The 288,358-nt window shown below is 47.1% G+C and overlaps 6 protein-coding genes and 1 pseudogene across 19 annotated transcripts; 4 read left to right on the top strand and 3 right to left on the bottom strand.

The window, feature by feature from the left end:
* The first annotated feature begins 9,685 nt into the window (after positions 1–9,685).
* LOC126540213 (uncharacterized) lies at positions 9,686–35,712 on the top strand. Of its 11 annotated transcripts, XM_072286610.1 has the most exons (7): positions 9,686–10,241; positions 11,560–11,982; positions 16,314–16,446; positions 16,957–17,006; positions 19,635–19,814; positions 24,306–24,390; positions 35,346–35,712. In XM_072286610.1, the coding sequence occupies exons 1-5, from the start codon at positions 9,894–9,896 to the stop codon at positions 19,644–19,646; spliced, it is 966 nt and encodes a 321-aa protein (XP_072142711.1). In that variant the 5' UTR covers positions 9,686–9,893; the 3' UTR covers positions 19,647–19,814; positions 24,306–24,390; positions 35,346–35,712. The 11 variants fall into 11 exon arrangements, 6 of the variants coding, with proteins under 6 accessions (XP_072142711.1, XP_072142710.1, XP_050042963.1 ...); XM_072286609.1 differs by lacking the exon at positions 16,957–17,006 and having other exon boundaries at positions 9,707–10,241; positions 24,292–24,390; XM_072286608.1 differs by lacking the exon at positions 16,957–17,006 and having other exon boundaries at positions 9,709–10,241.
* A 12,743-nt stretch (positions 35,713–48,455) lies between these two features.
* On the bottom strand, positions 48,456–109,754 carry LOC126540207 (calpain-5-like). 2 transcript variants are annotated; one of them, XM_055075877.1, is made up of 14 exons: positions 109,586–109,754; positions 107,938–108,080; positions 102,589–102,758; positions 97,704–97,835; positions 94,306–94,508; positions 85,395–85,593; positions 84,184–84,392; positions 82,630–82,707; positions 71,408–71,588; positions 71,001–71,117; positions 69,212–69,408; positions 59,092–59,210; positions 56,835–56,971; positions 48,456–48,820 (listed from the first exon to the last, which is right to left on the bottom strand). In XM_055075877.1, exons 1-14 carry the CDS (start codon positions 109,690–109,692, stop codon positions 48,629–48,631), a joined length of 2,184 nt encoding a protein of 727 aa, XP_054931852.1. In that variant the 5' UTR covers positions 109,693–109,754; the 3' UTR covers positions 48,456–48,628. The 2 variants fall into 2 exon arrangements, with proteins under 2 accessions (XP_054931852.1, XP_050042953.1); XM_050186996.2 differs by lacking the exon at positions 107,938–108,080 and having other exon boundaries at positions 109,586–109,675.
* A 205-nt stretch (positions 109,755–109,959) lies between these two features.
* Nop60B (dyskerin pseudouridine synthase 1 Nop60B) lies at positions 109,960–184,888 on the top strand. Its single transcript, XM_050186997.2, has 14 exons — positions 109,960–110,061; positions 110,360–110,406; positions 110,496–110,582; positions 110,920–111,090; positions 116,154–116,324; positions 120,814–120,940; positions 130,083–130,213; positions 154,952–155,095; positions 158,225–158,345; positions 163,471–163,589; positions 163,931–164,025; positions 170,120–170,150; positions 183,591–183,674; positions 184,776–184,888. Exons 1-14 carry the CDS (start codon positions 110,037–110,039, stop codon positions 184,845–184,847), a joined length of 1,425 nt encoding a protein of 474 aa, XP_050042954.1. The 5' UTR covers positions 109,960–110,036; the 3' UTR covers positions 184,848–184,888.
* Positions 164,882–167,720, top strand: LOC140216185 (uncharacterized; annotated as a pseudogene).
* Positions 184,889–210,729: 25,841 nt separating the features above from the next.
* On the bottom strand, positions 210,730–283,551 carry LOC126540209 (glycogenin-1-like). Of its 3 annotated transcripts, XM_050186998.3 has the most exons (9): positions 283,485–283,542; positions 282,804–283,142; positions 279,882–280,131; positions 279,070–279,195; positions 272,341–272,516; positions 253,567–253,717; positions 235,113–235,157; positions 226,476–226,592; positions 210,730–211,051 (listed from the first exon to the last, which is right to left on the bottom strand). In XM_050186998.3, exons 2-9 carry the CDS (start codon positions 283,040–283,042, stop codon positions 210,827–210,829), a joined length of 1,329 nt encoding a protein of 442 aa, XP_050042955.1. In that variant the 5' UTR covers positions 283,043–283,142; positions 283,485–283,542; the 3' UTR covers positions 210,730–210,826. The 3 variants fall into 3 exon arrangements, with proteins under 3 accessions (XP_050042955.1, XP_054931854.1, XP_054931855.1); XM_055075879.2 differs by lacking the exon at positions 235,113–235,157 and having other exon boundaries at positions 283,485–283,543; XM_055075880.2 differs by lacking the exons at positions 226,476–226,592; positions 235,113–235,157 and having other exon boundaries at positions 283,485–283,551.
* On the top strand, positions 246,044–249,021 carry LOC129387159 (uncharacterized). The gene is made up of 2 exons (XM_055075878.2): positions 246,044–246,480; positions 246,967–249,021. The coding sequence occupies exons 1-2, from the start codon at positions 246,145–246,147 to the stop codon at positions 248,428–248,430; spliced, it is 1,800 nt and encodes a 599-aa protein (XP_054931853.1). The 5' UTR covers positions 246,044–246,144; the 3' UTR covers positions 248,431–249,021.
* Positions 250,726–252,800, bottom strand: LOC129387160 (uncharacterized). The gene is made up of 2 exons (XM_055075881.2): positions 252,387–252,800; positions 250,726–252,277 (listed from the first exon to the last, which is right to left on the bottom strand). The coding sequence occupies exons 1-2, from the start codon at positions 252,673–252,675 to the stop codon at positions 251,244–251,246; spliced, it is 1,323 nt and encodes a 440-aa protein (XP_054931856.1). The 5' UTR covers positions 252,676–252,800; the 3' UTR covers positions 250,726–251,243.
* Positions 283,552–288,358: the final 4,807 nt, after the last annotated feature.

The following is a 288,358-nucleotide window of genomic DNA, read 5'->3' as shown; positions in this document are numbered from 1 at the left end:
CTTGGAAGCTATGCAAAGGGGGAAGGCCGCCGGGGAGGATCCGGTAACAGCAGATTTGTTGAAGGATGGTGGGCAGATTGTTCTAGAAAAACTGGCCACCCTGTATACGCAATGCCTCATGACCTTGAGCGTACCGGAATCTTGGAAGAATGCTAACATAATCCTAATCCATAAGAAAGGGGAAACCAAGGACTTGAAAAATTATAGACCGATCAGCTTACTGTCCGTTGCCTACAAAATATTTACTAAGGTAATTGCAAATAGAATCAGGAACACCTTAGACTTCTACCAATCAAAGGACCAGGTGGGATTCCGCAAAGGCTACTCAACAATAGACCATATTCACACTAGCAATCAGGTGATAGAGAAATGTGCGGAATATAAGCAACCCTTATATATAGCTTTTATTGATTACGAGAAAGCGTTTGATTCTGTTGAAACTTCAGCAGTCATGGAGGCATTACGGAATCAGGGTGTAGACGAGCCATATGTAAAAATACTGGAAAGTATCTATAGCGGCTCCACAGCCACCGTAGTCTTCCATAAAGAAAGCAACAAAATCCCAATAAAGAAAGGCGTCAGACAGGGAGATACGATCTCTCCAATGCTATTCACAGCATGTTTACAGGAGGTATTCAGAGACCTGGAGTGGGAAGAATTGGGGATAAAAGTTGATGGAGAATACCTCAGCAACTTGCGATTCGCTGACGATATTGCCTTGCTTAGTAACTCAGGAGACCAATTGCAATGCATGCTCACTGACCTGGAGAGGCAAAGCAGAAAGGTGGGTCTGAAAATTAATCTGCAGAAAACTAAAGTAATGTTTAACAGTCTCGGAAGAGAACAGCAGATTACGATAGGTACCGAGGCACTGGAAGTGGTAAGGGAATACATCTACTTAGGGCAGGTAGTGAACACGGATCCGGATCGTAAGACTGAAATAACCAGAAGAATAAGAATGGGCTGGGGTGCGTTTGGTAGGCATTCTCAAATCGTGAACAGCAGGTTGCCGCTATCCCTCAAGAGGAAAGTGCATAACAGCTGTGTCTTACCAGTACTCACGTACGGGGCAGAAACCTGGAGGCTTACGAAAAGGGTTCTGCTGAAATTGAGGACGACGCAACGAGCTATGGAAAGAAGAATGATAGGTGTAACGTTAAGGGATAAGAAAAGAGCAGATTGGGCGAGGGAACAAACGCGGGTAAATGACATCTTAGTTGAAATCAAGAAATAGAAATGGGCATGGGCCGGACATGTAATGATGAGAGAAGATAACCGATGGTCATTAAGGGTTACGGACTGGATTCCAAGGGAAGGGAAGCGTAGCAGGGGGCGGCAGAAAGTTAGGTAGGCGGATGACATTAAGACGTTTGCAGGGACAACATGGCCAGTGGCGTAGCCAGAAATTTCGTTCGGGGGGGGGGGCTCAAGTTGCAGCTTGGCCTCCTCCTTAAGAGGAATCTTTAGCTCGGGTGCTCCTATCTACATAAATACATGTAGAAGGTGAATACATTTTTCTCGGCAACCACTGCACCAAATTTGACAAAGTTTGTTGTCATTAAAAGAAAAACTTAAGCTCTACTGACTACTGATTTCGAATTTATCATTTATTTGTCTATTTTTATTAAAAATGGCAGAAATCGCAAATTTCCGGAAAAGGAAACTGTTATGTTCAAACCGCTGTAACTCAACAATGAAAACTAATATCACAATTCCGTGTATCGCATCTAATAGTACATCTACAGCGGACAAAATCGATATGTCACTAATGAATCTAAAGAAAAGTTCAGTATTATCGACATACGGCTTTTCCAGAACCCTTGTACACCACGTAACCAATTCACGTAAGGTACAAATTGACATACCATATTTGGCCACTTCAATTATTATAATAGATGCCATTTGAAGAATCGCGATATCTCTTCTTGATGCAGAGCTATAAGTTTCTAAACGTCGTGCTTCTATTTTTTTTCTCACTTTCGAATTTTTCAAAATCTTTAAAAAAAAATTCTGGCCCTAAATCGAAATTACGTTTCCAACAGATACTAGAATTTAACTTTCTCTCTCAACTGCAACAAATTTCATTAAAAGCAATCCAGGGGTTATCTCAGAAAGGCATTTCTACGTTTTACATGTATTTGAATAGGCCGCGTAGGAGTTGGGCCCGAGCTAAAGCTTCCTCTTAAACAATTTGTCGAGGGATAAAATACATTATTAACTGCATTGCCATTGAAAAAGATGCTGCAAACGAATTCTTGAACGCTACGCACTATCAAAACAAGTAATATATGCATTTTTTAATAAAAACATATACTCGTATGTGCCAAACATTGTGCCCAATATAGCTGATATCAATGCTTCCATGTCTTTGTCTATTTACTAAGTAAAGAAAATATCACACGGTCTTTAGAACTATATCAGTTCGAAACCAGCAAACCAGTGCATGCCACTGATATGAAAAATGTAAAGGCCATGAAATTAACAAGTTGAGGAGAAATATGTTAATGAAACTTTGTCATTCATGAACCTTGTTTGCTTTTTTGTACATATGCAACGGCCAGTGAAAAATCTCAATGACGCTTTCATTTATTCCAGTGTACTATGCAAGAGCAGCTGTCACCAGTCGTGTATCGGGAGTAGTTGCACCGAAATTATTGTCCCAACTGAGAGCACGTATATACATACAGCCGTTCTGCAAAATATACCAGGGCCAGTCGAATGAAAGTGAGCCAATGCGAATATATGACAAACGGGGTACTTTATTTAACAGTAGTCTCCATAAGCATTTCGACATTTGTCCTATTGACTAACGAGTCTGGTGATACCCGTCTCATGAAGCTGCTTAGATTGCTGCTCCAAAAAATCTGCAACTGACTCTTTCACGTCATCGTCCGACACGAATCTATTTCCCTTGAGCTGTTTTTTCATTTGTCCCAAAATGTGGAAGTCGCAAGGCGACAGGTTTCAGCTGTATGGAGGATGTTGCAGAGTTTCCCACTTGAACTTTACCAGTTTTGTAACAACCACATCAGCCACGTGGGGACGGGCATTGTCGTGGAAGAAAAATTAAATTAAATTATGGGGTTTTACGTGCCAAAACCAGTTTCTGATTATGAGGCACGCCGTAGTGGAGGACTCCGGAAATTTCGGCCACCTGGGGTTCTTTAACATGCACTTAAATCTAATTACACGGGTGTTTTCTCATTTCGCTCACATTGGAATGCGGCCGCCGTGGCGGGGATTCGATTCCGCGACCTCGTGCTGAGCAGCCCAACACCATAGTCAATTTTCCACGTCGTTTGTTCTTGATTGCGGCACGCAGCCGATCCATCGTTTCACATTATCGGAAACGATTAATAGTCTCTCCGACTTTAGCAAATTCCATCAGTAATGGCCCCTGACGATCGAAAAATAAGTCAACAACACCTTTCCGGTGGAAATGACGGCACATGCTTTCTTTGGGGGTGGTGAATTCTGAATGTTTCCATTGTAAGCTTTGCCGTCATGTTTCAGGCTCGTAGTAGTGTCACCATGGTTCCTCCTCGGTGACAATTGCAGACAAAAGGTCGTCACACTCGTTGTGATACCAGATCAGATGAGTCAAGGCAGCGCAGAACGGCGGTGGTTAAAAATCTTCGGCATCCATTGCGCACACAAGAACGGATGACCGAGATGTTCATGAACTATGGCGTGAACCGAACCGTGACTGATGTTCACACGCTCTGCCAGTTCATCTATTCTTATTTTCCGTTCTTGTCTCATCAGCTCATCAACCTTTGCAATTTTGTTGGGGGTGATTCCACGGTGGCTTTGGCCCGGTCTTGGATCGTCTTTGCAACTTTCACCTCCTTCTTTCAACCGTTTGCTGCAACGCATTACAGTGGCCAATGAGATACAATGTTCAACGTACACGGCAGCCATACGGCGACTTATTTCTTTTTTGGGAAACACCTTCAGCTGTCAAAAACCTCACGGCACTATACGCAGCTCAACTTCTGAAGCGTCCATTACGTCACGCAACCATGTTCAACCCCGTGTATGAGAGCATTAAAGAACACTAACCCTCATACCTGCGTGTTACTTTTGTAAATGCGAGGTGCCTGTGTGCTACGCGCATGCGTAGCACACATAATGAACCGAACCATTATTGCGCGAGGTGGGTAGGCTCACTTTCATTTGACTCACCCTCGTTCATTAGCAATTCGAAGATACAATGAAATATACAAACCCTTGATAAAGGGCCAAAAACGTGTCACTGGAAAGAAAGTTCTCTGCACGTATACACAATACCTTGCAACAAGATATTTAAATATACGTATAAGTCTCCAATAAATTTACGTATCTAAGAAAAAGTCACTGTATATAATGCGTCAAATAAGGAAAATAAACATGCTGCCCAATCAGATTCACAGGATTCTAGATCCCAGCCCCATTCCATCCACTCCCCCCGATGTATCGCGCGCGACGGAAGGCGGCGCGCTTGCTCCTGCTTTTCCCCTTTGAGCACACAAGACTGAGCCACCATCAACGGCTCAGCCATTCCACCCGCCCCCCCTATTCTTTCGCTTGCACATACAGCATGCGGCGCGCGGTCCCGACGTTATCGCCCTTAGACTTCATACGAAACATGAGGGCGACGGCGACAGCAGCAATGCGCCTGGAGTGTTCATATAATTGCTATCGCAATAATATAATAATAGTATCCGGCAACTGAAGCGTGCCGTGGCCGATTACTTTCCGCAAAAGAAGAAGTAACAAACTGTCACCATGCGACAATTCACTGCGCCGCAACAATGTATTCTTTTTTTATTTGTGGGGCGAGGGCACCGAAATGAAAAAAAACCGCAAAGGAGAATATGTTCGCCACAATCCAATGCCTACTTTGGGCACCTAATGTGGCTACCGAATAAATATCGAAGAAAACGTGAGACGCTTGGTCCACCGAGAACCATACGCATAGTGCTCGGTATCCTACACCGGCGAGACAAGACTTTCTGGAGAGGTTTTGCTCAAGCGAACGCGGTGCAATCTGTCGAGTCTTCACAGTGATGGCGTTGAGCGACCACTGTTTCTTTTTCTCGTCTGCTAGCCAGAAGGCCAGAGAAAAGCGAACGCGCACCGAAGTGCGCCGCGCGGTGGTAGGGGCAACACGAGAAAAACGCATGCGCTCTGGCTGGTCCTGGCAGCCTGCGGGTAGGGTAGCGAGTACAAAAAAAGTTTAGGAGGCTCAATGTGTCCTCACGAATAAAAGCCAAAGTAGAAAAAATAAATAACGTAGTTACCTTGGCTGGCTTTAGTGTCTTGACATGGATGCTATGGCGAGGTGAAAAAAAAATGGTATTCTTTGTGCGACATGACGGCACGAATAACCCACCACAACGCTTCGTCTCATCGGATCTCGCTACGTGTTTTGTCAACTTGTCTGATAGTGTGTTGATTTGGCTTGTCTTGTTGTATGTTCCGATAGACTTTAGAAAAGTCAATGCACCTTTGGCGTCAAATGTTTATAACAACATTAAACCTACAAACTTTCGCACTTGAATATCTGAAGCACAACATTGGAAATGTCAATGCACGTTTCGCATCAAAAGTTTATGAGAACTTTATGCCCATAAAGTTTCGGAATTTAAATCCATGCGCTCCGTAGATTCCGCGGCGAGCCCGTTTGCCATCAAAACTCTTTTGAAAATGTGTGCTCGGATTGGGCTCCTGGCGTTATGTGACTCTCGGGGCATGGGCGTTGCCTCGAAATCCAGCCCGAGTTCGCAATGTTCGCAGTGAAATGTCTTTTCGAGCGTGAAAAAGACATTCAAGACAAAATCCAGAATTATTTCCGGCGCCGGGGGTTCTTTGGTCGACGGTGCATGGACAGCACGAAAAAATTTCGGGGGGGGGCTGAAGCCCCATAAGCCCCCCCCCCCTGGCTACGCCCCTGAACATGGCCACAATTAGTACATGACCGGGGTAGTTGGAGAAGTATGGGAGAGGCCTTTGCCCTGCAGTGGGCGTAACCAGGCTGATGATGATGATGATAGAACACTATAGGGGTGTCCGCTCTTGTTGAATTTCTTTCTCTATGATTCTGCGATCGTCCAGCGTGGTCTGGCTGAGAGCCTGTGTTGTGGCCAGCTCTGTTTACGTAGCGTACCATCGCGTAGGCTGAGGGCAGAGTTGTTTTGGAAACGCGCAGCTGCCCGTGTATTTGCGCTCTTAAATGCAGTAAATAATGTCCGGGAAGGGAAAGATGCTTGAAAATCGGATGTCTTTGTCATGTTTTCTGGTATTGTTTAGGATGAGTCGGGTGTTTTCTACGCCACGTATGCAAAAGCAAATTGCTTTTGTTTGTAATACCGACAATTCACCCCTTCGGGACGTTTCGCCTCTGCATGCAGAATTTTTATAAGGTCTAAATACCAAAATGACACATGCTTGTACTTTACTGTTTTTTTTTTTTTTGCTGATGCCTTCCGGTGGGGCATTGTACGGGAACTACTACTTACCTGGTGCCACAACGTTGGATGAATGCACAAAACCCCGGAACGAGCACCTATATAGAGCAAAATAAACATTTACTCATTTCACAACGCGGCTTACGTCTACTTTATGAGATTTTACGACGACAACGGTGGTGGTCACTCTCCGCGGATGGACAGCAGGCTCGCGCACCTCGTACAAGCCGAAAATTCCATCCAGAAACGGCTGCAAGGGCAAAAACACAATAGAAATCTAAGGCGCAAAATCGCGGAACTAAACAAGACCATCGAAGCACACTGCGCCCAGTTATGCAATCAGGATTGGGACGAGGTATGCGATGCCATGGACGGCAACATCAACACGGGCAAGACGTGAAAGATCTTAAGCACCTGCTCGACCCGTCGGGAACGAAGACAGCGGCGAAAGCGGAAATGACCAAGCTCAGACACAAGTACAAAGGAAACAACCGTGAAATGGGTGATGAAATCATCAAGCTCTACCATGAGAGACCTCCAGCCGTTGAACACCGGAACTACTCGGGCTCTCCCAACGAAGACCTCGACAGAGATTTCTCCCAGCAAGAAATCAAGGCGGTCCTGCAGACCATCAAGACCAAGTCGGCTCCGGGCCCCGACAAAGTGACCAACAAGATGCTCCGGAACCTGGACGACCAGACAACGAGCCGCTTGACAGACTACATCAACGAGTGCTGGCGGAACGGCGGGATACCCGACGAATGGAAGAGGTCCGACGTGATCCTCATCCCGAAGCCGGGTAAACCCTTAGAAATACAGAACATGCGGCCGATCTCTCTCACTTCCTGCGTTGGTAAAGCGATGGAGCACGCTTGCCTCAGTAGGGTTAACGGCTACCTGGAGTCAAACGACCTGTACCACAGCAATACGATTGGCTTCAGAAGAGGGCTCTCTACACAAGACGCCATGATACAACTAAAGGAGCAAGTCATAGATACCACGGGGCGGGGCTTGAGGGCAATACTTGGACTTGATCTAAAGAAGGCCTTCGACAGGGTCAAGCACACGGCCATACTCGACAGAATCGTGCAACTCGGCCTGGGCGAACGAACGTATAATTTTATCCAAAATTTCCTTACGGGAAGAACAGCCAGAATCAGACTGGACGAGGAGGAGAGTATCCAGGTGGACATGGGCAGCGCTGGCACGCCGCAAGGGTCCGTCGTGTCACCGATGCTCTTCAACCTCGTCATGATCGGACTATCGGAAAAACTGGACCGAATAGAAGGCATTAATCACACCGTTTATGCAGATGACATTACGATTTGGACCACGAAAGACGCAAGCGAGGGCGATATGGAGAACAGACTTCAAGGGGCGGTGGAGGCAATCGAAAATCATCTAGAGGGCACCGGACTTGAATGCTCGCCGGAAAAATCGGAATTGCTGCTCTACCGCCCCAGGAGGTTCGGCAAACCGTCCAGAGACGTAGCGGAACTACACAAAATGGGAATCAGATTAACCACGAGGAAAGGCACGGAGATACCCATGGTCCAAAAGATTTAGAGTCCTGGGTCTCTGGATCGAAGCCAGGGGAACAAACACGGAAACTATAACACGCCTGGAAAAGAAAGTCACGGCGGCCATTCGGCTAGTACAGAGAGTCTCCAACAACAGGAGGGGGATTAGAGAAAGAAACGTCGTACGGCTCGTTCAGGCCTTCGCGATCAGCCACGTCGCGTACGTGGCGGCATTCGTCCACTGGAACAAGGCCCAGAAAGACAGGATCGACGCGCTCATTAGAAAAGCGTAGAGAACAGCACTGGGTCTCCCCCAATACACAAGAAACGAAAGGTTACTACAACTCGGGGTGCATAACACGCTGGAGGAGATCGCAGAAGCACAGAGAATAGCGCAACTCGAAAGACTCTCCGGAACCAAGGCGGGCAGAGAAATCATGGAAAAGATCGGCATAAACTACCACGGAATGAACGGCCCCAAGATGCAGATTCACCCAGACGACCGAGCCGCAATTAAAACGGAAAATATCCCGAAGAACATGCACCCCGTGCACAATGTCGAGAGAAGAAAATGCCGCACGAAAACGATTCTCAAAAACCACGGGGCGCGGGAGGGGGTGCTCTTCGCAGACGCCGCGCGGTACCCCCGAAACAGGGACGACAATGGTGGTGTCGGCGCTGACAAAGGTAACTTCCTCTTCGCAATGGCGGTCGTATGCACGAAAGGAAAGACCGTGACTGCGGGCTCCGTAAGGACTAGATCGTCGGAGGCAGCGGAAGAAACGGCAATCGCATTGGCTATAATCAGCGGTCGGCAACAATACAGAACAATAATCAGCGACTCCAAGACGGCTATTAGGAATTTCACAAAGGGCTGGGTCTCCACCGAGGCGGCCAAAATCCTGAACCACAGAGCAGAAGACTAAGAACGGCACAATTACACCCAAATACCTCAAATGGATCCCGGCACATATGGGAGAAGTTACCATGAATGCCCCTCCCAACCTCAACGAGAAGGCCCACCGAGTCGCGCGAAAACTAATCCACCGCGGCACGGACAGTGACGGCCCAACACCCCGCAACCCCCGGGGAAGGACTGCGGCGGAGGCGATGGAGAAGACGGAGGAGGCAACGACGACGAAGAAGCGATAAAAGCCGACAGGGACAGACTGGTCACGTACCACGACATACTGACACACTACACGAAACAAAGAGAAGCATACCCACAACCCCACAAACAACTCGACAGGTCTCAAGAAACAGATTGGAGAAGATTGCAAACCAGAACGTTCCGAAACCCAGTACACCTAAACAGAATAAATTCAACACAATATCCAGACGCAAGCTGCAAGCTCTGCAAACACGAACACGCAGACATGGCACACATCTTGTGGAAGTGCACACAGGTTAGTTCAGTATACGTAGAGGACAAGATAGAACCGGACCTTCTCGAGGAGCGATGGCTAAGCGCTCTGACTAGCTCAGAACTACACGACCAATTATGGGCTATCCAGAGGGCCCGGGCAGCGGTGGAAAGGCTATGCCTCACCGCACACAATGCCCGGGTGGCCTGAGCCCGGGCTGGCAACCTCGCAGGTCCTTTTTCCATTAAAGTTTTTTCCGTCCGTCCGTCCGATAACGCGTTTATGCTAGCGTTCAAAACGCGCGCGCCCAAAGCTGAAACTGGAAGTGGGGTTCAGGTATGAATGTCGACGGCTTGGTCGCTTGGTGCACTGCAGTCGATTGGGCCGCTGCGCTCTGCGAGAGTGTCTGATTTTGACTCTCTGTATGGCTGGTTCTGTGCATTGTGTGCGACCATTCTTGGTGCACTGCACTGTCTAGGGTCGTGCTGGAAGTCGTGCAGGCGTCCTGCTGCTTCTTTTTTTTTTTTTGTCGATACTCAAGTTACGGCAAGTAGTAGCAAATGCCGCGGTCCTGTGACGTCCTAGGGTGCCCTAACGGATCAAGACGCTTGGCCAAAGGCAGCTCGGCCGCCGTCTCCAACGTAATTTACCACTGGGTGCCGGAGAAGGAACCCCGACATTCTGAATGGCTGAGTGCCGTGCCCATTCGGCACTGTGGACGAAATGAGTCCAGAAGACTCGTCGTGTGCTCGCTGCATTTTCGCCCAGTAGACTACGAAGTCAGTGCCTCGCTAAGCAAGTCGCTAGGGCTGGCCCGCAGACCAGTGCTTTCACGTAGCGCTGTTCCGTCGATCTTGCCGGACTGCTTCGATAAGCAAACGGTGAAGCCGAAGGATCCAATCGTCACGGTGAGCCCGACATGCGTCATTGAAAAGCGTGCCGTTTTTCTAGTGACGAGATAGCTGAACAACTGCGCGAGTCTGTGCGATAGACCCCTTGCAAAAGTACGCTCTCGCGGCAGCCGCCGCAACTACGTGCGCTGCCGCTTCTGTCATGGCTTTGACATTTCTTTCTCTGTGGCTTTGTTGGCTTAAGTTAAGCGTCGCGTCGTTCACGGCTCTTACGTATATGTCTATTGATAGCGCTGGCAAGTCTGCGTTAAAAATACTTATTAGGCAATGGTCAACTTCTGCTGTGTTCCTGAATGTCACCAGCAGGGATACCGATGCAAAGGCGGCGAGAAGGTACGTATACGTGCCTTCTATGATTACAGGTGTTGTTCGCGGGCACGCCACTGTTGTCCTGCTGCATTGACCGCGCGTAAACGAGCTTGGAGCGAACTTTCCCATCTGCCGTATTCAGCTCTTTAGCGAAACATTGTGCGAACGCTTTAGAGGCTATGGCAACCGCGTTGTGTGGGTGGTCACGGCAAGGATGAAACGACCGTACGTGCTAAATGCAGGTGTTGAACAGCGCTTGGCAAACATTGCGCAAAACTAGCCGATCGAACTTCGTTTCCCACCGCATGGGATGTTTCTGCAAAGGGTTCGTTTATCCACGCATGTGTTCGTATTTTGATGGACGGTAATGTTTTGGGGCACTTATATAGGGGGTAGAGACGCTGTCGCTCGCTGAAACCACGGCTGTACCGCAACGCAGCGAGTGTACTACTGACAACACGTTACAATAAATGACCTCGTTGCAGTGTCCGCAGTCTACAGGCATAGGCAAGCTATCACGACGAAAAGTCTGTACGACCCTAAATGACACCGTGATGTTGTAACTTGAACGTCGCACTCTTTAGTCAGCCTGACTGGTATGACGTGCTACAAATGTATGGGCAGCTGGCAAGTATAATATGTATGTGGTCTACCTATAGCTGCCTAGTATCCTCATAAGCATGCCGAGTATTTTAGTCAAAAGCCCCGATCAGAAAAAAATGTAAAATTTCTTTGCCTGCACCTTGTCATTTATTTTAGTGCAACGATCATTTTTTATGAACCACAGATTAATATCGTGCCATGAAGTTAATGCAAAGAAACCACTTTTTGCGAGTGAGCAACATGCAGTGCTAAAAAAAACAATGCCTCGAGCCATCCTGAAATTCCTTTTAGTCATCTGCATTGGCACCCATGGCAATGTAAAAGCATGAGTGCTAGTGACCCAGCTTTTCTTTAGTGAAACACTTGCGTTTTGGACAAGCATATCATGATTTACCTTTTGCAGGTCTCATTTCACAAGTTCCCGCGGGACAAGATGATGTTCAGAAAGTGGATAGTCGCCATAAGAAGGGATCCAGGGCCAAACTTCGTGGTCGGCCAGTTTACGAGGGTCTGCTCCAAACATTTCAAGCTGGATGACTACATCCCGAACGTGGCTAGTGGGCGACGCTTTCTGAAGGAGAATGCTGTGCCAACGCAGTTTATGTTTGCCAAGCCTGTAAAACAGCATCGGCCTCCTAAGGAGCGAGCAGTTCACTGCAGCAAGAGTCTTACAAGCCATCTTTTGCAAGCAGCAAGCCCCAACACTGATATGAGTCGGGATGAATGTAACAGTGACCAAGATATGGCCTCGGAGCCTTCACAGCAATCTGAAGATGCAGGCCGACCAGCCAAGGGCCGTGCAATGCAAAACACTGCTGCAGATGTGGTTTGTTACTCGTACCACTTGTATACGCAGTGGACCGTGGCTCGTTGGGACGACACAATTTTTCACTGTGGGCATGTGATGCAGCATGGCTTTTCAGCTGCGAGCTTATGCAATCTTGTGGACAATCAGATATGCGTCCAACAGGAAGCCGATAGGTCTGCTTCGCTGCAGGGCAGACGAATGACACATCAGTGCTCTTGAGGCGCAAAGGTTAATTAACGTAGTCGGGTACATGCTGTGACATCAAGCAATCTAAAATGGTATTCCAGAATTCCATAATGGCATGATGCCTACCACTTTTTTCAAGTCAAATCAGACGCTGTGTCTCTTCGTCACCCTTCTTTGCCTACTTGATCATTCAACTGCGTCGTGGCGAGGCAGAAACATGGGCATTTTTAGTGCAGATTTACGAAGCAAAAGCCCAAAATTTTTTAACAGGTGATAGCAGGACAACCACTTTCTTCTGGAGATAAAGGATTTTGCGGTTTAGTAATCAGTAAGCAGCTTATCAGTTCCACGAGCGTAAAACCCTGGTCAGCGATTCTCCTCAACAAAGTGGTTCATTGCTGCACCAGCCTGTGTTCACGCACTGTGTATAAAGCTACAAGTACTACAACTAACATTTGCCACAAAAATTAAAGTGATTGCAGACATTGAATTACCGAATTCGGTTAAATTAATCTCCTTTCATTCAGATAGCCTACTACATAGGTCCGAACAAGTGCACAGGGTGCAGGAGTTTTTAAGTGCTTCCAAACATGCCCAATCCTTGCGTGCACCAATGTATTGGCCTTGCCGGCTTTCTCAGTGCTGTTACAAAAGTTATCTATGAAATTGGTACCATTCAGCTGCAAAACTTGCGTTTTGCAGGATTAGTTCACGGAGACTAGAGGCAACCACATAGCTCTCCATCAGCAACTTGTACGCCTTTTGTCAGCCCTTCGAGTCGTAGAGAAAACAAAACTGCTGATTGCCGTCTCCCATTGTGGCGGGAGGCACAACAAGTCACTCTCCCAACCATGTACAAGGTAAACAATATCGCTCATGTCGAAATTGGCGTCCAACTCACCGAGAAGCAACATTGCAGCAGCGAATCGACAGCGCCTCATTACGGCGGTTACGGTGCTCCCCCCAACATGATGAATATTCCCAGGACGATTACGCTTCTGCAGAAGATTTACACCAGCAGCAAAGAAGCATACACTTTGTTACTGCTACTGTGTGTGGTTGAGCTCTATGCCACCAGGTGACTGCACCGTGCAGATCATTCACGTCTGCACTTCTGCTCATCCCGTGAAACGGCACGGTCAAGCAGCCAGGCCCTGTCCCCTCACTTGCTTTTGCCCAAATATCGGGCCCGCGAAACGCTATTGTGGTAGTAATTACCCAGCATGAAGTTACGGCCACGAACGCGCAAATCCTGGCTCCAATAGGATATCGATAGTCTGATGTGCTGCAGCCACTCCACTCGTCTGCTGCCTTGCATAGGGACACGTTTTCGCACCTTGACATATTGCCAGTCGCTACATTTGCAGCTCACAACGCAACAGTCAAATCGTGGTGCTTGCGAAAGGACTTGAGACAGACTGTGACCATGGAGTTCTCGTTGAAGGACGTTGTAACACAAGCACACAATGCTTGCTGTGTGCCAGAAGTGTTTAAGTGTATTGAGAAATTGTTCTTATGCATTCACTTTCTGTTACTTTCTTTTTATAGAAACAAATTAACTAACATTTCAACTACTAAGAACAACATTTGTACATCATTAAATTGGAAACATTATCGATGATGCGCCCTGGGCAGCCAATCAGACCTACTGCCCTACTGACATCATTAGGACAATTTACGTCAAATGGGTAGGAGTGGCTGAAAATTCAGCTGAGCAGTATGCTGTGATCGGCAGCGATGTACATTTTTAAAACCTTACACAGTGAAACCTCGTTACACAGTAGTTGGCCGGAGCTTGGAAGAAGTACATACTAAACGGTAATATTGCGTAACCGAAATAGCATGAGGTCGCCCACTTACCTGTCAAAAACGAAACTCATAGAGAGTGCGATGAAAGGGGAAAAAACATGCAGTGTTTATTCACTTCGCGCGACAAAAAGTGTTATTTTCGTTTGATGGCGCAGCTGTCTAGCAGCGACGACAGCGGCCTCAAACTTAGTGAAGCTGCGAGCCAGCTTTTCAGCCAGCCTCCTCTTCTCAGCAAACACTTGCATGGCAGATTCCTCGTTGACGTTGCATATGCTTCGTGCACATGCGCGGTAGCGTTGCAGAAGTCTCGGGGCACCTGTTCATTGCAGGGTGCTGTTCTCGTCGCGACAATTACATTCATGAGGCTGACGTAACGCGCAGCTTCTGCCTCTGTCGCGCCTGAATCGCCCCTGCTGTCGCTTTCCCTGTCATCCTTATCACTGTTGCTAGGCGACACTTCGGCAACAACAGAGGCAACAATGGCGAAAAGCCGAACCTCGTAGCCGGCATCTCTCTGCAGTCGCAGCAGCGCTGCCGAACAACTTATTTGCATTCCAAATGCCACACACTGTGGACCTATCTCACATGCCAGCGCTGACTTCGTGTCACGTTTGATAGCACAAACGATGTCTAATTTTTCTTCTATGCTGACCACCCGGCGTGTTTTTATCCGAGCTTTGGCATGACAAGAGTCCTTGCTTGCAAGACGCCACAACGCTCTGGCACGGTGCCATGCATGGCACCAAAATGATGTTCATGTTGATGTGGCTTCACGTGCAAACACACAGGGCGCTTGGAGGCCGTTCTGATCTCTGGGGCTTGTACTGCCGGGCCGCTCGATGGAGACGACGCATTGCCATGTTTGTGCGACGAAAACGAGAAACAGGAGGTGCTAACCGATATGTGCGCAATAAGCTGGTACCGTTTATGTGGCTACAAAACACATTATGTTCAATTGCCGCTGAGTCAGGAATTTGACTTAACTACTTTTAAAATGAGACTACTGTTCAAGTGGGTATGGTTTAACGAGGTTTTAATGTAATAAATTACATGGTTTATGCGGAGCACTTACATGCATCAATTAATGATCAGAAGGACCTGCTCCAATGACTATATGTTTGTACAAAATCGTCAAAATTGTTTCAGGGTCCCTGTGCACGAATACGGCTGTAGACGCTTTTCAATTGTCATTTGTAGCTTCATTATTGGAGCGTGCCTTGCATCTCACAATTGTAGAGGTTTTGGCGAGTTGGCAGGCTTCTTTCTTCATTGACAAAGTGCCTCGAGCATAGGTTGGGCTCCAGTGGAGAGAGGTCATCACCGCTGAAACAAAATAGATAGTAGTCAGTTGAGGCTAAACAACGCGAAGACTGAACAAATGTGTGCTAGCATACGTGATAGAAATGCTTATTTGTGAATATGTGGCCTGCCATGGTGCACTCCATCCTTAGTTTTGTTGTTCCAAGTGTGAGAAAACATCAACATGAATGAGCCCAGTTCCCAGCAGTCGTGTATTTATCCTGGCACAGAAAAGGAGCTGCACATTGGTTTATTAATGCACAACAAAAAGCACAGTGCTTACAAAGCTCCAGCACGGAGCGCTTACAAAGATAGATTTTACAAGTAACAACCACTGTGCGTTTGTTTTAGAGTGAGACGAGCTAAGCAACTATTTAAACCAATTTACAACAGCAGGAATCAAATCGCACATTTTTGTGCAGTTGTCATTAGTTTTTTTTACAGGTGCTGCCTGCTGGTTCTTTTTTTTTCTTTTTGTGTTTACGTTTTAGTGTGCTTAACAAATTCACAAGAGCGACACTTAGCTGACGCGCCGAGCCGTGACGATCCACTTCAGCCGCCAAGTTGCTTCCCAGTCTTGAAGGGAAGTGGTACAATTTGATGCCGACATCCCCTTGGGGGTTGTGCCAATCCTTAACGCTGCAACAGCTGCACTTGTTCTTTTTGTTCACACTTCTCACGGGTGAGCTGCCGAGAGGTCACGGTGAATCCATTGAAAAATTGTAAAACAAGGCTTTTGGGTGGGCCTGAGCAGAGTACGGATAATGCTGAAATCGCGATGAGAGACTAATTGCGGGTGCTCACCACTGCTGCTAGGTGGCGTGACATGTACAGCCAAACTTCATTGCAGGGTGCCTATAGCCTCGAGCTAAACTCGCTGATTCGGTGATCGTAGAAAGTGATGTAGCCAGCACTTTGTCCTAAAGCACCGCGAAGGCCTTAACGTGCGAGTTTGCACCAATGGTTTCATAGTAGCACTTGCGCAGGATTCTTTAAGTGAATACAGTTTCTGTACCTGATGGCTAACCAATTGACAAGCTATTTCCTTGTTTCAGGCCACTCTTACTGGGGCCAGGGATGTGGAGAACCAAAGTAAATTTCCAGAGAGCCTTTCAATGAAAATTGGCCGCTGTACCAGGCGTGCAAAGCAAGTTCAGTGTTGTCTACTCACCACGAGTGCAAGTATTGGTGAGTGCATTTGTGATGTAGAGGGAAAGAAATTCTTTAATTAGTGTTGGAGATCTTTGCCTGGCGACGTGCCTGGCATGCTGGCCCAGATGGGATTCGTGACACGTGAAATGGCCCACTCATACAGAGTGCACATACAACATGCTCGACTAACAAGCACAAGTATACACAGTAACAAATGCTTAGATTATCTAGCTCGAGCCAGTGTCTCGGAGGTAGACTAGACGCTCTTCCATTGCGCACAGTGCAGTATCATTTATTTATTTATTTGTTTACTATACCTACTTCCAAGACTCAAAGGCACTACAGAAAGGAGTGTATAATATGCAGACAATTATATAAAGAAAACATGTTAATTGATAGTGTGGTAGACTGCTGTCTTCAATAAAGATTTATCTGTGATGTGATAATGAATGATGTGATGAATGATAATGGAGGCAGGACGGTGGGTGGTTCCAGTCGACACTCGTGCAGGTTAAAAAAGAATTGTGGTACCTGTTTGTTTGGCAGGATGGGACAGCAACTTTATCTGGGATCAGATCGGGATAAAAAGTACGAAGGTGAGGTGATAGCTTGTTTCTTCAGCAAGTGGTTATAGCGATTAATTTTGTGGAATAGGTAATGGCAAGCACATTTGCGGCGTAATGAAATGTCTGAGAGATTTAGGGTCTTTGTCATGCATGTTACATTGGAATGGCAGGATTACTTTGATAAAGTAAAGCGAGCTGCACGATTTTGAATCTCTTTAAGGGTAGGGTAAGGGTTAGTGATGCTTGATTGTTTTCCCAAATGGCAGTAGTACCCGGAAATCCAAGAATGTATTGCAGTTCTGGAGAATTGCCATGTAAATTTGAAGCAGATATTAGCATCAATCTAGTGGCTGCAAAGTGCGTGCAGACACACAAAATGCAGTGCAAGTCCTTGTGCACATTGCATACACTGTGCAGTGTTGATCGCATTCATTACAGTTTAACAACTAGTTGGTTTAGGTGACGTGTAACTATTTCAGGCCCAAATTAATTCTTTCAATTGAAAACTTGCTTTCACACGATTTCTTACAACTTGGAATCACAAAAGTGCACCATTTTGTGCATTCTTGCTTGAGCTATGAAGTAATGGTTGTTGGCAGACACTCTGCCTATACTAAACACTGACATTTCATGTAGCTTGCTTAAAAGTTCTTTAGTGAGATTTTATTTTGAAGCAAATGCAGTTCTTTAGTGAGCTTTTATTTTCAAGCAAATGCACTGAAGTATTTGTGGAATTATCAGCTGCATCATGTGCATTGTATATTTATTTGTGGTGTGCCCAAAGTGAAGGTTTGTTTTTGTGGCTCCTGGGCAGTGTCCTCAACTAATTACTGATGTGAATATGGCAAATAAATTCTGTGGAAGCCCGAAAGGTGGAGGGAAATTCATGAAAGTTCTTCCCGAGAAACCTGTGTGGGTTTCCTTTGTAGCTTTGTGCTACAGTCAGGTGGATGACAATTTCTTCCTTTCACTACTGACATGCAGAGGCACGTTGAAGACACCCTCAAGTATTGTTTATCTCAGTCCTGTAGGTTTTCACATCATCGTCAATGCTGTTGTAATTATCTGTGTCCACAGAATCACCATTTGCTTGTGTAGCTAGTAGAATCGCCTACTCCAAATCTGCTGATTTGGACCTTTCACTGAGTGAAGTAGCAGACATCAATGGTGGCTGCCGAAGCTCAATTTAACTGATTTAGTGCTTAGTGTTCAAGGGCCTCTCACCAGATCACATAGCAAATTTTGGTTATATGGTGGAAATTGGTGCCCTATAGGGAGCATTCTATCACAGTAATATTTCAAATTGGCTTCTTTATTAGCAGAGATAAAAATATTGGAAGTGTTGCAAACCCATGATTTCAGGAGGCAAGCTTCACTGCCAACATCGACACTCTTGCCACTTGCCCTGTCAAGTCTCCTGAAGCAAGATTCGTTCCCTGCGTTCTCCCATACTGGAGCCGGAGGATCGCGTCACATACACGTCACAGTTCCTTCCTTTTGCCCTAGTGTTTTTGCTGTGCAGTGCACCTCCAGTGACGGTCTTGCGCATGAACCTATGAGCTGTTCCATTTCCTTCATTTCGCCCTGTGCACTATCTTGCGAGCTGTGTACGAGAACACCTGCATTGTTGTCTGGCTGCTTCTGTCTAATGGATTGCTCTGTGTGCACACATTTGGAGAGGCTGGCCCGCTCACAGAAGCTTACCGCGACACACAGCATCATTGTACTGCTGGCACCAGTACACGGCAGAAAATGCTATAGTTTAGTTATCTGCCTGTGCGACTGCAAGATGTGGGAACAAGCAGACGAAACAGAAGCACATCTCTCTTGCTATGGTACGAAGTAAAACAAAGACATGCAGACATTGTTTGTATGTTTTATCATTTCTCTAAACATTAATTCCTTATTGAAGCAGCAAATCAAACAGATAACTGCTGTTGTCTTGAATAATTCTCAGTTACATGTCACTGTGAGTAACGTCGTAGCACTGTGAAATACGTAGGCACACTTGTATAACTCGGCTGGGAGCACGGCACCTGCGAGGAGAAGGGTGCATGGCGTTGAGTTTGAAATTTCAGCCATTTTTGTGGCACTTAGCGGTGCAATAATTTGCAGACACGATGGCTAGCGCACATTTTATGCGCTGCCCTTGTCAGCTCAAAAATGGCCAGACCTGATGAGTGGCCCTTTAAGCAGTTACCTTTCGCATTGAGTCCATGAGAAACCAGTCAGATGTTCGTACACTGTTCCTCAGAAAATTTGCCTTAGCCGAGTTTGGCTTAACGGGAGTCTACTGTATTTCACTATGTGCTGCTTCGAGTTGTATCTTATGCCCTCCTACTGTGATCTCAATACATAGACTAACACTATTCAAAATGATATACACCTCTGAAGAGTTCTTCTGAAGTGCAGATTAAAAAAAAAATTTCTGAGAACAGTAGAAAGGAAGCATCAGAAAAAAATTTAATATACGAGTGCCATAACCTTTGTACATTTTCTGTCGCTTTAACTTTAGGAATGGAGATCTGCTGTGGTTGTGTGTCCATTGAAAACTGCTCTCTTTGATCTTGGCTGAACTTGTTTCTTTATATACTGACATTAACTAAACTATAATAATTTCTGAAGGGCTCCTCAATGGTGTTTTTCAACATGTTTTAGGAGTTCAAGTGAACAGAACTGTAAAGGAGAGCAGAGAGAAAGGAACCCAAGTTGACTTCAGCTTGTACCAGAAGAAACGGTGTGCAAGTATCACTGATGTGCATCTGGATGGGAGGCCAGCTTCATCACAACATTGTGTGTGACCCAGGTTATTTGGAGGCAACGTTTGGCAACCAGCAAGTAAGTTTCATCTTCTACTCTGTAGCAATCTGTGTTGGGAACTTGAGGATGTGAATATATATATTAGGAAAGGCATGAAGTGACATCTGCTGACGTTGACCTCCTCCTTGCAAAACAATGACAGATTCTGAATAATGCAAGGTTGCACAATTTTGCACTGGCACTCTTGCAGCACTTGACAGGATCTACATAAGGTACCACATCATAGAACCTAAGTTTCAGCTGGAGCTCAGAAGACTTGAAACATGAAATCCTCACACTGAGGTTAAAACAACCATAAGGTGCTTGTTACAATGAAAAGATGCATGCAGCAAATTTATTATTCTTCACATTACTGAGGTTGTTGGGAACAGATGTCATTCTAATATGCTTTTACGGATGACAGCGCATATATTTTCACAAGCTGACGAGTTCTTTTCTTTTATTTCAATGCAGTGATATGGATGAAGAACATATACATCTCTGTCATTTGCATGTGCCTTCTGATGGCTCTGAACTTATTCGATACAGTCGACGTATGATGTTTCAAACTCGCTCATCGTCATCATCATCATCAGCCTAGTTTATGTCCACTGTAGGACGAAGGCCTCTCCCTGTGATCTCCAATTACTCCTGTCCTGCGCTAACCAATTCCAACTAGTGCTTCCAAATTTCTTCATTTTGTCGCCCTACCTAGTCTTCTGCCGTCCTTGACTACGCTTCCCTTCTCTTGGCACCCATTCTGTAACCCTAATGGTCCACCGGTTATCTAACCTACGCATTGCATGACCTGCCCAGCTCCATTTCTTTCTCTTAATGTCAGTTAGAATACAGTTGAACCTCGCAATAACGAAATCGGTGAGGACCACAAAAAAATCCGCCTTCGCAAGAACTTGTTACGAAAACAGACAGCACAGATAAATAATGTATCGCAGAACAGAACTTTAGTGTCGAAATTTGGTTAGCCTACTTTGCAAGCTTTGTTCAAGGATATAGAACTGCACTGCCGACAGTACAAAGTGCGCCGCATGTGTCAACCAGTAGTGGCAGTACTGCTGTAGCGCAGTATTCTCAGTCAATTGCTGTCGGAGGTGCGATCACTTTTGCGAGAGTTTGCGTAACTTGGCACCGGACGCAGAGCAACAGTGCATGCAGCAGCATTTCTCCAGCACATGCTGTTGCCCGTAGGCACCAAGCACAAAAGTGATCGTATCTCCTGTACCCGAAGGCAAACGATCGAGATAACGGCCATTTCGCACAAATCGGCGTCCGGTGCCGAATACGCAAGCGATGCCTGTCGGGTGGCACCAAGACCAGCGTTCTTGAAGCAATGGATGTGTATTACCGGATGATCGCTCAATCATGGCCCGATGCGCGACACTCCATAATTACACACAGCGCACATGAACGAAGAATAGAGAAGAAACACAAGCGCTGACTCACAACTTTTAGTTGTGAGTCAGCGCTTGTGTTTCGTCTCTATTCTTCGTCCGTGTTATTTGTTTTTTTGTGCGTGCTGTGTGCAATAATTACGTGGATGCACCGACTCGCCCAGCTAGGTACCGCACTCCAGTGAGACTCCATATGCTGTGACTGACATCTCAAGCGCCATAAACAATTCCATGTTGGTGAGACGTGGATTTCCTTGTTTTTGCTGCATTTTTCTGACTCGGGCACACTTTATGCAGTTCATTGCCGCGATCGGCGATTGTTGTTCGAAACGTGCGTTCAGATTGCGTTCAGTTTCGCCTCACGCGATTGGCATAGGCCTCGCCGAGTCGTCAGCTGCGGAGATCGTAAACTGTAGGCGTGTTTCTAACAACAATCTACGATCTCGCCTACTAGGCGTGCAAGAACAGTCGTCACATGTCGGTAGCAACATGCGTGCTGCGTCAAACAGGCAATCAACAATATGGCAGCCCTGATGCATTTCCAGCAGACTGATCGCTTCCGGCGCTTGCTTGTTTTTGTCAACAAAAATGGCGACGCCTACACAGGTGTAGTGTGGTGCTATTTTACGCAATTTTGGTGCAAAACAATCGCATTTGAGCATATTTTGGAGCCTGCTAGCCTTACGCAAGTAGGTAATATGCGGAGTTACGTTCCGGCAAATTTCGTTGATGCGGGATTGCAGTACAGTGGCATTTCATTGCAGAGCGCTATGCAATTCATTGAATCTTATGGGCGTTCGCCGGGAATACGAAAATGTTTCGTTGTAGTGAGATTTCGTTATCGCGGGTTTCGACTGTATCAGCTATCCCTGTTTGCTCTCTGATCCACACCGCTCTCTTTCTGTCACTTAATGTTACACCTAACATTCTTCATCCTCTTGCTCTTTGCGCAGTCCTTAACTTGTTCTCAAGCTTCTTTGCCAGTCTCCGTCTCTGCCCCATATGTCAGCACTGGCAAAAAGCATTGATTGTACACCTTTCTTTGCAATGATAATGGTGAGCTTCCAGTCAGGATCTGAAAATGTCTGCCGAATGCGCTCCAACTCATTTTTATTCTTCTTTAAGTTCCTTCTCATGACCAGGGTCCCCTATGAGTAATTGACCTAGGTGAACGTACTCCTTCAGACTCTAGAGGCTGACTGGCGATCCTCAATTCTCGTACCCTTGCCCTGCTATCGATCATTATCTTTGTCTTCCGCATATTAATCTTCAGCCCCACTCTTATACTCTGTCTGGCAAGGTCCTCGCTCATTTGTTGTGTAACTCGTCTCCATTGTTGTTGAACAGGACAATGTCATCTGCAAATCGAAGGTTGCTGAGATATTCACCGTTGATCCTTATTCCTAAGCCTTCCCAGTTTAATAGCTTGAATACTTCTTCCAAGTTCGCAGTGAATAGCATTGTAGAGATTGTGTCTCCTTGTCTAACCTGTTTCTTTATAGGTATCTTCCTACTTGTGAAGAATTAAGGCAGCTGTGGAATCTCTGTAGGTACTTTCCAAGATATTTACGTAAGCGTCCTGTACTCCTTGATTACGCAATGCCTCTATGAGTGCTGGTATCTCTATTTAATCAAATGCCCTTTCATAATCTATGAAAGCCATATAGAGAGGCTTATTGTGCTCTGCGGATTTCTCGACAAGCTGATTGATGACATGGATATGATCCATTGTAGAGTATCCCTTCCAGAAACCAGCCTGTTCCCTTGGTTTACAGAAGTCCAGTGTTGCACTTATTCTATTGGAGATTATCTTGGTGAATATTTCACATAATATTGGAAGTAAGCTGACGGGCCTATAATTTTTCAATTCTTAAATGTCTCGCAGCCTTTTTTGTGGATTAGTATAATGTTGTCATTCTTTCAGTTCTCCGAGACCCTTGAAGTCGATAGACAGTTTGTATAAAGGGCCGCCAGTTCTTCAAGCATTATGTCTCCTCCATCTTTGATTAAATTGACTGGCAGTCCATTTTCTCCTGCTGCTTCTCCCCATTTCATGTCTTGCAAGGTCCTTCTAACTTCATTGCTAGTTATGGAAGGAGCCTCTATAACCTGTTCATTACTACTTCGAATGAAGGTATAGTGGCTGCTTTGGGTACTGTACAGGTCAGTATAGAATTTTTCCGCTGCTTTTACTGTATTTTCGAGATTGCTGATGATGTTACCCTGCTCAACTGTTCCTAGAATCCACGCCGTAGTTGCCAATTGTTTGCTCACCAGCCTGCTTTTTTCCCACTTTTGCATTGAAGTCGCCCGTGACTACAGTATACTGAGTTTGCACTTTTCGCATCGCTAATTCTACATCTTCATAAAACTGTTCTATTTCTTCATCGTCGTGACTGGAGGTTGGTGCGTAGGTTTGTACTAATTTAATCGATACCTCCTATTCAGCTTTATTATGACTACTGCTACCCTCTCATTAATGCTGTAGAATTCATCAACGTTGCCCGCCATGTCTTCATGGACTAGGAATCCTACTCCGAACTGCTTCTTATCTGGAAGCGCTGTGTAGCAGAGGCCACGGCCATTTGTCAGCACTGTGTAAGCCTCACCAGTTATAACCTCACTAAGGCAAATGATATCTCAAACAATGCCTGGTAGTTCCTCAGAATCCTGCTAGGCTAGCTTCACTCATGAGAGTTCAGGTGTTCAGCATTGCAAGGGTCAGTTTCTATTGGCAGCCTGTCCGGGTTCTTAGCACCTTCTGCCCCGTCACAGGCCTGACGGCCGCCTTGGTCAGGTGCTGGGGCTGCGAAAACGTCTGCGAGTAAATACGGTATGTCATCTACTAAAATGGAACGTGTAGTTCTGTGGAATGTAACCTGAACATCCTTTCAGTAATTATAAGGCAGTAAGGCTCATTCCTTTATTATTCTTCAAATAAATGACGTAGCTAATAAGTTGCTCTTTCCCTGAAACTTCTGAGCCTCACATTGCCAAGATGCTTTCTTTGTGTGACTGTGTGCCAGTGGCAACGGCTTCTCCACGTGCCTGTGGATTTGTTTCTTCCTGGATCAAAGAATCTAAATGTGCTCCTGATTTGAAAAAAGGGGCTTCACTGCAGGTCCTCAATTCTCTGGGTGTAAAGCGTCGTCATGAGCCTACTGACAGTGAACTGCAACTTGGGCATACGGAAGCATGTTTGGAAGGTATGGAGCAATGCTCTCATCTTCTAATAGGTGACCTATATAGCACCATGCACTTCCCAGAAGGTGATCACAAACTGAATCATTAGCTGCTCATTAATGGAGTATGTTCAACAGAGGCATTTCAGTCATAACAAACTATTGACATTCTTTTCTCGGATCATTTTGGTTCTGTGTACTGATATCTGGAACATGCCTTATTACTTATCTTTTAGGGTAGCATGTGTAGCAAGTATGTGACGCCCCCTCGGACATAATCTTGGTTCGCCCGCCAAGCTCGGCGGCCTGCTAAAGCTCGGCAGGCAACATTGGTCGCCGAGCCACAATAAACACCGACGAGCACGGCGGCTCGCCGGTCAGTAATCATTCAGCACCACCATGCTGCGGAGCGTCCGGCTATCGGAGGGTGCCAGAAGCCCTCCCTTGTTCACGACCCGGGGTGGATCCTGACACTGGCGACGAGGATGGCGACGAGTACCTACGGAGCGTCCCACGCCGCCGCGAGCGGCGAAACACCGCCCCCCGTTGCTGTCGCCATGCTGCTGTACGGAAGGCTCGAGCCGTTCGAGGGAGATGGGTCCGCCTGGCAAATTTACGAGGAGCAAGTCCATGTGTTCTTCCAGGCAAACGACACACCCGAGGCCAAACAGCGTGACATTTTCCTGGCCAGCTGCGGGACCCGAGTCTTCAGCCTCCTGCTCGACCTTCTCAAGCCAGCCACACCGCACGTTAAGACGCTGGGTGAGCTGCTTGCCATACTGCGCTCGCATTTTAACCCAGCACCGTCCACGCTAATGGAGCGTTTCCGCTTCAACAACCGGAGCCGCCGGGAAGGAGAGACCCTCGGGCAATTCGTTGCTGCGCTACGAGGGTTAGCGAGTGCCTGCGCCTTCGGGGACCAACTGGACTCGCTGCTCCGGGACCGTTTCGTCTGCGGAATCAACAACCCTGCCATGCAGACGCGACTCCTGGAGCTTCCCGTCCCGTCGCTGGACGACGCCGTGAAGGCAGCGCTGGCAATGGAAGCTGCCGCCAAGGACGCCGGCGAGACTTCCCGTGCGACTGGCTCACCGACGGCGGAAGCGGCGGTCAACAATTTCACGACAAAGGGCAGTACCTGCGGTCGCTGTGGTAGTGCCCACTCCCCTTCACAGTGCCAGTTCTCTCAAGCACAATGCTTTACGTGCGGGAAAACTGGGCACCTGGCACGTGTATGCCGAAGTGGGAGGACGAACAGCAAGCAGCAGCCGGATTCAAGCCCAGGTACAACACAAGCCCGCGGCCAATGTAGCCGTCGCAAGGGTACGCGGCGGAGGCATGCGGCAGCAAGCTCAAGTTCTTCCTCGGCCAGGCTCCACGTCGTGGCCGAGGACCCGCCGATTTTCGACATGTGGAACACAGGCTTTGTACCGTCGTCTGTGCCGCCATACATGCTGACCGTCGAAATCTGCGGGCACCCCATTTCCATGGAGCTGGACACGGGGGCCAGCGTGTCTGTAATGGCCGGGAAGCTCTTCAAGCGGACTTTCCCCGGCGTGTCCGTCGAGGCTTCAGGCGTGATGCTGCGCAGCTCCTCCGGGCAACTCTCCCAGGTCCAGGGTCAGGCACAGGTCAGCGTTCGTTTTGGCGACAGGGAGGCAACCCTTCCCCTTTACTTAACGAAGGGGTCGTCGCCGATGCTGCTGGGCCGAAAGTGGATTCATGTACTGGGCATTCGTCTGCCAGAGTACCCGGAAGCCAGCTTGCATGTGATGCAGAGCTGCCAAATCTGCCAGGAGCATCAGCGAGCCTCGCGTAATGTGGAAAGCACCCCCTGGCCGTTCCCACAGAGACCCTGGTCCCGCCTACATGTGGATTTTGGGGGCTGTGGCGGTGGTGGCGGAGCAGCCTCCCTGCGCTTGGAGGACCTGCAGAGCCAGCTCGAGGAACAGCGGGAGCTGGCATCGGCACGGCTGCTGGAGCTGGAGCAGCTCCACCTTGACCACAAGGAGGCCCTGAAGACGGTGGAGCGGCTGCGGATAGAGCTGCGGTCGCTGCCCGAGAGCCTGGTGGTGAGCACGGCAGAGTGCAAGTGCCTGCAGAGCCAGTTCTCCGTGCTGTACAACGAGAGCATGCAACTCAAGACTCAGCTGGACGAGTGTCGCTCCTTGCTGTCGACAGCCAAAAACTCACACCTTCGCCACATTGAGCAGATGGAAAGCGAGGAGCTGGTTGTCCAGAAGAAGCTTCGCTCGGAGGTCATCCGCCTCGAGGACAACAACACGCAGATTCGTCGAGAGTACGAGAATCTACGCACCGAGTTTGAGGCGTCGTCGGTGTCCAGTGAGCAGGCTCAGCCAATCAACCCGGAGATGCGGCACGTTATAACGAGCCTGCAGAGCCGCAACAGGCAGCTCAAGAGCGAGGTCTCCCGCAGCAAGCGCAAGCTGCGCAAGGCTCAATCAGAGACGCAGAAGCTGAAGCAGAAGCTAGCTGCTGACTAAGGGTGCCGTCCCGTGCCTTTGCCAGAGTCGGGAGCTCCAGTTTTCGCCAGGAACTTCCGTCCTGGCCCACCCTGGTCTGCGGGACAGGTGGTGTCTCCTGCCAGCGCCTCATCGCTGCTCGTGCGCATGCCAGGCGGGGCCATGTGGCATAGACACGCCGACCATGTCAGACCTCGCCTCGGGACCTGGCCAGCACCCTCGACCGCCACTGAGTTCCAGCCCACAGGAGGACTAGCGGCAGCACCAGTCGCTTCTAGCGGAGTACCACCTACCTCGGAGGCGGCAACCGTAGCCAGTGGTGCGGCACCCGTTGGACCGGTGTCGAGCTCGGCACCACTCACGAGGCCGACCACTACGGACCCTCCGGATGGAGCGAGGCTGGCCCAGGCAGCATCCGGCGTTGCCACACCCGACCCGTCAACACCGGTGCCCAGGCGGAGTACTCGACGGCGGAGGCCACCAGACCGTTACTCGCCTGGGTAGCAGGCACCGTCGACCCAGCTAGGGTAGAGGCAGAGCCTCATAGTGTGAACTTGGACGTTTGACTTGAACTTGGACGTTTGTTTTTTATTCAACAAACAAACTGGGGGTGAGGGGTTGTAGCAGGTATGTGACGCCCGCCAAGCTCGGCGGCCTGCTAAAGCTCGGCAGGCAACATTGGTCGCCGAGCCACAATAAACACCGACGAGCACGGCGGCTCGCCGGTCAGTAATCATTCAGCACCACCACGCTGCGGAGCGTCCGGCTATCGGAGGGTGCCAGAAGCCCTCCCTTGTTCACGACCCGGGGTGGATCGTGACACTGGCGACGAGGATGGGATCCTCGTGACAGCATGGGCAATGTTGCAGTCTGAGCAGTTCCTGCAAATGCCATTTAGGTCCTATTTCGCAGTAGAAAAGCAGCATTTACAATCTCCTTCACATTTGTGATGCTCATACTTTTTTTCACATAAAATTGATGTGGAATTGGGGGATGCAGTAATTACATAGGAAAAGTTTATTGATGGAAAGTTCTAGGTACTAAATAGAAAAATTAAAAATAAAGTGGTTGTAAGTCGGGGTTATCACACCAGCCTCTGCAAACTCGAACAAGGTGTTACTTCCAAAAAGCGCTTATTTTTGCTATGAGGTTCTACACAAGCAGGAACTGCAAAGGCCTTTGGTTTGCAGACACTAGCTGAACCTAGAGTGATTAAGCGGATAAATAAAGTGAATACGGTCCAGCCTATTCAGAATTGGTGTCAATGCTGACGTCGGTGTCAATACTGGCGACGGTGCAAGCAGACGACTGTCACTGCAACAATCTTTGAGGGTGTGCTGATTATTTGTACAGAAAACTATGAAACCTTTGATGGTTGAGGGGACGCATGGTGAGCATTATGTGAGTGCGAACATATGTAAGTAAATACGGTAATAATTATTTCAAGCGCTTCTTCTTGCACTCAGTGCTCACTCCAAATGACATTGGTTTGTTGTGTAGAGACAAACTACTGAGCTGGCCCTCAGTGTAGCAAAGTGCACTTGCTCAAAGTAGCACTAAATTTGCCAGTCTGACAGTGAACATTTTTCAACTTGACAGTACTTTATAATGTTTTTACAATGAATGCTGCACTGCTTTAGCGTAAAAGCTCTGAGGAATGTGAGAGAGGATAAGTGATGATGCAGAACCTTGGTTCTCTGTGTATTTGAGGGCCAGGAAGAGCACACTCTGAAAAAGAAAGTTTACATCCTTTGGGGTCATTAAAGTTTTGCATCCATCCATCCATCCTTTGGGGTGTGTCTTCTCCCCCGATAATTGTCGCTTGTCTTGCTCGCCTTTCAATTTTTTAAAACTGTGCTCGGTACTTTCCTGTCCAGAATGCTATGTCAGGTTGATATGCACGTGCCGTTTGAGATACGAAAGTGCCGGGTGTGCAGCGTTATAAAGAGGAAAGGCACACCAGGTAGATGGTGATAATTGTTTGGGGACGAGATAGTCTCCAAAGGGTGCAAACTTTTTCTGTAGAGTGTACAGTTCCCGACAATGCCTCAGCAAGGACACAGTGACGGGTGCAATCCCCAGACGGAGAAATTTTTCTTCAGCTGTGAGGCTTTCTTTCTGTGAAACATGTATGGGTGAAGGAAGGTTAAGATTGCATGAAAGAAATGACAAGCGGAAGGAACACACAACACACTATGAGCGCAGACTGCCAACTGTTTATACTCGAAAATCTAAGCATACCGTATTTACTTGAATCTAGGCCGACCCGCGATTCTAAGCCGACCCCCTAAAATCCGAAGCCAACAAAAAAATATATATATTAGTACCTCGAATGTAGGTTGAAAAAAAGCGAGGAAAGCGTTTATTGAATCTGAACATGCAGAGCTCATTTAACGTCGTCACTGCTAGACTCATCGCTGTGTTCCTTGTCACTGTCACCTTCAAACAGTGCACTATCTTCGGCACCGTCAAGCGCATTAGATATGTTGCACTTCTTAAAGGTGCGCACCATCATAGTACCTGGGATGTCGTCCCACGCTGCAGCTACCCAGCCCGCCAGCTGCGATAGCGATGCACGTTTGATGTGGCCCGTTGCCGTTAGCATGTGGTCTTTGTCAGTTAACCAGTCCGTGTAATATTTCCGCAGACGATCCTTGAAAGGTTTGTTGATGCAGACATCAAGTGGCTGCAACTGGTCCGTCATGCTGCCCAATATGACAGGGAGGTCCGTGTTCGCTTGGGCGAGCGCAGCCTTCACGTTGTCAGTCAAGTGCCCACAGTAAGAATCGACAACAAGGAGCGAGTTCTTTGTCAAAAGAACTTCTGGACGCCGTTGCCACACAATCTTAACCCACTCTTCCACCATCGCACCTGTCATCCACCCATTCTCATTTGCCCGCACAATGACATTTCTTGGGAAAGTTTCTTGAGTAGGCAGTGTCTTCCTTTTAAATATCATATAAGGAGGGAGCTTATGTCCATCAGCTGTGCAGCACAGCATCACAGTTGCGCGCTGCTTCTCGTAGCCCGCAGAGCGCACCTTCACCTCCTTGTCCCCCTTTTCATTCACGGTGTACGCCACTGGCATATCAAAATACACAGCCGTCTGGTTGGTGTTGCCAATTTGCCCAAGGTTGTAGCCTGCCGCTTCTCTCTTTCGCAGCACGCGCTCAAAAGCTATCAGCTTTTCTTCAATACCGCTTGGCAGCTTCTGGGTGATTGAAGTGCGACGTCGGAGGCTGAAGCCGAAGCGCTTCATGAATTTCTGAAGCCAGCCCCGGCTGGCATTGAAATCCTTTGGCGTTAGGCCTCGCTCCCTTGAAAGTTCTCTAGCTTTCGCTTGGAGCACTTCTGTTGTCACTGGAAGGGCAGCTGCTCTCTGCGTCCGAACAAAGTCGGCCAAAACTGTCTCCACTTCGTGGTGACAGCCTTTCTTTGGTCTGCTAAATGCCATCCTCGTTGTGGCGCACGCTTATTCTTGAGGGACATTAACGCTTGCTGCAGGAATGGGTGCCTAAGAGCTGTGCTCTAGAAAGAAACTCCGTGACAGCATGCTCACTCAGCGGGTGCACAGGAGTTGCCCAGGCAACAAAGAAGCCTTTTGCTCTGGCCGATTGTCAGCGGTGCGCGGTCCGGCCTGCACAAAACCACGTGCGCATTATCCTTCCTCACTTCGTGTGCAGAACATACAGGCCCCGACTGATATATTTTTTAGACACAGATGGGGTGCAAAAATTTCTGAATTAGCAGGCAAGCGAGAAAAACAAATTTCAACAGTCAAATCAATTTGTTTTTTTACAACTCCATCACCGTGGAAAAATCTGTCAAGGCTGCGAGAGCTTTTGCTGTTCACATGCTGCGATGCACATCGTTGCGAAATGCAGATATTGTGCATGCGAATTTGACTCTGCACGCTGTTGCTACACCGGTTACTCGAACCTGGACCGGCGTTACTGCTGGGTAGCGTGGCATTGTTGGCAGGCTGCAGGCGTCTGGCAGACCATGGCAACCGGGCAGGGGCGAGACAATTTCTAGTGCGAAGCTTGCACTGTTTATTCCATGGTTGGTGAAGGATATAAAAGAAGAGAATAATTTAAAAAAATACATCGTGGGGCCACTTAAGTAGGCCCGCTAAAATCGTAGGCGGGATTTTGCTCACGTCAATGTCATGTGACATGTACTGAGTCCGGTCGGTGATGGGGGGCTGCTCCCTCTCTTCTAGGTGACGTTGCACGTGCTTGCCTCTGCTGGCGGCAACCCGTGGGTCCAGTTTGGTTCGTGGAAAGGAGTCTCCCCTTGAGTCGCACAGTTCGTGGAAGGCGGCCCGCCCTCCTGTCACGCACAGACGCAGAGTATTTACTGCTGGGTGCCCGCCAGACCGGCAACCACTCGAGACACCCATAGCAAATAAGAGATCTATCCTCCGTTTCGATTAAGCATGTTCTTTTGATCATCTTTCTTTGCATGGGGTGTTACACGCTAATCGTAACAACGTGAGCAGTCGCTGTTCCTAACAATATGAGCATAAAAGAATTGTCATACGCATTTGAGGTAGTTGCCAGCTGATCAACTGTGAACCCTGCTTCACGCTCACTGCCGTCAGCTCAGCCTGTGTGCGTGTGATCTCGCACCAGATCTCCGTGTATTTGTCTATGAGTGGGAAGACATATCAAGGGTGAGCTTCCAGTGGTAGCATGCCACCCAACCAGCTAGGCCTAACCTGTGCCGTTTCATCGGCCGTCAGTGGTAAAAGTCGTGATTTAGTGTAAAATCAAAGAAATGCTTTGTGGCTGTACAGCACTTAGGAAGCAGAGGAACCACCTTGCCAACGAAAGTGAGGGCACAACCCGGTCTTATGCTTCGATTCCCTGACATACATGGCTGCTTGGTCTGTGTTTTGCATGTGGACAGCCTTTCAAAAATGTTGTTTTGGTTGTACAGTTAAACCTTTATACAACGAACTTCAACATAATGAAAGTCTCGATTTAACAAAGTATTTAAATTTTCATAACCTCTTGTTCATAGAACACCATGTAAAGTAGAACCCCGCAGTGACGCTCCTCACTGCTGCGTTTTCTCGGCTGCTACGTCGTTTTCATCCGGTCCCGGCATACCTTCCATAGGATCCACTGTATAGGGAACCCCGCTGTTACGTAGTAGCTGTGAAAAACGTTCCCGCATGATACATCGCAACTTAGCACCTCGAACCCGCCTGGGCATTTTGGATTTTGACGAGTTTTGGCCGGGCTTGGCTATGGAACTGGCTGCAAGAAGCTGCACGCCAGTTCGAGAGGCCGCCACTAGGTGGCCATTCGTGAAAAATGCTCTCACTATCATCACTGTGATTATGGTCACCGCATGGTTGTCATGCAACAGTCGTGCATGGATGACATGTTCTTTGTTCGAAGAATTTCTTCTGTACTTTGACAAGATGGGTGCTCAGTGCAGGAGTGTCATCCTATTTCTGGACAATTGTGCTGCCCAACCGAGAGACCCGCCATTTCTTTGGAACGTAAAGCTTGTGTTTTTACCACCAAATACGACAAGCCATTTGCAGCCGTTGGATGCCAGCGCCATAAAAAACTTGAAGCATTCTTACAGAAAGTGCATTGTCAAGCGTTGGCTCGTGCATATTGATCGTGGACAGCAGCCTGCGATCATTTCGGTGCTTGACGCTATGCACTATGTCGCTTCAGCGTGGACTGCTGTGAGTGCGTCAACTGCGCAGCACTGCTTCGCGCGGTGTGGCTTTCACGTGGACGGCGAGATGGAAGCTGCCACGGAAGCTGAAGAGTTGCAAACTGCCTCTTGTGAAGAAGAGCTAGCTGAGGTAATGAATGCGCTGGGTGCCATGGGAGTCGCATACGACGACTACGTCGCCGTGGATGCTGCCGTCGTGATGTCAGAGTGTCAGAGCATCGCCGAGATCGTTGAGAACTCGGTCGCGAGTGAAGCCGCCGACTGCGATGACGATGAGGAGCACGAGCCGCATGATGCCGGGGAGTTGCGAAATCCTAGCTTTGCAGAAGCCGTCGCGGCTCTGGACCTCCCCTGCAGGTACGTCTCACCTCACAGCGACGCTGCGGCCTTCGAGGCTATTGAGAAACGTGTGGTGATTTCTAGCGAGCGAAAGAAACAGCAAGCCACCATTCTGGACTTTTTAAGTCCTAAGCACTCCGTGGAAATACATTGTCTGAAGCTGCACTTTTTTCATTCATTTTCGGAGCTTTCCTCACTGTTGCGTTTACCCGGTTGTTACGTTTTTTTCCCCTGGTCCGGTGAAAAACGTATGAACGGGGTTCCACTGTATTCATTCAGAACCTCAATATAACAAAGTGTGTTTTTATGCGATTTCAATATAATGAAATTTCACTGCCACTGGAAAGGAATGCCAAGGCTATAAATGGAAACTTCAGCAGACACAGATGGTCAAATGATTGAATCACAAGCGACTGCTTGCAAATGCACCTCTCAAATTGCATGCCGTGTGACAAGAGCGACCGACGAAGTGGAGCCGCATCATGCTCTATGTAAAGTCCAAGTGCGTTTAAGATCCTATCGCGCCCCGTGCACTTTGTGCTTTAGGTTTGCGTGAAAGTGTGCGAGGGTGAGACAAGAAGGATGGCAACCTGTACCTAAGTCTTGATCCAACTCGTAGACTAGATGACAGTGGGCGCAAATTAAAGGAGTACCGACACGAAAAGTTAGGCAATGTCAACTCTATAATTATGGTACGAACTTCCAATGTCTCGAGAGTGCCACAAATGATTAATTACAGCACCTTTTATAGGACCCACTCAAAAGTGCGTCAAGCACAAAGCAGCTTCCAACATGAAAAAGGAGATTTAGCATGTTACTTAAAGCACAGTTGGTCATATGGTACCACATACATGACTGCCAAAGTGGACGTGGCAATCCAGGTATCACGAGCACAGTGGTGGAACAGCTGCATCCATGCACCAAGCTGCGACAAGAGCTGTTCTTCAAGCCATCCTGCTCCAAAACAGCATTTTAGCAAAAGATTGCACCAAGCGTGCACCAAATGAAGCATGAGAACAAGAGCCTTCTTCAATTCATGCTGCGTCGACAGCAAAGCTGAAACCAAAGCCTAAACGGTGCAACCACAGCTGTGGATATAGCCGATACCGTCGATGCTCCATTTGCCCTTTTTGCGCTTTTGTTGCAATTCTCTCTGGTGGATGTTCCAATGCCTGATGCTGTACTCTTTTTGTTTGTTCCGTTTGTGCTGTAGTTCCATATTCCTCATAGTATAGCATGGCTCAAGGAGTATGTTGGATCAATAAGCAGCCTCTGATAATGTCCAGTCATACATTGTTTAGCATAGTCGATATTGTGACTTTAAAAATATCTTGCAATGTGTATACTCAACCGCTGATGCTTGATTTGCTTATGAGCAGGGACCTTCCTGCAACCCTGCATGATTGAAAAACATATTGTGGTTGTAGTCCAATCAGCTTTCACATGTTTTATGGCACAATAATGCAGAAGAAATTGGGCACAGTAGGAGAAACCTATGAATGACTACCTCCCAACTTAGGCTTAGTCGCATGCCTCGTACGGCTCGGTCTTGCGAACATGTTCTTGCTCCCTGAAAGCATACCGACTGCGTAACTAATGCCTTTCGCAAGCCAAAATGTTGAAACATCTTTATAGTGTGATATACGTACAGGGAAAGTGGTAAATGAAATTCCAATGGTAATTTTTAGCCCAAATGTCCCATTGATGTGCATAACGCCAGCTTTGCTATGTTTATTTACTATTTCAGTGAAAATTGAGACCGTATATAGATGTATATTGGACACGTGTGCTAAATTATGTTTTTGCTTCTGCCAAGACCTGTGCCAAATGGTCTGCAAGCAACTTAAAGGAGCCCGCCAGTCAGCTCAATAGAGTGAGAGCCGTACAGTGATCATGTCACAGAAAGCTGCCATACTGGCCCTTCCAATTATTTGCTTCTCTTGGGAATGGTGCAGGGACCCGCTTTCTCTCGCCTCTGATCTTGTCAAGTGCTAAACAGACTCAACTTTTGGTAGCATGCTCACGTCAGTTGTATCTGGTACCACAAGCCCACAACAAATTTTCATGGTGTGATAAGCTCACATATGAAGTTGCACTGCATATGATGCAGGTTTTGAATTTGTCGCATTAAAATTAATTTATTATTTGTTGCACTCTCAGGGAATTGGACTCCATAGCATAATTACTGGGTCAACGGCTATCCCACAAAGCAGTATAAGCTAGGCAAAAATTTTCTGTCGGTACTCCTCGAAAAATTATATTGTATGTGATATGTTGACTGTGCTGGCGTTGCATGTGCCCTTGTGTTTTGCGCTAAGTGTCCGAACATTGACTGATGCGTTTTATCTTTCTTTCATCACAAACATGTTTGCAATAGCTAGAGCCTCTAGTGTTGTCTGCTTACAACAGCCATTGCCATGCTAAGGGAAGGCATTATATAGCATTCCTATTGTGCAGGAGTCTCAAAATGTTGCCGCTGAAGTGGAAGGGGAAACACCTGCCGAACTGCAGTGTGCAACTGCTACGAGGGCATAAGCATACCACGACCGCCATTTGGAATACCTTCGGCGAGGACCAAGTGTGATGACTTTGATATGAAAGCATGGTCCATAGACAAGACTGAGAAAGCGTTGTCCTGTTCCGCTTGGGCCCATCTCTTCTTCGATGCGACCGGCTAGTGCTCCAGGCCAGCTTCAGGGAATATGCTCCACAGCGGGCGACCCTCTTACCCGCAGGGCACAAGAACAACTAGACTTTCTCACGGCGCTCAGTTTGACTTCCACCTCCGATGGTGCTCGACACAATAAAGAAGTTTTTAGCTGTTCTCAGCTGTTTATGCCTTTTGGACTACCGCGAGTTACACGTAAATACATGTGCAACAACACCCGCAGACATAAGAGAAAGCTTTGTAGCTTTATATTGTCTGTGGGTCAGAAAGGTCACAGCCTCCTGACTTATGTATGAAGTCATCCCCTGCCTGCTGTATGGATATTACAACAACACACATGATTTTGTCAGGATACAGATGACAGCGCTGGGTGGCAGCCGTTGTGCTGAAATTTAAAGTGGCCAGCTTCAAGGCACACACGAAAAAATGCTTCTGAAAGCAGACCGAGAAAGCAGCAGTTTGCTGCCTTTTTTTAATGTAAAAGCATTACAGTAAAACCTCATTAAATCGAACTCTGTTAATTAGAAATCCCGGCTAATTCGAAGGTTTTCTGCGGTCCCGTATACAGTAAACTCTCAGTTGTATGAACGTCGGTTTATCGAATATTTCAGAATAACAAACTTTTTAAAAATCCCTGGCAGTTTTCTTATAGATTCTATGCAAAAATGTTTCACTTAAACGAATTTCGGAACAGTCAATATTTCAGTTTAACGAACTCGCTCAGAGGACCTTGCTTATTTTTACGATCAGAACCGATGCCTGCCTTCATCAAACCGCCGCTCCAGCGGCAATGTAACGTCGCTGGCGCTACAGCGTCCCTGGGGCAAAGCGGCGGCGCGGAAAATGAACGGCAACGGGGCATGGCCTCCGAGATCGCCCGCACAAAACGAGCAAGCATGTAATCTCAGAGGCCATGAACAAAGTAACATCGCTGGCGCTTACAACGCCGCCAGAGCAAAGTGGCAATCGGTCACACCACAAACCATGTGGTGTGCGTTTTTATCCAACCGGCTAGTCGTGGCATGGTCGTCGTCTCTTTCTTTCAAAGAAGAGGCAACTGCCGAGCCAGTTTCAAGCCCTATAACTCTAGCTGAGGCTGTAGGGTACATTGGAAAGTTGAGACTTTGAGTCTCAACAGCAAGCTGTGCCAGAAGTGCACAAAAACATTGACTCTTTGGACAGTTTTGTTAGTTCCTGTACTTTAAGAGTACAAGTGCAGAAGAAGATTACAGATATTTTTCTAAGTGAGAAAAGCAGAGTTATAACTGTTATGAACCTTGTACTTGTTGATATGTACAAATTCCATTTCACATATTTCTAACACTATGGATGCCATTTCTTTTGCTCCATGAATTGCACTTCAAGCTTTTGACTCTGTATGCCATGTCTTATGTTGGTCTAGTGAATATTCAGTTTAGTGAACTTTCAGTTAAGTGAACCATTTCCTTCGGTCCCTTGAAGTTTACTCCTGTGAGAGTTCACTGTATTCCACTGTAAATTTGACTGGATAATTCGAAGTGATGGCCTAGGCCAACCCGGTTAATTCAAAGATTTCGGGTGCTATGCGGCAATTCCAGATCCCCATTTCACCACAAACCCGACGAAACAACGGCCATCTGGAGCCACGAGGCAATGCCACATAGCAACCGCGATTATTTATAGACGAAGTGTCCTACCTGTAGTATTGCTAGCACAAAAATCAGTCCACGATACGCCCTGCACATTGCCGAAACGCGCGCCTGCAGAGAAGACGTGCTTTACTGCAACGTGGCGGGCATACCGTTTTTTGGCATGTGTTCTCGTCCCCCACTCCGCACGCTCCTCGCAGTCGCAGCGTTAGCGCGTGTGCCATGCCGCTGCCACTGGCTGCCGTTTGTCCATACTCTCCACGCCTGTGGCGACGTGTGTGCGCACAACGCCGGTCTACGCCGTTTCTTTGTGTGCAGTAATTAGGGGTGCTGCAGCTAGTGTGGTGTTAATTTTTTTTTTTCTGAACTGTGCAGAAGTGCCAGTGAGCGAAGATGCCAAAGTACAAGATGTAATAATACACAATAGGGCTAGGCTATGGTGTCAGCCATCTTCTTTATTCTCCCCCCTCCCGTCCCTTCGTCGTCTTTGTTAAGCCACCCCGTAACTTCTTCACAACGTCCACGTATACTCCCCCTCTTTGAAGAATCATCCCTCCTGGGATGATACATAAATACGTTCCCAACGGTTGCAAACTTGAGCACGCCGTCATCGTTGACGTAACCAACTCTCTTGAGAAAACATTGTTCCACTGCAGTTTGCACCACGCGATACGGTCCCATGTACACCTGCTTCCTACCCGGAAGACCTTTTCTGAGGAGTACTAAATCGTTCAGCTGTATACGGGGTATCCGCGTGTTGTGGCGACGGTTGAACTGCCTCTTCATATCTTCGCGGTATCGCTGGTAGGCTTCCGCAGTTCTCCGCTCCTCGCACAATTGCAGGTGGTCAGCATTACCAAGCTGTTGATCAGCAGGGAGCACCGGTGTCTTTCCAAATGGTGCGAAATGGGGACTACAGCCAATACTCGCAGTGTGCGACCGATTGTGATGAGCTACAGCGGCCTCCAAGCAGCACTTCCATCCGCCTTTGAAACTGGGATACATGGAAATAAACTGTTTTAAGTCTCGTATGATTCTTTCAGCCATGCCATTTCCTGCAGGATGGTAGGGCGCGCAGCGTCGCAAAACAACTCCTCGTTCCTTTGCTCATTTTTGCAGACACTTGCTTACAAATGCTGGTCCATTGTCTGATATTACTACTTTGGTATTCTTAAACATCTCTCGGCTCAAAAGGGCAATCACACTATTTGCGTCTTCTCTACCCGGTCGTGCGGCCACTATTCTAGTCCACTGGTCTATTGCCACTAGGAAAGACTGTTTTTCATACTCGTGTAACCTTTTTCTTAAACTCTGCAAAATCCACCTGGATGACTTCAAACGGTATGTTAGAATGTCGAGGTAGGACCATCTCGTCTTTTCTCTGAAGGTGCTTTAATTTATGGACTTGACATTTATGGCAAGACTGGACGTACCGCTGGACATCGTCTTTCAAGTGTTTCCACCGGAAACGCTGAAGAATCTTGCAATAAGTTTGCCAGAATCCGTCGTGCCCGCCGGAGTCCGGGGAGTCATGATTAGGTTCCAAGATTCGAGGCACCATTGTTTCCGGGTCTACGAACTTTCCATTGTGGAACTCCAGTTCTTCAGTTTCCTCCCACAGCAGAGTTGCGCTGAAAGTCTCCTGATCTGGGGTTACCGCAAGTCTAGAGAGTGCGTCTGCATCCTTCAGGTGTTCTCCAGGTGTGTGATGGACCATGAACACAAACTGCTGGAGTTCACTCACCCAACGCGCAATTTTTCCTCTAGGCTCTGCGAGGTTAAAAATATACGTTAAGGCTCGGTGATCAGTAAAGAGTGTGAAGCTCCTACCATCCAGGTAAGGTCTAACATAGTGTACGGCCATTAGGACTGCCAAAGCTTCTTTCTCCGCAGTCTTGTAATTCAGTTGCGCTTTCGAGAATGTATACAAATAATATCCCACGACCTTGTGTTGCCGGCTCCGTGGAGCTTCTGAATCCCTCTGGTAAAGCACTGCGCCTGTGCCGTAATGAGAAGCGTCGGTGTTCAGCTTGAAGGGAAAAGTTGAAGTCTGGAAGCGTCAGAATTGGGGTCAGACGAAATAATGCTCACAAGGCTTTGATAAACGGAATCACACACTGCTGTCCATCAAAATGGCACATTCTAGGTCACTTCTGTGAGGCACTTTGTTTTCGTGGTATAATCTCTAATGAAAGCCCGAAAATGCCCCGCAAAGCCGAGAAATACCTGCAAAGAGTGTAGGTCATACGGTTTCTGCATTTTTTAGATTAGTTCGACTGATTCCTGCTTTGTTTCTTGGTTTGGCCATCAAATACTCTACCTAGAAACACAACTTTTCTTTGGAAAAAGTCACTTTTCTTGTCATTAATCTTAAGCTCCGCATCACTCAGTGCTCGAAGTACACTAGCAAGATGCTCCGAGTGCTCCTCCGCATTATGAGAGTAAATTATTATAGCGTCGGTACACGTTACAAAACTTCCCAAGAAACCGTCGCAAGACACGTCATTCATGAACTTCTGGAATCAAGCGGGTGACTTCGTCCATCCAAACGGGAGTCGATTATACTCGTAGATGTCAAAAGGCGTTATGAAGGCAGAGTATTTCTTGTGTTCTTCAAAAAGTGGAACTTGCCAAAATCCTTTACATAAATCAATACGCGAAAACACTCTGCAGCCACCTGTCTCGTCTATGATAAAGTCTATTTGTGGCATAGGAAAAGGAAAAAGCTCTTTCTGCTTACTAATTTGCCTGTAATCCGTGCAGAGTCGGAGGCTTCCATCTTCCTTAGGTGCAATAGTGATGGGTGACGCGAATGTAGACGTGGATGGACAAATTATCTGTGCATCCAAAATCTTTAGAAGCTCATTCTTCAGCCACATTCTTTTCTCCCGTGACATATATGGCTTTTTTTCTCACCACTGTAGTATCACCCAACTTAAATGGTACCTCACACTTTGTAGTTGCCTTGGGATATCCCTTCAAGCATAGCAATTCCGGGTAAAGCCAATTAACATCTTCACATGACGATGGCTGCCGCAGGCTCCTCGAAGAAGAAGTTGAAGAAACGCTGAGATAGTGCCGCTTTTCATCCTTAGTTACTTTTCCAGTCCAGTAGATGTTAAGGCGAAGTGCACTGATGGCTGGACGTGATAGGAGTAAATCATAGGGTACTCTGTCGATTACTAGAGCCTGCGTAGCAACACTGTTGCTGAGACAGGATATGGTTAAACATGTCCAGTTATCAGGAATATCTCGCCTTCTATCGTATCCATGTACTTCCACAGCCCGTCCCTGTTGTACTTTCTCAGTCTCAACAGTACGGGCATTTATAATTGTGATGCTTGCTCCACTGTAAATTAACACGCTCCTTTCCTTTCCATCAACAAAAACAGATATATACAAGAGGCTTGCATGCGACAAATAAACAGTTTCTCTTGGTGTCTTCAGGTGGAAGCTGAAGCACTCTTTATCCCAGCATCTGACTCTTTGTGTTGGCTTGAGCCTCCTTGGTCGGTCAGAAAGGACACAGGAGAAGCGGTAGACTTCCAGCTTGCAAGCGGGTGTCTTTCATCAGCTCGTGTGGCAGTTGGGCGCCTTGCACCAGGCATCACGGGCTGCCGCTTGGGTCCCGAGTCTTGTAGGTAGAGGTTTCGCATTCCCTGCAGAAGTTCTTTAACCGTTTCGGCCCTCTCACTTATATTTGCTTCTGAAGGTCCGGACTCAAACCATGAATGATAAGCGGAACCACAGACGTCTCGGGCAAGGCTGAGTCAGCCAGCTGGTGTAGCCTCCTTTTCTCATAAATATAGCTGAGTGCAGACCCAGACCTGTACTCGAATGCAATAGCTTTATCCCATAATAATACCTTGTTCGCTCCAAAAGAGCTGAGAAAATTCTCCTTCCACTCCGTCCATGGCTTGTTGCTGTGAGCGTTGACACGCAATTCGTACCAACTCGGCTATTCCTGATAGGAATAGTCGCATGTTTTTCACTTTATCTTCATCACTGTGCCAGTAGTTTTCATTGCATGCGTATTCATAAAATGTTAGCCAGGACTCGGGACTACTGGAATTTCCATCAAACACATTTGGTTCACGTATTCGAGGCTCTGTTTGTTCATTCCTCTTTCAGTCACGTTTACAAGCAAACGCATTAATTCATTTTGCTGTCTGTTCTGTTCCTGTTGCACTTCAAGAAACTTAGTGAGCAAGTTAATGCCATTGTCAGACGAAGCAACGGTAGCAGGCTTCATGCAGTTTCGAATTGAAGTCAGCATGAACTTCTCATAATCTTGAAGTTTCATATTCAGCTTTACTTTTTCTTTCACAACTAAATCATCGTAAGTGAGCTTCGTTCTAGTGCTTATATAGGAGACAAATGTGTCGGTGCTCACTGCTTCTGGAAGAGCTTGTTACTCTTCATCTTGAGATGTTGCAGCCAAGATTCGGATGCCACCACGTTGATTTGCTCCATTGATGAAGTCCACTCACATCTCGACTTGAATGTCCACACAGAAAAAATGCGGCTGCGCCAATTTGTAATAATACACAGTAGGGCTAGGCTGTGGTGTCAGCCATATTCTTTATTCTCCACCCTCGTCTCTTCATCGTCTTCGTTAAGACACCCTGTAACTTCTTCACAACATCCACGTACATAAGACAGACGCTGTACATAAGACACGTACATATGTACATGTACATGTACACATGTACATACTGTACATATGTACACGTACCTAAGACGCTGTAGCAGAAGTTCTGCTTGATCTAAGAAGTGAGTAAGAACACGTGTTCCAAGACCGAGTTGGCTGAAAGGCACAGCGTGCCCCCTCTCGACGTTGTCCACAATATTGAACAAATCGGAGGTACTGGAGGCCTACAGCAAGACGTATTCTTCGAAGTGGTCGCGAGTACGGGCTCTCGCATACCAATAAGTGGAATCAGCTTTACTTCGCTGGCTGCAGAAAGCAAACGCAGCCCAGCTTCCCGTCAGTGGAACGATACTGCGGAAGAAGGCCTACGACTTGGTTCTATTACTTGGGCACGAAGAGTGCAAGTGTAGCAATGGATGGTTGAGCTGTTTTAAAGAGCATAATAATTTGACCTTCGTAGCCGTCTGTGGCAAGAGCGGCAGCGCAAACGAGAGCAACGTCGACGACTGGAAGAAACACACGTTGGCTTCATTGCTTAGAGAGTATGGTGCAGATGATGTGTACAACCTTGACGAGCCAGCCATTTCTTACAAGATGCTGCCCACAAAAACGTCCGCAGCAAAGAACACCGCGGTCAGGGGTCGAAAGCAGGGCAAGGAAAGAATTACCATTCTGTTCAGCACGAATATGTGCGGTAAACACAAGCTGCCGCTACTCGCAGTTGGAAAGAATGGGAAGCCTCGCTGCTTTAAAAATGCACAGCTGCCACCAAGGGATGAGCTTATCTACTGCCACAACAAGAAAGCCTGGGTCACAGGCGCAATATTTGAAGATTACGTTTGGCAGCTTGACCGCAAGTTTGCGGCCACAGACAGGAATGTACTCTTCATTGTTGACAATTGCCTGGCGCATGGGGACATCCCACACCTGAAAGCTATTAGGATGGTATTTAATCCTCTTAACACCACGTCGATCTTGCAGCCAATGGACCAAGGGGTCATTCACCACACGAGGAAGATTTACTGCCACCACCTGCTCAAGCTCATGGTCCTTTGCTATGACAACGGCAAGGAGTGCTCCATTGACTTCCTTGGGGCCATATGTCATATTGTGTATCCATGGAAGCAAGTGGAACCCACTTTGATCATGCGGCGCTTTGAACACGCTGCCTTCTCGAAGGAAAGCACCGTTGATGCTGATGCTTGCTATTCTTCATGTGCACTTGATGAAAAAGGAGCCGAGTCTTGCGACCACATCAATGTACTCTGCGTAGAGGATAGCGAATCTGGTGCGGTCGACTTCGCCGAGTATCTGAACTTTGAAAATGGTCAACAAGTGTGCTACTCAGACTTTAAGAGTGAAGCTACCGCTGATGCAACCATGTGCGATGACAGCGATGACGACGACGCTAACGAGGCCTCCCCAGCACCCGCTCTCAGGCAAGTTATCGGATTGCTGAATGTTATCCGCAGTTTTGTTGAGTGCCATGGGGAAAATTCTCAAATGCCGCAGGTAGTTGGCCAACTAGAAAACATGACCCTTGGAGCCTTGAACTACAGGACGCAGCAAACCAGGATCTCTGATTACTGTAAGTAATCTTTTTTGTGTGTCCGGTTAATTCGAAAACCCGCTTAATTCGAAGATTTTTTGCGGTTCCAATGACCTCGAATTAACGAGGTTTTATTGTATATGCCCCATTGTGCAAAAATCTGTCGTAGTCAGCGGTGTGACTGAATGATGGTACCAAAAATGGCCGACAATGCAAAAAGTAAAAACACATCAATAAATGCTCAGATTGATGTCCAATTTGTCAGGGAGGTGCCTGTAAACAAGATAAAGTAATGGCATTGAAAAGAAAATTTGTGAAATTTCAGTCTGGCTGGGAATCGAACCCGGGTCTCCAGGGTGCAAGACAAGCACGCTTTCTCGATGCTACATACTACCAGTAAGAAGTCAATCGCTTGGAATGTGCTTGAATGCACTCAGACTTGACTAGACCATGTTTCATAAAGATGACAAGGTGAAAGCTTTGGCAAGTTGGTAATTCATGGCAAAACAAGCACAGTAGAAAAGACTGAGACACAAATGAATAAATAAAAGACACTGTGCTAATTTTGCCACGTGTTTGATACATGTTCCAGCTGCGTAACCAGGCTCGCATCCACAAAACCAGCCAAAGATGCCATAATTAGTGGATTGCATGGGTTCAGTTGAAACAATTGCTTCCTTCTGCTATGCCACTCTGTTTGCCATAACCCCTGCAGGTACCAATTTCCTTGATTCAAAGCAACCAAGGTGAATGTTCAGTCTTTTTGCATAATTTGCCAGAACTTCCAAATTTCCTGAAAATTTTAGCTTTTCCAGGTTTTCCCTGATGTAGACACCCTGGTGCAGGCTAAGGTGGCTTTGTTTCATGCTGAACAAATGAAAAATCAGTTTTTGCCAGAGTGCCACATCTACCAAAGGAAATCGCTTATGCAGACACTTGTTTAAAAAAAAAGTTGTGGCTGCATGCTGGTACATAAGGTCAATGACATGGCCAAAGATGGTGATGGGGCAAAACAGCCCTTCGAAGAGTTCAGCAGGAATTTGGTCCGATGGAAGGCATCCAGAATGGTTTTCAGGCATTTGAGGTACTATGTCACACAATAAAATTTAGGTAGCACAAGCATAGTCTATTTGGGTCATGCTCAAAGGTTAATTGCCATCTCACTCCATAGACGTGAGCTTCAGCTTGAATGGATGAAGCTCGTCAAGAGTGACATCACTTTGCCAGAAACCATAGCTAAAGTCCATGGAGTTGGCACCATAGAGTCCATCAAAGCGAGGCAACACAGGGTCCTGCATATTTCGCTGTGCCTTTGCGAAAAAATGTTTTGCGCTCGCCGCTGCACTGCTCCTGCTCAAAATTTGCTGAAGGACTGCATTTTGGAGTCTACATCATTTAATATAACACTTGCCAAAGTTAATTGCCTGGCTTCGCTTATGGGGATGCAAGCTGCTGCAGCAATGACAGTAGCATAAACTTGTGTCGCCGCCTGCCAGCATCTTCAGAAAGCAACCAGTCAGGGAGGTTTGCCACGGGTTCCAGAAGCGGGCAGCGCACAGCAAGCCTACCTTACCTGCTGCTTTCTTCAGCTGCTGGTAGGCAGCGACACAAGTTCATGCTAGTGCCGCCACTGCAGCAGCTTGCATCCCCATAAGCGAAAGCAAATTCACACTTTTTTCTCAAAAGCCAGGCAAATAACTTTGGCAAGTGTTATACTAAATGACGTAACTCCACAATGCTATCTTTCAGCAAACTTTGAGAAAGAGCAGCGCAGCGGCAAGTGCAAAACCTTTTTTCGAAAAGGTGCAGTGAAATATGCCGGACCCTGTACAGATATCCTTGGCGAGTCTTCTTAGGTGGTGGCAATTCTTGCCATCCTTGACGAGTTCTTCTAGGTTGCGATAATATGCGCAGAAGCATGAACTTGATTCTTGCTGACATCACAAGGTAAAGGGTAGATGTCGTGCATGGCGAGTTTTTCTAGATGGTTATAAGCTGCACAAAAGCACGAAGTGCAATGTTTGTTGTAATTAGTCGAAAAATTTCAATGTGGCTAAATCTTTCTAAATAGTTATAATTGTAGGATCATGGAGTCCGATTTTTGTCATCATCATTAGGTAAAGATTAGACATCATCCCTCAGAAATCGTTCCTGGTGGTGATAATCACAGACTCACAAAGTGCGATTATTGTCATCATCATTAGGCAAAGGGCAGATGTTATCTTTGGTGAGTCTTTCCAGAAGCACGAAGTAAAATTTTTATCATTACGTAAAGGGTGATTGGTGATTCTTTGTAGGTGGTGATAACCTGTGCAGAAACATGATGTATGATTCTCATCATCATTAGGTAAAGCGTAGATGTCATCCTTGGAGAGTCCTTCCAGATAGTAATAATCTGCACAGAAGCATGAAGTGCGATTCTTGTCATCATCTAGGTAAAGGGTAAATGCCACATTCACAAATATTTCTAGGAGGTGATAATCACAGAAGCACTAAGTATGATTGTTATCATCATTAGGAAAAGGGTAGACGTCAACCGTGGCAAGTCTTTCCAGATGGCGATAACTTCCAATACCGCCAATACTCGCAGCAGACCACTAAATAGACAGCTAAGCAGACAGCGGGCTCTTATGTGTCCTTCCAATTCTGACAAAGCCAACAAAAACACATCTTCAGAAAGACAGCATCCAAGTCAAAAACAATGCAGGCTACTTTGTTGTCCAAACAAGATGGTGGCTTAACACAAAATTTCGAAACTCAGCATCAAGGTCATCCCACAAAATGTAGCATAACCTTTTCGTACATGCTTAATGTAAGCTACATTGTGTTTTTGTAAGCTACATTGTGCTGCACTCGATTCTCACACCTCCTAAAGTTGTTTTCTCTGCATTGCTGTCACATCATGGAATCTAGCTTCCCTGCATAGCATGTGCCACAGCACAAGTACACGTAGTTGCACAGTAGCATGAGAGATGGCGCGACTATTTTGTTGTTAACGCGCTTGACGGTGGGAACACTTGGGCACAAGGATAACCAGCTTCATGCTTTTTTTTGGCTAGGAGGAGTCGCAGTCGAACAGCCGTGTGTTCCCCAGCACATATCGCGGAACCGTCCTGCAAAAGATTGCGTAGCGAGACATCGGGATGGACGAATATGTGTTGGTACGCATGTGCCTCGATTGGTGAGACCACCCATGAATGACTTACTGTCCAGCATGGGGCAAACATATTTGCTTGATATCCTGTCACAGAGAGTCAAACTTCCCCGATTCGTCAGCATGTTCAGATAGTCGTAATTCGGCTAGCTGGCTTATTGTACAGTAGGCACCATAATTGCCCTTTTGGTTTGTTTCCACTACTGTGGGGGAAAAAAAAATAAGCGATAACATATGCACTTCCTGGCTTTTTTCTTTTTGTCAATATAAGGTGGCATCTTTCAGATGCATTCTATTACATACTTCCGAAACTGCCATATTGGCTATCAATGTTGGCCAGAATTGGAACATGCCGCAAATTGACCACCACTTATCTGCTCTATACATTATATGACCTGCCTCTTAAGACAAAATATCAGGTACACATGCTTCCTCTCTAATCCAAGAACTCTGTCTGCAGCAGACGTCAATGCACGCATATGCTCCATGGCATTGGTTATGAAATAACCACAAGCTTTGCCTATTCTGTTTGCATGCCCGATACTCCTTAAACAATGCAAACTCTTCCCCATAGCTGCACTGCCATGCCACATGAATCCCGAATGAGACAAGAAGGAGACTTGAGCAGGTGGCCAACCAAAAGGCACTCAGCAAGACAACCACACGGCATCCACTTTTACGTTGATGCTAGCACTGAAGCACAGGGCTCCGCCGTAGCAGCCGTGAGTAGTGAACTCCATACTGTACAAATGGAGGTACCCCCAGACAAATCCGACCTTAGCTGAGCTGACAGCCATCAAACACATGCCCACTTGCAAATGAGCCCCCCTGAAAATCATATTTACCAGCTCCATGGCAGCGTGGGGCAAATTGGTGCACAACAATTTCCCTGTCTATATTTCTAAACTTGTGCAAGAGCACCTACAGGGTCTTTTAGAAGTTTTGTGGTTATAACGGTATGCTGGGAAATGAAAAGAGCTTATCAGCTCACCTGCGAGGCTTTGAACCAGACACAAGACATCCCGCCACTAGCCTGGACAACAAGATGGGCTTTCCTGCTTCTGTGACCCCACCAAGAGGCTACACGCAAGTTCCCCAAGCTCAGCAAAGTGCTTACTTGTGAACAGGGAGTGTCAGGCCTAGACAGACACTCCCCACACCAGCGCAAGTGCACTTCCTCTCCGCTCTCTTGCCCAAGGACCCAGACACCTCCCACATCCTGTGGTCCTACAGACCCATCACCACCCACCTGCTCCCACAAAGCTTCGCCTTGAACCTTGACAGAAGCCACCAGAGCTGACGACCGAAGGTACCTTGCGGGGTTTATCAGTGCTGCACTGAAGAATACTGTAAGTGAGGCTCTAGACTGAGGGCTTTTTACACTACACCCAACTAACCAGAAAATAAGTTTTTTTCCTCTCTCTAAACCATAATGCCATTTCCCTGTCACCTAATATTGGGCCTATAATTTTTTTTAAACCATTATTCAAGTGGTCATAATAAAGGTTCTTTGGTATCCTACAAGTTTCTGCCTCATAGGTTAGTGCTGGTAAAACGCAGTGACTGCACAGTTTTTGAGGATGAAAGCAAGCTGCAGTGCCTGCAACATGCCCTCCAACCTTGTTTTATTTGTCTAAATCTTTCAGTGATTGTTGATGGCGTTTTAACTAATCACAAAGCAACACAGACTGCACGAAACATTCTCAAGAAGTACTTCAGATTAATTTTGCCCAACATTGATTCTTCAGTTTGCACCGGAGTCTTGGTACATAAATTGGAATTTTTAAACTCTCTCAAAACATGGCTGTAGTAATCGGGAATAAAACCTGCGGCCTTGTTCTCAGCAGCAGAATGCCATGACTAGCAAGTCACTGCAGTAGTTAATACAAGACATATCAGTGTTTACACACATTCGTATTACAGCAACAAACACTTTAATGACATATTTTCATTACAGCAGCAACGCACTAGTAGTGCTACACAATGGCACATGTGGAACCTTTGGTCAAAAGCCCCTCCAGGGAGGTGCTCCAATTCTAGGGGTGGAAAGGGGTGCACACACAGTGTGCGCTTCACTACGTGTCGCTGGCTCACACTGCTAGCAAATCGTCAGTGGTGGTGACCTCGACAAGCAGAGTGCCCAGGCTGCCTTCATTACTGCCGGCCGGCCTGTTCCGGTGCCCCACGAGTGGCACTTCCAGCTTCTGCCGCTCGGCGCCCAGTGGAGCATCGACATATGCTTTGGCCATGTATGTGTCCATCATCAGGTGGCTGTTCCACACCTGCAGACAAAGGCGTGCACTTTGACTATGAGCACTGCTGACGCTATAGATGGTGCAATGCGAACGATTGTGCATTGTCTCTTGTCTTTCAAAAGTGGAATGTACTTTAATAGATTATGTTGCTTGCTGGACTAGTTGGTTCAGTCTTGTGACAAATAATAAGCACAAACTTTAGATGGGACAGACAAGGGACTAGTGTCCTTCGTCTTTCTCACTATTCTGTACAAAGATTGTGCTTATTATTCTATGCAAAAATGATACCTTTACCAGGGAACTTGACTTCTATGCCTAGCTGAGCATATACAGTAGACATCCGTTAATGCGACATCGGTTAATTCTGTTTCGGTTAATTCGCTCCCAGTCGAAGGTCCCAACCAGTGGTGCCCATGCATTTCCATGAGCCCAAAGTTTCGTTATTTAGATCCCAAAATTAACCTTCCCTGGATAATTCAAACTACATCACTCTTAATCCATGCTCCTGACCTTTATAGTGACCCCAATAGCAAACCCATTAATAGCAGTGTTTCTCTTGGCAGCGTTTAGGAGACAGTGAATGCACTGAACCTGTGCCAATCTCCCGTCAAGAATGTGCATTTTCGAACTGCCCTAGGAAGATTTTCGAGCAATATTGCAGCTCACTATGTCCGATTACAGTATTTACCCTATTTTAACATGCACCTTTCTCTTTTCAGGAGAATTATGCCAACAATTGCCTGCGTAGCACAATCTGACAGAATACTAAAACCGCCTTCGCGATCTTAATATGTTTCACCGCATAACACAAGTGTATTGCAGCGAAGATTACATTAAAAAACCGCCTGCAGTTGTGCAACATGGATTATAAGCTCCTCCCCATATTTCTTGCTAAAAAATCGGGTGCACGTTAGATTTCAACTTTGTTTGGTGACTTTAATGTCTACGTTAGTTTTCTACTTTGGACACAAAGAAAGTGGGTGCATGTTTAATACTGCCAAATGAATCAGCGGTGTGTGTTGGCTTTTAATCTGCATCCTGTTTAATTCAACTCACTGGATATACATTTCGATCAATTTTGTCGGTCCCATCAGGGTCAAATTAACGAAAGTCGATTGTATACAAAACACAGGCCATGAACGGAAACAAAGCATAAGCAATAAGACAGGTGCAGAAATTGAAAAATACACATTTGCTGTATGCAGGGTATCTACCAAGTTGACATTTCCAAATTCCCTGAGTTTCCAGGTTTTCTCTAAGTGGCTTTACAAAGAACTTTGTTTTATGCAAGATGGGTTGACACCATGTTGCCCAATGCTGTCACTCTCTAGTAAGCGTGTTAAAAGATAAGAAACGACTTAATCCAGTTTTTATAGTAAGGAGCAGTGTTTATTTTATTCAAAAAGAAAACTGGAGGAAGGGTTTAGTGAAATTGTGCAAATAAAATACTTTCGAAGAAAAATGATAATACCTATTGCGAATCGAGTCGAACATTGTCAAATATGAATAAGAAGGAGATGCAAATATTGACACGTGCACTTGCCTATCTTTATCGGGCGACCACGTTTCGCCGCCGAACAAATGTTATCACACAGCGCGGGATGCGCCTGCATGTATCGGAAGTTTCTGGAATGTTATCGATGCTTCTATCCGCTGTCGTCGCCGAACCTTGTGTTATCTGATTTCATCGCGTGACGCGAATGGTGTATAACTTTATGGAAGGCACAGGAGTCCTAGCAATTACTCTGGAACATTGAATGACTGATGTATAAAAGCCGAGGCGCTTGACCCGCTGATCAGAGTTTTGACGATCGCCGACCGTGTTCGCCGCTATCGTTGTGCCATAAGTGTAGCCTGTTTTGTGGGCACAGGTTCGCCCAAAAAAGAAAGTTTTGTCTTTCACAGTATTGCTACTGTGTTCTTCAAGGTCACCACCACGTGACAATATTTTCGAATATGGGCTATTTCCATCAACTGATAGCAAGCTCATTGGTATGAGGCCCGAACTTTGTCACAAGTAAGATTCTCCCTCAACAGCTGTTAAGTCAGCCTCAACTGTCCTGACATACTCTCAGCCCGTGCACAACGCCTCAGTGTTGCGTTTCACTGCTTTAAAGAGTTCACTTTGGTTTGGATGAGGGACATCTGCATCTCGGCGTCAGCCAACAATTTCTTTTTTTGCGCTCAAGCTCCCTCAAAGAAGTGGCGGCACGCTTCCTTTCCTTTTCATTTCTTAAATGCATAGGTCCTTTCTGTTCCCGTCCTCCTTCCACTGCGCGTTCACCTCACGGACCATTTGACACATCCTCTTGGTCAGTTGCACAGTCAATGTCTATTTTACGGACTCCCTAGGGGCCGCAAAAACATCCGAAAAATCGGGCAGTTCGAAAAAATTAAGGGCTCAAATTGCCACAGGCACATCTGAAAAAGCTCTGAGTGCCTGCCAGTACACTTATTAGGCATATCGGTGCTTGTACTGTGACACAAGACAACGTGTGGACGCGTGTATAATTAAGGAATACACACTGTGTCCCGTGACAACTGCTTTTTCCCATGCTTGTCATTCTTTACCGCATGACAAACGGTAAAGCATGCTTCACCGCATATTCTGCACTGTGTAACAATAGCAATAAGGCGAAGCTAACTTTTGGGAACCGGCATTATGCAACGCACCATGCTTTCCGAGCTTCGAAGCTAATCGCGAGGAGCACAAGGGCAGTCGGTGCCATTGCTGACAGGGGCGAATTCTGTCAACGAAAAACACGGCACCGAACGGCAAGAAGCCTAACAACGGACATAGAAGCAGCTGGGCCTAGCGCTGCCACGGTGGTGGCTACGGTTGCCAGGGGATCTTGGATATATACAGGTGTAACTAAACCCCTTAGGGCTACATGGCTGTTCTGGGTATAGCGTACTAGTTAATGGTGTAGTATTATTGCAAAACTGCACAACAATGAGGAAAGAGAGCACGAGCTTGGTGCTGAAGATGACGCTGGTGACTGGGTTACTGTGCGCTTGTCTGTACATATTGTGGAAACAAATTTTAACGCGATAGAGTTAAGAAGCTCCGGTATCACCATCGGACGTTTCAGCAAAAAGATTTTCGAACCACCCATACCCAGGCCCTCCATGTAAAGCAAGAAATTTACTTAAAGGACCCTGAAACAATTTTGAACATTTTGTACAAACATACAGAGCCATTAGAGTAAGTCCTTCTGATCATTAATTGACACCTCTAAGTGCTCCACATAAAGTGTGTAATTTATTATAAGGTTTTAAAAATGTACATTGTTGCCAATCGCAGCACATCGCTCAGCAGAATTTTAAGCCGCCCCTACCCATTCGACGTCATTTGCCCTAATGACATTAGTAGGGCGAGCTATCCGATTGGCTGCCCAGGGCGCGTCATCAATAATTTTTCCAACTTTATGGAGAACAAATGTTGTTCGTAATAGCTTGAATTTTAGTTTATTTGTTTCTATAAAAAGAAAGTAACAGAAAGAGAATGCACAAAGACACTTTCTCAGTACATTTAAGCACTTCCGGCACACAGCAAGCGTCATCTGCTTGTGTTACAACATGCTACATTTTGACGAGAGCTCCGCGGTCAGAGTCGGTCTCAGTCTTTTCACGAGCACCACAATTCGACTTTGTTGCGTTGTGGGCTGCAAACGTAGCGACTGGCAATGTGTCAAGCTGCGACATCGTGTCCCTCTGCAAGGCAGCAGACGAGCGGAGTGGTTACAGCGCATTGTACTGTCGCTATCTGAGCGGCCCACGCAAGAAGCCGTGTTTCTACCAGAAAGCCCACCTTCGTGCATAGCGTTCGTGGCCAGCATTGCCCGGTAAACATTACAGTTACATATGCTCCAGTTGCGGGGAAGCGTGAGAAACGGTCGGGGATCTTTGAATGTTATCGCGTTCCACTCTTAAAGGCAAAGTTTCAGTGTCCTCCAAATTTTCCAATTTTTCCCTTGCTTCTACCAGCTGCAACAATATAACTGAAATTGCTGAAGACATTTGCCTATTTCTATTTGAGGAGTGTTTTTCCCCGAAACCGAAACTAAGCAAAACTTTCTTGTATTCAAGACAGCATCTTCATACGCTTCGTTTAGGCACTCAGGTCCGAGTATATCAAAATGAGGCAACTTAAGTTACAAAAAAGCGTTAATAAAAAATTAGCCAAGTCCTTCATCCGTGCCAATCAATATGAGCCAATTTTGCTTACCGTAAAAACCGGAATATAGGTCGAACTTTTTTTCAAAAACCCATCGCGAAAAGTCGACCCTCGACTTATATACCGGACATTGGCGGAAAAATTACGGAAGTCTTGCAACAATGGGCGGATAAAGTAAACAGCCGCCTTCGCCATCGCCATCAGCAGCATGGCGGCGTGGCGACGCTGTGGCACCTGTGACACCGGCATTTTGCGTTTCCATTGTCGCAAAGTTATATTAATTAAAGGCTGCACTTTCATTTTGTTTCAAAATGAGCGGGAGCGGAAGCCGACCTCAATTCACCGTTGCCTTCAAGAAAAAGGCGATTGAGTACGCGGAAGCCCACGGCAACCTGGCGGCACAGCGCGAACTTGAAGTATCCGAAAAGAGCATTCGGTAGTGGCGGAGGCAAAAGCAACGTATTACAACTTGCAGCAACCAAAAGAAAACGTCATTTCGTGCCGGATCGCAGTGGACTGCAGAACTGGAAGGCAAGGTTGCGGAGTCCGTCCGCGAGCTGCGTGTAAGATCGCTGCCTGTGACTGCCGAATGCATCCGTTTGAAAGCGGTAGAGATCGCACGCGCCTATGGACTGGGCAGCGAGAAGCACTCGTCATCCGACTCTGATCAAAGGCGTTGCTCTGATTCGGAGTAGCGCTTGCGCACTTCGTGCCCTTCTGTGTACTGTACACCCGACGAACTTTTAACAGTATCGCGCGACCATCGACCCGCGTGTTTGTCAGCACCTTATCATCACGGCACGGAGCGGCGAAATAGCTAAGGGCATGTGTACACATGCGCGTATCTCGTTTGTTTCGCTGCTCAGCGCCATTAATAAGGTGTTGACAAGCACGCGTGTCGATGATCGCGCGAAACCGCTAAAAACTTGGCCGGGTGCACATGCGAGCAGCATTTAAATAAATACTGTCACCATTGTGCAACCCCCCGAGTCGCATTTGTTTCAAGGTAAGGGTGTCATGTCTTTCGGTACTTTTGCCATTGAAAAGGATTTTTTTTTTTTTTTTTTTTCATTTTGAGGATTCGTTAGTTGGGGGATCGACCTATATTCCGGTCCGACCTATAGTCCGGTTTTTACGGTATTTAATAGGTGAGGCGTAAACTTAAAAAGGCTCATGGGACGCGTCACATGCTCGGTGCTTCCGATTCGACGAATGACAACTCTGGCACACGATCCTCCTTTTGTTGGTCCCATTGCGCTTGCTCTCTTGTGCACCTTCATCGCAACGCATCGCCCCACACCGCTAATTTCTAGAGCCTGCAATGGTTGTATAGATGACCGACCTTAAAAGCTGAATTTAGGCAGCCATTTCAGATATGTTTTTCTTCATAAATGAATTACCCGAACACATGTGTTAGCTATCCGTGTCATCACTTTGGTGCTTATCGTGGATGACAAGTCACGATTTCCTGTTTTCACATTGCTTCTGTTCATGTGAGCAACAAGAGTGAGTTTGGAACATTTCAGTCGTGAATATCAGATTTGTGCTAGAACCTGTCGTATACACAAACGTGTGCACAGCAAGAGTGCACAGCTGTTAACAACCTTGACTTTCCTTCAGAACAATACTTTCCACACATTTGGCTTCTCAAACCTTTCTATTGTTTTACAGCGAACCTGTATACGTTTTGCAACGTTTACACATGGATCATACATGTGTTCTTTTGTAAAATAACTTGCAGTCCATGTTACTGATAATATTTCCTGGAGCACTCATGATAATACATTACCATGCAGTCGGCATGGTTTAACCATGTTTTAAAGTAGTATCTCTTGCTCTAACTTTACCAAAACATTTGTTATAAATGTCTCTAACATGTTCAAAGCTGCAGTATGCCCCTTGTGTTTGGGAAACTGAAATGTTTGTGCAAGATATGGAACGTAAGGCATGCTAGAAGTGTTTGTCGAGTACAGTTCGCTTGCCCTGCAAACTTTAGTCTGTCAATATACCTTTAATGTTCGTTTGTAAAGAAAACATTGCAGCTTTGTGACAATTAGGATCGTTTTCCTCACTCCATGCACCTTTCACAAAATATGTGAGAAAAATTACGGTCTACATCTTTTCAATCGTCCTAGCTCATACCGCATTGAACACCAAATGAGAGTCGCTATACCATGCAAGGTGCCCGCCTAAATGGCGTTCCAAGCCATTCGTGCAGAGAAAATGCTTGGGATTAGAACTGCCTCTCGTGCCTCCACTACTAAACCGCGCATGTCTGAGTCAGCCTCGTGAAACTGAGATACATAAGTAAAGAAAAAATAAATGTTGTCGTTGACACGAACAGAACTGACACGAGAACAAATGCGGCTCGTCACTCCAGATAAGCACAAAACTGTGACAGCACGCATAGCTAATTCACATGTTTGATCGATTTGGCTAAAACAAATTATTTTAAGTGACTGCCTATGCCCAGTTTTCATGGTTGGTCATTGATGCAACCACCATAGGCTCTAGAAATCAGCAGTGCGGATGATACCTTGCGATGAAGGTGCACAGAAAGCAAGCGTGGCCGGCTCCGCAAACGGAGAATTGTGCGCCAGAACCGTCATCTGCTGAACCAGAAAGCGCACAGCTGACAATGCATCTCATGAGCCAGTGCAAGTTTACACCTCAGCTATTGCAGCGCTTCCAACAGCACCGCCTAACAACACCACCGGTATGGCGTCTTCTATAATTCCTGCGTAAGCACTTTGTCTAGTTCTGTTTATTTGCACTCGTGGGATAGTCCTGGCTATGGGCTATGACGGCTATGAAGAAGTTGACGACTGGTTGGCAGCTAGACAAAATCCTTCAAAGGTACACTTGCCCAAAAAGTATTGCAGGGCACGCGAGAGCATGGCCATGCTATTCAGTGTGCCAACGCCCCCGCGCATCAAAGTAAAGCTATGCGGGCACTGTGGCGGCTTAAAGCGTGGCTCATGTTGTCTGCTGCATTGTTTGGGCACACCAACAGAATTGATGACACAGTGTACTTTGCTCGATGTGGTGAAATCACTGTCTTTTTGCATTCAGCACACAAGTGCAAGGCTGGCTTACTGCAAAACAATATGCAACTTCAAGTAAACCTTGCTTCACCTCTTTGTAACTTAGGCTTGGCGGGCCCGTGTAATATGGCAGACGACATGAACCGAGGCATTTAGCCATCACTGCGCTTGCGCAGGTTTGGTTTGATGTGCGGCTGCGCTGGTGTGTACTGCCATACCCTGCTGAAATGTGAACACACAGAAATCACTGAAGTACAAGCTTGTATCAGAGGCATCAGCGAAAAGCAAAGTTTAATGAGCAAAGTTTGACAGTGCTGCAGACTTCATTTTAATGGTTTGCAAAACATAAGAGATGAATGTCGGTGTCTTAGCAAAAACCAAACATCTCTTCGAAGCTTAGTGGTGCACCATAAGATAAGTTTCGTGAACAAGAGGCGACTGTTGCAGATACATGATTTACGGTGTGCTTGTGAGTAGCCATGGTACTGTTGTGCTACTTCTCAAGCACAGACATGCCAAAGGGGAAAAGAAAGCGAAAAATCAAGAGAACCCAAAGTGGCCCTCAAAGACTTCTATTCAAAGTGGGACGATTCGCTGCAAAAACTAAAAAAAGTTAGATCTAAAGTTTGGTGTCAAAGTGCGCTTAAACTGTGTGAGGTAGATTTATTGTACTAGTCACACTTACTTATTGCCACCAATACGCCCAGACAGCATTATTTGCCATTGACAATTAGCGGCTTTAACATGAAATATTATCCACTTCGTTTCTTATGGATTTGGCTCACTTTGAGAAAATACTCATTTCCCTGCCTGCACTGACCTGGATCTTAATGGGTGTGGAGGCATCCTTGCGGTAGAAGAGGGCGCTGATGTTCCACGTTGGGTCCCGCGTGCCCCGACAGACAGTCGAGCGCACCGACTGGCCCTCGCACAGCATCACACAGTACGGGTCTGCCACTGATGTGCAACAAGGGCGAAGCAAACGGCATTTGTTGTGCACTGATGACCGTATATGCACTGTCATCGTGCAATCATGCACGATGACAGTGACAATTAGGACAATCATGCATTGTCCTGTCCCACAGCTGAGTTGCATAAAGAGGCCCATTCGTCCAGGTACCCTGCTTGACATGCAAAATGCAACACTGGAAGTGGAAAGCAAAAATGCTCATGCATGCAACTGATCCCAAGACAGTCAAAATATTTATATTAGAAGGTCTCCACTATGACACCTCTCACAGCCCCTGGATATTAATGAACTCCTTCTGTGCCAAGTAATCTCCTGAATTCCAACCAAGCATAGCCAATTTATTTTACTTCAGAATCATCTACAAAAAGCAATTTACACATTTTATATTACACAGATATATTACACATTTTGTTTTCCAAATTTCCACCATTTATTGCATAAGTTCAAGACTAGCAGCACTACACAAGAAAATGAGAAGTATCACCGGCAAAAAAATTTAGAGAAAATGAAACATGTATGTTGTCGACAATCTGAGCTTGTCGTGGCATGTTTTTACCATAAATGTGTAGACGAACCCAGCTCATCCATGGCACAAAAAGGGTTAAACACCACTAATCAAAGCACAAGACACAGGAATCCAGACTGCCTGGTGCTGCTGGCATTCCGCCCTTTAGGAATGGCTTGAAGACCACAAACACTTGTGACAATGGTGGGATTTTTTTGCGTAAGTGAGTCAGATTACAATGCAAAGCCATGCATTAAATTTGCATTAGAAAAATTCCACCAGTTTGGAAAAGAAAAATTACAATAATGCGACAGCAGGCAATCTTTGGCACATACTTTTTTCCAACTTCTTACAGCAAAGAAGTGTGGACATAGTTGTGGCTTACAAAAGAAAGCTTCTGTAAAAGAAGTGGTGCTATTGCACATACTCTGTCTTTAGAAGTCTCTTTTGGTATTGTGTATGGTATTGTGCAAGAGGCAATGGCTACAGTTGGGCCACAATTGGCCCAACTGTTCGGCGTGGCTTGCACCACAAAAGAAAATACCTACATTGTAGGAACTTTCCTTCAACAGGCCTGTTACATCCATCTGGTGTTGCTACACAGATGTGCAAAGCGATGGACGGCTCAAGCCATTTTTGGGACTTTTGGCAGTCAAACTTTATTATGAAAAGCCGAGGTGATTCTCCGTATTTTGAGGAAGAAAATGCTCAGCATAATACAGCTCCTGCGTTAAAGGTCTAAAGGGGCCTTCAATGCCTTCCAGGGCATACCTGATTACACTTGAAATAAAATTTTAAGAAACATGAATATAAATGTAATGATGTGATCTTGCAATATGCAGCTGTTCCAAGAAATCGTAATACAGAAAGAAACAGTCGATTGCAAGTTGAACTTCGGCACCTTGCATCACATTTTCACCCATTCGCTGATGTCGTTTGTTGCAACCAACACCAATTGAATGCTTGTCATGCACATGTGCAGAAAATTCACATGCCATGGTTGCCTCTTCATTGCTGTCTGTTCACAGCAACCATGTTGCCACATGATCGTGTGGAGTAAGCTGACAGAGCATTCAAAGTATGCATGACACTGGTTGCTTGCAACTGCACCGACATTTAACTAAGCCTTGACCAAATAGAGTTAGCCCAAGTGGTCAGAGAGTGTGAAGTTCTGGCTTAACTACCGCTGGCTATGCTAGGCATGCCACCGCGACCATCGCATGCAGAGGTGGATTTAGAGGGGGGACCAGTTCCACCTATGAGATGTTCCCAACTTCTCTTACGGAAGTTGAAAAACTACTGTAACTTTAAGGAAAGCTTGTGTGTGCGGTGCTGTGCACTCATGTTTTGCCCATTGGCCACTGTCATGCTGTTGCTATAAACAGAGAAAAGTACAGCGAAAGCTTGCACCAAATTTTCATCATCTGGTAACAGGAGAGGTTTATTGCTACCCATTAGCAGAATGACCACAAGTTCACAACTTTCGTTAGGGATCATATTCCTTAAGGCAGGTCAAGCGCACAAGGACACGGACGGCAAAAAGAAGACAAACAAGGCACTACTTCCAACTACTAATGCACGAACGGCTAGCACAACACTCACATCCAAAAGGGTCTTGCTGCTCAAGCCGTCTCGCTCCAATAATGCGAATGATGGTGGCCAAGGCTGGCATGCTTTGGCATGGAAGAAGCTTGGCACTCGGCACATCCTTCTGCAGCTCCCTGCATGCCACATTGGGTGCAAGTTCAGTACACCAGTATGCTTCAGCAAAGCAAGAGGACGAAGGCAGAGAACTGTGGACACATACACAGCGCAGTGCCTTTCTGTCCCTGCACACTGCCCACACAGAAATAGGATGCATCCAGATCCCCAAACACTGGTTTTGAGGACAATGCCCGAGATCTGGAAGCTAGATCGGGTTGTTTTGAGAGCAAGATCTTACGAAAATTAATTGACGGCTACAATTCATGAAAGTAATGTGGAAATGGGTTACAATCCATTGAGCATGTTTCGTTGGAAGGTTCAGTATTCATCCAGACGCAAACTGGACAGTAGCTTCCTTGACTGTGACCTTTGGCTTAATGGGCAGCGAAGTAAACAGTGGATCTGATAAATTGCTGCATCTGTGCCCTGCACTTCATTTTGTGTTGTCGCCAGTTTCTTGGCTTATCGGCACTCTGTAGGTGTGATGGTGGAGAACTGCAATTTTGTTGGACACTTTTCATCAGATGCCATGTGTAAAGAAATTTGGTTTTGTTTTTGTATAGGCGTCCACTCATTTCTGGCAACGAGTATGGCACAAAATCAGAGGCCTGCAGCACATTGCCATCATGCTCAAGACTTGCGCATCAGTTGAGCGTGCTGGGAACATCAAAAGGGGACATCAACCCACAAATTCATTAACCTGACTGCAGATGTGCAGCAGTTCATCGCTGCTGCAGTCAGACGGCACTGCATGTACCAAAAGCTGGAAGAATGAATTGCTTCTGCTTGAACAGTGAAGCGCCACTCGCACTTTCATTTATTTTGGCATCGTTCAGCAGCGCGAGATGAGCTGCCGCATTTGCTTCAGGTTACTTGTTCGGTAATGTTAGCTGTGAGGGCAGACAACACAAATGTAACAACGTAATGGTTCTAACAGAGTAATTCTGGCTCCACATCAACTTCACTCTGCAGTACATTCAGCAATGTTTTGCCGAATGCTGTAGAATCCCATTAAATGGAACCTAAAACAAAAGTGGAGAAATATGAACTCGACAAGAGTTCTGTTTACTCAGAAAGATGTGCAGAGGTGAAGCACTATATGTCATACACCCTCCTGACAATGTTAGATATGGTAGGCATACAGAAGTGAATGTAGCAGCAAGTTTGTCTCATGGTTTTGGCACCACTGACAGCTACTCGACTGACTACGCTTCGCTAGTTTCAGTTTCAAGGAGGTGCCGGCGACGTATCAAAACAAAAACATTGCTCTTACTGCCCTAATTAGGGGCAGAATAACATGCAATCGTGCAAATTATCGAACAGTGTGCTGTAAGGTGTTCAAACTTTCCATTGCCCTTATTTCGTTCCTCTATGGGACAAAATTCATTAAATATTCAATATCATTAAATCCATTATCATTAATTCGTAAATTAATTAATCAATTAGCATTAAATATCAGTCAATTTTTTTCCCTGCGTGCGTCTTTGCCACCGATTTTTAAGGATGGCTTTCTGCATAGATAACAAGTGTCGCAAAAATATATTGCCTCTTTCTGAAAAAAATCCTTTACAGCTTGCTTCTTGGTTTTATTTACAGGTGGTTACGCAAATTTTCGTTCCGATGAGTGAAAGTTTTTTGCATTACCCAAATACAAAACCAACCAATTCAGAGGATGTTGTTTTATTCAAGCAGCAATTACATTTAAGCAATTTCTGTTTACCGAGATTCGATTGTATTTTTCCTTGGAAAATAAAATCTTTCCACAGAACTCCTTGTGCAAAGGACGTAACTAACTTATTGGATTTTTCGGTTAAACGTGGCACTGGGGTTGTGGACAAGAGATGGCGGCATGATACAATGCTGAATGATGACCGAGTGTTTATTCAATGCACCTCCAGTGCAGACAGTAGCATCAAAATAGATTTGAGGAACACAAAAAGCAAGTCAGACACTCATGATGAATTGTACATGTAACTTGGCAGGTTTTAAGGCAGGGAACCATAGCAGGGTGTCTACCAAGTTGACTTTGCGAAATTCCTTGAGTGATGCAGAACTAGTTTTATGTCAAGACGAGCTGAAACCATATCGCCCAATGCAGTCATTCTCTAGTAAGCATATAAAAATATAAAAAAAGGCGACTTTATTAAGTTTTAATACTAAGGAGTAGTGTTCATGTTATTCAAAAAGAAAATAGAAGGGTGGGGTTAGTAAAATGCACAGCAAATAAGATATCTTCGAAAAAGATTGCAAATCGAGTCGGACATTCTCAAATGCAAATAAAAAAGGAGATGCATACAAAAGCAAATATTTTTGAATATGAGCTATTTCTATCAAATGATAGCAAGCTCAGTGGTATGAGGCCCGAACTTTGTCACGACTGAGATTCTTTCTCAACAGCTCGTAAGTCAACCTCAAATGTCCTGACATACTCTCAGCCCATGCACTACACCTCACTGTTATGTTTCACTGCTTTAAAGGGTTTATTTTTGTTTGCATTAGGGACACTTGCATCTCGGCATCAGCCAACACTTTGTTTTTTGAGCTCAAGCTCCTTCAAAATGGCGGCAGCATGCTTCGTTTCCCGTTCATTCCTCAATGAGCAGGTCCTTTCTGTTCCTATACTCCTTCCGCCACTCGTTCGCCCCACATACCATTTGAAGCATCTTCTTTGTAAGTTGCAGAGTCCACGTCCGAGTTTTCGAACTCCTTAGGGGCCGCGAAAACGTCAGAAAAATCGGCCAGTTGGAAAAAAATAAGTGCATGTCATTTACTGCCCTTAATGGCTCAAACCACCACAGGCACATTCGGAAACGCTGTGAAGGCCTTTCGGGACACGTATTAGGCATATCGGTGCTCGCACTGTGACAGGAAATACCGATTGCACGCGTGTATAATTAAGGAATACATACTGTGTCCCGTGGCAATTGCCCCTTCCCACGCTTGTTACGCTTCACCGCAATGCTTTTGCGCATGCTTCACCAAGTTCTATATGGAGGCGAAGCTGACTTTCGGGAACTGGCATTATGCAACGCACAGTGCTTTCTAAGCCAATCGCAAGGACCGCAAAGGCGGAGTCCGTGCCATTGCTGACAGCAGCGAATTCTTTCAATAAAGAACACGGCACCCAACGGCAAGAAGCTTCATAGCGAACGTCGAAGCAGCTAGGCCTAGCGTTGCCGCAGCATTGGCTACAGCTGCCAGCGGATCTGCGTGCCAGAGCGCCGATTTCAGGCGGCGAGGTAATCAATATGGCAGCAGTGGCGGCTTTTATAAATACCGTTTCGGACCTGCGGTCACGACAAAACGTCCGGAAAATCGGACGACGAAGAGTTCTTGCGTCCGAAATTATAGATGTTCTGATACATTGACTCTAGGGAGACGTGGTGGTGCCGCGAAGCCGTCGAAATTATCTGGAATCCGGAAAGTCGGTCGTTTACTGTACACTGACAACTCCTCCAGCCGCCGACAGGTCGTCAAAGACGATTCATTACGATTTCTGTCTGTTGCTCGATCCAGAATTACCGCGACTTTCGACTCTCAATAAAATTACAGCTAATTTTCCCTGATAGAGACACAAATTCCCTGAGTTTTCCCAGACTACTCAAAATCCCTGAGAATTCCCGGTTTTCCCGGTTGGTAGATACCCTGATTTCATAGACTTCAGTCAAGATTTCTTAGCGAGTGAGACAGGTAGTTGTGTATCAGATGACCCAATGACTAAAAGTCACAAAGATCTTTGAGATACAGTCAATGACCAATATGTAGGACTCTCTAGAGACTGAAAACGTCGAAAAATCTGAAAGAACAAGCAGTCTGCAAAAACAAATGCATGCAGAAAACACACCATTTTATAGGCATTTCTCGGATGGGGAGAGTCAAGGATGGAGTAGCAGATCACCACAACTCCCCCAGTGTGAATTGTTGAGTAAGCTCAAAAAGAGCCTTTAATAATAATTTTTTTTAAAAGTCACTGTCTCGTATGAAAGGCTCAGCATTGACAGCGATAGAAAAGTATTAGACAATTACACGAAGAAAAGGTCACAGCTGTATCGGTTGTACAAATTGAAGTAAATGTTTGCTTTAAAGGCCAACTGCAACAAAATTATGGAACGCGTAAAAAGCCCTGTTTCAGTTAATTTAGACATACAGTAGCCTCTGTGGGACATGTTACGCTTCATAAAATGCTCGCAAAAATTGATGTTTCTCTTACTGAAACTAAAAAAAAAAAAACAAAAAAAAACACACACCGCCATTACTAGTCGCCGGAAGTGACTTACTATACAGACTGTAGAGAACCAGTACATGGGTCGTCTGCTTCCCTTGCTTGTATACCGTTTCCATGTATCAGTGAGCATGTCTCGCATGTCTGCTAGCGACAGAGTTGGTGTGCTTTGCTAGCTGCTTCGTGTGATGTGTCAACGCCATTGCGCACCCACAATGTTCTTTTAGTGCGAAGTATTCTCTGTGTCCAGCTGCTTTTCACTATCTGGTCGTCTATGTTGAACAGCAGAGCCTCGATGCGTTCTGCCCCTACTCAATGAAGAGCATATTGGGGTGCCAAGCTAAAGGCACGACTATAGTCCTGGTTAACGCGGATGCGATTCATGCACGATGCAGTTACATTGCATCGGCGAAAATTGGATGCTCTACATTCTAGTGTGGCAGGCGCTGCAATCGAACATGTCCTATTGCACGCCAGAGCCACTGAAACAGGGTGCATCGCGCGCTAGCTTGGCCGACCATAGCATGCTGGCCTATAATACAGTTCGGGTTCACTGAAGCAAGCGTGTTATGTTTGTGCCTTCGACAAACAAAGAAGCGCTTGCTCGCCGTGCACTCGTGTTTGCGCTGCGGCAACAACTGATTGTCGTGCTGCTGCGAGTCACATTTAAAGCACAATGTAAAATTTTACCGATCTCAGCATCTCCAGCATGACGTACCCGACCTCACCGGCCGCTGCCTGGAATGCTAGAAACGCCAGACTCGTTGACCGATCAGAGAACTACCGCCATCTGTAGTAAACGATGATAAGCAGCCAGGGCTCAGCACCGCCGGACTAGAGGAGCTCGATGCTCACGTCCAGAGAGCTCGGACTGTGGCCGTGATAAAGCCTCACCCATTTCACTTTGGCGGCGTTATCACATTCCTTCACGGCTTGCCGCTGCATCTACACTATGGCCGCTGCATAGCGTTCTCCTTCGTGACAAATGCAGCATGCGATTCCTGCTCATTTCTGGCGCTGTGTCAAAAAGGCTTTTGTTCGTCTACTTCAATGTGTCCGAAGCAGAGACGTGCGAAATGTCTTGAAGATGATGCACTACCAGAAATTATCACTCGAGAATATCGTCCCTGAATGCAACTTACATTTGGTTTTCACGCAAAATCGTGGCTTATAGTAGTACATATAGTGACCCCGAGAAAGTGTTTGCTAAGCAGATGTTGATGGGTAAGCGACTGTGCTGTTGAAATGTAGCTTGTGCAGCTTTGTCAACTGCAGTTTACACGCTTTGTGTGCGTTGGCTGGCCCACGTCGCACTTGCCTGCTGCATCACGGTGCAGGCTTGCGCTCTGAAAGCTGGGACCAGAAAGATGTGTTCCGTCAACTCACAAATGATGAGTGAGCATTGCGCCTGGCTGCCTAGGTGCAAGAGAGAGATCAAAAGTCGCATACGTTTCTTCAATATATGCCACAACTGCATCACTACTGCTTCACCGCCAGGTGCACGCGTTGTCTGCATAGGTGCTGTTTAATACCTGCTACTAGTAACAAAATAAGGCAATTACATACCAGCCGTGCACCTTTGCCACAATTCCTTTGAGAGTATACACTAGGTATTTATAGTACCGTACTTACTCGATTTTAACGTGCCCTCGATAGTAACACGGTGCGCACCTATTTGCCATGACCTAAAAAAAATAAAGGTCCTTTACAGTACTGCGCACCTCATTCTTTCATATAGAAACACAACTTTCTCTCATTTGTAAAAACAAAGATTTACTTTCAATGCAGTGAAGTTGCGATAAATAAAGAAAAAGTCTCAGTTTCGCGTGAGAAGCGAAGCATCAAATGCGATGGCAAATTAGTAGACAGCTATACGAATAGTAAGGATGGTAGTTTTATCGGTCGTATAAACTTTTAACCATTCTCTTACTAACTAAATTAACAAGCACGGTGTCACGCATGCACAAGTAAACATGAACACATCTCACTGAATGACCGCAGAAACTCTTTATCAAAACACTGGAGTGAGGGAGTGTGGTAGCAGGAGCGAGCAAATGGACTTTCGTGCGGCCTCCCACTTCAATGCGAACTAAGCAACGAGAACAAAGCGCGGTGTGCCTAGATGCATAGACTGTCTCCATCGCACATTGCTTTCAAGATAGGGGCCGCACGGCCGTGCCATACGCAGCAGCCTCCCGAGTAGAGTGCCTCTCCTGTTTGCGCCAGTCCCACACGCAAATTTCAGGAACCCCAAACACCCGTGATGCGACTCGATTTCTGTCTGTCTTCACACATGATCAGTTTCCTTTTAATGCGGCATCCTGATGAATTTGGCGTGTCTTCAGTCGGCTCTTTTATGCTGATAGAGCAAATGCATAAATCAGGAAGACGGATGGTGAACTAAGTTAAGCACACATACTACAGCACATGGAGGATGCTATGGCAGCTAGGCTCAAAACAGGTACAAGGCGGTCATTTGGAAATCATTTAGGGTCGTGCCAGATTCTAACGCGTGTGCAATTTTAGAACCCGTTTTATAAAAAAAAATAGTGCATGTTAGATTCAAGGAACTATGGTAAATTTAGCCCAAGTGAAATTTCGTTGCAGTTGGCCTTTAATAATTAGTTTAACAAACGTGGTGTCACATGTGCACAGGCAAAACACGAACAGACCTCACTTAATGGCTGCAGGCACTCCCTGTCACAAAGCAGGTGTGACAAAGAGCGGCAGCAGCAGCAGCAAGCGAAAGCTTCGTGCTGCCTCTCAGCTAGGTGCGTTTCCGAAATTTCACCTTCAATGCTCGGTGTGCGAGAACACAGCAAGCACAAGGTCACCAGCCACCTCGGCTAGTCTAGGCTTTGCACTTTCTGCAGATTATGTCCAAGACAGGGTATGCTGACCTGCACCATGCACAGCAATGGTTGAGCTAGAAGAGGAGACGTGTGCTCCAGCCCGACCTCTTGTGTGCACAACACTGGGTGAGCAGGAAGGCGGTGGGCATCAAGCCGACATGCTTCTCGGCTTGGCCTCGCATGCTTTCCCTCACACCAACGGCACACAGCACGCGATATGATATTATCTCACTTGGACTTTCCTAGAGTATCGCTATAATTGTTATCGCAATAAAGAAAAAATTCCTACAGCGAGTGCATCCAAAGTAGGTGGCGCTACCTTCAACTGGGATCTTCAACGTCAGTCATAATGCTGCCATTCACTGGCCTAGTGGCTTGAAATATTGAAAAAAAAAAAAAAAAGGTTTGCTTTCGTACAGCTTTTTGCTTGCATGCAATAATATTGTTACGTGTGGAAAGACGCAGATGAAAGAGGCTATTTACACTGGAGCCAGACAGCCAGGCTGACACTTGCTCGCACCAAGGGCACAGACCCACTTCATTGTCGTTCTTGCTGCGGCTCGTCTCTTGAGCATCTCGACGATATTGTAATAATAGCTACCTGAATATCGGCTCGTGTCATGTCATCACTGTACACTGATGGCAATGTCATCGGCGCTCGTGTCAATTCAGAGCGCATCGCAGCTTATGTGCTGGCTTTTCAATTTCAGTTTTGGTGTCGTCCAAATCATTGTATGTTATTTCTGCATAGAGGCCGAGCGCGTTGTCAGAGTTGGTGAATCATTCAAATGTTACTTCAGTGGAAATTGCAACACCACCAGTGCACAGGTCGTCGATCACAAAGTCCATGAAAGGGGACTGATCGGGCACACTGTTGTTATCTTGGGATGAGATGCCCTTCTCAGTACCGAGTATGAAACCCGCAAGGCGAAAGCAGCTGCAAAGTGTCTTGTCACTGCTTTCCAAGTGTCCAAAGGCCTGGAAACAACAGACCCGAGATTAGCGTTGTAATTTTTGCCGCTTCCAAGACCTTACTTTTGAGAAAATCCGAAATCATCTGCTTGGAATGCCAAAATCCTTGCTCAGGACGGCTGGTGAACAGCCGCTTTCAGCTTGTTTATTGATGGCTGCTTGCTTTTCCTTCGTCAACCTACCGTAGTGCTTTCCATGCTTCGAAGCCATCGGCGAGGATGACAAAGTTGTCATTACCGATAACGGCAATCTTTGAATGATTAACACGACACCAAACAGCAGGAAGCTCTGCAGTGAATGTCGAAGCAGCTAGGCGTCACACTACAAAGTTCACAACAGCACAAAACGACCACACATCAAACACCATGGATCGACATGAGACAGCACCGGTTTGAGTCTGCGAGGTAATCAAAGTGGCAGCGGTGGTGGTGTCTTCGATTATTGCTGTTCCAGACCTACAGTCGTGCGCACAAATCTTAAAAAATCAAATGGCAAAGGGTTTTAGCGTTCAAAATGTGGGACATACAGTTAAGCCTCAATATAACAAGCTCCAATATACCAAAATTCTTAAAAAGGTATTGAACTTTCATAACCTCTTGTCTATAGAACACCATGTATTTAGAACTTCAATATAATGAAGTGGGTTTGTAGGCGATTTCAATATAACCAAATTTCACTGCCGCCGCAAAGAAACGCCGAGACATATGGAAACTTCTGCAGACACAGATGGCCAAATGATTGAACTACAAGCGGCTGCTTGCAAATGCACCTCTCAAATCACACGCCGCGCGACAAGAGCCACCGCTGAAGTGGCATCGCATCATGTTCCGTATCAAGTCCAAGTACGATAAGATCCTATCGCGCCCCGTGGACTGTGTGCTTTAGGCGCGAGTGAAAATGTGCATAGGTGAGACAAGATGGTGGCTTCACTAGTGCTGCCTTCCCGCGCAAACAAAGGAAAAGAGGGGGAGGAGAACAAGCTTGCGCTAACGCGATAGAGCGCGTGCGAGGGGCAGGGGATGCAAATTGGCATGCTCGCGATTTCTGGTGTGTGTCTCGGCCGCGGCTGCGCAAGGCTGTAAGCGTGGATGAGTGCATACGCAGCTGCGCATCCTTCTTTAGGGGTGATTTGCTGCGTGTGTGGAAAGAGTGGGCATGCTGAGACGGCATGGCATCATGTAAGCTGTCTTCCTGTGCATTTCGTATTGGAGGTTGCGTAATCTCGAGTTTCGGTGACCCATTGGAGAGAGAGGCAGACGAAGCATTCCCTCCCTGCTGCCGGCACTTTTCCTGATAGTGTCATCCCAACGTGGGCAATGCAATCAGCCATGGGGTGGAGCGTACACGAAAGCGTGCCTGGATTCGCTTAATTCGTACTGCCGAGAAGATACTGTCAATGTCTGCAGCATGAAACCATATCATTCGTTGCTGACTCCCAAATTTAACAAAATGAATTGTTTTTTTATCCACATTTGCTTCTTTTGATTGCCTGATAATCTTGAAAATTCTGCAGCCCCTTTCCGTGTAAGAAAGATCGATCGGCGACTGTACTTATTTGCATGAAAGGTTGAATTTCAATAGAATGAAATTTCGATATGACGAAGCAAATTGCTGATTTTACCGACTTCGTTACACCGAGGTTTAACTGTACGTTGGCTCTATGGGGTATGTGGCGATGCTGTGAAGGCGTCCAAATTATTGGGCATGTTCGAAAAAATCAGTCACTGACTGTAAATCAACAGTGATCAGCTGGCAAAATAGATCTTCACTCTGTTGCAGACATTAAATATTATAACGTAAGACAGTGATCTCTCTTGTTTTTTCTCTCACATTTGGATATGACTTTTTGTATTTACTGCTTAGACATTTATCGGCATAGATGTGCAGTTGTTGGTCCCTGTTGTGTTGCGATACCTGTGTTATTTCTAAAGTCACTTGAGCGTCATGTCACGTCACGCCAAAAATTCCCTACCTGGCATCAAGTGGTTGGCGGTACAACAGACGCAGCAGGAACCGCCGTGCTTGCCCCGGCTCGAAAGTGGTTGGCAGAAGACAGTAGCGGCCGCGCTGCAGGCTGCACTCGAGGAACACGCCCCGCGCACGCACATACTCCGAGCTGCACACCTTCGGCTTGAGCAGGTGCACTCGGAACTGCCGATTCACTTCCATCTGCGCCAAACAGGAGTTGGCACCGCCCAATTTTTGCACAAAGTATTAAAGCAAAATGAAACTATATATAGCCATCGCACAGTGTAGGTTGACTTTAGTTAATTTGAACCTGATGGGACCGACGGAAGTTATCTTATTATCCGGCGGGTCAAATTAAGCAAGATGAATAAAAAAAGGCTAAAAGACACAGCTGATTCACTTTGCAGGATCTGCCTGATTCTAACACACCCTCGAATCAAACGCGCGCCCACTTTCTACGTGTCCAAAGTAATAAATTAATGTAAAAATGACATTAAGTCTCCTAAACGAAGTAGAAAGATGACGCACATCCCATTTTTTAGCAAGAATTGTTGCACAAGGACAGCCGGTTTCCTAAAGCCAGCTTCGCCACACGGTTTTCAAAGTCAGCTTCGCTGCAGTACATACGTGTTATGTGGCAAATCATAACTGCTAATCAAAATTTGTGAGCTACACGTATTGCTTGAAAATCTTCCTAGGGCGATCCAAAAATGGGCGTTTCCGACAAGAAATGGCATGTGATAAACTCACTGCCCCCTAAGCTCCGCTGAGACAGACGCTGCCACTAAAGTGGCAGCTATTGGGGTCATCAGAGGGCTCTGGCACACGCGTGCTGATTGGTTAAGTTCGAATTATCTGGCAAATTCCAATTTTAGGATCGAAATAACGAAAGTTTGGGCCAATAAAAATGCATGGGTGCCTGCCGGCAACTTCAGCCAGGATCGAATTAACCAAAAATCGAATTAACTGGAGTCGAACTAATGGAAGTCTACTGCAGTGGTAAACTATTTTGTAAAAACCAAGTTGCCCAAGTTAACAATGTGCAAGATAGCCTTGGCAAGATAGATGGCATTTCCGGTCCTTTAAGCAGCCGAATAAGAAACGCGAGATGCAGGTGACACAAGACATCACAAATTACAGCTTGCAGAATTTCAGACGTATATATTGAAGGGTCTATGACACAAACCTACAACTATTCTCAGTTTATAATTGCAACTGAGTAGAGTGGCCAATATGATTATATATGCAGAATATAACTGTGTTCTCAGAGCACAATTACACTGTAAATTTCAGTATAAAATAGCTGCCTTAAAATGGGTTTCTTAAACAGTTTTTATTGCATAGCTGGACGCAGAGGGTATCTCTCAAGGAATGCTTTCTCACAAGAATTTCGTGTCGGAGCACTATAACAAAACAGGTAGAAGTGGTAAAACATTGCCCTCCTCTCAACCCGCAGCATTCCCTCTCAGCTTTTACGCCCATCTTGTTTGCTTTGTTTATTGTTTAACTAAAGATGCTAAAAGAGAACAATATCCATTTCCTTGGCCTATGTGAACAAGGTCCTGAAATGCCATAAAATATGTTTTTTTGTTCTCTGTGGCAAGTGCTCGTTTACCTTCAACAAAAAGAAAGAAACATCGATATTCTTCCTTCGTTGGCTTTCCTTTTGCAATGTCCCTTGCCATTGTTAGGTCACTGATGTGTGTCGAGAATGTTACGCAAACCTGATGGGCTTCCCTCACAGTTGACTATGTCTGAAATTGCACGCGAATCTCTCGCGGTGTTTTTCTCACCTGCATGACGTGAATGCCGATGGCGAAGTGCCCGGTGGGTCCCTCAGCACTCGTGCTGTCCTGCACCAGGTAGGCCAGGACAACCACCGTCCCATCTTCCACGACATCCAGGCGGTACTGCGTGCCACCACACTTCACATAGCAAGGCCTGATGATGGCTCTGATACAGAGATGAGAATTGGCGTACTCTTGTAAACCAAAATGTTACCTGACCTTTTTCATTATCATTTTTGTGCATGCACATTCATCAGGATAAGGGCTGCTTCCAGCAATCTCCAATCAGCCCTGTTTGTTTCCTTCCCTTCTTCCCATGTTACATTTCTATGTTTCTATTCCCTCCTAGCCAACAGACAATTTTGCACCAAAGAAAAAGCAAGAAGGGAGAGATATGGTATGGCAGGGCTCACCTGTGGGTTCCGAAGGAAGCTGGACCTGTGGTTGATACAGCCTCCGGCACGGTCCATGGCACTCCCGCGCTCCCCCACAGTCCACTCACCCAGGAAGCTCTCCTCCCGCCACCCACCGCGGCCTGGCAGGTGGCACACGCAGGTGTCTGTGAAAGCGCCAACAAAGTCCTCGAGGGGAATCCTGCGCATTTTGGGAGGCGCCCGTAAGGGGGTGCCCAAAGGCTACTGTGCTTCACCACTAGTTGCAATTCTCTTCACTTTATGGGCCTCTTCACGAGTACTGGGAGTTCTTTACAAAATAACTTAGAGTAAAGACTCAGAGCAGCAGTCCTGACCTATTTGCACTTGCAATCCTATGCGCAAGTTTCACACGCCATGCGGCCTTAACAGGCGTAATTGGGCATGTCTACACCTCATTCGGCTAAATGTTGCAAACACTAAACACGCCATCGCTTCTACTGGCCTGGCCTAGCCCGCTCAGAGCGGCATTACGTCAGCACCTGCGAGCTCTGTCAATGACGAAAGAAACTGTCTATGCTTCCTGCTGGGTATCTTCAGTCCACCAACGTCCCAACTGAGCCCTTCTTCCGTGTAGGTTTAGACCTTCTCTGGCTCTTTCCTACCTCTGCTTCAGGAAACAAATGGGTTGCCATCACTACCGATTACGCAACGCGCTATGCAATGACACGAGCGTTGGCGGCCAGCTGTGCTACAGATGTGGCGGACTTTCTCTTCCGTGACACAATTTTAGTACACGGTGCCCCACGTCAATTGCTGACTGACCGAAGCGGTACCTTCCTGTCCAGAGTCATCGACGATATCCTGCACTGCTGCTCCACACAGCACAAGATCACCACGCCATACCATCGCCAGTGCTTAAATTGCTTAAATTGGACCTTAAACCGACCGAGTGCTTAAATTGGACCTTAAAAGATGTGCTTTCAAAAAACCATATTTACTTGCATGATGATTTCACTCGCGTAATGACCGCACCTCTGAATTTTGTCGTCAAAATCCGATTTTTTTTTTCTTTCCTGTGTAATGATAGCACGCCAAACTTGCCGGAGCGATATGTTGTGTGCTAAGTCTAGCTAACGATGATCGTGCTTAGCATCTGTCGAATGATGTCGAATGCTACGCAAACGACTCAAGACATACTAAGCGGTCTGCATGCAACAAACAGATTCCTAAGCAGATGCCCCATTTCATTCCTTTTATCACTTTACACACTTCCATGAAAAAAAAGAAAGCTACAACCAGACTTGCCTTGGCTTTATTACTTGTAGGCTTTATAATGGTTGTGGTCAACAACAACAAAAAAGGCGCCTTTTGTTTCCTCTCGTCTGCACTCATGGGCACGCAACAAATTGAAAGCAGCGACGACAGTGGCCACGTTTACACTGATACGTTAGAAGTGTACCCTATTCATACGCCAATGCTTGTAACACAGCTAAGATATTCCCCCACCCTTCGCAGAAATATGCCATATTAGGATAGTACTGAAGACAAATGCTGCAGTTTTCACAGCATGCCCGCCATGTGTTTCTATGTCACAGGCAGCTAGGCGCGCACATCTCCGTTTCTGTCCCCTCAAAGTGGAGATGGCTATGTTATTGCTGCAAACTTGCCGATATTAACGATATTATTCATTACCGATATGGGAGAAACTGTTTCAATGCATGTAATGCACTCACAAGAAAAACAAATAGCGTTTGGCGCGTTTGGCTTGCTCCGCCGGCCACCATTTTCGTTTTGGTGTCTTGCACTGTTACAGGGGCAGCCGCCTGTTTGTTGACCTGTTGTAATTCCGCAGCGATCACAGATGAAAACAATTATTTTTTTCTTTTCGCGGAAAATTTAACCCGCGTAATGATTGCACCACTGAATCTGTATAAATTTTTTTTTTTTACAAGAAAGTCTGCAACACGGCTCTTCCATTATGCGAGTAAGTACAGTATGTATTTCAATAAATACAGTGTATAAATTAAATTAAATACAGTATGTGTTGGCTTACCACCCTTATCGGGACTTTGCGCTGCCATGCGTGACATTCGCATATAATTCCTCCCGTAATGACATTGCTGTGCACTCTCCCTTTTACCTTTTGTTTGGGTGACAACCAACTTTACCGTTGGACACAAGTCTTCCTTCTGACTAGTGAATATGCGTGGAATGCCACTGCATGGGCCGATTAAGCTTGGCAGGCAGCCTGTAGTAGACTTGCTCCTTTCCAAGACAATTGGAAGCGCATTTACGACCAGCAACACCGCGACTAACGTTTTGCTTCGGGTGCCCTCGTGCTACTTTGGTCCCCCTGCAGATGTGCTGGCCTTTCCGAAAAGCTCCTTCCTTGCTACAGGGGCCCATACAGCATTGTGCCACAAGGGGCTGATGCCATGTACGAGGTTGTGTCCGCCAGTCCCACTACATCTTTCGTTTCGTTGTCCAGCGATGTTGTCCATGTTTCGAGACTCAAGCATTGCCACTCTGTCTCTGCTGTGGGGCCTTAGTGGTGCCGGGCCGGCACTTCTCTTGCCGGGGCTCATGCTACGTGCTATTGGAAGAGGATGATGTCGACACTTGGATTTAGTGGGACATACCCACAGGAGACCACTGCTGATCTAATGACGACGATGTGCCTTCCTTGATGTTGGCTGGCTTCCACGTTGGCCAGTGCTTGCTACCCTTGTGATGACACCCTGTAAATAGTTTCGCTACTGTGGTTTCATGTAACAGTAATTTAGGTCGAGCCATGCTCGAGACGGCTTGCATGTCCACATCCCGGCATTCTCAAGGTGGTACAGCAACTGTTTGGAAAGTCGCACAGATAGTGGCGCCAGACTTCCCTCTAGATAACAACGTAAGAAACTCGTAGCGCAGATGTCCACACACCTGCCTAGAGTGCTTGAGAAGTGCACTGCAGGACAAAGAAAACACTATTCATGCATTGTTACTAGGTTTCAGAAACAGGCAATATGCTTGTGAGCAATGCTTGTCACCTACACACATAAATTAGAACCTTCAGCGCAGTATCCAGAGTCTAGTAGCTCTTTTGGCATTACTCTTATAGCATTTGATTTGCAGTGCAATAACCTTATCTTACCTAAAATCAGATCAAACTATGGAAAATGTACACTTCCCTTCTATGGTATTGTACTTTGGAATCGTATTCCTGTTACTATTAAGTCATCTTATTCGTTGCACGTTTTTAAACACAACATGAAAAAAATACTGTTAGCAGAACCATCTATTCATTTGTCATAAACATATTTTCATAATTACGTATTACACTTTCTTTACATTACTTTTATAAAACAAGTTTTATTTTTCCTTGTTAGTAGTGTGTAGAAAAGCATATTCTTCGTACATTACTAGACATTCCTGTTCGTGAGTGTTTATTTGATATTATTGTATAGCACTGTTTTAATGCATATCTAACTGTTTACTATTTATTATAACTTGTCCCCTACCGATTGTATTTGTTGACACTTCCTTCTTTTTTGTTCGCCTGTTTTGCTGATCTAATACTCTCATGTATCCACCAATGAGAAGAGGTCCTCTTCGCAGTTTCTCACTCTGGGACCTCCTGATACTCTGTATAATATGTAAGCCCGTTCTCTGCACATGCAGTAACAAACAACAAACTTCAAGTGCTCTAGGCAAAAGTGGGGCGGACTGTAACTGAGCTCCACGACATCTGTAGCACTTGCATACCCGTCGATAAACAGTGGGTGAACACGGGAAGCCTCAGGAAGCATGATGTTCCAACACCAGAAGACTTGTCTTATTCAATGAGTCTCGTTGCTTCAGTCAAAGGTAAGGTGGAAGAATATGCATGTGACTCAATGCTGCCGCGGGTCTGAGGGGAGTGGGGCAGCTAGTACACTCCTGTTCACGCTTTCTTAGGCCACACCCGCCGTGGTTGCTCAGTGGCTATGGTGTTGGGCTGCTGAGCACGAGGTCGCGGGATCGAATCCCGGCCACGGCGGCCGCATTTCGATGGGGGCGAAATGCGAAAACACCCGTGTACTTAGATTTAGGTGCACGTTAAAGAACCCCAGGTGGTCGAAATTTCCGGAGTCCCGCACTACGGCGTGCCTCATAATCAGAAAGTGGTTTTGGCACGTAAAACCCCATAATTTAATTTAATTTTTTTTTTCTTAGGCCGCAGGCAGGGCTACTACAGTGCCGGGGTCATCATATTCTGTTGCTTGCTAGTGGTGTCAGATGCTGCACTCGCGTACTTCCCTGCATATTGTCGCAGCCTAGTAGGAGACGGGAAAGCCGGCGTAGAGGACGTGTAAAAGCACTTTTATGAGAGCAGTCAAAGCGACGTCGTTGTTGTCTCTGTTTTTCCACTCGCGCGCCACTTCAGCGTCGTTCTCATCGCCTGGCACATACCCGCGGCGACCATATAGGATGTGGCATTTGCCCCCCCTTTGAACAAGAAAGGCATCGTCCCGATGCACCAACCGCCGAAGGCTGTGCACAGACGGTGCAAAGTTGAGGTCACGAGGAAATGTAGGGCTTCATACGAAGCACGTGCACAACCTCGGGCAGATGCCACCGGCGTTTGGAGCAGTTATGGCTGTCGGGGACAACTTCATAATTCACATCGCTGATGCGGCGCAGAACTGTGTACGGGCCGAAGTATCTTCGCAGGAACTTCTCAGACAGCCCCCGCCGATGAATCGGAGTCCACACCCACACCTGGTCACCGACGTTGTATGTGACGGGTCTGTGCCGAAGATTGTAGTGTCGGGCATTGTATTCCTGTCGTTCTTGGATTCGCAAACGCGCAAGCTGCCTGGCTTCCTCTGCGCGTTGTGTAAACTCCTCAGCACCAGTCTCGTCGTCACCGCACTCGTGTGGGAGCATTGCGTCCAACATTGTTGTCACTTCGTGTCCGTAAACGAGGTTGAAAGGCGTCACGCGTGTTGTCTCTTGGCGAGCCGTGTTATACGCAAATGTAACGTATGGTAAAATCTCCTCCCAGTTCTTGTGGTCGACGTCGATGTACATACTCATCATGTCTGCCAGTGTCTTATTCATACGTTCTGTCAGCCCATTGGTTTGGGGATGATAAGCCGTGGTCTTTCGGTGAGTGGTACCACTTAGTCGCAACACGGTGCAGCCGTGAACGCAGATCCTCTGTCTGTTATGACCACTGCGGGAGCGCCATGCCTTAGGACGACGGCTTCGACGAAAAATCGCGCTGCTTCGGCTGCTGTTCCAGGTTGGATAGCACCTGTTTCGGCATATCGAGTAAGATCATCCGTGACGCCGATTATCCATCTATTTCCGGCAGTAGACAGTGGAAACGGACCTAAAAGGTCCATGCCAATTTGTTCGAACGGCGCTTGCGGTATCTGAACAGGATGCAGCAGTCCAGCTGGCTTGCCGGGTAGGGCTTTGCGGCGCTGGCAATCTAGGCATGTCTGTGTGCAACGTTTCATGATCGACGCAAGTCTTGGCCAATAGTACTTTAGCCTAATTCTTGCCAATGTGCGGGTGTATCCCAAGTGACCAGCGGTACGCTGCGCTAACTTCTGGTGCTTTCTGTGGCTTTCGCAATCGGTGCGCTGGCGGGACGTGCTGCAAGGTAATGGCGGCAGATACAAACTCGCGTAGGCAAACTTTTCGCCATGTCTCGGTTAAGGGGAACTTAGCAATGCAAATTTCACAATTATTTTCCAAGGAAAACGCCACCCAAAAGGCAGAATTTCGATCGTTATATCCGATATCTCGTGAATAACATATCGTTATATATGTTTTTTTTTCTCATAGCCCTAAAGCATAAGTTTATACTCTGAAGTCTATTCATCATTATAACCGATATATTGTTATATGTGGTATTGTTATAAGTGGACTGCACTGTATGTCACTAATGAACAGTTTTGTGAGACAGAGTTGTGAGGAGCTCCTATTTAAACTAAGGACAAATACTCTGCAGGACTCAGATCCCAACACTTCCAAAAAAGTAAATGCAAAATGACTACTGCAGTGCAGGTGTTATAACTGAGCTTTGTTGGAGGGATCTAGCATACTGTGTACTGCACACGCCAGCATGCTAAAACGTTCTTTTCTCACCTACAAAACTTTAAAAAATCGGTCCTTTCCTAATTTTTTTTTGGCCACGCAGCAAGAGCTTTTTTTCTGAGTGCAGCAAGGAGGTCGCCCACGGTGTTGCCTGTACAGACAAATCTACGAATGCAGTCGACAGTACGCAGAACATCCGCGAACGTAGGTACATGTGTGGTGTTGCCCTCATCCGAGGTGGTAGCCAGCACGGTGGGCATGAGACAATGCCTCCTTGTACGTTTGTATCATACAATGACCCATGCGAAACTACAGGGAACCAAACTATGGACGCACGAGAAGTCTTGTGTGCTCGTGCATAGACAGAAAGCTCAGAACTGCATTTGTGAACACGTGTACCCGATACAATCTGCGTGTCTTCCGGTAGCTAATTGGTCCGATCTTTGCACGTGCCTTTACGCTTTCCATACGCATTGGGGTGGTATTCTAGGGCGATCACTTTCAGAGATAGTTTCACTTTTGTGAGACTCTGCCCTGATCCGTCGAAGTATATGGCCGACAGTGTTCTTGTCACTGTGCGAAGACAGATCTGTGAGACCTTCCCGTAGCAAGGATGCTAGTCGTTGGCAAAGCGATGCTTGCGCAACCGTCCTGATCATTTCGTGTTAAAGGATACAGTCATCCTTTCGTAGGTTACTGACATATTGAAGGACTTTCTCCACACAATATGAAACCCTCGGAAGGTGCGACAAGTCCGATCAATGGCAAGCAGTTTGTTGCGCTGCTTCTGCCAGCAGCCCATGCAGACTTTGTCAACACCAAGTGTCTTTTTACAGAATGAATCCCATGCTCCAGTGAACAGCCTTTAAACATAAAATCAGCCAAATAACCAGAATTGCGGCCCATCGCTCAGAGCAAAACACAAGAGGGGTAGAAAAGCGAGCAACAGATATAAGAATTCGACACTGTGGTGGTGTGTAACCGAAGCCAGGTCAACAGAGCCTACCGACTGCTGGCCACCCGCCCCTTCACTTGGACTCTCCCATGCTCTCGCATCTCCAGCAAACCACCTGGCCAACACCATGCCCAGCCACAAATAGCACACTTTCCTATTACGTGAGAGTGAAGTTGTTGTTGCAGAAAGCAGTTGTATGTTTCTTGCTCTCCCGAGCCTTCGAGGTGCCTTTACACAGCCAGTCTTACTAAGTGGCATTTGCGTCTGATTGATCGTGGCATATTCGTGACCATTGTCAATGCTTTCTAATCGTGCTTTCCAAGTTAACAGCCAGCCTGATGATTATGTTTTACAACTACAATATATTTTACTCTTGTGCACGTGTTTACAGCAAGCGCACTTAATCTCGATGCCCATCAGCTGGGAGGGAGGAAATAAGCTTTCTTTCTCCATGCCCATCAGGCTCGTCGCTATGTGTCGGCACCATCCATGCAGGGGCTGCAGGTTTGATCCGTTTTGATGACAAAGCAGCTGATGGCAAAGCCACGACAAGGGAACACTGGCAACAAGCATGTGGTAAGAATAGGCAGACTGCTTTGGCTCAGCCTCTTACCAAATGCTTTCTGCCAGTGTTCTCTCGTAATGGCTTTACCGTCAGCTGCTCCCACCACCAAATCCACAGCCACTGCTTTGGCTGCGGCAACACAGTGACGGGCATCAAGGTTACGAATGCTTACGGTAAACACGTGCAGAAGAATGAAATATTCTAGTCTTCCCAAAGAACTACAGCTTGGTCGTTCGATTACGAGACTGCGCGGGACCAAAGTTGGGGGCATGATTATTGTGAGGGCAAAAAAAAAAAAAAATCCTAATATTCAAGAGCAAAATTGAGGGTGCGTTTATTATGTGATTGCATTCATTACAAGAATATATGCGGTATTACTCCCGTGAATTTTGGCACATACATACAATTTAATAATTTGAGTAGACACATCTGATGGACTTTAATGATACTTCAGCGTTGCAAAGGATGGCTCAGAAAAAAAGCATAAGCATAGTCTCAACAACACTGAGAGGTGCAGTTTAAAGAGCCAATTTGGCACCGTGTCACCATGATTTGCTCGGAAACTTCCTCTCTGTGCTTTGTCCTGTATGCAATTGTGAAGCTGTGTTAGAAAGGTCTGAAACCGTGGCCTCATACTTTCCGACATTACTTAACTTTGGCTTTCCAATAATAACTTAAGTGGAAAAGAAAGTCTGGCATTATATTTCTTCTTACTAACAATAAAAGTTTACCCACAATATATATATACAGTAAACCCTCGGTAACTCAAACTGTGATATATCTCGAAACATCGGTCAAGCCAAAATTTTTTCCTGGCTCGGTGTCAACTAACTCCACATATTGTTCACATCTTGTCTTGAAATGCTTTAGAGCCGCATTTTGGATATCTCGAAATCTCGACTGTGAAAATGGTGGGAAAAAGTCGCTACCCAAAGGTTTCTATACTTTATATGTTGCTGTGATATAGCGAAAAAGTGACAGTGTAAGTTTGTAGCAAATTTTTAGTTTGTAGCGTGACGAGGCACTGCAGGGTACTGCGTAATCTTGGCATTTGACAAGCACGTCTTGCTGAGACGTGAGCGATGCGCCATCAGCTCGGCTGTGAAACCACCGAGAAGTCAAGTAGCGCTCTCACGCTCCACTCAGTTGGTTTTGCAAGCAGAGTGCAGGAAGCGATCTTCGTTCCGCTGCTGGCACTAGTGTTGCGTGCAAGCGTGCTAGCGTTCCCGCTAATCAGTTTGGAAATCGTGGTGTCGGAATGACACGATGAGCCGTGGGAAACTGGAAACCTATATGACTGACATGCGAGAAGTCAAGTGTCCTCGCGTGCAAACAAAGCTTCCAACTGCATGCCTGAACATGCATATCCGAGATGATTTGCGCGCCTTCCGGTGGATTATCAGTTCCATCTTTCCAAATGCGTTTGCGCTTTCCATAGGCGCTAGGGCGGTATTCTTGGGTGGTCACTTTTGGAGAGTTTACAAGTTTTGCGAGATTTGACAATGGACGCATCGAAAAGACCTGGGACATCGCAAAATCAGGGCCGTACAACTGGGGTTCCACTGTACTGCAAGAATCGCACAAGGATGGCGGTGTCTAAGCAGTGCAAATCGCTGACGTTCACACGATTTTCACCATGTGTCCCATCACTAGCTTTGAACACGTCGGTGTCTACGTGCAACAGTGTGTGATTGACTTCGTGAGAAGATTGTTGCCTGTAGCAGCCCGACATGTTGGGTGCCCAGTAGCGCAATATTTTGTAAAAGTGATCTACCGAAAATATTGCTCTCATTATATTGAGCTTTGGCGAAAAATTTGGTGGCTACTGGCATCTATTTTGAAAGGCTTTATGTTGCCTATGCATAGCCAGAGGCTTATAATTTTGTGAATTCGCTCATCTTTAAGCTTTTCCACTTTTTACAACTTCGAGTTAATGGGGTTTTACTGTATGCTGGGAGAGAGAGAGGGAGACAAAACTTAATTTTTGATGGGGCACGGAGAGGGGTGGATCCCCGTGGTGGGTAGAGCCTTCAGTCCAAGGCCCCAGTGGCGGTGGCAGCACTTTTGGCTCTGGCAATCAGCTTTCGCTGATTCTCCAATGCCGAGCTGGTCAGCACCATCTCCCACTGCTTGTGTGTCGCGTTTCGGTTGGTGTAGTTATTAGGTATTTTTTGGCAGGCCCATGTGGTGTTGTATAGGGTAACTTGCTCTGTACAGAAAGGACAAAGGGGTTGACAAAGGGTGGGGTACATGGCGTGGAGGAGCCTGAGGTGAGGATAGCTGTTGGTCTGGAGTTGCCTCCAGGCCGTGGCTTCAGCTCTGCTGAGGGATAGGTGCGGTGGCGGCATCATTCTTCTCAAAAAGTGGTAGTGCTGAAGTATTTCGTAGTAAGTGTGTAGTGCTTGTGGACTGGAGTCTTCTGGCATCCCTTGCAGTGTCTGACTGCAGTGACCTCGGGCTGTAGTGTGTTCACGATTGTTTCCGCTGACGGCTTCGTGTCCCAGTGTCCAGATTATTGTGGTGCGGGGTACCGTATTTACTCGCATAATGATCGCACTTTTCTGTAAAAATAAATTGACGCAAATTCAGGGGTGCGATTATTACGCGGGTTAAATTTGCCACAAAAGGAAAAAAATTTTTTTTTCATCCTGCGTTTGCTGCGGGATGACAATAGGTTAACAAATAGGCAGCTGCTGCTGTATATAGTGCGAGACACCAAAACAAGAATGGTGGCCGGCAGAGCAAGCTGAAAGCGCCGAACACCATTTTTTTTCTTCTTGTGAGTACATAACATGCATTGAAACAGTTTCTTCCGTATCAGTAATGAATAATATCGTTAATATCGGCAAGCTTGTGGCAATAACGTAACCATGTCCGCTTTGAGGGGACAGAAACTGATGGACGCGCTTAGCTGCCAGTGACATAGAAACACATGGCCGGCATGCTGCGGAAACTGTGGCATCTGTCTTCACTACTATCCTAATATGGCACGTTTGCGCTAAGGGTGGGCGAATATTTTAGCTGTTACAAGCGTCGACGTATGAATAGGGTACACTTCTAATGTATCAGTGTAAACGTGGGTGCTATCGTCGCCGCTCGCTATTTGTTGCATGCAGACCGCTTGGTTTGTCTTCAAGAGTCGTTCGCATAGCGTTCGACAGATGGTAAGCGTGATCATAATTAGCTAGACTTGGCACACAACATATCGCTGTGGCAAGTTCGGGGTGTGATCATTACATGAGAAATTTAAAAAATCAAATTATGACAAAATTCAGGGGTGCGATCATTACGCGAGTGCAATCATTATACGAGTAAACATGGTATTTCGTTGAAGTGGTTGAGGATATCGCACGCTATTTTATCTAGATGGCCATTCACATAGGCTAGACATGCCGATTGACTATCAGTAAGAATATATATTTCCTCATCCTGTCTCGGTGCTGTATGTTGTTGATGCATGCTGGAAGGAGTGGGAAAGAATACTTTACCATTGCCTACTAATTTAGAATTTTTCATTAGAGTCCCCTTAAACCACTACCAGTGAGCAGTGAGACAATGCAAGCTCAGTGCAAATTGTACACTGTCACTTCAAAAATGCAGGCCAATGCTGGGATGCTACGTGGAAATGTAGCAACATGCTTTTACTGGCTAATCTCAGCTCACCAGAATTCTTCCTCATCAGATGGGCTGATGCCGAGTTTGGCTTGTTCGGCTTCCGAGAGACGGGACCACTCGGCTGACCTGTAAATGAACACGTCTGTAAAGTCCGAACTTGAAATGCATTTCAGTCAATTGCTCAATACAACATGTTAGAGCAGTAAAGATATGTGATATTTGTCTACCTTAATTCTGCTGCTCAACTTATAAAAACATGGTCTCGCAGGCTGTGTAATTTATGAAAGCTAAATATACAAAACAGTAGTGCCAGTGCACATAGCCGTCATCAGCAGCTGACGACACAGTGCTAATAATGCCCAGCTAAATGAAACGGTGGCTAAAAGTGGCTAAATGAAATGTATCAAGGGCTCTTCTTGCTAAACAAATGTAACAAACCCATGGCAGTACACTATGGCAGTACATCTGTCACCATGGCTGCACTTGGTGTGTGGCAGCACACCATACACCGACTTGGTGCAGGAGGGTATATGTCAGGCCAGCAGCACTTCGTGACACATGCACTGCGAGAGCACAAAACGCTACGATTGTTGCCACGATCTGCACATTGCGTGGTCAGAAACATGCAGGAAAACATTGCAAAGTTCATGTTCCAGTGATTACGTGTGGCACATTGTGTAGTTTTGAGTCATCAATTGTATATTATAAATAGTTTGTTTTGTCATTGATAGTTTTGCATCGCAACCCTCTAGCCTTTGTAGTGTTGCTGCTACATATGAAAAGAAGTGTAAACAATTACGTCAAAGAAACCATCATAGAAAGTAGTGAATGCAACTGCTGTCGTGGATATGGTACGCTGTGGAGTCGAGGATAAAAGTTGCATTAACTGGATCGATAGGGCCTGACATCAGCACAGGTGCTGAGAGAGACACTGAGTGCAGGTCACCGGAATAATTTTCGCCAAATGGAGCTTTTCAATGTGCATTCAAGGCACAGCACAAATCAGGCACAAACGCACAAGCAATTACATGCACATTTTTTTAGAAGTTTGCCCTGAGCAGATCTTTTCTGGGATACACATGCACTTAATTATTGATTGTTTACCTTTAGATACAAAACACAAGCATCAGCAGCAGCAAATATGGAATGGCATAGACTGACAAGCAATACATTTATAGATCACAGTTACTTCTTTCAGTGACTTTTGCTGGCACCAGTTTCACTTACTTCAGGAACTTGTATGAATAAATTTGTTTGGAGCTATATATCATATGCCCCTCTTCAGGTATGTGGTGTCTTGCACTGCCAAATGAGGGCAGTGCAATTACCATCGGTAGTTTCTTTTCTGCATACATTTTTTGCAACCTTGTGCCAGCCCATCTTTCAACCTTGTGCCAGCCCATCTTTTAAGAGCGTTAGGCAAACAGCTTTTATTTTTTCTAAAACGAGGCAAGAGTAGTAAAATTGTAGAAACAGCCTGAATTCGTAAACATCACAAGAAGCTCAGGAAAGTTGGTAGGTATGGCATTAGTGCAGCAAGTGCAGCTTGAGACAACTGCTCATGCGAAAGCGTCCTGTGCCCAAAGCAGAGTGCCCTCTCACCCCTGAGCCAGGATGCCCGTCCAGGCTGAGGCCATATAACACCACGGGTTGCGCAGCCGGAGAAGACACAGCTGCGGTCGATCGCGAAACAGCTCCTGCCAGGAGGGGGCATCCACGGGTGCCACCTTTCGGGCAGACACCACCTGGTAGGAGTGGCCCTTAAGCAGACCATTGGTCGTCGTGCTGCCCATCTCGTCTGCGTGCTCCACCTGCGGAGAACATGCACAAAAGGGAACGAAGGAACTCAACAAGTGCCGCAGGAACAATGCATCTGCATTCGGTGTGAGTGAAACAACCTTGTAAACAAGGTTCTAACTGGCAAAGGAAATATGTAGGTTTTGCCAGAAGGGAAAAGCATTGACAGCTACAGCTAGGTTTAGAGTGCGCTTGAGCTGCTTGGACGGTCTTCTAAGCAAATGTGTGTGCGACATGTTGCGGTGATGCAACATTTGCTTTCGCAAAGTTCTGCAAGTTGCAAAGCAAGTTTTGGTTTGCAACTTGCAAAGCAAAGTTTTGCTTTCGCGAGACTTGGCTTGTCCCGACACCGGATACCTCGAAGTGCTCGCCCAATAGTGCTCTTCGCACTGTGCAGAGATACTGTGCTCGGCACAGCGCCAAAAACACTTATTTGGGACGCGTTCAGTCCTAAGTCACACAAAATTTTGCGAATGTGAAACTACTCCACAAGTGACTGCCTGAGAGTACCACCTAAGGAATGCACTGCCTCCTCTTCAGGCAATGATGAGTGAAGGGGACTCATTTCCCAATTCTGATTCCTTAAATGAAGGTACCATTTATTTTTCCGTTCATCTCACATTACCTTCACCATTTTACTCTATGTTTTCATTACACATGACGGGTAGGTTGACCTTAGCGCTACAATCGCCATCGCGTTCCGTTCCGTTAAATACAGTACCATTATTTAACAAACAGGACAAATGATACGCGGAAATGTCTGCTGACCGATGATCAGGCTCCGAATGCATGATCTCTGCCTCAAAGGGGTGTTGGTGAAGTCGCTAAAGTGCACGCTACACTTTTTTGCTGCAGCAGAACTACCGGTTACCTTTCAATGTGCATTCAGAACTTATTCGGTTTACTGTGCCGGTGTCCATATTGGTGCTGTCTTTTGTGAAGAAACTGATGGAGTTAGCTGAACGGTGTCTCACAAACCAGCCCCAGTTGAAGCCTAGCTGAACTTAAACGCTTACCGAGATAGCACAGCAGACGACCGCCTGGCAGGAATTGTCCAACACAGCCTGCATTTTGGCAAACAGCTGCTGCTGTAGCGCGGGGTCGCGTGCATAACCTCCCACAGCCAACTCCAGGTGCTCGGCGGCGGCTCCCGTCATGTCCACTAGCGCATCCGACAGGCTGCATGCCTCCAGAAGTTCGTAGCAGCCCAGGAATCTGTGCAGCATGCAAGGCCTCAGTGCCCACACAGTGGTACATCCGAGAGGCAGTTCAGGTCGTGTGCAAGGGTCAGCATGCAGTTGAAAGCATAGTGGCTAAAATTAAGACAAATGCATAGAAGAGGAAAAACAAGTGTTTGCTCTGCTCGCAGATATGAGGCACGAATTATTGCCTAGTCAAGTAAAATGTTAGTCAATGAAGAACTGCAGTCGCTCAACAAGTCAGCAGCTGAAATCGACAAACTCTTAGCATTGTCAGCAAATGCACTCCTTGCCCAACAATGCTGCTTAGAACTGAAGTGCTTTCGTACGTCATAGCAGGGAACCCACAACATCTGCTGGAGACTGTATTTATAAAGTAGCAATCGTAAAGCATCTGCACAAAGGCTAGGAGTGTGTAAATACAGCTATACCTCGATATAATGAAGTCCCTAAAATCAGAAATTTGCTTCGTTATATTGAAATTCAGCCCCTTTTATGCAAATAAGTACAGTTGCAGATGGATTTTTCTTGCATGCAAGAGGCCGTAAAATTTTCCAAATTATCAGACAATCGAAAAAAGCAATCGCTGACAGCCAAACGCAGCCACGGCCGCACTAGAAAAGGATATAGTACCTATGTGCCAACGCGCCCCCGCTGTCTTTCTCTCCCTCACCCCCCCCCCCCCTCCCGACTCGCATTGATCTTGTCACTGCGAACAAGAGCACTCCCCCTTTCTCTTTGCTTGCATGGGAAGACAGCACTCATCTAGGCACCATCCTTCTTAGCTCACCTTCGCGTGCTTTTATTTGTACCTAAAGCATATAGCACGTGGTACCCAATAGGATGTTATCGCAGTTGGACTTTATACAGAATATCATGCTGCTCCGTTATAGCGCCTGCTCTTGGTCATGTGGTGCGCGATTTGAAAGGTGCGTTCGCAAACAGCCACATGTAATTCAACTATTTGATCGTCTGCATTGTCTCAGGATTCATTTGCAGCAGCATTGAAATTTTGTTAGATTGAAATTGTGTATGAACACACTTCGTTATACTGAGGTTCTAAATACATGGGGCTCTATGGACAAGAAGTTACATATAATTAAATACTATTTGTAATAACAAATATAAACAAACGTAATATCAAATAATATATGCAGATGCTTTATTGCCAAGTTTGGTTGCTTTAATGGGTAGGAACATCGCAATTACTGTTTACTCGATTCTAACGCACCCTCGATTGTAATGCGTACCCATTTGCCATGACCTAAAAAAAAACCCTTAACAGTGCCATGCCCCTCATGCTTTCATACAAAAATACAACTTTCACCCGTTTGGAAAAACAGATTTACTCCCAATGCACTAAAGTTCCTCTGAATAAAAGGAGTCGAAGTTTCGCCCGAAGGCGAAGCATCGATTACGATAGCATATTAGTAGACTGCTATACGAAGTAACGATAGTAGCTTTGTCGGCCGTATAAACTTGTAAACATTCACTTACTAACTAAATTAACAAGCATGGTGGACTTGAACACATCTCATTCGCTATCAAAACACTGATTTCAGGAAGTGTGACAGCATGAGCGAGGAAACTGACCTTTGTGCTGCCTTTCGCTTCAAAGCGAACTAAGTGACAACAACACTGCGGTGTGCCTAGATGCGTAGACTCTGTTCCCATCGCTGATCGCTTTCAAGATAGGGCCCACGCAGCTGTGTGCGGTCGCGCTCTATGCAACGGCCACCGGAGTAGAATGCCTCTCCTTCTGTTTACACCAGTGCTGCATGCAAGTTTCGGGAACTCCGAACACCCGTGATGCAGCCTGATTTCTGTCCGCCTCTGCACACCTGATCACTTTCCTTTTATTGTGGCATCGTGATGAAGTTGGCATGTCTTCGCAGTCGGCGCTTCCATGCTGATACAGCAAAAGCACAAAATGGGAAGACAGATGGTGGACTAACCTGAGCACACATACTATTGTACAGCGCATGGAGGCAGCTATGGCAGCTTGTCTTGAAGCCGTATGAGACGGCCATTGTGTTTAGAAAAAGTTTATTTGAACAAGAAGTGATACAAACACAGAGTCAGGATCACGGCATAACTACACCAGGACGATAACCATTTTGGGCCCCATGTCGCGCAAAATCAGGTGTTGGCAGCATTGTCCGCCAGAAAAAATCATCCCGAACCCACAACCACGCAGGCCCTCCGCGTGGTGCATAAGTATTACTGAACTAATTGAACTTCCCAAAATAAAATGCGTTACAAAATTAGTAAAATCTGACTTGCATGCGACCTACAGACATGATAGCATCAGATCATAATTTGAATATACAAAATAGTTTGAACATACAAAAAAACATGATTTTGTTAGACGGAAACTCAAGCACAAACCCCTTTTTCCTTGCTTACGGGGGTGTGAGCCATTGCTCTGCACTTCCACCAGGATCAGCCCACCGTTATTTTCTATCGGGCCTCATGTTGCAAAATATTAAATGTTGGCATCAGCATTAACGAGGCCCGATAACAATATCGCATTTCCCTCTTAAAGGCGAAGCTTAAGCATCCTCCAAGTTTTTGAAATGCTGATGGTGATATGGTGACTAAGATTTAGGGTCGTACTTGATTCTCACAGGCACGCAATTTTTGAACCCGTTCTAACGGGGGAAAAGTGCACGTTAGGTTCAAGTAAATGCGGTATGTTGTCCACAACAATATATAGACTAGTAAGCCATTACAGTAAATCATTGTTTATTTGACTCATATGCTGATCTGGAAAATTGAGCAATTCACACTATATCTGTATGGTTTTGCCGACCAGTGCATTATTATACAGGATCAAATGCCAATAACACGGAGGCATGCCAGAGCCGGTTGTCACCCAATACTTTTGTTGTCAAGCAATAAGCTCAGGATTGCGGTTGACACTGCAAAAGCGCCAACAAACAAGCGAGGCAAAAGCCACATTTGCACCCAACCAAGACGAAGTGGTGCTGTACTGCTTGCTACTATGACCATTGTGCAGAGAACATAGTGTTCTTTTCTTTTCCCTACACCACATGCAAGCAGGACATTTGCAGCAAAGGTTTTGTGGCATGCCCCTTTTGTTTTTCCTTCAGTGCAAGACATCCGACCAACTCACTGCAAAGAATATAACACGGCCACACGTGTATTGTGGGGTGAGAGGAAGAGGGAGGGCACCTCCAATTGCTTAAGAAAGATGAGATTTTGATTGTGAGCCCCAGAAAGCATCTGTAATGCACTAGCACTTGTTTAGAACAGCGCCTTTTAGCATACTGCAGCACGCAGGCATCATAATGTCCACTGTGAAACATCCATCGCATGTGATATTTGTATGAGTAGCTGATCTGGCTCAGCCATGTTGCGGTAGTAGATTGCCCATCGCTCAATGCTGAAATGCTGTAACAGGCGTGCGATACGCTGCGCTGAGGCGTGACATGAGCATGCAGTGTAAAGCTGGCATATTTGCATATTAGGGCCACGTGGACGGGCATTGCTTTTGTGGATCAGTTCATCAGACTATACATCCGGAAAAAAGTGTTATCACTGCAGTTATACTCCGTTTCAGACATCAGATGCAATGCTGTGGAGGCTAGACACTTTTTGCAGTGGCTGCGTTCATACTTAGAAATAGTTCGAGGCTCTTGGAAGCAATTGTGTGAAACTGTCCTTTATATAGGCTCGGTATTGAATGAAAAAAACGGCCGTGGCTTAGCTTCGTTAAGTCTGGTGATTGCAAAGCAATAGTGTCCGTAGCGCCCCTGGTGAGAGGAGCGGGAGTTAGGCCGCCATTGGTGGCTACCGCCTCGCCTCGCGACGCGTGAGATGGGGCCCCGTTTTTACACAGCTGGTGTGACGTCACTCTAGGTCACGTGGTGTGACGTCACGCAGCGAGGTCACGCTAAAGGTCAATGGTGCCTACCACCGCCTCGTCACGGAACGGGCTGAAGTGCGACCTAAAGTAGTATTGCTTCGCAATAAAAATGTTTTAATACACAGAAACAAACAAACGGCGATATACGGCTATCTAATGCGTAGTTTCAGATCAATTTGTTTTTCGTTACATTTCTTTTCGGCTTTTTTTTTTATTGACAGCCTGTCGTTGCAGCCTCACGTGTACACAAGCAAATGCCGTTGGCGTGCAGCAACGCATGGATGGACCACGCGGAGTGATCCACTTTCGTCGCCGAACTGCTTGTGTGGCTCCCACAGCGTTACACCTGATGTCTTAAACGGAGTATAGGCTTCTTAGCGCAATCTCCTTTTATTGAGCTGCACGTCCACCTTTGCTGTTCGCGAACATGTGCTCCTTCCCACCAACAGGTTGGCTCTCCCATGCAATTTATTCGTCCGGTGGCTGAGTGTGCTTTACGTGTCAAATTACGACAGCAGCACAATATTGTCACGAAACTCGTCAGGAATCAGGGACACAATCTCAGATTACATAGAAACAAGCGAAAAGAACTATGTCTGCCCCCGCGCAGCCATAGTATGTTTGATTTGCTTCGTAAATTCGTATCCTCTATCAAATATTAAAAGGCTATACATACTTTTCAAAGTGAATACAAATATAGTCAACTTCTATCAATTCCACCCTGACGGGGCCAACGAGATTGATCTAATTATCCAGCAGGCCGTATTAAACAAGTGCAGAAAAAACACCAGCTCACATCGCTTATTAATTTGGCAGTATTTGCCCGAGTCTAACATGCCCCTGAATCAAACGAGCGCCAATTTTTTGTGTCTGAAGCAGAAAACTAATGTGGAAATGACATTAAAGCTCCTAAGCAAGATAGAAATCTAACGAGCACCTAATTTTTTTGCAAGAAAAATCGGCAAGGGCATAATATGTGCTCCACAATGGTGGCAGGTTTACTAAAGTTAGTTTCGCCGCAATACATTCATGGTAAGCTGTAAAGCATAAAAACACCGCAAAGGCGATTTGGTTTTGTATCTGATTGCACCATTCAGGCAATTTTCGCCCAAGTTATATTGAAAAAAAAAAAAAAAAAAAAGGCAAGCGGTAGAATTGGTTAAATACCATAATTGAAAATTGGAGTTACCGTTATTGCTTCAAGATATTTCTAGAGTGGGCCCAAAGTAGGCATTTTCGGTGCGAGGTGACGTGTTGAACGCATTCACTGACTCCTAAGCTCCGCTGAGACAGACTCTAGCACTAAAGTGATCGCTATTGGAGTCACCATAGGGGTCCAGGGCATGTGTGTTGACTGGATAAGTTCAAATTATCTGGCTAAGACCAATTTCAGGATTGACATAATGATCGTCTGGGCCCATAGAATGCGTAGGCGCCAGGCTGGGTCCTTGGGTCAAGATCGCACTAACCAAAGCATCAATTAACCATAGTCAAATTAATGCGAGTCTAATGTACTAAATATATAATATTCAATAGTATTAAAAATTTCCAAATAATCGCACGCCCCTACACAAAAAATTTGGAGGACGCTTAAGCTTTGCCTTTGAGAGTGGAACACGACAGCATTCAAAGAAACCCGACTGCTTCTCACACTTCCCGGCAACTGCAGCTTATGTAACCGTTACGTTTACCATGAAACACTGGCAGCGAACGCTATGCACGAAGGCGCACTGGGGTAAGCTGATCTCGGAGGTAGTGCACAGCCGTGGCAAAAAAAAATTGCATCATTTCAGATCTTAATATTTCAGTCTGAGAAGAGTTAACATAAAAGGCATGCGCTGTCGGTGATTTGTTTCATGGCATTTGTTTGTGGGCTGTCATTCTCAAAATTGCGAGGAATAACTTTGTCAAGAAGGTAAGACAAGGTATGAGCAACTTTAGTGACAGAATGGCGTGGCAATACATATAACCCGCATATAGTGCATGTCGCATAGCAAGGCATGGCATATACATATACCTAAATATATACGGGGATTTTCGCTCACAGGGATGCCGACACCGAATTTTCTGTGACATGGGGCCCCCTAATGCTATCACATTAAAACATTTATGTGCATTCTACTATTTCAGTGTTTAAAGAATGCAATAGGTTCCCTATCATAAATACATACCGTATTTAATTGATTCTAACACGCCCTCGATTGTAACGCGCACCCGTTTGCCATGACCTAAAGAAAGAAAAGTCCTTTACAGTACCACGCACCTCATTCTTTCTCACAGAAATACAATTTTCTCTTATTTGGAAGAAACAAAGATTTACTCATGTCCTGCTAATGCATGGGCAATATAATTTTTTTTTTTCATTTCTTTACACTATAACATTAGAAGCGTCCTGCCCAAGCGTGATTCCCTCTCAGCTTTAATCCAGTCAACACAATGCACTGCTGTAGTGCTGTCACGAGACTTGGTTATCCTTGTCCATATATAATACATAATGAACTACCATCTGTCTTTCTGGGATTAGATATATTCAGGAATGACCGCATTTATAGGTGTGGTTCTCATTGCAGCTCACCGTAGCCTTCAATGTCAGCTTGTCGATATTGCATATGACCTTGAAATCGTCTTCATCTCCTCAAAAGCATGTTATCCTGAAGTTATTACTGGCATCTGCTACCGTCCCCCGAACACTGACAGTAGGTTGGCTAACAATTTTCATGCGGCTCTGCCTTTTGTTATCACAATGTACTGTCACACTCCCATTATTTCATTTGGCAATTTCAATGTCCCTGCGATCACATGGGAAAATCTAGCATCACTAACTTCCAATCACTCCATTAAGAGCGATTTTGTGAACATGTACCAAACATATCTTTCGCAGCTCGTACTGTCTCCCACAAGAACAACTTGTCACAGCTCAAAGGTGCTCGATCTCATACAGTCTACGCTCATCACAACGGACCCGTGTACAACAGACTTTCGGATATAACAGTCCATATTTCAGCTTTAGTTTGTTCTACCTATTTTATTAAGGGGCCCCTCACCAGGTCTGGCTATATTGAGCTGTCAAGCGCAGAGCATACATTGTGCGATAACGATCGTGTCTGTAAAGTATTACATCGCTATGCGCCGCGGAAAGATCCGAAATTTCAAACTGAATGCAGTTTTTCCTTCTCGCAGCCGTCGCGCTCCAAGCCGGACGGTGACGTAGTCATGCCCCTGCGCCTACGTAGTCGTGTCCGCAGCGTGACGTCGCTCATGGTGTCATGTGACTTCTGTTATCTGTTATCCGAGCTATCTGTTGCTTGAATTGACGAATTGAAGTTTAGACAAATAATAAAACACATGAAAGGAATGTTTGCGTATTTTTTGGTTTACTTCACACCGAAGCAAGAGAGATGTACTTACACTTCGTATGCTTGTTCCCACGGTTGTATGGTCACGTGTGCAGGTACCGGAACTATGCCATTTTCTACCGTGTCTCAGCGTGTGATCACACTCTTTGATCCGCTTGTTCTGCCTCAGTATTTGTGTAGCACTGAATTATACCGCTATTTATGTTTCCTTGCGCACATCACGTAAAATCCTGCGCTGCATGAACGAGACAACAGCTCGCGCACAGCACATTCAGGGGAAATGCGTAGTGCAGGAAAAAAAAAAAGAAAAGCTAGGAGAAAAAAAAATGAAGGCGGGGCGGCCTGTGACGTATGAGTCACGCGATCCTCGAGGTCTGGTATGGGAGAACGCAGGGGAGGAATTTCGCTTGCGAAGGCTAGACGGGGCAAGCGGAGAGAGCGTCTTGCCTGGCAGTGGAGCCCGCCTGCTGAAATCATGGGTTTGTGGCACTGAAATGTTTCTATCTGGGGCTATTAATGAGCCGATTTGAAAAACTTTGCGGCAGAATGCTCCCTAAAGAACACGTAACAACTTCGAGCGTATAACCAAAATTTGCTATGGGGCCTGGTGAGGGGGCCTTTAAGAAGTACTCAATCTCAAACAAGCTCGAAGGTGACATGATCTCGTGCGATCACTCAGGAAGACAGGTTCGCTTTCGCGAGACTTTGTCCTGTCATTGAACCCTCTATGTATAGGCTGGTAGTGGTCCTAACACTGATAACGAGCTTGGCACAGTGACAAAAACACTTACCAGCGACACTTTTGGTGCCGAGTCAAAGAAAATTTTGTGAGAGTGAAGCTATCCCCGAAAGGGGTTGCCCAAGAATACCGCCCAAAAAAAGATGTCTCCGCCTCAGATGACGATAAATGCAGAGAACTTGCTTCCGAATTGTCCGTTCGTTTCGACTTACACGGGCGTGTTGTTCAGCGTTGACTTGCAGCCACATGTTGTAGCTCTCGAGAGGAAGCTGATACGTCGCTGCTGGGCAAACGTAGAGGAAAAGATCACTGATTTTTTTTTTAAAGGTGAGATTAAAGATTTGCTCACACCTCCTACAATTAAATGCGGAGGTTCGTGGCCGTTTACGGGCGTTCTGTATCCGTTTTCTTTAGAAAGACTGAGCGTCACTGTCTATACTCTTAGTTTTTCGATTTATAAGACGTACGGATTATACAACGGTTTTGCGTAGTCCCCTCAAAGTTGTATAATCGGGGTTCCGCTGTAGTTGCTGTCACATGTTTGTGCCTGTCATACATCATGCACTGACTACGAACTATACTGAGACATTTCTATGCTCCGATCTTTTGCCTACAGTCTGTCCACATGCCACAACATCTGTAAACTCTGTCACTTTCCCTTGCCTCCTTTTCAACAGTGTGACACCTGTGGGGCATTGACCCCATCTGAATTGGTGCTGCCAATGTATGGAGCCCCACCCTCACTTGGCGTAGGCCTTTTCCAGCAGGGGGGCCCAGAACTCGGAGGGGACCTGTGACCGGCAGCCGTAGAGTCTGCCGCTGGTGACAGGCAGCCGGTCGTCCACGAGTACCTCAATCCAGTCACCCAGCAGCCAGAAGTGGAAGCGAAACACGCCAGGGTGCGTTTGCCCCGCACGCCACTCCTGCTGCTTGGCATCTGGGAACACCTGGCCACACAGGAGGAGGAGGCCATCATCATCATCAGTTCATATTTTTTGCCCATTGTGAAGACTCTTCAGTGATCTTCAAGCAAGTGAAACCTCGTTAATACGTACCTGGCAGGAATGGCATAAGTACGCACAAAACAGCAATATGCACTAACGGCCAAGTACAAATATGCATCTACTGATGTGCACCGGCTTTACCAACAAATAAATGCGATGCTGCAGTAAATGTTGGCCAAGATACGCATTACAAGGTTATTTCCCTTTTTTTTTTTTTCAAAGTGCTGAAAAGATTCTGGCTCCCGTACGACTGTAGGACAGTGCAAAGGCAAAACCAAAGGAGCATTTCGAAACTTTGAAAGGGAACAGTGGGCGACTCATCCGGCTTTCCCCAATGCCAAAGTGCGCCTTTGTACAATGATCTGCTACTCAGCGAAACCCGCGGCACTTCAGTGAAACGAGGTATCCAATGCCGCATGGTGCCAATTGTTCCCTGAAATTTGTGTGCAGTGCCTCACCTACTAAGCGCATGCCGTGACTATGCTGGGATGCTTTCTGGGGCGGAATTCTTGGGCGATCACTTTCGGAGACTGTTTCACTTTCGTGAGATTTTGTGTGACTGGGCACTGGACTTGTCCGCGCATTTCTGGAACTGTGCCAAGCTTGCCATCTACTCCCAGTGCCAAGAGCGCTGTTGGCCACATGCCTAAAGGCACCCAATGGCAAGTCTCATGAAAGTGAAACTATCTCAGAAAGTAATCGCCCAAAAATACTGCCCGTGTACCGTACATGCGCATGTTTGCTAGCAGACCTGCACAGACTGCATTTTGGGCTTTTGCCTATTAAAAAATTGGAGGACGCTTAAGCTTCGCCTTCAAGAGTCGAATGCGATAGCGTTATCGCACCCCGTTCGCACCGCCTACTCAAACGATATACGTGAGCCAAACGTCGCGATCTACGCGAGCCATACAGCCGGGCCACGACGCGTCATGAAGACGGATGCGATCATGGGGCGAGTGGCGCGCCACATGTCAGGGCAGCACCATACATTGCGAGGAGGGGGTCTTCTGCGTTTGATGCAAGATGGCTCTGCGTGTGCGCATAGCGCAGAAGAAATGTAACGGAAACGTACTTCGCTACTCGTGAAACTGCAACTTCTGTAATTTACATGGTCATAATTACCGATATACACCGCAGTATAACTTTCTACGGCACGTTTCTAAGGCAACACCGCATTCACTAGAGGTGATTTTGTCCCGCTTTGAACGATCGAACTCTTGGCTGAGTGGCAGTGTCTCTGTCTCACACTCCGGAGACCCAGGTTCGATTCCCACCAGCCCATCCTGCAAGATGATTTTTATTTATGAGGTGCCTTCTGGGATTTATCGCTCACGGCCAACGCCGCTGACGCCGACACCAACGACACCGGCTTTTCTGCGACACGAGCTCCTTAACGCTGTCACGTGCAGTAGGTTTACAGCAGCGTTATGCACTGCACCACACGTGCTGCCAAGCCGATGGCTGAAAATAGTTTATCACGATAAGCTCTGGGGTGATAAGTCATACTGGTGCGCTCGTCGGTGATTATTTTCTTTGCTGAGGCTGCCACCACCATGGCTGCTTGCATTTATGATGCTTATCCATATAGGCATTGCCGCGTTCACACCGAAGCGAGAATCACTGGTCGACTGGTCTCTGTACTTTCCAAAAAGGTGGAAGATCTTTCGCAGCCCAAAGCGGCATATGCCACATCGAGTATTTAGGTGGCACAGTTAACCTTTATGCAATAAAAAGTGATCATGGAACACACTAACCAGTAGACATCCAAAGAGCCACTACGGTCAAGCAGTCAGCCAATACATTAGACTCTATGGAGACTGGGCTGGGGATTTGTCGCAACTACATGCTAACTGTTAGTACGTTTTATGCAAGTAAGAGGTTTGAATGTACTTGAAGTACTGTACTTCCAAATTTCCCAATGTCATCGCACCACTTAATGCTCAGCTCTCCTCTACTGCATACGCATTCCCTTGGCAAAAGTTCTGTTACTCTAACAAACCACCGATCATTTGCTCTATGCATTCTGCAGAACTTCACTTTCTAAACACTAGTTACACAAGCTTGCTCCATACTCCAAACTGCCATCTTCCTTTCACTTGGCATTATACCTATTACTACTTAGCGTTATAACTATCATTTTCCATTCCATTGTTTATTGTATGGTCCCTAGCTTCCTCTCAAGCTTTCTTTTTGGTCCTCCTAGTTCTGGCCACAAAGGTTAGCACAGGTAGAAGGCACTGATTATGTACCTTCCTGTAAACAATAGTGGTGAGTTGCCATTCATGACTTGAGAGTATGTGCCGTACGTTCTCTCGCGCAAACGAAATGAGTGCTCTTAGCTGATTACCACAGTGCATTAAAAAAAATTTAACAATATTCAACCTTCTGCATATACACGTTTTTGCAAAACACAGTCTTGTGAGAACTCATTGAAGTCTACGATCACACACTATGACAATGCCAGTGCCACGGTTTGGCTTCACGACGCATATGACCAGCAAAAAGCAAACTGGACACAAGGGGAGACAGATGTAGCAGAAACACTGGTATACTGGAAAGGGCATACCAGGGTATACCAGGAAAGAACCACACCATAAAACATTACCGCCACACATGTGCGTCACTTGTCTCTTAAAAGATGCCTTGCTTCAGGAAACTGCTATGAAGTTATGGAAAGGTGCTAGTAACATGCATCATGAATCCAGAAACCAACCAGCTGTTGTAACAGCATTAGTTATGGCCAAGCATGGTTTGGGAACAAGAGAAAGAAGAATAGAAAAAAAAAGCATGAGACCGAAAAATTTCGCCCTCAAGTATCACCCTGTACACTGATAAGTCACATTTTTTACCAAATACAGTCGAACCTAGTTAATAATGAAATCACATCTGAGACAAAAGTACCAGTTATATCAACTATTCGTTATAATAGGTACAGAGACACTTATATTGTTGGAAACAATCAGCAGATTTTATATTTCCTAGTAGCTATATCTGATAATTCATTTAGTCATGTTCATTATATTCAGGTTTGACTGCGAAGGTTACAAAAGAGTAAAAGAAAGTGTGTGCACTGTAGCTTTCATCAGTGGACAAACCCAACACTGCAAATAGTAGCCAGGGCAGCACTTCACGCCGTACCTTAGCAAGCAGCTCGTCGTCATGGGCCAGGACCATGCAGACAGTGACGAACCAGGCGTTGGCTGGCCGGTCGTGGCAGATGTTGCTGCGGACGTTGCTGTCCACGAACAGCTGTGCGTGCGAGCACAGCTCCTGCATGTGCCAGGGGGAACATGCCTCGGGTAACTGCTGAATGGACATTCCACTTCTACTACCATGACCATTCATGACCCCAACTAACACTACTGGGGTTAAGTTATAAATTCAGGTACCCTTGGCATAAATTCGCATGTTAATCAACTGAAAGCAAATGTGTACCAGAGTCTCCTGCTGAATTTCAATGTTCATCTGTACTTGCAAAAGTGGCCTAAATCAGCAGCACCCCCCCCCCCCCCCCTAAAGAAATACATTTGGGAATAACCACACTTAAAACTGGCCAGCAGGCGACTCCACATCGCACTCCCACATGATTACCTGTAACAGCTGTTTTGAGTACCATATTTTACAGATTATAAGTTGTACTTTTGTATAAGACAAATCCCTTACTTTTTGCGAGTTTCGAATAAAAAAACTTGTTGCTTGATAGACGAGGCCACAGAAATGCAGCGTAGTGATTTAGTTTGTATAAGTGTTCCATCTATTTCAATGACAAGCAAGGAATTGAGCTATTTACAGCACGTGCAGGATAGTTTCGGATTAATCGTCATTTCTGCATGACACATGGCATTATAGCATTTGTCTTTGTATTTGATGTAAGCGCTTGTGTTTCGTTGTCCCCGTGTCCCCGTTAATCTTGAACTACCTGCCACCACAGATTCATACCAACTAGCCTAATCAAATTGCCTGTTACATTTTTTAAATTATTGTGTCAGCTCTGTAGGTTTAACCATTTCTTAAAGAAAAATTAAATTATAACCGCAAACAGGTAGCTCTGACCTCCAATCACAGAGGCACCTATATCGAGGAGGCCATGCTGGTGGCCTTCACTGCTGTCACCGAGCTCCCTGCAAAATGAGCCCTAGAAGCCGGCATCTGCCGCCATGGTCGCTCCACTGTTAAAAGTGACTTCAGTTTCTTTCAGAATGCAGCCACACACTGTTTTACTCGTGAAAAAAAAAAGAAGAAAGTGCACATTGGTCATGCGAGCATGCATGGTTTCATGCATATATAAATGGTACCATTTTATAAGGGGCACCGACGAAATTTTATGAAAAGAAAAAGAGAAAGCTTCTTACACACCAGAAAGTATGGCATTCTTTCTATGTTTGCATTTGAATTTATGCTTGTGTTATACAAATACACAAGCAAGTGCATGGAAGAATAGCTGTCACTGTAGTTAAAATGGAAGAGAACTGCAAGCATCACATAGAAGTTGTGGGTTCAGCTCCCGCAAGCAGCAAAAGGCCTTTTTCTTTATTAAAGGGCACCTCACCAGGCCCCATCGTAAATTTCGGCTATATGCTGTAAGTTGTTATGTGTCCCCTAGGGAGCGTTCTGCCGGAAAAATTTTTAAACTGGTTCATTAATAGCCAAGATAGAAATATTTCAGTGCCGCAATCCCATGATTTCACTGCCAAGTGAGACACACTCTCCAGTCGTAGCGTCTAGCTTCCGCAAGCGGAATTCCTTCCCTGCGGTCTGTCATACTGGACCTCGAAAATTGCGTGACGCATATGCCACGGGCCTCGCCTTAATTTTTTTTTCTAATTTTCTTTTTTCCCGGTACTGTGTGCTTCCGTTGACGCCGTTGCGCGCGAGCTGTTGTCTCGTTCGCAGAGCACAAGTTTTTGTGCGCTTTGCACAAGGAAAGATGACTAGCAGTATAATTCAGTGCTGCACGAATACTGAGGCCTAAGAAGCGGATCGCAGCGCATGATCACGCCGCTGGAACATGGTAGAAAATGGCATAGTTTCGGTACCTGCACACGTGACCGCCCGACCGTGGGAACAAGCAGACGAAGCGGAAGTACATCTCTTGCTTCGGTGCGAAGTAAAACAAAAAACATACAGACATTTCGTTTGTGTGTTTTATTATTTCTCTAAACTTCAATTCGTCAATTCAAGCAACAGATAATACAAATAACAGATGTTGCCTTGAATAATTCTTGAAGTCACGTGTCTCAATGATCGACGTCACATTGCAGACACGAGTACATAGGCGCAGGCACACGAGTACGTCATCCTCCGGCTTGTAGCGCGGTCGACGCGAGGTAAAGGAAAAACGGCGTCCAGATTGAAATTTCAGACCTCTCCGCGGCGCACAGCGATGTAGTACTTAGCAAACACGATCATTAGCACGCATTGTATGCTCTGCACTTGTCAGCTCAAAATTGGCCAGAGCTGGTGGCCAATCGTTTAGGTATAAATTAACATTACAGCAAACACATCTCTTACCTTAACTTGGAATTAAAGGGCCCCTGAAACTGTTCGAAAAAATTTTGCAGACGCGTAGCGTACAGCTAAAGTTAATCATTTGCACCACAATTTGTGTGAAGCGTTTGATATTAAGAGAGCTACGGACAATCACAAGTTACCCCCCCCCCCCCCCAAAGGCAACACATTTTCTCCTCAACTCGTTCGCCGAGTGATCGGGGCTAAGCTCCGCCTTCACTGGCTTTGCGTCATGATGGCATGTTGTGTCGTCGACTTCTGGTTCTCTAGGAGTGAGCGCGCAAAGCCTCTCCAAACTCTTCGCCAGCTGCTTGGCAGTCGACCCCAAGCGAGAGCTATCGAAGCAGCATGTGTTGCGAGCATTCCGTCGCAGCGCCGAACGTATCTGGCATTCCAGTAACCACAGGCGAGCTGGGCGTTTCGACGGATGGCTGGAGGCATAAACTCAAGCTGATGAAGGAACTTTGGCGTAGATGTACGTGAGCGGCCTGATCGGTCTGCACGGTCCAGCCACCTGTTGGCGCAGAGCTTAACCAGCCAAACAAAGCGCTAATATTGCTCTAACGAATTATAAAAGACGTTAAACATTTACAAAAACAATGTGTTGATGATTACACTCCTGTGAAAAATTTACACCAGCAGCAAACAAGAATACATTTCGTTACTGCTACTGTGTGTAGTTGAGCTCTGTGCCACCAGGTGGCTGCACTGTGCAGACCATTCACATTTGCGCTTCTGCTCATTCTGTTAAACGGCACAGTCAAGGGGCCAGGCCCTGTCCCCTTGCGCTTGCGTTTGCCCTAGTACAGGGCAAACGTGGGTATAGTACCCCACAGTCTAATCTCCAAAGCATTCTTCCCTGGTGTCATCGGTGGAGCATGGAATTAAATGCCAGTAAAACAGTCTACATGTCAATAACTAAAAAAAAAATTAAAAAGCTGTCGTCTGTCTACAAACTAGGTCCTGAACTGCTTGCGGTAGTCAGCGAGTACAAGTACTTGGGAATCACAATAACCAACAACCTCAGCTGGAGTACTCACATTTGTAATGTATGTAACTCTTCATTCAGGAATTCTTGCTTTCTAAGACATAAGCTTAAACATATGCCTCCTAGTACTAGATTAACGGCTTATACATCACTAATTCAACCTAAACTTGAATACACTAGCATTGTCTGGGATCCCTATACAAAAACTAACATCTCTTGAAATGATACAGCGTAAAGCTGTCAGATTCATATATTCTAAATATTGTACTAGCGACTCTTCCTCTAGCCTAATGGCACAGCATAACATTCAGACTCTACAATTACAAAGAAAATACAAAGACAAAAACTTCAGTTTTTGCTCAAAAAAGAATCTCTCGTCTATAAACCCAGTTCCTTATTTAAAATCACTTACAGCACATAGAACACAGTATCGTCACGCTGACTCTTTAACACTTTATTACATCCGAACTAATGTTTTTAAATATCCATTCTTTCCACGCACCATAACAGATTAGAACAACTTATCCTTTTCACAGGTATCTAATGCCTATCTTTTAGAACATATCGGTCTTTGACATTACTGGCATTAATGTTTGGTGAATTTATACCTACACATATTGTTTTATTATGTTCGTTTCTCCCGTGTCTCGTCAGCTGCAGTAACACCTCCATAAGATGTATTTTTCTTGTGTATGTATGTGTGCAACGCGCTTTTAGCAATTTGGCTGTGTTTCAAGTGTGTAAACAACTTCATAGATCATTGTGTTGAGTGGTCAGCTGCATTGCCCTGTACTTGATGTTGCTATTTGCTAATATTTATACTGTTAGTGCCTTTTTCCTTTTCATTTTTCTGTTTTTACATTTATTGCTACTCTTTGTTGCTAGGTGTGTAATCTCCTTATATACTAATATTTGTACGCATTGCTTGGATATCTTTTCATGTACTTTTGCCCTTCCTGCTTGGGCCCTCTATCAGGCCTGCAGTACTCTGTAAATAAAAAATAATAAATTTGGCCAGTCTCATGCAATTAAAGAAATGTGCTGCACTGTAGTTTCCCCAGTTATCTCCTATGAGCACAGCAGTCATATGCACTGGGAGAGAAACTGTTCTCATTTCATTACTGTCATTATTGTGGTGTGCGAGATAAATGAATCAAGCTGTTCATTGTTTACAAGTTTTCTGGTCGACCAGACATCCCGTTGTGAATGGCATCACATGCATATATCAAATAATGCACCTAAGTATCCTTTTAGAGGACTCCAAGCAAATTTTATATGTAAGTTTGCTTAAAATTTAAAGATTTTCGACATTCAATTTGATATTCACGGGTTGTTTTTTCCATATATTTGTATTGAATTGGAAAATCTCATCGTTTGAATACCTTAACTTTCCTTGTGTCGATCGTGTGCTATTCTGCACATTTATCGACCTGATGAAATCTCCTAATGATGGCATATATGCAAAGAAATGAGCTTAATGAGCTTGCAAGGAAGAATGAACAACTCCCACTGACAGACTACACTCACCGAGGGTCGTTTCCACTTGATCTGGGGACCCTGGCCCTTGACATATAGGGATGTAGCATCTGCGGGGAACGCCGTGTCGACAAAGGGCTGGCCTGACTTAAGCACTTCATTCCGCACGGTCGTGTAGCTGCGGGTAGAGCCTTTCCTCCTGCCCATGGCCACCTCCTCTCCTGCATGTATAGCAGATATCACTGCTGCTGCCAGCTCTTACTTTCACGTACAGCGTAAACTTTGCCTACAACTATGTTGTAGTCAGTTGTCTGGCACTTTGCACTCAGGCTACAGCTTTAGTGGCAGGGTAGTTTTCGTATGTTGATGCGAGATAAAGAAAAAAAAAAACGTATCAATTCATACCTCAGCCAAGCCAATGAATTGGCTGGGCTGAGGTACGCATTCAGAGGAGACAGGTGCCTTCAGCCAATCAGCACTTCAGCAGTTGACGAAATGGACGTCTACTATGTGGACACGTTCAGAATACCCCCCCCCCCCACCTCCGATCTATATGAGGGAGTATGCCATGAATGTCACCACACCACCACAAGAAGGGCCACACTTTTGATGGATGCTGAAGAGTAATGCAAGCTTCTCGCAATGCCTTGCAATTAAAAAAAAAACTGTCACCCATTAAAATTAAACTCTACACGTGATTTTGTTCTGCCACTATGCTCAACTGGTGCAGCTATTCATCACTATTCAATATTTCACTTGTCGCCTTGCGATGCAGCAGTTTTGATAAGTTGTAGGAAAGGGCAGGCGACCCTTTGAGTAAAACTGGACTCCCAGTTGCATGCACAGGAATAATATTTGAGTAGGGTACCGGTTTGGCCGAGTTGGTAGTAATCCATGCCACTAGACTTTTGTGTACAAACCAGAGAATGAAGACTGGAGACTTGACAAACAAAAGCCTAATGTTTGTACCACCACGAATAACATTTGGCTCAGATGTTCACAACAATATTGTCTGGTGACTAAGCAACTGACTAAGTGTAAGTAAACATTAATCCGTGGATATGCACACACTGGCTCTCGCTCTTTATTTTCCCTTCCCCCTTATCCACAGGCAGTATAGCCAACCAGGTGCTGCCGTGGTTAACCTCCCTACCTTTCCATTCTTTCTCTCATTTTCTCGTTGCTGTTTTGTTACGTCCTTTTTCCAATGCATTGATAACATATAATTAAGGCACTTTGCTTTGCATTTAAACTGGTCTAAGGTTTACGACGGGGTTGTCTTTCACCTAAAGAACATCATTAAACTGTACATAAGACACTGCAATTCCAACTAACAACAGCTTGCATCACTTCTATTTTCAATATTACAATATGCGATGCTCGCGCATGGCGACACTGTGTCTTGATGATTTGTCGAGTTTTATGCCCCAAATGCACAGACTGTAAGAAAGGCCACAGCGGACTGCTCAGGAATAATTTTTACAAGCTGGAGTGCTTTAGCCTGCACCTAAAGTAGTACTCGAGTGTTGTTACGGTCTGCCCCCGTTCGCAACACCGAATCTCGTAGGGGTGCTGCAATGGCTCTTACAAAAAGCATGATAGAAGTTTTGTATTGAATGACATCTATTTACAAACATTTTCCGACAAAACGCTTTTGAATGTGCCTTGCACGAATGAGATTATCAGAAATCAAATTTTACTGCCACAGCTTCGCAACATTCCCCTTTTTTCTGTTGGTCTTATTGCACTCGAAGCTGCATGCACACATAACAACATCGACCATGCTCTGCCAATCAGTGCATGGTTCCGTTGTACTGGCATGTATCGGCTTTGTATCCTACTTATTACCTAATTGTTTATCTCAAAACTGCGACATGATACCAGAATTCGTCGAACTCAAAAATGGTCACTTTAATGTGAGCAGTTGTTAGCAACAACCATGTAAAAAAGGTAATAATTCTGTAGGCAAGAGTCACAAAATCAGATTTCAATAACTTAAGATTTAATTTCTAAAAGTAATTTTGGCATGCCTTCTCTTGCGCTAGCTGAAAATGTGGGACCATAAATATCATGTAGAAATACCCACCATTGCACTGTATGAAAAGTTATGCGCTTTAGTTAATGGTATCTGTTTATGCTTGGACAATTTAATTCTAAAACTGACATGTTAGCTGAAAATGTTTGAAACAGCCTGCATTCTTTGAATATTTGGATGCTCCTAAACACGCTCTTTGAATGGCCAATCGATGCTGAAAATGGAAGGAAGCAAAGCAGCTGAGTCTCTGAAACCAGTGTTGGAAATGTTGCTGTGAAAACTGCTGTGGACAAGAATATATACACTGAATTTATTCAGAAGCAGTAAAAAGCAGAATGAAGGCAGCACAGGCAATAGACCATTAGCAAAAAATTACCACCTCTTCCAGTCCGTGAAGATGGTCAAGCAGTGAAATTGTGTTAGTTACACCAAGTGTTACACCATGAAAGGCAAACTTTGTAAGCAGTGTATATTGTAAATCTTTTGTTTCACCATTATTTCACCTCATTTTTGTTTTTGTGTGCTTGGTGTGCTGAGCATGTATAAAGAGTGCTTTTTTTCTTACATTTCTCCCAGTTCTTTTTTTTTTTTTGAGCCCGAGTGTATTTGCCGGGCTTTTTTTTTTTTTTCATGTGCAAGTTGCTTCGCCCCGTGGTCTTCCCATAGTTGTAGCCGGGATGCAATATGTGGAACCACTAATCCAAAGCTCCGCATATTCGGTGCAAGTCCCACCACTGGAGATGTGGGCATTGCAATCACCTTGACGATTGCTTAGATTGGTTTGTCGACTGACATCTTTGTGTTTCTTAATGAGGTTACACATACATTCGACTGCGTCGGAGAGAACGTCTGTGACGGTATGCCCGCAGTCTGCCAGTCTGCCCTTGTCGCTTGCATCCGACGTCTCGAGTTTGCTCGGTGGTGTGGTTAGTAGCATCCACTCAGCATTGCCACTTCCGATTCTTCAAAATTAAATCTGTCCATCACATAAGACAATCAATGGCTCATACCTCCTTAAGCAAGGGCTCATACTCCCATAAACACAGCCTTCCCATTACGATGACAGAAGTGAAATTCTGTGCTGGAATGACGAGTGGCAACGAAGCCAGCAGTGGAAAAAGACGACAAAAGCGGGAGCAGTGGCACAAGCGCACTCGTGCGGTAGCGCCAACGAGTCAGCTGTAGAAGAACACGACGCTCGAGCTAGTGCTGATGATGATAGTTTTAGGGAAGTCAGACAACAGCACAGGGTCCGCATAAACAGCTCCGCTGTAAAAAGATGCCACTCAAGTACGAGAAAGGCTGTTTTCAGACCATAAACCGTCATCCTCAGAATAGTGGAACAAAATTTCCAGTTAGGGTTGTTGGCTGTTCATCGTACAGGGGATCTGACAATGACTACGAGAGGCACAAAGAAGACACACACACACACAAAGTGCTGTAGTTTCAGCAAAGTGTTTATTTTCCTGGTAGACAGGTTTTATACTGACCACCACAACAAAACAAGAAAGACATTTGAAAGACAAACATATTTTGTTGAAAATACAGCTATGTGCGTGCCTTTCCTCATTAGAGCCCTGCACTGTTCCTCTGTATGATAGTAGAACAAAACATTGCTCCCATTCAACAGCCATGCCTCTACCAACCACCAAACTCTCACAAAGGAGTTTGCTGGGGTTATTCCGTAGTAGTAAAGGTGATTGAATGGAAACAACACATTCCTTTATTTGTAGGGAGCACATAACATGAAATTTCAGGGAAACTTCACAGAAAGCTTTTGTAATCGCACTTCCTCTCTGGGAGGACTGTACTGTAGAAATAGAAATCCAGATTGTGAACAAGAGGTTTCAGTTGAAAAATAGCCTTGCAGGGCAGCCAACTTACAAAATTTTGGAGAAAAAATGGTCTATTACTAGGGTTCTGCATTTTCAGGAAATTTGAGGGTCAACATTGGGAGGTGTTTTACAGAGTTTATATTTTATGCAACAATTTTAGTTTGTTTGCTCTTTCTTTTACAGTGCAATTAAATTAGGATTTTTTTTTTATTTTCTAGCTCTGCCCATACCTAAAAAAAAAGACTTGATTGCAAAATAAAAAGGGGGAGGGGGAGGTTAGTATAGCAGCACGAATGCTTTTTACTGACATTGTTGCTGTTGCAAATTACCGTAATATATACACGCAAAGTTATCAATGCTGAACTAGGGCTCAAGTATTTCCTCAACTGCATATGCTCGACATTCTGAGAACTCTCTTGCCAACCAGGCATGGCAAAATGGCAGAAGGCGAGTGCTCGGATATGTGTCGAATGCTCCGTGTTCACATGCAGTATCAGGTGTAAGTGCAAGTCAGCAATGTATCACTGCACAATTCGGCTAGACTTTCCCTGTTTCAGTATATTTCCTGTAACAGAAGCATAGTGTTTTCTCAAGTTGTTAATGACTTCACAGCACTACTCCTTGTCGACAATGTCAAGCATGCACTCAATGTTCAAGTATTTTACCGCAGATATGTCATTCCGTTAATTTAGCAGTGACTGTAGGCACACATCATGAAGATGTGTAATGCAAAAGAGTTGACCATACTTCTAGCAGTTGCTTAATTATATCAGTTCGAAGTTTGCCTTAGGAACAACAGCTTCATCACCAAGTTATGTAAAAAGTTTGTGGCAAATGCCTTCAGCTTATCACGCTTTTTCCGTGAATGTTGTTGCTGCAAAGTCACTTCTCCTTAACTAAAGGTTTAGAAATGTGGCTTTTCAGATGAATTCAAAGTATAAATTTTTTACCGGCGAGTGCTTTTGGATTCGATTAGATTAATCCAAAAGTGCAGAACCCTATTCATTAGACAGAAAGCACCAACAATAATTCATGCTTCCTGCAAAGCAACTAGCTTGGCCAGACAAGAAAATGGCCACTATCTGTGACATGAATCACTACTGCAACCAGTTGAATAAATGTTTGCTAGCCAGCATGGTCATGGCATAGTGATGTACTCGCGTGGATGGAGGCTGAACAATAAACAGGTGTGCGTGTTAGTGAAGCAAACTTTTGTTTTCCTTTACTTATGTAGACACACAAACTACTAAGGCTCAGTCATGTGATTTGCTGATTGTTAATGCTGGAAATTTTGTTTTTTCCAAAGGCAGAGCTGTAGTCCCATCTTGTGTCCACAAGTGCCACTTAGTACAGACTGACAGATGGTTTAGTCAGACCGTGAACGCCTGTCAAAGCAGATCTTGCCCCTTTTGGTAGTGATCAGTTACTAATCACATTGACTTTTTGTCAGGCATTGTGGTTTCATGTTGCAGTGCGCTAAGTGAAAGAACATGTTTTACGAAGCACAGTTATATTTAATGCTCCACTGACCTCGGCTAAGCTTAATTGCGAGCTGTGAACTACATGCACGGCCTCTTGTGTGTGCCCTGACAAAGGCAAGTCCCCTTGTACAACCAGTTCTCATCAAGTTTCCATCTTCCAGCAAACTTGGATTTCTTGTCTGTCGGAGCCATCTGTAATGCAGTTTCTCTCCTTAGCAAATTATAGAGGATACAATCACACAGTGCACCGGAATCCATGTAGAATCCATGGAGTTCTCAGGTGCCAGAGCCATAATCTGATGAGGCATGCCGTAGTGGAGGCTTTTGGATTAATTTCGACCACCTGGGGTTCTTGTGCACCTAAATCTAAGTAAACAAACATTCTTGCATCCCAGCCCAAGTAGAGAGTGGCCGGTATCGAAACCCCGACTTCGTGCTCAGCAGCACAACATGATAGCCTTGGACATACCACAGCGGGTGTGATGAAAACTGAGAATACATGCAGGAAGTTTTTTTTTTTTTTTTTGTCAATTGGGCTCTGTCTTTGATACCAGTTATGAACCTCTACAGATTGGCAGCTATGAACTTTCAATGTGAAAGGTGCTGTTAAATGGCATTTTTGCAGCACTGACTGGGCAAATGTGAAATCTGTATCCCTTTTGACCACTATGGCTTCAGTCTTGAGTTGTGCACATCCCTAGTAGGGGCGCATCTAAAGGGGGCAGCCAGCCACCCACCCAATATTTACTTGCGGCCTCCCATACCTCCTTTCTACCACCATGGAGTGTCAAGTAATGAAGTGCCCTCCCGAACCCTCTAAAGAAATTAAGAGATATCTGCCCACCCACCTCTCTTACAGAACAATCCTGGCGCCACCCCTGAACCGCAAATGGAAAAGTACACACATAGCTGGCTGTAACAATTGCATGGGCTGTTGTGAGGGGCTTGCGTATTATATGAGAATGAAATGAGGGTGAACGGGCGGCTTTATTCATGAACTTTTGTCAGCGAGACACGGCGAAAAAGTGTAACCATTTTGTGGTACTATATTACCTCACAGCAACAATTCCCGATCTGTAATACGGGAGTGCACTTCACCAGCACAGTCGCTCCGTTGCTGTGCAGTCTACTGCAGTGTTACAAGCAGATCAGTCTGTTCGAGCACACCTGCAACAAACACTGGATGGTGTAAAACTAAGGGACATTGATGGACTCAGTGCGTGCATGGTCTGCCAGCATTTTGTGTAGAGAAAGAAAGCTGCCCACGAGTGACTGTTGCCTTTCTCTACCCACAGCTCTCACAGGTTGCCATAAGAGATAACAGGAGAACCACACTCAGCTGAGAAGCGAGGGTGTCGGTATTGTAAATAAAGGACTAGACGTAGAAAGGAAGAAAGCCTACGGCGAGTATATTAAAGGATCTTTCATATGCAGTGATAAAACTAATTAAAAGCAAGAAACGCTGACAGGGAGGCGTACTGACTCGTGAAAGGCGTTCCTTTGGTATGAGGCATCGCACCTGCATTTAGGCGGCAGTCGTGCGGCTACACACGTGACGAAGGTCCCCCGATTCTTCTTGTAATGCGACTTCGCGGTGTCACAAAATGGACTGTTTAAGTGTGCGTTATAAAGCGAGACGCGTCCTAAGGTCACATTTCGGGCACATCGTGCGGCCGACGGGAGGAGGCAGCGCTCACCTCGCCAGGCGGTCACGCCGGCTACATCGGCGGCGACAAAGCAGTGGACGGCCTGAGTCCGAGCCTCGATGCGTGGGAGCTAAGGTCACCGTGGCAGAACCCGGCATTCATTCATCGCCCTTCGCCTCTTCTCGCCCATTTCCATTTTTGTATTCGCGAGGGATTTTTGCCGCCCATAGTGTCCAGGCGCTTAAGCAGCCCGTGCTGAACTTGGCATATAGCTTATAAATTAAATATAACTTTTATAGTAATTTTATTAAGCATAAATTACTACTAAAACATAAATAAATAGCTAAAGTTAATAAGTATTTGTTTCAAGCTTTTGTAATTACTTAAAAATCTTGGCAATGTGATCGGCAGCAACATCAGCGCTTCAGGCGCCATCGTCCGTTGGCTGTTGACAACACACCGGCCAATGTTTTCTTGAAACACGTGTTCGCCATCCCTTACCATGGAGGAAATCGAGGAAGCACACGGTAATAACTCGCCGTTAGTACCAGATCTCGGATTGCATGAAGCGGCAGTTGTCGAAAAAATGAATAGAGAAACTCTCGCCAACTGCTTTAAGCCAACGTTTAGCTTTTGACGCATCGCTCACATGGCCTCCTTGAAGTGGCGTCAATCCCACTGATGGCGCGCAATAACGCTTGGCAACGGCACAAATGCGCCGCGCGCAGCTTGCTGTGCCAGCTACGCGCACGTGCTGCAACACTCTGCGTGGATGCGGGCTCGTGGGGTCGATTTGCGTGACATGTAGTGGTGTTCTTTTTGCAGTGCTACAATCGGCCAAGAAGGAGCGTAAGAAGCGCAAGGCCCTCGGGGTAAGCGTGGCGACATAAAAAAGAAAGTGGCGGCGCGCGCAGGTCATTGGCCTTAAATTTAAAGTTTGATTTTATTGCTTGTCTTGCAGGATTTGCAAGCGGAAGGAGACTTTCTCATCGCACCCTCAGACAAGGCCGGGAGCCTCAACACATCCCAGTGGCCGCTGCTACTCAAGGTGCATCTCCATAATTTCCCATTGTTCTGCCCAGTGCAGCGTTTATTTTGGCACCCCAAGTGCAGGTGCGTACTTAAAGCGACTTCTCTGTGCCTGTCAGTTTCGGTATGCACGAAAAGCAGCAGTGCTGGGCGAAGCAGTGACTTGGTGAAGTATAAGGCCCATGGATTTATTTTTATGGTAGGCTTCTGATACATGTGGCGCTTACACCAGTGCATCCTGTTGATAATGCTCATTTTGTCTGATGAATATTTTTGACCGGCAGAGGTGCCAATGCCGATGACTAGGTGAACACTGTGCCAACTGATTGACGCGTGGTGTCTGTCTTGCTGTGCAGAACTTCGACAAGCTCAATGTGAGGACCAACCATTACACACCCATGCCGCATGGCTGCAACCCGCTCAAGCGAGAGATCCGCGAGTACATACGATCAGGCTTCATCAACTTGGACAAACCATGCAACCCATCATCCCACGAAGTGGTCGCTTGGGTCAAGCGCATACTCAAGGTGCGTTACTCGAGGATGCCATCTCGAGTATTGATTCGTTGTCTTGCTGCTTAGCATTTTCTCACAGCTGTGACACAGTTGATTTTGGCCATCTGGATGCATTAGGGGGACAAAAACACTTGCTGTGACAAAAACTTGCTTTGGTAGCTCTGCTGCACAGGAGGTGTGGCCAGTCTTCCTCAGCTTGTGTGCTGGCGCAATATTCCTGTGGCTCAATGTGTACAGATGAATGTACATGTTGGAAGACCATTCACAGCTTCCATAGTGCAGCTGAAGATAAGCTGAAAAATTAAAATGCAGATTTTGCCATGGTAGTGGGCCCTTAGCATAGCGGCTACAATTGCCTCAGCTTGCCATCAATTGCTCGAATGTGATATTCAGACAAGTTCGTGCATTTTCTGGGTGATGTCTGTATGGCAAGTCCAAAGGACCACAATGGCAGTCGTTCTACTTCAATTGACAGTACTGATTGTGCTTATATAGCCATTCGAGAAGTACTGAAGTTACATTTTCCACTATTAATTTCTTGCGTTAAATGAAGCTCCTAGACATCTAAACCCTAGCAAAATGTTATGATAAGCCTCACAGTGCCACGTATAATGTAATAAACATAATAGGTTTTCTACAACCAGGTTCGCTTTCGTTTCCCAGGGGGATACTGTGTCATGACTTCATGACACGGTATGTGGTCACATGTGAGCAGGACATTGCAAACCTTTTCACACTTGCTCCGGTTCACTTGGTCGTCTGCTATGTTGATAAATTGGCCCCCACAGCGAGTAGCATTATATGAGACGATTGAGCGAGCCAAAGCGAGTGTCAAAATATCGCAATGCCCTGCTCCCACTTGACCACAGGCTGTGATATCGTGATTTAATGTCCTCCTGGGAAGTGAAACCAAAACTGACTGTAGCAACCTTATTATATCAAATTCTTTAGGGCCGTGTGGTCAGCATTGGCCGTATGCCTTCGTAAGCATACGGCCAATGCAGTGTTATGTGCAGGGGTAAATGCAATAAGAAAGGCAATTAAGGCACAAATAGGCTTTGTTAAGGCACAAAATAGTGTTTGTGTCCTTCACGTATGCTTTTCGCTGATGACTGTATTGATGCGGACTCCCCCGCTTCGTTTCAGTTGGACGCTAGCGCCGCTTTTGCTCCTTTACGTTGCACGTTTGCAGTAGTCCGCACTCACTCTCTCCGAGAGTTGTCCGAATTAACGAACTTCATCATCATCATCAGCCAAATTTATCTCCACTGCAGGACGAAGGCCTCTCCCTGCTATCTCCAATTGCCCCTGCCCTGCGCCGACCGATTCCAACTAGCACCTGCAAATTTCTTAATTTCATTGCACCACCTAGCCTTCTGCCATCCTCTACTGTGCTTCCCTTCTCTTGGTACCCATTCTTTAACCCTAATGGTCCAACAGTTATTTAACCTGCGCATTACATGACCTGCTCAGCTCCATTTTTTTTTTCTCTTAATGTCAATTAGAATATCAGCTATACCCATTTGCTCTCTGATCTAAACCGCTCTCTTTCTGTCTCTCAACGTTATGCCTAGCATTCTTCGCTCCATCGCACTTTGCACAGTCCTTAACTTGTTCTCAAGCTTCTTTGTCAGTCTCCAAGTCCCTGCCCCATATGTCAGCACCGGTAAAACGCACTGATTGTACACCTTCCTTTCCAATGATAATGGTAAGCTTCCAGTCAGGAGCTGATAGTGTCGGCCTTATGCAATCCAGCCCATTTTGTTCTTCTATGAATTTCCGTCTCATGATCAGGGTTCCCTGTGATTAATTGACCTAGGTAAACATACTCCTTCACAGACTCTAGAGGCTCACTGGCGATCCTAAACTCTTGTTCCCTTGCCCAGTTATTCATCATTATCTTTGTCTTCTGCATATTAATCTTCAACCCCTCTCTTACACTCTCTCTGTTAAGGCCCTCAATCATTTGTTGTTACTCGTCTGCAGTGTTGCTGAATAGAACGTCATTGGCAACCCGAAGGTTGCAGAGGTATTCGCCGTCGATCCTTACTCCTAAGCCTTCCCAGTTTAATAGCTTGAATACTTCTTCCAAGCATGCAGTGAATAGCATTGGAGAGATTGTATTTCCTTGTCTGACCCCTTTCTTTATAGGTATCTTCCTACTTTTCTTGTGTAGAATTAAGGTAGCTGTGGAACCTCTGCAGATATTTTCCAAGATATTTATGTAAGCGTTCTGTACTCATTGATTACATAATGCCTCTATGACTGCTGGTTCTCTACTGAATGAAATGCCTTTTCGTAATCTATGAAAGCCATATAGAGAGGCTGATTGTACTCTGTGGATTTCTCGATTACCTGATTGATGACATGGATGTGATCCATTGTAGAGTATCCATTCCTGAAACAAGAGATTGCTCTCACTAAATAACCCTTGCACCTGCCAGGACCAGAGGACAAGAGTCGAATTGATGAGGATTTACTCTATTTTCTTAGCATTGGCATGCAGCTTGGTATATCTAGATTTCCCGGCAGTACGAGTATATGTGAAAAATGCTGTATTGTACAGTTTTACTGGCTGCTGTCACAAATTGCTTGTAAATTCTCTGTTTTCTCAGATCCTGCAGCCTGTAAATTTGTGATGTCAACTGCATGTGGCCACAATACGTAGCTAGGGTTGCCAACTCTCGAGTGGACAAAAGTCAGGATGAAGAAGGGGAGCTGCTGGCAACGATGGACGCTGTTAGTGCCAGAACCCGCAATTCTGTGCATGCAACAAAGTAGCACACGTTTTATAGTCCTACCTTACTGTGATTTACAGCAAAAAAAGGTGGTGTAGTTGCCTAGATAACACAGCTACCAATACAGATGGAGGTACTATGAATGGTTAGAGCCTAGAACCACAACAAAAAGCCGATTGCCTAAGAGAAGAATGCGCAGCGTAGCCTATAAGCATTATGAAAAAGAAATCTGGTCTATTGATGGTCGTCCGATAGAAAGACTATCAAAAGTTGGGACATTTGACCATCCTGACTAGGTCAAGTCAAGACATGGGACTTTCACTCAAGAGTAGGCGAAGTTTTGCAAAGCTACATATGTACCGGGGAGCAAAATGGGTCAGCTGGTTGGTTTCCACCAGCTTCTTTTATTTTCTGCAGCAAGTGTCAAGTTGCGAGGGGATGCATGTTGGAGTCAAAGTCCACTAGCAGTATCAGTCTACTTTGTGGTTTTATTTGCTGAACTCGTATCACTGTGATGACGGCTGAGCCAGCCGTGTCTGTAAGCTGAGAACTTCGTTTTTGATAAGCCCCTCCTGTGAGCTTCCCCTCGACAGTTAGGACTGCAGAGAAACGTGTGGGACTATTCAAGCACTCGTCATCTCTACACTAGCTAAATTGTAAGCGTCAGGAAATATAGAATGCTAAAGGAAAGTATGCAGATCATGTGCACGTGCAAAACATTTTGTTGCATTTTCCTGCAACGCAGAAGCACATCCTTCAACCTTCCCTCTTTTTTTTCCATTTAGCAGTGCCTGTAATTCATAACAAAATGCATGTAAAAACTGTGCTCGCTATGTTTACGAAGATTGATAAAAGTTAGCTAGCTGTTTTTCTGTTTCAAGGCTCTGCAGCTTTGGTCCTTCTTGTTAACTTTGTACATGTGAATTTCTTGGTTACGGAGAATCAGATTGTTGCCATGAGGATAATTGTTGTGCTTGTTTGGGATCATAAACATTTTGGTCAGATCTTAGTAACATTGATCAGTTGCTGTAGTACAGCGTTGGAATACAAAGTAATAAATATTTTCCGGAATAAAATTTGATTAGTCCATACTGGACAGTTTTGTCGGTGTTGGAATATTCGGGCACTTATTTCGCTGAAGCTTGTGTACCTCAAGCTTTTCCAATGTTTCTTAAATACACTGAATTTTCTTAATTTTGTCCATCTCATCATTAATTTAGCCAAGATGTGGAGGGCTATAATCACAGCGTTAATGTGCATGAGTATCTCATGTTTGATCTGCCAGCCAAAGGTCTAAAGTTCTCATCCTGTGCATTCGGGTGTGGATTCTGCCAGTTTCCGTGTGTCAAATTAATGCATGAAGTGCAAAGACAGCCTTAGTTATAGTTTTTCTCAGTTGTGTTGAGAAAACGGGTTCTTAAAAATATAATACCAGCAAAACGAGTGCATAAAATATGAATGGGTATGCGTGTTCTGTGTTGGTACAAGCACACACATGGTAAGTACTGAATTTTACTAGAGTAAAATATCATTTACCACTTTTATTGCCTTAACTAATGCATCTCCATTATTTGTAATTGACCGGAATATGAGTTGAATATTAATAGGTATGTTTGTTCTGTGTTACAAGCACTACCACTTGGTATGCACTGAATTTTACTACAGTAAAACGTCATTTACCACTTTTATTGCCATAACTAATGCATCTCTATCATTCGTAATTGAGCTGAATATGGATAGGCATGTTTATTATTTGCTACGTGCACTACCGCTTGGTATGTACTGAATTTTAGTACAGCAAAACATCGTTTACCACTATTATTGCCTTAACTAATGCATCTCGATCATTCATAATTGAACTTTCGCATATTTTTTTTTTCCATGATATAAATTGTTTCCGTACCAAAGTTGTACCACAAGCTGTTGACTTAATTCACAAACACCTAAACTTCAGGTTAGGTGCTTGTTAGTGACACATATGGTCACGAAATTCCTAGAAAAACTTTGTGTTGAGCATTTTAAGAGAACAAAGCATGTTCTTAATGTTAGTAAATTCGGTGAACGCATGTTTACAGTTTGCACATGATTCATAGCAAAGAACAGTGTAAATGCCTCGTTGAAACATACTGGTTGGATTCCATCTTTTGTGAATATCAGATTTTGTTCAAAACCTATCGGTAAGCTCTTATGTATGATCACCTCTGTGTGCTTCTACTATGGGACAAAGTTCTGACATGGCTTCACTTCGCTAGGTGAGCATTTAAAAAAATTAAACTGTTTTCTCTCGTTTTTGTAGTGAAACAATGTGGAAATTCTCCTGTTTTCAAATCCGCGCAGGTGGAGAAGACAGGCCACAGTGGGACACTGGACCCCAAAGTGTCGGGCTGCCTCATTGTGTGCATCGAACGGACCACACGACTTGCCAAGTCCCAGCAGAGTGCGGGCAAGGAGTACGTGGCCATCTTCAAACTGCATCAGGACGCCCCTTCGTTTGCACACGTTGCCCAGGTGAGGGTCGTGCCTCTCTCGGATGGAAATGACTGGCAGGGGATCTCACTAAAAGAGACCCACCAAGTTAGTTTAGATTGGTGAAGTGTTTTCTTCGGCGATGTATTTCCTAGCACTTTTGCATGTTTGGACCCCATTTGCTCAAAAAAAGTTCTATAAAGCTCACTCGGCTAATATCTGGTTTGGTCACCTTACATTATAGTGCAGTGGGGTAATATTATTTAGAATCAAATGTGATCCTTCTTTATTTCTAAACTATTGACCATGTCCTGAACAGGTGGTTGGCCAACTGTTACGGCATCACGAAAAGTTAGCACAAAAACTTCAAGCAAGCCTCTACAGTTACTGACCGATGATTCAGGCCCAACAGCGAATGCCAATTAGTCTGAGTAATTGGGAGTTCCTAATACTGTATTCATAAAAAAATAAGTGGCCTTATTCCACAGGTTGGCAAGTTGGCCGCACTTTTGTAATGCCCTTTTCTTATTCTAATTCCATTTCAAGCTTCGTCACTCAGTGGTTAAAGCAATGTGCCGCCTGTGTTATCAGTGGGATCAGCTGTTCATGAACGGTAGATGATATAGAGTGTCATAAAATTGAGTGGAATGCATTGCCACCAAATAATGGCCGGTGTGCCGACCACAGAGACGAAGGTGCAGTTAGTGCATCTACCCAGTCTTCATCCCATGGCAACATAACAAAAGTTGACCGTGCTCTGGTAGCTAAGTGATTGCATATTATGATTGCATAATCCTTCGCAGCAACAGTTGTCTGGCACTTCGCTCGCCGCCTTCATTGGCTCAGATATCAAGGGTGGAGCTGGCACCACTTGCAACTGCTTGAAGAAGTCGCATGGGACCGTGTCGCTATTTACCACAAAATTAACAAACGCTGGATGTGCAGAAGTTTAATGACAAATTGCGCGAATTGCAAATGCAGCCTTTATGACTTAGTGGCCTGGCTTTTCCTGTTGTTTGGGCACAGCCGGCCTCTCAGATTGACTAGGCTTTGCTAGTTTCGGTTTCAAGGAGGCGCCAGTGACATATCAAAAGCAAAATACAGTGAAACCTCGTTAAACCGTAGTTGGCCGGAGCTCGGAAGAAGTACGTACTAAACGGTAGTAATATAAGCAGGAGTGCTGCTCGAACATGTGCTGGAAGCTGCAGTTTCCAGCACATGTTTACAGCTTGCAGCGCACGTTTAGTACGTGCAAATGGTTGTTCGACCTTAAATTTGTGATCAATTCGTGGGAATTTCCTTTTGTGCCAGAGAGAAGATAGTTGGGTGATGAAAAAGCTGATGGAAGAAAGTTAACCGAGATATCTTTCTTCTAGTCTGCAGTGGGATGAGTTTCTTCTAGTCTGAGTGGGATGAGTATTGTTTCTGCATGCAGCAGAAACAATACAACCCACATGATTGTGCCAAGACACAGTCAGTGAAAGATGAACACCTAGATATTTAAATGATTCTGCAGTTTCTAGAGCCTCACCATTAAGAAAGTATGTGTTTCGTAATTTCACTGCAAGTAGTAAATCTTATAAGTTTAGTTTTTGAGGTATTTACGCTCATTTGCCAGTCTGAGCACCATCTTTCAATCCTATTCAGTTCATTTTGTAATTTATCACAGTCAGCCTTGCATTTTAATGGCCGATACAGAATGCAGTCGGCATATAACTGGATTTCTGAGTGTATACCCTGATGAATATCATTTATATACATTAAAGATAAAGTGGGTCCCAAGACGGAACCTTGAGGCACACCGGACTGAACAGGTTGAAATGATGGACATTATTAATTACGACAGTTTGTCATCGATTACTTAAATATTATTTCACCCACTTTATTACTTTTTCGTTAACTTTAATCAGCTTCATGTTATATATGAGGCGATTATAAGCCACACGGTCAAAGGCTTTAGCAAAATCTATAAATATGGCGTCAGTTTGTGTAAGTTCATGAAGGTTAAGGTGAATGTCTGTAGTTAGTTCAAGAAGCTGGGATTCACATGACCAGCCTCATTGAAAACCATGCTGGTTTGCGAATAGAATGTGGTTGCTAGCCATGTACTGCATGATTTGAGAAGATAAGGCGTGTTCAAGTAGTTTGCATACAACAGACGTAAGGGATATAGGCCTATAGTTTGTTAGCTTGTATTTGTCACCAGTTTTATATATTGGTATCACATGTGCCAATTTCCAGTTGTCTGGAATTTCGGTGGTGTCGAGAGACTGTTGAAACAATAGTGTAAGTATAAGAGCAGAATTGTGCTTTGTCATATTTAGTAGCTTAGTACAAATACCGTCAGGACCAGGACTAGAAAACGATGGCAAACGCTCAATAGTTTTCACAATACCGTCACTTGTCACAGTAATACATTCCATAAATGGAGAATATCCCGTTGGTCTCGCCTTTTTTTTTTTTTCGGTGCCATGTTTTGGTTTAGATTGTAAGTCGACCCGGTCCCCCCCCACTTCAGATTTTCAAATTTTAAATAAGAGGTCGACTTACAATCGTGTAAATACGGTAAGCGTTTGCGTATATGCGGACCAGCTAAAGATTATTCGAACTGGTGCTCATTTCATGGGGCAATCAGGAAGGAAAGCTGCGCTGAATGAATAAGGTCGTACAGTCTGCTCAGTATGTAGCTCATCAGTGTCATTATATATATCTTAGTATTCGATATTACACCCTATTGGTGCATCTGCATCGATTCATGGGCGAATGCCGTGCATGTGACGTTCAAAATCTGTTTTGCACATGCACCACGTCCGCTTACCTAGATGATAGTGTGGCACACCGACAAATGACCTGCTTGCTTTCGTGAAGCTTCTTGGTCACAAATATCCAATGGCAGGTGCAGTCCTCACTCAAATTTGCATTCAGGCTACATTCTTTTCTGCCCTGTCACACCACACTGATTCAGGCTTTTGCAGCTGCACAACGGAAGCCAAGGATGCAACGTTTCATCTTTAGCCAACCTTAGCGGTCCACTTGTGGCCGTAATGAAACGTTTGTCGAAACCACAAGCCTCCTAAATTGTGTTCACAACAACAATGTTCACGACGCGGCTTGAGTTGATCGAGTCCAAAAGTTTTAATAAACCATCATTTGAAGAAGAAAAAACAAAGAAAAAAATGCTGGGACCATGACAATGCTTCTGCACACCGAAAATTCCATCAATCTTTATGCAGACCTTGTCAAACAGGGGTACTGGGAACGAGCGGCTGAGCTTTTTTCTCACCGCATCAGCAGTTTTTGCCGTACATCTTTGGTCCCTATCACATGCGAAGTAATGTGATCTTGTAACGATTTGCTTTCCGAACTGTTACGAGACTGTGACCCAGGTTTGCATTTACATAATATAAACAATGCACTGGTGACGTTTACGTCTGAGACCACTTATATTACTGGTGCGGGGTTATGTTGTCATGTGCATTTTTAAAAAATGTTCGCAGGCCTTTCTTCTTTTCTTTTTTGAAAAAAAGGCCACACGAGACCTAGACCGAAATATACTTTGTTATCGGTCATGACATATTCCACGTTAGCATTGTCACCTTACTGTATAAGTAGGTAATAAATGTTAATTCATTGAAATATATTATTTGCCTCTTCACAAAGAAAAAAAGAAAGGCACTGACTAGCACAACACAAGCCTATGAACGGAAAGCCCTCGGTTATTATTTTCTAGGCCACATTTAGTTGGCACATCCAGCATGTAAATTTATGGTGGTCTCTGAGAAATCTGTATGGGTTTCCTTATAGCTTCACACTACAGTCATGTGGATGACAATGTCTGCCTGTTATGAATTTTGCTCGCCTTGCAGGCTTCCACAGAACTGATCTGCCGTAACCTTATAGTGTTCTGAAAAGTCAAATAAGGAACAGCTTTTCTTTGTATGCCTGTATTTCACTCATATTGACCTTTTCTAAGCTGTTCCAAAACGTGCGTTTACTGCTCCAAAACAGACAATTCATGCTCCAAACCTTCTCGAAAGTGCAAAATTTGCTGCTCCCAGAGCTGCTCCAAAGCTTCCTTGGCTGCTTCCATCCCTGCCATCTCTAAACAGTCCTAGTGAGGGTCTCGTTTGGGTGGTGCTGGAAGTCTGTGCAGGTAGTTCCTTGTAGCGCAAATTTGATGTTGCAAATCTATGCCACACACCATCCATGTAAGCTATTCGAGAAGGTAAAATTGGCTTCAGCATTTGATCAAATCAGAACATTCTGTAACAATCAAGCGACCTTACAATGTTTGTTTTATGCCAATAAATAACTTCGTTGCACAGCTAATCTTAACTGCACAATTCTTCCACAGTTGCAAATGGTTCACGGTGATCAAAATAGGTCGCTGGTAATGGCACAATCAATCATTAAAATTTAGCAGAATTTCTCATGGGTAATTTACCAGTGTCGGTGTGCCGGCCTGTGTGCATCTGTGCTACTATTTAGTGCCATGGGCATGATGTGTCTTGGTGTGTGTACTCCCGTGCAGGCATGCGAGAAGTTGAAAGGCGCCATGTTCCAGCGGCCGCCTCTGATTGCAGCTGTCAAACGACAACTGCGCATCCGCACCATCTACGACAGCAAGCTGTTAGAGTTCGACAGCAAGCGCAACCTGGGTGCGTGTGCCAGCCTCGTTTTTTTCCTCAACTGCAGTGGGGAGAAAGGCTGGAGGGCGCTCTCCTTGCCTCACGCTGTCGTACAGTTAAACTCCATTGATATTTACGGGACCACAGGAAGAGAATGCGTGTTCCAGGAAAGCGTAACATCCGATAATGCTTGAGGCAGCACTACTGGTCAGAGCAAAGGCTACTCTCACAAAATCTTATGCGAAGTTGAATAGGAAGCTAACAAACTGAAAACCTACTCAGTGAAACTCGTTATTTCTTCCTGCCTGTGAGATTGAACAACAACAAAAAATTCTTTAGCTGTTGCTGTTACCCTAAATGAAGTTGGTAGTTTCCGTCTGGTACTTGAGTTAAACCTTCAAATGTAACAGCCCCTTTCCAGTTTCTGTACAGCCTAGTACAGTAGAATTCTGTGAATTCGACTCCAGTTACAGTCGCCGACCGATTTTCCGGACTCCAAAAGTTCGGACATGCCCGATTATTCGGTCAGCTTCGCGGCACCGCCGTTCTCCCCATAGACCATAATGTATAACAACTGCCGAAAGTTCGGACACCTTGCAGCCTCTAGTCTGATTTTTCGGACACTCCTTGAGCCAACTCGATCGAGGGCATCATGCACCGACTCTGACCGGCGCATAGTTCGACTTGCTGAACGCCATTTTTGTTTTGAACGGAGCCTCCTTGCTGCCCCACCAAGTGGCGCTACTGGAAATCCCCGCTCATCATCATCGTTTCTGCCTGGTTCGATAGAGTGGCCGTACAGCAGTTCCGGTTTCAGCTTAGTAAGCCATGTCAAGACAATCCAGCAGCTGATTTGTTTCTTTCGCGCACGACGCTGTGAGCAGGCCACGTTTTTCGTTTGTGCGACTGGTGTCGGCACGGTGGTGTTTGCTTTGTGTGCTGTGTCGAGGTTTCGGTCAAACATCGCGGCAAGTGTCTAATGGCGCTGACAGTGCCCGCGCAGACTGCGCTGGGGAATGCCGGCAAGCGGGTGCCGGGAGGCCTAAGATTTGTCGCCTTCCGATGTGCTCCCTACTGACGCGGAAAATGTTCTGCCGAGACCTGCGCAGTGGTTGCATTGCGATTCCGGACACCGTCTCATTTGACAGTTTCACAGGTGCTGACGACGGCGAGATCATTCGTCAGGTTTCTGCTGCACCGCCGGACGATGACTCCGAGTCGGAAGATGACGCACCATGTGCTACGCTGCCGTCGCATGCGGAGCGTGCACAAGCAGTGACTGTGCTTTCAGCCGCCTATAGTAACCGTACAACCCTCTCCGAGATTCAGGCTTATCTGATTGCGCGTAAACGGAACAGCGTGCAACGGCGCACTCACGATTTCTTCAAGCCTACTGCCGAGCCCGAATGAGTGCATGGAAATAAAGGATTTCATTTTTTTTTTCTTCTTAATCTGCTTTTTCGGACACCTGTATATTCAGACATTTCCGCAGTCCCCGTGAGGTCCGAATAAACGGTCGGCGACTGTATATTTGATTTCTTGGTTAACTCGATCCTGACCGAAGGTCCCAGATGGTGCCCGTACATTTATGAGAGTGTGTTAGAACAGGAGAAGCTTGATGTGGGCGAGTTGGATTAACACACTTGAAGGAAAGAAATGAACACTAAAAAAAACATGTACGACTGACAGGCGCTAGCACCTGTCCTTCGTACATGTTCTTTTTTTAGTCCGCATCTTTGTCGCACTCATTTCTTTTCTTCAAGTTAGTACAGGGCAAATACACTTGAACATAGTTATAACGAGAGGGCTGGATATAACAAAGTAAATGAAATTCCCTTTGAAATCCCCATAGATATCCATATCTTTAAAACCTTGTTCTAACGAAACAAGATTGTTCTGACAATTTATATAAAGGAAGGGGGGGGGGAATCCCTGGATCAGACCAAGACGAATATTGTTCAACTGCGAGGCCTTTATTTCAAGGAACCTGTCTGGGTTTTCTTTGTAGCAATTGCTACAATTGGTTGGATGTCTCATTTTCCCTTTATTAATTACTTCTCTCTACCTTGCATATTTCTGCAGAACTATTACGTCAAACAATTGATGTAACGAACTACAGTGGAACCCCGCTGTTACGTTCCTCACTGCTGCGTTTTCCCGGCCGCTACGTCGTTTTCATCCAGTCCCGGCATAGCTTCCATAGGATCCAATGTATAAGGAACCCCGCTGTTACGTAGTAGCTGTGAAAACGTTCCCGCATGATGCGTCGCAACCCGAACCCGCCTGGGCTAAAGTAAGCAACGCGCTCCAACCGCCATTTTTGGCTTTTGACGAGTTTTGACCGGGCTTGGCTATGGAACTGGCTGCAAGAAGCCGCACGCCAGTTCGAGAGGCCGCCACTAGGTGGCCATTCGTGAAAATTGCTCTCACTATCATCACTGTGATTACGGTCACCGCATGGTTTGTTGGACGGAATGACTCACGGAGGAAGGAAACGCAGGAGAGGCCCTGACGTGACTCTGTGAAGCTATAGCTAAAGGGAAGCCGGAAGTTGGCGTTGCTCATGGCGTTGCTCCGCCTATCGGGCCAGCTCTCCTCTCTTGTTGACATTTATCGTGAAACCACGCCGCGCTGCGCGCAACCGGGCTGCTCGGACGCGCGCGCTCCGCAGCAATACTACTAAACAATCGTTAGCAAGTTAGCATGATTATGCCAAAAAGGGCAAAATTTCCCGCGGATATTCCTTCGTCCGTTGCCATTGCCGTGGCGCGGTGATGAGGAGGAGCAAGAGCCGCATGATGCCGGGGAGTTGCCAAATCCTAGCTTTGGAAAAGCCTTCGCGGCTCTGGACCTCCTCCGCAGGTACATCGCACCTCACAGCGACGCTGACAGCATTGCGGCCTTCCAGGTTATTGAGAAACTTTTGGTGATTTCTAGCGAGCGAAAGAAACGGCAAGCCACCATTCTAGACATTTTTAAGTTCTAAGCGCACTCTGTGGAAATAAATTGTCTATAGTTGAAGCTGCACTTTTTTCATTCATTTTCGGAGCTTTCCTCACTGTTGCGTTTTCCCGGCTGTTACATTTTTTTTCCTCGGTCCGGTGAAAAACGTATGAATATTCGTCTCCGACTGTTGTGCAGCGAGCATATCACTTTCCACCAGTTTCCACACTCATTCGGCGTGGCATTTCAAAATTCCCACATGGAATACACCGACGAGCAACAGGTCTTTCTCGCCACGCGCATGGTGGCCATGCACAAGCATCACTTCTTTCTTATCTTATTGCCCCTCTCTTCCACTGGTGAAGCTAGGCACACCCTCCGAGATCACAATCTCAGAGGCCATGCCTAGCTGTGCCATGCCACATATTGATGGTAATGCTTGTGGGTGGCATGCTAAAGAAGTAGTCACTAGAGCCTAGACCATTTATGACGTAAATAGAATGCCATGTATATGCACACCGTTTATAATGCGGTCACGCAATGCGAAATACCAGTTAAAATGCGGCTTCCTCACAGAAATCCCACGCAGAAGCCTGGTAGTGAGTGCACTTATCAACGAGTTGCACCAGCCGACAGGATGGGAGAGCGACCAGGGCAATGCGGAGGAGGAGGAGGAGAACAAGGAACAAAAGAAAAAGAATAATTGCAGCATGATGTGGGCGCGCAAAGGTTGTCCAGGCGACAGAAGCCTTTGCTTGGGTGCTTATTAGTGATGCATACGCATTGCAGTTCTTTGGCGGCTTTGGTTCTTCCTTTCCGTGCCCTCGTTGCGATGCACATCGTCTGAAGTGCAGGTGCCGGTCGTGCGACCTTGACTGCTGTCATTTTAAGGGGGGATGCGGGTTTTACATCGCGAAAAATGGCCAAAAAATCGATTTTTTGAAAGTCACATTTTCAGTTTCTATAACCCATTTTCTATCTGATACCCAAATATCGTCACTGTAAACCACTTAGAAGTGCTCTAAAGATTCGTTTTATCAGCCAAGGTGGCGAAAAATCTCGCGGAAATCGAGAAAGAACAGCGTTTTTCCCGCCACAATATCTCCGGAACGGCGCGACCGAGCGCCGCCATCTTGGTCTCGTTGGAAAGCGCATTTCCCCGTCTGCCGGAGTCGTGCCGGAGTCTGCGATTGGCCGCGCCCGCCACGTGACTCCAGCGCAGTTCGCCATTGGTCCGGCTCTCGTGTCGTCTGCTCGGCTCTTCGCACCTCGCGAGTTTGACGTCTCCACTCGCCATAATCTCGACGTGTCAAAACGGGCGCTGCGCGGACATTGCAGTCGTGTGGCCGATCCCTACGCTTGTGGACGTTTCAGACTCGCAGCTAAGCATTCCAAGCATCGGCGACGCGAACTTCGCGACCCAGATTCACGCGCGGAATCCTCGGACATGCGGCTAAGCCTTTCAGCACTCGGTGTTTCGAATTTGTCACAAATTCGTATCGCGCACGCAATCCTCGGAAATGCGGCTAAACATTTCGCGCATAGGGAGTCTCCGACTCGGCGATCATGCACGTTGCGCACGGACTTATCGAACTGTCACCTAATCATTTTGTGCATCGGCGCCTCCGACTGCGCGAATAAGCGCATAGAGTGTCGACTCCTCGAGCCCGCGGCTAGGCATATCGCGCGTCGGCACCTCGGACTGCGCGAATAAGCGCATCGAGGGTCGACTCCTTGTATCTGCGGCTATGCATTTCGCACATCGGCACTTCGGACTCGCAACCAAGCACCATTGCGCGTTCACTCTATTATCATATTGTCACGATAGCTCGTAACAATATCTATCATACCACCCCTTCATAAAGAGAACCTCATCATGAGCTCTGAGCACTAGGCCCCTTGCGCTGGCACACACATGGCTGCAGAAGTGATCGAGGCATCATACAAAAGTAAAATTCTGGAAAGCACCTAGCAGCTACATATCTATCACTGGCTCTCTGATCCTAAGTTCCACAGCCACTGTCAGGTGAAGATGACTTGGAAGGCTACTTACTCTCAGAGCCTTGATTCCATGAAGGCTCTGAGTTTAAGTAGCCTTCCAAGTAATCCATGGAATTCTACCATGGCCAATTCTACCAAATAAAAAAAATGCCTCACTGATTGTAATGAAGACTGCTATCAATCGGGCAGCCTGCATGTACAACACTGGAGCTATATTCATGCTCACACAGAGTTCTACACTTCGGTTTGAAACCCAGGCACCATGCTCTTTGTAGAGCATGGTGTCTAATAAGGTTTCTTGTGCTAGTTCGGTGGCCAGTGTGCTATTATTTTGAGAGTGTGTAGTCACACATTCAGTATGGCCATCCTTACAAAACATAGAGCTTCAAAATGGTGCCATTTGTATTGCTGTAGATTCACTTCAGCAAAAGCTACATTTGTTTGAAACTTCAAATGCGTTTATCTCAGTTCAATGTTTTTGCACACTGTAACACCTTACAGGTGTTTTTTCTGGGTTGTTTTTGCCCAAAAATGACAAGGGTGGTATCATTTTATTCGTGTTGAAATGATCTGGGGGTGATGCTATTTTTATTACTCTTGCACTGTCATGAAAATTACATTTAGGTGTAGTAATCGGTGCTAATTAAGAAAAGATTTTCATAATAAATGCAAGATTGTTTTCTTGTCCGCAAAATGCTACCAAATCAATAAATATAGCATCACCCCCTACAATAGGTCTTTAGAAATGGTGTCATGCATTTAGTTTTTGGTTTAGCAAGACGGAATCATCAAAAAACTCCGTAACGAGTTTGCAGTTAATTTGACTTCAGACCTCAATATTTTTTGAACTGCTACAGCTATCAAAAATCTAATTACAGATCTGAAATCAGCACGAAAAATTACCCCAGACAGTGGAGTTTATTAATAAAGATTCACCCAAAAATAAGAAAAAAATTTTTAGGACCCTGGGGACAACGTCGGTGTGCCCTTCCAAATATTCGACGAGGCATTTTAGCTCCGGGTCTGCCCGTTGCTGTTCAGCAAAGTCTTCCGCGCTTATAATTCCAAGGAAGGCGTCGTCATTCTCGTCATCTTGCGGCGGCGGGTCGATGGGTGCGCGTGATAGGCAATCGGCATCGGAGTGTTTTCTTCCGGACTTGTAGGTTACAGTGATGTCGTATTCTTGTAGTCTGAGGCTCCACCGCGCCAGTCGTCCTGAAGGATCGTTTATATTCGCTAGCCAACACAACGCGTGATGGTCACTGACAACTTTGAATGGCCTGCCATAAAGATAAGGGCGAAATTTAGCTGTAGCCCAAACGATGGCGAGGCATTCCTTTTCTGTCGTAGAATAGTTGCCTTCCGCTTTTGACAGCGACCGGCTAGCGTAAGCTATCACCTGTTCGACTCCGTTTCTTTTCTGGACTTGAACGGCACCGAGGCCTAGGCTACTGGCGTCAGTATCGATTTCTGTATCGCCGTACTCGTCGAAGTGCGCAAGTACAGGCGGCGACTGCATGCGTCGTTTGAGTTCCGCAAATTTAGCTCAGAGCTTTTAGGCTTTATGTGAATTTCCGCCATTTGTAGTAGTTGGTACTGCTGTCAGTTCAGCCCGTGCACGTGATTGCATGCCCCATTCCCTACGGTTACCGATGTATCGAGGGCAAGCTTCCCACGACAGCATATTGTTTGGCACTGCCGCTGGCTACGGCGTGCCTTGTTGGGAGTGGCCGACGAAAGTTTCGGTTTCGTGCCGAGTCAATGAAACTCGTCCCAGTGGTTGTACAGCACTTGCAAAGTGCAGAAACTACTTAGACAACAAAAATTAGGGCACAGATGGAACGGGCAATGCCCGCGTGGCGGCAACTTGGTTCGCAGTCACCAGGATTTCAACACCGCAGATCAGTCTCAGAAATTGAACTAGACATTGTACAGCATCTGAAATTTCAGTCGCATTCTACATCAGTTCTGTGGAGTTGGTGCCGGGGATAATTTCAAATAAACGAGAGGGTCTAAAATGCTTTGTGTGAAGACTGCAGGTTCTCGGATATTAACCTTGCAGCGTTCGTAAAAGTAAATGGATGCAAGCATCCCAGTCGCAGGCTTCAATTCTTGAATACACACGGCTGCTTGGTCTACATGTCTTGCGCATGTTGCAGGCATTAACAATGTTGACCTGGTTATAGTGCAGTACCACTTATTGTGTGGATATTTGCGACTCCGGTGACTTGCGCTATCAGAGGTCCATACTGTACACTGACTCTGGGGGTAATGGTACGCAAGAGAAGTGGCAGCTGCAAAGATTCTGCCATGTTGCTGCCTGCCATCTTTCATTTTCGTGATGCTAAAGATAATGAAAAAATGAATGAAAAATGAGCATTTACACACAGCGCATATGTACAGACAATGTCTAAAGTTCATTCTGTATCTTTTCAAAAAAGATCCGATGGCTGTCCATAAAATTTTGATGTAAAATTTGCAGTGTGTGAAAGGTTGCATTTGCAGGCACCTGAGCTAGATGGTGCCATTATACTGAGGGAGGCTCAGGATCGCGTTGATTGCACGTCTCGTCATCTGCGCCTGCACAGAGTAACAATTTTGTGCAGTGAATGGAAGTGCTGTACCAAATACACTAAACTGCGCCGTGAAGAAAATCCTGCTACATGATGGCAGGTATTGCGCCAGGCCTGCGCCGAGCCGGACCTGCTCCGATTTGGGAACACACATTTTACACGCGAGAGAAAGTGCCGCGCATGAAGGCCTCCTTCTTTGTGACTCTCCCTCACATGCTTTCCATCACAGCTATAGCATATAGGCCTAACCATGTTTGCAAACAGTAGGCACCATCGATGTACAGTCGCCGACCGTTTATTCGGACCTCACGGGAACTGCGGAAATGTCCGAAATGCCATTACAACCAAAATATTGGTCCAGGATGCGTAAAAGTTTCTGAGATTATGCATCAGACACTGTAAAATCCAAAAATGAAATTTTCAATGAAGTGATTTTTCCGTGATTCTTCGGCCTCCAAGATTTGTGTCTCCCTTAAATTTTCATTATAAGCGGCCATTTAGTGGTTCAGTGCACCGTGGAGCCGAAATCCCCTTCCCATATTTAAAGTTAGTGGGTTTCTCACCCGTGCTCTTGGGACAAAGGAATGACAACACAGTAGTGCAAACAATCACAAGGGCATTTATTGCACCTTTCATATACTATTGCCTGCTAGCCGAGTTGCTATTCACAAAACATGCCGATGTGCGCGCGACAAATTGCGGAAGTCCGACTCACTGCGACCGGATAGCGAGCGATTATGTTCACCCCATGCTGGATCCCAACGCCTGGTCATTCAAACGTACGGTCACGCGAACGGTGGCGCGTTCGAACGAGGCCTTGCGAGACGGTCTCACAGAAGCATGGATCGGCGCATGCGTGGGACGTCCGCGCTGCTTGCCGACCCCAAGCAAAAGAAGAGCCTTCTCCTTTCCACGCCCAAGTAACCCCGCTGTTAGGTGGCGTTAGCAGAGCCGCACTTGCGCCATCTCTCACAATTCGCTTCAACCACACCGACTGCCGCTGGCACCAGGCCATGCAGCGAAGCCAGATTACAGGAGACGGGAGCTATGCGGGAAAACAACATTTCAAGCGACGCGTGAGAGTCGCGCATCCCCACAAGTTGTGCACGCCATTGGGCATATGCTGCAGTACAGGACAATAGTTAATTCCAAAACTAGTCATGAATAGAGTGTTTCCGGCTCCCGAAATCGCTTCCTCCGTATTCAAGCAGCAAAGGCATAGCCTTTAAGATCCACATATTAAATCCAGAAGGTGCCACCCAATGAGGCACGGATTTGGACACCTCCTATAGTTGCTATAAGTAATGGATAGAACGAAGCAATTTTGCATTCTTCAACTTCGTTATAAAGAGGTCCAAGTGTATTTCCAAATGAAATTGGTGGGGTGTTTGGCCGTGTTTCTGACCCTTGTTTAAATCGGTCACTTGCACGGGTCCCATTAGAGTAAAAGTAGCACAAGTCTACTGTATATCCAGGTAATTGTGCAAGGCATGAAACGCCACGACAGTGTCCATAAACATGAGCCTGGGGCAAACCCTTGTGCACCTGCACTTCCTGTTGGCTTTCAACTTTGTGGGCCACGTTGAGATTGGCAACTGGTGACAATTTCAACAAGAGGATGCAGAACGGTAACGAAGTGTTTAATGTTGTTGCAGGAGTGTTGTGGATGAGCTGTGAGGCAGGCACGTACGTGAGGACGCTCTGTGTGCACATTGGCCTCCTGCTTGGCACAGGAGCCGTCATGGAGGAGCTGCGGCGTGTCAGGTCGGGCATTCAGGATGAAAAGGTGCGTTCCCTTTCTTTTGCTTGTGGCAGCACTCAACCACATTCGATTCGACACAGGACGGGAGGCACATGCTTACACTCGGTGCTGTTAGGGCAGGAAACGCACTCCTTCTGTGAAAGTGTGCCTTTGTGACCAAGTTTGCGAGTTTCCTTGAGCTGTTATGTGATTTATAGTGAAACCTTGTCATATTGAAGTTGCATCAGATACAAAAATACCTTTGTTATGTCCGATAATTGTTATAAACATGCCCACACATGCTGGCTGGAGAAAAGTAGTCAGGGTGTCTACCAACCGGGATAACCGGGAAAGCCGGGAATTCTCGGGGATCTTGAATAGTCTGGGAAAACTCAGGGGAAACTCAGGGAATTTGTGCCTCTATCAGGGAGAATTAGCTGTAATTTATTGAAAGGGTCGAAAGTCTCGGACAGGTTGGCTCAAGTAACAGACAGCAATCGTAATGAATCGTCTTTGGCGCCCTGTCGTCGGCTGGACGAGCTGCCAGTGTACAGTCAACGACTGGCTTTCTGGACGCCCGGTAATTCGGACGGCTTTGTGGCATCATCACCTACCCCATAGAGTCAGTGTATAAGAACATCTGAAATTCCGGACGCAAGAACCCTTCGCCGTCCGACTTTCCGGACGTTTCGCTGTGACCGTAGGTCCAAAACAGCATTAATAAAAGCCACCACCGCTGCCATTTTGATTACCTCGCCGCCTCGAACCGGCGCTCTCGCACGCAGATACACTGGCAGCCCTAGCCACCACTGCTGCAATGCTAGGCCTAGCTGCTTCGATGTTCGCTATGAAACTTCTTGCCGTTGGGTGCCGTGTTTTTTATTGAAAGAATTCACCGCTGTCAGCAATGGCACGGACTCCGCCTTTGTGGCTCCGACTGGCTTAGGAGCTTGGAAAGCACGTAGCGTTGCATAATGCCGGTTCCTGAAAGTCAGCTTCGCCTCTGTACAGAAATGTTACTTGGTGAAGCATACGCAAAAGTATTGCAGTGAAGCATAACAAGCGTGGGAAGAGCGGGACACTGGACACAGTATGTATTCCTTAATTATACCTGCGAGCTGCCGGTATTTCCTGTCACAGTACGAGCACCTATATGCCTAATACAGGTACCGACAGGCCTTCAGAGCATTTTCGAATGTGCCTGTGGCGGTTTAAGGGGGGACGCGGGTCTTAGAATGCTCAAAAATATCCAAAAAATCGTTTTTGGCAAAAGCGCATTTTTCGAATGTTTGCACCTATAAGCAGCTGTCATCAAAATGTCAACGCTGAATTTGATCGGAAAATGTGATAAAATCGCATTTTAAGGGGGGACGCGGCCCTTGAAAACCGAAAAATCGCGAGAAAGTCGATTTTTGAAAAACCTTATTTTTGGGTTGTATGTCTCATAAACTACCTGTTCTGTAATTATCAGCACCTAATTCAACCGTAAAGTACCAAAAAAACGCTACATTTGAGGCCACCGCGGCCCACAAAACACGCGCAAATGCCGAAATGAAGTCAAACTTCGCGCGCGCGCCGTTCCCGGCCCATGCGGCCTGCCCGCGCCATATTGGTGTCGTTTTGACCGCGAATTCTTTGTCTCTATTTTGCCGCCTTGCAAAATGGCATCGTCGGCGCGGTTGAGGCGCTATAGGCGTTTTCTCGCGATGTGATGCGGAGCGCTGATTGGCCGGAGCAGCGCGTTCAAATCCCGCGGGCTAAAGCGCGCCCGCCATTGGCTGCTGCGCGGGCGGCGGCGGCTGATCAAATCTCGCGGGCTTTAAGCGCGCCTGCCATTGGCTGCTGCGAGGGCGGCGGCGGCTGCTCCCTTTGATGGCGCGCCCGCCGCGCTCGCGTCGTTGTTGCCCCTTGCTCCGTCCGCCTCAACATGAGCTTGCGAGCTGCTCATCGCCTTGCGCTATCTTTTAGATTATTTGCTCAGCTTTATCTTTTTTCGCTAGTTCTTCGCTGCACGCGATGCCGGCAAAGCCCAAGACAGTGCAGATGTTCAGTGCGCGGGAGCGCGATATGCGTCTTGTACGAGCATCGAACTTCCGATCTTCCGTAGCGAGTGCCGACTGCGTAGAAGCTTTTCAGCGGCGGAAATGTGCTTTCGGCTGTCGCCAGTCGAAAATCCGACATACTGATGTGCCTGGAGCCGCAAGTTCGAGCTAAATAGAAGCTCCGCAGGAGCTTTCTAATAAAAAAAAACACGTGTTCAACTTTAAGGCCAGTTTTCTCGGAATGGATTTTTTCGCTAGTAGTGGTGCTGGGGAAGGCGATATCTCAAGAACCGCTCTTCAGATTTTTATGCCGTTTTTTTTTATTCTGTTCCCGAATGACTTTGCCAGGGGGTAACAGGCTTCTTTTTTTGAAAGCTGGTGCAGTTAATTTATAATAAGCAATTAATTTTTGATGAATGTGGTCATTACTGGCTACATCAAATTCAAAGTTGTCTTAAAATTTTTTGGAGGGGAAATTAAAGAAAAGGGCTCTTTAGCCCCCTGGAATATCTATCAAGGGATCATCACGGTGAATTTCAGCTTCCTACGATGTCCTGGCATTTCTCCAGGCTCTTCCTCAGGCATATACATGAATCACCTAGTTAGACCTCAATAACTCTGGAACTAGTAAACATATCTTTATGAAACTTCGCAGTTCCTCATAGTTCGGTGGTGTGAACGTACCCTGAAAGTTTCATCTGGATATCTTAAAAAATAAGAAAGTTCGGTCTCCAGGGTAGCCTCCCCCCTTAAGACACCGTGGGAGTCGCGAAATACCCCTCAACAGAGAATATTTGGTCAAACTCCCCTCGCGCGCTGACGGCGAAGCAGCCGGCCATCTTGGGCTTGTTTTGAAGCTGATTTCTTTGTGCTTATTTTGCGGCCCCTCAATATGGCATCGCTTCAGGAGAACGGCAGCTCTCTCCCCTTTTCCGGAAGCCCCTTCCGGAGCGCCGATTGGCTAGAGTGCGCGCCCGCAAGGCGAGCCCACCGTATCGCGCTTCCCATTGGCTGGCGCAACCAAGGCGAGCCGTTTTTCCTTTTTTTTTTTTTTTTCGCTCCGCTGGTTGCTGTGGCGGCAGTAGCTTGTGTGCCCATGTGCTGTTCGCCTGCTTCTCACTACCACGCCATGGCCGGAACGAGCGGAGACACTTGCCTCAAAAAGAAGACTCGTCAAGCGTACGGCAAGAAACAAAAGTGTGCATGGAACGCGCAGCGAAAGAGTGCGGACGCCATCGTGCTGCCAAGATCGCCTGATGCGACCGAGGCAGTGGATTCCGACGACGCCGCACCGCCGCGACCACCTGTTGTAGCCGAAGCGGTGCCACCGGTGCTGCTCTCTCCTGGTCCTAGCTGCAGCGCGTTCTTGGATAATCCCATCATCGGATCATCTGGCACTTCCAGCAACATTCAAGACCGTGTCGGCACGGCATTCTTTACCGCGGAGGAGTCAGCAGAGTGCATCAGAAATGCGGCGGACTTGAAGGAGTCCTTGGCAAAGCAGTGCGCGACTGAACGTAAGTTCAAGCTACTGGACGTCCAGATGAGAGCGACGACAAAGAAAACGGCACGGAATTCTCTATTATTGATATGGCTGTGATTAGCTCACTTTTTGGACTTGTCTGTCCCGAATGCGGCGCGAAAAGCATGACTTTTTCGAAGGGGAAACAAGACTATGGGCTGTGTTCAAAGCTTGTGCTTTCATGCAGCGACTGCGACTTCCTTGAGGAACGTTTTCGTATCCGGTGATAGTGACGCCAAGATAAGGCCTTTTGAAGTAAATTTGCGTGCTATGAAAGCTATTAAGGGGGGAAGCGGGGATCAGATCGCGATTTTCGCGAAAAAAATCGATTTTTGAAAAGTACGCTTTTCAGAATCTACAGCATCATTTCTATCTTGTACTGAAATATTTCACCGAAAAACAAACTCTAAGCACTTAAAATAAATATATTTGTCGGTGCCGGCGTCCACAAATCCGCCCGAAATCGCGAAAAAGCCGCGAAGTTCAACGCGCGACTGCTCGGCTTTCCCGCCACGGAGCGCCGCCATTTTGGTATCGTTGGAAAGCCCGACTCTTTGACTCTTTGTCCCAGCCCTTCCCTTCCTTCCCTGCCAGCCAGCAAGCGCACAAAAAAAGAAAAACAGGAGAGTGGCAGCACGGAGCAGCCAATGGCTGCCGCGCCCCGATTGGCTCTGCGCCGCGGCTCGTTGTAAGGCGCCTCCTCATTGGTCGACGCCGCGCCATAATGGCGGCCGAGGCAAGGAGCGCAAGGAGCGTCTGCTTTTGTCCGCTGCTGGGAAGCCTTTCTGGACTTTCCTTCTCTTGTGTTTCGAGGACGTCGGCCACGTGCAATGGATCCGCGCACGTTCGAAAAGAAGTACCGGACGAAGCATGCCTACGGGAAGCGGAAACGCAAGCCCGTCACAGCAAGGAAGAAGCGGCGATTGTCAGCAGGTGGTTCGGCCGAGCCGAGCGTCCGTTCAGAATCGGCGGAGTACGCGCCCAACGTGCTGCGGGATCTTGCGCCGAGTCGAGCACCAGCCAGCGATAGTGAGACGAACCATGATCTTTTGCCGTCGAAGCGCGGGCGCAGTGTTACTTCACCGGTGACGATCGACATGCCAGTGAGTCTCGCCGTACGCGAGCGTCCCGTCGCAAGTTCGTCCAGCACAGATTACGGAGTGAGCTTGCAGCGGTCATCGCCGCCCGACTGCAGAGCATCGGAGACGCGCTTCCGCGGTGTGTCGTTCAACGCCGAGATGTCTCCGCAGCCAACAACCGCCAGTGAAGGCAGTCCCATGCCATCGACGAGTTCCGGCGCTTCGACGGAGCTGCAACGCGGGCGCACGCTCGCTGCCGCGGATGCGCCGGCGGCCGACCTTGCCGCTCATCGCAGTGTTGACTGTTCGCCCAGTGAACGTCGCACTATTCAAGCTCACCTGGAAACACGATTTGTGTCCGCGGAAACTGCAGAACTGCAAGCGTCGAGAGTTCGCGAATCGCTTCGCGCGGTTTCAGCAACGGAGCGCAAGTTCGGGCTGACTGGCTCACAGGAAAATGCCATTCCCGCACCTCCAGAAGAGGAGTTTATGCTTGTTCAAGTTGCTGCTTTGAACTCGCTGATTGGTTCCCCGCTTTGCCCAACTTGTCAGCAGCCCGGCCTAGCAGTGCACCGCGAGACTGAACTGGGACTAGCTGTGAAGATGGTACTTTCATGCATTTCCTGTGGTAGTACCCTACAGTCTGAGTGGTCCTCACAAAGGAAGAGCGGCTCTAGAGCTTTCGAGGTCAACGTCAGAGCTATGCAAGCAATAAAGAGCATTGGGAAAGGACCAACTGCTCTTAATGACTTCTGGGCCACCATGAATGTCTCGCATCGTGGGTTACACCACAAAACATATGATGGGCACCTCAAAAAGACTTTCAAGCCTGCCGCAGCGGCAGCTGCACACAACATCTTCACAGATGCTGTAGAGGCAGTGAAAAAGGTGTACACTGAAATGGAGACAACATTTTCAAAGAACATTACAGTAGTGTATGATGGCACATGGTTGACACGCGGCCACAGCTCCCATACCGGCGTAGGCTGTATAATTGATTTCCATACAGGGCTTGTGTTGGACTGCATAGTTCTGTCCAACTTCTGCCTTGGGTGCAGCCGACAGCCAGCAGAAAGTGACCCCAACTATGCTGAATGGAAGCAGCAACACCAGTGCCAGAAAAACACTGATGTGAATTCTGGAAGAATGGAGGTTGAGGCTGCACTACAGCTCTTCAGGCGCTCCTTGAGCAGAAATGATCTACGTTACACAAACATAGTTTGTGACGGGGACAGCCGCATGTTTCGCACTCTATGTGATGAAGAAGTTTATGGTTTTGTGCAGCTATCTAAAGAGGACTGCATAAATCATGTTAAAAAACGAATGGGGGCTGCACTTCGCTCTTTGGTGGCCAAGGCAAAGAAAGGAGAGCCACTAGGTGGAAAGGGGGGCCTGACACAGCAGCTCATCAAAAAACTGACAAACTACTATGGCCTTGCTCTGCGGAACCACTCGGAAGTCGAGGAAATGCAAAGGGCAGTAATGGCAACGTACTACCACATCACATCAACAGATGATGAGCCCCATCATGAGCTGTGTCCCCCTGGCCCCCTTAGCTGGTGCAACCACCGGTCAGCTGAGGCAGAAGGGCAGCCAGCACCAGCTCACAAGTACAAGCTTTCAGCTAAAGTTGCTGAAGCACTCCTGCCTGTGTACCAGCGCCTCTCAGACCCTCAGTTGCTGGCCCGGTGCAGAGGAGGCAAAACTCAAAACGCGGCTGAGAGTCTCCATTCAGTGATATGGTCACTAGTATCAAAAGACCAGCATGCCTCACTGTTTGCTGTGGAAACAGCAGTGCACGAGGCAATTTCAAAGTACAACTCGGGCAGTCTGAAAGCTTATTCAGACCTGTGCACAACATTGGGCCTGCGCCCTGGTGCCCTCTCTCTTCAGCGGGCTGTCGAGAAAGACTCCCAGCGAATGAAGAAGGCACACAAAGTCCATCTCCTGAAAGGACAGAGGGCTAAGAAGTCACCTGCTGCCAAGGACACCAAATTCTACAATGCAGGAGCATTCTAGACAGTGTGTGCCAGTATGGAACTTTGAGGCTTGTTTTCTCAAAAGTTTGTTTTGAGCTTATCACCTCGCTCGTGGAAAGCATAGCACGGCAATGGGAGCACGGATTTTAATCCTGTTTGTTTTGCTGCAATTGGTGAAGTGTGCCTTATGTCAAGACAGTCTCAGATTTACCATTTAGGCTCACCATTTTTTTATTACACAATAATTGGAGCATGATACATTCTAAACATAAAGAGAAGGTGCATACTATATCGTTTAGAAGAAGAGCAGAGAAATTTAAAAAGAAATTAAGAGAATCTTGACTTAGACTATACTTCTTAGTAACTATTAAAAACATTTACAGACCCATAACCCATTTTGCTGTCACGCTAGGCTTTCCACGAGCAAGCAACATGTGAGCAATATATAAATAATGATAAAATAAAAACTACTGAAGATATGATTGTGAAACTTTGCAGCTGTCTGTTTGATGCTATTTCGAACCTGTATGCCAAATTTCATCACTCTAAGATAAAAAATGAAAAAGTTAGTTCCGATCCCCTCATCCCCCCTTAACAGCATCGGTAAAGGGGCAACAGCTCTATCGGACTTTTTCGCAGCCATGAATATTTCACATCGAGGCCTTCACCACAAGACCTACCAAAGCCACATGAAGACTATGCAGAAAGCCTGCAGTGCGACTGCTGCGGAATGCGAAGCTGTTAGTGTTGCTCGCGTCAAGGACTTGTATGCGGAGTTGGGCAACGCACCCGGGAACGTCGACGTTATCTACGACGGCACCTGGTTGACCCGCGGGCACAGTTCGCATATATGTGTCGGCTGTATAATTGAAATGTATACAGGCTTAGTAATAGACCATGTTGTGTTGTCTAACTTTTGCCTGGGGTGCACCTTGGGACCTAAAGAAGACGACGAAGGACACGCTGCCTGGCTCATCGAGCATTCACTTGTGTGCCAAAAAAATGTTGATTGTAAGGCTGGCCAGATGGAAGCAGAAGCAGCCCTACAATTATTCCAGCGGTCACTCGAGGTGCATAAGCTTCGGTACACAACAATGCTTTCAGATGGTGACAGCAAAACCTACCACGCCCTCACTGAAAATGCAGTCTACGGCTACATCAAGGTTTCCAAAATAGACTGCATAAACCTTGTGCATAAACGAATGTTTGCCGGCTTACGTACCCTCATTGACAAAAAAAAAGCTCAAGGTGGGTCACTTGGTGGTAAGGGTAAGCTGACTCAAGAAAAAGTCAAGAAGATCGCCTCCTACTATGGTTATGCATTGGGCAGTCACAAGCACGATGTGCCAGGCATGCAAAAGGCTGTGCTGGCCGCACTAAAGCACATGTCGTCCACTGACCAAACACCCAGGCATGACCTCTGCCCTGAAGGCCCTGAGTCGTGGTGTAAATTCAACAGGGCCATGGCCAACGATGAGGAGCCACCACCACACAAGCATAGCTTGCCTGACTTTGTCTGCGAGGCATTGGAGCCTGTTTTTACGCGGCTTAGCGACAAAGCCCTTTTGGAGAGGTGCAGTGATGGGATCACTCAAAACCCAAGTGAAAGCTTGCACTCAGTCATTTGGCAGCAAGTATCAAAGACACAGCATGCCTCATTACACAGCGTTGAAAGGGCAGTGGCTGAAGCTATCAGCCACTTCAACCAGGGTGTCACAAAGAGCACTGCGGAAATCGCCGTGAAACTAGGCTACAGCCCAGGAAGTCGCTCTGTGTTCTGCAGTCTCGAAAAGGACAACAGCAGGCTTGAGAATTGCAAGAAAAAGCACATGGACAGCAGTTTGACAAAGGCAAGGCTTGCAAAACGACACAAGCCAGCAAGGGACTCGGCGTACAGTCCTGGCCTGCTGTAGGGCAGTCGCAGTACAGAGCAGTGGAAATTTCTAGGCAAAAATTGTGCTTTAGACTTGGAACATTGTGCTTAGGTTTACTGTCCGTGGAAGAGCCACTTTACTATACTCTTCAAGTGTTTCTTTTGATTGCTGTGTATTGGAACAGACACACAGCATTGTAAATAAAGCTTCTTGTGCTAGTTCAGTGGCCAGTGCGCTATTATTTTCAGAGTGTGCAGCCACACGCTTAGTATGGCCATTCTTACAAAACATAGAGCTTCAAAACGGTACCATTTGTATTGCTGTAGATTCACTTCAGCAAAAGCTACATTTCTTTGAAACTTCAAATGCGTTTATCTCAGTTCGATGTTTTTGCATACCGTACTCAGCCTTACGGGTGTTTTTTCTAGGTTGTTCTTGGCCAAAAATGACAAGGGTGGTATCATTTTATTCGTATTGAAATGATCTGGGGGGTGATGCTATTTTTATTACTCTTGCACCGTCATGAAAATTACTTTAAGGTGTAATACTTGCTGCTAATTAGAAAAAAAATTTCATAATAAATGCAAGATTGTTTTCTTGTCCGTAAAATGCTTCCAAATGAATAAATATAGCATCACCCCCTACAGTAGGTCTTTAGCAATGGTGTCATGCATTTAGTTTTTGGTTTAGCAAGGCTGAATCATCAAAAAGCCCTGTAACGAGATTGAAATTAATTTGACTTCAGACCTCAATATTTTTTGAACTGCTACAGCTATCAAAAATCTAATTACATATTTGAAATCAGCACGAAAAATTACCCCTTACAGTGGAGTTTGATAAAGATTCACCCAAAAATAAAAAAATAATTTAAGAACCCACGTCCCCCCTTAAGGGCTGTAAGTGTAGGGTGTCTACCAACCGGGAAAACCGAGAAATCTCGGGGATTTTGAATAGTCTGGAAATACTCAGGGAAAACACAGGGAATTTGTGCTTGTATCAGGGAAAATTGGGTGTAATTTTTTTGAAAGAGGACGAAATTCGCGGTATTGCTGGCTCGGATAACAGAGAGGAATCGTGAAGAATCTACATTGACGCCGTGTCGTCGGCTGGAGGAGTTGCCACTGTACAGTCAACGACCGGCTTTCTGGACGCCCGATAATTTGGACAGCTTCGTGGCACCATCGCCTACCCCATAGAGACATTGTATAAGAACATCTGAAATTCCGGACGCAAGAACCCTTCGCCGTCCGACTTTCTCGACTTTTCGGCGTGACTGCAGATCCGAAATCACATTAATCAAAGCCACCACCGCTGCCAATTTGATTACCTTGCTGCCTCGCGCTCTCGCATGCAGATCCGCTAGCAGCAGTAGCCACCACCGCGGCAACGCTAGGCCTAGCTGCTTTGACGTTCGCTACCAAGTTTGTTGCTGTTCGATGCCGTGTTTTTCATTAAAACAATTCGCCACTGTCAGCAGTGTCATCGAATCCGCCTTTGTGATCCTCGGAATACTCTTCGAAGCTTGTAAAGCACTACGCGTTTCATAATGCCGGTTCCCGAACGTCAGCTTCGCCTTAGTACATTAGTGCTGCGCGGTGAAGCATAAAGAGAACTGAGGTTAAACAGTGCGAATGAAACAAGGACACGAGGAAACATACCACAGACAAGCGCTGTCTGTGGTATTTGTTTCCTCGTGTCTTTGTTTTATTCGCGCTGTCTAACCTCAGTTCTAAATATGAACCAACTAGCCCTCATCAATATCCTACTAAAGCATAAAGATTGCTGGAAGGGGCAGTTGTCACGGGACACCGTATGTATTAATTATGCACGCGTGCACACGCCATCTCCTGTAACATTACGAGCACCAATATGCCTAATAAGTATACTGGCAGGCATTCAGAGCTTTTTCGGATGTGCCTGTGGTGATTTGAGTCAAAAAGGGCCCCTCACCAGGTCTGGCCATTTTTGAGCTGACAAGGGCAGAGCATACATTGCGTGACAACAGTCGTATTTGCAAAGTATTACATCGCTACGCACCATAAAAGGACCTCAAATTTTAAACCGAACGCCGTTGTCCGTTCTCACGGCCACCGCGCTGTAAGCCGGAGGATGACGTACACGTGCGAGTGCGCCTACGTACAATAGTTTCCACTGTAACGTCGCTCGTGGTGACACGAGACTTCAAGAATTATTCAAGGCAACATCTGTTATTTGTGTAATATCTTGCTTGAATAGACGAAATAAAGCTTAATGAAATAATAAAACACACAAACCGAATGTCAACATGTTTTTGTTTAACTTTGCACTGCAGCAAGAGAGATGCACTTCTGTTTCATCTGCTTGTTCCCACGTCGTGCAATCGCCCACGCAGACACCGAAAGCGCGGGATCATGCTCTGTGATCCGCTTGTGTCTGCCTCAGTACTCGTGTAGCACTGACTTACACAGCTAGTCAGGTTTCCTCATACACAGTGCGCATAATCTTGTGCTGCACGAAACAAGACAATCAACAGCTCGCGAGCGACACCGTCAGCGCAAGTGTGCAGCGTCACAAGAAAAAGAAAAGAAAGAAGACGAGGAAAAAGAACGAAGGCGGGGGCCCGTGTCGTATGTGTCACGTGATTCTCGAGGTCCGGTGTGGGAGAACGCAGGAAGGAATTTTGCTTATGGAGGTTAGACGGGGCGAGTGGAGAGTGTCTTGCTTGGTAGTGGAGCTCACCTCCTGAAATCATGGGTTAGCGGCACTAAAATATTTCTATCTCTGCTGTTAATAAGCCGATATGATTTTTTTTTGCGCCAGAACACTCCCTAGAGGACACGTAACAACTTCCAGCTCATAACCAAAATTTGTTAAGGGGGGACGCGGGTCTTGAAATCGCCAAAAATGGTCAAAAATGGCAATTTTCAAAAGTTGCGTTTTTGAAGTCTTTAATGTCCCAACTATGCCTCTACAAAATATTATGGCTAAATTCCTACTCGAAGTATACGAAAAACGGCAACTTAGAAACGTCGGTGAGCCGAAATTGAACGCCAAGCGTGAAGGTTTGCCTCATTTTCAAGCTGCTGTAGCTCCGCGCGACGCGAACCGATCGGCGCCATCTTGGTCTCGTTTGAAAGCTGGTTTCCCGCTCTCCATTCTGGCACCCCTCGGCACGCTGTAGACCCTCGCGCAGCGGAGCGATCGGCACCCGTTCTCAAGCGGGAAATCGTCGCAAGACAGCCGCTGATTGGGTGAAACGGGCGCCTCCTCGAGGGCAGCCCTCTGATTGGCCGTGACGCATGCTTCGCCTGCCGCGGCCCCGCGGCCGCGTTGTTCGACTCCTTCGCGTCTACTTTAGCCTGCACGCACGTCATTTTTCGCTCTCCTCTTTGTTTCCTAGTATTTTTCGTTCTGCCTTTTCCTTTATCGTTCTTGTAGATATTTTGGCTATTGAGTCGCTTCTTTTAACCACGAATTTCTTGCTTTTGCGTGCCTGGTGTCTTTGTTCCGCGTGTCACGATGGCGCGAGACGCGCGCTTGAAAGTAAGCACACGAAAAGCAGTCAGCAAAAAGAGACGCGCATGGAATAAGAAGAGCGCTACATCGTCGAGAACTACAGCTTCGGTGATGCCGCAAGCTGCTGTGCCCTTGGTGGATGCGGCTGGACTGAGCTCGTGAACAACAGCTTCGCCGGAGGACGCGGCTGGACAGTGCCGATCGGTGTCAACTTCGGTGTTACCGCAAGTCTCTGCAGTGCCGGTGAATGCGCCTGGACTAAGCCTGTCGAAAATGCCAACTTTTGAGACGCTGCAAGTCGCTTCGGATTCCGTGTCGTCGGAAGCGGCCGAGCCGGCTGACCGAAGCCTACCGTCGACTTCGGCATTTCCGCACGCCGCTTCCGTGCCGACGGACGCGGCTGAACTGAGCTCGCGTGCTCAACGCTTCGACATGGTGTTTTTCACGGAGGCGGAGTGCGCGGAGCGCGAAAAAATACGCAGACAACATTAAAACTTCATTGGCGAAGAAGTCCGCGACTTCCCGCAAGTTCGAGCTAATGAACGTCGGCACAGGAAGTGAAGACGACGATCGCGGCACAGAGTAAATCATCGTTGATCTCTCTGTGCTAAAGAAGCTGTTTGCGCCCTCAAGCTGCAGCAAGTGTGGGATGGCCACTCTCCAACTCGCAAAGTGCAGTGAGAGAGAGCAGTGAGAGAACCAGCAGAGCTGTTGCAGCACAGCTTGGTTACAGTCCTGGGAGCTACCTCATTCGTAGGAGCCTTGAAAAAGATAAACAGGCTCTGCAGGTCTGATAAAAGTCACACCAATGCTGAAAAGGTGAAGAAGAGGATGGCCAAGAAGCACAAGCTTGACAGAACCCAGGACTACTGCCCAGGACTTTTGTGAATGTGTGGCAGATTCAAAGAAAATAGCAAGTGACTTTCTGAGCTTTTTTTTTTTTCGTCAAGTGCCAATGCAATACAGAGGTTTTCACAATCTTTCAACACCAAACATCAACACCAAACTCACAATCAACAGATTTCTGTGAGTTTGGTGTTGTGTTCAGTAATGACTGGGCTGCATGCTAAAGCATAAAATTTTTCCATGTGATAGGTAAACAAAAGTGGTAGAGTAAGCAAAAATTTGAATGCAATTTTCTCAGCTTTGCTTTTTCGATCAAATGCCTTTGCCTTACAGAACTTCTCATAATGTTTGCATCAACTGATTTTATTGAATTAGGTATCATTTTTTTCAGTAAGACCTCAGCTACATCCTAAAGCTTTCCATTTTTCATTAAACCCGATAGACTAGCAATTAAGTCAGATGTAAGCTAATTACTCCCGCATTGTTTTTTCTTCCTACTTTGTTATTCATTCATGACCTATATGATGACTTTTTGAAAATTTCTTTAGCTTTAGGATGTGCAGTGGGCCCTTGGAAATGACAGCTATTCTTTAAAACTAGTTTTTTTAATTAAGAAATTATCATAATGGCCCGTAAGAAAAGACCTATGTGGGATAAATTATTTTGCAATACCTTGATTTCTAGATGAGATATATAAAATCTGAATATATATTTGGGATCAGCATTCAAAGATATATCTGCATGCCAATTTTCAGAAAGATATGTTAAGAAATAAAAAAAAAGTTTTCAAGACCCTCATCCCCCCTTAAGGGGCCTGGTGAGGGGCCCTTTAAGGGAAGTAAAATACATGCATTCATTTTTTTCGAACTGCCCTATTTTTCGGACGTTGACTGTACAACTGACGAAGAAGATGCTTCAAATGGTCTGTGGGGCAAATGCACGGCAGAAGGAAGACAGGAAGAGAAAGGACCTAGGCATTGAAGAATGAACGGGAAAGGAAGCGTGCCACTGCTTCTTTGAATGAGCTTGAGCTCACACACAAAAAAATATAGTGTTGGCTGATGCCGAGATGCAGGTGCCCCTTGTGCAAACAAAATAAACTCTGTAACGCAGTGAAACGCAACACTCAGGCATTGTGCGCGGGTTGAGAATATGTGAGAGCAGTTGAGGTTTACTTAAAAGCTGTTGTGAGATGGAATATTACTTGCGGGAAAGTTCTGGCCTTATACGAATGAGCTTGCTGTCAATTTATATAAATAGCTCATATTGAAACCATTTGCTTCGACATGCTTCTCCTTTTTATTTGTATCTTAAGATGTTCAAGTCAATTCGCAATGGATTTTACCTTTTTTCACTAACCCCTCCCTTCTGTTTTCTTTAGACTACTCCTGCCTATTAAAACTGGATTAGAGCGTTTTTCTTTGTTTTTAAGATCCTTACTAGAGAGTGACAGCATCGAGTGAGATGGTGTCAGTCCGTCTTGAAATAAAACAAAGTTCTCTGTCACTCAGGGAATTCTACGAAGCCACTCAGGGAAAATTTGGAAATGTCAACTTGGTAGACACCCTGGTAGTGGTGTGCAAATATTTGATTCGATTCAGAAAACATGTATACTATTCAAAATATTTGAATCCCCAAACCCAAAAGTTGCCGTTGTCAGTTCTCTAGTCAGCTTTGTCGAAATACAGTCATGTGATGCAGGGAAGCATACAGAATGCAATGCGCTGAAGCACACTGGTCATGCAGTGAAGCATATTAAAAGTAAAAAGATAGCACTATCACGGGGCCAGTGCTGGGGCTTATGGCCACCAAACCCGATCAGCTCAAGTGCCTCACTGTACTGCCTCATCATGCATCTGGACAGCACCAGCCGCCAGGTGGGAACCTCTGCGTCTGCTACTGACCTAAAAACACTGTTTCTGGACTATTAATTTCGTCCAGTAGCAAGCTTGGCGATGTTTTGAGACCCTCATTCTAAGGCAGGTGTCTTTCACCAGGTGCTTCAACGGCAGAGTTAAAAACCTGGCTTTAAAAGAAGCAAGACAATTTGTCACACTAAGGAATCCAGAGATGTCATTAACCCTTTCGCTGTCACGGACGTACCGGTACGTCTTCGCGCTTCCCCCCCACAGTGTCACCGACGTACCGGTACGTTCTCTATCGTGCATTCAAAATTTCGCGCCTAAGCGCAAAGCTGGCGCTCCTGAACTGGCCCCTCCATCTGTTGACTCTTTCTACAAGTTCGTATTTTCGCCTCGACCTGTGTTACTCACGTATTGAAGAGTATGGTGCGACTGCCACTCGCCCCTCTCTCTTTGCTGAGTGGCGTGGTGGCTCCGTGTTCGCTGTATCATGCGTCGCGCGCGTGTGGTTATGGGTTCAAGGGTTGTTCTGCCATCTCCGCGGGTTTGAAGGTTTTTATTTTTATTCTGTTGGTGTGTCTGCTACGGCGCGTCAAGTTCAGAGGCACGCGCCGCGCCGTTGCCTCTCCGAAAAGTGTGACTCGATTGCTGCTATCGCTCTCTCGCCGCACCCTCGCTTCCGACTTGCAGCAGTAAACGTAAAGCCCTTCGAACTTTGTTTTAGCCTTTTTCCATCTCCCTCTGTCTTCTTGATCACGCAACGTCCCATTTCTCTCCGTTGTTCAGGCGACTGAAAGCGCATCCTCCCTGCGCGCGGTTACTTTCGGATGGCTGAGCGCGCGCGGACCTTCGTCTGCTCATTGGAGCGGTGGCTCAATTCCGATTCAGAATACGAGCCGAGCTCGGATTTGGACTCTGACAGTCTCATGCGAGGAAGAGGGGAGTTCCGCATCATCAGATTCGGATGTTGAACGGATGTTGTAGTCAGGCTGATGATGATGATGATGATTACTAACAACAGCTGCAGAACACTGAAATGTGCATATTGCAGTGACTATGTTGTTTGTATAGCAATCATAATCAAAAATAAATTGCTATGTTCATTCCCTGTTATGCTCGTTCCCTGAAACCAAGCCGACACTGGGGGGGGGGGGGGGGGGGGGGGCGTCACGGCCAGAAAGCTCCGACAGCGAAAGGGTTAAGGGGGGACACTGCTATTAAAATAATGTTCATCATCTTTTCTATCAATATTAATGAAACCGCCCAGTCTTGTTTAAATTTTTGTGCTGATTTCAAATATGTAATTATTTTTCCAGTAGGCCATTTAGTTCTGAAGATAAATGAAATTCGTTGTTCATCATTTGCAGAAACAATAGAGAAAGAAAATGTGCAAGAAAAATTCATATTGGCACATGCCTAGGTACTAGAAAACATAAGGAACACAATGGTAAGAATACCTCTTTGATATACCAAATATTAGTCATTTTATAGCAATTCAATCTTCACTGTTCCAATTGTGGGTAACCTACTGCCTGATCTAGAGCAGAACTGAAAAGCTGTAAAGCATAAATTCCAAAATCTGTTCCTACCATTGTGTACTTTGTACACTCAGCTACGAGCCACAAGAAAAATTATGCCTCTACCTGGCTTGAAGGTAGAGATATCATTGCCGCAAATCAGCAAGAAGTCAAAAATTGGTATTGAGAAAACGAGAAAAAGGAAGTAAATTCACTTTTAATCGAAAGTGCAGAAAGAATTTTGTCCTATTTCGCAGTGAAAGTGGCTAAAAGCCACCAGGAATGCATTCACTTTCATAGTGGTTCGCCGTGTGCCGTGTCGTCGTTTTTATGCCTTCTTGTGTCCTTGCCTTGTATTGCGCTGTAACGAACCAATATGAATCCCAACAAACTGGCCCAACTTGCCGTTTTGATGCGGTCACTTTGACTACGGCCACCCAAATGGCGTTTTCTAAAGGCATTCTGCCTGTCCATAATGGTCTTGCGCTTGTTTGCAGACTCAACTGCTCGGTGGCGGTCCTTCTGCACCATGTGTTTCATGCTTGGTATTCCGGGGTTGAGGTGCAGCACTTTCAATATTGCTGCAGAGGTCGTCTCGCTGCCAGCGTTGAATTTCATCACTGCCTCTGCTACTGCGGCTTGCACGGTGAACAGTGAAGCATGCTGTTCCTTTGGAGCCAGTGCGCATATCAGGGAGTGGGGAGACTCATTGCTGTTCTGAGTACTGCCCCGTAGGCACCGCTCAAGGAGCTTTTCATCAGACAGGCGCTCATAAATGCGCAACAGGGCTTAACAGACATGTGGAGGCAAATTGTAGCAGTGCTTAGGGGCTGCCTTACCCTTAGCGCTTCTGCATTTTGCCGGCACCTCGAGCTTGGTCCTGGTGGACAATAGCTGTGATCTGATACCAAGTCATTTGACGTTGTGTGGTGATAAGTGGCCATCACTGCCCTTTTCATTCCCTGCACATCACCCTTGTGAGTCTTCAGGGCCCAGCTGTAGTATCGTGTCATCTTTGCAACTAAGTCGGTAGTCAGTTTGCCTTTGCCACCAAGGCTCTCCAATCCAGGTCCCTTATGCTTTGTGATAAGGTTTCACAAGCTTGTGCCCAACGTTTCTGTACATGCTTTGTACAGTCTTCCTTTTCCACTGAAATGTGTCCATACACTCTGGCCTCCTGCAGCGCAAGAAAAGTGCGACTGTTACCATCCGAGAGTAGGGTGGTGTATCTCAGGTTATGCCGTTGCAGTGACCTCTGGAAAACAGGGCGTCTACCAACCAGGAAAACGAGGAAAACCCAAGAATTCTCAGGGATGTTGAGTAGTCTGGAAAAACTCGGGGAAAACTCGGGGAATTTGTGCTTCTATCGGGGAACATTAGCTCTAATTTTATTGAAAGGGTCAAAAGTCGTGGTAATGCTGGCTCGAGTAACAGACAGGAATCGTAATGAATCGTCTTTGGCGCCCTGTCGTCGGCTGGACGAGCTGCCAGTGTACAGTCAACGACCGGCTTTCTGGACGCCCGGTAATTCGGACGGCTTCGTGGCATCATCACCTACCCCATAGAGTCAGTGTATAAGAACATCTGAAATTCCGGACGCAAGAACTTTTTGCCATCCAGTTTTCTGGACGTTTTGCCATGACGGCAGGTCCGAAACGGCATCAATCAAAGCCACCACCGCTGCCATTTTGATTACCTCGCCGCCTCGAACCGGCGCACTCTGCACGCAGATCCACTGGCAGCCGTAGCCACCACTGCACCAATGCTAGGCTTAGCTGCTTCGATGTTCGCTATGAAGCTTCTTGCTGTTGGGTGCCGTGTTTTTTTATTTAAAGAATTCGCCGCTGTCAGCAATGGCATGGACTCTGCCTTTATGGTCCTCGCGATTGGCTTAGAAGCTTGGAAAGCACGTAGCGTTGCATAATGCCGGTTCCCGAAGGTCAGCTTCGCCTCTCTGCAGAAATGTTACTTGGTGAAACATACGCAAAAGTATTGCAGTGAAGCATAACAAGCGTGGGAAGGGGCTATGCCACAGGACACAGTATGTATTCCTTAAGTATACACGCTTGCACCCGGTATTACCTGTAACAGTACGAGCACCGATATGCCTAATACATGTACTGACAGGCCTTCAGGGCATTTTCGTATGTGCTCGTGGCAGTTTGAGCCCATAAGGGCAGTAAATGAGATGCATTTTTTTTTCCAACTGGCAGATTTTTCTGACGTTTTCGCGGCCCCTAGGGAGTTCGAAAAATCAGACGTGGACTGTGCAACTGACCAAGAAGATGCTTCAAATGGTCCGTGGAGCGAACGAGTGGCGGGAGGAGGACAAGAACAGAAAGGACCTACGCACTGAGGAATGAACAGGAAAGGAAGCGTACTGCCGCCGTTTTGAAGGAGCTTGAGCTCAAGAAACAAAGTGTTGGCTGATGCCGCGATGCAGATGTCTCTCATCCAAACCAAAATAAACTCTTTAAAGCAGTGAAACACAACACTGAGGCGTCGTGCGTGGGCTGAGAGTATGTCAGGACAGTTCAGGTTGACTTACGAGCTGTTGAGAGAGAATCTGAATTGTGACAAAGTTGGGGCCTCATACCACTGAGCTTGCTATCACTTGATAGAAATAGCTCATATTCGAAAATATTTGCTTCTGCATGCCCCTCCTTTTTATTTGTATTTGAGGATGTCCGACTCGATATGCTTACTAGAGAGACAGCATCGGGCGATATGGTTTCAGCCCGTGTTGACATAAAACATAGTTCTGCATCACTCAGGGAATTTTGCAAGGGCAATCCGGGAAAACCTGGAAAACTCTGGGAATTTGGAATTGTCAACTTGGCAGACATTCTGGAAAAGGATGAGGGCAGCTTCAACTTCCATTTCACCAGCCTTCTGGGAGGTATTTTTCTGACCGGCATGGCTCTCCTTCCAAGCTTTATAACTCGGGTCATTATCCTTTGGTCCATGCTCACAACCAGCGCAGAAGTTGCTGAGCACCACATAGTCGATGACTAGCCCCGTAAACAGGTCTATGACGACGGCGCCTACGCCAATGTGAGACGAGTGGCCGGGCGTCATCCAGGAACCATCGTATGACACAGCAATATTTCCCGGATTTCCAAGCTCTAGTTCATCATACAGTTGCCGAACCGATTACGAACCGGTTGCTCGCACAATGCTGTCTGCTTCTTGGCCGCAAGTGCTGCCGCTGGGTCCATCTTTCTTTTCACATACCTCTGCCACGTTTTGGTGTGAAGACCACGGTGGGAGAAGTTCATTGTGGCAAAAACATCGTTTAGCGCCGTTCGCCGATTCCCGGTGGCTTGCATCGCCCGCACGGCAAGAATGTTCACAATGAACGGGTTGCTCTTCTGGTTACCGTTCACACGGAGCGAGCTCCACGTCGATGCGATATCACCACAGCATGCGCATGTGATAACAATCTTTATGGCAAGGCCATATTCTCGGTCGCTTTTGCCTACTGTGACGCTACCGCCGCACGCTTTGCTCTTCTCAAACGACATCAGTTTGTTCATGGATTCCAATCTAACGATAGCGAAGCCTACCTCCACATCAACTGGTGTGGCCACAACGTCGCCGGTGTTAGTGAGGGAATCCAACTCCCGTTTTGTTGCTAGCTTGAAGTTTTTTAGTTTTTTTTTTAGCATTCATTTCCCTCTGTAGCAAATCTGCACATTGCAACATTGCAGTGTCACGCCGAATGCGGCCGCTGTCCGTATTGATTTCACTCATTGGTGAGCTGGCTAGGCCTACTTCGGCATCGTCCGCGGCTTCGGCATCATTTGCGGTTGGCAGCGGGCTATTCTTGATGTTTTCCGAAGGAATAGAGCGCTTCTGAAAGTTATAAGCTGATCGCTTCTTCTTTTTGCTAAACCTGTGCCTCGTGGCGAACTTCCCCTGTAGATTGGACATAGTTAAGCACTTGTCACGAACCTACGACTGAGAACAACGAGACGTGCCGTCGCGTCGCCTGCGGAGTGGAGCAGACTGCGGCAACGTCGCGCAGCCAACCATAGCACACATTTTTGGTCACGTGCGCTAGTCAATGAATTGGGTCACACGTTTGGACTTTTTATCTCCACAGATTTCAATGTCACTGGCGAACGACGGGGTCACTTTTGGCGGGAAATTAAAGAAGGGAGGCTCCTCTTTCCAACGAGACCAAGATGGCTGCGATCGTGCGCATAGATTGTGCGGAATTCAGCTCAGTGATGTTATGAGTTGATATTGCGGACGAAATACTCTTCCGTGAGATTTGAAACTTGGTGAAGTAAAGGAATATTAGCAGCAGATATTGAAAATTTCATTTTCAAGAAATGATTTTTTTTCATGATTTTTTTGCCGCAAGAAGCCGTGTCCCTCCTTAACTATGAGGGCTTCTGAAGAGGCTTCTTCCATGTCGGCACTGTGGAAAGAAATTGATAAGCGCATCAATCAGTAGCAGTTTTCACTACCACAAGCTCAGGTTGAAACCTGTGCATGATGAAATTTTCGGGCCAAAAAGAAGGTCTGTGTGAGTAGTGGTAAAGCATGGTGCCTACTGTTGGCTCGCTTTGTGAAGAGACACCTGCTGATACCAGACACCAATGCTTCCAGTGAGCCGCTCTTTTCAGCATCTGAGGGAATTGTGACATACAGCAGGTTGTTGCTGTTACCCAAACATATCGAGCAGTTAGTTGCTGAGCGATTTTCCGGATCTCGCAGGGTCTGAAAAATAGTCCAAAAGATTGAACAGCCCAAAAAACTCGTTCAGCCAGAAAAATAAAATATATTAGGTTTAGAGCAGCTTAAAATAAAATCTCTAATGACACCCTGCCTAATACTATGCTTGGAGACAATCAGATTTGCGAGGATTTGCTCAAGAGTGACGTCGTTTCCATATACAGTCTTTAAAAAAACATCATCGCATTGGCGATCTGCAATCTCTGTTGCCGTAGATTGCCATAGAGGTCGAAGAAACTAGCCATGTTTCTTCGCATCACTTAGCTCTCACGAAGGCATACGAGGTGGTGCCGATCATTCAAATTCGAAGCCGCACTAACGTACACTAACGTGATGTCATCTCCGAGACGCACCTGCTCTCGGACACACCAGCTGCAAATAGCAACCGATAAAATAAATGAATAAAAATGGATCCTGCTTTAAGTAATTATGACGATAGTGCTGGCCAAAAAATGAAATTAACAAAAAGTGGAGTCCTCAAGAGCGCTTTGTCAGCCAAGGAAGAGCAGGCATGGCCTCTGAGACTGGAGGAAGTCGCGTGCTCTCTGTTGAAAGCTTGAACGTCCAAATCTTGGAGGCTATACAGCAGGCCACTGGAAGCCAAGGCTGGCCAAGCCAGCTGGAAATCCAATATGGCGGCCCCTAAGAATTGGGTAGCATAGTTTGGAACGAGCTATTTAGTCCAGAAAATCTAATTTTGGGGCCTAAATTCATCTGAAAGACCGGTCGTGAAAATGCACTAGCACTATGGTAACCCTGACAGTGCATTTATGAAGTCCGGGATGTCCATCAGGTGCAAATTTTTGGAGTGTGAAAAATCCGTCAGCCACTGTAATTGCTTCGTGACATTAAACTGCAGTTGTGATACTGTTGACAAAAAGTATTGTACAATTGAATCCACTTATAGCAATACAGTTGAACCTTGCAATAATGAAGTCAGCGGGGAATCAGCAGGGAAAAACTTTCATGAGAATTTTGTTGCTGCGAAATGAAACAGCACAGATAGGTAATGCGTTGCAGAATGAAACTTTACTGTCAAAATTCCGTTGGCCTACTTTGGCAAGATTTGCTCAAGAACATAAAACCACATTGCCAACAGTACAAAGTGTGCTGCATGTAGATGAGCAGTGGCGTTGCTGCCGTGGAGCAGTATTCTCAGTCAATTGCTTTCGGAGATTCGATCACTTTTGCAAGGTTTCGCATAACTCAGCACCGGATGCAGCGCAGCAGGGCACACAAGCAGACGCCAATGGGTCCGGTGCTGAGCGCGAAAGTGACCGTGTCTCGTATACCCAAAGGCAGTCGACAGGCATTATGGCCCCTTTGCTCAAATCTACGTCCAGTGCCGAATCCGGGATGCCTGTCGGTTGGCACCAAAACCAGTGTTCTTAAAGCAAGGGATGCGTATTCCCGGGTGATCGCTCAATCATGGCCCGATGCATGGCACTCCATGCTGCGACAACCATCTCAAGTGCTGTGAACAATTCCACGTTGATGGGATGTGAATTTCCTTGTTTTTGCTGCATTTCGCTTGCCAAGGCGCACGTTAAGCAGTGCATCACATGTGCAAAAACCGTCATCACATGTCGGTAGCAACATGTCTGCCGCTTTGAACGGCCGATCATCAAACAAGATGGCGGCCATGACGTGCATCCGGAGCAAACGATCGCTCCCGACGCTTGGTTGTTTTTGCAAACAAAAATGTCGGTGCCCAAGCAAGTGTAATGTGGCAGTATTTTATTACGCAATTTTAGTGCAAAGGAATTGTATTTGAGCACATTTTTGAGCCTGCTAGCCTCGCAAGAGTAGGTTATATGTGAGGTTACGTTCCGGCAAATTTCGTTGATGTGGGATTGTTTGTAGCACAACGACATTTTGTTGTCGAGAGGTACAAAATGCTTTGAATCCTATGGGCTAGTTAGGGATACGTTGTTGCGAGAATTTCATTGTCGCGGGGTTTCGTTATCAAAGGTTTCGACTGTATTATAAAAACATAAGAAGTGCCATGAAAATCCCATTGTTATTACTGTGTTGCAGGGAAAAAGCAGAAGGGAGAAACATTTAACATTTTATTTAGACAGAAAGAAGCACAGTCAAACCGTTTTATAGCATTACCGGTTTGAACAATACTCGAATGTAACAATGTGCAGCTGCCACACCCTGAACGTTTATGTGCTTTTTGTGGTAAAACAAACTGCTCGCTGCAGTGTTCCTATGCCACATATTTAGCTATAACAGTGAAATCTGGCTGCTAGGTGTCCGCACCAAAAAGAATCCACTCAAAGTAAAAGAACACCAGCGGCTTTGCCACCCTCACCTTTGAGTTGTGTGCACTTTGCACCCACCGCACCATGCCTTAGTCGCCCCTCTGTGTCCCCTATAGGCGCGGCACATGTGGTGAAAGGAGAGCAGTGCAAAGGAGGGCATGGCAAAGCTCCCAATGTTTCTGTTCTTTTTTCTCTTTTTTTTTTTTCTTTTCTTTTTCTCTTTGTCCTGGCAATGCGACCAAGACTTGCCATATGGAAAGAGGTGGTGTGCACAGCACAAAGGCAGGTGTGACAAAGAGGCTTCCCTATTTAAAAATATTCTTTTGTGGATTTTGTATGTTGTTTTTTCTTTCAGAGTACCCCATAACTAGATTTAATTGTTATATCCAACATATTGTTAAGTCGGCATTGTTATGAGTGGATTCGACTACATATAGGGAATTTTCTCGACCCCACGGCATAATTTTTCTGTACATTGCGTGCTGTGCAATAAAGTTGCTTTTTTTTTTATGCCTTACCCGTGGTTGGTGAAAAAGCAATTACAGTTTAGCAAAACCAATTGTAACTGTATTAAAAAATGTTCGATTGAACTTGCACTTAGTTTCGATTAGTCGAATTCGCTTCAGACTGAAAATACATTCTCGCACCCCTAATGAATAGAAAGCGATCAGGTCTATGCGAAAGAAACTCAAGCGGAGTGCCTCCAATGGGCCAGCAGGGGTCTCAAGGATTTAGTTTGTTGATTGCCCATTTCAAATGGCAGAACTGCATCACCATCACCTGTACTAATATGTGATGGCTTGTGCACCATGCACATTGCAAACTGTGGCTCTGTGTGTTGAGCTTGACCTGTGATGTGCAGCGAAAATGAAGCCAATGTTCATGTCCCGCTGATGTGTAATTTTGTATGGCAGCATGGGCTGTCACACTTCAGCTGTGATTGAAAGTGGGGTCATATTCATGGATGGTCACTTTCGGAAATACTTTCGTGAATGTGTGCCAGGCAGTGTTCCAAAAATGCTGTTGTCCGCAGGCATCAATGCATCTGGTGCAAGCCACGCAAATCTAGTGAAAGTGTCCCTGAAGATGGCTGTCTGAGAATGCGGCCCCTGCTTCAAGCACACTGGTTTCTGTATTACTCAGCAGGCATCGTGTGCAGTTTCGGCATCGCCAAATGGCGTTTTGCCTGACCATGCCATTGTCGTTAACCCAGTGCTTCCATCGCATGGGGTGCATTTTGTGCTGCTGGCAATTTGGTTCTGGATAGCATCAAGCAAGGCATGCCAATTTAGGCCAACAAAATTGTGTCATTTCACGCAACGAAATTCTCGCAAAAGCAAGTTTCACTTACCCCACTGATTTCATTGTCGCAGGGTTCAACTGTATTTTAAGTGTAAAATTTCGCATGGGGCCTTCTTTTATATCTACATTGTCAAAAACTAGGTTTTCTTATGTGGTCCGAAATTTCGTTTTTTCTTCAGCACCCGCATAACTTCCTGTCACGTACGATGGTGGTCCGTGGGAATACCCCTTCCTCATTGTCCTCATTGTTTGCAGAGCAACATGGTGACCATGCACGATGTGCTGGATGCCCAGTGGCTGTTTGAGAACCACCGGGACGAGGACTACCTGCGACGAGTCATCCAGCCTCTGGAACGCCTGCTGGTCAGCCACAAGCGCATTGTCATGAAGGACAGTGCGGTGAGCTGCCTTCTCTTGGGGCTGTGGGCATGACATCCCTGTTGTAAACACTCGCATTTTGCATGATGGCCTGCTGTGATTCTGCTGCCACTATGGCATTCTGCTGTTGCGCGCTTGGTTGTGGGCTCAGTTGTTACTCATGACAGCGGTGTTTCAATGGGGGCCATTACAATGATGCTCGTGAGCTGAGCCATGCGTTCGTGTTAAAAAAAACTTCAGGTAATCAGAATAGATGTGGAGCCCTTTGTTGTGGCATCTCTCATTGCCCGCTGTAGCTCTAAAGCATTAAACATTTCTAACGGATGAATGAATTACTCAACCACATTAAACACTATTAATGGATGAATGACTCAGTCAGCCGGCCAGCCAACTTTTGTTTGGTGCTGCCTCCGGCTTAAAAAAAAAAAAGGAAAGAGATGACAAAAATGAAATTGTGACTCAGATCCACGCGAGCTGACCCCACAACTGAACGGAGCTAAGGTTGAGGAAGAAGTAGAAAAGAGGAAAACCCTTCAGAGCCTTGTGCAGCTCACAGAAGGTGAGGCAGTGGTAGCAGAGGGTATCCTATCATTGAACATATTTTATACCACATGGCTCCAGATTGACACCTGAAGTTCCATGTGGTTTTATTGAAAATGACTTCTTTTGACGGCATGATTTCCTTTTCAGCATAGATGTGTTTAATGCATGTATGTGTTCGTGAACTAAAGACTGTTTTTCTTTCTTTTTTTTTTTTTTTTTTTAAGTAGCGCTGCCTTCGCTCTGTTGTCACATAGCCTGTCGTACGGGGCATAAAGGCCATTATTCTCTATCTGACTGACACTAACTTGGCACATTCCCTGCATGCTTTACCGCCTCCTGTTCTGTCAGTTCCTTTGGAGATCTCAAATGACTCATCTGTGAGTTTGCTCTGAACAGCTAGCACCTGGCAATTGCTGCCATTGTCCCCTCCTTATGAGCCAGTGCTAAGATGCATGACAATGTCAGACAAGAAAGAATTGTACATGACGCACCTGAGGCCTTTGCTTGAGGCTGACCTCTCTTCCTGGCTGTTATAGAAGTCATTGGATTCTTATGTGCAACAGGAGGGCACACTTACAAGTCTGCAACAAAGGAATATGGTGGTGCTGCTACTTTGCTTTTTGGCACGACATGTTCTAGCACATGACTGATGTCGCCCACTAGAGAAAGTTGAGCTAGTTCGAGGGGATGCACGTCAGAAAAAAGGGAGGCGGACGTGTGTTTCCACCACTAGGCGGCTCTTCATTTGATAGTGTTTGTGTCGTTCGTTTTCCTGTTTTTGTGTCCGCGTCTGTGCACCTAACATATTTTGGTCTATAAAAAGCTCCTAAACTACTTTGAGCTCAACGGTGAGCAAGCAATTTCTTGCTCGCCTTCTCTACCCTCCCCATAGGTGCTCTTTCCGTCTTGCCACGTATACTTATCTACGAGACATTTGAGGACTACATAAATAACGAACATTGCATCGACACTCTTTTTTTTTTTTCTTTAACACGATTCACATCTGTTTACCACCACTCCAAGCTTTCTGGCTACCCACTGTTGCCACTGCACATGCAGTGTAAGGCACGGTAGACAAAATGAATTCGATTAATTGCACGTGAGGGCTAGATGACGAAAAAGAGCTAGCGTGCAAACGCTTGAGCAAAGGCGTGCTAACAGAACTGACGCCCTTCGTAGATGGACCAAGTGGCAGCTTTTACCCTTGTGACATCACGTGCATGGTACTGTTGGCATCACAATGTGTGAAGAAAGGGCTACAAAAGCTCGGAGATGAACTTGTAGTTGGGCCGGCAGGCACCATTCTGACCAAACAGTTTGGTCCCGTAAAAGAACTGCACTTCGTCAAAATTAAAAAAAAAAGAAAGGAGCCTGCAAGTCTGCATGAGTCTGCAAGGTGTGCCAGTGTACCGTATTTACTCGCATAATGATTGCACCCCTAAATTTTGTCGTCAAAATTCTATTTTTTTTTCTCCTGTGTAAAGATCACACTCTGAACTTGTCGCAGCGATATGTCGCGTGCCAAGTCTAGCTAATGATGATCGCGCTTACCGTCTGTCAAATGCTACGCAAAAGACTCTTGAAGACATACCAAGCGGTCTGCATGCACCCAACATTTTTAAGCAGATGCCCTATTTATTCCTTTCATCACTTTCCGCACTTCCATGAAAAAAAAGCTACAACCAAACTTGCTTCGGCTTTATTATTTGTAGGCTTCATAATGGTTTTGGTCAACAACAACAAAATAAAAGACGCCTTTCGATTCTTTTCGTCTGCACTCTTAAGGCCGCGAAAAATCACTAGCAGCAACGATAGCGGCCACGTTTACACTGATACGTTAGAAGTTTACCCTATTCATACGCCGATGTTTGTAACGTAGCTAAGATACTCGCCCGCCCTTAGCGGAAATGTGCCATATTAGGATAGGAGTGAAGACAAAGGCCGCAGTTTCAGCAGCATGCCCGCCATGTGTTTTACGTCGCTGGCAGCTAACCGCACCCATCTCTGTTTCTGTCCCCTCAAAGTGGACATGGCTACGTTATCGTTGCAAACTTGCCAATATTAACAATATTCGTTACTGATACGAAAAAAAGCTGTTTCAATGCGCGTAATGTACTCGCGCGAAGAAAAATAATCGTGTTCGGCGCATTTGGCTTGCTCCGCCGGCCGCCATTTTTGTTTTGGTGTCCAGCATTGACAGCGGCAGCCGCCTGCTTGTTGACCCATTGTCATCCCGCAGCAAACGCGGGATGAAAAAGAAAATGTTTCTTTTCACGGGAAATTTAACCAGCGTAATGATCGCACCCCTGAATTTGCATCAATTTTTGTCACAAAAGAAGTGCAATCATTATGCGAGTAAATACGGTATGTATCGTGGTCATAGCTGCAATTTTCGCACGAGTGTGTTTCGGAAGCGTATTGCTGAAAATAAGTATGGAACACTTTTTCTGCCTGCACTGCCTTTGCTCATGTGACAGAAGTGTGCATTGTGCACGTGGTTTACCCGTGTGAAAAAGCTTGTCTCCCAATGCATATGTCACGCACGTGGGTCTCGGTTTTGCTGCTGATTGGGACCAGAGATGCTGATGGAAATGTGGTGCCGTGCAGGTGAATGCAGTGTGCTATGGTGCCAAGGTGATGCTGCCCGGAGTGCTACGCTATGAGGACGGCATTGAGAACAATGAGGAAGTCGTCATCATTACCACCAAGGGTGAAGCCATCTGTCTCGGTAAGGGTTTCTCTCGATCACCATTTGTTCACTGCGCATTCGCATCTTCTGTGGACAGTACTCGGCATTTCTCAGTGACACTGCCTGAATCAGTAGTTTGTAGCATCCAGTGTCTTATTGGCAGGCTAATGACATGCAGTATTGACATTTGGCACAGCTTGGCCTTGCGTAGCATTGCAGTAGAATCTCAGTGATACAATCATGTCTAATAGAAATTTCAAGATGATAAAAATTTTGTCAAAAGTCGTGGCCCAAGTTCATTAGCAGCTTACAACGTGCTGAATTTTGAATGCTTCGAACCTCTTTTTGCACTGCAGCTGATACGAACAATCGAGCCACCGCTCAATCCCTGACGCAACCAGCACAGATGCCGCACTGATACGCTGGCCGCATTCCTGTTGCCAGTGCGGCCTGCGTCACTCCGCCGCTAGACTCCATCCCTTCAAAGAAAGCTTTTTTAATTGCTTTGTGCAGTATCATGCACATGCCTGCCAACCCTCCTGAATTTTTCGTAATGTTTAAGAATTTGGCCTCCTCTTTCGGTTTTACAAATGTTGTATAAAGCTTTATGATTACAGTAAAACCTCATTAAACCGTACCCGCTAAACAGTAGTTCGTTTTAAAAGTAGTAAAGTAATAATCCCAACTCAGCGGCCATTGAACATAATGTGTTTTGTATCCGCATAAACCGTACCAGCTTATTGCGTACGTATCGGTTAACACATAGCGTTTCCACTTTTCGTCGCGTAAACACGGCGGTGCGTCGTCTCCATCGGGCAGCCTGGCGGAACAACAAGCCTCAGAGATAGGAACGGCCTCCAAGTGCCCTGTGTGTTCGTGCGTGAAGCCACATCAACATCATTTTGGCGGCGAGCCAGAGAGCGTTGTGGCGTCGCACAAGCGAGGACTCGCGTCATGCCGAAGCTCGGATACAGAAGACGCTGGATGCTCAGCATAGAAGAAAAATTAGGCATCGTTCATGCTGTCGAACGTGAGACGAGGAAGTCAGCGCTGGCACGCGACAGAGATCTGCTGATGAGTACGGTGTATGGCATTTGGAATGCGAAGAAGTTGCTTGGCAGCGCTGCTGCGACCGCGAGGAGATGTCGGCTACGAGGTTCGAGTTTTCGCCATTGTTGCCTCTGTTATTACCGAAGTGTCGGCTAGCAACAGTGATGAGGACGACACGGAAAGCGGCAGCACGGGCGATTCAGGCCCGACAGTGGCAGAAGCTGGGTTCCACTGTAGTAAACACACTAGTGTTCTGTTCAGTGCATACAGCACTGCGAGATCTCTAGCCTTATATAAGCACTGGGTGCGAGATGAGTTTGGACCGGTGGCTCCTTCATGCGGTGATGCCTGAATGTAATCGCATGTGATGGCCGTTCTGTTTTTTTTTTTTTTTTTTCTGTTTTGTGTTGCTTAAGGGGGGAACCTGGGCCTCGAGCAATACAATTATTGATATTGCTGCTAGAGGAAATAAATTTGTAGGTAATGTGTAATTTAATGTGCTTGATGCAAATGTGTAATTAGTTTTCCTCTATATAATGAGAAAAATATTTTATACAATTTTTCCTGTTCTCATGTTTCAGGATGACTGGCAGAAAATGTCTTGCAGTAAGAAATGTAAAAGTTATTTGAGCATATTTCTGAATGCACAAGGAGTGCAATAAGCATTTTCTCATGTTTCTACCTCTTTTCTGTACGAAGTTACAAAAGTTGAAAGTTAATGAGAAGAAAGGGGGTTAACTGAGGGGCCCGATTTTTATTAGTCATATCATAAGAACCAACAAACACTGACACCGAGGACAACATAGGGGAAATTACTTGTGCTTAATAAATGAAATAAAAAAACGATAAATTAATGGAAAATGAAAATGGACCGGTTGCCTTCACCCAAAAAGATCACATTCTCTTGACGCCTGCGGCAGAAAGGATGTTCCACGTCTGCCACCAACGTCTGTGAGTTGTGGCGCTGGCTAACTCTCCCAGGGTTCCACTAGGAGACATAAATACCCAAGAAAGTGGATGGGGAAACGTCGTCGCGGTAGCACAATTGGTAGAGCATCGCACAGGAAATGCGAAGGTTATGGGATCGTTCCCCACCTGCGGCAAGTTGTTTTTTCATCCACTTTCATTCTCCATTAATTTACTGTTTCTTTATATCATTTATTAAAAGCACAAGTAATCTCCCCTATGTTGTCCTCGGTGCCAGTGTTTGTTGGCTTCTTATGATAAAAGTTCAAACTTCTAACTTGACAAGCGATATATACATTTTTTAACTTCTTCAAAATTTCAATACAGTGCAGTCCACTTATAACGATACCACATATAACAATATATCATTTATAACGATGGGTCGACATGAGAGTGTCATTTTATGCATTAGGTCTATGGGGAAAAAAACCATTTATAACGATAGGTTATTCACCGCATATCGGATATAATGATCAAAATTTTGCCGTCTGGACGGCGTTTTCCGTGCCAAATAATCGTAACACTTGCGTTGCTTAGTTCCCTAATGGAACGATGTCGAGACGAGGCGATGTTTACCTCCGTAAGTTCGTATCTGCCGCCATTACCACGTAGCGCGTCCCGCCCCGCCCCGGCGCACCGGAGAATAGCTGAGTAGGCGCAGCGCGCCACAAGATGGCGCCAGCTGCTTCATGCGCGTCGGCCACAGTCGCTCCGAAAGAGAGAGAAAGAAGAAAAGAAGCGACAAGCAAAGCGGCGCGGTGGCGCCCGTCCCGCGTCTCTCTCGCGATAGCAGGCTGACGCCACCGAAGCAGCGTGCAACCAACGGTTCAACCCAGTTCGAAGATGGCGCCGACAAAGCGCAAAGCTGTGTCGCTTGACACGAAGATGGATATTTTGCAGGACTCTCGATGCGGCTTCAAGGTGATTGCCATTGTGAAGAAGTATGAGCTCGCCCAGTTAACGATATCAACCATCTTGAAAACCGGGAGCACCGCGATTGTGAAGGCCGGAGCTATCAGCGGCCATGCCGATCAGCGGAAAAGGGGTTAGAGACCCTTTGTACGCCATGTTAAAGAGGCGCTTTACCAGTGGTTCATCACCAATTTCTTCGAAAATGCGGGCTTTGTGCGTAAGGACGAACTTCCCCAACCCACTGAGACCAACACGGTGGAAGCCGCTGACATAACCGAGCTCTGGGAGCTCGTTCCTACTGGTGACACAGGTGGTGCGTCGATGGTGGAGTTTTTGACTGCAGACAGTGCTGCCTCGTTCTGCGATGAGGTCACCGACGAGGCGATCGCCGATGTGCTGTCTCGACAGACGGCAAAGTTGTGCGACGGCAGCAGCGACAGTGACAACGAGATTGACAGTGGCTCCTTGACTCGACCTCGATGTCCACGCAAAGTGCACTGTCGTCGATCGACTCCTTGATTGATTTTATGCATGCTAAAGGATTGCCGCCAGTGTTCGCGCAGCAGCTGGAATCCATGCACACCGCGGTTGTGAAGCTGAAGCTGCCGCAACAGCAAGTGCGATTTCGGACTATTTCGGCGCACCTAACCCTTGACACGGTCATTGGCGCTAGAAATAAAGTTTGTTTTTCACGGCCTACTTTCTACATCATCTATTCTTTAAAGCAAGTAGTGAATTCGAAGCTGCAAAGGTATGTTTCGCGGTTTTTTTTTTTTTTTTTTTTTGGTAGCTGCAGTCCAGATATAGCGATCATCGGTTATAACGATCATATTTTTCGTCTTTCTCGATATCATTATAAGTGGACTGCACTGTATTTTCAAGGTGCTGAAATGTGCTATTATAGACTTAATGCACTCTGGGAGCCTAGCTATCAGATAGAGCAAAAATTATTCAAATTGGATGATCAGGCAAGTAACTATGCCTTCCGGAAGATTGCTGATTACCAAGAAAGGTGTGTTGAGAAAAGTGGAAAGAACTAGTCACATGTGAACACAGCATTTTATTCTCCTAGATGCATGAAATGGTCATACCCAATGGCTCAAAAGGCTCCAGGGGAATAATCTGGATGGGGATTTCCTCACTGCCTCCGCTTTGCAGCTGCTTGAAAAGCTGCCGAGGACATTCGCTTTCTCTCCACACTAGCAACGTGACGACAGTCCTTTTCAGGGGGACACTGCTATTGATATAATATTAATTTTTTCATCAATATAATGAAACTTGCCAACCTTATTGAGCTTCTTGTGCTGATTGCAAATATGTAATTCTTTTTCCAATAGGCCATTTACTTCTGAAGATAAATGAAATTAATTGTTCATCATTTGCAGAAACAAGAGAAAAATAACCACGCTACAAAAATTCATATTGCCACATGCCTAGTACTAGAAAACATAAGGAGCACAATGGTAGGAATACTTCTTTGATATAACTAATAGTCTATAGCAATTCAATATTCACTGTTCCAAATGCGAGTTCTCTACTGTCTGATCTAAAGCAGAATTGAAAAATTTTAAAGCATAAATTCCATAATCTGTTCCTACCATTGTGTACTTTGCACACTCAGCTACGAGCCACAACAAAAATTATGGCTCTACCTGCCTTGAAGGCAGAGATATGGCTGCCATAAATCAGCAAGTCAAAAATTGGTGCTTTGAAAAAATGAGAAAAAAAAAAATACATTCACTTTTAATCAAAAGTGCAGAAAGAATTTTGCAATATATTGCAGTGAAAGTGGCTGAAAGCCACCAGGAATGTAGTCGCTCTGACTACGGCCACCCAAATGTGGCAAAAACATCGTTTAGCGCCGTTCACCGATTCCCGATGGCTTGCATCGCACGCACGGCATGGTTGCTGTTTACGCCGATGCGATATCGCCACAGCACGCACACATGATAACGATCTTTATGGCGAGGCCATATTCCCGTTCACTTTTGCCTACTGCGATGCTAACGCCGCACACCTTGCACTTGACAAACAACATCAGTGCGTTCACGGAGTCCTACTGACGATACCGAGTCCTACTGTGGTCCACTTACTAAGAACATCGGCATATAACGAACAGACATCGCGTGATGCCCAGGTTCATTATAAACGGGCTGACTGTACTACACATATTACATTGTGCTTGCCACAAGTGACGAGTTGTGTGTGAGAAGTGTCTGGTGTGTTTTATGTACAGGTGTTGCACTGATGTCCACATCCACCATTGCCACATGTGACCATGGCATTGTTGCCAAGATCAAGCGGGTCGTCATGGAGCGGGACACCTACCCTCGCAAGTGGGGCCTTGGGCCGAACGTGAGTGCCAATGAGTTTCAAATTTGTGTAGAGACAAGACTAGCCAAGACAGCTTCAGTTCTGACAGGCCTCAGTCGCTGCAGCACTGTGCTGCCGACCAGACTGTTTTGTGCTTTATTCTTGGCAGTTGTATTTTGAAGGTAGTATAATGAAAACCTTCTATGCTGAGATTGTTGTGCAGGTTGTGCAAATTGATGTGCAGCACTTGTTTGTTATAATGGAATATCGAAGGAGAAGTGGTGTGAGAATGGCAGGTGGTGGGGTCTTTGGTTTGGAACCTTCCTCAGAGAGCCGGAACACCTTGACTGCGTGTTGGTGAGGGATGTTTTTCCTCATTGCAGGCGCTGAAAAAGAAGCAGATGATCAAGGATGGCAAGCTGGACAAGTACGGCCGTCCCAATGAGAACACGCCCACTGGATACGAGGAGGGAGCACCGTGAGTGTCAGCTCTCTTTGCGTGTGCTACTCGTGCGATGAGTCATTTGTTGTACACAGGGTTCGCACAGCCCCTTGAAACCCTTGAATATCCTTGATATTGACAGTATAAGTTCAAGGGCCCTTGAAACTACTTGAATACCCGTGAGCTCCTTGTAATCCTTGAAAATCCCGTGGGATTTGTTCAGATAGAGAAAATTAACGACGTACCTCTGCAAGTCACGCTGATTTTAAAGGCCCTTTCGCTTACCAATGCCCATGTAAACAAGCTGTGTTGACTAAAGGGCAACATCAAGAAGTTTCGGTTTTAAATCCCGCAGCCCCTACGTCGTCTGGCAACTAATATGCATCGGAAATCGAATCCAATCCAATGCGAGGCATATCGCTCGGTCGGTTATAATGCCTAGAATATACTCTAGTGCACCGTCCACCAAGCGTCTGCAACGCGCGACGTTGGCACGGGCAGTGATTCCTGCCGCCGCGGGCCACCAGACGGCGATGCCTGTCGGCACCATGCTAAACCGTGGGGAGTTCGACTGGCGTTCGTTTGCGATGCGTTGATTGCAATGCGTAGTTCAGTTCGCGCCTTGCTGCTGCTTTCGTTGCAGTCATTTCTTCTTGTGAGTGGGTGTTTTGCGTCTATGTGTGCGCTCGTCTGTCAAAAGAAACTTTAGACAGGTCGCGAAACTGCGATTTCCCAGACAGAGACGTGGAAAGAAACGGCTCCTCTCATTACCCAGCGCGTCCACAGACCCCGAATGTATCGCGGATTGAGACAAGAACATAACAGAGGCAGATCGCCGGGCAAATGGGGAGGCTCGCGTCGTGTCTCGCCTGAAGTCCGCCCAAGCCTCAGCATGGTTCGGCACAGTCTCGTAGTGCAGCGCACCAAGCGGCCGGCGGCGGCAGGCGTCACTCTCGGTGCTACCGCGGCACCCGCGCTCGGCGCACTAGTGAGTGCTCTTTTAGGCGCTATAGTTGGATCGTCTGTCGGCCTCGTGCGCGCCATTTCAGTGAAGTTCGCGTTTGCTTTGTGTGTTTGCTTTGACAAGATGCCAGGCGGGAAGTGCAAGTTTCAGTCTGCGTGGCTGCAACATACGGACTATCGTCACTGGGTAAGACCGGAACCAAGCGATCCTTATCGAGCAAAGTGCGCAATATGTCAGAAGACGGTCGACATTGCAACGATGGGGGAATCAGCCTTGAAGAGCCACCAGAAAGGCGCGAAGCACCGATCCAAAACTGCAGCAGGTGAGGGCTGCTCATCCGTCGCAAGTTTCGTGCAAGCTGGAAATCTGACGTCCGCGGCTCCTTGTAAGCGTGAAACCACGGCAACTTCCTCTCGGGCTGCGACACTTGACGAAGACTGCAGAAAGCATGATTCCGTGATCGAAGCCGAGATTTTGTGGACGATGAAAGTTGTGTCGTCACACTACTCCTACAGCTCCAGTGGATCCATTTCTCAGCTATTCCAAAAGATGTTTCCGGATAGCGAGGTCGCGAGAAGCTTCACTTGCTCCGAGAAAAAATGCGCGTACGTCGCGTGCCACGGTCTACGCCCATTTTTCACTTCGCAGGTACAACAAATGGTGGAGAAGTCTGACAATTTTGTTGTGCTTTTTGACGAAACCTTGAATGAATACCTGCAAAGAAAACAACTTGATGTTCACGTCAGATTGTGGAACAACTGTGAGGTGACAACCAGATACCTGACTTCGACATTCATTGGTCACAGCACAGCGGACGACCTTATGCAGAAATTGACGGAAACACTCGAGTCTTTTCCCCTGAGCAGGATTGTGCAGCTCTCGATGGACGGCCCGAATGTCAACTGGAGTCTTTTCAACAAGTTGCAGCAGCACATGAAGAATGACTTTCAAGTTCAGTGCTTGGATATTGGTTCATGTGGCTTGCACACAGTGCATAATGCTTACAAAGCAGGAATGCATGCGACGAGCTGGCCAGTCGACACCTTTCTGTCGAGCTTATTCTCACTCTTCCATGATGCACCGGCCCGCCGTGAAGATTTTGTTGAAGAAACAAGGAGCAAGCTGTTTCCACTTCCTTTCGTACCCCACCGTTGGATCGAGAACGTGCCAGTGCTGGAGAGAGCCCTGGCTATGTGGGAGCATTTGAGGCACTACACCGAAGCAGTGAGCGACCATAGGCTACCCTTGCCGAAATGTAGAGTGTATGAGAACGTCAGTGATTTTCTAAAGGACCAGCTTGCACTTGCGAAACTGAACTTTTCCCTAAACGTTGCAATGGTTGTGCAGCCTTTCTTGACTGTTTTTCAGAGTGATTCTCCAAGGACATTTTTTTTAGCGAAAGAGCTTGAAACTGTCTTGAGGAGCCTCCTTGCAAGGTTCATGAAGCGCTCGGTGTTGACAGAAGCCACGAGCATCACGAAACTGCTGCGAATTGATGTTCATGATACTGCCAATTACACGTCACTTGAGAAGGTGGACGTTGGACGAGTGGCTGAGAAGATCTTAAAGAGCGGAAAAGCGAGTACCAAGTGTGTCTTTGAATTTAGGGGTGAGTGTCGGAAGTTCATTGTGAACATGATCCTGAAAATCGTGGAGAGAAGTCCTATTAGGTACCCTCTGGTTCGAGGGTTGTCATGTTTCGACCCCAGAGAGATGTCAAAGACAGAAATGTGCCTTGGGAAGCTGAAAGTTGTTCTTAACTGTTTAATTGACAGCAAGCTTCTTTCTGAGCACAAGAGGGATATTGTGTGTGCACAGTACATTCAGTTCTGCCAAGAAAAACGGCATGAACTGCAAAACTATGAAAGAGACCAGGAACGCCTTGACGTTCTCTTCGTGCGCCTTTTGAAGCATGACCCAGCGTTCTCGATGTTGTGGGAAGTACTGAAGGTCCTTCTCTTGCTTAGCCATGGGCAGGCGTCAGTAGAAAGAGGTTTCAGTGTAAACAAGCAGATCGCGGTCGAAAATATGGCAGAGCTCTCGTATATCTCACAACGAGTCATCTGCGAGGCCGTGAAAACCCACGGTGGGCTGCTTAACGTTCCGCTGTCGAAAGAATTGAAGTCATCAGTGCGCCAAGCCAGGCATAGGTATGCGTTATACATGGACGAACAGAAGAAGCAAGCTGTAGCACAGCAGGTAACCTTGAAGAGAAAAGAACTCGAGCTAGAGCTACAGAGCATGCAAGAGAAGAAGACAAAGCTCAAAAAAACTCTTAAGTGCTTGCAGGAGTCAGCGGATCGCTTTTCGGAAGACGCCGAAGCAAAAAATGACCTGACTTGTCTTGTCAAGGCCAACAGTTTCCGTCGAACAGCCAACCAAAGAAAAAGAAGCGGAGATAACAGCTCTTGAAAGAGAAATTAATGCGAAAATAGGGCTCCTTTCCTAAGTCATGTGAGGAAATAAAATTATGCTAACACTCCTTGAATTCTGCCTTTTTGCATCCTTGAAATCCTTGAAATGTCCTTGAATTTTCAGCGAAATATTGTGTACGAACCCTGTGTACAGTATAGTTCAGGGAATGGAAATTCTTTGAATAAGGCATGTACTAGTCGCTAGAGGCTGAACCACTGTAACTGGGCACTCAAGGCGATGTTTCGGTAGTCCAAAAGTAAGCAGCCTAATGCATGACTGATTGACTGTGTAGGATTTGAAGATCACATGGTTGTGCACGTTGGTACCTTGCAGGCCACACATGTACTTTACGGCAATTTCTATGATTGTGTGGTGCATGCCAACAATTATGAGTCATGCTCTTTCGAACAGAAGTACTGTACAGAATACAAGCACGACAGGCATTATTAGCCAAGCTGCTGCAACAGCTTTTTTTCCTAATGTCCTTCCAGCTCAATTTGTATGTAAAGTAAAATTTGATTTCAATTTTTGCTCTTCCTGTACAGAATATCAGTGACATGTAGTAGCTCCTCAGAGATAAAACTCAACAATGCAAGACATAGGATGTCCCCACTGCAAGAGGAGCATACTGTATTGACGACATCGTGCCTTCTTCGAGCAGCTTGGCCCAGCGTAGCTCTCGGTCGGGACAAGGGAAGCAGGAAATAAATTTGTTCCAGAGTTATAAAAGCTCCCCTGCCGTCTGGGAGCAATCATTGACTTACCTTTTTGAGTAACTATGTTTGGCAGCAGAGTGCGACCTTGCTGCTAAGGGGCCGACATTAAGGGGGGAGGCTACCCTGGAGACCGAATTTTTTATTTTTTAAGATATCCAGATGAAACTTTCAGGGTACGTTCACACCACCGAACTATGAGGAACTGCAAAGTTTCATGAAGATATATGTATTAGTTCCAGAGTTATTGAGGTCTAACTAGGTGATTCATGTATATGCCTGAGGAAGAGCCTAGAGAAATGCCAGGACATCGTAGGAAGCTGAAATTCACTGTGATGATCCCTTGATAGATATCCCAGGGGGCTAAAGAGCCCTTTTCTTTAATTTCCCCTCTAAAAAATTTTAAGACAACTTTGAATTTGATGTAGCCAGTAATGACCACATTCATTAAAATTAATTGTTTATTATAATTTAACTGCACCAGCTTTCAAAAAAAGAAGCCTGTTACCCCCTGGCAAAGTCATTCAGGAACAGAATAAAAAAAGCCGCATACAAATCTGAAGAGCGGTTCTTGAGATATCGCCTTCCCCGCACCACTACTAGCGAAAAAATCCATTCCGAGAAAACAGGCCTTAAAGTTGAACACGTGTTTTTTATTAGAAAGCTCCTCCGGAGCTTCTAATTAGCTCTTGCGGCTCCAGGCACACATGGAAAACACACAAAAGTTCATGGTGCAGCAGCTTCTCATTGTTATAATTGATATATTGTTAAAAGTGGTATCCTAATAAGTGGATTCAACTGTATGTGGTATCGTTATAAATAGGGCTGTGCAAATATAAAAATTTTCAAATGTAGAATAATGGTGTGCACATGCACTTATTCAAAAGTTGGGTTAATTTATTATGTTGGAACATTGCAATTGCATTGTCAATGTTAAAAAAACTAGACTAGTAAGCCGTTATATGTAAACACTGTGTGTTTGGCTCATGTTAACTTGGAAAGTTTATTAATTCCCACTAGCTGACCTCGCCAGCCTGTGCGTTACTGTACTGTATGTATCAAATGCCCGTTAACTCGGAGGTATTTGACCCTGTGGCAGTCATCACTCATCGCACTTGCAGTCAAGCAATAAGCTCAGAATTAAGGGTGGCGCTGCAGAAACAAAAAAGAAAGAAAAAGTGTACGCTCTCTGACCGCAAACTCATGCCTCTTGCTACGTAGAGGCTGGCTTTCCTGCAAAGTCCAGGCGTTTGGTGGCTAAGCTTGCTTTATAGGCGAAATTTAGCTAGCAGCACGAAATCGTCACAAAATTCTTAGATCAGATGGAAACGAATGCTAAGAACCGTGTTTGCTCCCGCACAGCCAGCAATATATTCAATTTGATTAGAATATTCGTATCCAACCATCATTCAACCATATATTTAAACATTTTTTAATAATTTTTTGCATCGAATACGAATATTAAAAATATAATATCCAGTAATATCTGAACTTTTCTAATATTCGCACACGCTTAGTTATAAGTGGACTGTGCTGTACAGCTATATTCCTTGTGTTTTGGGGCAGGCGTTTTAGGATATTCAGAACAGTCTAGTGTTTATTACAGTTCTCATTAGAAAGACTTTGCTTGCAGTTTTGTGGAAGATTAAGCAAGAGGGCCCCTACCATGTGAAATTAATTTTGCAGATCATTGGCTTTTAATAAGTGTGTTTTCTTGACATTTCTGTGGTTCTCCTCTTCTGGTCTGAGAAATCAGTCGGAAATTATGATCTGTCAGAGACCTTACTGAATCTCTTACGGCAGCAGAATTCACAATGAGTGTCCACTGCAGTGTTAAAGGTGCCAAAAGTGGCTTTTAGTTGCAGTATACAGGGATGCTTTCTTTTTTTTGGCGGGGGGGGTCAGATTTTAGTCTGTTTTTAGGGTAGTTCTGAAAGGCCAAAATGAAATTATGCGGGGCGTTTTTTGCTTGTGGATGTTTGTTCCTTCTATGAACACTGACACTTAGTGTACAGTGTGTTGTTTTCTTTCTTTACAGAGCGGGTAGTGGCCATGATAGCAGCAAGAAGGTGAGAGTGCATTTCATTCAGCTTGCTTACGCACACGCTTGAACTCTTGCTCACCATGCAAAGCATCGCTTGCATGTGATTTGTTGCTCTGGCCCTTCTCATTATTAAGTGAATCAGCAAATGTGAAATCCATCTACCCGTTCAGAATTGGCTAATTGGCTAAATTGGCTAAACCCAGTGCATGTTAGACATTCGTGGCATTATTTGGCAATGTCCTTGACTGACAGAAAATACTACCCCCATTACTATGAGATCAGTGGGACATGTACAGTTAGTTAATGTTACCATCATGTTGAAATTAAAAGGCATTCTAAAGAAAATGGAAGTGTATAACCATAGTTGCCAATCAGCATTTTGGACTTGGCAGGGACCGCCTAAAACTGCAAACTTTCATAGGTCTGAGATATTGGATTTGCCAGAAAATTATCTTATTATTATGATTGTCTCGCTGTAGTGATGTTGAATATACCTAGGTAGGCAGAAAAGCTTGTCAACGCATTCTGCAAGCAACCTAGTCTACCACTCTCATTCTGCCCCTACAGATAGACGAAAGTAAGGTCAATGGGTGCATCAAATGATAATCTCCTGGTGGTGTATGAAATAGCACGAGGTCGGGTTGGCACAGTCGAAATTATCATGTAGGTGCTGTAAAGATTCCAGACCTCAGTCATCCTTACAGATTGCATCTAAGCTGTGAGTGGTATCGTGCGATGAAGCTGTTCAAATAGTCGGCCATGTCCATATTATTGGTCATTGACTGCACTCATCTGTTGACCTTGAATTGAGTACTAAATCCTCTAACAGTTGGGTTCGATTCTTGAGTGTACAGTAGAACCCGTTTATAATGAACTCAGTTCTGTGAAAAGTAGTCATGCCATAGTTGGTTATATTTAGACTAGTGCTTAAGAACACCCAAAAATTAGCCACACTGAAGCTGGCGCCAGCACTTAAAATTCGACAGTGCGTTGGTCCAAAACCCAGATTTTCAGTGCCATTTTTGTTCCTGGTGCGTTCTCGCAACTAGCCGTAAGTTTCTGTTAGAAACGTCTGTCTAAACGATGACATGTGGCATTGCATAACTATTTCAACATGGCGCCTGCTTCTGATCACCTGTCATTTCGAAACGGCAAGTGAAGCCGCCATTTTTTATTCGACAGCTTGTGACATACACTCAACGCCCGATTTTTCGGACTCCCTAGGGCCGCGAAGACATACGAAAAATCAGGCAGTCCGAAAAAATGAATTAATTAAGAGAAAATGAGACATCCACCCAATCGTAGCAATTGCTACAAAGGAAACCCATACGGGTTCCTATAAAGAAAAGCCTCACAGTTGAAGAAAAATTCGTCTTGGTCGTCGGACACAAACCCGGGACCACCGCCTTTCCTGGACAGCCTCTCTACCATCTGAGCTAATCAGGCAGCTAGGAGATCGCAGGGCGAAGTCGAATTTGTCAACAACTTGAAGCAAAGGCAAGAGTGTGACGTAATAATTCTGCGGATACCCGGAAAGTGGAGAGAAGTAATTCATTAAGGGAAAATGAGACATCCACCCAATCGTAGCAATTGCTGCAAAGGAAACCCCTATGGGTTCCTCGAAAGAAAAGCCTCGAAATTCAGGAACAGTCCTGGGCGGGTTGCGTATAACCTGCCCAGGACTGTTGCTGAATTTGGTTCCGAAGCAACAACCATTGAAAAGACGCTCGATATGCAGACAAGGCAGTATAATTGCCGGAACTACACTGATGTTCAATCATTCGGCAGTGAAGGCATGTGAAAGACCATCAGAGCGGTCGTTCGCAAGGAACTGCAGAATCTCTTCCCTAGGTCGCAGCCTCAAGTGGCCTCAATCGCCGACATCGTCAGAGAGGAGGTTCAGCAATCACTTCGGGTTACTAAAGTGCAACCGTCATCGCCACAGCCCCAGCCGGAAACGATGACCTATGGCGCCGCCGCCCGCCGTCAAGGTCCCCCTGCATGATCGCGCCAGGGCCCTGTAATGCCACCATTCCGTCATTCACCGCCACCAGCACACCCACCCATCGTCCAGTGCAGCTGCACGAGGAAGACGAACATCTGGCGATCCTCCAACCACCACCCGCTTTGCTATCACAGCGGAGAAGCCGGCCATGTGTACTGCCGATGCCCATACCGCGACTTGGGACTCCAGGGGTTCGCCGTCAACGTGCTGCGTCCACAGCTTGGGGAGCTGCAGGCCGCTCCCTGTTGCCGCAGCGCCGTCCATACACTGCCCCAGCCTGGGGCCACTCTCCGAGTACAGTGAACTAGAAGCAATTCAGTGCAATGAGCGGCGGGGGCCGCGCTTTGTGGCGCGTGTCACCCACAGTGGCACACGAAGCGATAGTGCTGCCGTCGACCGCTCTTGGAGGTGACCGGTCTGGGCACGCACGACCATTGCATTTCAGTGATGTGTTTTGGTTGCGGCTTTTTGTTGTGTGCTGTTGTGTTTCGCAAAAGTTCTCATGTGAATGCGGCTACTTGCATCAATGAGTGCAAAGCAACGCCTCAACCACTGCTACACTCCAGGGTGTAGCACAGGATACGTCCGAACTAACAGTGCAAAGAAGCTGTCGCTATTCAAGGCACCTGCAGACCCGGAACGGAGGTGCACGTGGGAGAGAAACCTACATAGAGCCGACAAGCCGCTAATTACAGACTACGCGGTATGTGAACTGATGTGAAATGTGAAATGATGAAGGAAGTTTGCTTTGCCCCTCGGTGGAACTGTTCCGTTTTATCACAAAGCTTGAAGACATTTTTATGAATTGATTTAGCGCAAAAAAGTTCATCGAGAAACTGTAATGGACATCCTGCACATGATTCATTGAGCCGCTCCCTTGAAGGTGGGATGCAGAGCTCATGCAGAGAGCCTGCCTACTCGCATAGTCAGCTTTTATGTCACCGTACGGCTCCATTTTTTTATCAGAGGCTTGAACAAAGCACATATTCTGTCAAAAAGAAAGGCAGCACAGCACCTGAAGCTAAGCAGACTGACTTAGCTCAATTTCTACACTGCTTGTTAAGTGCATTAAAGCTCTCAGGATTATTCTTGTGCTAGTACAGTCGAACACGGATATATCGAACTCGAAGGGGATCACGAATTAATTCGATATATTAAAAATTCGATATAAAAACATACAGGCCCAGAGACTACCTGTGGCGGACGATGACTTACCGATCGGCGCATTCAAGAATGACAACTATTTCCGCACACACGACGCAACATCATGCTTTATTTGCGTGAAAAAAAATCGCTTATGTTGGTCTGCTTCTTCGCCTTGCAAATGAAATGGACGTCAGACTCTGGAGTTTTGCAAGACGCGTGGCACCACCTGCCGTTGCGAAGAGGCAGTAATTGAGTAGTGCGAAGCTCGACTCCCTTGCTAAGTTGCCTATGCAGCTAGCGACTGCAAAACGACGATTTAACTAGATTCTGGTACATATTGCGAGTGTTTTGCGCATTTAACACCCAGACAGAGAGCTATGAATTTCTACGCTAGTCGGACGCGCCGCTGAACTGCCATAAAGCGCTTGCTGGCTCACTCTTCAGACTGATGGTGGAAATGACGGCAACCGCGATAGCTCGCGGCGCTACGAAAAAACGCTGCAATCGACGCTACTGTTGTGTTGTAAATTGCCGTGAACATGAAGGGCGGAACAACAACGTTCAGTTTTACCGATTTGCATCGCGATCGTATGAAGGGGAAAGGAGAGAGCGCTGGATACGGGCTGTTCAACCTGTTGGGTAATCGTATTACTTGCATTCCCCACAACACAGCGGCTCGCATGAGAAAGTGCGACAATATTGTTCTTCTGCAATTGTGTTGCGTAGCCCTGACGGAGGACCGTGGTGACCAAGCGAAAACTCAAGAATCTGCAGCCGCGAATTCGTTGGTAACAGAAAAAACAACGTTGCGAACCATCCGGCTTATGTGACATCGATATCTCCACCTTTAAACAAACGTGCGCCTCCGCTTGACTCAACAAGTGGAATGGAGAGATTTGGCAGTTCAGCTTAACCAAACATTTTGGTTCGTTTATGAATTCAAAATCCTGTTCTAGAGCATCATTGTATCGCGAGATCATTTCTACTTTCGGTATATTGTATGTCCTGCGCCGATACAACAAGCACGCTTCGCGATGTGCTGAGCCTGCTCGACTGCGTTTTTCAAATGTGCGCAATAAAGTTGCTGTAGGAGCACTGGATGAGTAATTGCGAAGTAACGCACGTGTGGAAAGAAAAAAAAATGTCGCGTTTATTTACATTCATTTGTGCGCGCTTGTTGCTCGAAGCGTCTGCGAAAAGTTCAAATTAAGGTACTGAGCGATGCTGTAGCTCCTGCGAGAAAGAAAGATGCAGCGCGTAGGCACTGTAGGAAGCTTACTTTCGTTATGATGGCACGCTGTTTGCTGCCTTGGAAAACGTTTTCTGTTTGCTGCCCTGGAAAAGGCTATGAAAGGATTTACTCTCTGTAAATAATTGCGACATAAAACATTACGATAAAATACATAAAAATATAGGAGACATATAAGTCTTTTGTTCAGGACATATTCAATATGAACCAATTTGAAATGCTTAAATTTTTATGCTGATATGCCTATAGACAAACCTGATGCTCTCTGTACTTGCGAGTTGCAGCACGCCGAAATAACACTTGAGACTTTATTTTATATTGTACACGTACTTCGCCCTGTTGAGCTTCCTTTCCGAAGCGCGGATGGGCGGAAGAAGCTTTCCAGGTCCTTGATTGTTAGGAAACCGCGCCTCAACACAAACGAAAGAGAAGGATCCATTGTGGCCTATGCACCTTCGCTTGCGGACAGCTCTCCTTGCACTACTCAGTTAGCGCCAAGGCTGCGATGGGGGCGCTGATGACGCGTTTTTCCGCAGCGCCGCCTGGGCAGAGTCTGAGGTCTATTAAAGACGCCAGCCTCGATCTTATCGAGGCTGTTCAGGTGCGAAAGCCCGGTTCCTTCCATGTCGCCGCAACAACGGCGAATCAAGCTGAACGCGGCCGCCACTTCAGCGGCGGAGTACGAGCGTGTAGCCGCCCCCTCGTCCGGACGATCTTCGTCGCCACTCGAGCTGTAGGCCTGGGTCCCTGCGACTGCAGCTACAATGTCCTCGTCGGCGAGGCTCGCAACAGCCTGAACATTGCTGTCAACGTTCACAAAATCGTCAGCAGACACTTCGGCTGGAACGGCAGCCGGGAAAAGGGACGACAACTCGCGAAACGCGTCGTCCATGCACTCGTTGTCGCCGTCGCCGTCTTCGCAGGTTTCGGGAAGTTTGGCCGTCACGAGGCCTGCCTTCCGGAAGCAGTTGGCCACGGTATCCTGCTTCACGTCTCTCCAGGCGCCCGTCATCATTTGAATGGCCTCCAGCAGGTCAACCTTAAGCTCGGTGCCCATGCGGAGGTTCACCAAAAGCCTATCAATGAGTCGCTTCCTGTAGCCGACTTTGAACGACTTAATGATGCCCTGGTCGAGCGGCTGCAACTTCGCTGTCGTGTTTGCCGGCAGAAACTTGAGCGCAATGTTTTTGAGCTCGCGGGTGGTGTGATGGGCCGAGCAATTGTCGACGAGAAGGCAAGCGTGACGCCCCGACTTGCCCAGTTCAGCGTCCCACGCTTGCAGCCATTCTATAAACAGCTGACGCGTCATCCACGCCTTCTTATTGAAGGCGTAGCGAACGGGGAGCTGCTTACAGTTTTTGAAGCAGCGCGGTGCCCTTGCTTTGCCGATCACAAAGGGCTGGAGCTTTTGAGAGCCATCCATGTTTGCAGCGAGCAGAACGCTCACGCGGACTTTGCTCATCTTGCCCCCGTGACACGTGCTGCCCCGGACGTCGAGCGTCTTGCTTGGCAGCATCTGCCAAAACAACCCGGTCTCGTCGGCGTTGAAGACTTCCGCGGGTGAAAACTTCGCGCAAATTTCCGGCCATTTGTTCGAAATCCACTGCTGATTATCCTGGCTGATGACGGCTCCGCTTTCCCCAGAAATGATTTTGCCAACTATCTTATGGCGGTTCTTAAACCTCTGCAGCCACCCTGTATTGTCGGCGAAGTTGTCATCACCGAGTGCAGCGGCAGACCATTTAGCTTTAGCCATTAGCATTGGGCCATCCACCGGAATGTTTTTAGCCCGCACCTCTAAAAACCACGCATAGAGGGCCTTTTTCAACTTTCTCGTGGGCAGGAGCGCGCACACAAGCTCCCGACGTTCGTTGCTCCGCCGCTTTCGACTTTATGTCAGCCTTGTTTTTTAACAAGCTGCTTAGAGTGCTCCGAGGAATCCCGAAGTCGTCTGCCACCGTCGCACTTTTCTCGCCCGCCTCAACACGCTGAATGGCTTTCAGCTTTGTCGCAAAGTCCAGGTTCTTGCGCTTCTTGACGCTGCTTGTGCTTGCTGTGGCCATTGCTTCCGCTTCAGCTCACCACGATCCAGTCACACGTGTCGTGAGACTCACGCAAAACAATAATGAACACGAAACACAAGAACGCGCACAAAACACAAGAATTCACGTGCGCAGCCTACGCCAACAAACCGCTCGCGATGGTCACCTCCGAGGGCGACAGCGACGTACGAAAGGCGCGAGCTGTGGTTGGCTGAGCAAAACTCGGGAAAAAGCAACAAGAAAAATAAAGGCAAAAGGAGGAGGCCGCCGGCGCCTTCTTTCCTCTTTTCCGAGTCGATCACTATGGTTACGCGGGGGAAGGATGAGAGACATTGAGAGAGAGAGAAAAAAAAAAGCAGTTCCGCAAGTCGGAGAGCGTGCGCAGCGGGAGTACAGTCCGAGCCTCCCTCCCTCTCGCTCTCACATTTTCCGAGCATTTCGTGGGAGGCGCGGAGCTCGCGGGTGCAGCGAGTGCCGAGATCACGCGGCGTTCTATATATCCAATGGCGGGTAACAATATCGTTCGATATAAACGTACGGATTGCTATACTTTAACACAGAATTTTCAAGGGGATAATTTGCGAGTTCGATACAGACAATAATTCGATATATGTGGGTTCGATATATCCGGGTTCGACTGTATTTCAGAGCGCCTGCAATAAAGTTGTATGGGACAGAGAAAGCAGTTTCGAAGTTGTTCTTCCTTCTTTCCTTCTGCTCGTCATATTCCGTCTTCTGTAGCACGTGCTTTAAAATGAAGTGCCTTCTCGTGTAAACATTAATCCGCCTTAATCGGCCGGATTTCTGCGCATGTGCACCCTAGCAGATACTGTAAAGAAGGTGTCTTTTGCAATCGCGAACATCATGCGAATGTTTGGTCGCGCGAATAAGTATTGCTTCGTAAAATTTAGTACTGCCAAATTCTTCCTGAATTGCCATGAAGCCCGAGTTGGCGACCAAGCGTGAAAAATAAAAAAATTGCAGCGCATCGACTGTCCTTCGTCTTCTACTGGTTTTGCTTTGTAAGCGCCCGAAATCATACGGCCAGCTCAAACACCTCTGCGCACATAAAGTACCCAAAAAATAATTGCAAACCTAAGCTAAATTACGTTAGAACAGCGGCTGTACATAACCAAATATGCTTTCTATTTTTGTGTGCCACATACGCTGCAGAGGCGAACCAGGGCGAGCTTTCAAGAGCAGTCAATTGTAGCACCGCCGCTTCAGGTGCCACCGCGCGGGTCAGCGGAGAAGCGCGGTCGTGCTACTGGAAAGTATTCTAGTACACTGTGCTGCGAGCCCATATCCGGAAAACTAAAAGCAGCAACCGATGGAGGTGCGATTGCTGTTCGTCGAACTGACGGAAGATCCTCCGCCGCCAACGAAGACACCGAAGAGACTATCTCGACGACGTAACAACGACACGCCGCTGTCCCTACGAAGTCTGGAAGCAAAGAACACTCCGACGAAAGATGACCTGACGATGCCACGTACCAGCCACAGGTCAATGCGACGCAACCGTGATCTAACGCCAAGACCTAACTGCAACACAAGACCTGGGGTGCCGTCCTGCCGTACGTAACCTTTGCTTACAACACGGCGGTGCAAGAAACAACACAGATTACGCCGTTCAAGCTGGTTTACGGCAGGAACCCAACAATTATTCTCAACGCCATGCTGCCACATGTCACCGACAAAGAGAATCTTGACGTCGCCACCTATCTCCAGCGCGCCGAAGAACCCCGACAGCTCACCTGTTTACGGATCAAGAATCAGAAGTGTACTGACAGCAAAGATTACAACCTCCGACGGCGCTACATCAAGTACCAGCCCGGCGACCATGTTTGGACCCTGATACGTTGACGAGGACTCAGTGAGAAACTATTGTGATGCTATTTCGGACCCTACAAGATCATCCGACATATTGGCGAACTGGACTATGGGGTCGTGCCGGACGGCATTTCGCATTCACAGGATCTGAAGTTGTCCACGTGGTGCGTCTTCAGCCCTATTACGCACGCTGACGAAGTTCCTTAGTTTGTTGTTTCTTTGCTGCGAGTGTTTTGTTTATTGCTTTCCTTTGTTTGCAGCATCGGGTGGATGCTCTTTAAGAGGGGGGTATTGACGCGTCTGCTTGTTTATCTGTATCAGGCAACCATGTTTCACCACCTAACAAATGTCATCGCACAGCGCAGGATGCACCTGCATGTATCATAAGTTTCTGGAATGTTATCGACGGTTCCATCCGCTGTCTGTGAACGAACCTTGTGTAATCTGGTTGCATGTGTACGCGACACGAATAATATACAACTTTAAGGGGAGACATGGGTTCCAAAACCAATTTTGTTAATTTTAGTGTGAACTGGATGATATTTAACAGTATTGTTCAGTTTTTTCTGCTGATTGCAAAAATCTAATTAGATTTTGTATATCTGCATTAGAACAAATGATGCAAAGTATTTAATACAGAAATTCAGTCAATTTCCTACGGGACTTTTCAAAAACTTAACTTTGTCAAAAGCAAAAACAAAGTATACGGCCAAAACACCAGAGAGTAGCTTTAGCCGGTGATGCTATTTTTATTGTTCTCAGTACACTTATAATGCAAAAAGACAGATGTAAACATAATTGCAATATTTTTGCTAATTTTCATTTGTATTTAGTGGCAATTAAAATTTAGCCGACAACATCAGACATAAATACAGTCGCCGACTGATTTTCCGGACTCCAAAAATTCGGACATGCTCGATTATTCAGTCTGCTTTGCGGCACTGCCATTCTCCCCATAGACCATAATGTATAACAACTGCCGAAGGTTCGGACACCTTGCAACCTCTCGTCTGATTTTTCGGACACTCCTTGAGCCAACTCGATCGAGAGCACCATGCACCGACTCTGACCGGTGCATGGTTCAACTTGCTGAACGCCATTTTTGTTTTGAACGGAGCCTCCTTGCTGCCCCACGAACTGGCGCTACTGCAAATCCCCGCTCATCATCATTGTTTCTGCCTGGTTCGATAGAGTGGCTCTACAGCAGTTCCGGTTTCAGCTTAGTAAGCCATGTCAAGACAATCCAGCAGCTGGTTTGTTTCTTCATGTCCAACGCTGCGAGTACGCCACGTTTTTCGTTTGTGTGACTGGTGTCGGCATGGTGGTGTTTGCTTTGTGTGCTGTGTCGAGTTGGTGACATCCAACGCGGCATACGGAAACATCGCATCAAGTATCTAGTGGCACCGACAGTGCCCCCGCAGACTGCGCTGAGGAATGCCGGCAAGCGGGTGCCAGGAGGCCTAAGATTTGTCACCTTCCGATGTGCTCCTTACTGATGCGGAAAATGTTCTGCCGAGACCCGTGCAGTGGTTGCATTGCAATTCCGGACACCGTATCATTTGACAGTTTCACATGTGCTGACACTGCTGTACTGACATGCGCAGAACTCGACGCCGGCAAGATCATTCGTCAGGTTTCTGCTGCACCATCGGACGATTACTCCGAGTCGGAAGATGACGCACCATGTGCTACGCTGCCGTCGCATGCGGAGCGTGTACAAGCAGTGACTGTGCTTTCAACCGCCTATAGTGACTGTACGACCCTCTCCGAGATTGAGGCTTATCTGTTTGTGCATAAACGAAACAGCGTGCAACGGCGCATTCACGATTTTTCCAAGCCTACTGCCGAGCCCAAATAAGTGCGTAGAAATAAAGGATTTCATTTTTGTTTTCTTAATCTGCTTTTTCGTACACCTGTTTATTTGGACATTTCCGCAGTCCCCATGAGTTCCAAATAAAAGGTCGGCGACTGTAAATAGCATCACCGACTAGATCCATTCGGCACAAGTATATTGATACCAAACATTTTGCTGGTACTTAGAAAGAACATATGAAGATCCCCCGTAAGGCAGCGTGTGGTGTCCAACAACATGAAGCTGAGAAAAATGAGTTTGAACTTTCAGTTCGCTGTAACTTTGAATGGCCTAACAATATGGCATTATTAATTGCATCACTATGTAGCCCTGTCTTTCAGCAGCAAGTTTATGACATATATATGGGCATTGTGCAAAAATAACACTGAGATATTGGTTGCAACATCATGCATAGTTTGAAAGCAATGCCAGAAAGCTAGCACCACGAGCTTCACATTCCTATTTTAGTTCCTTGTTGAACAGAAGGCACACAAATGGCATTGCTGTGCAAATAAAGTTGCAAAGAATTCATGGCTACAACAAAATGCCTTTTTCACAAAGTTTATGGCTACAACAAAAAATCTGAATCAAATCCCAGTGGTGGTCACCACATTTCAATGGAGCCGAAATGCAAAAAAAGTTCAAGTGCTTGTGTTGTAGCGCTTCCCAAGTGGTGAAAATTAATCCAGAATCTTATCATGGTTTTGGAACACAAAATCCCAGAATTCAAATTTTAAAAAAAAATTATATCTCTTGCACACTCACACAATTGTGCATTCAACACAGGTCACACTTAGACCTATAAAAGCCCAGGACTGTAGGCAGGCGAATCATTTCTCCGAACTGTACGGCATGCAATGAGACAGGAGACATCTGCAAAAAATGGACCTTCTGCATGCGTGCCTGCACCACCTTGTATTTCCTGAGGAATCAGTTATAGCCCGCAAAGAAACTTCACGTCTCCTTATCGAATTCTTAAGAGAGACTGGTTTGATGGACATATGGTGAAACCCTTCAGCGGTATTGTAAGAGACGTTTGGGCGGAGCAATTGCCAGCCTTGATTGCCAGGCTAAGCTCGCCTGTTGCTACAATTCACCACCACCACCATCCGTTGCTGGCTTGTACCTCTTTGCAAGCTTGTTTGTCAAAGCATTTCTGTTTGTGTGATCCTTGTTGGACATGTGAAGCCTCCGACGATACTTTTCATCCTCCGACGATCCTTTCGCGCATGCCACACGTGGAGCACTCCAGCACAAGCTTGGCACAGAGCCCGTACTCTTTGGCGGGGCCCTTCGAAAGCATGAGCGTTTTCTTGCCGCACATGGGACGCGGCATAAGTCCAAAAAAGTCTTGTACCACAGAAAAATCCACGATCGCAAATTCCGTTCCGCTTTTGTTGATGTCCTCTTTTGTGTCAACACTCAGCAGCTCAAACTATCGCTCTGTTGCAGACTGCAATGCCAGGCGTGTTTTTGCCTTATCAGCGATTGCTGCGCGCTTCCTACTTTCTTCGGTCGTGAAGAAAACGGTATCTACACGGTCTGTGCCAACACGCGAGGCGTGGGTGGATGAAGTGTTGATGCTAGACGTACCGAGTTGCAGCTCGGTACTCGACTCGGCAGAATCTTCAGGCAGACCAGCAACCGGCAACTCCGGGTGCATGACAGGCTGATCCGTCTTCTGTCGTGCATTCCACGGCCGTCTTCGCACCTTGCCGAACGCTTGACACATAGTAGTCTTCAGACGATGATCTCCTCCAGCCATTCGAGCGGCGAAAAAGACACCTTATCGAACGTTGTGGAGAAGCGAGCGGCTGAACAAACGTTCACAGCGGCACAATAAAACCACAGAAACACGCAGCGTACACGAGAACGACCAGCCTTTCGGGCATGCGAGAATTGGCACCCAAACGGCGCCAGACCAATAGGAGCGAGGCGCAGGAGGGGCATTTGTGCTTTGACCAATCAGCAGTGTGGGCGCATCCTTCAGGAATGACGCGATAGCCTTGGTTCCCCCTCACCTATGCTATTTTGAACCGGCGCAAAATACACACAAAGAAAGCAGCTTCCAAACAAGCTCAAAATGGTGCCCGCTGGCCACTGCGTTCGCAAATGACGACTGCGCGAAGTTCTAACATTTTTGGCAATGTTTTGCTCATCCTGCGGCCACCCTGTACCGTATAAGTGTGCTTTTCTATTATTTTCCGAGTAAATTTAGGTTCTAGATTTCGCGGAGGGATTCTTGAATGTATAAACGTAGCGAAAATGCACTTTTCCAAAAATCAACATTTTTGCAATTTTTTGTAATTTCAAGACCCACGTCTGCCCTTGAGACACGCGGATCCCAGCAATTACTATGGAACATTCGATGACTGATGTGTAAAAGCCGACGAGCTTGACCTGCTGATCATATTTTCAACGATCGCCGACTGTGTTCGCCGCTTTCATTGAGCTTTGAGTGTCACCTGTTTTTGTGGGCACAGGTTGCCCTCAACCGTAACTACCATGTGACAATATTGTGGGCAAATCAGTAAGTTCCCACTTGTCACGGTCTTGGGAAACCTGCAGGTTCCGCGACCTGCATTGTTTTGAGATACATAGGCATGCTTCAAATTTCGAATTATTCATATATCTAACTAGTATTTGGCAATCCCCTTTGATTTCAGTATATCCAGGATCAACTGTATCTAGAAACAGTTTCAATAGGCGGAGTCAGAACACCATAAGTGCACTGAAATGTGGCCGTTATATCTGGGATCGTTGTAAGTGGGTTCGACAGTCTCGTCAATTTAAACTCCATGGCATCCAGAAAGGTTTTTATAAAATGGGGTGCAAATGAAGTGGAGACTGAGCTGCTCAGTCATCCACAGGGCGCAGCACACCGCGATGTTTGCACGAGACTTGCATCAGCTTGCCACTTTTTCCAAACACAAGCACATGTATACGACACCATTCCGAAAGGGCAGGCTGTATGGCATTACCTGTGGGCATGAAGGTTACATTTCTCTGTGCATGTAATGGACACAAAAAGAAGAGGCTGATGTTTGTAGGGTGTTGCCATGAAGGATACTGTGAGAGCTAAGAATTCGCAGAGTTCAGAATAAGAATTCGTTGTACCAAGGGCACATGACACGGAAACTGAATAATGATGGTTATTCTGAAAAGCTCGGTATTTATGAAGTTCGTAGTTCTCAAACACTTTTATATTCAAACTATAACAAGTCCCAACGTTATTTCTGAAATGTTCATTATCCTGAAAAATGTGGTAATGTGGTGTTTGTAATAACGAGGTTTCACTGTAGTGTAGTGGTGTAAGGTTGCACTGTGACTCCACGTTGCAGCGGAAGCACAGCACAGTTGAAGATGGCTCGGGAGATGCACATGCCAGTCATGCAAAGGAGAGTGGCAGCGAAGTTGAGGAACAGGTGAGAGTGACTGCACAACCAGCCTTTGTGCCTGGAGCTGTTTTGTCTGTCTTCATACTTTCCACACTGCCTCGGTGACTGTGGCAGTGCTGCTGGGCACAAGGTCAGAGGTTCGACCCCCCTCCCATTGGTCACCGTAAAAAGGCTTGTAGACTAGTACCGAACATTGACTGCATGCAATAAAATTAAAGCCCACATGGTCAATATCAATAGGACAATGTCTGTTGTAGCCCTTGCGTTGCTTTAGGACACTAAATACTATCTGTCAATAATCAAGCCATTATCATGTTCAGCAGGGCTTTTACACCTCCTAGAAAACTGAATGCCCCTGATTTAGGGGGGGGGGGGGGAAGAATTCTTATAGAGAGTTCTAACATTTTTTAATACATTATGTATATAGGTGCAGTCCTAGAATTCTTTAAGAACTGGTGAAGATGCAGATTATATCGCGAAACATTTTTATATGCTATGCATAGTACAAAAGTTAAGCACTGAGTAGTTCTTGCAAAACGTTGTAAGTTGCATAAAGGGGCTACGATGCCTTAGTGTGTATTTCTGTCTCTGTGACATACATCTTGTTTTTAAATGAAGCTTTCTTTCGCATTCTTTTTTTTTTTTCCTTCCTAACACACCACCTACCGCTACCCAGGGGAGGTGAAAAATTAAACAACAAATGCTACCAAAATATCCTAACTATAACAAATACCTGCCTTCAAGCACATAATTGTTTTACTAAAGCAAAGCTTTATTTCTCTACAATAATGTTTGCTGGCGGGCTACTCGGTCATGCATTCTTCGTAGAACTGTCTACGGCAGCACATACAAACATGAGAAAAAAAGAAGAGACAGGACAAAACAGCTCAGACCTTCCCTAATGTCCTCGAGAAGCGACCACCACATGACACGTGGACACAGTTTCCTTGAATGGCAACCTTGTTTGGGAAGCACTGTCCAAGTGTTGGAAGCATCTGTGGCCATGGAAACTGCGGTCTGGTCGATGGTTCCTGCTGGTGTTTGTGGCTGGTGTGTATTAGTAGTACTTGACACACCTCAGCCAGTGTTCAAAGATCTGACAATGCTTTCCATTTCCTTTTTCCTTAGACCCCCTCCAAGGCAGAGAAGAAGAAAAAGAAGAAGAAGAAGAAACACAAGAGCAGTGATGAGTCTGAGTGATTCCAGTACAGAGATGCAAAATAAATTCCAGAGGAGGAGAACACTGTGCTACTCTTTATTAATCTTTTTCCCCTACCTCGTGGATGTAGGCAAAACTTCCTTGACTCACTCATTTGTTTGCGCTTTCAGTGCTTTGAGTTGTCAATCAACTTGACCTCGCATGGATGCAGTCGGCATAAGTTAAATGTGACTTCAGCAGGGCCGACAGAATTGTTCCAATTATCTTGTGGCTCCAATTGAAAGAATGGGGAGAAACTGCCCTATTCGGCAGCCTTATTGTGGGTTCTAATGTATGAAACAATGTGTACTCAAATCTAACATGGACCGAAGTTTATTATGAGAAAAATGTAGCATGGGGTGGTTCTTGATTGTTGCATTATAAAACAGTGCAACCTGCAGAGTTTATCTTGTATAATTGAAAAAACAATATGCTGATCATCGTCATTCTGAGGCAGTATCACCTAATCACTGTAAGCCACATGTCCTGCATTCAGTTCGTGCTCAAATCACGAATTAGATAGGGCCCATGCCTAGACTCTCAGGGCAGTACTTATTTTGACCCACACAAGACTGCTGCTAGCTTACCACAGAAAATGAATCTTTCAAGCAGACTTTCATAATAAATGTGGTGCATCAACATCACCTACCTACAGCACAGTGGCCCGGACAAAGCTTGCCCTGTTGTCATATTGTGAGTACAATGGAAATTGAACTGGCTTCAACAGCAGGGCTATTACTAACATCCCAAATGCAGTTTCGTATCTTTAATGTACAGATTGCCCCCTTTTAAGAAAAAAAAACGTTAGAATCAGCTAAATAATCCTAAATACAGGGCAGGTCACAAATAGGTGTTTTCACGGGTGCTGCTTACTGTGAATGTACAAATAGTGATTTTTGAGACTACCGAATAGTGCCACAAGTGAATCGAATGGAATATTAAATAGTTATTGAATAATGAGCAGCCATTATCGCAGTTATAAAGTGACATTCACCTCCTAACATTCTTAATTATGGCAAGTTTCTGTCATTACATAGTACGCTATGAAACGTTTATTAAAAGCATGAATGGAGCTATTAAAGAGACAACAGTTGCGCAAGAGGTTTATTGACGACTGGCCGGTACATCACATAACTCAAGACGCCCCCCTGCTTGGGTAGGCTATTTATACTGTACTGGTGGCACTGGAGTGCCCACAAGCATGGCCCCCTGCTGGTTACAAGATACAGCACCTTCCCTTTATTTGGGTACTGGTACCCGTACCTTTCGGGCACTCGCCGGATCCTAGTGGATCACCACAGGGGCACTGGTCCAACCGGCTGCTGTGGGGTAGTTTGTTCGGTTGCTTGGCCCTCTGCTAATGGCACCGCCTGCTGAGTGGACATGACTGCTTCTAATGCCCCCTCCCTCGGTAAAATTTCAGGAGTACCTCGCTTTGGGTATCTGCATTCTCCGACAGCGTTATTTCGCACCAGGGAGCCGTTGGCGATTCCACTTTACATCTCAAGTGATTGGCATGGCAGTACCTAAGAACCGCACCTAAGCGTACCAGGAATGTCACTTTTGACACCTTCTTTACAATTTTCCCTGGCCACCAATTCACCCATTCGTTGCGAACAGTACGGACATATACCTCTTCACCTTGCATAAAGTCCCGGCTGTTGCCCCTTGCAGCTGCCGTGAGCTTCTTTTTTTTTTTTGACTTCTGTTTTTCCACACTTTCATCATGCACAGTTTCAGCATGGACAGTCTGGTTTTGACTTTTCGTCCGAGAAACAACTCACTGGCGCTGATTTTGTGGACGAGTGCGGCGTCGTCCTATATGAAAACAAGAAATTATCAATGCAGCGCTGTAATGACCGGATCCGACGAGCTCTCGTCTACCTGTAATTTCAAGATCCCCCGTCTTCATGGTCGGCACCAACCTTTCCACTGCACCATTTGACTGGGGATGATACGGTTGCGTGAAAAGTGACCATCGTTTTGTTCCAAGTGTTGAAATTCCCTGGATCTAAATTGTGGACCGTTGTCGGTCACGACGACACTGGGCAGGCCATACGCCGCAAAGCTGGTCCTTACCGCTTCCACCGTGGCCAAGGCTGATGTGCCGTGCATTACTCTTACCTTGAGCCATTTTGAGTTTGCGTCTACCATCAGCAGCAGTGATCTCACTTCCGCAAAATCTAAATGAACCCTCTCCCAAGTGTTTGTAGGTATTGGCCATGGTTGCACCGGTACTGATTGCGCTGAATTCCGCACACTTTGACAGACCTCGCACGCTCGTACCATGTCTTCTAGTTCTGTATCAAGATTTGGCCACTGTTAGATATGGGGCCGTTTCCTGAGCCCCCTTCGAGTTCCCCAGACCACATCGAATCGCACCACAGCTAATTGAGAAGCGCAGAGGCGCGCACGGGCAAACAAGTTGAGGGCCCCCACTTCGTACGCCGCCGGTTGGGCTATTCAATGCTTGACTCTTCCAGAAAGCGAGGTTATAGCCCGGCATTGTTGCAAGTAAATTGGGTCCCGAAGCCAGACGGCTGTAATGCACCGTGACAACAAGACGGCTGTGATGTACCGGGAAGGCCTCGCAGCGTCTCACCGGCCGCCTTTGAAGAGAGCATTGCACCACAGCAAGGCATGACCGCGGGGAGCCGCCGGGTGTGACACCACCGCACGGGTGCCTACCATTGGCCGAAGGTGGCGTCATCTGAGCGGGCTCTCCCATTGGCCGAACATGACGCGCCTTCCAGAGATCGAAGGGCTTAAAAGACGCAGACCGAGAGGATTCCAGAGCATTCCCGGATTCACCTCTCTCGAACTTCTTGCCGCGGGCCGCAGCGTCCGAGTTGCTGCAGGCCCGTAATGACTGTACGACTGTTAATGGACGTCTCACTGTAAATAATGTAAAATAAACCTTCCCAAGTGTTTTATCCCGACGTCCGTCCTCGACTCCTACAACTGGCGCCAGCGGTGGAATTTCCCTCCAACTCCTACAACTGGTGGCAGCGGTGGTATCGCCTCTGAATGCAACAGCTGGTGGCAGCGCTACGGATCAACCTTCGTCGAGAGAGATCCTAAGTAACCGGGAAGAGCGAAGAAGAGAGAGCCTTCGTCGAGAGAGGTCCGAAGAAACTGGGAGTAACGAAGAAGAACGAGCCTTCGACCCAGGGAGTCCGGAGGAACCGGGAACAGCGGACCAATAAACCAGATGGCAGGGTGCTGCAACCGTAAGTGAGCGCGTGGTTTTTTTCCTTTTGATTCGCCAGACTCAAATGTTGTGTGTTCATTTTGATAGTTCTGGGAATGCAGTAGAGGGCAGAATGTGAACTGGGCAATGCAGTAGAGGGCAGTTCGCAAGAGTGCGAGTTGCATAACTCGAGTAAAGCCTGCTGCATTGTGCCAGAGTCTGTTGGGCTGTCCGCCAGTCGAGGCAAAGTGAGAGTAGATTTAAATGTAAATCACTCAGACTGTGCGGGTAAGAGACCGATCCGGGCCGACGAAATGTGTACCGGCCAGCACGAGAAGGCGACATGAAAGCGAGTGCAAAGAGAAAGCGCCGTAAAAAGAAGCGCGGTAAAGACCGAAAGACGGTAACTAATGTAGCGCCGCCAAAGATGGCGAGAAACCCAAAAGGGCAGGGCGCGAGGAAAAAGGTGCGGTCGTTACGGACGATGTTGACGCATCCAAAACGTTCGAGCCACCGGTCAAAGGGGGACCGCGAAGCATGTTCTGCACGGACGCGGACAAAGGGCACGGGGCAGTTAAACTCCTCGTCGTTCCGTAGTTCTTTTCAAAGCTCAGCGTGCAGTACGAGGCAGCGCAAGGTGGCAAGGCGAGACCAGGTGGCGAGTAGCGACGCGGTCAATCGAGTTTGTGAGGAAAGCGGGGCGCCAGGACGCAAATTGGCAGGAGACCGTAACGTCTTGGGGGAGCTGATAGTGAGTCAGCCCTTTTGCTGTTCCTCGGCAGCCAGAGTAGCTTTCAAACCGCGACCACCTCGGGTACGGCTCAAAGTATGAGTCAGACATAAGCGTTTGGAAAGGGAGGCCAAGAGCGCTTCCGTAGAAATGAAGTGTTTTGTTTTTTATTTTGAGCATCGGAAAGTTTTCGCGAATTGAGACTGGGATTTCTTTCAATGTGTAAGGTTTGAGCTTTGTTTGTGTTTTCGTTTGAGAAGCTCCGAGATTTGAAAGATGAGGTTTGTGTAAACATGTAGTCTCGCGAGTGTTAGTTAATGAGTAAATAGGCTTTCTTTTTTTTGTGTGTGTGAGTAACCTGAGGGTCAAGGTTATCGGTGAGAGGCCTATCATAACGCGCGTGTGTTTTAGTTAACCTTCTTTTTTATGTGTTTTTTTATTTTTCTAAGATTAACCGCGAGGGTTTTCAGTGAGTGCATGATTTGCACCGAGAAGCGTTCTTATTTCCATTAGCGCGTGTCCTGTGTGGACGGAAGGAAGCAGATTTATGACTGGGTTGCTCGTGTGTTGAGGGCAGCCGTATTCTGACTTCTCTGATAAGTATGCGTGGAACGAGTTATTAAAAGACGCATTATTTTAAGGGTTCTGCGGAGTGTGTAAGTCCCGCAAGTTTAATTGTTCGTTTAAGTCACGTGTCCTGTAGGACTTTCAGGGAAGAAACGTGAGTAAGCGTAAATGAAAAGTTTGCCTACAACGCAAGTACGCGTTCTGTTTAGTGACCACAAGGCTAGTGCGCTTGTGATTACGTACTTGTGAGGTTGACCAGATTGTTCAGCGGCACCAATACGTGCGATAGGTACGCCACTGCAATAGATTGGAAACATGCTGTTCGTGTAGTTAGGCCACTTAAGTTATGTTCGGCTGTTTTCATTTGTTGTTTGCAACGTCAACGACCCTTTGTTTTGCAACAACAATAGTACTCTGGTCTTGTTGGCATTCGAGGAGAAATGGATAGCTGTTTGGAAGGGTGGTTGGAACTGCTTTGTCAAAATTGGGGAAACAAAAGATCAGGGTTGATTTTGACTCAGTAATAGCCTGGCGAGTCAGGGATGAAGAGCCTGCGCTTACGCGTGGTGCAGCGCTGTGTTGTTTTGTTTGTTTGACGTATGTTCTCCAGGGCCCAGGATCCCGAAGTTCGTCAAACGAGGCTCGACACCGATACCCGGCAGGTTCTCTCAGCGTTCCTCATGGCCAGCGAATTGAGTTCACCGGCCATTCAGAACATCCGGGGCGAGGACGAGCTGTTAGATATGGGGCTGTTTCCTGAGCCCCCTTCGAGTTCCCAGACCACATCGAATCGCACCACAGCTAATTGAGAAGCGCAGAGGCGCGCACGGGCAAACAAGTTGAGGGCCCCCACTTCGTACGCCGCCGGTTGGGCTATTCAATGCTTGACTCTTCCAGAAAGCGAGGGGATAGCCCGGCATTGTTGCAAGTAAATTGGGTCCCGAAGCCAGACGGCTGTAATGCACCGTGACAACAAGACGGCTGTGATGTACCGGGAAGGCCTGGCAGCGTCTCACCGGCCGCTTTTGAAGAGAGCATTGCACCACAGCAAGGCAAGACCGCGGGGAGTCGCCGGGTGTGACACCACCGCACGGGTGCCTACCATTGGCCGAAGGTGGCGTCATCTGAGCGGACTCTCCCATTGGCCGAACATGACGCGCCTTCCAGAGATCGAAGGGCTTAAAAGACGCAGACCGAGAGGATTCCAGATCATTCCCGGATTCACCTCTCTCGAACTTCTTGCCGCGGGCTGCAGCGTCCGAGTTGCTGCAGGCCCGTAATGACTGTACGACTGTTAATGGACGTCTCACTGTAAATAATGTAAAATAAACCTTCCCAAGTGTTTCATCCCGACGTCCGTCCTCGACTCCTACAACTGGCGCCAGCGGTGGAATTTCCCTCCAACTCCTACACCACCAAATCCAACTACGCGCCAGAATTTTGATTTTCATAATTCCTGGGTGGCTCGCGTACACCCCAAAGGGTGTAACATTGCCTACACCCTTAAAATGGTTGCACCCTTGGGGGTGTATATTTGTCCCACAACGATAATCATCATCTGCCTTGCTTGCGTTTCCTTTCTTGAATACTCGCCCGGAATACTTTCCTGTCGAGAATGCTGCGTCATACTGAAACATGCATGCCGTTCGTGACTGGGAAGTACCGGGCTCGCAGCGTTAAAGGAAACGCGGGCAAGACAGATGACGATTGTTGTTGTGGGACAAGATAAGCCCCAAAGGGTGTAAATTTTTCTAAGAGTATAGGTTCCTAATCGGTGGTAGAGCAACTGCATTGAAAACCGTTCCTTGGTCTGATGCTTAGTCCCTGGACTACGACCAATGTTTCTTAACTGCAATGTTTGTTTTTCGATGACACGAAAATAGGTTTTCTTCCATGCAGCATTTTGCTGCAGTCAGGTGGATAAGTGTTTCTAACAGGAAGCTTAATTTCCGCATGACCTAAATAGCGGCCATCATTGAACTTCACAATTTAGCTGTTTCTACTCGTCACTTAAGTACATACTCTTTTATTTCGTGCTTAGGAATAAGGCAGAACCCTGCTACAGGCTCTATTTTTCTTCTTGGGCTATGTTTTGTCACTTTGGCCTTTCTTCAAAAGTAGCGCGTCAACCTCATTGCTATGAAATTCTCGCAACTGTGACACAGTATGAGAAAGATGGATTGGAATGACAGCACAAGGACTTGTGCTGTGAGCTTTCTCAATCTCGGTGATGCTACACAATACGTTCGTGCCTTTCTTCAAGCCACTGCATAACAAGCTAATTTTATTGATTAAAAATTGTTTTGTTGCATCAGACAAACATCAAAAGCCTAAACTCACGTGCTCAGTTACATTGACGGAAAATTTATATAAGACGTGTGTTCGTGACAGCACTGCACTGCTTTTGGCGACATTGTGTCACTGCTAATGCACCATTACTAATAAAAAAGGACTACCTATTCTGTAGGCTCCCTGGCATAACTTATTGAGGAATGCATGCATTTTGAATCATTCCATAGAAGCACCTGTGTTCCTAAGAGTTTACGATGCTGGGCAGCCTTGAAAAATTACTCTGGTACAACGGATGCTCGGCAAATTTAATTGGTATGAGCAACACGTGCTTGTGCAGCTTGTATGGTATGCAAGAGGAATTGTATAGTATAAGCTGGCTGCTTGTATAGTGCCTCAGGCTTGAAAGGGGAAAAATTGTCATCCACAGTTTCCTTTGTTGGGGGATCCATAGACCAGGATGAATTCATCAACTGCTAAGCTTTCTGAGAAAGGCATATAAGCTTTCTTTGTACTCTATGGTGGATAACAATATTTGAAGTTAATCAAACTTCCTCCTTGTGGACTGCTGCAAAACTGATTTATACAGAAGCTTCTTCCTATCATTTTTCAAGCTCCCATGAGGCGGTTGAGATGGCCAGCGAAAACGCGATAAGAAGAGGGATGTACAAGTTCCACATTTTTTTTGTCTTCTTCAGGGAGGGCTGTCTTGCGACCTAGTAGGAAAAAATTTAGTGTCGTTTCACTTCGTGAACGTGGGTGGTTACGCACCAGCGTATGGATGCAATTGCCTTTTTGTACATTGCTCGTAAAATGTTTAAAACATTTTTTTTTATTTAAGCGTGCCGGTTCTTGCAAGGCATAAATTTATTTGTATATTTTATGTCTGCTTTTCGATTTTTATAAAGTGCAAAGTGCCATTAGGAAAGGTGGTAAGGCACTCTAAGGAAATGTGCAGTCTATTATTTGAAAACATTTGGTAATGTATTATTTAAATACACTTCGTTTTCCCCTTCCTATTCTGGAGTCTCCTGGGCACGCCAAGCACGCGCCTTTAGCGGACTTGTTCGGCTCGTGCCCGGGGCTTGGTGACGACTTCGGGGTCTGTCGACTCGCGCTCCACCTGCCGCCACTTGCGTCGCCGCTCCGTCCTTCTCACTCGGCCTCTGGATCAGGAGACGGACCCGGCACGTCCACAGCGCGCACAGAACCCGTAGCAACTGCCAGAGGAGGTCAACCCAGCGCGCCTCCGCCTACCCTCCTCCTCCGCGACACTTCGCCTCCTTTACCCTTCCCAGTAGAGTTACTGTATATGCTACCACATACCTGTGGTAGCATATACAGTAACTCTACTTCCCAGCTTCTCTCAGCGCCACCTAGACTTTCCTCTGGGTGGTGTTGCTCTGTCGCGTACTCCTCCGCACTTTCCCCGGCGCGCTATTCTCTTCACATCCAGGCGCCTTCCTCCTCCGGCGCTCGCTTCCCTCCTGCGGCACTCGCTTCCCTCGTGGCGACACCCAATATCGCCAGTTTACAGACGGGGTATGTGCGCTTGAGCATTAAAAAAAGCTGATAAATATGGCTGCAACCCCGCATCATGCAGGATGTCCATTGAGGCTCTGTAATGACCGTCTTCTTGAATTTACTTACTGAAATGAGCATGCTGGTAACTACGGAGGCCGGACGGCCTGGACAATGGCTCTCGGATGTGTCATGCGCTTTGACAGGTGACGTCGTACGTCCTCAATGAAGCCCTTTCACTTGCGTGCGATAGCAGGGGTACCCTGACCAATATCCTCAGGCAAGTTGCCTCCACTATTGTGAGGTTGCAGGGGAGTAAGCTCTGGCTACTAACCAAAATGTTTATCCGCCTTGCCCTTTTGCAAACAATAGTGGATCAAGTTTACACCTTGGTAATTCTGTGCAAAGTGAATGCCACTTTTTTGTCGGTCATCATGGATTCGTCTGAAAAAAATTAGTACATGTTGGCGGCTGTGCAAAACTATCTGCACTTTACTGTATCCGCAAAAGGTTTCACATTAAAAGGCAAGGGTTATTATTTCGGTAAAACTGTCTAAGGAGTATTGAGATACTTTGTCTTAGAAATATGTCGGATGCCTGGTTTGCTGTAGGGCTGGTTTCGAGAAGTAAATAAGTGGTTCTAATCGCTGACATGAACTTCGTTACATAAATTAAATGCTACAATGAATAATTGCACAGGAACATGTTGTCAGAATCGGATAGTTCGTGAATTTTTTCTAGCATAGGGACATGATAGCATCTTTTTTTTTTTTTGCCTCAGTAAAAGTCTATGAGGCAAAAATATTTAATGATCTGTAGTCGTTTAAAGTCCAAGTGCAAAGAAATTTCACTTTGGTTGAATCTGCTATAGATGAGCAGTATATCTACAGTTGATCCTGCATATGCCGTATCGCGTCACTGCAAGCCCGCCTATGCACCTACTGATTGCACCTACTGATTCGTACAGAATAAAAGCAGCCACTCTATCTTCAATAGACCATTCCATTGCTTGCACCTACTGCGTCTGTTGTTGTTACTCGCGTTACAGCAGATTGTGCGGCGACTTCAAGTTAACAGTCAACCCGGCTTCTCACTTGGAATAGTATCCCCTGCCCAAAGTTGAAGACATATTTGCGGCGCTTTCGGGAGGCAAAGTCTTCAGCACTCTAGACCTATGCAACGCGTACAATCAGCTGCCGCTGGACGACGAAGCTAGAAAGACGGTGGCACTCAACACACACCGGGGCCTTTACTACTACAATCGCCTAGCATTTGGAATTGCTTCAGCCCCCGCCTTGTTGCAGCGACGCATGGAATCGATTTTGCAAGGTTTGCCGAATGTTCAAGTGTATCTCGACGACGTCATTGTGGCGGAAAAGGAAAACGACACATCGGTACCGCGGCAGGTGTTTCAGCGGCTTCGCGAACACAACCTGAAGTTGAACAAAGCCAAGTGCCGGTTTAGGGAAGCACAAGTGTCGTTTCTGGGGCACCGCATCGATGCCAAAGGTCTTTATCCTCAGCAAGATAACCTCGAGGCGGTACTGGCCGCGCCGACGCCAACATCGGTAAGCCAGCTGAAATCTTTCTTGGCCTTGGTTACTTATGATGCTAAATTCTTGCCCAACTTGTCAACGACGCTGGCTCCCTTATATCGCTTGCTGGCAAAGCGGGTGTTGTGGCAATGGGGGCCGTCCCAGGACAGCGCATTTAGAGAGGGTAAATTTCTGGCCCACTATGACCCGCGAAAACCCCTTCGACTGGAATGTGATGTCTCATCGGTCGGCTTGGGCGCAGTGCTGTCCAACCGCATCAACGGCGAAGACTATCCGATAGCTTTTCGCTCTAGAACCTTGACGCCGGCGGAGCAAAATTACTCGCAACTGGAAAAGGAGGCGCTCGCCCTAGTTTTCGGTAATCTTTTCGGTAATAAATTTTGTTTGATGATGGATTACAAGCCGTTGACAGGGCTGTTCCATCCGAGAAACCAATTCCGCAGATGGCGGCGGCCAGGATACAGCGTTGGGCGCTCCTTTTATCAGCGTATCAGTATGACATAGAATTCCGGAGAGGACCATTGCACGCGAATGCCGATGCTTTGAGCCGTTTGCCGCTGCCGGACCCTGGTGAAGATGATCCCGTCGAATATGTGCTACATGCGCAAGCTTTGACAGATTTTTGTCTTAGCGCAGAGCAGTAGGCAGACAACACGAGCGAGGACATGCTTCTCCGACAGGTGAAGACGTGGTTGGCCAAACCAGCTGGGGCCGGAGCAACAGTGCCTTCAGCCGTACTTCACCCGCAGATACGAACTCACTGTGAGTAAAGGACTAATATACTAGGGTCATCGCCTAGTTTTGCCCGAGACCGTGCGGGCACTTATTCTGAGAGAACTTCACGACACCCGCCCAGGCATGACTGCAGTGAAGCACCTCGTTCGTACGATGTTTTGGTAGCCCGGATTGGACCACGACATAGACAAACTGGTACAAAGCTGCTAGCAATGCGTGCAATGTTGGCCCATGCCAGCGGTACAGGTCCCTTCAAGCTGGCCGAAAACCAACAAACGTTGGTCTCGCCTGCATATCGACTATGCAGGGCCAGTGGAAGGTCACATGATCTTGGTGGTGGTAGATGCGGAAACGAAATGGATAGAGTACCTCTTAAAACAGCAAGTGCAGAAACTACAGTCGAAGTACTGCGAGGGATCTTCGCGCATTTTGGTCTGCACCATACAGTCGCTTCCGACAATGGGCCACAATTTAGCAGTTCAGTGACTGAAATATTTTTCAAAGATAACCATGTGTGCCATGTTACCTCCGCTCCATACTATCCGCAGTCAAACGGATTGGCGGAGCGTGCAGTACGCACCATTAAGGAAGGTATCAAGAAAAATAAGGATGGAAGTCTGCTCAGTCGTATTTCCAAGTTATTGCTACGCTACAGGGCAACACCGACTCGATATGGCAAGTCGCCCGCGGAGATGTTGCTGGGTTTTCAACCCAGGACCCGCCTAAGCGCACATTTTCCAGAGGAAGAGGTGGTACGGGATCCCACGATGAGCAGACCCCCGGCACCGTTGCCACAAGTCTTTTCACCGGGAGCGCCTGTTTGGTCGCGGCAGTACAATCAGGCTTGCCAGAGATGGTTACCCGGCACGGTGGCGTCAACAAGAGGTAGGTGTATGGTCACGGTGGACACCACAGGAGGGGTGCAGCGCCGTCACGTAGACCAAGTGCGGTCACGACTCGCAGCGGATGAAGTAAAGCAAGAATTCTACGCAACTCCACCTGGATACAACCAAGTCACAGAGAGTAATCAACCCTCTGCAGTGGAAAACGCTGAACCATCGTCAGACGGATCACTTGGTACATCCCAGGCTTCCAGTGAAGCAACCTCAAGTGTACCGGCGGGCTTAGGGCTTCTAGGCGTCCTACGCGCACAAGGAGACCACCCGACAGGCTAGGCTTCTAAGGGGGAGGAAGTGCCCTATCGCGTCATTGCAAGCCCGCCTATCGCATCACGAAGTGCGCATGCACCTACTGATTCGTACAGAATAAAAGCAGCCACGCTATCTTCAATAAACCATTCCACTGCTTGCACCTACTGCGTCTGTTGTTACCCGCCTTACAGCAGTATATATTGAACAATCGTACATCCCCTTGAATATCCGATGCTGAAGTATGGCGGTGCACTACGGGCACAGACCTTTTACAGCGAGAAGTCTACTCACAGCCCAGGTAGCACAATAGTGAAACACAACGTTTTTTCCACCGTTTATCCGATACAATGAAAACGTCCAAAAGAAGACACGGAATAGAGGCTCATACTCTAGATAACGTCGTATATCTAGTCTAATGTCCGGGGGAATCTATTTCCTAGACGGTCCAAATCCGGTATTAAAAACGTTGAGAAAACCCCATCTAGAAAAGGGTTTTCTGAATAGCTAAATAATCTTGCCGAAACCGCTGTCAAAATTCGTTTGAAGACATTTTCAAACCGTCGCGAAGAATCCGGATTAGTGTTTTGCTCGTGTTTTGCAGCTTTACTTTTTTGTGCAGTGTAAACAGAAAAAGATAGGCGCGAGTAACCGGCGATTAGAGCGGCGAGATTGCGGCACGTGGCTAAGGAGCAAGAGTACCGAGCCGTTCCCACTCTTCGCACACGCAGGTAGTTCGATCTACTAATTGTGCATTGGAAGTAATTATTTGGTTTGACGGCTGGTTCACGTACGAACCAGAGCTAAACAAATCGTGATACCGATCTATAATATCGCCGGCAGCCGTTGACAATAAATTCTAATTTCGCCAGATAACAAACGCGAGAAAGAACCCAGCCCTCTCACTATCGGCACATGCCTGCACTCCAGCGTCACGTATCGTAATTTCGCTGCCAAGGTCAATGGTCATTTCCTAACCTTTGCCACAGCAGGTGCGAAAGGAAACTCTTGCACCGTAATAAGTAGATCCACAAACAGATATTGATGAAGTTTGATTTTATTTTCAAATTCACAACACTTGCAGTACGCCAGTATAATAAATATTATACCACAGACAATGTAAATATGAACACAGTGGTTTTTGAACACGGCAAATCCGAAATGTAGGACAAGGTAGAGACGCTCCGAAGATAATCATACTAGCGGAAACTTTTAATACTATGGTGTGGTAAAGTATAATCAAGTAAAAAAGAATGCCTTCAACTTTTCGGAGAACTGGAAACTTTATCATTAACAAACACCTTTCGCTTTCGTATAAAATTTGTCAGTACTAGTACATAACAAGTAGCAACTTGTCATCAGTGGCAACAACACCAGGTTACAAAAAATATACTTGTTCAAAAATGAATAACCAATACATGAAGACAGATATTTGGAAGAATACATTACTAGATGAGAACAATTGCAAGGTACAAAAACCCACACCCCACTTGTAATAAAAAAATTGCCTCTGCATTACCAACACAGAAATTGGTATTCATTTTTTTCAGGTGACTAGAACCCGAAGGTACGTGCCAAACATTCTTTTAATTCGCTCCATGTGGTTATGACTAACGGAAGAAAAAAAAAGGTCCCTCGCTTTTTCTTCATGAAATAAAATTCTAGTTGCATACGATTCCTCTGAAACAGAGAGAGATTGAGCACACGAAAGTATTTCGAATGAATTTCTGACCGCCTCGTATAACAACTAGAAACGACACAAATGCAGGTAAATGTATGCAAGTTATTAAATAGTATTCACACCAATGTAGACAGTTGTACAACGTGTAATAGAAGCCTGTAGTCATAGTAACACGAAAACAATAATTGTGGAAAGCTATACTGGGTGTTCAAAATTAGGCTTTATGGTTTTCTTAAAATTAGGCATTGAGGCACGAGAACTACACCTGTGCAAATAAGGTATGTGGTCAGGGGGCACAAATTGAAATGATAATAATCGCCAGCTGTCAGCAGCCGAATTAACTAAAATTGAATTAACTTTTTATTGACTGCAGTAAGTGTGTATGTATTCAAAAGTTTTAGGCTGTCGTGTTTCTACACAGTATCAGTTGGAAGATTTCTAGCGTGTCTGTCTTCAAATTCCGACTCCAAATTTTAATTGTCGTTCGCATGATTACGCATGCAAGAGAGTTAGGATCGGCGCAAAGCTCCTCTCTGGTGTGACGCGGCTGTTGCATGTGGCGTTTAGTCTGACAGCGGGGCGGAGGCATTGGCCTTCCCCTTCCCCTCTCGGCTGGCCTCACAGATTAGGAGTTTTCGTGTCACTATAGCATGGTATCTTGAATGCCGATACATGGATGGATGGATGCAAAACTTTAATGAAGCTCCTGAGGTACGCGACTCAGCGCGCTGCGGGCCGCTCCCACGTTGGGACAGTCAGGCCATGCCCGACCGCCGCATCGTAGGCCCTCTGGACAGCCCATAGTTGCACCCCGGCATCGGGGCTCTTGATAGCGGAAAGCCACTCGTCCTCATTGATTTGTTCTGTGCCTCGTAACGAGGGGCAACGCCAGAGCATATCGTCTAGGCTAGCGATGTCATTGCAGTGCCTGCCAGAACTAGTGGCATACGTGTCGGGATAAAGCTTGTGGAATAAAGCCGGGCTGGGATACGAGCCTGTTTGCTATAATCTGAGGGTCAATGCCTGCGTTCTATTTAACTTCTTGTGTGGAAGGGGAAAGTCTCTCCTGCGGAGATAAAAGTGCTGGGCAATTTCATTGTATGTGGTCGGTTGATCTCTGTTCTCCACCACTGCGGGCCGGCGTTGGAGTTCTCCATGGTCGCGGAAAGCGAGACCTCGCGCCTTGGAGTGGGCCAGCTCGTTGAGGTTTGTGGGGCCTCCCATGATGCATCCCATGTGAGCAGGGGACCACGTGAGAGTGTGGGTAGCGATGCTTTTGCCGTCCAGGATGCGACAGGCTTCCTTACACACAGCGCCAACGCTGAAGGCGCGGATGGCTACCTTGGAGTCGCTGAAGATATTGGCAAGTTTGGCGTCCAGGAGGGCCAAGGCAATGGCCACTTGCTCGGCCGCATGCGACGACGTGCTTCGTTCCGAAGTGGCGTTAACGGTCGAACCCCTGTGGTTGATCGACACTACAGTGAAATTGTTGCTGTTGCCATACTGCGCCGCGTCAACGAAGCAGCTGCCGCCAGGGAGTTCTGTCGCGCGGCGTAGGAGCGCCACCACCCTGGCCTTCCTTCTTTCTACGTCGCGCTGGGGATGCATATTGCGCGGGGCGGGCGATATGATGATGTTATCTTTCTGCTCTTTCGGAAAGCGCTGGTAGGCGTCTTCGACAGTAGCCGGGGGAACGCCCACCTCTATTAGGAGTCGTCTGCCTGCCCTGGTGCCGGAGAGCCTGAGAATCTGTGCCCTTTCCTGTGCTTCTGCAATTTCTTCCAGGGTATTATGAATACCCAAATGCAGGAGTCGGTCGGTGCGTGTGTAGTTTGGTAGTCCGAGCTCGCTCCTGATTCCCCTCCTTATCATGGCATTTAGCTTGTCTCGCTCGGCCCTCTTCCACACGTGCATGGCCGCTACGTACGTGAAATGACATAACAAGAATGCGTGGACTAGCCTTATCAGATTCTCTTCGCTCAGGCCTCTCCTTCTGTTAGCTACCCGCCTGATTAGACTGATGACGCTATCCGTCTTCTTTGCTAGTTTGTGAATGGTGATGCTATTCGTTCCCGCCCCTTCGAGTGTCGTTCCCAAGATTCGAATGGACGCGGCTTTGGGAATAGGATCTCCGCACTTGGTGTAGAGATTAATGTCAATTTCAGTGGGGGGTTTCCAGTTCTGTGGCTTGCGACCCTTTCTAGTTGGGCTGTAGAGAAGGAGCTCCGATTTTTTGGGGGAGCACCGGAGTCCCGTGTCGGTTAGGAAGCGCTCTGTAGTGTCGACAGCTTCCTGGAGAGCGGCTTCGACTTGTCCGTCACTGCCACCCGCGCACCAGACAGTGATGTCGTCTGCGTAGATCGTGTGACCGATGCCCTGGACCTTGCCTAGGTATCTTGAGAGGTCGACCATTGCGATGGTAAAGAGGAGCGGCGAGATGACTGACCCCTGGGGGGTGCCTCTTCTGCTCAGCTCCATTTTCTACGATTCCAAATCTCCAGCCTTGAGGATGGCGCATCGTTTGCTGAAGAAAGACCTGACGAAGGCATGGAAGGACGAGCATAGGTCGAGTTTGGAGATGGCGTCGAGAACGAACTCGTGACGGATGTTATCAAAGGCCTTCTCCAGGTCCAAACCAAGGATGGCTCTCGTGTCCCGAGTGCAGCGTTCCAGGATTTGGATCTTGATAAGCTTCATGGCGTCCTGGGTGGAGAGGCCTGGCCTGAAACCTATCATGTTGTGAGGGAAAAGGTCGTTGGTCTCGATATACTCGGCAATTTTGTTATGGATGGCGTGCTCGGCCACCTTCCCTACACATGACGTCAGTGAGATGGGGCGGAGGTTGTCCAAGCTCGGCGGTTTACCGGGTTTTGGGATTAGTATGACCTTCGCCAAATTCCATTCTTCCGGCACAATTCCCTCCTCCCAAATCCGATTTATCTCATCTGTGAGAAACTCGATCGATGCGTCCTCTAGGTTTCTGAGAGCCTTGTTAATGTGATCCGGGCCGGGCGCTGACCTACCATTGAGGTCGTGTAGGGCGCGGCGGATTTCACTGACTTTGAAAGGCTCGTCCAGCGCGGAGTTCGGCTTCCCTTTGTATACTGGGTATGCCGCCTCATCGGCCACAGTTTCGAGCGGCAGGTACTTCTTAGCTAGCATCTCCAGCACGTCCTTTTCCGAAGACGACTTCTTGGCTTCGTGGGGCGCTTTAGCGAGGGCACTTCTCTGGTTTGACTTGGTGCCGGAGTTTGAGAAGCAAGTGTTTGAGAAGATTCCATTTGCCACCCGTGCGCATCTGCCCATCGATTGAATTGCAAATTTCTTCCCATTGCTGCCTAGACAGGGCTTGTCAGTGCTCGTCGATCTGCTTGTTGATCTCGGCTATCTTTTTTCTGAGCTTGCGATGTAAGCGTTGGCTTTTCCACCTCTCGAGAAGTGACTGCTTGGCGTCAAGAAGGTGTGCTAGCCTGCTATCCATTTTGTCTGTCTGTAGATCCGTCTCTATGGTTTTGGTGGTGGAGCAGACATCTTGCAGAATTAGTGCGCACCACTGGACGAGACTCTGCGGCTTTTCTCCAAGGGCGGCGCGGGCCTTGCGAACCTCACGGAATTTGTCCCAGTAAGGGACCGAGAAGGCCTTCTTTCATTTCTGCTCCACTTGTAAGCTGGTGACCGTGATGTAGCGATCGCTGCCGAGGTCTATGAGCAGATTCGACCACACGGCTGAGCCAGCGTTTTTAACAAAGGCGAGATCTGGGACAGAGTCCCTGGTCGAGGAGGTGCCACGTCTGGTGGGAAAGGCTGGGTACGTCAATAGAGAGAGTCCCGCATCTCCCGCCTCCTGCCACAGGCTTCTGCCCTTGACCGTGTCGTGCGTGTAGTTCCACGCGGCCACAACCAATCGCCGGCCACAACCCGTGGAGAGTTTCCGGCGAGTTTCGTTGCCCTAGTGATGATGGTTTTGAAACGTTGTCTGTGATCGCTCGGGCTGCTTATACGTTAAGTATAAAAATGCTGAAGATGTTGGATTGACTTGGGATGACTTCTACTAGGGAGGTCTCCGTCTTGCTAGGCCGGACCCCTAGATCGTGTGCGACGAAAGTGAACTTGCTGCAGACTAATGTGCGGATTCCTCTGCCGTCCCCATGGAGAGCAAGGGCTTTGTATCCCTGCAGTGAAACCTGATCAGTCATCGTTCCTTGCAATAACATGTGGCTTTTCTTTGTGAGTGCGAATAAACTGCTGCAGGGGGCATCTTTTATGGTGATGTCCCCTGCAGTTCCACTGCCAAATCCTAAATTGGGTGTGTGGCCCCGTCCTTGTTGTATAGAGCGCCTTACGGCCTTGCTACTAGGGTCTCAAGGGAGGTGGTTCTATTAATCGGTCCGGGGATGTGCAGTGATGGCGGCGTAGGTACCGACGCGCCATCCGGGAAGTAAACGGGACGCACGTGGGTCGACGTCCTGATGTCCATTTCCTGCACCTTGGACTCTATCTCTGGCATTCTAATTTCTAAGCATTGACTTTTGACGTTTTGCGCGTCCAACTTCTGATCCACGACCAAGAGTCGCTGATCCACTGCAGATAGTCGTTCGGTAATCTTCTTGATCTCGAAGCAGATGGAATTCAACATTTCTCTGACTTCAGACTTCGCTTTAGCCTGTACATTATCGGGCATGCTGGGAACGGCTTTTCTTTTGGCTGGGTTGCCCGAGTGGCTTGCATCCACGACCATGGGAACGTCTGCTGTTTGGGGAGAGGGGGTCCCCGAGGGGGATGAACTAGGAACTGGAACGGGGTGAGGTCCCCGAGGGGGATGGGGAGAGGGAGTCGCCGAGGGGGTCCCTGGTAGAACTAGGGAATGGAACGTGGTGAGGTTGATTAGCCTTTCTGAGCTCTGCTATTTCGGCTCGCATTAACTTAATTATGCTGCGCATCTCGGCATTTTCTTCCCTAAGCTGAGCTATTTCAGACGAACCGTGCTCTGGCGCCGCACCCCCCGTTACCTCTTCGGCAATTCTCGCTCCACTCCGCACCCTGTCTGCCCAGGTGGCGCCTTGTTTCCCAGGACCGGCTGGCTCCTCGAACCGGACCCTGTTCTGTGGGCCCCGGGACCTGGACCTGGAACGGCTCCTGGACCTGGACCGGGAACGGCTCCTGGACGTCGAGCGGCTTCTCGAGCGGGAGCGCCGGCTCGAAGATCTAGCCGGTTCGCTGCCGGCGCATGTCTGTGCTGGTGACGGGTCTCGATTCCTGGATTCCGCATTTCTTTCCCTTCTCCTCCGTCGAACGATGTACGGAAGTTGGAATCTTTGCTTGCAAATCTTGTCCGCTGTGGCGTGCGGGCCCCCGCAGAAACCGCAAATAGGCGACCAGGTGTGGTTGACGTCGAGGTTGTTGGCCCCACATTTCCTGCATAGTTTGTCCTCCGGCGTTGGGCAGACGTCGGCTCTGTGGCCTAGTGTACCGCAGGCATAGCAGCAGTCGCGCTACCTGAGGTACAAGGAGCACTTGACTAGCGCCGAGCCGTACAAAACGAAGTTGGGGACCTTGTAGCCGTCGAAAACGATGACTACCGTTTCGCTATTCTTGATTCGCTTGGCTCCCGGGCTAAGGGATTTCTGTCGTTGAGAATGCTTCTGTCTAGGTCAGCCTGGCTCTCCGACACATCGATTTGACGTATGACACCCTTGTACGTGGCGTGCGGCGCGGCTTCGTAAGTGCTGAGTTCGTACTGTTTGATGCCCAGGGTGATGCAATTCATATTTAGATAAGCATCTGCGTTATCGCGAGACGCGGTGCTGAGGACGATAATATTTTGTGTTGCGTTGGGGCAGATGATGTCGTGGCTAGCTTGCTCGGACGTGAGTCCTGCCGCGGCGGCGACGGCCCGACCAAGCCTTGCGGAGCCCGTTTTCTGAACATCCAGACCACCCCTGGGGCGGGCGATAATCTTCCAGTGTTCCTTCGGGAGCTGAGGCATTCGCGACGACCTGATGACCTTGTGCTCTTGGCTAATTTGCTTCCTGCTGCCATTGAGACGCTCGCGGTGCCTCTGGCTGCTTGCCGCTTCACGGGTGCTGTCGCGACGAGAGACGCGCAGGGCGTTTTTCTTGACAGCGGCGCTCGCCAGCCGTGCTCCGCACCAAATTCTTCCGGAGGAAGATCGTCTCCTTCCATTACAACAACCATTCCCAATGCCGATACATGGAAATATTGCTTTGTGACGCATAGTAATATTTTGTTAGCCCGTCCCTTCCGCCTTAGATATGATGACACGTGTACCTTTGTCAAATATTTATGTGTAGCAACTTTCAATATGAAACAGTTGCGAATTTACGCACGTGTTGTGTGCTTCCTCCCTGTCCGTTTTTTCTTCACGCAGTCATAACATGGTCAAGTGGACAGGACGTGGTCTTTCTGGGGACAAACGCACGCCTTTTTCATTGAACAAGTAAAATGGCAACTTGATATTACTGTACAAGAAAGCTGTATGATGAACCACAGACCCAAACTATTAGTGGCACAACAGAGACCTCAATGCAAGTCTTCCAGCAAACGCCGCAGTTTTACTGCTTTACAGTAATGCGAAAGGAAACCTAGTGGTTAGCAGTATTAGCAAACATGTAACTGCATTGATACTAGCAGCACTTCTGGTTATTTGGTCTACTTATTGTCACTTGTAAGATAAAAATGACAATACAGATTGGGTGCTACTGTCAATTGACTTAATAAGTGAGAAGAAAGGGGGTGAACCGAGGGGCCCGATTTTTTTAAGTCATATCATAACTAGCCAACAAACACTCACACCAAGGACAACATTGTTGAAATTACTTGTGCTTAATAAATGAAACAAAGAAACGATAAATTCATGGAAATTATAGTGGATGAAAAAACAACTTGCCGCAGGTGGGAACCGAACCCACAACCTTCGCATTTCGAAATGCGAAGGTTGCGGAAATTCGTACAAGACAGATGACGATTATTGTTGTGGCAGAAGGGTGTAATTTTGCTTAAGAGTGCACTCTTAAGCAAAACTACACCTTTTGGGTCGTATCTTGCCACACAACGATAATCGTCATCTGTCTTGTCCGCATTTCCTCCAATAAGCAGGGAAGCTCGGTTAATCGCGACAGGGGTGGTGTCATGCCTAGCAGACGCAACTTTCGCTTCCAGTGAACTTTGTGCGCATGCGCTACTCTTGCTGAGCTCGTCGCTTCGCGCCGTTATCAGGCACTGACCGGCCAGCCAGACGACGCTGGCGCGCTACTGCGAATGTAAACTGGGGCCCTATAACGTAAAACTATTCCAATATGTTTCTATTCCAATCTCCTGACGTCAAATTTGCGTAACCACCAACGCAAGCACAGGGCGGTCACCCGCAGGGTGGTCTAAACAGACCTATCAAACGCTCTCCTCATTCATAGGAGGTCACTTTTGTTTGCTCGAAAAACGAATAACATTGCCTACACAGAGCGGCTTGTCGTATCTAATTGGTTGACAAGAGGCGAGGAGAACGCTAAAGTGGAGAGGGATTCGATGGGGCCGAGCCACTGCACTGAAAGTCGATAACCGGATGAAGAGGGTGGTGCCGGCGTCTACGATTGGTCGGCTTTCCCTTACTTAGCTTGCAGTGGCTGGTCGAAAATCGCGGCGGCATGCAACGGAAGCTTAAGAATGACGCTAAAATGGACCCTCAGCAAAGAAGAGTTGGCAGAATGAGGGGGTAAACGTGCCGAAAGTGCTCGAAAATGTTACACGGCCACGCAAGAAGTTTTATTATTCGCAAATACACCCATGCTCTCCGGCAGGTGCGAGTAGCCAGCGTCTGAGCGATCGGCCGCAGCTATCTTCTATTCCTTTTGGAACGGGGCAGCCTGCGGCTATTCCGAAGAAAATTCAGTTTTGTTCGGCATATTAATGCATCTTTATCGCGTACACGTCACTTTGACGCGGTGAATTCTTGCTGTTTTGTGACGTCGCGTGACAGGCAAGTGAAGTGGGTGCAGCCCGAAAACTTTTTACCAATAGCCGAGGGCTAATAGCGAAAAAAGGTCGAATCAGAAATAACTGTTTTTCTTTTTTCTGTCAAATCATGCATAATCAGTGTGTACACATCATATCAGATGGGGAGGTATCGCGGTTTTCGTGACGTCGCGTGACAGACAGGTGAAGTGGGGGTGGTCAAAAAAAGTTTTTGACCATTCATGGAGGGCTGATAGCAGAATTGGGATAGAAAAGTTTGGAATAGTTTTACGTTATAGCGCCCCTGCAGTGTTCTACAGATATGTGTAAGTTGGCTTTCCTGCAGAGCGTTTTCGGCGCTCATGGACGAATCAGTGAGACAGAGAAAGCTTCGTTTTAAAACTATGCGGATCCCATGCACTGTGGAAATTATCGATGTAAGCGAAGCTTCCTGTGCTATTTGCTTTAATTGACGATAATCAGCGGTGAATTTTAAGGCGAATGTTTAAGTTTATCAGCGTTTAGTGTAATGCTAGTATAGCGAGTTGATGGCAAACATTACTTTGGTCCACCACTTCTGTTTGTCTGCGTAGTACACAGAACACACAACGAGACGTGTTTGCATGAGGCGTTGCGGTGTGCCATTGCTAATAGCCTGCGAGGAGGTTAGCACTGTCATTGCCTCACACGGCGCAACGCATCGTGCCAGAAGTGTTAAACGTCAATTAAATTATGGGGCTTTACGTGCCAAGACCACAATATGATTATGAGGAGGAAACAACTTTATTCAAGAGAAATTTCAGGGCTTTGTAGATGGCCACTTGTTTGCGGCGACTTCCTCCGCCCCTAAGAAAATGTGCAAAGAAGCAGTCTGATTATGGGGCAGGCTGCTGTGGGGGATTTCGTTTTAATTTTCATCACCTGTGATTCTTTAACGCGCACCTAAGTCTGAGTAGACTAGCGCTTCTGCATTTCGCCCCTGTCGAAATGCGGCTGCCGTAATCGGGATTGACAAAAAAAAAAAAATTATGGCGTTTTACGCGCCAAAACAACTTTCCGATTATGAGGCACGCCGCAGTGGATGACTCCGGAAATTTCGACCACCTGGGGTTCTTGAACGTGCACCTAACTCTAAGTACACGGGTGTTTAATCGGGATCGAACCCGTGACCTCGAGCAACATCATTGTCAAAACTACCATGGAGGATGCAGAAGTGTTGATTTGATGGGCGACCGCAGTCTGTCGTCCGCTTAGCAAATTTGCACGGGGTTTATTTTTGAGAATAGTAAGAACGTACCACAGCGCACCTTGAATTTAAATTTATCCAGTTCGTCTGCAACCGCTGTCGTGTCTAATAGTAGCGTTTCCTTGGCCTCTTACGTCGGCTTTTCCGTCTCCCGCACTCCCTCCACGTATACAAGCGTAGAGTGGCAAGGTTCTTATTCACTCGTTTCGTGAGTGCGTCGTCTCTACCCATTCTCTGCCTCCTCCCACTACCTCCTCCCTAGCATTCTATCTATTCCCATCCGGTCTGCTGCATGTTAGTAGAAAGCACTACAGCTCCTGCAATGCTTTTGAGGGCGTCAAGGATAACTACAGGATAACGAGCAGGTATTGTTGCGACGCCGAGCAGGAACTTCCAGAGGGCAATGTTGTGACTCTATGGAAAGGTCCAAACGAGTTTCTCTCGTCGCCTTTCCTCAGTGCCGCACTCCGTCTTTGAACCACTCCCCCGACGCGGCGTGCTAGACAGCGACAGCAGCACTAGTAGAAAAGTCCAAAGAGGCAAATACACTAAAAAAGCGATCGATACATCTCATTAGTCAATAAAACGAAACGGCTTCGTAACACGGGCTCCACTTCGTAACTTGGCTTCCTTACGCTTGCCTGGGGTCGCGCCTGGCACGCATGCGGACTGGGTTGTCCCAAACTCCGGTAACATCGTGTACGTGAACGCTCTCGATCACAGATGCCTATGCCTTCCTTTAGTCGTCACCGCAGAAGCAGTCTGGCACCAGAACAAGGAAGAAATCGCAGCCGCGAACTTCAGCCATCCTTGTTGCAAAGGGTTGGCGTCTGCTGGTGCTCCCGAGCGTGCTTTGGATAGCACCCGCTAGGTGGCCATCAGTGGTGCTTCCATAGATAATGCACTACGTGTATACGCCACTGAGTACAAGAGCGCTGGTGGCTGCATGGCGCTGGCTGGCTCGCTTCGGCGCTGCGTCCATTTACACCTTATCCTAAATAAAAACGCACAAGCACTTCGACACACTCGAGGATCGCCGCGGCCTCGCGGCGATCAGTATACGTGTTATCGCAGACCGTTCCGCTGCGGGAGTAATTAGCAGCATTCGAGTGTAAAAAATTAACATTTTGTGCGTGTAGACACGGCATCAGAAAAACAAATTGGTAAATTTCCGCTGTTCGCGATCTCTGGGAACTGTGCTCGGCGTGAAGCTTCAGTTATGCATATTTCATGTACCAAGCTATTCACACAACGCTCTTCGCGATCCTGGGGCGCTATAACGTAAAGTTATTCGAACTTTATTCCAATTTTGCAATCAGCCCACCGCCATTGATGAAAAACTTCTTTCGAACCACCCCCACTTTGCTTGTCTGTCAAGCGACATCACGAAACCCGCGATAGCTCCCCATCTGATATGACGTGACACACTGATTATGCATGACTGGAAAGAACAAAAGAAAATTGTTGTTTATAATTCGACGCCTTTTCGCCATTAGCGCTCGACTATTGGTCAAAAGTTTTCGGGCGACACCCACCTCACCTGCTTGTCACACGACGTCATAAAACCCGTGAGAACTCACCACGTCAAAGTGACGTGTACGCGTTAAAGATGCATTAATATGCCGAACAAAACTGAGTTTTCTTCTGAATAGGCACAGGCTGCCCCGTTCCGAAAGGAATAAAAGATGGCTGCCGCCGATGGCTCAGGCACTGGCTACTCGCACCAGCCGGGGAGCATGGGTTTATTTGCATACAATAAAGCTTTTTGTGTGGCCGTGTAACGTTTTCGAGCACTTTCGGCATGTTTACAGTTTCGTTCTGCCAACTGTTCTTTGCTGAGGATCCGTTTTAGCGGCATTCTTAAACCTTCCGCTGCATGCCGTCGCGATTTTCGACCAGCCACCGCAAGATAGGTAAGGGAAAGCGGACCAAAAACAGACACCGGCACCACCCTCTTCATCCAGTTATCAACTTTCAGTGCACTGGCTCGGCCCCATCGAATCCCTCTCCACTTGAGCGTGCTCCTCGCCTCTTGTCAGCCAATTAGATAAGACAAGCTGCTCAGTGTAGGAAATGTTATTCGTTTTTAAAGCAAACAAAAGTGACTACCTATAAACGAGGAGAGCGTTTTATTGGTCTACTCAGACAACCCTGCGGATTACCGCCCGATGCTTGCGCGTGCGCTTACGCAAATTTGACGTGAGGAGATTGGAATAAAAACATATTGGAATAGTTTCACGTTATAGGGCCCTTGTTCGAGTTCGATATAGCGGGTGTTTCCTTTTAAGAAGGTCACATATTTTAACGTCGCCTCTGTCAGATAGCATAATTCTAATCCTTGATCTAAATTAATCGATGAGGCGGCCATTAATCTTGAGGAATCAAAATATTTAACTAAATAATTAACGTAATTACCCTAACTCTTATGTAATAATTTTATGGCACATATTTTAATCTACGAACTGTAGCTAGTGACTTCGCAAGGCGTACACACTTGGAACGAATTCTATGGACTGCACCAGTTTCGAGGTAATAATTGTCCTTCTTTTAATGGAACGCTGTTTTACGCATTAAAACACAAAAGTAACTGGAACACTAATGCATTCCGTCGGACATTTTGAAAATAAATACCTCGATACTGGTGCAGTCCTGAGAATTCTTTCCAAGTGGATACGCCTAGCCATCGAACTCTCTGGCTATAATTGGTAGATTTAAATATGTGTCTAGTTATTGCAATGTTAATGAGGGATTGCGATAATTATTAATGAAGTACATTTATTTCTCGTCGAACCAATGGTCGCCTCATGAAGATAGCAATAATTGTGCTATCTGCCACAGGCAAGGCTTAGAAATGTTTGACCTTCTAAGAAAAAAGCACCCGGTATATGGGATCGACTGCGTTATTGACGCATAGCTGCAAAGGCAAAGCTGCAGGGCTGGCAGTTATTTGAAGTATTAACAGCCTTTAAAGAAAGCAGCCAAGCAGACGATGCGTGCACCTAATGGTTAGCGCACATTACACAAATTCCAGGCGATGGCCTCCCATATGTTTAGTTCGCCGTGGTCATAGAGTTTCCTACTATTTCCTACCATTCGTGACGCCTGAACGTTAAATTTTGGACGGACGCTGCAATGCTTTTGCAAAGTCTGACACAAGGCCTTTTGCGCGGTCAGAAATTCCGCTCGGTGGCACATCTTACATTGCGCGCCCTTGAAGAAAATGGAATAAATATAGCACGTGAAGAGGGTGACGTGAGGTCGAGGCGTTTACTACTGGCCAGCTCGCTCAGTTTCCAGACAGGGTGTTCTAGCGTGCGGCGGCAGCTAGACGCGCAGCTCCAGAGTCGCGCTCAGCTGTCGGTGAGGACGTCAAGGTAGGTGGACTCCGAGAGGGATCCATGCTTGTCCATTTCGTCCGCCTCGTGCTTTTCGCTGCCCTGCGGCCCCTTGATGGCTTCGTCCAGCCTGCGCTGGATGTTGGCGAAGGCGTCGGCGCCCGTGTAGTCCATCTCCCCGCGCTCCCACGCGTCGTAGCGGTCCTCGTCGTGCCGTGCTACGTCCGACCGAGACGAGCCCTGCAAGCGGTGGAGACACTCGCACAAAAAGAGTTGGCGACAAAGAAGGAAAGCGGCCGTTTAGTCATGACCAGGCACGCACCCGGGTGGGGGAAGTGGGGGGGGCGCCCCGAAATTAAGTGGCATACCCCCCCCCCCCCCTTACCCGCGCCACCCCTCCTCACACACATTCCTAAAGCGCCGCCAAATCATTCTTGAGACTTGACAGCTATTCGGCGGTCAACATTTTTGCCGCCTTTTTCCCTCCTTTTGGATCGCGGTAGTTATCGGTGTCTCCTGGAGTGTGAAGGGCAGTTTTCTCATCGATTCGGTGCCCGCCCGTTTAACTCGAGGTGCGTTCAGTTGTCACCATCTATTGCAACAATCACGCGCGTTGCTTCTTTAGTTCAACCTTCGTTGTTTATAGACTGATCCAGCGATCACGAAAGGGATTGAATTCGTAGTCGGCTGGTCGGTATGCTCGTGGAACGAGTTGCGGCCGCAGACAATAGACAGTTTGAGTTTAGCGTTTGCAACCAAATGTAAACGCATTACGTACGTAAAGAAATAGCATTGTCGTCACTGCGCATGCTCTGAACGTAATTGGGTTTCTGCGGTTACGTGCGCAGTACGGTAAGTCTTGAAAGGACGCGCACCGTAATGTCATACATAGGTGATTACGTTTAACGTACGTAAACCGACAAGACAGTCTTAGAATAGCGTTTGTCGCCTTACGTACGTTAAACGTTGGCACCTTTGCGGAACGTTACGGTGCGTGTCCTTTCAAGTCTTTTAGTTTATCTTGCGGAAACACCAACGTAAAGAAAACGTTATAAAGCAGGGCGCCGTCTGAAGCCTCGTGCCAAACGTATCCAAGCCAAGACGATCCATTAGCAACCATCCTGCTGCTGCTACGTGGACGCGTCTCGTTAGGCGTACGGGCGCCAGAATCGCCGAACAATCTCAGAAAATGGACGCGCTATGCGCTCATAATTAACATTTCAGGTGAGTTTAGAGAAAGCGAAAGCTAATTACAATAGTTATTGGCGATCATCGCGAGTGAGAGCGTAGCCATGACGAGAATTCACACTGAAGCGGGCGCCATGGGTGCCCCATGTTCTACAACGCTATTTCTTAGCGTCCGTAAGCATTACGGACGTTAAACTCGCTAAATAACGTGCGATATCATAGCGCACGTAAACCGCATAAACCCAATAACGTTTCGAGCATGCGCAGTAAGGACGACGCTATTTCTTTACGTACGTAATGCCTTTATGTTCGGTTGCAAGCGCTAAACTAAAACTGTCTAATATTCTAAAACTGTCTAATGGCAGTTGCGTTTAACTTTTCCTTTTGCTTCATTAATTCCTCGAGTGACGGCTGGCCGCGACGCTGGCATATCCTCGAAACCATATACCCGTGATATAGGTTACATAAGGTGGGAAATGAAATAATGCGAAAGAGCGTCCATGATCAAACTCCGCAATAACCGTTAACCCCATAATCAATATAAATGTCACCCCATTATCTCGTTTGGTTTTTCCCTAATTGTACAGCACTTTTCATGCAAAATTGGCAACTTGAAACGAGAGTCGCAAGGAGTTGAGAAATTAAGCGATCTACTAAATGAGAGTCGAGTCAACAGCCATACAGGAAGGAAAAACGAAAATTAACAAATTTAACCGTTGCTTGTGAAACTATTTATGCATCAACACCTTTATATTTAAAAAGGGAGGGGAGAAAATGCCGCCGGAAATGGAGAAGGATTCCGCGTGTTTTCAATGACGCTTGTACCCTTATCAGCCTAACCGCCTGACGTAGCCAATTCTCTGCTATGCTTATGTGGATGTTTTTCTAAGATTCCACTGTGGGCGGAGTACGTCTAGAACCGCGGCGTCCTGCGCTCTACGCGGCTGTACGGGACTTGCAGCCACGCATCGTTACGAAACTTCCCAAATAACAATACGAGTAGGTTTTGGTACTGTACTTGATAGAGCAGTAAACGAGGGACCCGAAAGAACTGTGATTGTTCCGCAAATGTATATATTTGTCTGTGTTTATTCCAGAGCTAATTAAAAGAAAACGCTACCAGAAATTGTTATTTTACACTTTCGCTTGTTTACTTGATCTTGGCAGTGTTCTTCCTGCGCTTCTTTCCTGCGCGAGTCCATTTGATGTGGTTCCTTGTTTGTCAAGCAAAGGACAGGTCTATCTCACAGGCGTTTACCTGTGACATAGACCTTACTTTATTTCTCTTTTGCGGGTACGCAATTTTATGGCGAACGGTGGGCGCTATTCACATTTACGCTAGTAAAGGTGCCCCCCCCCCCTTCTCATTTGCACAGAAAGCTTACCTTGGGTTGCCCCCCCCCCCCCCCCCAAAAAAAAAAAAAGCGGAATCCTGGGGACCTGCCTGGTGATGATATTTGTGTCACGTTATCAACACGTACTAAACCACCACCACTCGGAAGGCGTATACGATAAAGGCGCATACACTGTGTGTATCCAGAGGCGAACTAGTGTTTTCCAAACAAGTGCGTTTAGGAGCAAGGGCACCCGACGAGATGCGAGCCACCGAGGATGTGAAGGCACCGAGGAGACCTTAAGCCACGTCGTCATTTCTTTCAGCGGATGACAGCCACCACCACCACCAACAGTCGCTCCAGCTTATGCACCTGCAGCAGCACGCTTGGACTACGGAACTCCTTCGAAAAGCACGCAGTACCCATACAAAAAGAACGCTTGGAACAATGAGCGAATAAAAAAAAAGGAACCGACTGAAACGTAAGACGGATGATGCACTGCACTAACAGCTTATTGCGATAACCGCGGTTAAGGCCGCCTGTGTAACAAGGGTGTAATGAACCAAGATTTAGGAGCTTTGGTGCTATTCTTTTTTAATTTTTAAATCAATTTTTTATGTTTATTTGGGAGGTTTTTAATTTGCACTTTTTAGATAATATATTTGTTTGTTTATTTTATTTGTGTGGTCCAGTAAACTGTAATTTAACAATGCAAACCGCCACCAAATTACGGTGGCAGTTATATGTGCTATGGGAACTAGGGCATCGGAGCCAGCAGTCGAAGAAGTGGAGGACAAGGCGACTCGGGAGCGCGAGCGGTGGTTCGAGGCTCGGCTGGGCGCTCTTGGGCGCGGCCGGCCAGGACTGGGGCCTGCTGGCGTAGACTGAGGGACCGCGCCGTTCCCACAGTGTACAGACAACGAAAGTGGCGATTAACATTCGGATGGTTGCTCCAGTTTCTTATACCGGGCCTTTTATATGTGTCAATGACTTCCAACATAGCCTCTCTGCGAACACTGAATGCCGATTTCATGCCGATGACACGACGCTAGCGATGAGGTCAGAAGGGCATTGCAAGACATGAAACGAGGAAGAGCGGCAGAAGATGGAATATACTAATTTACAAAAAGGGAGACGTTAAAGAATTGAAAAGTCATAGGCCCATTAGCTTACTCCCAGTATTATACAAAATATTTACCAAGATAATCTCCTATAGAATAAGGGCAACACTGGACTTTAGTCAACCAAGGGAACAGACTGGCTTCAGGAAGGGATACTCTACAATGTATCACGCCCATGGCATTATTCAGCTTATCGAGAAATACGCGGAATACAGTAAGCCTGTCTTTATGGCTTTCATAGATTACGAAAAGGCATTTGATTCACTAGAGATACCAGAAGTCATAGAGGCATTATACGTAATCAAGGAGTACAGAACGCTTACGTAAATACCTTGGAAAATGTCTACAGAGGTTCCACAGCTACACAAGAAAAGCAGGAAGATGCCTATAAAGAAAGGGGTCTGACAGGGAGACACAATCTCTTTAGTGCTATTCACTGCGTGCTTCGAAGAAGTATTCAAGCAATTACACTCGGTAGGGCTTAGGAGTAAGGATCGACGGTGAATATCTCAGCAACTTTCGGTTTGCCCATCACATTGTTTTATTCAGCAACAATGCAGACGAGTTACAACAAATGATTGAGGACCTTAACAGAGAGCATAAGAATGGGGTTGAAGATTAATATGCAGAAGACAAAGATAATCATGAATAGCCGGGTCCCAGAAAACTGGAAGAATGCAAACATTACACTAATTTACAAAAAGGAGACGTTAAAGAATTGAAAAATGATAGGCCCATAGAGTCTGTGAAGGAGTACGTTTACTTAGGTCAATTAATCACAGGGAACCCTGATTATGAGAAGGAAATTCATAGAATGAAAATGGGTCGCATCGCATGCGGCAGACATTGCCCGCTCCTGACTGGAAGCTTACCATTATCATTGAAAAAGAAGGTGTACAATCAGCGCATTTTACCAGTGCTGAGATATGGGGAAGAGACTTGGAGACTGACAAAGAAGCTTGAGAACAAATTAGGGCCCGCGCAATGAGCGATGGAACGAAGATTGCTAGGCATAACGTTAAGAAACAGAAACAAAGAGAGCGGTATGGGTCAGAGAGCGAACGGGTATAGACGATGGTCTAATTGACATGAAGAGAAAAAAATGGAACTGGGGAGGTCATTTAATGTGCCGGTTAGATAACGTTGGACCATTAGGGTTACAGAATGAATGGGTACCAAGTGAAGGGAAACGCAGTCGAGGACGGCAGAAGACTAGGTGGAGCGATGAAATTAGGAAATTCGCGGGCGCTAGTTGGAATCGGTTGGCGCAGGACGGGGGTAATTGGGGGTAATTGGGTAATTTTATGTCCACTGCCCTGCAGTGGACATAAAAGAGACTGATGATGATGTTGACACCATACGGCATTATAATCTAGATGTGTTTGTCCCAAGTCTCAACCGCGATCTTTGTAGCACAACGTACTGCGAATACACCCAGCCATTAACCGTACTTCCCACAAATTTGATTTTCATTTTTTACAAAAATTTTTGTATAATTTTCTAACCGCTAAGGCAGGGTAAATGCTAGGTTTTCTTCGTAAGAGCTCCAGAGCATTAAGCCAGTCTACGCGAGAGCTGCTATATAAAACGTACGTAAAGTCCGTCATCAAGTACGCCTGTGTAGTGCGGCACCCTCCTACGGCACGTCACATTGATAAACTTGAGAGGGCACAGAATCTAGGCGTGCAGTACATGTCAGATCGATAGAAAGTTAATTTAAACGCTACATGTGCTAAGGAAGTACGACGCAGAAAGCCGCGTCCAAAGCTCTTTCATTCGATATACTACGGTGCATTTAGTATACAAAGGGAATCGTATATAATGCCGCCTCATTACCGGTCAGAACGCGTGTACCATGAGCTAAAGGTACCAGTAGTTCCGAGCAATTCAGAACTGATAAATACTTTTTTCCAAGAACTATACAAGGATGGAATAGGTTGCCTGTCGGTGTCGTCAACGTCGTGTCAAACGATGCATTCTTTGCCCCGTTGAAGTGACTCAACTTTTCCGTTTCTTTGACCTTTTTGTTGTATTATTGCCCGTGGGTAACTTAACGTGTCTTGAAAGTGGTTTAACTTTTGATGAACGTTTTTGTTTTATTTTTGCCTTACACGTTGTGCAAAAGATTCCTTTGTGAACTTTTCTTACTGTTCGTAACCCCCCTTCATCCTCCCCTCTCCAATGTATTGCCTTCTGGCTCTTATGGGTACTGAATAAATAAATAAAATAAACTTACGGTGCGATTCTGCTGATCACAACTTTTTTTTCAGGATTTGTTATGAATAATTGCGTAACAGCAAACTTACACTCTCGTTCATTACAAAAGAAATTAAGGTTAAAAGTGGCATTGCATAATGGTGATTTACTTATGTATTCATTTATTTAGTACACCATAATACACCTAGAATAGAACTGGCAGAACTTTCTAAGTTAATCAACAAGCGTAAGACAGCGGAAATAAGGAACTATAATATGGATAGAATTGAACACGCTCTCAGGAACGGAGGAAGCCTAAAAGCAGTGAAGAAGAAACTAGGAATAGGCAAGAATCAGATGTGTGCGTTAAGAGACAAAGCCGGCAATATCGTCACTAATATGGATGAGATAGTTCAAGTGGCTGAAGAGATTTATAGAGATTTATACAGTACCAGTAACACCCACGACGATAAGGTGAGAGAGAATAGGCTAGAGGAACTTGAAATACCACAAGTAACACCGGAAGAGGTAAAGAACGCCTTGGGAGCTATGCAAAGGGGGAAGGCAGCTGGGGAGGATCAGGTAACAGCAGATTTGTTGAAGGATGGTGGGAACACTGTCCTAGAAAGATTGGCCGCCCTATATACACAATGCCTCATGACCTCGAAAGTACCGGAATCTTGGAAAAACGCTAACATAATCCTAATCCATAAGAATGGGGACGCCAAAGACTTGAAAAATTATAGACCGATCAGCTTACTGTCCGTTGCCTACAAAGTATTTACTAAGGTAATCGCAAATAGAATCAGGAATACCTTACATTTCTGTGAACCAAAGGACAAGGCAGGATTCCGTAAAGGCTACTCAACAATAGACCATATTCACGCTATCAATCAGGTGATAGAGAAATGTGCGGAATATAACCAACCCTTATATATAGCCTTCATTGATTACGAAAAAGCATTTGATTCAGTCGAAACCTCAGCAGTCATGGAGGCATTGCGGAATCAGGGTGTAGACGAGCCGTATGTAAAGATACTGGAAGCTATCTATAGCGGCTCCACAGCCACCGTAGTCCTCCATAAAGAAAGCAACAAAATCCCAATAAAGAAAGGCGTCAGGCAGGGAGATACGATCTCTCCGATGCTATTCACAGCGTGTTTACAGGAGGTATTCAGAAACCTGTATTGGGAAGAATTGGGGATAAGAGTTAGTAGAGAATACCTTAGGAACTTGCGATTCGCTGATGATATTGCCTTGCTTAGTAACTCAGGAGAGCAATTGCAATGCATGCTCACTGACCTGGAGAGGCAAAGCAGAAGGGTGGGTCTGAAAATTAATCTACAGAAAACTAAAGTAATGTTTAACAGTCTCGGAAGAGAACAGCAGTTTACGATAGGTAGCGAGGCACTGGAAGTGGTAAGGGAATACATCTACTTAGGGCAGGTAGTGACCACGGATCCGGATCATGAGACCGAAATAACCAGAAGAATAAGAATGGGCTGGGGTGCGTTTGGCAGGCATTCTCAAATCATGAACAGCAGGTTGCCACTATCCCTCAAGAGGAAAGTGTATAACAGCTGTGTCTTACCAGTACTCACCTACGGGGCAGAAACCTGGAGGCTTACGAAAAGGGTTCTGCTGAAATTGAGGACGACGCAACGAGCTATGGAAAGAAGAATGATAGGTGTAACGTAAGGGCATCTGGAAAGAGTGTGCAAAAGTGATAGCGAGTTAGTAAACAGACAGGCGCGGCGCGCAGATTCAAGGCGCATGAACACCGTGGATGAAGTGGTTGGGGCACCCGGAGCGATTGAAACGCCGGAAGCGTACGACCTTTGGGCACTTAAGGCGGCTGGGCCTGCGCCTATGCGCATTGCGGTTATCATTAACGGGGTTCCACTATAGATGGAACTTGATACGGGCGCCAGTGTCTCAACCATAAGTGAAACAAAGTTCACGCAACTGTTCCCATCGGCCGCCTTGGAACGATCCGACGTACAGCTGAGGAGTTTGAGGAGACACGCGAACAGTCATCGGAATGTTTGCGGCCGCTGTAAAGCTTGGGGAGGAGGAGAGACGGCTGCCGCTGTTTGTGGTAAAGTGCCCAGCATTGTTTAGTAGAAGCTGGATGAAGGAATTCCAGTTCGGAATCAGCAAGCCGGAATCTATTTTATCTGCGTCATCTGCAGAGGAAGCTGTGGACCATTTTCAAGAGGTATTTTCTGATTGTTTAGGCAAATTCCGTCTTGTCAAGGCTCGCTGGTGCCGCCAGATGCCAAACCCAGATTCTTTAAGCCCCGGCGGAAGCCATTTTCTTTGAAAGACAAGTTTGAGGAATCGTTGCAGAGACTGCTCCACCAAGGCGTGGTCCAACCAGTGCAGACTGCCAGATGGGCAGCACCTGTCGTTCCAGTGCTAAAACAAGATGTTCAATTACGCATATGCGGCGATTTCAAGCTGACTGTAAATCCCATAGCACTTGTGGAAGCGTATCCCATGCCACGCATAGAGGAATTATTCACAAAGCTCCGGGGAGGAGTAAGGCTCACAAAGCTAGACCTAAAGGACGCCTACCAGCAGATCGAGCTGGAAGAACATTGACAGGAGTTCGTCACTATCAATACCCCCAAGGGCTTGTTTCAATAAATGAGACTGCCATTCGGGGTTGCTTCCACCCCAGCCATATTTCAACGGGAAATGGAAGACCTCCTGGGAGGTCTTGATCATGTCGCAGTTTACTTCGATGACATCTTGGCAACAGGCGCTAATGATGACGAACATTGGGCAAACGTCTGTAAGGTACTAGAGCGCCTGGAAGAGGTGGGCTTGAAGCTGAAACTTGCAAAATGCAAGTTTTTGTTACCCGAGGCCAGTAGTTGGGCCACATAATAAGTGCTGCCGGGCTAAATCCAGATCCTGCCAAGACTGAAGCAGTAGGGAATGCTCCCAAACCTCGAGATGTGAAAGAGTTGCAAAGCTATTTAGGTTTGGTGAACTTTTATAGAAAGTTTCTCCCCAACCTGTCAGATGTACTGCAGCCATTGAACGGCTTGCTTACCACTGGAACAAAGTGGCGCTAGACGGCAGTTGAGCAATGTGCATTCATGAAGAGCAAGGAGCTGCTCGCATCCGCCCGTGTCTTGGCCCATTATGACCCCTCCAAACCCACGGTGTTGATCACTGATGCTTCCTTTTATGGCCTGGGGCAGTCCTGGCACAGAGAGCCTACTGGAGAAGAGCGACCGATAGCCTTTGCATCAAGAAGCCTCACGGCCTCTGAGAAGATTTAGTCACTTGGATTAAGAGGCACTTGGTCTCATGTATGGTGTCACAAAGTTTAGGCAGTATCTATGGGGACGGAAATTTTAAGCGGCTACCGACCACAAACCCTTGTTGGGCTTGTTAGGTGCTGGAAGGCCTAATCCAGAAACATGTTCGCAGAGGCTTCTTCGCTGGGCGCTGCTGCTGGCAGGGTACAGCTACAGTTTGAGCTATAGACCTGGAGGCCTGATAGCCCATGCAGATGGGTTGAGTAGACTCCTCTTGCCAACAATTGGTTGTTCTCCAGGGGCGCCTGCGTAGGTATTTATGCTTGATGGTGTCTATCCCCGTATCCCTTCATCAAAGCAAAGGTGGTTGCAGAAGCCACTGCAAGAGATCCGGTGTTGTCAAAAGTGATACAGGATTTATGGTCTGGTCATGTTCAAGACTTGATATCAGGGGGGGGGGGGGGGGGGGGGGGCGTACGTGTCCCGATTCAATGAGTTGAGTGTGCATCAGAACTATGTGCTCTGTAGAAACCGTGTTGTGATACCCTCCAGCCTCCAAGTGGAAATCCTCAATTTACTACAAGAGAGCCACCCTGGGGTCACAAAAATGAAAGCCATTGCCCGAAGTCATGTGTGCTGGCCGTCGTTAGGCATTGACATCGTAACCACGGTTCAAGAGTGCTTCGCCTACCAACAACGATAGAGACCATTGAGACCAGTGCCGATGATGCCGTGGCCGTTCCCAGACAGGGCCTGGTCAAGGATCCACGTGGACTATGCGGGACCTTACCGGAATGCCTATTTTTTTATAGCAATCGATGCATTCTCCAAACGTAGTCTTCCCGTTTCGCCACTCTCAGCGGAATGTACAATTGCTTTCATGGGGTCATGTTTGCAAATAAGGGCCTCCCAGACATGGTGGTATCGGACAATGGAGCCGCATTCGCGAGTGAAACGTACGAGACATTCTTGAAGAAGAACGGCGTGAAGATGATGCTAGTACCGCCCTATCACCCTGGTTCTAATGGTGTGGTGGAGAGAGCCGTTCAAACTAGGAAAGTAAAATTACAGAAAGTTGGCCCAGTGGGACCTTCGTGCACAAATTTCACGAATACTGTTATGCACAAATTGCACGAATACTGTTATCATATAGGTCGACACCCCACGATGTCACCGGGTATTGCCCATCCGAGCTGTTGATGCGACGGAGGCTTAGGACTGCACGGGATCTGCTGCGACCGGACCTAAGGAAAACAGTCCTCCAGAAACAACTCGCTCAGAAGACGGAGTACGATCAAAGAACGAAACCGAGGGTGCCAGCACAACCAGGAAACAGAGTATTCACCAGGAATTTTCGGTCAGGTCCGAGCAGGATTCCCGCTGTAGTCGCCAGACAACACAATTCTAGAGTGGAGCTACAATTGGATGATGGGTGACAATGGACCCGGCTTCTCAAACATGTAAGGCCACAGTCGATGCCCGACCAGCACAATCGTCGGTACTCCAACCTTTCTACCGCACGCTCGGCACCACATTTGACTTTATCCTCAGGGACCGGAGGTACAACTGACCGTGGTTTACCTGAAGCAGCGACAAGCTTGGATGGTCAACCACTACTATCCGGCGAGCCTTATCAGCTGGAGACCAGTGAAACCATAACATGAACACGCACCGATTGCTGCCCGCCTCTTTCCAAACCTCGGCTTCGTCGGAGCACTAGGGAACGCCGTCCGGTGTTTCGGTTTTCTCCTTGAACTGTAACTGCTTATATGCTGTTAATCTGTTGCGTTAAGGGGTGAGGAAGTGTGGTAATTGGGGCGGGCGATGTACAATAAAAAGCAGTGCTCATAACCTGTGCGGTCAGTGTGCCTACGCCCCTCACAGCGGCTACTGTGTTTTCATTGCCGTGCGATATGGCCGCAGGTCTGGTCACTACAATTCTGCTGATCACTACTTTTTTTCAGGGGTTGTGACGAATAGTTGTTTAACAGCAAACTTACACGCTCGTTCATTACAAAAGGAATTCTCGTTAAAAGCGGCATTGCAATATGGCGATTTATTTATTTTGTAGTGAAGAGGAATGCCCGTCGCTGCAGCCACATCGCCAGTCGTCCGGGAGGCGCGAGCTCGTGATTGCCTGAGCCGCTCTGGTTGAGCGACGCTGCCTGCGGCTCTCTTGTACCGTATTCATATTAGATTCTGGTGAAGGTGCTACGGTTTTCCCCCAACCTGGAATTACGCACCCGAACTCTGCCATCCGTCATGCCTGACGACCCCAGCCGGACATCCCCACCGGTTACTCCAGCTATCGTAGGTGCCGGTGCCCAGCGTCAGCGGGATCCTGATATCTTCAGCGGCACCGATGAGAAAGACGTTGAAGATTCGCTGGAATCGTATCAACGCGCCAGCAACACCAACAAATGGGACGATCCCCTCAAGCTTGGCAACGCGATCTTCTATTTATCGGGCGTCGCCGAGCTGTGGTTCAAAAACCACGAAGCCGATCTCCGCACGTGGGCCAGCTTCGAAACCAGCATGGCAGAAGTTTTCCGCCGCCCTGGCGTGCCCAAACCTCGCGCTGAACAACGCCTACGAAGCCGATCCCAGCAAACTGGTGAGACGTTCACCAGCTACATAGAGGACATCGTCGACCTCTGCCGGCGTGTCAACCTGACGATGGCGGAGGCGGACAAGGTACGTCACATCATGAAGGGCATTTCCGACGATGCCTTTCATATGCTGCTGTCCAAAAACCCAGGCACTGTTTCTCAGGTCATTGAGCTTTTCCAGAGTTTCGACGAGCTCTGCAGACAGCGTCTTCTCACGCGGCGCCCCCCTGTGTCCGACGAAACCCTCGCGAGAAAGACCGCGGCTCCTGAGATGGACTCCCTGCTTTGCCAGGTAAGAGAGTTCGTCCGTGCTGAGGTCGCTCGTCAGCTTTCGCTGCTGTCCTCAGCCACACCACCGCCTTCGCTCTTGTCGGCCAACCTTTGCAGGGTTATGCACGAGCAAGTTGGCGCAGCTCTCCCTTCTGCCCGCGGGACTCTGCTGATGCCGACTCCCGTTGCTTTTCCCGAGGTGACTGCACCTCTCAGCTACGCCGAGGCTCTCGCGCGGCCACCATCCGATCTTTGCGCCATTCCCATCAGTCGTGTCATTGCGTCCACCTCCTCACTTCGTTCAGCCGCGGTTCCCACACAGCAGTGGATAATGGCGCACTCCTGACAACCGGCCACTATGTTTTGCGTGTGGTCTACCTGGCTACGTTGCACGGTTTTGTAGTCGCCGCGCAACATCCTACCGCCGTAACTTTGACACCGAACCATACGTTTCCCCCTACCCGTCATCCTCCGCGTCTCAGAACCCTGGCCAGATGTCTTCCTACTCGGACCACCACCCTCTTGTTGACCACCGTTCGTCATCGCCTCGACGCCGCTCGCTTTCGCCGATGCGTCGTCGTCCTCCTACGCCGGAACGGGAAAACTAATCGTTGCAGTTCCAGACGCAAGAACTGCGTCACCCACGAACAGACCAACGCCTCTCCCTTCTCCGACTAATGTTATTGATGTGTACGTGGACGGCGTCGCTGCACTCGCCCTCGTTGACACTGGTGCCGCAGTTTCAGTCATTAGTGCCAAACTTTGCCGTTCGCTCAGAAAAGTAACGACGCCACTGTCCAACGTGTCACTTCCTACTGCCAGCGCAGACCGCATCACGCCTGCAGCTGTGTGTACTGCTCACGTTGTGATCAACGGCGTCCTCCACATTGTCGAATTTTCGGTGCTGTGTTCTTGTTCCAACGATCCTATTTCGGGCTGGGACTTCCTTTCCGCTAATAATGGCGTAATGGACTGTTCTTGTGCTGAAGTGGAAATTCAAACGCTGTGTCATGCCCCACTCCTTGACGCTCGTGAAACTGAAGATAAAGTATTTGTTGCCGAAGACATTACAATTCCACCGCACTCATCTGCCCTTGCCACAGTGTCACGCAACATTGTTGTTGATGCCAGCGCACTTTTTACGCCATCTGCAATTTTCGCTCGTCGCAAATGTTCCCCGCTGCGTTTCGCTTTTTTGGACGTTCATGCCGTCGCCAGCAGACTGCTCGTCGCCAACCGATTGTCCTGTCCTCTCACTTTGCTTCGGGGGGACTGCGTTGGACGTGCCCAGTGTGTCGACCCTGCTGCCATCATTGACGTGCCAACTGGTTCCATCGCCACTCATGAGGTCGCTGGAGTGACCTGTAACCCCGCACAGCAGCCAACTCTCTGCCGTTGACCAAGTACTTTCGTTCCCAGCTGGCTGCGACATGGCTTCGGAGCAACGAAAGGATGCCTGGATTAGTGCTCTTATCCGCTTCCTTCAAACCTGTCGACTGTTCCTTCACCTTCCCGAGCTTTGCGCCGTCAAGTATACCACTTCGAAATTCGGGATGGACTTCTCTATCGCCGGAATTACGTCTCTGACGTCCGAAAGTGGTTGCTTGTCATACCTCGACATCTTCGTGGTGAAATATGTTCTGCCTTCTACCCTGACCCGCAGTGTGCACATGCGGGTGTCTTCAAGACGTACACCCGGCTTCGCTCCAGGTTTTATTGGCGTGGCATGTACACCTTTGTGTGCAAGTACATTCGGTCGTGCCCTCAGTGCCAATGCCGCATGGTTCCTGCTCAGCATGTCTCTGGTCCACTCCAGCCAATCCCGTGTCCTACCAGACCCTTCAATCGCATTGGCATTGATCTGTATGGACCTCTTCCGAGCACGGCTTCCGAAAACCGCTGGATAGTCGTCGCCATCGACCATTTGACGCGATACGCAGAAACAGCCGCTCTGCCTGCTGCCACCGCTCGTGATATAGCATCCTTCCTCCTGAAAAACTTTATTCTCCGTCATGGTGCACCTCGCGAACGTTTAAGTGATAGAGGACGGGTCTTGCTCTCCGAAGTCGTAAACGCGCTCCTTGCTGAATTTCGCATCGTTCATCGCACCACCACCGCCTATCATCCTCAAACTAATGGTCTGACGGAAATATCTAACCGCACCCTTGGCGACATGCTCTCCAAATACGTCGCCTCTGATCACACTTATTGGGACCTCATTTTGCCATTCATCACGTTCGCCTACAACACTGCACCACAGGCGACCACAAACTTCTCCCCGTTCTTCCTCTTGTATGGCCGCGAACCTTCGAGTACCCTCGACACCATTCTTGCGTACAGACCCGACTCATCCGAATGTGCGCCCATCTCTGAAGCTGCGCGCCGCGCAGAGGAATGCCGTCAGCTCGCCCGTTCCTTTACAGCCGTCGACCAATGGCAACCAAAATATCGACGTGACGCTCATCACCCGCATTGTCACTTTCTTCCGGACTCCCTTGTGTGGCTTTGGCTTTCTGCCGTTCCTGCTGGACTCTCATACAAGCTTGTCTCCAAATATCAAGGACCCTACCGTGTTGTTGCGCAGACATCGCCTGTGAACTATATTGTCGAGCCTGTCACGCCGCCTACAGACCAACGCTGTCGGGGTTGTGAAACCGTCCACGTACAACGCCTGAAGCCGCATTAGGACCCCATGATTCTATGTTCACCATGAGTCACCAGGATGGCTTCTTTTCCTATGGGGGGGTGGGGGGGACTCTAGTGAAGAGGAATGCCCGGCGCTGCAGCCACATCGCCAGTCGTCCGGGAGGCGCGAGCTCGAGATTGCCCGAGCTGCTCTGGTTGAGAGACGCTGCCTGCTGCTCTCTTGTACCGTATTCATATTAGAGTTTATTCATTTATTTAGTACAATATAAGTGCCAAAGGCAAGAGGGACGTGGTTATGAGCAATCAACAAGAAAAACTAAAATGTGCGACAGGTTTATGATGTACAGAAAGAATAGCTGCTAATAGAAAGTGGGCCAACTTATAATAACACATAAACCTATATGGCACGAAAACGTTGTCGAAGCAAGAGAAAGGTTGCACTTTGTTACTAAATTACGGTGCTACAATAAAAAGAAAAAGAAACACCAAAAAAGCCACGCGTACCAAGAGAGAGAGAGACAGAGATGAGGCCAATTGGTAATCTAGAAAAAACTCAAGAACGAGACACGGCTGGTTCCCCGCACCAGCTCGCCGTGACGTCATGGATTGTGACGTAGTTGGTTAACGCAGTCGATTATTCGTCAGTAAAGCTGGACTATTCTAGACGAGCTGGAGACTGAAGTTAAGAGATTTCGAGAATTACCGCTGCACAGTTACTGCTGTGGACCAAATACGAGAAAAATACGCTGAAATCCATTACCTCACACTGACGTGCCTTCGCTGAGGTTTCGACGCGGAATTGAAGAAAAATCTAAGTTTGTAGCCTCCCTTTCCTCTTCTGAGGGTCAATGTCTAACCCGTAAATGAGGACATCGAGCTTCAAAAGACTGCAGCTTGAATTCTAACTGATACAGCGGATTCTTTTCGGCGTTAACTCTTAACATTCTGACATTCCAGAGCGATTGCAGGAGGCGTACACGCATGCCTCGGTGACGTTCATATGCGTGCACATTCGACTGAGGGCCCACCTGCATGATGTTGGCGATGGACGTGTCACCGAGGATGTTGAGCAGGCTGGCCACGCTCTGGTTGCGGGTGCGAACTGACGGCGAGGACTTCGTGGCCGCCTCTTCGTTCGACGCTTCCTGCGAGCACGCACGTGAGGCTACACGCTAGAGAGCAAAGCCCGAGACGGGCTTGGGTATCAAGCCGGACCCCGTGGCGGCCAAGCATATAACCCACGCCTGCACGAATGCCAGCCGACAAAAGCCGACAGAAGCATGGCTTGGTGGAAAATTTCTGGCGAGAAATTTTATTTAATGTTCTTGCGCACCTATTTACGTTGGAAACACTATAATGCTTATACGCATTTGTAAAAACGGCTCTTCATTAATGAATATTTCTTGTAGCTAAATAAATAAAAAGATAAATTACATTATATATTTGAAAAGCAAGTGGCTAAAATTCTAAACAAAATGTACAATATGCGATCAATCTGTCACAATATGATCAGGCTATCAAATACAACGCCATTTTCTCATGTTTTATTCAAAGTAACGGTAGCAACTTTCCTTAAAACCATAGTTTCACCAGAAGACAAACACAGCAACCGCCAAAGCCAGCAAAGCAAAAGACCTACGAGGATATTTACGTTTTACTTTTTAAAACACAGACGTGGGGTCTCGGCTTCATATGAACCGATGGTGGTGTACTACTTCCAGAATATGTTTTGTCAAAGGCGCGTTTGCTCGTACTACAAAAAGGTTTTGTAATGCATCTGGCCTTAATTTCTTGATGCTGTAATTCCGAAGGTTTGGCTTTCAAGTTGGTCTTCTGTGAAGTGATCCTAAGGTGAATAAACTAAGATTTGGTATGGCACAACTTTTTGAGAAATGACACAAGGCACGGAAGAAAATATACGCCGTGACATTTCACAAATAATTTCGAAAGTAAGAGCTGTTGATATGTGAGCCCGCCACGTGCGTGGCCATAACAATTTTATAAACGTCGAACGTTGAAAATCGTCTTGACCGACCTACCCTACTTATCGGCGTTAAAAATGTTTGAACCAGCTTTTATTTGCACGACACCTTTGAACCAAATATAATTTCGACTGTGTTTAGTAGATGTCTGCATTGTGATTTATTGTGCGCGCAGACATGGCGTACTCAAGATATAGCTGCCGTTACTGTGCCTAGGTACAGTAAGTGCCGACTTTAGTCACAACCCCGCAAATACAGATACGTGCACCAATGCGCGCTACATAAAAGTTGGACCTGCACCATGAGTAGCATGAACAGCGGGGGCTGAAAGGATGAGAACCGCCGTTTTAGTCTCGAGTTCGTTAGCAGAGTATAACTCAAACAAAAAATAAATACGTCCAGCAATGCGCGTCACTTCAGTATGCAATACGTGTTACTCAACGGCGCGTCGAACTAACATACGAAGCGCAACTTTCGTGTCCGATTGAGCCCAGCAACGGTTTCAACTACAACGAAGCGAGCGCGCCAGGCAATGTGCGCGACGTCATAATGAAGCCTGCCGAATTAGAAGCGTGAACGACGAGGCTCAGATAACATGAAGCACGGCTTTCGTAGTAGCGAGAGAACGTTTCCAACTACAACAATGCCGAACGTTATTTAGTGCGAAGAAAGGCTGCAGACGCTCGCGTTGCAGCCTTTCCAAATCGTCCGAAAAAATACGAATGACTTCTGATGAACGGCCACTTTCCTCACAAAGGCGCGGGTCCCGCGCATTTACAAAGTTGACCCGGCCGATCCTCTGCAGCCAAATCTTTCGGCGAGCCGCGTTGCTTCTTGCGGATGGAATAACGAAAAGTATTTTCCCCTAGCCTCCTCGGTTGTTGCACCCATGAGCACAACATAGGCTAGGCAACGCCGCAACACGTAAACGGCGCCAGGACTAGAGAAGTGCTTCCTGCCAAAACTCCGCCGCCAGAGATAGAGAGAGAGAGAGAGAATAAACATTTGTTTGGCAAAACAAGTAGGAAATTTCCTCGATGAGTGGGGCCCACAGTCCAGGGCTCCATTGCCATGCGCGACTTCGCGAGCCCGCTGGATCAGCCGTTGCTGTTCCTGCCGGCTTGTGCTTAGCAGCGCAGACTCCCCAGAGGAAAGGGCAGGGTTGGGTATAGGAGGAACAACCGAAGGGGTAGGGCATTCCCATGTGGAGTGGTACATCGTGGGTTTGGCCCCACAGTGGGGACAATAGGAAGGGTATAGGGCGGGATGAAAGATATGTAGCATGTGGAGACAAGGAAAGGAATTGGTCTGCATTTGCCCTATTAAGCGAAGGATAAGGAGGGGGATATCTATGGCGGCTTTGTCGTGTTACGTTTAGCCTACGACGCGCGGTATAGCCGGCGCGGATGCAACGGACGCCGGGGCTTCGTTCAAAGCGGCGGACATTTTGGCCCGTTCAGCGCTGCCCCAACGCCTCCCCGCCAAGCTCGTCCAGGCATGTTTCATTGCCACGTGTATTCGTGTGTGCGTGTGTGCATGTTGGTGCCCACGCTTGTCAAGGCGCGGCAGCCGGGGAGAGGAGCTCCCCAAGTGTGAAGCGAGGAGGTCTGACCGGCGCCGGCCCGGCGGATGCGTCACCTTCTAGTCTCGACGTGCCCGAGCGCCGCCGTCACGTGGCCTCATCCAGAGACGTTCCTTCTTGCCCGCGACTCCGAGAGTATAAAAGCAGCTGCCCCCGGACGCCAGGAGAGAGGCTCCGATTTCTTCTGTCGAGTAACGTGCTCTCCCGTCTCTCCACTTCGGTCGACCTGACCGCCCGCTCTTTTGCGATGCTAGAATAAACACGTTGTTCTGTTACCAGTCGACTCATGCTTTGCCGGGACCTTCGGATGCTTCCAGGTGTGCCCCAGGACGCCAGGCCAACGCTACACTTGGGGCTTGCGACCCAGATGCAACAACTGTCTGCCAGCGGTGAGATTGCAACAGTCGGTAGTGCTCGAGCGTCTCGGTGTACTGTAGGGGCTCTTGCGGTGCGTCGTCTGGTTTGGACAGATCTTCCGATGGTGCCGGCCAATCAGACTCGGGCTACCGCATTAACGCGTTCACTACCATGAAGAGAGGCGTGTCCAGGAGTCCAGACGATACGCACTCTGCGTAACGCGCGAGGGGCACAGAGGAGAGAATTCGATGTGTGTGTGCAGTCACAAATCTGTGCGCGAAGGCCCGGCAGGCAGCCTGCGAGTCCGTCACTATGGTGATGGGGGTGTCTTGTGCGGGAAGGGTCGAGGCGTGGACAATGGTCAGGGCTATATAGCCCCTTACTCTGCTGAGCAGCTGTACGCTGTGAGAACTGTGGCCCACACCCTAAGCGCGTCTGTGTCAGTTACAGCTAAACACATGGCTCGCCTCCCTGGGTAGCGGACCGCGTCAGTGTACAAAACCGGTGGCATTGTGGTGCCGTCTCCAAAAATGCGTGCCAGGGCCTGAGTTCGGGCGCGTCTACGGCCGGCGTGTCGCTCGGGGTGCATATTGCGGGGAGAATCGGAGCTACTTGTATGCTAGCGCGTAGAGCAGGAGTTAGGCGATATTGTGGGACGTGTGTGGGTGTCTCAGGGACAGGGTAGCCAAGGCGAGAGAGTATAGCGCAACCCTGACGGCTGCGTCTGAGACGTTGAAGCTGACCGTTGCGATTAGCCTCGACAAGCTAGCCTACGGTGTTGGGAACACCAAGCTGAAAAAGCCGTTGTGTGGAAGCATGTGGAGGCAGCCCAAGAGCCGCTTTCACTGCCTTCCTCAGGAGGGCGTCCATCTTCTGAGTCTGAGTGAGGGTGAGATTATGATAGGGGAGGTGACAGGTGAGCCGGCTGATTATCAGAGCCTGTACTATGTGGAGGACGTCTTTCTCGCAAAGGCCTCTTCTACGATTAGTAATGCGGTTAATCATATGTGTGACTTGTGCTATCTGCTGACCCAAAAGGTGCGTAGTGTGCGAGACTTTGCCATCAGACTGAATGTGGAGGCCCAAGATACAGAGTCTAGCTACCTGAGGAATGGGGCTGCCGTGTAAGAAGATGTAGATATTAGGGGATTCGTCGGTTCTGTGGCGCCGCCTGTGCACGAGGAGCGATTCGGACTTTTCAGCTGCACAGGCAAGGCCTCCCGTCATAGTTTTGCACGACACGCACAGCTCCCTGGAGAGCATCCTGGATGGCCCCGTCGGATCCCTGGGTTGCCCAGATCTTAACGTCGTCGGCATAGAGAGCGTGCCGGATGGTGGGTTCTGATCTAGTAAGGGGAGCAGCTTAGCCATAGCCACGTTGAAGAGGGTGGGCGATAGGATCGAGCCCTGTGGTGTTCCTCTACCTGTGAGTGTGATAACGTTTGACCGGAGCTCTCCTATGCAAATAGTGGCTTTGCGGTCCGAAAGGAAAGCTCTGACGTAGTTATAGGTACGTGTGCCGCATTGGGAAGAAGCCAGACTGTCGAGGATTAGGTCGTGGGAGACGTTGTCGAAGGCCCCCTTGAGGTCCAGGGCCAGAATAGCTCAGGCCTGTGCCGCAGTGGGGCCATCCACAACGTCCTCCTTAAGCTGCAGCAAAACGTGCTGTGTAGAGAGGTTAGGGCGGTAGCCGAAGAGTGTATCCGGAAAAAACTGGCTGTCTTCGAGAAGGGGTTGTAGCCGCGAAAGTACAACGCGCTCGAACAGTTTACTTAAACACGCAGTTAAGGATATAGGTCGGAGATTCTGGAGGGACAGTGGCTTGCCTTGCTTAGGAATTAGTATGATGTAATTGTACGATTAGTATGACGCCATTACTGTGGAAGCGTGCCATTCCTCCAGTGGTCATTGTAGAAGGAAGTTAAGTCCTGAATGACCCGATCATCTAGGTTGCGTAGGAGTGTGAATTGAATCCCATCAGCCCTGGGTGAGGTGTTGCGCCTAATGCCCTGCAAGGCCGCCCTAACCTCAGCTTCTGTAATATCGGCGTCTGGGGGGGGGGGGTGGCTTCTATGTGTGGGTAGTCTCTCTAGGTGGGGCGGGTGCCTGTAGCAATGTAGCGTCCATGTAGAGTGTGAAGTAGAGTAGTGTCATCGAGGCCTGATTTTTGGAGCATGGTGCGGACTCTGTTGCTAGTGTGTATTTTGGTTTGCGCATGGTTTAATAATGCGCGGAGTAGCGACCAGGTCCGAAGTATGTTTACCGTGCCCCTGAGGCGATCGCAAAGGCTATGCCTGTTGTTAGTGAGCGTGCTTGCGTAGTCATCTGCCTCCGTAATTAGGCGGGCTATGCGCAGACGAAGTTTCCGATTATATTTTTGCCGCCGCCACCGCCGGGTCAGGCCTCTGCGGGCCTCCCAGACATGGAGAAAATGGAGATCCACATCGGGCGTCTCTGTTGAAGCAGTGATGTGTTGAGTTGCAGTTTTTAGATCAGTTTGAAGTTGTTTGATCCACTTCTGAAAGGAGGGATGTCCTGAGGAGCTAGGGAGGACCGGTTACGACTAAATTTATCCCAATTTTTTATCTTAACAGTACGTTCAGCAGTGTTTGTTGGTTGTACCTGCAGTTCAGTAGCTAGAATGTAATGGTCGCTGCCCAGGTTCTCCACGAGATTGCTCCAAGAGTGTTGACCTACCCCTCTGACCATCTTGAGGTCAGGGCACGCGTCTCTGCTTACGCTGTTGCCTAGTCGTGTTGGTTGATCTGGCTCTGTCAGCAAAGTCATGCGATGGAGCGCAAGAACCTGAGCAAGCCGGCGTCCTTTCGGCGTTTCTGTTTGGTAACCCCAGGCCGGATGCGGGGCATTGAAGTCTCCTACAATGATCATCTGTTTAGCCTCTGCATAGATCTGCAAAAAGATGTCCGAGCTCATGCTTCCTTGCATTAGGTGCGCTGTAGATATTAAGCACAAACAGGCTGCTATGGGAGCGAGAGCACGGGACCAATTCGAGAAGTACGTGTGGTATGGGGGAGGTTTCGAGGGTGTGTTCAATAACGGTCAAATGTATGGACACTAATGCGGCTGTGAGGTGTGATGTGTTGCCATTTATTGTGTCTGTGTATGTGTTGTAGCCGGGAAGTGTAGGAATACAATGCACTTCCTGCAACGCTATTACATTGGGGGATGGGGCTGTGTGGCGATGAATTGCTTAAGGGATCCGCGTTTCCGGCGGTAGCCCCTTCAATTCAATTGCCACACGCTTACGAGTTGGGGGGTAGCGCGTGTCCCTTTACGGTTTCTGGCCATGATCAAGTATTATTTGTGTTTTGTACCCGGGGGCTGTCCGGGTGGCGGCTCATCGGCCTGGGAGGTGCCGGGAAGTGAGTGTTCCGGGCCCACTGAGGCGGGTTTTCGGTCCGGTGACGGTAATCGGGCAGGACGAAGGTAAGGATGTGATCTTTGTGTTTCACTTGAAGGGGACAGGGAGCGCTTGGATGAAGGCGGAGAGATTGAAAGTTGGCCGTGTGCAGTCGCTATTTGTTGTTTAATACCGACCACTATATGCTGGACAGCGGGTTGCAGAGCCTGTTGTATTAGCTGTTGAAGTGGAGCTGTGACTTCAGCCATAATGACCTCCTTCATGTTTTGCATTTCTGCCTGAATTATGGCAACCGATTCTGCCTTTAGAGAGACTGCTATTTCGTTCAGTGCCTGTTGTGTACAGTAGTCGGTGCGAGAGGTTTGTGCGGAGTCATTAAGACGCGGTTCATTGTCGGTCATCATGGGTTGCGGTGTGGGCTTGCGCTTAGAGTGTTGTGTGACGGAAGGGATGTGGAGATGTGGAGAAGGGTATACAGGTGGGAACTGCGCTGCCCAGCTTACCGCTTGCTCCTTCTTGGCAGATCCATTTCCTTTATGGCCACGGTCCCTCGAACAGCCGCTGCTGTGAGTCCGGCCTTTGGAGCAGCCCTTAGAGCGGCCCTTGGAGTGACTCCGGTCAGTTTGGCGGCGATCCCCGGGTGATCCGCAAGTGCGTCTGCGTCCTCTAGTCCAGGGGTTCTCCGCCGAGCTCCCCGGTGTCGTTGCCGCTTGGGTCATATTCTGCTGAGAGCTCTGCTGAGTCGTCGTCCCAGGCTGGCCTTGCGATGATCCGGGCGGGGGGCGCTGGTCCTTATGTTTTTTTTTTTTTTTTCACGAAGCATGCGCGATTTGTTGTGTGGCGGCAGTTGACGCGATGGACAGCGAGGGTCAGTAGCAGGATGAGCGCCGTTGCAGTGAATACATTTAGCTGTGCACTCATGTTCCTTCGGTGGGTTTGAGATGCCACACGCCGGGCAATGGCGTTTGTCGATGGCCCATCGACAAGCACAAGCTGCACACCTGTTGTCGTGGTCGGTATACGTGGCAGCAGAGTTCTGCTCCGTACATAAGGACGTAGCGGGGTACGTGGGTGCCGGAGAATGTGACCAGGGCCGTATTCGTAGGTCCCATCATGCGAGCGTGTAAGACAGGGGCTTCTGAGCAGCGGAGGTTTTCGAGCAGCGTCGTCGTAGTGGTGTTGGGCCCAAGGCCTGAGACTACACCCTTGCAGGAGTTGTCTGCGGTTGCTACGTAAGCTTGGACGACGTGTGGAGTGAGGCGAGACTCGACGGATACGACCCTGATAAGATGTGTGGCCAAAGCTTCATTTCTACGCGGGCGGGCGCAATCGAGCGTTTTGCATACGATAGTCGGCGACAGTACGATAATCGTACTATCGCCGTCCTGTCGAAATTCGATACGCAGGTTTTTGATTACTTCAGCTTGTTTATTAAACTGCGTCAATAAACTTACGCAGTAAAAGTAGGAAGAAGCGCACTCATCTAAACAAGCTTCTTGATTTATGTCAGCTATAACAGCCGGAAAAGAGTGAGGAGTAGGCTTCTGTTGAAAAGAGAGTGTTTGAGAAAAAGAAAAGTCGCAGTTTCACCCGACAGGGGAAACATCGATTGCGACAGCAAATTATTAGACAGCTGAAAGAAGAATAGTAGTTTTATTGGCCGTATGAACTTGTAAACATTCGCTAATTGACAAGCATGGTGTCACGCACGCACAGGCAAACATAAAAACATCTTACTCGATGAACATGGGCACTTGCTGTCAAAACAGTGGCGCGAGGAAGAGCGGCAGCGAGTGAATTGACCCTCGTGATGCCTGTCTCTCGCTTCAACGCGAACTAAGCTACGAAGTTATCAGCCCTTGAGCACCTAGACTCAGTAGTAATCGCACATCGCTTCCTAGAAAGGGCTCGCGCCGGTCGCGCTATACGCTGGCGCCGCCGGAGTAGAAACCCTCGCACGCTTTCACTCACATACAGCAACGGCGCGCGGTCACGGTGTTTTCAACTTTATACCGTACATCACGGCGACGCCAATGGCGGCGGAAATGCGGCTGGAGTGCGCATGCGATTGCTATCGCAATAACAGGTGACTACGCGGACCACTGACGAGCTCCCCGCGGCGCAGACGAATGCAAAATTTGGCTGGTATGTTCAAGCGCATCCGCGTACTGCGTTTTTTCACCAAGCCCGCGTGTTCGTTCAGAACCCCTTTAACCTGTTTCCGCCGTATGATACATGCAGGTGTGTACGCCTTTCTAGAGCAAGATGAGCATACACGCGAGTCTTGGTGAGCACTGGTTTCGCTGTGAAAGACACATGCGCATTAACGGTCTAATATTGAGAACCTTTGAGCAGCACTCACCGTTTTCGAGTTAAGCGTTCCACAAGTGCCTGGACTCGCGGGTTCCTAGAAATCATAAAAAAATAAGAAACGCAAGTATAAAAAAATTCTTGCAGAAGTCATCGAAGATGAAAGTGAAAACGAACGTTAGCTTTCTTGTGTAATCTGGCGCACATCGCCATGCCATCCGTGAACCTTATGGGCACATCAGTATACATGCGCAGTAATCACTGCAACATACTTGATATTCTGCAGCAATTTCCACTACACTTAGTATAGCGATCCTGGCTGCAATTTTGTTGCAATGACTATCTAAAAATAAGCGGTCGCGCTCGAAGCGGCGTCATAGCTATTCATCTTTTCTATTTATATCATCATAGCTCTTCATAGTTTTTATTCATAGCTATTCATTTCACAAAACACAAAGGCTGTGGAAGATGCCGTGAATTGATCCGCAAGATATCCAGTCTTAGCAAAGTGGCAGTGCGCCACATCACGAAGAGGCGCAGGAATTGACCGAAACAGCTAGTAGAGGTTTAGAACTGGGTCTTTTCTCCGATACAGACGACACATAGACGGGGAAGCGAAACTATGTCGCTTGCTTATCTTCAGGGAAACGATTCTAGGAATTCTAAGAAGCGGCTGAAAGACGATATAATGCTTCCCAAATTTCGCAACAACGAAACTGAGGGAAACAGCCAATGAGAAGCACTTAAATATTCGGTAAAGTCAACAAACAGTAGTAAAACAATGTTAATGTCCCTTTTTCTCTTATCAGATGTTCCACTTTTAACGGAGCTCAATGACTACTGTTGCTGCTGCACCAAAATATTGACGGCGTAAAAGTAGAACAGCCTTAAAAAATATAGACCCCCAAAAAAGATATGTTGAATTGCATGGTACAAATTATTGCTTAATGCGGTTTTATAGGTATGTAAGGTTATGGGTTGGCCTTGCTCGCTGGCGCTGTGCGAACCTGTCCGCTGTCAGAAATGTTCACCTTTGATACCACCTGCTAAAAAAATTGTTTAGTGGCATCATGTTGCTGAAGAAAGCTCCGGCATAACCAATCGCACGGCGATGTCGACGTTGATGCGATTAGCACTAATGCAGTGCAGCAAAGGAGGTTATTGCCGCAGAAGAGACGCGTCATTTATGGGGCGAGTATGCACCGGGTTCCTCTCTCGCGCTTGGACACGCCGTGCCATCTAGCTCCGCCGCCGCGACGCCCGCGCGTGGCGCGTGTGCGAAAAAATATTCAGATAAGGGGCGCCGTAAGGTAACGCTATTCCAAACGGTTTATTCGAATTCTGCGATCAGCCGTCTGCGAGTGGTCAAAATCTTTTTTTGGACCACCAAATCATTTTCGACCACCTCTCCCCGTGTGATATGACGTGTACACACAGATTACGCATAATTCGACCGGACGAACGAAAAGTAATTATTTCTCCTTCGATGCCTTTTCGCCATTATAGCCCTCTGCTATTGGTAAAAAGGTTCCGGGCTGCATCCACTTCACCTGTCTGTCACGCGACGTCACAAAACCGCGAAAACTCATCGCGTCATAGTGACTTGTATGTGTTAAAGATGCATTAAAGAGAAGCTGAAAGGTTTTCCAGAAAAAATGAGTGAATATCTGTACATAATGGTTTTCAACCCTCCGAATTCGAATATCGTATCGAAATTGAGCGAAAGAAAGCGCAAATATATTTTATTTCGACGAAAAGTGCAGCAGCGGACACGCCCAACTCGCGCGTCTCGTTTTCGCCTGTGATTGGTCGGGCGCCTCGTGACGTCAACACTAGTAAGCGACCGCTGCCGCTACACATGAAGCGCGGTGCCAGGTAGTTTGGTGCTGTTTTTCTGAGACGGTAATGGAAAATTTAGAGAGACTGCGTTTTTCTGAGGAGTTCGGCGTTAATCCCTACATGTACGAGCCGATTGCGAAGAGCCGGCCTCTCGAAGAAGCAAACGATGCTGGTGCGAGCAGTGCGAACGCGAACGAAAGCAATGTCTTGGGATCTCCTCGTGTTGGAAATGTTGGAAATGCTCTTTGGTGAGTATGTTTTTTGCAAAGCGATCTAGTGATCTCGCCGATCTTTCGCCGATCTAGTGAGCTCGTTTCCGGTCAAACAACTGTAGTGTTGTGTTCCTGCATGCCTCCTCGTGGAACGTAAGCGGGGATGCGATCGTCGGCATTTGTGCGCTGTCCAAAGCTGTCGGCAATCTACAAAGACGGTTTAAACGCGTGAAAAGCTTCCCGGTCCATGCAGTACGTGTAGTGACCTTCATCGGTTGACTACCACGTTGACTACCACTCACGTTGATTACCACTCACGTTGACTACCACGCACGTTGACTACCACTCTACATACACGCAGACGCACAAACAAAGGAATGCAGGGTCGATCGAAGCAGATTACGATGGCACGCACGCAGAAACAAGCGCGGTCAGGCATGGTCGCGGACGCTGCGAAGGAACGAAACACTAGAGTTGACGTCACAACACCGCGGTTTCCGGTCTCCGCTCGCATCGTCAGCGTCAGCAGCAGCGCGCGGCATTCGACGGGGGGGCGGAGCTACAGCGCAATTTCAACCGACGATGACGTCGCTCCTAATTGAAAAAAAACCCCCCCAAATTTTACCTATATGGTTTATAAGGTTCCCGCATCCGTATATGAGCGTCTTATTGAATTCGACAGACTCTTCAGCTTCCCTTTAAATGCCGAACAAGAATGATTTTTTTTTCTGAATAGCCAGGAGACTGCCCCGTTTCGAAGGAAAGGAATATAAGATGGCTGCCGCCGATCGCTCAGGCACTGGCTACTCGCACCTGCCGGAGAGCATAGGTTTATTTGCGTATAATGAAGCTATGTGCATGGCAGTTTAACGTTACCGAGCCCGAGCCCTTTTGGTACCTATACGGCATCGTTCTTTGCTGAGGATCCGTTTTAGCGGCGTTCTTAACCTTCCGTTGCACGCCGCTGCGATTTTCGACTAGCCACCGCATGCGAAGTAAGGGGAACCGGACTAATCGCAGACGCCAGCACCTCCCTCTACATCCGCTTATTTTCAGCGCGCTGGCTCGGGCTGTACAATGTACGCCTTACAGGTCAGTGATTCCTGCATTTCACAGCGCATATGATGCACTTGCGGCACGTAGAACGTTACGTTATGAATGCATAGTTCGTGTTCAGTAACGACTTGCTTTTGTGCATATTAAAACACATGTTGCTTAACTGTTGCTTGTTCCTCGCAGTACTCGCGACAGCACGAAGTCTTTCAATCAGAGCGCGTTCGAGGTTCATGCACACCTGCACAGGTGTACCTCAATACGCGTGCTCATAGAGCTTTACGCAGAATATGTGGATTTTGCTGCCCTCGGCACCGTGCGCCTGCCAGCCGATGCTTTATCCTGGAAGATGGGAAAGAAGCGGCTGCTTTCTCTTAAGAAACGAATCCTCCCTACCGCAGGCGTATCTTATCTGTGCGCGCGAGAAGCGCAGGGAAGTGAAGGTTCGAGGATGCACTGCAAGAGTCGGCAAGGCTCCACAGAGCATACGCCTGCGAACACATCAAACGGCTGTTCCATGGTCGCACGTAGGCCGGTTCTACGCGCGTACTGTTCTGCACCGTGCGCCGGCTATCGTAGAACTTTGGTTCCGTGAAGCTTCATTTACCGTGGGAAGCAGGCACCGCTCAGGCCGCAGTCAATGAATCTAAACGCGGAGCCAGAAATGACTGTCTGCCTCCTCGCCGGCGGCTCAGCCTCCATCGAAAGCCTCCGCGCGCGATGACAGGCCGCGCTGCCCAGCTCGAACCTGGAAGAACAACCCTTGGCAGTCCAGCCGGCCAAGGAAGCCGCCGAGAGGCAAGAACTCTTGGCCGTAACCTCGGCGGGTGCCCCAGCCCACTAACTCGCCGGACGCGAATCGTTCTGATTCGAAATAAAGTTTTCTCACTCACTCCTCGCCGGCGCGCTGTCGTAGTGATGCGCGGCCAACTGAAGTTTGTTCAATAAAGCACGGCGATTCCTCAAGCGAGAATGTGTTTGTGCTCACAAACTCCAAATTGATCGCAAATGTGTCGTACGTGTCTCCAGTGCGTTCTTGCAGTGCAGTGAGAATGCGTACATTTTTTTGGTATCGCCAAACGTCTAGCTCGCAAGACCGTCTGAGAGCCCCAGGAAGCCCAAGCAGAGAAAAGCAAGTAGAAGGCAGCGATAAAGGTGACCTTAAAAAAAAAAAGAAGAAAAAACACGCAAGAACTGGGCAGCAGCCGGTACTGCGGTTGATGGGAACAGTTCAGTTTGCTGGCCTTATAAGGCAGGTTTATTTTCATAAAAGTTGGAAAAAGCAGTCGATTCGACCTCACGGCCCAATTTGCGAAGTTCATTAGGAACTTCTTTGAACATGACTTCGGCAACGGTAATGCAGAGACATCGCGATTGTTTAGTATTGCTGCGGAGCGTGCGCGTCCGAGCAGCCCGGTTGCACGCAGCGCGGCGTGGTTTCGCGAGAAATGGAAACAAGAGAGGAGCTGGCCCGATAATTGTAGCAACGCCATGAGCAACGCCAACTTCCGGCTTCACTTTAGCTTCACAAAGAGTGACGTCAGGGCCTCTCCTGAGTTTCCTTCCTCCATGCGCTAATGACTACTACCTGCGAAGGCGAAGAGCCGTCTATAGATGTTTCATTCTGACGAGAGCTGTTTTTCTTTCTCAATTTTTTTTCGTGACCGCATTGAAGTCTGCGGTTGCGTTAGCGCATTTTTAGGCGCTTTAGTCAGGCCCCGCACACTCTCAAGTTCCATAAATCTCCACAGAGGGCGAAAAATCAACCGCGGCGCGTTCCAGCATGAAGCACGCAAATGGAGCTACTGAATTTGGTCGCATACTTTAATTTGTATTTTTCTGCTAGGGGCCCTCAACGAGGCTAAACATTTCGATTTAGGTCCCACTGGCCTCCTTGAAGCCCTTGGGCTCAGCGAGATTGGCGCAAAAGTAAACATGCCCGCAATAGAGATTAGTAAGAGGCGATTGGAAGATTGGCAGAAGAAAAGTATAGGGAAACGACAAAATGGCAGAGACGTACAAAAGCAAAGTTCGCAATAGGCGGTCAGAAAATTCGGTTGTGGGAGTTCATAGTGTTTTTTTCTTCTTTTCTTTCTTAACTTAGGCAGGAAATTAGGCAGTATAATAGCAACAGCCGGGTGGCGCAACCCACCACCTCGTTCCAAAGGGGACGCTCATAGCATCCATCCATCCATCCATCCGTTCATCCGTCCATCCATCCATCCATCCATCCATCCATCCATCCATCCGTCCGTCCGTCCGTCCGTCCGTCCGTCCGTCCGTCCGTCCGTCCGTCCGTCCGTCCGTCCGTCCGTCCATCCATCCATCCATCCATCCATCCATCCATCCATCCATCCATCCATCCATCCATCCATTCGTTATTAAAAGATGTGGTTTATTACTTGGAGAAAGGTTTTGAGACCTCAATGACGTGTGATAAGCAGCAACCCACTGGTATCGATTGTAGTCCGTGCCGTTTATCGATTCAAATTGTACGGCGGGTATATATTTGCGAACGGGGTGGTCGTTACCGTTGTACGGCATCACGTAGATTCGTTTTATTTAGACCACAATAATATCTCAGCCAGTTTATGCGTTCAACATTCGACAGTCGCTACCAGGCGGACGTGTTTAAAGACGGTGAATGTTATCAGCTGCAGTGTCTCATTGGCATAATGGCTACATACACGGCTTCCGTCGTCAGTGATCTGCCGCCTCTGGCCGCGAAATGACGTGTTGATTGAAAAAAATTAGCTAGCTAGCGTGATAACTCGTCGCTGGAACCGAGCAGAGTCTGTTTGAAAACTACCCAAGAAAGCGGATTAACTTTGCAGCCTCTGCGTGTGTGCACCAGGCAGTAAAAAAAAGAAATTGCTTCGCATTTTCAACTATGAATTTCTTCGGTTGCGAGGCGGATAAAACAGATTCCTGTAGTCAGTTTTTTTTTTCAATGTGCAAAACTACAATAAAGTTATTGCTCTTCAAAGGCAATTCAAACAAGGCTCTTGTTATTTTGTCACGTTGCTAAAATGCCTAACACGGAGTACAGTATAAAAAATTAATAGTTTTTGCTGTGCCTGCATGAATGATAGACTGTCATAAGTTCACTGCACATTAGTACAAATGCACTTCCGGAGATACAGTTGGATTAATAGTCTGTGCGTGTGCGTGTGTGTAATTGAGGCTCTTTCTTCTTTTGCCTACAGCCTCCAAGACGCTGCTCATATTTTTTCACCCTTTTGGGCTCTATTGTCTCTCGACGTACAAGTCAACAGTGAAGGTGTCACCACAGAGTCAGAATCCTCGCAAGGTATGTTTCTGAACACTTCAACTAGAACCATGGTTTGTTCATTTATTTGATTAACTTTCTTCCACCCTGTTCTGCTTGCTTGTTTGTCATAGTTCCATCATTTCTCTTTTCAAGAAGATGGACAAAATAGAGATTATTGGTCTGCAAGCTGCCCACGCCAAGCCATAAGAAGCTTAGCAGTCACCATAATGACAACACGTCCTCTTGAACTACGTGGCTCACCATGAAATGTTTGCAAGATTACCAGATTGAGGGCTGTGAGCCCTATCAGGAAAGTAGCAGTCTACAATTTTGTATCGTACCCAGCAGGAATACTAAACTTTGACATACAAGCTTACTTGCTTTTAAGGGCGTTTTATGACAATCGAAGTAACATGTTGAGTCCCAACTTGTTTCTTTTCTCGTCATTATAGCCATGACGACTGGAATAGAAACAATGTAGCAAGTTCCAACTTGCTAATGCACAAACTCTGTCATCTGCTATTTGCAAATCCGATTGACGGGCATCACCACTAAGTATCACATGCTCCCCCACAGCGTTAATTTGTTACATGAAACTGCAAAGATTTTTAAAACCTTCAAAACCGCTCACTGCAATTTTGTGGAAATTATGTTTCATGTTGGCAAACTCTGGCAGTCACTCTTCACTTGAGTATTCTATTTTTTTATTTAAAGTACGCTCAGTGCTATGTGCAATTAAAGAGGGGAATGGTTACAAAGCAGTAGAGTGAAACCAACAAACAAGAGCAGTGAGTGCTGGTAACGCAATGATTCTCCTGATTATACAATGTTAGCTAATGTTTTGCGAAAAAAGTTTGTTATAGGTGATGGCTACGATACTTGAGAGAAGGTGGTTCCATTCCTGAGATGTACGGGGGATGAAAGTTTGAAAGAAAGACTTCGTGTAACGAGAATCAATTCCTGCCTTATTGCGAAGATCGATGCTGTTTGAAATGTGCTTGAGTCCGCGGTATGAAGTTGTCGTGAAGTGTGGTGTGACGGAAAATTTTAGGAAATGGCGAAACACGAGCAACTGCGGTGGTTAGCTAGGGGAATAAGTGCTGGTTAGCTTCATTTAGGTTATACTCCCAGTACGGTTATAATTATAATAGAATGTAACGAGCAGAGTTATATTATCCCTTTCGGCCCTGGCGTCGTCAATTGATCCCACAAAGTAAAACGTGTTTCTCACGTGTAAAACCAAAACTGAAAACAATAATTTTTTTGTGGGTTGTTCCTCCGAGAGCCCTATCGCTACTGCGATCAGCAGCGGAGCATTTTGTGAACGCTCACGTGATGACGACGACGAAGTGTTTGTTCGTACCATGGCTGAGCAGCCTTCGGCTAAGTATCGACTTTCACAATGTGTAACTTTTGAAGTCTCGGGTATTTGTGGCTGATATTTTTTATATTTATTTCCTACTGTTAGCGTAGGCGGCATGCGAAAAATTGTAGGCCTAACCTGCATACTTTTTCTGTTGTGACCCTTTGTTTAGATGTCCACTTTTGACGACATCAGGGCTTAGTGGTTGTAAGTCGTGCGTTGTTCGCTTTAGCCGTATTCTCTTTCATATTTTTTTGGTGCATCAATAATGGCGGCCTTATTTTAGTCGTGCCATGTCAACGCTCACGACGCTTGCAAGAATGCACGGGTAGTCTCTTTGAAGAACTGGACGACGGTAAATTATCAGACGTGGAAGGCGAGTGCGACGAGTCTGGCGGCAGCGGTGACGAGGGGGACGACGCGCTTGGAACCACAGCGGAGAGCGAGTGTGACAGTTGCGAAGCTGATTCGGAAGAGGATAGCACACAACCAATGGCAAGTGGCTGGGCGAGAAAGCCTTTTCAAGGTGCCAGAGACCATATTCAAAGAGGCCGCTCAGGAAGACCTTCACATGGAAGATGAGATATTCTCACCATTTGGTTATTTTAGCCGTTATGTCCCGAAGAGCGTCTTTACTAAGCTTGCTGAGAAAACATATCAGTATTCTGTTTTTCAGTTTGGCACGTGTGTAAGCACTGATGAAGATGAAATCAGACGTCTGGTGGCTCTCCATCTGATAATGGGTGTCCTGAAATATCCAAGGTTTCACCTATATTGGAATCCTGCAATGAGAATTGCTAACATTGCATCAAGCGAGATATCGCGCAACCGCTTCGAGAAGCTGCGCAACACTCCTCACATTGTTGATGCGAACAAGCCGGACATCAATGAGAGACTCTGGAAGGTGAGACCTCTGCTCAAGAATTTGCAAGCAAGGTGCCATGATCTCGAGGTATAGGAGCATCTGTGCATTGATGAGCAGATTGTCCCTTTCAAGGGCCGTTTGGACATAACGCAATATGTGAAGGGCAAGCCTCACCCTCGGGGTGTCAAGGCCAACTCACACCAACGCTAGGGCACAGCGGTGTGAAATGGATGGTTCCGCAGGGAAAGTTCGAATTTTTTGTGAAAAGTGCAAAGTGCACCTGTGCTTGACGAAGTCCAGGAATTGCTTCAAGGACTCTCACATAATGAAATAATCAATTTTGTGCTTAGTTTTTGTTGTAATAGCCGCATAAAATAAAGTAATTTTTTTTTCATTCCTACACCCACTGAGCCCTGATGTCCCTTTTTGAAGACATGAAGCCAAATCGGTAATTACTTCACGCACAAGCTTTATATTTTGTGAGCATGTCCTTTGGACCTTCAAATTGAAGAAAATGCAAGGGGAAAAAATCTGCGGTAAAAACAAAAATTCCAGGGCTGAAAGGGATTTATACTCGTTCAAGTGAAGTAATAAGATGAACGCGATTAGATTCCCATACTGCAGATGCATATTGAAGTTTCTAGCGTGTTAGAGTTTAGTAAAGGCGCAGTTTTAAAATAGACAGTGCTTTGGAAAAGTTGCACTGCAAGTACCCGAGCAGGTGAATAGCATTGTTAATGACGTGCTCTATATTGATCCAACTTAAGTAATTTTAATGTGTACACCAATATATTTATAGGACATGACGAAATCTAAGGGAACGTTGTTAAGATGATAAGTGCTAGGACTAGAATTAGATCTGGATATCGCATTATTTTTCATTTGTTAGCTACAAAAGGCTCATGTACAGTTTGCATGAAATCAGTAACTAGGCTAGCCCTGCACCCTAAGAGTTGGCTAGAAAAGGCAACTTCACACAACCGGCCTAGTCCACACTCCTGAAACATGACAAACCAATAAAATCAAATTTTCTTTCTCTTCAAACAGCAGATGACATACCTGACAACATTTTCTTCACAAAAAGTTTTTAAAATATACTCGAAGTTTGGCTGAACATTCAGCCAATCAACAGTGGACGAGCAAGGGAAGCCTCAACGTGGGAAGTTGTCTTCGTCACGGCCCTCACTAATATGTTTGATTGTTGAAACGTTGGCTACAAGCTGAGGCTTCCCTTGCTCACCTCTGTTACTCAACTGAAGTGTTCGTCTCCTTGTAACCTTTTTCCATTGTGTGAAAACAGAAACCGAGATGTGTTTTCAACATTAAACCGTAACTTGCATTTTCCAACGATCTGTGAGCATTAATTGGGTATACTTATATTTTTATTTAGTGTCCTTGTTTATACACAATATTTGCAAAGCTCCTTGTAAAGACTGTCGTCTGCGTAACGCTCCTCGCCTCCCTAAGGCTACTCCACTTGTGTCAAAGCCTTTACTGTGGCACCTGAATACTACACGTGCAGGAGAAATATCAAGAACAGACAATATGCAATCTAAAATTTAGCATAATGTTTTTTTTTCCTCCTCTGCACTTCGCTCCCATCGCCAATGTGTTTTGAAAATAATGCGACATTGCAGCTCAAGCGCACTTTACAGACAGTACATCTTTGCCGAGCACTTCTTATGGTTCTTTTTTAAATCTAGCTGCAGCCATCGAAGGCAGACAATATACGTATAGTATGAAACACGTCGGCCAGCACTGCACGCAATACAAGTACGAGTGTAGCCGAGAACAAATATAGTTGTCTGAAGCTTCCTTCTCCTTGCTTTAGCGGCACGCCAAACACGATGAGAAAACTTCGCTCGATTCCAGTTTTTAATTCCGTTAAATAGATTACTATCTGTGTTTCTGTACGTTGTAAACTCAGTGACTGACAGCATTAGCTCCACCTGACCTGTACGAAAATTGTGGGCATGTATTGCTTCATTCACGATTGACAATAAACAATGCAAGTTTACTTGTCTGACGTGTTTTTTTTTTTTGCCAGTTGAGGCCTCTCGGTCACCTGGCGATATAGTAAAGGTATCTGTAATCATTTTATAGTACCGTACACACAAACCCGCCCGGAAAGCGGTAGCAAAACGCCCAAAACCAGCGAGCGAGCAGCGCAACGATCCCTCCAGCCGCTACCGTAGCGGCCATATTGCTCACTAGGTAATGATGATGATCTTAGTTTTGATTTTGCCAGCGCCATCTCTCGGTCGCATACTTTAGTCCACAACGCCACCACTACTCTTACTTCCGTTGCACTGTGGAAGGTAGTTTCCCTTCTCTAAGTTTATATACATGGGTTGCACGTGACGTCAGTTCCGGCTTGCAAATCGCGCGTGCGCCATCTTTGAGAACGACCGCGTCAGGACGCACGCTTATACCGCCTACCGCCGCGCCTGAGCTTGATGTCGTTCGGTTTATCTTTGCGACATGACGAAAGAAAATTTGCACGCGCTTTGTCCATCATACTCTGAAGAGCTCGTAGGACCGACTCGGGCACGTTACAGAGCGAAGATCGAAATGTGTGACGGCATCGACCCTTATGAACTGTGCATCGGCAAGGACGCTACGCCGAACGTCGACTTGCTGCCCACCGTCACGCACGCCGACATCGTCAATTACTTGGTGCTTTCAACAAGTCACGTTACTTTGCAACAGATGAAGGCGTACAAATCCTTAGAAGGCCATAATTATTTTACGAGCGGATGGGTCAAGAGCATCGCAGCAAAGCAGCTGGCATCAGAGCGCGTCATCGTTTTGAGCGAGGTTAGTAAATTATCGATCGTTAAGCTCCGCATTTTTTTATTTCTCCAAATTTACGCTTTGTGTTCCTGTAGACTGTCTGATTTGTTTCTTTTTTGTTGTTGAGCGTAACCATTTTGTTGCCTAGCACGCGTACAGCGGCAACTTGAGAACAAGTGGTTAGAAAATGGTGCACAAGTTGTTAACATATGACCAAGCAAAGCATCACAACTGTTAGAAAAATTACTTTCTCAACTGCTTGCTATAGAGCGAGCTTTTCTGAACCTTGTAAAGCGCAAGTGAAACCATGGTGCTCCTGCCACATTTTGTGGATAAAGTGGCGTACAACCACACAACAAACTGTTGCTGGTGCTCAGCAAAGTGGTCGTATGAAAAAGAATATTTTCTGAGGTCATTTTATTCGAAAACAGTATTGGTGGAAATCAGTTTATTTGACATTTCACATTTCAAAAACTGTATTTGCTGAAATCATGTTGTTTGACATTTCAGGTCAACCACTCTCAGCGCCTACGGGAGGTACCCCTTAAAGTGTGGATTCTTGCCAAAGCAGATGGAACTGTCGGGACAGCGCATTGCACGTGCATGGCAGGTGTAGGCGAAGCATGCTCGCATGTTGCTGCTACACTTTTTGCCATAGAGACAGCTGTGAGGCTGAGGGACTCCGTTACTTGTACTGAAAAGAAGAATACATGGCTGCCAGCTCATAGCCGGAATGTTGAATTCCGAAGGCTAAGGGAAATCGACTTTTCTTCGTCAAAAGCAAAGAAGAAAAAGATGGACAACATTATAAACAGTACTATTACTGCACATGTAACCCCTTCATCACATAGGCTACTGCCAATCCCAGCTGCGACAGATGCAGAGCTTGAGCAGTGCTTTTCAGCAATAGCAGATGCAGGAGTGACGCCAGCGTTGTTTACTCTGCATGAAAAATATAGCTCTCTTTTTCATCCACCACGAGCAAAAGAGCCTTTACTTCTTCGAACCCTAATGTGTGAAGAGGCCGCTTCTGAGGATTTGCCTGCTCTGGTGAGCCGAGCCGAAGAGTTTTTGAAAGAAATGGTGATAACAGAAGATATGGTGCAGCATGTCGAAGCCGTAACAAGAGAGCAGTCAAAATGTGCAAAGTGGTTTGCATTTAGAGCTGGACGAGTAACAGCTTCAGTTATGAAGAGTGTGTGTAGGACAAACGTGGACTACCCGTCAATAAGCTTGTTGAGAAGAATCTGCTACCCAGAGAAAAACAAGTTTTCATCTGAAGCCACAGACTGGGGACTCAAGCATGAAAGTGCTGCCCTCTCCAAGTACCAAGCAAATGCAGTGCAATGCCACAACAATGTGACACTAAGAAGGGCCGGCGTTTGTTTAAGTGCCAAATATCCCCACCTTGCAGCATCCCCAGATGCTATTGTCAGCTGTCTATGCTGCGGTGAAGGCATTGTTGAAGTAAAATGCCCTTATTCACTTGCAGTACAAGGACTAGAAGCAGCATTGAGCAACAAATATTTCTGCCTGGAAGCTAGTCCAGAAGGACCTCGCTTAAAGAGGACGCACGAGTATTTCTACCAAGTCCAAACACAGCTGGCAATGTGTGCGGTGAAATACTGCGACTTTGTCGTTTGGACGCCAACTTCTGTACATATTGAAAGAATAGTGGAAGATTGTGCATTCTTTCAAGGAATTCTGGAATTGGCAACACGATTTTTCACACATGTTGTGCTACCTGAAATGTTTTCACAATACTTCACCCGAAAAGATACACCAAAGGCTGGCACTAGTGCTAAAAGATCTGTGTACTGTTACTGTCGAGGCCCAGAAACAGGAAGAATGGTGGCATGTGATGGGGAACACTGCCCATACAAATGGTTCCACTACTCGTGCATTGGAATGAAGCGGGCACCAAAGCAGAAGCACTGGTATTGTGCAGACTGTGCTCAACTGAAGAAATCTTAGCAGAGTCCCTGGAACAAAAGCCCCAAGCTTTCACAAATATGTTACCATGAGTTCTGTGTCAGCAATTGCAGAAGATACTTCAAATCAGACTTGTAGCTAATGAAGGATTTATGGATTTAGCATGGCAACAAGCTCTCATCAGCTACATACAAATGGTATGGGAAAGATCACATGTGGAAAAGGAAGAAACTCCTAAAGAAGTTTGGCCACATAACCAGCCACTGCTACAATGCTCTACTCGAGTGGCGCTATGCATTCCGAGATGGTGTCTTGTGATCTGCTGTGCAATGTCTCTTGGAACACACACCGAAACAGAAGGTCATACTCATCCGTCACACATGTGGGGACCAATCAAACTATTCTATGCCCGAGTACAAGCTAGGCGAACGACAGAAGGGTTGAAAGACAACTGTAACTCTCAATGTACATGGACTTTCCCCTTCAAGTTGCAACTGTGGTTTCAATTGCATTTGTCTTTGATGTGATGCAGATTTCAGAGCTCACTAGGCAAGACTGCTTTGTCAGTGCGGTATGAAGAGAAAGCTTCAATCAGTATATCACACTGCCAACAATAAAGAGATTGGGTAGTTAGCACCCGTCCTGTGGTATGTTTCTTTTGCGTCCTTGTTCCTTAGTGCTGAATGAATGTTATTTATTCATACTGTCAGCACTGCCAAGACAGGAGTTGCGATTACAGAGCAATATAAAATAGAAATACAAGGTGGAATGTTAGAGGCTCGTGTACTGTACGCTGTCAGTGCACGTTAAAAAACCCCAGGTGGACGAAGTTTCCTGAGCCCTCCACTACGGCGTCTCTCATACCCCGAGTCATTTTCGGACGTAAAACCCCATAAACAAACAAATAGTGTAAAATCAGACATTTGATAATTCAGGTCACAGAATTTAGGTTAAAAAAGTACAACTTAACAAAACATCTGAACAAAATTGGTTTCCTAGATACCATTCACAAAGCAAGCCATACTTTAACCAGAAGTAAGATCCAAAACATCAACGTATCATTGCATCAGCAGGAATACAAATAATGTTTCAAGCAAAGCAACTAGAAACAGTATAGTGCTCCCAGACAGGTGCAAACAGCAAACAAACAATTGCAAGATAGATTCGAACAAAATTGCATATTATATGGGTCACAAACATACAAATTCAAAACAGACAAAAATATTACGCAAGGGCGTTTTCAAAACTTCTAGGTCGGAACACTGAACAATCGCTTTTGATAATTTCAGTCATTGATAGTACGAAACAGAAAAAAATTTTTGATAGTCTGCTCTAAAATCAAGCAGTGCGATGTTTGGGATGTTTTGTTCTGCTAAGAGAGAACTGGCAGCCTCTATGCTGAGTACAGTAAAAAAATTACAGGTAAAAATTTGTTACAGGTAAATTGCACAGTGTATGCAACAATCATGATCGTCAGCCTGGTTACGCCCACTGCAGGGCAAAGGCCTCCCCCATACTTCTCCAATTACCCCGGTCATGTGCTAATTGTGGCCATCTTATCCCTGCAAACTTCTTAATCTCATTCAACCACCTAACTTTCTGCCGCCCCCTGCTACGCTTCCCATCCCTTGGAATCTGCTCTTTTCTTATCCCTTAACGTTACTCCTATCATTCTTCTTTCCATAGCTCGTTGCGTCGTCCTCAATTTAAGTAGAACCCTTTTCGTAAGCCTCCAGGTTTCTGCCCCGTACGTGAGTACTGGTAAGACACAGCAATTATATACTTTTCTCTTGAGGGATAATGGCAACCTGCTGTTCATGATCTGCAAATGCCTGCCTAACGCACCCCAGCCCATTCTTATTCTTCTGATTATTTCATTCTCATGATCCGGATCAGCAGTCACTACCTGCCCTAAGTAGGTGTATTCCCTTACCACTTCCAGTGCCTTGCTACCTATTGTAAATTGCAGTTCTCTTCCGAGACTGTTTGACATTCCTTTAGTTTTCTGCAGATTAATTTTTTGACCCACTCTTCTGCTTTGCCTCTCCAGGTCAGTGAGCATACATTGCAATTGGTCCCCTGAGTTACTAAGCAAGGCAATATCATCAGCGAATCGCAAGTTACTGAGGTATTCTCCATTAACTCTTATCCCCAATTCTTCCCAATCCAGGTCTCTCAATCCCTCCTGTAAACACGCTGTGAATAGCATTGGAGAGATCGTATCTCCTTGCCTGATACCTTTCTTTATTGGGATTTTGTTGCTTTCTTTATGGAGGACTACGGTGGCTGTGGAGCCGCTATAGATAGCTTCCAGTATCTTTACATACGGCTCGTCTATGTCCAGAGTCCATGATGTCTGCATGACTGCTGAGGTTTCGACTGAATCAAACGCTTTCTCGTAATCAATGAAAGCTATATATAAGGGTTGGTTATCTTCCGCACATTTCTCTATCACCTGATTGATAGTGTGAATATGGTCTATTGAGTAGCCTTTATGGAATCCTGCCTGGTAACGGACAGCAAGCTGATCGGTCTATAATTTTTCAAGTCTTTGGTGTCCCCTTTCTTATGGATTAGGATTATGTTAGTGTTCTTCCAAGATTCCGGTACGCTCGAGGTCATGAGGCATTGTGTATACAGGGTGGCCAGTTTTTCTAGAACAATGTGCGCACCATCCTTCAACAAATCTGCTGTTACCTGATACTCCCCAGCTGCCTTCCCCCTTTGCATAGCTCCCAAGGCGTTCTTTACTTCTTCCGGCATTACTTGTGGGAGTTCAAATTCCTCTAGACTATTCTCTCTCACATTATCGTGCAAGAATAGCCTTTTCCAAATACCACGCATACTCGGCAAGCTTAGCTACATGGCTCTGGATTTGCAGGAACAACAGATTGACAGAAATTTCTCAGTGCACAGCAAACGTTGACGATTTTATCTAGAGGTGCGAACTGGTGTCCCTGTTTGAGAGTCGCATACTCTAGTGGCAGAACGGATTTCATTATGACATACTTGTTACGAACCAAGCCGATCACCCTCTCAACGTGAATTCTGACATTTGCAATATTTCTCGTTGCCTCGACATCCACTGCTGACAATTGTCTTTTGCCTTTGGTGAATGCAGGTATGTGGAGCTTTGCACAGTACAAGCCTACACTGTCGGCAATATCAAAGCCTCTGTCAGCCAGTACCACATCACCATGAGATAAATGGTCAAGAATGCCGCAGTGTTCAGTAATATGTTTGTCAGGGGTCCTGCCTCCCCAACCATCGGAAATAAAGGTGATCACTCCCTGAGGACATATTCCGATAAGGTACTTGGCTGTATTGCTAGATTTGTACTGGGACCAAGTCTGACATCTTGGTTGCAGGGATGACGGCCGTTCAAGCTTGATCTCAAAGCAGTCGACTATGACCGCTACCTTTTCTCCGAATGATTCAAAAAAGGCTTGAGGCATTGTCCTCCTTATTGCTTGCCTTGAGGGCCATGACATCAGAGGCTTCAGTCTGCAAAATGCAACGTGTAGCCATTTGTCAAATATCCGACATACTGTCGATTCCGATATATTAAAGCGGTAAGCAAGGTCTTGGTATGGCAGGTTCAACTTAAGCTTCATTAAGAACACTAAAAATTCTTGAAACTTTACCAATGAGTTTTGTGGTGTGTGTTTAACAAACTTCTCTAGCAGGTTGAACACAGCCATTAAAACTACAAAATTTGGAAGGCCTGTGTAGAATGACACTTTGTTGGGGTCTTCACGCAGGGACGCCTCTGACATTTCCATTTCCTCTTTTTGCTGTTTCAACGTGGCCAGCTCAACGGATAGTTTGCGGTAATCTTCTTCTAGCAATTGGAGGTCTCTGCACGTGAGCTCAGTTTGGACTTCTGCCTCTGGAAAAAGAAACAGATCAACAGAATTGCCTGTCAGTGTGAAACTCAGGACATAATAAAATTGAGAAACCTTTAGACTAACATGCTTGGGAATCATATGCACACGAACCTGTCGTTGTAGTAGACTCCAGAATGGGGCCCATTGGAGTGAGCTCATCAGGCTCTAGTTCCGAGCCTATGGCGTGCTCAGGTGGCGTTACAGGCCTCACGGGCTGCTTGCACACTGCACGTGGCTTGTTCTGCTGTCGCCGTTTACACCGCATGTAACGCGCGGATGAAACCACAGTAGTGCGGTCATAACGGCCGTGGCCCAGCCGCAGACTCGGTGCCCAGTCCGGATTTCCATCGTCCATCAAACAGGCAGGCTTCCCTTTAAAAGAACACACATGCAAATGCATTAACTGCACATGTACCGTGTATTAATTGCAATTTAAAGCGCACAGTTGGCAATCTACAGAGCTTTGACTAGCGCTTTCAGAAAAAGCTCGTGTGAACGCCGCGGGTAAACAAACAATTTCGGCAGCAGTTTCCATCGTCCATCAAATTGGCAGGCTTCCCTTTAAAAGGACACACATGCAAATGCATTAAATACACATGTACCGTGTATAAATTGCAATTTAAAGCGCACAGTTGGCAATCTACAGAGCTTTGACTAGCGCTTTCAGAAAAAGCTCGTGTGAACGCCGCGGGTAAACAAACAATTTCGGCAGCAGGAAAGAGAAGCGGACAGGCGAGTTAGTGTTATAAAAGGCGTAATCTGAAAATTCCTTTACCTTTGACGAAGTGAAGACCGCAAACACGGACATACTTGTCATTCTTCAAGTCCTTTCTGTTTATCCTTGCCAGCCAAACACTCCGGCGCTGCTCAGACAAGAGCCTCGTTCGTTCACACTGGTTCTTAATAACCGCGGGCAAACTAAACAGTCCGATGTGTGGCTGTGCCTTGTCCTTGATAGCAGAAGAATCGCTTCTCGTTCTGCAGCCAAAAATGGCACAAATTGTCATCGTGAATCTGGAGTTGTCGGTCTTCTACTACTGCAGAGTACACGACCCAGCACGATCTCCGCAGCAAGTGTTCTCAAACATGGCGGTTTCCGGTTTCCTGGCTTGCGGATGTGACGTTCGTGCAACCCATGTATAGGTGTTCTGTGCTTTAGTCGCTTTTAGCGCTTTGTCCAGAGTGACATCAGGCAGCAGATTATTCGAATGAAGTCACTCAAGGATGTGCTGTTCGGCGTAATTGCCGCGAACCGTGTTGGATTGGGTAGCAAATGGTTAAAGCCTCTCACCGTGGTGTCGGTGGGCACCGCGGTAGATGGCTCCTCCCGGTAGAGCGGCGTGCAGATCTCCTCGCGGCAGACGAGTCCCGGCTTGCGGCCTTCGTCGCCGCATGGGTGTCGCGCCAGTTTGGGCTGCACGTGGCGGCTGAACAGGTCCCACCTACGGAGGACGGGTGTTTCAGATGCGCCACAGACTGCAGCCACGCTTATAATGGGGCACAAAGGGAGGGTCTGTTTGAAATGACATAGTATGAAGTCCTAAAAATACCCGCATTCTAGAACGTTTCTATAGGCACCGGGCGCGGGATCAGTTTGGGCCGGTGGCCCCTTCATGCCGCGGCGCCTCGAATCTAATGGAATGTGACGGCCGGGCCGGTATCAGCTAAAGCCCCTTGATAATTTGAAAGTAGCGACACTCTCCTCCTCACGGCGCTTTCCTCCTTGATTCTCCTCGCCCGCCGGCTGCGCACGGCGCGCTTTTCCTCCTGGGCTCCCGCGGACGGGCCGCAGGATTCTATGGAGGCGTGTTATTTTGGGCCAGTTGCGGACCCCAGTGGGGTTGAAAATTTTGAGAAATGCAAATAACAGCATCAAAAATGCTGGAGGCAACGTTTACGAGGAGGTTGGCTTTTTCTTAAAGCCGTATGAACGGGGTATACCGACGTAAAGGGAGTTTTGAGGCTAGTTCTATACTCCAGACGATTTTTCTGCCACATGGTCAGATCCTTTACTTCGTGCGTCTGATCTATAGTATTGCTTGTGACACGTCGCTTTGTGTGTGGCTTATTAAGCGAAAGCCTTAGACCTCTGTTTCAAGGTCCTGTTGTGAGCTACAGAAAATATCACGTGACCGAAGGAAGGCGGGAAGCGAACCAAAGCATGTGCAGCCGCGTATAAGAGATGGTTAATGATTAGCAAAGTAATGATTGATTAGTGATTGGATTAAAATTACTTCGGGTATATTAAGGAGGGTTAAGGTGGATTAAAGTCGATGAAGGTGCATAAGGGTCAATGAAGGTGATTAAGGTGCATAAAGGAGGACTAGGTTGGATTAAGGTCGCTGAAGGTAGATTAGGGCGGATGAAGGTGCGTTGAGGACAATTATAGTGGATTAGGGTGGATTGAAGTGCATGAAGAAGGATAAGGATGGATTAGGAAGGATTAAGGTGCGTTAAGGAGGATAATGGTGGGCTAGGGTGAATTAAAGTGAATGAAGGAGGATTAGGGTGGATTAAGAAAGATCAGAGTGGGATACGGTAGATGAATGTGGATTCGGGTGAATTAAGGTGAATTAAGGCCGATTATAGTGGATTAGGGTGGATTAATGGGAATGAGGAAGCATTAGGGTTGATTAAGGAGGATTAAAGTGCATTAATTAAGGAGGGTTCGAGTAGATTAAGGTCGCTGAAGGTAGATTAGGGTGCATTAAGGAGGACTTTCGTGGATTATGGTGGATTAAAGTGAATGAAGGAGGATTAATGTCGATGAATGTGGATTCGGTAGATTAATGTGAATTAGGAGGATTAGCGTAGACTAATCTGTTTTAATACTCAATGAACCCTAATTCGCCTTAATCCATCTTAATGCTCCTTCATCCACCTTAATATTACCAACCCAGCTTAATACAACCTAATCAACCTACATCGCCCCTAATGCACTTAGCCTACCCTATACGGCCTTAATCCTCCTTTATCAACCCTAATTCACCATAATCCTCCTTTATCCGCCTTAATCCTTAATAATGCACCTTAATCCAACTTAATCCTGCTGAATAGTCCCAATCTACCTTAATACACCCTAATCCACCTCTATCAACGTAATCCAGCTCCATGGCCCTTAATCCACCTTAATCTATCCTAATCGGTCTTAAGCCTCCTTTATGAACCCCAATTCACTTTAATCATATTAATCGACCTTAATCTTCCTTTATTCACCTTAATCCTCCCTAATCCTTGTTCATGCCCCTAATCCACCCTAATCGGTCTTAATACTCTTTCATCAACCCTTCACCTTAATGCACTCTAATCCACCTTAATCTTCTTTAATACACTCTAATCAACCTTAATCCTCCCTAATCCACCTTATGTCAATCACTAATGATTCATAAATTAACTTTGGTAATCATTCTCTTATACAGGGTTGGACATGCTTTGGGTCACCTCTGGCATTTCTTGGGTCACGTTATACTTCCAGTTTACAACGCGACCTTGCAACATAGAGATCTAAAGGCTTTCGCCTTAAAACTAAAAAAAACACTCAATGTTGACTAGCTAACGCTCATCGCCTGCAATACCACGGGTATACTTGCCACTAATTTTTTTCAGGACGCAAAGTAGAATCTATAATGCTGCACTTCCGACTGAATAACAATAGTTAGCGACGTGCGAGGTGATGGAGCCGCCCAGAATATTAAGCATACTGAGGACAACCACAACAAAAACGCTGGTGAGCAGGCCGGAAGAATGAAAAAAAAAAAGGCAGCATTACGGGATGCTTTGCTACGAGCTATAAAACGCCTCAGCTCGCAAATAACGCTGTTTGTCGGAACAAAGTTATTTCGGCCAATGTCATGCAGCCACTGCTACTTGCGCAAGCCGTCACGCTTTCCTTGTGGTATCATAAAAACGGCATAACCATCTTCAGGCTTCTTGCTGCAGTTATATGCGCAACAGCCCGGCATAGCGTTAGCACATAGAGCAGGAAACAAAGCGTACAACGTTCACTACGCCGAGCTAAAGCGCCGAGCCAGCCGTGCTCAGGAGGAAAATGGCGCGAACGAAAAAGAAAAACACAAGCAAAACTCAAGATCCCCGCGTTTCCAAGGGCAACGGCAGGGAGACCAATCGTCGTGCAGAAAAACGGGGGTAAAACTGGTTGCCGCGGGGGGGACGCGCAAAGGGCGAGGAGGAAGCGAGGAGGTCGCGCGGCGGCGGCAGAGTTCAAAGAGTGTCGTTACTTTCAAATTTCAAACATTATTGAAGCTGGTTAGCCCATTCAGTTACATCGTTTTACATCGCGGCCGAACCAGATGGAACGGCGGAAAGACTGGATGCGCGCGGTCTGTAGGCAACACTACGTTCAGTGCTTAGCAATCCGCATTTTTCATGTTCCTGTGCTGCCCTATGCCGCATTCCGCTGGAATTGTTTTGGAAGCGTGCCGGGGCTTTCACCGGTTGATTTGTGTACATGTGTCCATATTGAGAGTGCGTCTGTTGTGCGTTCCGTGGATCTCAGTTAATTAATAATACCGTCTCCGTGCAGCATGTCGTCCCTGGAAGTCATGTAGCACTCAATGACTACCGGGTGAGAAGGCCTATGTGCGCTATTCTGCAAACAGTGCGACCGATAAAGGCACATCGAGTTCCGTTTGCCAACACGGCTGCCTTGCAGTTTACTGTCGCTGATTTCTGCACTTGCAGCTCGCATTTGGTATTCTTCTTAAAGATTTTTCTGACATTTTGCATACTCAAGAAGTCTTAGAGCTCAGCCTTCTCCGCCGGATTTATCAAAGCGGTCATCGCGACTGTGTGCGACTACGAAGTCGCACTGCCATCGCTAGAAGATACGCCAAGCGCCTGTATCGGTAACGTTGGAGCCAGCACTGCTCATAATTCAACGAAAGAACTGGCCTCCACAAGGTGTGGCACACGTTCAAGGCTATGACAGGTCAGCGTAAAAGACGCAGCGCTATTTCAAACGTCTTGCTCAAAACTAGCCAGTCAGTCAGCCAACTCCAAGATGATGCCGCGAACACGTTTTTGCCCCAACCGTCGACGCCCCCGAACGTCGACATTTACCGGAAAACGCCACGAGTGACCGATCCAGGCCCCATTCTCACTCTTCGAGCTCGAACAGGTACTTTCTTCCATCAACGCGCGCAGCGCGCCAGGCTATGACGGTGTGACGTGGGCGGCTCTGAGGAATCTGGAAGAATACGCAAAAAAAGCAACTTCTCGAGGAGATTAACGAAGTGTGGATCAACGGTGAAATCCCGGCAGGATGGAAGCATTCGATAGTCACACCCATGCCGAAACCAAACAAACAGCCAGATGTACTGTCGAACATGCGCCCTGTATCTCTCACACTTACTACGTGTAAGCTGGCGGAGCGAATGGCCTTGACACGCATATCTCACTTTCTAGAAACAGAGGGTCGCTTTCATCCAGCACAGACAGGGTTTAGACCAAACCTTGGAACTCATGACAGCCTCCTACTTGTGAGGGAGGGTGTACTGCGTCGAAAGACAGTCGGTCGCGCAAAGCGACACCCGAGCGTCGTGGTGGCGGTGCACCTCCGTAAAGCTTTTGACACTGTGACGCATGAGGCAATCATCGAGGCAGCTGAGAGGCACGGAATCACGGGCCGCCCCCTCAACTTTGTGCGTTCCTTATTCCTTCAAGATCGCACTTTTTCCATACGGGTAGACGGAGACGTCGGGAAGGTTTACCCAAACATAGTGGGAGTCGCACAAGGCTCCATACTATCACCCCCCCTCTTTAATTTGACTATGATAGGCCTGGCTGAGCGACTGGAGGCTATTTCCGAACTGGGTTTCACAATTTACGCAGATGACATCACGTTATGGACTGCATCACGACCAATTGATGAGCAGCAGGAGACCCTGCAGGCGGCACTTGACGTTATTGACCACTACCTGCCACAAACTGGCCTGCGGCCATCTCCAGAGAAGCCAACCTATGTGGCGATCCGAGGTTCAACGCAGGACGAAGCAGCCCTCACGCTCACTCTCGCAAGCAAAACGCTGCAGCGAGCGGAAAAATCAGTGCGTGTTCTCGGGATACCTATTGACCGCACAGGCACAGCGGATGCGTGGCGCGCAGACCTTCGTCGGACATGGCACGACACTCTGCACCTCATGAAACGAATCTGTTTCCGCATGGGCGGTGCTGGTACCGACGTATGCCGAAAGCTTGTTAGTGCTTTGCTGACAACCCGAGTGATATACGGAGCACGGTGTTATGACCTGCTTGCTCGGCACTGGACACAGCTAGAGCTACTCCACAGATCAGCTTTCCGTGTTATCACAGGGCTCCCGAAACACACACGTGTCGAGGAGCTACATCGCTATGCGAAGTTGCCTACCCTCCGTGCAACCATCGAAGCATGGAAGGCAGGACACGAGGAACGCCTGAAGCACACCAGACAAGGCAGGACTCTACTGGCCTACATGGGAAAGGATATATCAACTTTGCCACAACTGCCATCCGACATCTCACCGTGGGATGACATTGCTGTCGGCGACACTACACCAACGCCCCGAAACATGGGCCCCCAACATGCGCACCGCCGGGCAGCATTCGCTGCACGCCATGTGCAGACATTGGCAGACGTACCGCCAAGCCATGAGCAAGCCTACACTGACGCAGCTTTCGACCCACGCACCAGCAAAGGAGCAGTCGCCTACCACGTAGTGGGTTCTTGTGAGACACATTCTACCTTTACAACTGCTGATGCTGACGACCCAACGGAACTTGAACTCCGCGCAATAGTCTGGGCATTAGATAGAGTTTCAAGCACCACGCAAGCAAAACACATCGATATATACACCGACTCTCAGTATGCGCGGCATGCTTGCAAGTCGCGCCACACAGCATCATCGGAAGTGCTCCTCGTCAAGCAGGCCTTCAGGCGTGCGGAGGCCCACGGGGTCACTGCTACAATTCATTGGATCCATGGTCAGGAGGGCATCGAGGGAAATGAGAGAGCCCATGAGCCGGCGCGCGCCATTCTTTCCAAACGCGTCGTCTCTCGGGATCCTTCAGAAACCCTCACAACCAGCACAAGCAACACGACAAATGGAGCCTCGTATTACCCAGACAGAGCTCTGAGAGCAGCAGCCAACCGACGCAGGAGGGAACGCCGGGAGAGTGTTCCCTCAGACCCAGACCCACTTCCAGCGGGTCTTCCCAGGTCGGGGCAGGTGCTGCTGCATAGGCTACGTTCCGGCTTCGTCCTCACACTGGATGTGCTCACACCGGCCGGGTTCCATCGCAGGAACCCGGCCCTCCCACAGCCTCCGCGGACCAAGAAGCGCTCCAGGCGCCACACAGGTGCCCTGACTGCGACATGGCCGCGCGGCCATCCGCAGCCCATCTGTTTTGGGAGTGCCAGCGACACGCTCAGCAGCGGGACCACCACCTGAGGGCGGTGCGAGTGTCGTCCTACGAGGAGTGGATTAGACCGGCAACTGGCTCGATGGATTCCGACAGGGTCATTCTGGACTCGCTCTTGGCTTTCGCCAAGGATGCACAGCTTCTAGGACGGCTCTGAATACACCTACCCCCTCCTCTTCTTATTCCCCATTATAGGCCTTCGCGCCATCCCTTAATAAATATTTTGTCATCATCATTATCAAAGCGGTGCACTTGTTTGCATCGACATCTACAGACGCGGATCGTTGTGAGCGACCAATATTGTGGAAAGGGTGCATCGCTGATATGAAATAATGCCAGAACGTAGCAAAACATACGTATCTGCGCATATGTGCTGTCTTGTTCCGCCCCGAGACGAGACAATATGAGCGGCCGAATCACTGACACAATGACAAGTGTGATCCAGATAACATATTACGGGCTGCTACTTTATTTCTGATTCTCGCTTTTCTTTAACACCATCATACTTAGAGTTTGCGCGTGCCATGAAACATTATTACAGAAAACTGTGCTCGCACAAATTAAGTGCTCATTTATAGGCGGTGTTGTTCTCTCGCGTAAAGGCGGATGCCATTGCTGACACAGATGGTACAACTGAGCGAGGCAGTCGTTTCTTCTGCTCTATACCGAAGGCACTGTCTCTTGTCTCCCGCGTGACGCATAGGTAAACAGTGCTTCTCTGAAATTAAGAAAGGTGTAGGCATAACAACACGTGCAGACCCACCCATCTACGTAGCCAATGCGATCGGCAGCCATCGTGACGGTGACGTAGGGACGTTGCCACAGCACTGTGTCGCCGCTGTTACTTATTGTGCACGCACCGTGCGAAGAGTAGTTGGCATCAAAAAACTATAGGACCACAACTGGACTATAAAAGCAGTGTCCTTCATCGTAACTGCTTATATTTAAGTTCAGGTCCCCCGGTAGCGGGTGCACGAACTCGACGGGGCCAGGCCTAACCCAACCTTCGCTAAACAACACTGGCTCAAACTTCATGCGCACGGCGTGCGAGGACTGGAGCTTGCGCATTTATTTTTTGAAGTCATGTTTAGACATTTTGAGCACAAATAATGATATATAAAAGTGAAGGCCCTGCGGCTATCGCGTTATCGGTTCGATTGCCGATAGCTTGCAGTTCGGTCGAGTGATCACGGTCTGCACGCTGATTTTGTCGGTGCCGTTAACAAGAAAGTCCGTCGAGCTGCAACTAACGCCCGTTGGTTGCGTCGTTGTCGGCCTGCTATGATAGAATGGTCTCAGCGACGCACTGTGCTGAGTAGTCGGCGCATTGCTGGCTTCAGTGTCTTGTCGGTCTCGTATCGACCCAGTGTTACCGCGCCTTAAGCAAGTACACGAAGTCAGGCACGCGCTGGGCTGACGCTGCAAGGAGACTGCGTCAGTAACGTGATGTTTTTGAAGCTTCGCCCAAGAGTAACGCAGGAATTCATTGATTAATTTGTTAGCCATCAATGCAAGACGGCAACATCAAAGTCAGTTCCCGGTGCAGTCTGAACGAAGCCCTGGTCGCTTTCCATGTACACAGGTATTCGGCACCGCACCGACGAAGCATATTTATTGCTTCGTCGTTTGAACCAGTGGAGTTCCAACGCAATAAACGGCACGAGTGTTTGCTGCAGTGCTCGTCCGTGAGTTCTTTCTTTTTTTCTGGGGGGGGGGGGAAGAGGGACCGCTCCCCCTCTCACCTTCCTCGATTTCAGGTCGCGCGGGCGTTCCTTCGCGCGCGACAGCGACAAGCGATGTGATGGAGATGGCTGTCGCGTTCGCTCGTCGCTTACAAGTCGTATCCCATGTGAGCGACGATTTTGAGCGACGTCTCCCCGATGTTGCCGGTATGAGGGCAGCAATATAGGCGCCGAAACTAGCGTGACGGGTGCTTTATTTAACTTGATGTATTTTACTGTAAAAAAAACAGCGTATAATATTTCTGAGGGTATTGCAGTAGGTTCTTATCCTTGCACGTATAAAAATTCAATCGCTTGCTCCTGCCGTGCGACGATCGGTAGTAGTTGAGTGATGTACAGTCAACAGCGAAAGTTTAAGGGATGCGCGAGCGCGTGGCAAAGCGACCCTCCTCCCTTTCTAGCGGTGACCCCTGGTACCGAGATCGACGCCTACACGCATGCGCGTCCATCCCAGACTGCAAGCGTGCATGTTTCCGCGCTTCGTCCTTGCGCGCCCCCTGCGATATTCGAATGTAGCCGCGAGGTAGCCCTCTTGCGATATGCGCTGTGGCGGCTTCGACGGGCGAAACTGCGTGAAACGTGTTTAGAAGCGTGAACTTTCGGGCGCCACTGCGGCCGCTTTTTGCCGAGTCACGAGCGCTGGCGCATAGGGTTGGCCCGGTGGCGAACGAAACAAGTCATTTTATTTCTTCTGGGCTGCACCTTCTCGTGGCCAATCTTCGTTGTTTTTTTTCTTTTTACGAACGGTGCGTTCTACCGCAGAAGAGCGTGGCAGAAGACGTGCTCTATAGGAGGAGACCGGCAAGACGAAAATGGGGGACAATTGATTTCCGTCGTACAAACGAAGTTATGCCCGTCGAAGCCGCCACGGCGCGTATCGCAACATGGCTACCTCGCGGCTACATTCGAATATCGCCGGGCGCGCATGCGTGCAGGCGCCTGTTTCGATGCCAGGGGTTCACCGCTAGAAGGGTCGCTTTGCCACGCGCTCGCGCATTCCGCAAACTTTTGCTGTTGACTGCACATCCATTGCCGGCTTCGCGCTATTGGCTAGTCGATCATAGCACTTGCGGGCGACGAGCGACGAATTCTAGATTTCTAACACTGAGCGATCGAGCGACACGGCCGAGCGATCTGTTCAAGCGACGGCCCGTTTTGTCGCTTAAAGCCATCGCTCGTCGCCGTCGCGCACAAAATCGCTCTCATGAGGTTTAGCCTTTAAAGCGTTGCAGAAGGTTTTAAAGCATTTCGCGAGTAATCCGATAGGGCAGGGCGCATGCGCTGTCGCGCCGTGAAAGAAAGGCGGATTGAAACGAGATCGAAGCGTCGGCACATGGTCGCCGGCCCTGGGAATACGGAAGAGATCATCGTGGTGCACAGTGAAAGCGATAACCTTTGTGACGCCATTGTGGTTGCATTTGGTCTCATGGCAATCACCTAGAGCTCACCTGTGGCGCAAAAATAAACAAATAAAAAGAAATTGTGCAGATCCCACGCACTGTGGGAATCGATGTAAGCGAAGCATTCCGTGCTTGATGCTTTGATTGACGGCAATTAGCTGTGATGTTGACGGCTAAAGCTTAATTTCTTCAACCTTTAGTCTAACACGAGAATGGTTGGTTGATATTAAACGTTACGTTGCGGCCACCACTGGTGTTCGTCTGCGTAGTACACAGAACACACAGGGAGAGGTGCTTGCTTGAGGCGTTGTTTTGCGCCATATTTCATAACTTCTGAGAGCGTCGTGCATAGTCATTGCCTCACATGGTACATCGCATTGTGGCAGATGTATTAAACTTCTGCCACAATTAAAATAAATTAAATTAAATTAAATTAATAAATTGGATTATGGGGCTGTACGTGCCAAAATCACAATCGGATTATGATACAGGCCGTAGTGGCGGACTCCGGATTAATTTTGACACTGTGATCTTCTTTAACGTGTCCCAAAATCTAAAAGCACGTGCGTTTTCCATTTCGCCCCCATCCAAATGCGGCTGCCGTAATTGGCATCAAATCCACGACCTCTGGCAATGCTATAGCCGCAAATCTAACGCGGCGGGCACAGAAGTGTTGATTTGACGGTCGACCGCTTCCCTAGTGTCGCCTGGACCCTGCGGTGCGCTTTAATTAATGCGGCTCTGCTTCTGCCCGCCCTGCGTAGTTTGTCCGCTCGACATATCTGCATGGTGTTCATATTTCAGAAATAGCAGCAACGGACTGTACTGTACCTTGAAATGAAGCTTATCCACTTTCCCCGCAACCGCCGTCGTATACTAGTAGGGTTTCGTTGCCTTTTCGCCACACTTCCCCCCCTCTCTTGTATGGGAACTGCCTCTTCTCCCTCCTCCCTGCAGTTCTGCGTCCCCTCTGGACTCGCACCTTAGTAGAAAGAGAAGCACCGCAGTTTCTGCAATGATTCTGAGGGGAGTCACGGCTAATTTTATGACCTTTGTTTTTATTATCTACCTTGTATACGCTCCCCCCTTATGTAATACCCCGACAGGGGCCTTTAAGGGACAATAAATGATGATGACAATTACAGGTGTAAAGAGGCTAAAGTGGCGACGGCCAGGGAGCTCCAGAGGGCATTGTGCACATTCGACGCGGGGGGGGGGGGTGAAAACGAGTTTCTAGCGTCGCCTTTCCTCTCTGACTCGCTCCTGTCATGTATGCACGCGCTGTGACCCCGCCGACACAGTGTGCCTGACAGCAGCAGCCACTGCAGCAGCAGCAGCAGTGGGAAAGTCAAACGTGGAGGCAAAAAAAGCTTCGCTTGAATAAATAAATAAACAAATAAAAGGACGGCGGCAGCCGCGTGCTCCGAGCATTGAGTTTCAGTCGCTGAGCATTGTGCATTTCCGGCGCTGCTTTGCTGTGATCGAGTAGTTCTAACATTAATAAAGCAACCGTTCATGCTTAAGAGCTTCGTGTCCCACGGGGAATTGCTTATCGTCGTCTCCGCTGCTGTAACGGCTCCGGAGTTTGGGTGACGAAGGCGAACACTCAGATTTGTAGCCGCCATTTCGCCGTCTTATCAGAGCACCAGGCTTCCGTTTAGGGTATATTTTCCTAGCTCGCTTTTCCCAACTCTGGTTGCGTCCGGCACATGACTATTTGCTGTGCATTGACGGCGAACTAAAACGCACCAGCGCCACCGACGGCTCTCGTCGCGCTGTGTGAAATGGACCATGACTAAAGATTAGGCCAGTTTCTAAGACGCTAAGAACGATGAAGCATTGCAACAACAAAAATAATTACACACGAGAGAGAATGGGAACTTACCGACACATGTGCGATCGGCGAAGCGCCTCCCGTTTTTGTCAATAATTTTAGAGCACAGCTCTTAGGCGCCCGTTCCTGCGTTGAGCGTCGGCGTAATCGTGCGATCGAACACAGCAAAGGATGAAAGAGCAAGCGGAGAGCGCAGCACGGCATGAAAGACGGCGGTAGCGATGAGAGCGCGAGTAGGAAAGCGGAGGAGGAGGGTCTGGTGAAAGCGTGAGAAGAAAGGCGTAGTGGCACGCAAGACGAGCTCTACGGCGACAACTGCTACGAGATGACACCAGAGTACCGCGCCGCAGTCTTTTCACCGATGGCATGCAGAGAGTGCGCCCGCCGATACTACATATGGAAACAAAACGCTGCATGAACGGAGGTCTGGTTGCGGCTGCTGCGGTGAATCGCGCCCACGCGTCACCCACACGTTGCCTCTTGCTATTTCGCGATTAGCGAGACAGTCACACCACACTTCGCTCCGTTTGCAATGTGCCGCACTAGACAGATTATCCGCGCCAACCAATATATCACGAAATCGAAACACGTGTGAATTTCGCATTAGGGAGTATCGTAATCGTCGGCGAATCTTTTACTCCAGAGCCGACTATGAAGGTGAAAGTGCAGTTTAATACAGTGTCCGAAAGCGTTACCCGCCACGAGGCGAGAATTGGACTTACTGACATGCTCCCGCTCGTGAAGAAAGAAAGAACGACGTTAATTCTAATGGCCGAATGGAAGCTGTGCTTCACCTTGCAAGCTGGTTGGAGCACTGGCGAAGCTACTCGAATTCTCAGCCAAAAGGAAGACCGAACGCCCCTCGACATGTGCTCATCCGCGCCGCGTTGTCTGCTCAGCGTCTGCTTGCCATCATGTTACATGGTCCATAGTAGGTGGCTTGACGCGAAAAATGTTTTGACGCCGTAACCATAGGCTGCATTTACATGCATGCGACAGCGGGGCTTCGATTTAGGTGTAAACTTTCCCTGCAGTTACCTTGCAGCCTCCTTAGCAAGTAGTACGGCCGAATTTCCTAACAAATGTTCACCTGCGCCACAGCGTCTACTCGGCGTCTAGTAGCGTTTCCTCGCTACTGTCATCATGTACCATGCTAGAGCGGGCTAATAAATTAATAATGCAGTGAACGATTAGGCTTTTGTAGCGTTCCCCATCGTCAGCGCAGCACCACTCTTAATGCTGTGGCGCCACCTGCTTAACTAGAAATCAAACCAGTTTTATGGCTCGGTGCCGTGTCTGTAGTCCTAGCAGCGTGAGAACAAATAGCCGATGTCAATATTTACGACAAAACATACCTAATGATTTGACCTCAGCTTGAGAGGAGGCTTGGCGATGACGGATTTTGCTGCTTCTTTCTTACTGTTGGAGAGCCAGTAACAAGCGCGAATTTGAATCGAAGCGGGTGGCCGGAATTACACGGGCGCTGCCTTGTTACCACCGTTAGGGTCGCTACTGCAGTAACCGGCGGTAACTGACACACTAATTCTCGGTATACGACGTGCGTGCGAAGAGGTCCTAACATGTCACGTATCGCGGTGTACCGTATCACGTAGCGAGAACAAATAAAACTCTCTAGTGTAGCCAATAATAAGCCAGTTACGCCTGGAACTATTTACCTCTGCACAAGGATATTGCCTGTGCACGCCTCGTACCTTTGGCAGTGCTGCAACCAGCTTGTGGAATGGAGTATAAAGCGCACATGAGTGATCTAGCTCATGTTATGCGGTACGTGACGTATACCTGACAGTCGTGCCAAAGAAATTTAATACAGTCGAACGCTTTTACAAATGATTTGGGGCCACCGAGCGTTATACAGGTCACTCCGTTCTAGAGGCTTTCTTTGTAGAGTTGCTCGACTCTACAAAGTAGAGCTGCTCGACGACGAAGGGAGCATGCGTACGGTTTGAATATCGTGCCTGCGGTGTCAAGGGTTCTATCCTTCATTCTATGTTACGATTGCGCGAAATTCAATCAGAGCCGAAAAGTACACGCACAAGGCCACGTGTTATCGCTCATAACTACTGCAGTCACTCTGGTAATCTTTGTATTCTGACAAATACTGCGTCAATGTGTGATTAACGAGAAAATTGGAACAGTTTTCGTAAACAGCTTCGGTAGCACGGAAATCCTCTTAGCTCAATGTCTCCCATGCAAAGCCCTTAAAGAGCACAAGTGCAATGTTGCAAGTCATATTTGGCAAGAACATGCTTTTTTGAGAGCCGAAAAAAAAAGAACACAACGTCGACGCCTACCCTTGCAAGAAAAATCGCATTACGTCAATGTCGCTGGGTCGGTGTGATATTGTTGGGGTTACTTGCAAGTTGACGTCAAAAAAGGTTTGCTGAAGAGCAGCAGACGCCCGTTAACCCTTGGGCCACATACCCAGCTGCACACACACAGCGACCCCACGCATACATACCCAGTGGTACGTATTTTGAATATTTTTCAAACATCGTTGGCGAATTCTTTTTCTGCTCTTTCCCTACTTATTTGATTGAGTACGCGTCGAGGTTAACGTGCACAGCAAAATATTATCTACAATATAGATGCTAGAGCTCCACGCCCTAGTTTACCGCGGCGAGCTCTGCTGCCGGGGTGAATATACATCGCAATTTGCACTACTTTTCTACTTTATATGTTACCTGGTGCCACGAATGGGACCTGCCTCGTACAAGTGGTGACCTTTCTCAAAATCAGACACAAGAAAATGCGTTTTCCGGCACGTCAGGCCCGAAAAACCCGCAGTGCGAAATTACTGGAAGCACCGCGAGCGCCTTCGTCCCGTCGTCTGCTTCACATGCCAGTGCTCTGACTTCTGCCGTTCGCGGGGCTGTCCGCCAGCACGTCGTAGGCTCACAGGCAGGCAAACAATTGGCGCAGTTGCCGCAGGACGAAGTAGGCAGTAAATGGGAAATATGCCGGGAGAAAATGTCTGCGGTTCACATACTGGTGCAAGCAAAGACAAAAGTTGAGAGTGAACGTTGGTTGTCAGCAATACGCGACGAAAAGAAGGCTGCACCTAGAATATTTTGGAACCACATAACATTATTGGGCAAGAAGTCAACAACAATACAACAATATATGCTAGACGAAGATGGAAACAAACTGGAAGGGGAAGCGGCATGAAATTACATCCGAAAAATAACAGCCGATTCTTCCCAAGGCAATAAGGACGTTGCATTTGAAGAAAAGAAAAGAGCATGAAAGAGAAACAGATGGAAAAGGAGCTGGTGCTGACAAATTTCAACTGTAAGAAAGCGGAACGGAAAATTCTTAACGGCACAGCCACAGGGCTAGACGAGGTTCCCGTTAGGCTGATTAATGAACTAGGACCAAAAAGTAAGGAAGCTCTGGTGAAAGCAGTGGAAAAAAACCTTAAAAGACAGAATATCAGATAGTTAGCGACAAAGTAGAATGAATTTAATTTATAAAGGTAAGAGGGAGAAAGACAGAATTCACTCGTATAGACCATTGACTTTTACATCGGTAATATACAGGCTTGCAATGCAGGCAATCAAATTAAAGCTTCAAGCACGGGCAGAGAATTATGGCATTTTGGGAGAGCTTCAGAATCGCTTCGGAGTAGGTAGGTGTTTAGACGATAACTTGTTTGTTCCTACTCAGTGTATTGAAATATCAAGAGTTGAAAGCAGATGTTATATGTGGCTTTTCTAGACATTACAGGAGCCTATGACAACGTAGACCACAACACATTGTGGGATATTCTGGAAGGGGAAGGCTTAGGTGACGATTGTCTACAGCTTTTGAAAGATATTTACCTAGAAAATACCGTTTGTGTTGAATGGGAAGGGATGAAAAGCGAGGAGAAAGTTGGTATCAACAAGGGACTGAGACAGCGGTGCACTTTATCTCCATTGCTGTTTATGATGTATATACATGGTGAGGATGGAGAGGGCGCTAGAAGGAAGTAACGTCGGGTTTAATGTCTCATGCAAACAGGCGGGTACAGTAGTAGAGCAGCAGCTTCCAGGTTTATTTTATGCGGACGACATTGTGTTGCTAGCTAACGAGCAAACAAGCAAAGTAATTTGCAACGTCTGGCTAATATCTGTGAACAGGAAAGTGTGAATTTAGATTTGAAATTTAGCGTTAGAAAATCAGGTGTTATCGTATTCAACGAAAACAGTGAACAGACAGTGGCAATACAGGACAAGGAAATACCTGGGTAGAAGAATATAAATAGCTTGGTGTATGGATAAATGAAGGCAATAGATATATGGAAACAAAGGAAAAAACGAACAGTAAAGGGGAAGCGAAATGCAGCCATAATGAAGCACAGAGCACTATGGGGATACAAGAGGTACGAGGTGCTCCGGGGTATGTGGAAAGGTGTAATGGTTCCAGGACTTACTTTTGGAAATGCGGTTGTTAGCTATAAATCAGGGGTACAATCAGGACTCGATGGGAACCAAAGGTCAGGGGGTCGCTTCGCATTGGGCGCTCACGGGAAGAATACAAATGAAGCTGTGCAGGGTGATATGGGCTGGACTAGTTTTGAAGTGAAGGAAGCTCGCAGTAAAATTGTTTATGAAGAACGACTGATGAATATGGAGGAAAGTAAATGTGCAGGGAGAGTGTTGAGGCATTTGTACAGGATGAAGATTGATTCACAGTGGAGGAAAATAACGAGGAAGCTTACCAGCAAGCATGCGGCCTGTAGGGTGGGCAACACAGCAACAAAGAAGGTCAAGCGGAAAGTCAGAGAGGCTGAAATAATCTCAAGGGTGGTGGCAATGGAAAAGGAACCTGCCATGAATTACTACTTAAGAGGAAAAAAAAAAACGAAACCAGGAAAGAAACAATTTGTGATAACTCAAAGGGAAGCTCATTACTTTTCGAAGCGAGATCAGTATGCCTTAGAACACGCACCTATAAAGCGAGATATACGAACGAAAAAGAAGCATGTAAAGCTAGGGAAATGATGGAGCATGTTTTATTGGAATGTGAAGATATCTGCCCAGCGGTCGACTTAGACACCACTGAACTCCTTGTAGCCCTTGGGTTCAGTGAGAGGAGGGGGAAAGTCCGCAATAGAGATTAGTAAGAGGCGATTGGAAGATTGGTGGAAGAAAAGTAGCGAAACGGCAAAAAAAGAAAAGACGGAGACTTACAAAAACAAAGTTCCCAATAGGAGGTCAGCAAATTTGGTTATAGGAATTGATCGTGCGTTATTTTTCTTTTTTTCTTTTTTTTAAAGGCTAGGTAGGACATTAGGCAGTATAATAGCAAGAGCTTGGTGGCGCAATCCACCGCCCCGTTCCAAAGGAGACGCTCATAACATCCATCAATCCATCCATCCATCCATCCATCCATTCATCGTAAAACCCGTCAATCTCCAAAAGTAGCGCCAATCACTTCCCTCCTTCTTCGCTCGCCGCCTATGCTGGCCCTGCCGTAGCAAACGATAGCTAACGCGCTACCGGAGAAAATCCGCGGAAAAGTTCGTTCGAGCTTTGCAGAGCAGTCTTCGAGGCGAGATTTTGCTTCGTCAGTCGTTAACTGGCCTTAATAATGTCATGTTGTAATTGCGCAAAATATAGAGAAAAGGACCATTAATTAGGGTGTAAAGCGCCCGAACGTTGAGAGTTCGTGTTGCTGAAACACGACGTATGCACATGGTGCGCTCAAACACGCGCGTAATTAGTACCTCAGTTTCAGGTATTCACTGTGTGAAAGTACGTGTACGTGGTTTCGTTGATTCATTTGCGTACCTGCAGGATACTTTTGTTCGGCCGGCGCGTGAGAGATTCCAACCCTCTGGGGCCAACAATGCCTAGCAACAGGGCCGCTACTGCTCCGCGCCTTTACAGATGTGTGTAGCTTATACGCGGATTGTGGCGGCCATGAGCAACGTTTTCACACATAGACGGTATAGATAATTTGGACAACGTATGTGTGCCTAGTGCTTGCGTCATTTGCGGACGTCACGTGGCAACCATCTGGCAGACTAAACGTCTGGCCTAGTGCGTGCGTCGTCGAGCACGTGGCGGCGCAGCCAATGGGTAGGAGGTGGCGCCGCGTCATGAGTGTATAAGACGAGCGTATAAAATAAAAAGCGCTGAAGAAATGTAGCGGGAACGCACTTCGCTACTCGTGTAACTGCGACTTCTGTAAGTTACATGTTCATAATTACCGATATACACCGCAGTATAACTTTCTACGGCACGTTTCTAAGGCAACACCGCATTCACTAGAGGCGCTTTTGCACCGCTTTGAAACATCGAACTCGTGGCTGAGTGGTAACGTCTCCGTCTCACACTCCGGAGACCCTGGTTCGATTCCCACCCAGCCCATCTTGCAAGTTGTTTTTTATTCATAAAGTGCCTGCCGGGATTTATCGCTCACGGCCAACGCCGCGGACGCCGACACCGACGACACCGGCTTTTCTGCGACACGAGCTCCTTAACGCTGTCGCGTTAAAACCATTAATGTCCAGTTTGAATCCCGCTGAGCGGCTTTTCAAGTTACGAACTCGTCGCGGGCAAGCGAGCGCGTTGCGACACTTGACATGTTTCCATTGGGCCTTACCGAGGAGCTGTTAAAACGCAGGCGAGGGTTCGCGCGGGCGAGGAACGCGCATAAAAGAAAATCCCGTCTCTCCCGTAATCGAGAGTAGGCGTAAGCATGAAATGGCTACCGGCAAGACAGGGCCGGCTTGCACGTTAATGACGAAAGTAATAAGAAATTTAAGAACGCGTTCTTGTGCGGACTAGAAGTTGTCTATAGGGATCATTTGAGGATGCGTTCTTAAATTCGCTATTACTTTCGTTATTAAATGTTCGTGCAAGCCACCTGATTCGTTGGAGATGATATTATCGACAATCTTAAAATGGGTGTAGAGCATGTTGGCAACGGCACACCCCACCCCACCACACCCCACCCCACCACACCCCACCCCACCACGCCACACCACACCACGCACTGCGGCATGTGCACTGGTCCATATGGACACAACAGTTTCCTGTCACAGAAAGAACCTCATTGCAGGTTTCGCCTCGGTCAAACAGCCATTCGGGGTGCCGCCGGACGCGCCGTGGGATTCACGAACCTTGGCATTGAAAAGGACACTCAGCGCCAAAAGATGACAAACCATCGTATAGTGCCCTGTATCTGCTTTTTGAACTTCGCTATAGGAAATGACAAATAAAACTTCAGCGTACTAGCTTAAGTGATATTGTAAATATACATTAGGAATAACTCGGAAGGTATATTTTTTTGTAAGTAATTTGGGAAGTAACTAGCTTATGTAACGCGGTCTTGTCTGGTTGCCCGGGTGATTTCTTTCTGTTCTCATAACTTGCGCAGAGGTTCTCGTTTAAGTGCCAGGATAACGGCGTTGGCTTTTGGCTCAAGGTCACTTGAAAGTCGTCGACAAAAACGTTGCTAAAAGCATTTCACGCTTACAAAAAAAAAAAAACATTTCACCAAAGCCATTACAATTCTTTCGCATTCCCACACGTAAGCAGTGTTAAGTGTCGCTGTCGAAGTTTGTGATCACTGTTACCAAGCGTGGGGCCATTAACAATCCGAAGCGAAGTCTTGAGGTATAGTGGTCAGCTATCGACGTGTGCAGAATGCGTGCCCCGGCTTACCACATCTGGAGGTGTTGCGGGTGGTGCTGGCAGTCCGGGGAAGGGTGCACCCGCGCCATGGACCAGTCGTAAACCTGAGTCCACGGCTTGTCGACGCCCCAGAAGTGCACGATCTTGGTGCCAGACTCGCCGAACTTCTGGTACGCGCGGTCGAAGAACGGACGCCCCGCCGAGCCCTGCTTCCAGGAACGCGCAAAGTACAGAACGCGCGGTGAATTGAGTGGATGAGCTCCATATGTTGAGCTGCGTGATTTGCCGGTGCAAACATTTCCGAAGTCCCTTCATTTGTGCGCACGTGACAATAAGTGGTGCAGGTTTGCTTTGTAGGCTGTGATAAGCAACGGAAGAATGTGATAACCTAATTTGCTCCTGAACAGGTTTATTCAAACTTTTTAGTAGAGAAGACCTCGCTACCAAACACTGCAATTCAGCGCGCGTATAACTTATTTATTCAAGAACATATGATTGCACATAAGGGAATGCAGGTAGCCAATGTATTGATGAAGATATCCTTGCTTTCGAGGGTCTGTGCCATTGGGGTCTTTGGAGAAGCAAGAAACTTGATCACACAGCTCAGGCCGGCGATCATATCCAGTTAATACCTACGCATCTGTTTCTTTACCTGTGGATTGGAGCGTCGCTTGCTGCTTCTGAGACACTAGCATTATGGCGCTCATAGCATTTATGCAGGTCGCAGACGCAAGACACGCCCTCGTGAGGCAGGCGTGTGTTCAGTCAGCACATACCCGCTGTGGTTGCTCAGCGGCTATGGTGTTGGGCAGCTGAGCACGAGGCCGCGGATCGAATCCCGGCCACGGCGGCCGCATTTCGATGGGGGCGAAAGGCGAAAACATCCGTGTACTTAGATTTATATAGGTGCACGTTAAAGGAACCCCAGGAGGTCGAAATTTCCAGAGTCCTCCACTACGGGGAGCCTCATAATCAGAAAGTGGTTTTGGCACGTAAAACCACAATAATTTAATTTTAGTCAGCACATGACCTTCGAGATCCGGCAGCACGTGCTGTCTTTCCCCGGCCGTCCCACTCGACGCGTCCCCCAGCAGTTTGAGCGTAGTCGCAAGTCAGAGCTTAGCGTCCAGCACATACGACAAGCTTGTGCGCTTATTCCGAGGTCTCCTATATTGCCATGCTGTCTCCTTCGTGTCAAATACGACTTAAAACATTACATCGTCACCAGGGGCGTAGCCAGGGCGGGGGCGCTTCTGGGGTTCTAGCCCCCCCCCCCCCCCCCTCCCCGAAATTTTTTCGTGCTGTCATGCGCCGTCGACCAAGACAACCCCCGGCACCGGAAATCATTCTGTATTTTGTCTAGAATGTCCATTTCACGCTAGAAAAGACATTTCAGCGCGAACATAGCGAAATCGGGCTGGATTTCTACGGAGCACATGGATTTCGATTCCGAAACTTGAAGGGTATAAAGTTCTCAAACTTTTGAGCCATAAGCTGCATTGACATTACCAAAGCCGTGCTTTACATTTTCAATTCCCGAACCTTGTGGTTTTAATGTTGTTATAAACATTTGACGCCAAAGGTGCATTGACCTTTCTAAAGTCATATATCGTACCATAGAACGAAACAAGCCAAATCAACACACCACCAGGCAAGTTGGCAACACGCAGCGAGGTCCAATGGGACGAAGTGTTGTGGTGGTTCATTTTTGGCGTCATTAAATAATGCCAGCATTCTTTTTCACCCGCGCCAAAGCGTCCATGTCAAGACACTAATGCCAGCAAAGATAACTACGTTCTCATTTATTTTTCTACTTTGACTTTTATTCGCGAGGACACATTGGGCCTCTCCGATTTTTTTTTCTCGCTACCCGCGGGCTGCCGGAGCCTGCCAGACCGCATGCGGTTTTCTAGTGTTACCCTGACCACCACGCGCGCGCGCTTCGATGCGTGTTCGTTTTTCTCTGGCCGAGTGGATTTCCGCCTGGCAGAGTTCTGGATGCTTTCTCGCTAGCAGACGAGGAAAAGACACAATGCATGGTCGCTCGCCGCCATCTCTGCGGGGACACGAAGGTTTGCAACGCGTTCGCTTCAGCGCAACCTGTCGGGAAAATTTCGTCTCGCTGGCGTAGGATACGGAGCAGTATGCGTATATGGTTCTCTGTGGACCACGCGCCTCACGTTTTCTTCAATATTCCTTCAGTAGCCACATTAGGTGCCCAAAGTAGGCATTAGATTGTGGTCAACATGCTTTTCTTTGCGCTTTTTTTCCATTTCCGTGCCCCCGCCCCACTAAAGAAAAAAAAGACATTGATGCGGCGTAGCAAATCGTCGCGTAATGAAAGTTCGATTTCGTTACTTCCTCTATTGCGGAAAGTAATGGGCCACGGGATGCTTCAGTTGCTAGATACGCTTATTAAATTATTGCGATAGTAATTATATGGACACTCCAGGCGCATTCCTGCTGTCGCCTTCATGTTCTGTATAAAGTCCAAGGGCGATAACATCGTGACCGCGCGCCGCATGCTGTATGTGCGAGTGAAAGCGTAAAGGGGGGCGGGAGGGGGGGCGGGGTGGCATGGGTGAGCCGACGATGGTGGCTCAGTCTTTTGTGCGCAAGGGAGAAAAGCGGGGAGGAGCGCGCCGCATCCCGTCGCGCGCGGTACATCAGCGGGAGTCGACAAAGGGGAGGCTGTTACCTGTGAATGTGTGGTTGCGCAACATGTTTATTGCCTAGTTTGAGGCATAATATGCGGTGACTTTTTCACAGACACGTAGATTTATTGGAGACTTATACGTAAATTTAAATGTCTTATTGCGAGGTTTTGTGTATACGTGCAGTGAACTGTGTTTCCGTGACACTTTTTTGCCCTTTATCAAGCTGTATCCTCGCATTTGTATATTCCATATCTTCCTATTTCTAATATACGAGGGCGACTGAAATGAAAGTGAGCTGACCCACCCCACGCAATAATGGCTCGGTTCATTATCTGCGAGGCATGCGCGTAGCACACAGGCATCTCTCATTTACGAAAAGGACACGCGGGTGTGATGATAAAGGTTCTTTGATGCTCTCGTACACTGGGTTGAATATGGTTGCGTGACATAATGGACACTCCCAAAGTTCAAGAGCGTGGTATCGTGACCTTTCCGATAGCTGAAGGTGTTTCCCAAAAGGTGTTTCGCAAAAGGTATTTCCGAAAGGTGTTTCCCGTATGGCTGCGGTGTACGTTGAATATTGCATTTCATTGGCCACTGTGAAGCGTTGGAGCAAACGGTTCAAAGAAGGACGTGAAAGTTGCAAAGACGATCCAAGACCGGGCCAAAGCCACCGTGAAATCACCCCCAACACTGCAAAGGCTGATGAGCTGATTAGACAAGAACGGAGAATAATCATCGATGAATTGGCAGCGCATGTGAACATAATTCGCGGTTCAGGTCACACCATAATTCATTAACGTCTCGGTTATCGGCTCTTGTGCGCGCAATGGATGGCCAAGGTTTTGAACCACCGCCAGAAGACGAAGAGCTTCGGCGCTGCCTTGACTCATCTGATCCGGCATCATAAGGAGGGTGACGACTTCTTGTCTGCAATTGTGACCGGGGACGAATCACGGTGCCGCTACTAGGAGCCTGAAATACGACGGCAAAGCTCACAGTGCAAACATTCGAATTCACAATCGCAAAGAAAGCAAAGGCCGTCATTTCCGCCACAAAGGTGTTGTTGGCTTGTCTTTTTCGATCGTCAGGAGCCATTACTGATTGAATTTGCTAAACCTGGAGAGATTACCAATCGTTTCCGATACTGCGAAACGCCGGATCGGCTGCATGTCGCAATCAAGAACAAACGGCGTGGAAAATTGATGAGTGGGGTCATCTTGCTCCACGACAATACCCGTCCACAAGTCACTGATGTGGCTAATACAAAACTGGCAAAGTTCAAGTGGGAAAAGCTGCAACATCCGCCATACAGCCCAGACTTGTCGCCTTGCGACTTCAACAATTTCGGGCATCTGAAAAAAAAAAGAAACTGCTTAAGACAGCCAGATTCGTGTCGGACGATGACGTGAAACAGTCAGTTAAGTCTTTTTGAAGCAGCAACCCAAGTAGTTTTACGAGAAGGGAATCACGCAACTCGGTAGTCGCTGAGACAAATGTCTAAATGCTCATGGAGACTACTTTTAAATAAAGTACCCCGTTTGTGAGGTATTCGCATTGGCTGACTCCCATATGACTCGCCCTCGTATATCTTGCATTACTCCTGCTTTTTAAGTGCGCTCTCTGTTGCGACTATAATTTCGGTGCAATTACAAGACACGACCGGTGACAGCTGCTGCTGCGCAATACACATTAACAAAGGACAGTGTCATTGAGATTTTCCCCTGGTCGTTGCATATGTACAAAAATGTAAACAAGGTTCTTGAATGACAAAGCTTCATTAAAATATTTGTCCTCCATTTGTTCATTTCGTGACCTTTACCTTTTTCATATCAGCGGCATGCGCTACTTTGCCGGTTTCAAGCTGATATCGACACGTGAGCTTGTTTATCGGGTCACCAGGTTTCATCATCATCATCATCATCATCACAATAATCATCATCATCAGCCTGGTTACGCCCACTGCAGGGCAAAGGCCTCTCCCATACTTCTCCAACAACCCCGGTCATGTATTAATTGTCGCCATGTTGTCCCTCCAAACTTCTTAATCTCATCCGCCCACCTAACTTTCTGCCGTCCTCTGCTACGCTTCCCTCCCCTTGGAATCCAGTTGGTAACCCTTAATGACCATCGGTTAGCTTCCCTCCTCATTACATGTCCTGCCCATATGCCCATTTCTTTTTCTTGATTTCAACTAAGATGTCATTAACTCGCGTTTGTTCCCTCACCCAATCTGCTCTTTTCTTATCTCTTAACGTTACAGCTATCATCCTTCTTTCCATAGCTCGTTGCGTCATCCTCAATTTAAGTAGAATCCTTTTCGTAAGCCTCCAGGTTTCTGCCCCGTACGTGAGTACCGGTAAGACACAGCTGTTATACACATTTCTCTTGAGGGATAATGGCAACCTGCTGTTCACGATCTGAGAATGCCTGCCGAATGCGCCCCAGCCCATTCTTATTCTTCTGATTATTTCAGTCTCATGATCCGGATCTGCAGTCACTACCTGTCCTAAGTAGATGTATTCCCTTACCACTTCCAGTGCCTCGCTGCCTATCGTAAACTGCTGTTCTCTTCCGAGACTGTTAAACATTACTTTCGTTTTCTGCAGATTAATTTTTAGACCCACCCTTCTGCTTTGCCTCTCCAGGTCAGTGAGCATGCATTGTAATTGGTTCCCTGAGTTATTAAGCAAGGCAATATCATCAGCGAATCGCATTTTACTAAGGTATTCTCCATTAACTTTTATCCCCAATTCTTCCCAATCCAGGTCGCTGACTACCTCCTGTAAACACGCTGTGAATAGCACTGGAGAGATCGTATCTCCCTGCCTGACGCCTTTCTTTATTGGGATTTTTATCTTTCTTTATGGAGGACTACGGTGGCTGTGGAGCCGCTATAGATATCTTTCAGTATTTTTACATACGGCTCGTCAACACCCTGATTCCGTAATGCCTCCATGACTGCTGAGGTTTCGACTGAATCAAACGCTTTCTCGTAATCAAATAAAGCACTGAAGTGGTGCAGCGGTAGCGTAGAGGTAGAGCATCCGCCTTGCGTGCAAGAGGACCGTGGTTCGGATCCCGGTGCCGGGCAATTTTCCAACGGAATAAAAAAAATACGCGTGTTGATAAAATTGCATAAACAGGCCTGATCCCGGTGACCAGAACCGGTAACGCAGTCTACCTCACCAGAGCAGGATTGGCCACCTTGGTGCAGTACTTGGCCAGAACCTCCTATATGAATAGACCAGGTTTCACCGCCTTACAAATGTTATCGAACACCGCAGGATGCGCCTGCATGCATCGGAATTTGTAGAACGTTATCGACGTTTCTATCCGCTGTCTGTCGCCGAACCGCGCGTATCTGATTGCATGTGTGCGCGACGCGAGTGGTGTATAACTTTCTGGAAGACACGCGGGCACCAGCGATTACTCTTGTAGGTTCGATGGCTCATGTATAAAACCTTACGCGCTTGACCCGCTTATCAGATTTCGACAATCACCGACTGTGTTCGCCGCTTTCGTTGTGCTTTTAAGTGTCGCCTGTTCTTGTGGGCAAAGGTTCGCCCAATAAAAGCTACCTTTGTCTTTCACAGTATTGCTACCGTGTTCTTTACCGTCACTACCACGTGACGATATAGTTCGCGTGACATTTTCTTTAGTTATTAGACAAAAACATGGAAGCATTGATATCCGTTATTTCGGGCACAAGTTTTGGGTCATACGAGTATATTCTTTTATGAAAAAAATACATATTTTACTTGTCTTGACGGTGCGTAGCGTTCAGGAATTCGTTTGCAGCATTTTTGGCAAAGGCAATGCAGTGATTGATAATGTATTTGATCCGTGGACAAATTCTATAAGGAAGACGCCGAGCTGCAACGTGAGCTCGGCTTCCTCGGCCAAAGTGAGCTCGGCCATATAGTCATTCTTCTCGCCTCCTGAGCTTATCCGGAGGTCTCAATACAGTCTTTGATTATGGAGCTTCCTTTCGCATTTCATATCTGCCAAAAGCTTGTAACTACTTTGAAGCAATAAACTTGTAAACTTAATAAAATCACAAAGCGTAGCGGCGTGCCCGTGGTAGGAGAGATGCGCTTGCCTGCAGGTTGTAGGTGAAGGGCAGCCGCAGCGCCAAATCCCTCCTCCAACGTTGGCCAAACACTTCGTTGAGGACGCCACGGTCGACGCCGTCGAAGCTGGCCATCTCTCTGGCCACCTTCATCACCTGTGGTTAGGACAGTCCACGGTGAACAGTGATGCATGAGTAAGCATGCAGGTGCAATAACACCTTCCACTTGCATGTCATTAAAGTTTAAACGCTGGGGTTCGCAATGATATTTTCTTCAGGGGCTGCAAGAGTCACTGGGACTTTCTAGCAGGGTAGTTTCTACTTGCTGGGAACTACTGACTGTATATTTTAGAGTCGTCCAAAAGCTTATAATTTTTGAAACATTGGCTGACCATCCTTCGTAGTAATTGCATTTGCGTTCCGCGATTGTTTTGTCTGTTTCTTTTATATATATTACTGACTGTGCATCGCCAATCTTCTTTACTATGGTTTAACTACTTTATAAATCCTATAAATTGTTGCATAGCACGTTCTGTAACGGTGTGTAATAACTACATAACTAACGTAAATCAATCGCTTAACCTTTATTCGACTTAGTGTTTACCACATCTGTATTGACTCTTACTAGGTCAGCACTGACTTGCGTAAACTACATTGTGCATGCTTCAGATTAGAATGTTCTTCTGGCGGCAATTTTTGCCTCTGGACCTCCTACAGCACTTAAATATCTCGTATTGGTCAACTGTCCTAGAGAAACTTAATTAAAGTCACCTCATATTTCTGTGCACAGTTAAATGCGCTTAATGTCTGTTCGAGGCTCAGAGCCGACACGGAGTGCTTACCAGGCCATGCGTCTTCTCGGAGGGTTGGAAGACAAAGACACCCGTGTCAAAAAGGTCGGGCCAACCCCTCAGAGGCACAGCGGACAGTTCGCGCCTCTGGAACAGCTCGTCGCAGTTGGCCACCACCAGGGTATCGGCGTCCAGGAAGACACCCTTGCTGAGCTGCTGCAGGCGCCAGATGTGGAGCTTCGTGTAGGAGCACGCCACCCCGTCAGCCTCCCGAGCGGGGCAGCCCAGAGGATCCCGGCCCCTGCAAGGTATCGAATTTAAAAGAGGCTCGTTTGTAGCGCAGCACAGTGGTGATTGCGTGCGCTACGGACTACACGAACACAGAGAAACATATGCGTAGTATTCTTCTTTGCATAACTTTGAAACTTCATATATGCAACAATGTCACAATATCTGAAAACGTCCATCTGTTCTCATAAATCAAATGAGGTTATTGGATAGCTTTCTTTGGCTGCCGTTTCTCATGGTTGGGTATTTCGCATGGTTGGGTGGCGGGGTATCTCACCGGAGAAAAAGGGCGGCGTGCGATCCCCTGAAGTTCGATGAGGAGAGAATGCTCGCCGATTGGGTCCTCGCCAGCGCCTTCGTCACGAATGGCATAACACAGAAAGGTGCACGGCTGCGTGGAAGACTGTAGAGGGCAGCAAAGACAGCGGAGGAGGCCTGTGCGGCGTGTCCAACTAGACCGTGCTCTGACGCAACTTATACAAGGTTCTCACGCGAAATGCGGCCGTGACGCAAATGTCAAGACTGGTAGGAAACTGTCAAATAATATTAACAAACAGGGATAAGGTGCCTCAGAAAGGGTGGCCAGCGTTTCGATAGGGGGACCTATCTTCGTCAAAGACGGCCTTGTCATGATCGGCAGGTTAGTTTGAACCACGGTGTAAGAATAATTTTACGCCGTGGTTTTAACAAGTTAGTAGGGTGACGCCACGTGCGGTCGTTGTCGGCGGCGAAGCAAGTACTCTGTGATGCTACTGCTTAAAAAGGATACTTCCAACTTGTTTATTCTGAGCTGCACGTGTCATTCATTCCATCTGTGCGCATCACACCACTGTTTGAAACTTCCACGTGTTGTCGAAGATCTCGTGCAGTGCACAGTTACTTCAACTGAAGTCGTATAAAGCGGCGCCGGATGGACACGAAGAAATTTTAGGCTCTTTTTGAACTTGAAAAACAACAAACCGATTCATCCAAGTCAAACAATGTCGTTCTCATCACTTGCTGCCGTCGACCACTTTCTGGAGGAGTATCGAGCCCTTGAAACTTATGTTGCATCTGCGACTTCCACAGACTGTGTATGTCTTTCGAGATCCCCGGCTTCTCAAAACCACGTGCCCCTCCAAAAATCTCGGGCGCCATTTATAGTCCTGCTGCTTAGAAGAAGCGACATTATAGTAAAAACAAGAAGTGCAGAATTTGTGGCGTCAGAATCTTAGTGCATAAATTGAGTCAGAAGATCTGATTTCTATTGATTTTCGGGGCGGAATATACTGCTATTTTTTTTATGTCTCGTGACAACATGAGCCTTGCCGCTTGCTAAGGTCTACAGATGCTGTGGTTAGAGTGGCGGCGTTGTGTCGCTACGGTCCGTGTCTGTCTCCTAAGTGCACTGCGCGTCTCTTGCGGAAATACGCGCCGTTTCGACCAACGCGACGCTGCACGGAACGCTGGATGAAGAGCATATCGTCTACAGCAAATGAGCGTGATCAACGCCCGTCGGCGGCAGGCCTGGCTCTTCACCTACTTGTACTCCGTCTCAATCATCGGGGGCAGCGCTGGCGAAAATGCGCAAGAAGTTGTGTCGCGAATATTTATCACTCCGCGCGTTTCGTCGTTGCTTCGCTGCCTGCCAACGGCATTTGCTCGCGCAAGCATGCGCGTGAGGCTGCCGCGACGGGCTGCAAATAAAATACTCGTAAAGCAAATTGATCTGAAACAACGCATTAGCAGCCATATGCCATAGTTTGTTTGTTTCTAAGGAATAGAACGTTGTTCGTTCAGTACTGAGCTTATATAAAGAACCGTTTCGCACAACTGCGGTAAAGAATTAAAGCTATTTCCAAGTGCGAACGCAGCCACTTCAAAAAGTCTCTTTAGAGTATACAGCCTTTCAACTGATGACAGAAACGGAGTACATTTATTAACGTTCAGTTGTTCTTGTATGATTTCGTTTTAAAAGGATGTTGTTATCCTAGTAGTTGTGTTGTGCTTTGCAGCGAGAGAATCAGCTCAGGTCATATCTCGCGTCTAAATTACAGCGCTGACCGGTTTCTGAGAAAGAAGAGTATTATCGTGTAAAAATGAACACGCAGATGTGGTTACAGCACGTGCAGCCATTGTTTGTCTCCGAAAAATAAGTGTTTATTTTACGTTCTTTATGCCAGTCTGCTTCACTCGCTGCGAATGTCCGCAAGATAAGTCGCCGTCATCAACGAAGAAAGCCAGAACCACACTCTGCAAATGCCTCAACCAAACAGTTACCGCGCACTTCTGCTCGTTGACGAACTCAGTGGACGTGCATCACATAGCGGGAAGGACACTGGAATGGTTATGCCGATGCTCTGTTTACACCCCGGAAATTCGATTGGCATCTCTACAAGCATAGCAGTCAATGCATGACATACGCTCTTCTTCGCTCAAGTACTCGGCTTCCGTCACCCTGGCCGTCACATTCTGTACTTGCCTGATCACCCGAGGCCTGCGCATAGATTATGCGCGACGCCACGCTTGTTCGCTCAAGGCTCACACGGTTCATCGGAGGTGCGAGAAAGCAGGGAGCGACGCTTCGCGCGTTCGCCGTTTTCCTCACGGTACCATTTTGCAAAAGCTGTCGGCACGCTCGCGTGGAGCCACGAACGGATCACGCATAGGTCTCTGTATTATCCGGGGAGCTCTCGAGCGGCGTACCTGAGCAGTGTGACCAGCTCGATGTCGTCGAAGGCCTGGGCCAGCAGGTGTCGCATGACGGCCCCCACGTCTCGCGTGACGAGCACGGTGAGCTTGTAGCGGGTGCGGACTTCTCGCAGCGAGTAGCCCAGTACCAGGGCGCCGAACGCGTACGTGTCGTCCGTGGCCAGCGTCACCCACGACTCCTCGAGGCTCTTCGCGGGCTGTTCCGGCGGCGGCGGCGGGCAGCACGACTCCATGGCCACCCACAGTTTCTTCTTGTTCGCTTCACGAGTCCCTGGCACGTGCGACGTTGACGATCACTCGCGCACGTCGACGGCAGCGTCATCTGCATTCATACTAAGCATCGAAGAAGAAGAAAAATAACGGCTCGCAAGTTTATACAGGGGCCTTTCTACTTTTTTTGTCAATTTTGGCTGCCCAATGTTTACCCATTCTTTGTAGTGTCGACTCTTAAGGTTATATCGTCATACTACAGCTTCGTTTACCTTTCGCCTATCTTTCTATGCTTCTCATAAAGGTAAATTATTATCCTTCTCACAAGGATCAATGTAATTCTTGCGATGAGGCCCACTTATGCGAAAGGGGGATAGGTGGGGGAGAAAACGATTCCGACAGAATCCGTGTCACGATGACGGTCGACGTTAATGCGATTAGTAGTGAAGAAATGCAGCCACACACCGTATTGCCACCGCCGAAACGCGAGACGTGGATGAGGCTCCTCTCTCCCGCTTCCCTGTGAAAATACTGCGCCATCTAGTGGCGCCTCCAGATAGTCCGAGCACGGCCTCCAATATGCATGGTGTGCCAATGCGAGCGAACGCTGAATGTTCTCTCATTACCAGTGCGGATTCGTGGAGCAGCGTGCTAAAGCATCGGGCTACTGGTTTGAGGAAGCAGTGTCATGCGGGTTCGATTCCCCCAACACAGCAGAAATCGTAAATAATTTTTAGAAAATATGGTACACATTAATTCTGGTGGATTACTCAAGGATGGACACATACACCGTGGTCAAAATTTGGTCCATTCGTACTAAGACCCAGTAGCTCATAAAGGGTATTTCAGCGAACATTTTCAAGATGTTTGAAAGATTGCCTGTGGCAGGTAGCACAATTATGCTCCATGAGCTAGTCCTCTCGAAGAGGCGGGCATGCACAAAAAATTGAAACGCATAATGAACTAATTTACAAAAAGTCACTAATGAAGTTTTAAATGATTACCTTATGACATATCGCAATTTACTAATTCTAGCGAGTGAAACTCCAAGGCATATCAATTTGAAAAGAATTGTGTGGATGACACCATTTAAGAGATATGCGCCGTGAAACTTGCGGTAATAATGCACTGCCATTCCACTTACTTTCTTAACAATACGTCGTTTTATGCATGCAAGCACAAAACTAACTGGAACGCCAATGAATTTCTCTGCAAAGTTCGGGAATTAATATTTCGAAACTGGTGTTATCCTGAGAATTTGTTCCAAGTGGGCCAGCCTTGTGAACTCCCCGGGTAGTATTTGTACATTGTAATATGTGCCATCGGTAATTAGTTACAAACTTACTTAGTGCATTTCTGTTAATTAGTCGACTATGAATTTCAATCTTTTGTGCAAGTGTTGCCCGCCTCTTCAAGTAGACCAGCTCATCAATTACAATTGCGCTATCTGCCACAGGACATTAAAAAAAAGATGTGAAACTGTTCGATGAAACATCCGGTAAACGTGCCCTATTGCAGAGTGAAAGAGTTTAGATACAAACATACCGTAAAGTTGGTACAATTTCGGTATATTTCTAATCGCTATGAAATTGGCATTTTAGCCCAAATCGCGGTTCAACAATGCTTAGCATATTGCCTGAACTACTTGGACGGTGTATATAACTGTTTAAACGGTTGCTACATCTTGGCGCGAAGCTGCATGCGAAGCCCCTGCTGCTCTGAAGTAACTATGCACTGGCAGCCACCAGGCGTCTGACAACGCTGGCGTTACGCTGGTGGGGTGAGGAGCGACGCCAGCGGCGCTGCAGGTAATTGCGCTGGTGCACGATATGCGAGCGACGCGAAACTGCTCCCGCAGGTAAATAATCGTTAGCTTGACGTTCACTGTCCGTTCCGCTCAGACCTGTCCACGCACACCACAGCTCAGTGGGAATGATGGCGAACGTGCTTATAGCGAACGCGCGCACAAAGCTGATGCCAGCAGCGGAAGGCAGAAAGTTGTCCTGGCTCCAACACCGACCTCATTGGGCGGAGCGTTGACTGTGCGTCTACTTCGCTTCGTCATTTCTCAACTCAAACATAGAGAAAGAAAAAAAAAAGTTAAGAGCGGACACTCCCATACACCTCCCGCGGCCCAATCGACCCTAGCGCGCCTGGCGGTTGGTGAGCTGGCCTGCACTTCCTGTTTCGGTTTGGCTGGCGCTAAATTTGGATTACCCCCGCGTAACTGACGTTACGCTGTAGCGGAAGCTCGTCATTTCAGACCACTTTTCGTCACCCAAATGGCAACGCTTTTATTTGTCGTTTTGGTTTAGCGATTCCATATTTTGTCGAGTTCAATGTTTGGTGTGAATTGAGGTCATGACGCAATTTTTATTTCGATTAGGTTATAACAGATGGAGATAGAGCTAATCATAATTCACTACGGCTTTATCCATCGCGCTTGTCTTCCGTGTTTTAGTGCAAGCGGTCATATATATCAAAGAGGCAGAGTTTCTGCAATGTCTTTATTCCAAGGCAAGATAGGCTTCTTCTGGGTTCTGCCGTTGTTAAAGCACCACGACACACAGCAGTAGCTGCCGTAGCTTGGATCGCCGGACAGCATGGCATCAGCACGGTCTGAAAATGTCAATAAGTGCACGCTTCGTTAATTACCCAAAACATATGTACACGTCGCAACTGAACCAGGGAACCGCTTTGAATGAATAGCGAACCGATGCACAATATAAAACCACCGACACATTCTGACCTCTGACCCATAAAACTCGGACTTACAAGGATAAATGTTAAGACCCCGTACAGGGGTGTTTAAATGTTCCCAGGCCGCCATCCTATTTAAACCCATGGCATCGCGACCTGTGAACTTTTGGACACCCCTGTACGTACTCAGTATAAGGGGTACATTGGTAGGCAAAATAGCAGTTCACATAGGCGTAGTAAAGATAAATTCGAAACGTCCAAATACGAGGCCTTTGTTCAAATGTGCGCCACTCCACGCCTACGCGACAATACGTTGAGCAATGTATTGCGCCACGAAAAAATGGTAAGCAACCGAAAGTTACTAGAATGCGCAGTACTTCCCAACACGGCCGCCGCAATAAGTACATGCAGTAGTCATTGGGGACTTTTCCCCACCGTTACTTTTCTGTGTAAACAAACCGCACGGACGTATGCACCACCGTCCGTCCGTGCGCCGTAGATACACACCTCGCTGCAGTACAAAACGCAATAAGCTACGCTCGCTGTTTATGTCACATGCCATTGTTTGCAAGCAATATTATTAAAATATTCCGGAGCCCTTAGTCTATAGGGGATACGCGCAAGCAAAGCTTGGCTATATCGTGCCTAACGTCCTGCTCCTCTTTATTTAGGTAGCGCCCGTCCCCGGAACGCCGCTTTCGGTCTGAATCGGCGTGGCGTCTTTTACGTTCTTTCCAGCGTTCGTCAGCCTCTAGAACGGCCCAACGAAAGGACCGTCATTCATCACGCGATCATGTAAACGCGGGTTAGGAATTCAATTTTCTCGAAACCGGAATTTTCCTGAAATGTGCAATTCCTGATATTGACCTTAAGCGTTGTCCAGCAGATCGTTTTTAGTTCCCCAACACGAACTATTTCAATGAAACGCCGATACCGTGGTTATCGCAAACAGCGCTGGACAAGAACGGTTTACCCTCTCAAACCGAGACGCAGCGTCTCGATGGCGTCTGACAAGCTGCGAGTCGCAGCGCAGTGCACAGCTGTGAACCGGTGCAAGTTAATGGCAGTTTCGCGTTGCTTCCCGATTTTCATGGAACGCAACCAACAAATATTATTCCGTTCTCGGTGGGGCTAGCAAGAAAGTACATAGTACAGCCCTCTCATTACGCGTTCCTTGAGTGGGCATGCTTTTCGCATTGTTCGCGTCTAGCCGCCTCATATAGAGCCGCGAACTGTTTTTTTTTTTAGCGAACCTCGTCGCACTCACAAGCCAGTTACTCGAAGCTTCGCTTGAAAACGTGACTCACCTGTCTCACACACGAAAACACAGCCGCAGCCGACGTTCACGAAAGCTTCCCGCTGACACGCCGCTGGTACACGAATCGTTGATTTCTTCTCGATGGACGAATGTAGATTGGTGTTGATGGCAGTACGGATGAAGAACAAAAATCACGGAAGTTGTCTTGGATAAATTCTGTTTTTATGTATAAGAAACGCGCCAAATTGGAGCGTATAATTATTATTTTGTAGAACGATTGAGCAGAACTCATTAAAACTTTTTTTTTTTTTGCGCCTGCGTCCTCTGGCGTTTGGTGAGAGCACTAGTTCGTTACGTAACCGCGACGTAGTTCCTGAGGCCAGATTTCTCGGAGTGTCCGCTCTTAGTCTTTTTCTTTCTCTATGACTCAAACGTATACACTCCGCGTCTCTGAAGACCTTGTAACCTTCCGCGTGAGCCGTGGAGCTGGGCAGAGCAGGGGTGGCGCGGACGGTGTGAATGCTCCTCGAGCTTCATTTAATTGCCATGCAGTTCGGCAGTCGACGCGGCTGGTACACATATGTGTATTCGCGTGAGGTCACAGCCGCCGCTGTCATCCGATTCCGCTGACTTCCGCCGTCTTAGGAAACCTTACGTACAGGCGTGCACCACAGCACGCCATTTTGTTGTTTTCTGCATGTGACCGTCGTCACAGTAGTTGCAGCCTGAACTGACACTTTGAGGCAGTGATAGCGAAAGGTAATTGTGCTTGGTTTTGCCCAACATACTTTGACGACCTTGTCGGTCCTGTACATGCCAGGTACGAGAGGAGAACTAAAATGTGTGACGATATCGACTCGTACACGTGAAGCATCAGGACCGATGCTCCCACGGACGCGGACTTGCTGCTAGCAACAACAGGAACGCTGCGAGCGCGGAGCGAGCGGACGCGCCTCACATCGGCTCCGGCAATTTTCCTCTGGTTTACCGAAAATTCCAAGGGACCCCGTCAAATTTTGCCTCTACTAGACGGATAACATCACCCGACGCCTGAAGATACCGCTCTGGAGCAGGTGGGTCATTTTTTGGGGCCTTTTAGGCCCATTTTTGTCTCCGCCACTTCACCCAGCTGAGCCTAACGCCCCGGACTCGATCTCCATCGTTCTCCGCGGCCGCCATGGCGGCCTCCGCTTGGCGCGGGTACGATCCCGAGACGATGACATGGTCAGAAATTGTCGGAGAAGGTCCGTCTTCGCTTGAAACGTTTACTCCGACGGAGGAGATAGTGGATGAAGGCCTTTTCTCGTTGGTGGCACTTCGTAAACGCCAGCAACGCTCGAACACTTCGGCGGTCAACGGACGCGCCATGAGTTCCGGCGTT

This window comes from Dermacentor andersoni, chromosome 2, assembly GCF_023375885.2.
Source record: "Dermacentor andersoni chromosome 2, qqDerAnde1_hic_scaffold, whole genome shotgun sequence".
Lineage (NCBI taxonomy): Eukaryota > Metazoa > Arthropoda > Arachnida > Ixodida > Ixodidae > Dermacentor > Dermacentor andersoni.
Note: the sequence above shows the minus strand (reverse complement) of the source record. Positions and strands in the feature narration are given on the sequence as shown.

What these genes read in the sequence shown, in the direction of transcription:
- LOC126540209 (XM_050186998.3), bottom strand. Translation starts at nt 283,042, where the DNA reads ATGGAGTCGTGCTGCCCGCCGCCGCCGCCGGAACAGCCCGCGAAGAGC. An exon ending in GAGCTGGTCACACTGCTCAG is followed by an intron (nt 280,132 to 282,803) that starts GTACGCCGCTCG and finishes GATACCTTGCAG; the next exon opens with GGGCCGGGATCCTCTGGGCT. An exon ending in CCGCAACACCTCCAGATGTG is followed by an intron (nt 253,718 to 272,340) that starts GTAAGCCGGGGC and finishes CGTCCTCCGTAG; the next exon opens with GTGGGACCTGTTCAGCCGCC.
- Nop60B (XM_050186997.2), top strand. Translation starts at nt 110,037, where the DNA reads ATGGAGGAAATCGAGGAAGCACACG. An exon ending in CGGGCATTCAGGATGAAAAG is followed by an intron (nt 130,214 to 154,951) that starts GTGCGTTCCCTT and finishes CATTGTTTGCAG; the next exon opens with AGCAACATGGTGACCATGCA. An exon ending in GCCATGATAGCAGCAAGAAG is followed by an intron (nt 170,151 to 183,590) that starts GTGAGAGTGCAT and finishes TCCACGTTGCAG; the next exon opens with CGGAAGCACAGCACAGTTGA.
- LOC126540213 (XM_072286609.1), top strand. Translation starts at nt 9,894, where the DNA reads ATGCCGCGGTCCTGTGACGTCCTAGGGTGCCCTAACGGATCAAGACGC. An exon ending in CGAAGGATCCAATCGTCACG is followed by an intron (nt 10,242 to 11,559) that starts GTGAGCCCGACA and finishes TACCTTTTGCAG; the next exon opens with GTCTCATTTCACAAGTTCCC. An exon ending in AAAACACTGCTGCAGATGTG is followed by an intron (nt 11,983 to 16,313) that starts GTTTGTTACTCG and finishes TCCTTGTTTCAG; the next exon opens with GCCACTCTTACTGGGGCCAG.
- LOC129387159 (XM_055075878.2), top strand. Translation starts at nt 246,145, where the DNA reads ATGACGAAAGAAAATTTGCACGCGCTTTGTCCATCATACTCTGAAGAG. An exon ending in GCGTCATCGTTTTGAGCGAG is followed by an intron (nt 246,481 to 246,966) that starts GTTAGTAAATTA and finishes TTGACATTTCAG; the next exon opens with GTCAACCACTCTCAGCGCCT.
- LOC129387160 (XM_055075881.2), bottom strand. Translation starts at nt 252,675, where the DNA reads ATGCATTTGCATGTGTGTTCTTTTAAAGGGAAGCCTGCCTGTTTGATG. An exon ending in GGAGTCTACTACAACGACAG is followed by an intron (nt 252,278 to 252,386) that starts GTTCGTGTGCAT and finishes TTCTTTTTCCAG; the next exon opens with AGGCAGAAGTCCAAACTGAG.
- LOC126540207 (XM_055075877.1), bottom strand. Translation starts at nt 109,692, where the DNA reads ATGCCGGGTTCTGCCACGGTGACCTTAGCTCCCACGCATCGAGGCTCG. An exon ending in TCGGCATTCACGTCATGCAG is followed by an intron (nt 69,409 to 71,000) that starts GTGAGAAAAACA and finishes TGTTTGGCGCAG; the next exon opens with ATGGAAGTGAATCGGCAGTT. An exon ending in CCACACCCATTAAGATCCAG is followed by an intron (nt 48,821 to 56,834) that starts GTCAGTGCAGGC and finishes CTTTGTCTGCAG; the next exon opens with GTGTGGAACAGCCACCTGAT.